Source organism: Epinephelus fuscoguttatus, linkage group LG12 (genome assembly GCF_011397635.1).
Source record: "Epinephelus fuscoguttatus linkage group LG12, E.fuscoguttatus.final_Chr_v1".
Classification (NCBI taxonomy): domain Eukaryota; kingdom Metazoa; phylum Chordata; class Actinopteri; order Perciformes; family Serranidae; genus Epinephelus; species Epinephelus fuscoguttatus.
The window spans coordinates 39,780,573-39,993,036 of NC_064763.1; the positions used below are offsets into that span (position 1 = coordinate 39,780,573).

The 212,464-nt window shown below is 41.6% G+C and overlaps 1 protein-coding gene and 1 long non-coding RNA gene across 4 annotated transcripts; one reads left to right on the forward strand and one right to left on the reverse strand.

Annotated features, from left to right (window-relative positions):
• The first annotated feature begins 34,640 nt into the window (after positions 1 to 34,640).
• On the forward strand, positions 34,641 to 208,739 carry si:dkeyp-23e4.3 (rho GTPase-activating protein 7). Of its 3 annotated transcripts, none has more exons than XM_049591357.1 (17): positions 34,641 to 34,854; positions 170,050 to 170,121; positions 170,232 to 170,313; positions 172,442 to 172,505; positions 173,700 to 174,319; positions 174,683 to 174,896; positions 176,152 to 176,553; positions 178,886 to 179,262; positions 182,740 to 182,916; positions 187,281 to 187,440; positions 187,612 to 187,810; positions 188,715 to 188,928; positions 192,321 to 192,435; positions 192,523 to 192,759; positions 197,758 to 197,975; positions 198,524 to 198,697; positions 206,922 to 208,739. In XM_049591357.1, the coding sequence occupies exons 1-17, from the start codon at positions 34,734 to 34,736 to the stop codon at positions 207,028 to 207,030; spliced, it is 3,555 nt and encodes a 1,184-aa protein (XP_049447314.1). In that variant the 5' UTR covers positions 34,641 to 34,733; the 3' UTR covers positions 207,031 to 208,739. The 3 variants fall into 3 exon arrangements, with proteins under 3 accessions (XP_049447314.1, XP_049447315.1, XP_049447316.1); XM_049591358.1 differs by having other exon boundaries at positions 182,743 to 182,916; XM_049591359.1 differs by lacking the exon at positions 34,641 to 34,854 and adding an exon at positions 152,497 to 152,692.
• Positions 198,576 to 207,200, reverse strand: LOC125897913 (uncharacterized). The gene is made up of 4 exons (XR_007450536.1): positions 207,093 to 207,200; positions 206,881 to 206,996; positions 204,079 to 204,144; positions 198,576 to 198,712 (listed from the first exon to the last, which is right to left on the reverse strand). It is a non-coding gene; the product is annotated as an uncharacterized LOC125897913 (long non-coding RNA).
• Positions 208,740 to 212,464: the final 3,725 nt, after the last annotated feature.

The following is a 212,464-nucleotide window of genomic DNA, read 5'->3' on the forward strand; positions in this document are numbered from 1 at the left end:
ATAATTGCAACACATCCAGCTGACCATAACTGCACAAAGGCGTCAACTACAAACCTTTTAAAGTTACTGAAGGTCACTTTCTGATACTCAGAAGAGAGTGTTTTGGTGAGGTGTCACCTTAAGTCTCTAATTTTCCATCTACCCTGCTCCTCCCTTATTGTTTTTCACTCTTTTTCCCCTCCAGACTCTTTCTTTCTTCCAGGCCCCTCTATGTGTAATGGCTTCCATACCGAGGAGCTATTTTTTTTTTTTTACGAGCAGAGCGTGGGATTAATGTTTGCCAGTGGAGGCAAATGGCTGTCCAGGGAGTTACCTGTCAGGACCCTGCAGTGCACTGGCCTCTCCACGGGGCGATGGATGTTACACAACAGCAGGAGACGTCACCTCGGAGGAATGTGGTAAATGGGGGGGTGTGGGGGGGCGGATCAGAGGATGAGGGAGGAGAAGGGTTGGAGCTGAGTGCTCCAGTGACTGTTGGGGTACCCAGACATGAGTCACAGCAGGGAGATAAAATGGGTCAGCGGATACCAACCTGAAGGAATCACGATCCAGTTACACAATGTGTGGTACAGCGCAGACTGAAAACAACTGTGAGTTTACAATTTAATCCTGTCTAAGGAGTCTTACAGTTACATATGTGCAGTTATTTATACTGCACTATAAACTAAACAAGTAATTACACATTATACACTATCATACTTTTCTAAGGGGCTGTCCACACCAACGCGGGTATTTCTAAAACCGTGACTCTTTGCTCACGGTTTGGCCTTTCATCCACATGTAACCGCAGTTTTGGGCCTCTGTAACCGGAGTTATTTGTAACCGGAGTCCAGGGTGAACTTTTTGGAAACGTCCGGTGTCAGCAGTCATGTGTGGACAGGATAACCGCAGTTATTTTTTCTCGTCTCCATTGTATGACGTCACAGTGTGCGACGTAAACAGAAAACAGCTGTGTTATCACCTGATCCAGTGTGTGCGAGAGACGATTTGAGGATGGACCTAAACAAAATACTGCTGCTATTTAGCAGCATATCAGCACTTTGTGGCTGTATCATACGATTAACGCTACTCAACCACATCCAGCAACAGAGGCGCAAGAGTGTGCTATTACGGAGACTGCTCCTGCTGCATAATAGCACGCTAGTTGTTGTTTTTCCGGTAATGACGTTTTACTGCCTTCTGATTGGCTACAATGGCCTACAGTTAGGAGTTATATCGCCACCTACTGCTTTGGCATATGTATTACATTGCTTGATAGTGGAATTTTTTTATTACAATGCTCGTATGGACGCAGATTTTTTAAAAACTGGAGGCCAAAAAAGTTTGGTTTTAAAAATACCCGTGCTCGTGTGGACTAGGCCTAATTTGTGTGTGCACAGCTGTTAGAATATGGGTGAATGCAGACAGTAGCCAGATCCAGACCTCTGAATTACTCCCCATATCTTTGTTCAGCTGTTTTGGTGATTGTAGAAAACAACCGACCAATCAGAACGTAATTGATTGGATAGAGAATGGACACATCATGTTCCTTCAAAGCTAGCTGGCTAGAAATTCAAATCTGTAGAAGACACTTTAAAGGCCTAGTGTGTAAGATTCAGGGGGATTTAGTGGCATCTAGCGGTGAGGACTGCACATTGCAACCAGCTGAAATTCTCCCAGTTCGAATTCCTTCAGTGTTCATTGTACAGGAGGTTTTTAATGGGAGAAAAAAAATGACATACCCAAATTAAAATGACTGTAGCTTCTGAACCGCTCTGACTACATGCATGCATGAGGTCTTGCCAGAAAGAAAACTCCCTGAAGTTTCTTTTGAAAGTGTCAGAAACACTCTAGGTGATACAGAGACAGAGTAATGGGCCTCTGAAGTCAGTAACAAATTGAAGATTTTGCCTAAAATTTAAAAAAAAAAAAAAAAAAAAAGATTTTCAGGATGAATAACTGTCTGTGGCTTCATCTGAGCAGGTGAATGACACTGTGGGGCTGTAGGTACACTATCAATGAACACTTGTGTCAAATTTGAAGAAGACTGCTCAAAGTATGACCATTCTACAGTGTTTTCACCATGCAAAGATCCAGGCGGAGCTCTGCTTCAAAACAGTACTATCAGTGATCAAACAACACTCAGCCAACTTCAGACATTGTGCCTTATTGAAATCAGGTGTGATTATGATAGCTGATGTTGTTTATGACACAGAAACACCATAAAATATCACCAAATGAAGCCATATGAAACGTGAAAGTTGTGATCCCACTTTCTAGACGGTAGATCTCAGCCAAAAATAGTGGTAGGAGTGAGACTCTTACCGTTTATAAAACAGCTACATGTCCACTGACGGCTCCACATAAGATCACGAGTAATCCTTTAATTTTTCCCGTCAAAAAACAGCATGATATGACTTGTCACCATTCATCGCGATTTTGGATTTTGGACTTCATGTGTTTAGGCTGCTCTGGTGCGAAATCCATAAGGAATAAAAGAAAAACAATGCCGGATTCAGGAAGCCGAGAGCTTACTGAATCCAGTGATACCAAACATCACATTGTTTGACGTAGTGCGCCTGGGAGATACCATTTAACAGAGGAGGGAGGGAGCGCGGACGTCAGTGTCCAAGGGGAGTTAGAGAAGTTAAAACCAATTAAAAAAGAAATGAGTAAAGAAGTCTCACATTACATATCAGTGCTTCTCCTATGCTGTTGGGCTCAGTGCAAACAGGCCGCTAGCCCAGCACCTGCTAATGTGTGCTTACCTTCTTTCTGATCCAGACCACCAGGAGGAGACAAATGACTTGCAGAGGTCTCTTCCTCTCCAGAACAAACAGACCTGGCTATTTAAATCTATAAAAACAATAAAGCAGTTCACATAAAAAAGAAATGTTTCCTACACTGCTCCTCGAGGATGGGCTGCTTACTACAGTGGCCAGTGCAAAAACATAAATGGCCAGTGTGTGGTTTGAAAGAGAAAACATACTTTTTATATTATATTGTATTTCTGCCAATATATTCCCCTAAAGCCAACACACTGAGCCTTTAAGGCATCTTGGAGAGGTCATGTGGTTTAAACTATAATCAGTAGCACCTGTCTTGTTAAATTTGGTTAACTTGAGAACAAAACCTCTTTCTTTCACTCTCTGTTTTAACAGATGAAGTAATAGTGAAATTAAACCACTCCACCATTAGCTAAGCACCAGTGGAACCCTCTTACGGACCCCTGGACATCCCTGGACTCCTTTTTGTGAGATGGTAATTAGCTCCTAAAACTTTTGCATTTTGAATCCAGTCGTTCAGGGAGAGCAGGGACTTCATCCCATAGTGGGTCCCTGGGATCAGAGCTCATTACAAAAAATACTTTTGCTATAAGAAGACCCAGAGGTGTCCGTCCTGAGAGCCACTCTGGGTCCTGACCCTCAGCTTAAGAATCGCTGCAGCAGCCTCTGTGGCATGAGTCGGTCTCTGGCTGCCCTCATGCTAATGCACTCACTCTGTCTCCTGTCCTGAGGTCAGCCTGTAAACACTGAAGTGATGCTGCAAGCAGATAATAAGAAGCTCTACTCTCCAAACAGGGAGTTTGAGTTGAAAACTTTATCTCCATTATTCCAGCCTTACACTGGCATGTCTGCAGGAGCAGAGGAAGTACCCAGAGGTGGGGTTTTTGGCCAAAGTTTGCTTAAATAATGACGGAAATTCATCATGTTTATTCTCCTTTTTCTCTTGTTGTGTGCCGCCAGGTCAGAAACTTGAAGTGTTCATTAACTGATAATTGTCTTTGTACTGGGCTGTCTTTCAACCAAAAGAATAACACTGATAAACTGGAGCGAGCACAGACTTTCCCGCTGAGCAACAATGGTTTAGGAACTATTTTGATGTGTTAAACATGGAGAGAGCAGCCAGGTCTTTAATTAGGCAGAGACTTGATGTCTGCTGTTTACTCAGGAACGCCATAACGACACATTCTGCAATGTAGTATGCCATTAAAAGTGCATTAATTGATGTTTCTAGCCACTCCAACCAGGCCGCTAAGCGGGTAATGGTGTTTGTCGATAGCGGTAGGTATAGTCAGTGTCTAACAAAGCTCAGCTAATTCTGTGTAAACACATTTCCTATAGCTGTGTCAGATTATATAAGACTTTCTTTCATACATGGAATACACCAGAGTGTTAAAATAATAGCTTTAAAACCATAATGTTTTCTTTAATTTGACATATAAAATGTCTGTTGGAAGGTTGGTGGTTCGATTACTGGCCCCTGCAGTCCAAGTGCCCCTGATCAAGATACTGAACTCCAAATTCCTCCTGCTCCCTTGTGAATGCGTGTGTTAATGGTTATTACTCTTGATAAGCAGCAGGCACCAGTGTATGAATGTGTGTGTGAATGGGTGAATGCTGGCTTGTGCTGTAAAGCACTTTGAGTGGTCATTAAGCCTGGAAAAGTGCAGTCTGTGTAACTTTTTACCATAGTTGGATGTGATATTTTGACTTCAGTGTTTCTTCAAGAAGTTACATGCAAAAAAAAAAAATGAAAATAGTGAAGTTTTCAAAGCAGCTCCCTGATTAGCACGAAATTTGTCACTGCAACAATTTCCATTTTTGATTAGCGCTTTGCTCGGCTTCATGGGACTCATCACCGCAGTTGGGGAGCGCCTTTTATCAAAACACATTACGTTGCTGAAACAACATCAACATCAAAGCTGCACACAGTGACACCCAGCTTGTCAGCCCAAACTACAAACAAGGGCTGCAAATCCCATAATAATCAAGACACGGCACATCTGCCACAATTGGCACAATTGATGGATTTAAATTCTACTTTCTTGAGAGGAAGCTGAACTAGCCGCTCAGGTTAGGAGCTTTTTCCTCTTTTATCGTCAAATGGAGCCAAGAATATGTCTGTGTACAGAAGCCCAAAGCTTTGAAACAATTACCTGTAGCTGCATTCAGCTTCTCATTCTGGTGCCCACACATATGCCAAACCATACAAAGGGTCCATTTAGGGCTTTCAGCAGGCCCTGCTGTGTGATTAGGTACATGCATTTGAGCAGTTTCCTCCTCGTAGCTACCTGTACCTTCAGGCCCAGCAGAGGGGCAACCCGCTGGTGCACCACAGGGGACTGGAAAGTGTCTTCAAAGTGATTTTAGCCCACACACTCAGACTGAATAACCTCCTCGTGTGAAAAATCATCTCAGGATTTTTCATTCCACGGGTAGAAATGGTTGAAGAGACTGCCGGAGAGAATGAGATACAAACGAGTTTGGGGTTGCGTTCAATCATAGACTGTGAAAACAACAGATGTAGCTTCAGTGATGTCACCCATGGCTTGTGAATTCCTGTTTTGAAGCTTTGAGGTTGACATTTCAGCTGTAACCATCTTGGTGTTTTGGAGTCAGAAGTGACCGTATGCGGACAAGAGGCTGGCGCTATGGAGGAGCAAGGGGTGGATCTGACTGAGAAGTCAAGGATAGCATTGGCAGACAGCCTGTCAGTCAAAGCAGCCTGCCCTCAAATATACATATCTTTAAGACTTACTAAAATGTAAAGTGAGTTATATAAGAAAATCACGATTTTCATAAACAGGGAAATGAGCTTGTGAGCACAACTGTTTTTTGCACCAGGCTGTAAACGTGTTTAATTCTGCTGTAAAGTTTGGCATTTTAACATAGGTGTCTATGGGGATTGACCTTGGATGTATTAAGAGACCTGGATACAGCACTGGAGGCGGGGCTCTGTTCATTCCTATGAAAGCTGATCAGTAGCACACACGGCCAAAATGGTTTTAGTGCCATGTATAAAATTACCTGGATGATCATGCACTGCTTCTGCACAGTGCAGAACTTGAACATGGATAAAATAATCAAATTGTGCAGCTCTTCAAGACTTTCCAAATATTATCAGACTGAATGGGTTGACTCCTGATGGTTAAACAAGTCATTTCACGGAGGTCGTGACGTTCAAAAAACTGTATCAACTGATTTACAGATGTCTCTTTCGCTGTGTAAGTCAATGGAAAAAGTATATTTCGGTCGCAGGGCATCATGTGACAGACTCACAAGTTATAATTGGACTGTTTGTCCCTTGTCACTTATTTGTCAACACATTCTCACTCTGACCCCGTCACGTACTGACGAGCTAGGTCATGGACTTTCCACATCTACCTGTGACGTTCAAAGTACCCTGGGTGTGTGGGTTGTTGACATTTTGGGACACTGTGTCAAGTTCTGCCTGTTACAATCATTGTCTTCTTTCAAGATGCATTTCCGTTTTCACAGGAAATTTAACGTTAACATACAGTCTCTTTCAAAATAAATGCACTACGTCGGTACAACACCACGAATTGACTCTTTTTTTTCCTTCAGCAACAAAAACACATGGTTAGGTTTAGGAAAAATGAACAGGGTTTGGCTAGAACCTTACAGGACGCGAACACCGCTCTCTCAGGTGAAAGTCGGTGTTTGTTGGACCCAACCAGAGCCCCTCCCACCCGCCCCACTCAGACTTTCACCTCCTTAACTTTCATCCTTTTCCTGCCATGTTTACCCCTGATGCCACCAAATGCCGTCAAACTATAACAGCAACTGGCCGTGTATGATGCCGACATTAAAGGACACCTTTTTTCATTTGTTTCTGACGCCACTGCCATAGCTGTCAAGTCTCCCGTTTTGGCCAGGAAACACCGTATTTTACCCCTCTTTCCCGCCGTCCTCCCGTATTAGTATTTTCCTGTAAATCTCCCGTATTATAATATAATTACAAAAAAAAAAAAAAAAAAAAAACATTCCTCTGCCTCTCCAAACTGAACTCTGTCACTAGCCTCGCGACAGCTGCCACCTGCAGTAGCCTGGGTGGCAGTTGTCGCGAGGTTAGTGTCGACAGCGGGTCTGGTTGATAAGTGGTTATTTTAGATTTCCTGTACACCCAGGGACAGGTTTTGCTATGGGCAATGTGGGCGACCGCCCAGGGCGTAAAAAAAAACAAAAAAAACAAAACAAGCCAGTTTTCTAGATTACCGCTCATTTCCGCTGAAAAATTTCCCTTATTTTCAAATCCAAAACTTGACAGCTGTGGTCACTGCCCAAGCGCTGGATTTTGAAGTCATGAGAGACCGGGCTCTATTGGTTGCCTCTTGCAGGCTGACATTTGATTCACACTGCACCTCCTTAAAACTAAACTGTAGCCATGTATACCTGCCATGTGTTTTTCCTGTGAAGCATTTCTCCTGAGTGACACATCTAAACGTCATAACTGGACACTAAAATAAGCCCTTTTCGAGGTGACCTCTAGCTCATCTGGGTGTGCGCGCCATACAGACTGAGTCCTTTGCAGGGTTTGGTTCTGTTGGGGTTTAGTTCTTTTCTGCATGTCATCCCCCTTTCCCTCCCACTTTTCCTGTCTATCTATAGCTGTCCTATCAATAAACGCAAAAATACCTATGAAGTAATCATTAAAAAAATGTCAGGGATTCCCTGGACATTGTCCAAAGTTCATATGTAGCACACAGAGACTGTCTGTGTCAGGATCGTTCTCACTTACTTGAAATACTCTATTTTAGGCAAGGAATGGCACCTAGGTAGAGTGTGCAGGAGGCAGGACATGATGTGAGTTACATCACATTCAAGTAGCTAATTCGTAATTTGGTCATAAACAACCAAGTCTCTTGACGTTCTTTGATTTTCTCCAACAATTTTGGCCTTGGCCCTTACTGACAGAAGTTCCCAAAACTTTTGTCCATAGACAGTTTTGCTGCCTTCCTCATGTGAAATACCCTTCGTCTTCACTCTCCAATGTTTGTTTTCTTCCAGTTTAGCACAATCCGCTTGATAGAAACATCATCAGCACGCCCACTCGCTCACTCGCTGTGAATTCTACGGGCAATTACCAGCTCTATTTACAAAAGGGGCTTATCTGGACATCACACAGACTTTGTACTTGTGAGCAGGCAGGTTAACGTCTATTTAATGTCTGGTCCAGGTACAGGTTTGCAGTACGTATGTGAAAGAGGCTGTACTCTTCTCAGAGTAACAGCATTGGGGTTTTTCAAATGCTCTTTCAATACAAGACATCCTCACCCAGTCAATAAGGCCCAAGCTGCGTCGCCCCTCTTGATCCACAGTCGCCTTGATGCCTTTTCTGCTGCCTCTGTGATGTTCCTGATGACCCATTAAGCCTCTGCAGTCGACTTCAACGGCCACTCATTGTGCTCGCTATCCTCAGCTCTAGCAGTTGCCCAGAAGGTTTGCGTATTGAACTACCTACCTCTTAGGTCTCCCCCAAAATAATCTGCCTTGATGTCTCAGACATCAGGACCCAAGCCTGTCTGGGTCTGTCTCATCCACTGCATGGGAGATAAGAAAAAGCTTGGGGAAGAAGCTGTGTGCTCTTTTCTACCTCTGCCACCAGGTGCACGTATGAAGACTTGTTGGGTTAAAGAGGAGAAGACAGAAAAGCTTCATGTCTCGGATGATTTCATCCCACAACATTGCATGTTGGATCACTGAGCACACGTCTGCAGGCTGTGATCAGTCCATCATGATCCCATCCTGGATCCCAGTGCTGCACAGGCTCAGCTTTTCCTGAGCTGAAGAAAGATGTGTGTGTGCGTGTGTGCGTGTGTTTCGTGTGTTGAGTTGAAGCATGGGAACATGCCTTGCTACCCCCCACCACTGTCAGACATAATCTCAGCAGTTAGAGGGATGAGTTGGAGGGCTTATTTGTGTTGAAGTCTCTCCGACGTGGATCCCAGTTTACAGAGGTATTGAGGTAGACATGATGACATCCTTCCCAGACTGAAGCACCAGCAAGCCCCCCACTCAGCCTTCAACCCGTATCACCCATCCCCCCAGTGAGCCCAATGAAAGAGACATGATGGATCTCAAAGTAAAGTTGTGTTGAGTCTCCTGATAAAGCCAGGCGTTGTCAGGACCGCTGCCACTGCAAGCACGTCTTTACCTGTAGATCGTCCTTGAAAGGTATGTGGGGGATGTAGAGAGAAAGACATAATGAAAGCGAGGAGAAGGAGTTGAACCTGACAAAGTAGATGAAAACAATACATATTGAGCAGGAATGGAAGAGACAAAGGGAAAATGAGATGGTAGAAAACAGGGTGAACAAGACAGAAGAAGAGGATTAGAGATGAAACGAGAGAAAATCCATTTAACTCAAGCAAATGTTTGGAGTGTTTTAAATTTATAACAAAAAAGAGGAAATTGTTTCACATTGATGTGGCAAAACGAACGACAAGCTAAATTTAACTTTAGGATTGAATGTATTCTTCAAAATGCAATTGAAATTCCAAGACTTATCATGACTTTAAAGTCGCAAATCATGTCAAAATGATTTTTAAATGTATTTGGATTTGTGTGTTTCTTTTTTTAGGGGGTGGGGGGTTTCTTAACTGAACAAAGGGTCTTATGTTGTGTTCACACCAAACAAGATGCAAATTTTTGCGTCAGATTACTCTTGCAAGTTTAAATGCCAGAATATTTTGTGTTGACTTGCTTTACACACGGGAATAACTTGCATCAAACACACGTTATACCGTTGAACTGATGAATAAACTTCGGGCAATAACATCCTCGGTGTCATACGTCCCCAGAGGATCTCAATGCTGATTGGCTATCCCAGCATGAAATAGTTGCTGAAGTTCAGATTTTTCAGCTCTTGTAAATAAGCGTATGACGCGAAATCGCACTACTCACATGATTTGTGCTGCAGTTGTTGGCAATAAATGTCTTGGATCACAGGCTCCCTACAAAAATGTTTAGTAAAAATGTATAAAAAGATAATCACACAAGTGTTAAACAACGAGAATCTCAGGCATAAAATAGAGCAAATTTAAACTAAATATATAACATACAAAAAAATTAATACAATTCTACATGTTTGTGGTAGATAGTAATTGCAAAATAAACTGTATACAAAGAGAGATGTGTAAAGATTTTTGGCTTATATTTAAATTTACATCCTTAAACCTCCAAGCCTCTGAGTGGGCTGGCCAGCATATGCACTTGAGATTTCTGCATCATCAGAAGTATTTTCAGTGTTCATTGGTTTTACAATAAAGAAAGCTGCAAGGTAGAGGAATAACTGGTTGGTTTGGCACTTGTACGTCTGGTTAACTTACCCACCCCTGATTCCTTTAGGAATGTCTCCCAGATGATGGGACAGTCTGGAACAGGGCTATAGGCAACATAATAAAACCAATCAATCTCTGAAGGATTCTTCTTTATTTCTTTCAGAGGGGGTCCAAATTTGGACATGTATACAGTTTATAACATTGGTGACTGTAGCTCTAAGTTATCAAACTAAAACACCACCAGATGTTTCTAAGGCAGGTCTTTTTTCTGTCCTGTCCATAGCCAGTGGCACACCTGGTCATATTTACAGAATTATTATCAATGCACATACAGCTACAAAGGGCTCAAAGTACATGTTTGTATGTGTTTATTCTGCAAATACAAAGAAAATATATAAAGACAAGATGTCCTTGTTTAAAGTAACTAAAAGTGTAAAGTAACTAGTCCTGACAAAGACAAAAAAAAAGCTGCATGTCCTTCCTGTTTTGCACTTCACGTCTCCCTGATGTGATTTCAGCGGACACAATGTGTTTACTATCGATCCTAAGAGCATTAGTCCCCCCACACCGCCTGAGGTGGAGAGTCGGAGCAGTCAGACCCAAAGTCAGTCAGTCCCTTACTCAATAATTTATGCTGCGGTCGTCATATGGGAGTTATAGTGAATACAGGTTTCATACTTCTAATTGCTCATGTCAGCATGCTAGGTGTAATCACGACCTCTAAACTCAGGTTTGTCTGAACCCTCTGATACATCAAACACAGATGTGCCTGAAACGCCTCACATCAGCTTGTGTTGTTCAACATTACAAACCCAAATTTAATGAATATAGTGGTTTATTGTCAACGCACAGTCTTTTCCAACCCTCACACCAGGGTTATTAAAGGAGCAATAAGCGGAAATTCATCATTTCTAGATTGAAGGGATTAAAAAATCGCTATGTGAAGAACTAGAGGTGTAATTTCATCTGGAGTATAGCATGACGTCACACACCCTCTCTCTGTGTTGATCTCCAGCCCCTTGTTTACAAGCCGGTCCGGCCGCGCGTTCATGTACGTTCATGTGAATCGCCGTCTCCTCCTCCTCCTCTCGGAGCCCTTGGCCCTCCCTCCCTATAAAAGACTACAGCCAGTGAGCAATGGCAGCGCGTATTTTCGAAGTGAAATGGCGGAGAGCGGAACGAAACGTCCACCTGAAGACGACCAGGATCTGACATTACCTCTCAAGAAACAACGGTCGTTGGCGATGAAGTTGTCAGATAAAGAAAGGGACAGAACCTGGATTAACATTGGCCTTGCATTTCCAAGCTGGAGAGCACTGCGAGAGCTAAAGGGGCTACAATCTGGCTCGGAGCTAGCTCTTCTTCTCCTGGACAGGTACAACATAAAGTCAAATGTCTGTTTTAATTAGTGTTACAGTAACGTTAGGCACATGTCGCCATGTCGATTCAATTAAATTAAATTGTCGGATGTAATCCATTTCATGTCCAGTGAGCGGTGCTTCCCCCGCTTCCACGTCCTGTCACAGCGCTGCCAGCGTCTTCCCTTCAGGACAGCTCCAGGCGAAACCATGGTCATCTCAGGTTACTAGTTTATATCCACAAGCATCCCTGTTACAAGCATATTTGTTGTCTCACAGACTCAGGGGTGGAGGGTGTGGGGGGGATGTTACGCGAGCGGTTACGTCTGTCGGAGGCCTCCACGTGGGGAAGACAGACAGGACAGGAGAAAACTCCAACCAATCATGATTGGTCGGAGTTTTCTTAGAACCATATGAGAATGGTATGAGTTTTTATCTCTGGTGGAATTCACTTACATTTATTGTGCCATCAGCTTATTAATAGCATTTTAACCTAAACAAAGAAAAGTGTAAGATTTCCAGAAAGGTAAGTGTTGTTTTAACTAAAATGTTGTTGTTTTTCACACCTAGTAGTTTTTAGTTTTGTATAGTCAACTTCAATAACTTTTGCCTCACACGACCAACTGTTTAGTCTTAGAGTCATGTAGGGTTGTCAAATGACGTGAAGATCTAAGTCCCAAACATGGGAATCATTCCCACCAACAATTCCACGTGAAATTAACACAGCATTAGCGCCGCTCAAGGATGTCCGATAAGACTTTACAGCCAACATGAGGACCCAATGTTTATTGTTGGATGCATGAACAAAGACAACAAGGAGTAGCACAGAGGACTGAGCTTCTTCAACAATTTGGGTTTTGAACATTTATTTCAAATTAATTATGGACACCTGTAAGAAGTGAGACTTGTATTAAATTCTAATAATGACTGATTTACAGTAAAAAGAAATGTTTTTGTTAGAATTAATTTGTGTTCACTAATAATTCCATTGTTTTTCACAGTTCAGTGCTCAGCGTACATCTGTCCTGTTCCTGATCTGCGGTGTGATGGGAGGATGTATTTAGTATTGATCCAGAGAACACTTCCCGTCTGTCCCCTGTGTGTTGTTGTGTCAGGACTGTCAATCAGCCCATCAGCTGGTCTCTTTAGCTGCTTGTTCGGAGTTTTGTCTGAGAGCTTACTTTGGCTCTGTGTCAGATGTTGGTCCATGCTGCTGAGAGAATCTATTTACGAGGCTGACCAAACGTCCTCTTTTGCCCGGACATGTCCACTTTTCACGTCCCGTTCGGGGCGTCCGGGGGGTTTTATAAACTGATGATAATGTCCGGTCTTTCGTGTGTTTGTGTGTGTGTGTTAGAGTGCGGCACGGGCAGCATATTTCTGTCCGAACCCGAACCGAGCCCGACATTATTTAATGACCAAAGCACTGAGTTTGTGTCACACAGTTGTCATGGTTACAGGCTATTTAACAGGCCGGGTGTGCGCCGTGGCTGCTCAGCGGAGAGGGAGACCTCCGTGTTTGAGACGGGAGCGGGAGGTGGGATGTCAGACGTCCGACGTTTCCAGCGAGAGGAGAGGGAGAAATAAAACAAAATAAGATAAAATAGGAAAAACCTGTCTCCCTCTTTTATTTCATTTTCAGCGTTTAATCAAGGCGGAGGCGGGCGGCTGGAGGTCCGAGGCTTCCAGCGAGGAGAGAGGCAGAAACAAACAGCCAATGTGTGTCTGTGTGTGTTATGTTCAGGTGTTGTCACGTAAATAACAGTGCCCAAGCAATAAACAGGACAGACAATAGGATTTTATTTATTTTTATACTACATTTTCACTGAAAGCTGACCGAATCCGACCCGAGCCCGAATACAATTTATACATTTTTGACCGAACCCGGCCGACCTGTCGGGACCCATCAGGCTCGGATCGCCACACTCTAGTGTGTGTATGTGTCCCCTATCTATTGGGGCCTATCTGAATTTCTGTCTTTGAGAGATATTATTTTGTAATATAACTGAATTTTCTATCCATACATATAAATTTTAAATATATTAAAATTATAAGGCATCTTTGAGTAAACTGCGAGTATCATTTAAGTAGGCTATGTCGAGGCTGGGCCGAGTGTCCTCTTTTTTGGAAATCAAAATATGGTCACCCTACTATTTACAGCTTTGTTCTTAAGAACACTGATCATCTGCTCTTGAAGCTTTTGTCTTTGAAATGCACTTAGTACTTTGTTCTGAAGTAACATTAACTTTGTATGCCAGTCTCCCAGACATTTTGTCTCTCAGCTTGGGCATGAGGTCTTTATGATTACTGGAGGAATAAAGTCAATGAAGTAAACTGTGTGGACAAATCTGTGTTTCTATAACAGCTGTAGAAAATGGACTGAACAAGGGTTTTCTGTATCTACATGTCACAGGACAAAAGAATCATAGTGCTCTCTCACATCCAGCCACACATACTCACCATTATTTTACTTTATGTTTATTTAACCAAAATGGTCTCATTTTAAAAGTCCTGTCCAAAATGGCATCAAAATTATGTTACAAGCCCCAAAACAAAGGCAACATTTTCAAAAAACTAAACACGCAGCCACATATGAAACAGCAAAACATCAGAATTTGTCAAAATTTCACTAAAGCATTCAGCTCTGACGGGAAGTCTCTGCAGCTTACACATATACCCATTGGACAGATGCATGACCATATGCTGAACTAGTTAATGCCAGCATCTGTTAATTCTGAACTCATTTAGGAAACATGTTTCACTGAGAAGCCCGTTGGATTGCAATAAGTAAGTTCAGTAATGTCACACACTGCAAACACAGAGTAACACATTATAAACACAGTGTCACACACACATACACGTACATGTTCACACATAACACCCACATTCAGATATCTGCATCAGCTGGTTAATGGCCTTGGCATACTTAGAAGATAGCTGGCTGTAGTTTTTGTGGTTTGTCCGACACGGTAGGCATCGACGGCTCATATCAGTGGTCATTTGGCTGATTCAGTTTGATGAATTTATGGTGGCAGCAGTGGATGATGGGCAGCTCTCTGAATGGACATTCAGTCTGATGGATTCTACTAATTTACTGTATTTTTTCTTTATTGTTTTCATTTTTTTATGTCTCTAACTGCATCTGTTTTCTCTTAAAATGACTTTTTCTTTCTCTGTCTTCACAGACTGACCACATCCAGTAGTTGCTGAGATGTTTCAGTCAAGGTTGTGTTCCAGTCATCCCGAGACCATTGCTACCTGGTCTAAAATGATTAGCTTTACTAAAATATAAGTAGAACCTCCTTGCAACTTCAGATCAGTCTAATTCATGTGGTCATACATTAGCTGCAAAGCTTGGCTTTTCATTTTACTCTGTCCAATTCTGTCCAAGCACAGAATCTCCAAGCGAGCCATGAGGCTGATTGCCCTGCAGCTATGTGTTAGTAATAGAGGAGAGGTTTAAGAAGTTTCTACACATATTTTTGACACTTTTTTGCTGGAAAAACTTTTTGGCAAAGTAGGAAAAAAGAAGCAAATAACAAAAATTGGTTTGATACCCAACAGATATTTGGTCCAGAGAATGCATGACATATTTAAAGGAATACTTTAATCCTATTTCCAATAATTATTGTCTTCACAAGTTGTAATCCATTCCTGAAAGTATGTCACTGTATGGAACTATACCTATACCCTGACAATGCCGAACCTTTATGTTCATTGTATTCATTACAAGAACATGGGCTAAGGAGAAAAAAAAACACTTAAAGGCATAGTGCACCCAAAAATGAAAATTCAGCCATTATCTACTCACCCATATGCCGATGGAGGCCCTGGTGAAGTTTTAGAGTCCTCACATCCCTTGCAGAGTTCGGCAGGGGGAGCGGCTAGCACACCTAATGGCAGACGGCGCCCCAGACTAACGTCCAAGAGCACAAATTGAATCTCCATACTGCTAATCCGTAGTGATCCAAGTGTGCTGCAGCCGCGACATGTTTTTAGCCTCACTGTAGCCTGTAGCTCTGACTGCTTCTCTGTGCACGTGTGCGCGCTCAGGGTTGTCGGTGATGCACGGTCTCTGAAGAGCAGCAGTCTCGTCAGTACTGATGTCCAGATTCTCAAGTGCAGGCATCGCCAATTCCCAGTCTGAGCAGCAAAGACTTTCTTCATCCGTTGGCATTGCTTTGCATTTGAAACAACTACACCACCAGGTTTCCAGTGCTCGACTCTGGTATTCTGCGGTTGGCTGAGGGTTAGGCTCATGAGCTGCGGCGGCTGCTTCGTCCAGTTGCCCGAGTTCCGTGCGTATACTCGGGCTCAAACAAATACGGCTCAACAAAGAAATGATGTTCCTCCTCAATTTCAAAGTCTTCAGACATGTTGGGCTGTCCTTTGCTAAAAGACCGTAGTGCAAATTATCTTTTATCTCTGTGGTTACCGTTGTCTCTCCCTGTGGTGCACGTGTCACGTGATGTAAACACGGGTGAGCAAAGCTCATGCTTTTGCTGGTCTCACACAGGTGCGCACACGTGAGCGCGGAGCACAAAGAAGCAGTCAGAGCTACAGGCTACAGTGAGGCTAAAAACAGAGTTCACATGACGTTTTTCGACACAACTTTTTATGTCGCGGCTGCAGCACACTTGGATCACTACAGATGAGCAGTATGGAGATACTTTGTGGATTCAATTTTGTGTTCTTGGACGTTAGTCTGGGGCGCCGTCTGCCATTAGGTGGATGAGTAGATAATGGCTGAATTTTCATTTTTGGGTGCACTATCCCTTTAACTAACAAACAATAATTTTAATTTTTAAAGTTGCTCCCTGGATGGCTTTCACCTTTTAATTTTCTCTTACTCTTATGCTAGGTTGGCGTCCCCCCCATCTGGGTGGCACCACAGGCGGCCACCTATGTCACCTATAGAAAGATCCACCATTACTTTACCTTGGAATGTAACCATGGTGACAGCAGCAGAAAAGATTGATGAGATCTTCAGGCTTTGATCCCAGTCAAACATTCATAGCCTACGTGCGGTGTATTTTTTTACATGCTGATGAAACATTCCAATGAGCAGATCAGCACACACCAGGACGTCAGAGTGTCTCCTATCACTAGAGGCTATTTGAGGTTGTCGTACACTTGACAACATTTTCCATTTTTCAGTGCATAAGAAAGAGTGCAGGTACTGAATAGCTCACGTTCAGTTTGGCTTTACGGCCTGGGATATCTGATCAACGCAGGTGATGATTGGTTGTTACACTGGGCTGCAGGTACCTTTGATCTGTGGCTTTGAGGTCATGTGATAAAAGAGATTTATGTCGGTGCAGAGCTCTGCAGGGATCAAACGCTGAGCCGGGCTAAACTTAGGTACAGCTTCCCATGGGTCCCATCTTTATCTCCAGCAGGTATCTTTAGGGCCCATGGGCTCAATTTACAGATGCTACAGGTGCTCCCCTACAGACATCTTTCTTTACAGGATGGCAAGACCCGTGAAATGACAGGCAGACCATGTGACTACCATTTCCATCCTCCCTAGAGAGCCACTGGTCACAGTCTGAGCCGCTCTGATCTCTCTGGTGAATTTCACACATTAAAATTAATCACTGGCCTCTGACAACAGCATCAGCAGGATTGTCAGGTCTTCTACAAACAGTAACCCGCAATCAGCTGAAATTTTATTCATAACAAAGCATAGATATCGATCTAATGTCAAAAGAAAACTAATGACTAATGTCTAATGAGGATGCAATCACAGCGTAAAATGTGTCACGTACAAAGGGTCACTTGAAGTAAAGAGCATGAAAAGAATGATCACAAACTCTGCAGCTCCATGGTGCTGAAAACAAAGTGAATTTTGGGGGGTGGTGTGATTCCATTTAAAGTTAATGGAAAAACAAACATGTGGGTTCTTCCAGAAGAGGCAAGGATCATACATGTGGGTTTGAAATGTTTCAGTTTGTTTGTTTATGCTGCTATTGACTCCGCTTCACGAGACCAGATGAAAAGTGAGAGACAGTGGAGCAAAATAAAAGGGATAGCCGCAGTTCCTGGTAAGCTTTGAAATCAGTCTGACTCTGAGTTTTAGCACAAACACACCCACAGGCAATATGTGTTGATGGCTAGCTGCAGCTAACATCTGTGGGCTACAGCCAGACATTCAATGGTCAAATTTAAGTGAATAAAAGAAGGCAAACTTGGCTTTGGTCTGAATCACCCCACTGTCATTTTGAACTCATCAAATACCGCTGCTTGGTCAGTGATGTTGGCGTCAGACACCAACACCAAAAGCCAGTTTTCATGACGGTATGATATGTTGTGAAAGGAGGTTGTGTCGGTTCGTGACTTGGCTGAATGGAACCTTTCGGGGTGGTATGATGCGTCATCAGTCAGGTGTTGTCAGTTTGAAATGCTGCCAGTACAGACGTTATGTAAGGAGCTGGGAAGTCCCTATGGGGCAGGTGGAAGGGTGGATGTGTCCAACAAACCCCGGACTTTCACCTAGGAGCCAGGTGTTTGCTTCCAGCATGAATGTAGAGCCAAACCATGATGTTTTTTTTCTAAACCTAACCAAAAGACACAATGCATTTAACAGGCGTAAACTGACACACCATCCTGGAACGTCAACAACAAACACAGGAGGATACCTAGTGTGTAATATGTAGATGTGGCACTGACGAAGTGGCGACATTAGACGAGTTGGGATAAGAATGTGCTGCCTGAACACACTTGCTGGTGTTGTACTGTATGAGGCATTGCACTTGTTGCCCAAACTAGATATGAATGACAGATGTAGTAGTAGTCGAGGTACACCACTCAGTCTGGGTACAGGTCTGTGGACTCTGTTAGTCATGTAGATAAAGAGTCACTGAGATAAATCTTTACCCATCTGAACAATCAAAACAAGGAAAATCAAATTGGACAACAGGAAGTCATGATCAGCTCCAGCAGAGGACTGTGGCTGAACTCAAACATATCAAACTGTATTAACTCTATTAAAGTGAGGCAGGGCCTCGCAGGAGAAAGAGAGCACAGCAAATCTCTCAGTAATAAAAAACAACTGCTGAGGGTGTTTCGCATTATGCAGAGTCAGGCCTCAGTTTGTCTGAAGAAGTGCATTGGAGGGAGTGTCTCAATTTCATTATGTCATAAGTTTAGGTCAATTCACAGCATGGTCTATTTTTTTTTTTTTTTACTTGACAGGTGAAGGAGGGATGCTTAACTAATGAAGAAAGAAAGAAAAAAGAAAATGAGCATCTAGTGGTGATCACATCAAAGTTGTGTGGCTGACGCCTACACTTCAGGCGTTAAAATTAAAAATGGAAATATTTTATCCTAGCACCCTGATGATGCCAGTGACCTGTGGCATTGCCGCCCCACAGCAAGAGTGTTCCTGATTTGAACCTCCGGGGTGGGGGAGCCCTTCTGTGTGTAGTCTGCATGTTCTCCCCGTGTCAGCGTGGGTTTCCTCCAGGTGCTCCAGCTTCCTCCCACAGTCCAAAGACATGCAGGTTAACTGGTGACGGGTGAAATTGCCCATGGGTATCAATGTGAGTGTGAATGGTCGTCTGTGTCTCTGTGTCAGCCCTGTGATAGTCTGGTGACCTGTCCAGGTTGTACCCCGCCTTTCCCATTGTCAGCTGGGATAGGCTTCAGCCCCCCCACGACCCCTAACAGGATAAGCGGAAAATGGATGAATGAATGTAAAGGTACTGTAATCTTTGGTATGATTTCGTCATTATTGGAGAACAGCAGTCATGATCACCTTAAATCCACACAAGTGACAATGCATAGAAACACAGTAAAGCAAAGAAACATTCATAAAAGTTTCTCAAAAATGCGCTACTCTACTGTAAGTATGTGTATGTTCAGTGAGTTTGAATCCAATATAGATTTCACCAAATATGGTTTAGAGCACATGGGAAAAACTCCATATGTGAATGGGCATCAAAGTGACACTTACCTTTCTGGAAATTTTACGTTTTTCTTTGTTTAGGTTAAAAAGCTATATATAATAATAATAAGCTGATGGCACACTGTAAGTGAATTCCACCAGAGACAAAAACTAGCATCCAGTTGCTAATGGTTAGCCTACTATAGCCTAACGTAGCCTGAGCCTCTGTATTATCTTCCTTGTTTGTTGCCAGTCATCAGTACTATTTAACGTTAGCGTTTACGTTATATTATAAAACTCAAAAGCTTCAAAGCTTCAAAACTCTTGTGTTTGACTGCGCAGGACAGGTAACATTATGTTTAGTTTGCTTCTAATATAACATATAACGTTATATATGACAACACAGCATCCAGTTGCTAATTGCTAACGTTAGCCTACTGTAGCGTCGTCTCTGAAACATTATCTTCCTTGTGCGTTTTCACTTACTAGTAGCGTAACGTTAGCGCTACTATCTAACGTCAGCACTGTAACATTATTCTAAAACTCATCAGTCATCACTGACTCCGGTTGAGTTTTAAAACGCCGGTGTTGCGTTTGACTGTCTTGGTTGTAACATTACGCCTGCTCTCCTCTTCCGTGTATCTAACGTTAGCTTGCCAACACCCATCTATTATAGACGTAATAAGGACTTAATGGAGGAGGGAGGAGTAGGCCTTTGGAGGAAGGTGGAGTTGTGGATGTTCAAATTTTTTCCAAGTGCTGTGTGAAATGCAAGAAAGGTAAGAGTTGCTTTAACACATGCTAATGGTTTTTTAGATTTAGTGCTTTCAATAAAGTAGCAAGAAGCTAAATGCTAATTAAATCAGGGCTGCTGTTTATGCAAAGTCCAAAATGTTTTCTCAAAACTTCACAAACAACTCCTGCACAATAATCCACTCCTCTTGCATCCATCAGTACGCTCTGTGTGTGGGGATTAAAGCCAAAATATGGATAGAACACAGCTACACTCTGACTTAATGATCAATGTATTGGTTTGCATTTGTATATCTGAAGAATGACACAGCGGTTTTCTTAAACCTAAGAGCCTGAGGTCACACTGTGGGTATGTGTTCAAGGAGTGAAACTGACCAAATGAATTACACTTCGCTTTATTTTTATTTTTTTGTTGTTGTTAATACATTTATTCATGTAGAAGAAAAGGACCATTGTAGTAGCACATTAACCTGTTGATGCTTAAAACAGATCCGCTCAGTTGTTCCTCTCAAAGCAAGAGCCAGTCATGGAAGAGAAGAAGGTGAATCAGAAAATAAAGTCAAACCTTTGTACTGCAGCAGGGGCGCTGATCTGCAGCTCTAAACCAGGCCGGACTAGGAAAAATGACTGTCCACAGAGATGGAGATGAAACTGACCAGGCAGAAGAGACTTTACAAAAGTTATCCAGAGACACATACACAGTTAGACTGAAGTCTTGTGTAGTTAGAAAATAAACTATAAACACAAAAATCTGGTAAAACAACAGTCAACTCCAGTTTTTGTGAAACCTCCATGTGTCTCTTAACCAACAGGTGGCACCACTGAGCCAGGTTGTAGTTATCAAGGTGAGGTCACAGGTCAACAACAATGGCAGGCAGCACAAAGAGAAGGAAAAAAACAGTAAAACCAAACATGGAACTGACAAGAAAAGTTCAAAAGCAAGCTGAAGATCTGTGCAGAAGAATTTTGCTCACTCCTCCGGCGCCTGAGGAGAGTTTACTGATGCTGTTTGCTGCAGCCAGAAGGCTGAATGCTGCTGTAAGGTAGACAGCTCATCAAGATGAGTGACAAGCTTCTGGGCAGGAACAACAGCAGCAGAAGAGAAGAGGACCGGACTAACAATACAGTCTGTGCCTGGAGGCGAAAACTGGAGGAGAGGTGAGCAGAGGAAACGGGTTAAAGAAAGCTTTTAGTCCTCTTGACAATCAAAAGATACAGTGGGCTGTGAACAGCAGAGAGCAGCAACACATGTGGACGGAGTTCATGGTGTTTTGGAAACTTGGGTGTGTATTTCTGTCAGTTTTACCTTGTGTACCGAGGAGGGAGGTTTAACATACTGGAGCCATGAATGATTAACAAAAAGCAGCTCTTTTGAATCCAGAATTAGAAGAATGTCATGACTTTGCTGTGGCTGAGACTGATGTAAGACATGTTCCTAGTTCCTCACTAGCTGCAGTATAACTCACACACTTCTGTTAAGGCTGCCCATTTTGGAAAAACAAACAAACAAAAAAGCAGGGTCATATATCTCACCAAGTGACATTGTTTTTAGCTATACTGGGATCCTTACAGTAACTCATCTCCATAATCAGCTGAGCCGTGCTTATCACAAGATACTTGTTGCACTGTAAACTGGTTATCAGTGTCTTGTTGCTGCAGGCAACACAAGAGTTTGGTTGGCAGGAATATAAAATGAGGAGAGGTTTGCAAAGAAGAAATTGGTTAGGTTACAAGTGTGGTAGGTTTCATGGCATTTACAGTCTGTCTCCTGTTTTGTTTCTCTGAATACTAAAATAACATCCCATAAATCTGTGATCATTTACTTGATTAATCGATTTCAGGCAATCTGCACTGGTGAGCAGGGGCGTAGCAACGAATTCTGAGGCCTATGCATTAGTAGTCCCTGTGGGCCCCTCACCCTTCCTCTCTTGATCCATGTCTCATGCACCTTTTGAAAATATGTTTTAAAAAGTCAGTTTGCTTTCTTTCCCTCTCTTTTAACCTCTCTCTTCTTTTTTTGAATCCCTGTGTCTTGTTCCTCGGGGAAGACATGACAGAGGCGCACTGTGTTCAGAGGCGAATTCTAGTGCAGGGGCGGACAAAACCATTTTGCACCTTTTAAGGTACTGCAGGGGCTCCAGAGATAATCTGCATTTTTTCATAAGTTCAGTTTTTTTAACCAATTCATTCACCCAATTTTAATTTGGTTACAGCACAAATTACCTGCAGAATTGCAAATAAAACCAAATTTTTCATTCCAGTCCCACTTTCCACACCATGACACCCCTGCTGGTGGTAGGATAGGGTCATAGTCAGAATAGGCCCAACCTGGAGGGCCCAGCCCACACTAACGGCAGAATTCCACTGGATGTGTGTCCGTTGCAGAACGGCTGCGCTGGTTATCCGCTGCGTGCTCCGCCGTCCGTCAACACCCACCGGCTGCGTTTGCTGTGCGGAGCGGTGCAGCTCCGCCAGACAGCGGGAGTCACGAGTACCCACAAGATCTCGCGAGTTCACGCATAATCGCACGATATAAGAAGATGTAGTTTCTATAAACAGAACCACAAAACCAGAGGAGTAGTAGGAAGACATCTCGGTGCACCTCCATGATTAACATCTCCTCGTCCATGGTGTCAACGGGGTGAAATGACGTCTGAAAACTTCTGACTGTTGACTTCAGGCCTTCCTCCGCCCTTTATGACGTTTTCAAGGTGTAGTGCAGGGAAATATGATCCTCCGTGAACACTGTGTGTGAGGTTTGCAGGTTTGTTAAAGTAGTATTTCATTCATTTATGTGAAGAAAACTAAACTGTTTTTTTGTCTTTTTTAAGTTTTGATTATTATTTAAGATATAAAATTAAACCTCACAGAATAAGGGCACAGTGAAGACTTGAAAACAAACTATATTCACAGAGCCTTCACTCTGCTAAACAGCCTTGTGCTGCATTGCACATGTTAAACAAAAGAAAGAGTTAATAGATAAATGGCTGATCATCAGGGAGAAGAAAACACCAATTATGTTAGAAAAGAAGCCTACTGTGTAAGTATGGTTGTTAAAAATTAGTCAGATAAGCTTTAAAAAGTTCCTAAAAATCAGGAAAGAATCTGATGAAAATTTAACAGGAAATAATCTGCTTGAAATTCATCCAAATAGCGTGTGTTTTTCACAAACTTCCTGTGTTCGATATTTGAGTTATTTGTATAGATTATAAGATGTTCTGTACCATTATTGTTATGCATTGAATATAATATGAAATATCCATAATATATGTCACTAATTAGCGATCAGTCAGTTAACTCAATAGAAAAAGGGTCGCTAAGGAAAAAGGTTGGGAACCACTGGCCTAGTGGGTTTTTCATAAAAAAACTATAAATAAATAAATAATAAAAGTTTGGAAAAGTTAGAGTTACGTTCACAGCACTGACGTGACACTGATGCTAATAATAAACAAGAGAAGCGAAAGTTTCACTTTGAACTCAGGGAGATCACTTCATTAGTGTCAATCTGTAGACAGTGGGTTACTTAAAAAAAACTTTTGCTTCATTAAGAAAAGACACATATCAGCATCAACCCTGTGTCATTTATGTCACTTTTATTGTGTCACTGTGGTTTGACAGATCATCTCGGTAAACCAAAGGCCGCCCAGCTGAATCCTGCAGCCGCCAGCCCGTCAAAGTGTCACCAAGCAAGGAGCTGAACTCCCACCTGCTTACTCAGAGCGGTGAGTCACTCTGGATATGTGCATTAGTCAGACGCATGCAAATGCAAATGGATGTGCTCTGTCACGATTAAGACTGTGCCTCTTTCTGTTGGCTCCTTGGCATTACTCTCCGATACGCAGTGAGGAGGTTTCGGATCGTAGTGGCGCAGCACGCAGCTGAGTGCTATTTAATTACCTGCTTTTGGAAAACCGCTGGGAATGCAACTAATTTAGGTCTTGTTTGAAGGGTAAACAAATGTGCCAGAAGATGTCTCCCATCACCCTCCCAGCAGAGGAAGAGGAGGGGGCAGGGGAGGCAGAAGCAGCTTTCTATCACATATTGTAATAGCCATCTGAGAAGCTTTTGGAGGGGATTGAAGGCAGTAATAGTGACACTGAATGGTTTCAACTTTGCATAACACCACAGTGAATTGATCAAACTTCGGCTTGTGCTGATATTTAAATCACAAGCTTTGTTCTGGAACGCTTGGGTGTAAAGGCTTTGGAAACAAAAGCGGGAGAGTGAAACGGAAAAAAACTTTGCTGTGATACTCGAGCATGGTGCTCCAAACCTGCAGGTGCAGGAGCGAGCTGAAATGTTGACTTTTATGCTGTCAGATAAGCCGAGTAGGTTTGAGACTTCAGATGGTGGATGTCTAATTTTGGAGCTTGAGGAAATCCTTTTTGTTCACATGTTAAAATTCCTCACCGGTTTTACTGTGGATAAATTAGAAGCCAACACAACTTCAGAGAAAATCAAAAAGTCTCTGTTGCTGTCAGGTTCAAACCAAGTTCAGTCTTTCAGAGTTGCACAAACTTGTTGAGAAATATGGTCTCTGTACTGTTTCTGTTGTTCTTTTGTCTGAAGCAAGTTGAACGACAGGTTTTACACACTGTACATGTCTGTGTTGACACAGTTTCAGTTGAGGACAGCTGTTTCTAATGGAATCTAATGGGTGTCAAGTATTGTGCACTGAGCTGATAAAAGATCTATGTCACTACAACTTTTCTCTAACTTACTGGAAAAGTACAGATGAGTCTGCAGGACAACAAACACGGAGGAAAACCTTCTTGTTTCTGTCTGGGAGACATATACAGTGGAAGAAAAAGTATGTGCTGAACCTAACACCACACAAACAATTATAATATTTCATGTCTTTATTGAACATATCCATTAAACATTCCCAGTGCTGCTGGAGAGAGTAAGTGGACCCTTGGATTTAATAACTGGTTGAACCTCCTTTGGCAGCAATAACTTCAACCAAGCACTTCCGGTAGCTGCTTATCAGACCTGCACAACACTCAGGAGGAATTTCGACCATTCCTCCTTCCTGCTTCAGCTCATCCATATTCGTAGGATGTCTGGCGTGAATGGCTCTCTTGAGGTGATTCCCCAGCATCCCTATTGGATTCAGGTCTGGGCTCTGACTAGGCCACTCCAAAAGGCGGATTTTCTGTTTTTAAAGCCAGTCTGTTGTAGATTTACTTTGATGTTTAGGGTCGTTGTCCTGTTGCATCACCCCCCTTCTACTGAGCTTCAGCTGGCAGACAGCCACCCTGACATTATCCTGTAGGATGCCCGGATAAACTTCGGAATTCATTTTTCGCTCAGTGATGGCAAGCTGTCCAGGCCCCGAGGCAGCAGAGCAGCCCCAAACCAGCGTACTTCACCGCTGGGATGATGTTTTTATGTTGGTACGCTGTGCCAGCTTTACACCATACGTAGCGTTGTGTGTTCTTCCCAAACAATTCAATCTTAGTTCCATCAGTCCACAAAACATTTTCCCAGTAGTGTTGTGGAGTGTCTAGGTGCTCTTTGACAAACTTCAGGTGTGCAGTGATGTTTTTTTTTGTTGTTGTTTTTTTTTTTAAAGCAGTGGCTTTCTCCGTGGTGTCCTGCCATGGTCAACATGCCTGTTCAATGTTTTGCGTATGGTAGACTCATGAACACAGATGTTAGCCAGTCCTGGTGATTTCTTCAAGTCCTTACTCTAGGGGTTCTTTTTTGCTGGCTGGGTGCTCACTTTTAGGGCGAGTAGTCACGGTACTAAATAGTCTCTGTTTGTAGACAGTTTGTCTGACTGTGGACTGGTGAATATCTAAAGTCTTTGAGATGGCTTTGTAATCTCTTCCAGCTTTATGCAGCTCAGCAATACTTGACCGTGGCTCTTCAGAGATCTCGCTCTTGCGAGGCATGGTTCACATCAGCAGATGCTTCTTGTGAATAGCCCAGTCAAAAAGTTTGAGTGTTTTTGTAGGTCAAAGTGGCTCCACACCATGGCCCAATCTCGTGTCATTGATTGGACTCCAGGTTTGTTAACTCCTGACTCCAGTTAGCTTTTTTTGAGTCATTAGCCTAGGGGTTCACTTACTTTTTCCAGCACTGGGAATGTTTAATGGATATGTTCAATAAAGACATGAAATATCATAATTGTTTGTGTGGTATTAGGTGAAGCACATTGTGTTTGTCTATACTTGTGACTGAGATGTAGATCGGATCAAATGTTATGGCCAATTAATGCAGAAAACTAGGAAATTCCAAAGGGTTCACATACTTTTTCTTGCCACTGTATTGAACAGTCTTTCCTTTGGCTCTCCTTTATATCCAGAAAGTTGTTAGACATAGTCAGAGTCTAGAGTTAGTATCCGCGGCTGCCACTCACCAAAAGCAGGTAAATTGTTGGCAGTGGCAGATAAAACCTAAGGCCACCAGCCACTTTGGCAGACAGGGAACACACGGGTGTAACAATACATGTATTTGTGTTGGGCCATTAAGTACAAGGCATTTAGTTCAGCATGCATTACAAACCAAACAATATGTTGAATTTTCCTATCACATTTGGAAAATAAAATATACAGCTTAAAGTGTGTATGTAATGTTCTCAGTGCTGCTGCGCTCAACAAGGCAGTCGACATGATGGAACAGGCAACATGTGGTCTGCCCCTCCCACCCCCTAACTAAAACACTCTACTGGAGTGAGACACACTGGGAGGCATGCTATGCTAAGTTAGCTTGTTGCAAGATGGTTAGCCAGATAGTAATTCTTGCTTTGTACAAAGAAACAAGCCTACCGGACTTTCGTTGAATTTGTGTTAATTGCAATCGCGATTTTCTGGAGGGACTGATAGTTTTTAGTTTAGTTTAGTTTATTTATTTACAAAACATTTAAAATACAAATACAGTTTCAAATCATAATTTACAGCAAGATATGATTTTGTAAAAAGGGTCTCCCCAGAAGCTATTTGTAGCTTAAAACAGGGGCCCAGAACATCAATACAACAGCAATACAATAAATTATGAAAACAATTCCTATTTCTACCTAAATTCTAACCTAACCCTAAAACAACATAAGGTAATTCCATAAATACAGAGAGTATAGAATTTAAACGCAATGACAACACATCAGGCACAGGTACATGAGAGCAAAATACAATGACCCAAGCTTAAATTAAACATATTTCAACAGCAATGTTTGTTTTAATTTATTTTTAAAGATAGACAGAGATGCAGACTCTTTTATAGTGCTCTCAACCTCATTAAGAGTCACACTAAGACTTGTACATTTCAGTTTCCGTTTCTTTCCCTTTAAAAGTCGTTTTCCCCTCGTGTTGTATTCATGAGTGGTTAAATAAATTGGGATGAGATGACAGAGTCTGTCGTTGAGTCTAAATGCTACATTATACATTACACAGGCATTGTGGAAAGCGTTGCACTCAGTGAGCTTCAGAAGTTTGTAACTATAGAAAAGAGGATCAGAGGGAACATTTAACTTGGTCCATGATATAACTCGAATGACTTTCTTTTGTAAGTTTTGTAATTTCTCAAGATAACTAGGATATGTGTTGCACCATATAACGTTACAATAGTTCAAATGAGGCTCAAATAGAGACCGATACAAGTTTAGAAGGGCATCAAGAGGAAGGAAGTGTCACAATTTAAAAAAATAATCCGACGTACTTAGATAATTTCTTTGTCAGTTCATCAGTATGCTTCCTATAGTTTAAAAATTCATGTAAATTCCCAGAAATTTAATAAATTCTTCCCTGTCAATAGCTCTACCGTTTATACGAATATGTTCAACATTATCTCGGTTTCTATTTGAGCGAAATACAATGAAATTGGTTTTATTGATATTTAAAGATAATTTATTACATCTGAACCAGGTGTCTACCTTTATCAATTCTTCATTCATAGGGTTTTGGAGATGTTCCAAGTTTTTATGTGACAAAAATAAATTTGTGTCATCAGCAAAAATGACTTTATGTAAAACATTAGAAGAATTCACAATATCGTTTACATATAAGATAAAAAGAAGCGGTCCTAATATGGATCCCTGAGGGACCCCATATTTCATAATATTACGTTGTGATTTACTATTATTTACATGTACATATTGCTCCCTATCATATAACTTCTGAACCAACTGAGTGCTGTGCCTCTGACACCATAATGTTGCAATTTACCTAAGAGGACTGAAAAATCAATCCAATCAAACGCTTTTGATAAATCGAGGAAAACACCAATCCCACACTCACCTTTATCACTAGCGTCGTTGATTTTTTCAGTGAGATCTAAAATTGCTATATTTGATTTGATATGACAGAACATTTCCTGCTATTATCAACACTATAACTGAATTTATTGCCCTTCTTATTTATCTGAAATTGAATTTACATGTTTAAGTGAATGGAATGTACTCATGAAAATGACTTCACCGGCCATTTACCAAGAGACTTCAGTGACCACACATGCACAGTTCTTTTTTCCTCTGGTGTTGTCAGATTGTGAGCTGATAACATAAAGGGAATTCCCATAATGGCAATGCCAATCAAGTCAGGAAGTTAGCTGTTGATGGAAAAACGAAATTGGACAAAATTAGCTCTCAGGTGACCAGGGGAGGGCTGTGTGAAAACTGCCTCCACTGCACAGTTACTGTATGTACATGCTGATGAAACCCACTGATAACAGCTGCTTCATTATCATTAAAGTAAGTCATTAAAGTGAGTGATGGAGCCGAGTTAAATGATGCGGAGAAGCCAAAATTACCTTTTGAGAAGAAATAAACTCAATACTTGCATTTTTCCTTTCCCGCACAGCAACAAATGTCCATCTTTGGCCTGAGAGAGGTTTTTCTCAAACAGTGTGAAAGGAATCTGGCCAGGGATGAAATAATCTCCAGTGTTTCCAAAGCAAATGATCATATCTCAGAAGTTTTCTTGATTTATATTACCAGTTAGCTAAATGACATTGTTCATGCTGCTGCCAAAGATCCTGTTTTCCATCAACATAATGACACTTGTTGCTCAAACGTTGTTGAACCAAATTAAACTATGAACATAGATTTTGTTTGCTCACTGCATAATTCCATAAATTTAATTTTCAATCAAAATAAAGTGTGAAAATAAATTAGAAATATAAATTACTAATTAAAATGAGCCCCTCGTGCTGACTTCCGCTGTTGATGTGACAGCTGTTGCTTTTGACTTGTAGAGTGAGTGTGGAGCTGTGCTGTGTATGTTGATGCATTTAATTTCACTGACTTGCTGCTGGGTTTGTCATTTCAAACACGTTTTGCATGAACAAGTGTTGTGTGAACAACCGTGATAGAGAACTTGATCATCTTGGCAACGTAACACAGAGCATTTCCAACTTTCCCTTCCCAGCTGCACAAAGTATGTCTGTCATTCTGCGACACTTGGCTCTGTTGTGTTTTGTTCTCTGTGCTTCTATCATCTCACCAACAAGGGCTGGGTATTGTTTTATTTGTTTCTTTTCTTTCCTGATACAGGTGTCAGTGTTACAAGTATCTGAGTTTCAGTTCTGATACCAAAAGAGTTGATGTTCGAGAGCATGTCTTGCTACAAAAGTCTTCTGTCATTTCACAAAAGAAGCAACATTTCTGCACTTAATATTTTTGTAACCCCTAGATAGGGCATTCACTCATTCCCCTTTTGACCGACTATGTGGATGTCATTATTGAATTACTATCCGCCCTCCTTCCCTCTCCTCCTCCCATTCACCATTTCCCTCAGTTTCTCTCCTCCTCCTTCCAAACAGTCCTGACCTGTGCTGTTTATTTATCTTCTTTCCCCTGAGAGGAAATGTGTTTAAAGAGATTTTAGCATTGATGATGATGTTGATGATGATGTGTGGTGTGCGTTTGTGTGTGTGTGTGTGTGTGTGTGTGTGTGTGTGTGTGTGTGTGTGTGTTGATGCCTGTTTGGTTCCTTAAAGGGGACCTATCATGCTCATTTTCAGGTACTGTTCTGTGCTCATACTTGTATTTTGGGTTTGAACGTGAACATGCTTTAACAGTCATAAAACACTTCAGTTTCCTCATACTGTCTGTGCAGGAACACTTATATTCACTCTCCGTTTAAGATGCTCTGTTTAGCGCCTGTCTCTTTAAGCCCCCCTCCTGAAAAAGTTCAGTCTGCTCTAATGCTGGGTTTGGACTACACAGCACTTTTGTCTGTTCAGACAGTCACGATGTTAGATAGGCTATTGTGGGGTCATAAAATCGCACTGTGACTTGGCCGACAGACATGACACACTACACGTTGGTCTACGCCCATTCATCGCTGGTCGTTTTTCTTGACGGGCGTGATGTCATCCCGTTATTGTTACTGTTATTTCAGTCACCGTGTCTGTCACATGCCACAGCCAAAATGTTGTTGTTAGTGTTGTCACTGTACCAAAATTGGGACCCACGGTACGATACCAGTGAAAGTATCACGGTTCTGAGTAGTTTCAGGATACCACAGCAAAAATGAGGCAGATGTGCCTTTTGTCATTTATAAAAAGATAAATCACTTTTCTATAATACATCAATGATATTTCAATGGAATAAATTACTTATTGACTTATTCATACTTCAAAAACAGCATCAGTAAGTGATGAACATAGGGGGGATTGAAATAAAATAAATAAATAAAATAAAAATCAACCAGCCACCCTCCTCCCCTGACAAGTAAAGAACAGTCCCTAAAGTGCGGTGAGGTTTGTGGAGCGTTACCTGCCACAAAGATAGTAATGTGAACGGCTCGTTTCTCCTCTGACACGTCACATACCTGTGTGCCGCCACGGCTCGGCTGTTCAGGTACTACTGGGCAGTCATGACACCAACAAAGAGGAAATTATTGGACCTGGAGCTGGGCTTCTCGGTCATTGGTAAGCCGTTATCTTGCGGTGGCCATAGTGCTCCGCCATATTCCTGTCTGTGATCCTGTTTAACCCACAACTGGCAGGATTCGCCTTTTGTTTCTGCTGCTGGTTGAAATCTGTACTCGCACAGCAAGCTCCTGAATGATTTCTTTTGCTCGCACAAAACTATTTTTAGTCGCAAATGCTCGCACCGTAGAGCTCTGTGGAAAACAAATCACTGTAGCATATATAAACAAATCTAGCCTACAAGTAAAAAGAAATAAATAATAACGTTCACTGCTTAAAGATACTCAATAGCTCAGCTAATACCTGAAATGTCACTGGAAAACAAACCACTGCAGCAGCATGTTGAGTGCCAGGTGGCCAGCTCACACCGTTACTGGACGGCGCATGGACACTCACCCTCTTGAGATTGGACTTTGAACTTATCGCACAGTAGTGGTATCGTGAGGTACCGTAGTTCTACGGTACTCCAACATTATGGTATCATATGTACTGTGGTGTTTAAGTACCGCGGTCTACCGTTGGTACCAGCATACCGTGCAACACTAATTGTTGTAGGAACTTAAAAAGTGCCACCAGGTGGCAGGAGCTACATTTGAAGCACCACATGCAAAATAAGCAAGTTACTGACTCCTCCACATCAAGTTCTTGCAAATGTTTCACAATAAAAGCCTTTTTAGAAAATTAAGGGATTCTGTCAATCGAAATTATAACGGGGTTTTCATTTTAAACAGTGACGGCAAAATGCATTAACTTCAAAAGGGCAAACGGGAGCAGTAAAAATAGAAAAATATAGAGGAAATAATAGATATCGGCCTGTTTCTAATGTGGTCTGTTTAAAATGATACTCAGGTACCCTCTGCAGCTGTGGTAAGTAAAAGCCAAGCCACTATATTTTAATTTCATTCCTTTATCCTCCATTATGAAGAAAAAACATTCTGCGCAAGCTTGATGCTAATGCAGTACTCACCGGGTTGATAAAGTGCCTGTGCTGTTTTACACCATCATTTTTCAACTATTTTACTCTGTGTGGTAACATCCCTAGAGGTAATATCAAAAAGCCTGGGGTGTTGTTGCCGTACAGTTACCCATGGCAGCAGATCACTCTGTGTTTCTCTTGGTCAAAGTGTCGGCTGTGACGGGAGAAGTCGTGAACGACAAAAAAAGAAAAACAAAATCAAATATGCTCAATTTTCTGTCGGGACGTCTTGAGGTGTCCCAGACGTGGCGTTGATTGTTGTCTGCTATGACACAGTATACAAGGGATTTTTGCGGACGATACTCATTGTTGTTTAGGATCTGAGCCAACACCGTACGATGCTACGTCAGGCTATAATTGGACGTAGTAGTGTAGTGTGAACCCAGCATAACTGGTCAGCGTTTCCAGGTCTTATGTATCTCAGCAACTGTACACCATTATTGCAGCCGCGGAATGACTATAACAGAGTATAGCGGCACTTTCTCACATGAAAAATGACCAAAAAAGCTTCTTTACAACCAAACATGTTTCAGCAATTCCATGTTTCCCTGATGTTAGCATGTAGCTACATGTAGCAGTGTACTGTGACTGTGTATAGCTGCACTTTCTCCCAATTAAAAGCCGCTGAACACATCCAGACATGTTCCAGCGGGAATGTGATCCAAAATTGATGAGAATAACAACATCTGTAACTTAGACTACAAATTTCCCTGGCGTTAGCACGTAGCTTTATGTGACAGTGTAGGCTATGCAATGTAAACCCTTGCAGTACTGGGCCTGGAGCAGATGACCTTATAAATCAACCTGTCACAAGTTGACGTCATCATGTAGCCAAAGTAGAAATAACAGGTGAAAACATAGTATTCAGAATGGCCACAGTTAGGGCCTGTCCCAGTACCCCCCTTAGCCCTACCCCTTGGCCCTACTCCTACATTTACATGTTCCCGCGAGGGGTAGGGGTGTCACAATTCCTTTTTGCGTGTAGGGATAGGGGGCATAACGAGGGGTAGTGGGTATGGAACTAGCCCTTCAGAGCGAGGTATTTCAGCTGCTGACTTGCCAGTGAGGGTTAGACGTCGCCATGGCTACCACAGAGCAAGAGACGGGGAAAAAAAGTTCCTACATAGCTAACGTTACTGTCGTCAGGTTGCTTGTTAGCTAGCTAGCTAGCTCGCACTATCTGGCGTCTGTCATCTGTCCTGTTCTGCAAAATTGTCGGGTTTTTCACATTACGATAACACGCCAGCTGTAGCTGTATAACTATGCTGCTGCGTAATGTCAGCTGGTTAGCTAGCTAGGTAGCAGAAGTCCCCTGTCGTCTATCGTATCAAACGAAGCATGATGAATAATGCAAACGCGATCGGTAGGATCACCTCAATCGGAGACTCCATTGTAGATGCCAGTTGGAAATGTAGATGGCTCGCAGCTTCCTGTTTAAAATAGTTACGTATGCGTGAACGTAACCGATGTGGTGATGTAGTGAGTGGTGTCCCAGTTCCTAGGGAAAAATTTCAACCCCTACCCCTCGCTGCTTCATTTTGAGAGCCAAGGGGTAGTGGACAAGGGGGGGTATTGGGACTGGGCCATTAACATTGTAACATTCATCATTCATCATTTTCTGTAAGCGCTTATCCTGTTAGTGGTTGCAGGGTGGCTGCAGCCTATCCCAGCTGACACTGGGCAAGAAGCGGGGTTCACCCTGGACAGGTCACCAGACTATCACAGGGCTGACACATAGAGACAGACAACCAATCACGCTCACATTCACACCTACGGACAATTTAGCACCTGCAGAAAATTGACACGGACATGAGGAGAACATGCAAACTCCACACAGAAGGGTAACATATGACATAAAATAAGGAAAAGCACAATAGGTCCCCTTTAAAGCTAACTGGCTGCATCTGACAGATGGGAGGGGCTAGGACTTTATAAGACTTTCCCAGAGTTCCCTGCCTCAGGTTCCTCCTCATGTGCAGCACATTGTTTGAGAGGTTGAGAGGTTTGTGAGTGTGGAGTAGGATTCAAAACAATTCTTCACTCATTCACACAGAGCTTTAACTATGAAGTTCCTCTACATTTCTTTGAGTCTGAAGTCTGTCTTAACCCAGTAAAGTTGGGAGTTGGGTCCAAGTCCAAGTCCCCCTCCTGCAATCACTGACACCTGAACATTTTTGCTTTCAGTGCTCAGGTCTCAAGCCTTTCCATGGTTTCAGTTGGACTCGACAAGTCTTAAGCCTTATATCAGCGGCTGTGTGTGTGTGTAAAGGAGAAAGAATTCAAGTTTGTGTTTACAACATGAGTGCGTCTCTGGTTCCATCTGTGTGTGTGCTGCTGATGTCTTTTACCCAGGTTAGATGTCATTTCCTCTCTTCAGTCCGGGCCAAATCCTTTAACTTCCCACACAAACACACGCACACAAAAGAATAACACTCGCTCTGCTTCACGTTCATCCTCTTGAAAACACACAGATGTACACTCACACACACGTAATAGCTTGTTCATCCTCATAAACAGTTCTTCACACACATTTTCTCTTACTCACCCTTCCTCAAACACACATACACAACTTTCTGAGGAGGGAGATGTGGGGAGGGAGAGGACAGGGGTGTTTCACAAATTACATGCAGACTTTTTGCATCAAGTGTCAGCCCCCTTGCCTCCTCTTCCTCCTCCTCCCCCTCCTCCCTCACTTTGCTGAACTCTTAAGTCAAACACAGCCTCGGCATGAGCTGTGGCGGAGCGAGCGTTGCCCACATGGGTTAGAAACTCTTCACAAGCGCAGGGTTTTACAGCGGGAATATGTAACTGTTGAACTTGTGGAATATGGCTCAGATGTCGGCGGTAAAAACTCCACTGCGGAGATCCTTCAGCGAGCATGTCAAAGATTCCACCAATAAGGCTTGGGATGTCTTCTGGAAGAGTGTGAGGGAGAGGCGGCTGTCGGGTGAGTTAGGATATGATGTGGATGTTGATTATTCAGCTGGTTGGCATCTTGGAGAGGGGAGTTTACACAAGGTTGCAGCAGCATCTTGATAGCAGCAGAGGGTTTTCTGCGACTCAGTGTGATTCAAGACATTGATATTAGGAATGGAAGATGAGGTTAAAGTCTTCTGTAGTGTATGTTATTTGATAGTATTAATATTGAGGTGATGTAGTGTACTTTCTGGGAATGTCAGTCTTTGGCTACTCCAGTGAATCAAATGGAGCACCTGTGACACTTTAATTCTTGCCTCTAATGTTTTGTTGATGTTTTCTGCACAAACTTGGTAGCAGAGCTCTGGCCCAGGGTCATAAAACATTGCTGCCTGCGTCAATTTGCTCAGTCAGGTCACTGAAGCGCCTCATTTTTCTTGAACATTTGTTTTAATCTGTCATTTAAAAAAAAAGTTTAGAGACATTTCTTTCATGCTGCCCATTCAACGCAACTCTCAAGCAGTGATGTCACTCCTGATGAGAAACAAAAGTTGTACAAACTGATACTGGACCTTGAAATTTGCTTCAGCATCTCCTGTACTGACTGATTTCGGCAGCCCAGTGTGATACGCAACAAAAAACTGTTGCAGCTGACATCAGAAAATAACCAATTGTGATCTAGTTGCTGCTGAACAGTTGCCAGAACTATGACACAGACTATTCTTCTCATTGTCTTGGGGAAACTTGTTTTTCCCATCGCTCCTGCAGCTGAAGTTCAATACAAAATCCATCTCTTTCGAGTCATTTGTTGGAGCTGCAAAAGGTCAAGACATTTTATGGAAGAGTTGGTGGAACCAGTGATGTCTGCTTGACATTGAGCTGCTGTCAGAGATTGAAAGTGTGGTTGCAGTTGTTTCAGCCTTGTTGATTCCAATGACAGAATATGTCACATGAAGTAAGAGAGTGGCTCTTTGGGCCTTGATCAGACAGAGCGCTTTTGGAAGTCATTTATAATTTGCTTGGTAACCACTGAAATACCCATTTTAGCCGAACCATTATTTTGCTGTGAAGTTACATTAATCTCACAGGTCTGTACCTTTCAGCATAAAAAATGGACAGGTGGAGGGTAGTTGTTCTTGGTGTAATTGAATACAAGAGGTTTTAATAGATTCTGGAAACAGTGGACTTCAATGGCATGGAGACATGAGCTGCATCAGGCTTTGGCTTCTTGTTAGGAGAAATAAATTATTGTTAGTTTAAGTCTCCCAGGGGGGTTGTTGATGTTAATAGAAAGATTCAGTAACATCAGTCTTATCCTTTGATATCTCTCCAACCACTTTCAGGAGCTGGTATGATATCCTGGTCAGCTCCTGCTTGTTACTGTCCATCATGTAGTTGCAAGGCAGCTCCACAAAACCACTAGAACGTGAGCTGTAGCTGTGACTGATTGTGGTTTCACGTCTCATTGAAGCTGAGTTTTTTCCAGTGTTTGTTGCACACTGTGAGGGTGGCTCACATGTTGATACTCAGAGTGTTAAATGGACTCCTCGGCTCCAAGCAATCTCAGCATGTTCTCCACACTGATAGCTGTTAAGTCTCTCGCCATCTGACAGATCCTGAGAGGTCAGGAGGTCCCGGGTATGACGCTCAAAACTCCTCAGCAGTCGCCTGGCGGTGTTTCATCACTATTAACACAAAGCAGGTTTCAGTCAAACAGTGGGCCTGGGACACAGAGCTGTGGTGTGTGTGGTGAGAAACTGGTGTGTGGTTAAACTGTAGCTGCAGGGAATGGTTGTGTTTTATTTCCCTGGAGGTAGGATTGTGGCCTCTGCTTGTGTGTGTGTGTGTGTGTGAGACTGTGGGCTTGTTAGGGGAGCTTGTGACTGAAAGGTTAATTCACTGAACTGGCTGTGAAAATGTCAAGGTGACCCAGAGGGCGACACTTTGCCTCTACCTGCTGCCGCCAGGTGCTGAGCAAGTCTCCAGTGTAAACGTGTGGGGTTGTATAAATGTAAAACAGAGAACTGGGAAATATGTCGTCACCAATAAAAGGAAAGGATCCAAAAAAAAAAAAAAAAAATAGAAGCCTTTAGAGGTTCAACTGAACTTCAGAGCTGAATAATGTCCTCTGTTCATTTGAATGGAAACATTGTGATTTAATTTGATACACTGAGCTTCTGCATTAACTTTGGTTAAATTTGACAGGTGGATTTTTGCTGTTGATCAGTAGCAGACTCTCTTAAAAACATTAGTGTGTGACGTTTCAAAAGCACCCATTGTTCCTATGTAAGTCTGTACTCAGGCAGCGGGTTGACACATGTATGCTTGGTGGGACCAAGTAGCAACCTCAGGGACTGAAAAATAAAGCCAACAAGGAAGTGCCAAAAACTGCAGTTCCTTGAATGACCACTAGAGGCTGGCTCCAAAAGCAAGTCAATCCCCACAGACACTCATGTTAGAGTGTCCAACTTTGCAACAAAAAGAAACGTGTACAGTAGGGCTGTAGTCTCCTGGTCGACAAGTCGAATATTTGATCGCTATGCTCTCGTCCAACCAAATTCTCATTGGTCGAATAATCGCCGTGTTACTTTCATAAGGAGAAAAGTGCTACATCAACAGCTTTCCAGGATTAATCCATTATTTCCTGTGGCGGGGGGACAGGCTAAGTTACACCGCCATTGTTGACAGAAAGTTGAACTCGCCCACCCTACGCTCAGGGTTGCGGTGACACAGACCTCCTGTCAGTTTCTATAAGCTGACACCATTTCCCTCAGTGGAAACGAAGCTTGTATTTACTTGTATTTCACAGATAACAAACAATAAATTGTGAAGATAGTAAAAATAGCATTTTAAGTCTTGTGTGTGATTTATCCTTCAGGGATTTATCCTGGCTTCATATGAGCAGAGGAAATCTCCGCTGGTCACTAGGCTAATTTATACAATGTAAAATGCCATAGGCTGGCGCTAATAACGTTAGCATGTTGTATTTGCTTGGAAAACGTGTTTAGTGTGACGGTTGTTTTGTCGGTGAATGTTGTGACTTGTAATGGAGCCAAATGTGCCGTTACCTTGTTACATGTTGCTGGTGTCCCTGGCTTTATATGAGAAGAGGGAAAGATCACTAGACGCTAGGCTAATTTACACAATGTAAAATGCCATAGACTTGTGCTAATAACGTTAGCATGTTGTATCTGTGGGAGAAATGTGTCCAGATAAAGACAAGTGTTTGTCTGTGAATGCTGCGAGTTATAGTGAAGCTGATTTGTGTACGTGTGTTTGAAATAGTCTCTATTAAGCCATGTTTAATGTGTGTTTAATGTGTGTTTTGAATCAACTAAATAAATAAAGTTTGATTTGAACTAAACTACAGCACTTAACACAGTCCTCCACCGGCAACTAGTGTTTTGGAGGTGTAACTGCAGAGTGACACCGACACACCACCACAGAAGTAAAAATATTTTTGATTTTGAAGATTTTTTTTTCCCACGACTAATCGATTAGTTGAAGATTATGTGCGACTTTAGTTGACCAAGATTTTCTTTGGTTGACTACAGCCCTAGTGTACAGCCTGGTACAAAAAATGGTTTCGATCTCTATAACTAATTTCCCCTTCACGTCATCTGAACAAGGGGAGAATTTTTATAGAATTCACCTGTTTACATTAAGTTAAGGTATATTGTAATTGGGGGCGGGAATCACCAGCGGCTACACGATACAATATTAATGAAATATATTGCAATTTATTACCTTTTTTCAACTGTAAATTATGTACCCAAAGGAAAACTTTTGTCAACATCTGTTTAATCTAATTACATAAAGTTTTTAGTCTGTTCATGGCTCTTCAATCAGTTTTTATCAAACAAAATGTATCTAGTGAACTAAAATAGCAATTGATTTTATTATTCAAGTATTTCATATTTAAATCTATTTAATAAAAAAATCGATACTTGGCACTGTGTGAAGATACGATGTTGCCACACAAAAATATTGCAAAACTACGCTGTATCAATTTTTCCCTCACCTGTAATTGTTATGCACAATTAAGGTTGGATGTGAGTGATAGACTGTCTACTGATTGTGTCCTCGGCTTCTCAGTCAGATCCACCCCTCGCTGCTCTGCAGCTCCACCCTCTCGTCCAAATTTGTCACTTCTAGCTCCAGTAATCCAAGACGGCCAAAGCTAAAAAGCCAGATTTGGGTCTTCAAAACAGGAGTCACAAACCAATGGGTGACATCATGATGGCTTCGTCCATCTTTTTTATACAGTCTGTGGTCAAAACACATTTCTGTCTTCTTTCCCAGTGTATGTCCACTCTCCAGGAAAGCTGCCATTTTATCACATTCTTATCTACACACAGCACTAAGTGTTTGTGAATATTGGAGTGTAAGACTTGGAAAGTGGCTGGAGTGTCAGGTGTAACCTCTCCCTTAACATACGTTGGAAAGGCTAGGGTGGACGTGGTTTGCTGAAGCTCTTCGACTGTCCACCAGTCAGATCTGGTGCCTTGATCTTAACCCTAAAACCATGTCAGAACTAGCCTCTTATGGAAGGGAATACGGCCAAAATGAAACCTTATATTCATATGCGTGTGCTGATTCTCATAGCTAAACTCTGATAACCCCGACAATGTGAAGTTTTTCACTGTAAAAATCTCCCCAACTCACAGTTTCCCGTAAACACACACCCACACAGAGTATGGAGTGTACTATGTGTAATATATCAGCAGACTGCAGGACTGGTGAGGCAGGTTTCTAAGCTGAGAAGCTTTTAGTCACGATGCTACAAAATTCAAACAGCTACCTTCAGGGGTTTAAATGAAAGTCAGTGATAAACTGAAAAGTTGAATAATCCTTCTTCTGTCTGTTGACGTCCAGACTCACCAAGAGCTTCTTAAACCTCAAGGAATACCTCTGATTCTTTGACTACCTGTGTGTATGTGCCGGTCTGTTAAGTGTGTGCATGCGTGTGTATGTGTGGGAACGGTATTTTGTTTTCTGCGTGTGTGTGTCTGTGTGTGTGTGTTTAATTCAGACAGCTGGTTCTGCTTTTCCTGTGAGAGCTGATACCTTGCTCCAGCTGTGTGTACACTTACATCTGTGTGTGTGTGTGTGCGTGTGCGTGTTTGGATTTAATCAACATATGACGGCAGAGCAGTCATGCTCACTGATTGGCTGAGATGAATTATGTAATCCTGTGCTTCATAATCCTGAAGCACCCTCACACATTTACACACAGCGAAGAGAAACAGAGAGACGGGGAGTTTTGTAAAAGAATCACAGCAATGGTTCTGCATTAAACTGTGTGTACTTTACATAAATCTGTCCAGCTGATTGATTTCCAGTCATTTCCATATGCTGTGAAAACCTTTTTATCTGATTAACATGCATTAAGAGAGACAGCATCAAATCTAACCCAAGTAAAATCAGTAACGCCCCATCAGCAACAAGTTGGCGACAGATTGATTTTCTCAAATTAAATGCTTGTTGACACCCCTTTTTTTTACTTACATCACAATTTTCAATCAATAGTATAAATTAATTCCATTAAATTTAACTTAGGGCTGTACAACCCATGGCATTAAAGCAAAAGTCCAAATGGTTTAACTGGTTAGACTGGAAAAAATCACGTGTATCATCATATCAGAATTGACCACAAAAAGGCGAAGATGAACTAAAAGGAAAGGTAAAGGTGATAGTTAATTTTGAGACAGATTTTATGTCAGATCATCCACACCAACCCAAACATTTAGGCTTTACTATCTTATTGCCAAGGCAATCATGTACCAAATCACCATCAAGACAAACACTTAAAGAGGTGAGGTAAGCTCTTCGCAGGCAAACATTTTCTAGAAAAGAACCAGCATCTAGTCGCAGTGTAACCTAAAATCCATCCATTCATCCATTTGCATCTGCTTATCAGGGGCTGGGTCATGGGGGCGATAGGCTGAGCAAGGTATTCCAGACGTTGCCCTCCTCAGCAACACTCTCCAGCTCCTCCTGGGGGATCCTGAGGTGTTCCCAGGCCAATTGAGATATATAATCCCTCTAGCGTGTTCTGGGTCTTCCCCGGGGCTCCCTACCAGTCACCTAGAAGGCATCCTGATAAGATGTCCAAATCACCTCAACTGGCCTCTTTCGACGGGAAGCAGCAGCAGCAGCTCTACTCTGAACTCCCTCTGAATGTCTGAACTCCTCACCCCATCTGTGAGGCTGAGCCCAGCCACCCTGTGCAGGAAACTCATTTCATCTGCTTGTATCTGCCATCTCATTCTTCCGGTCACTACCCAACTTAAAGGATTTTTTAAACACAATGAAAGGCTTGTTTTCATAGATACCTTACCCACAAGGGTCACTCAAATATACCTCAGTCAGTTTAGCCATATTATCTAAAAAAGACACTTATCAAGAGAATAAAAAGGAGCACAAATCTGAAAATCATAACCAATGAGGATGATAGTCAAAACTGTTAGATCAAGACAAAGAGTCATTTTCTTTTATGGTATTTAAAGCTGCAGTAGGTGGAAAGCCTGAAAACGGTTGATTTTTGAGTCTCATCCAAGTTAGGTTTCGTTCATCTCCGCCCTGAGCCCCTCCTACCAGACGAGCACATGAGTATTTTATCCTACTTGGTTCTATTTCTCTCTCCCTGGGAGCCTCGGCTCTCCCTCACCGTGCAGCAGCCCTCCCCATCCCTCCCTCGCGGACCCGCACATACTCCCGAGGCTCGGCTCTCGCTCTCCGCAGAGAGCCCTCGGCTCCGCTCCCACGGCCGACCCTCGCGCCCTCCGGTCGGGCCCAGCCCTACCTCACCCTTCCCCTCCCTCCGGGGCCCCGGGGAACCGAGTTCTGTCTTCCTTTTTTTGGGCTGTTTAGCCGTGTAGGCAGTTGTAGCCAATACTGGAATAGCTATTTTACCTGGTGCACTGTTCGCCCTTGCCGCTTGCTCTCCCCTTCTGCCGGCGGCACGGGAACGCGCATATGCAGTAGAACAGCCAATAGGAACGCAGTGGTCTGAGCTGACCTTTGATTGATTGATGCACATCAGCATGATACTGATTCTTTAGAGGCTGAACACAGAGCCATGGTGAGGTGCAGAAACTTATTGTTTGTCTCAGACCACTTGATTTACATTATGCTTAGAGGATATTATAACATTTTTACTCAGTTATACCAAAACAATGTTGCCTACTGGAGCTTTAAACACTGGTTCCCAGTTGAGGTGCTCACTGCTTGTTGAGGTCATCGTCGACAACATAAAATGATTTCCCTCTGATTCTTTAGTTTAAAGGGAAGTATTTTGGTCAGTGCCAGACGAACTCTGATACACTACAAAACAGATGTAGTTCTGTACTCTACACACAGTGCTACATTGGGGTCTGTGTACATGAACTTGCCAGCACATATGTAGTTTGTGCATCTGTGCAAAAATCTTTTCCAGCCATGTGGACACTTGTCGACATGAACAGCTGATAAAATTGATTTCCCACGGACTATCACAGATAAATTTGTCGGTAGATAATGTGAGGATGTCACATTTCCTCACTCTGCACGTGTGTAATTTATCTTCATCCCATCTGGAAAGAATAAAATAAACCAACTAACACCTCAGAGTGGGAGTGAATGCACAAGAGAGTGATAGTGGTGGAGTCGACCCAGTCTGCACTCAGATTTCTTGAAGTTTCTACTCTGGTGGTACGACGCAGTTGTTTTCTCCTTTTCATAACCGAACTTCTTGTGAACTGAACCAGCTTTGTGTGTCTCCCGAGGAGTGACGACCGCATACAGCTGCAGTGTGAACACGGCCCGTGAGATTCGCTGTTCTAATCCTCATCCCGGCCTTTCGCTTTGTCCTTCACATTTCTTTCATCGCTCACTGTCTCTGAGTCTCTCCACAGGAGCATCTCCTGTCTGTCCTCCTTCATCAGCCCGTCCTAATATTTACTCCTCTGCTTAAAAAGTTGTCATAATTCACAGCCCAAATATGGTGTTCCATTCAAACCTGAGCGGCGATGCTGTTCCAAACACAGTCTGTGCCAGACACACTTTGTAAACTTTGCTGTAACGTTTTCCTTACGCCTGGACGTACTCATCGCTGATACGACAAGGTGACGGTCTCCAGAAACTCTAGATGCAAATTGTGATTTAATCCAGAGGTGGAGATGTTTGATCAGGCTGAACTAGCACGAATAGTAAAACTTGATAAATATAAAGCTTTTTAAAAAGCAAAAATAGTTCTGTATTGTTGTTAAGTTGTTGGTTTTGTCATAGTTGGATGTCAAAGGATTTCAAATGAGCGTTTTGTAGACTTGAAGAGATTTTTCTGAGGTCATTATGTTTCTGCTCTTTAGCAGGAAAAAGGAAGCTCCCCAGATACTTTAATGTGACAGGAGGTATTTGTTCAGGTTTTATAAGGCCACCATGCGGCACACTGTCAGAGCTTGCACAGAGTGAACATTTTTTTATTCCCGTTGAATTTAAAATAAAATCTTAAAAAGACTGCAATTAACCTTTGCACTTGGCGTGTGGAACTGCCATCATGGCAGAACATCAACAGGGAGGCGAGCCAGGAAGTTTGATCTGAAGTTCAGCAGTTATTACAATTTCTCTGGTAATCAAGTTAAATTGTTCACGTGTCGTATCTGCAGGTCACCAGAAGTTGTTCAGAGATGATCTGAGAGCAACATTAACCCAGAGTCAGAACTGGGACAAATTTAGACTTTTACTTTGATGCATTAAGAAAATGATCAAGCATTTTTCATATTTTTGTAACGTGTTTCAGTGTTTGGCTTTTGATTTGTTTGGATGCATTTACCACCAATGGATTTATGATACTGGGGGAAAAACAAATTATTTTCTGAGTAAATCCTGCAACAACTAAACAGTTTTTTTTTTATAACACCCAAGAAGGAAACTGGGAGAGAGCACAGAAAAACATAAAACGCATCATTTCCTGTCAGAGCATTTCTCCTTCGGAAGGAGACCCAGAAGCTACCACTGTTTATTTACATAAACAGACAACTAATTATGCGATAATTTTACAGTTAAACAGCCTTACATAATGAAGTGGTTCTTGAGGATAAAGATGATTAAAACTGAAAATGAGAGAGCAGAGAGACACCGAGGCTCTGAGCCAAATGTGATGGAAGGAATCAGTGTGAAGGCTGGTGTTTATTCTGCAGTGATCAGAGATGGGCCAAACTAAACAGCCGAGTGGGGAAACTGGGGTGGGAACCTGGGAAACACACACACACACACACACACACACACAAAACACAAAGTTCCTCCTCATGTCTCTGCAGCTTTGACAGAAAGAGGATAACAAACACACAGTCTCACACACACACACACACACACACACACACACACACACACACACACTAAGGCAGAGGCTCTTTATCATCAGCTTTCAAACAAACACACACACAATTTTGGTCGTGGTCTTGCAACTTGTGTGGTAAGTGGTTCAGTTGTGTGCGTGCGCGTGTTATTATCTCTGCCTGAGCTGCAGAAGGATGTGAGGAAGAGCTCGTGGGACAGCCACAGGGTTTAAACAGTGAAAACAAAAAAGAAAATAAACAGTCTCTTCTCTACCGCGAAGTTTAAGGGCTTGGTCATATCAGCAAGGGAGTGCTAACAGTGAAAGTAAAGTAAATTCACTAGGCACATATTTGAAAGTATGGCTGCACCCAGACTGCAGGCAAAGGGAGCATTCATGACTCAGATCGGCTTTTCTCATAACAGTGTCAGCGGCACAAATCACATGGAATCTCATCTTTTCAATCGTGATTTGAGCCACTTTCATACGTGGTCCTGAATCAGATATAGGCCTGATTTTTGCAATCCGATCTCAGTCTGAACAGTCATTCATGAAACTTCTACGTGACTCTGTGGAGAGGCGCTGACAGATGCAGCAGAAAGACCTTGGCATCCTCGAATTTTGGATGACGTCTGTTTCAGTGAAGCCATTAATGTCAAGATCCGGGATCCGACTCCAAATCCACATACACCTCCATATAGAGCTAGCAACCATTGCTCCACAAGAAAGCCATAATTAAACATTTGTCTCTCTTTCTCCTCATCCTCATCCTTGTTATCATCTGCTCATGGGTTTGTTGGCTTCCACTGTACATCAACTTATAAACAAAACTGTAACCGCTCAGCCTCCATGTTGACTTCCATACGACAGCATCCATTGTTCTTTTGCCCATACAGGTCAGTTCAGGTCCGTGACTATAGTTTCCATTGGTATCTCATACTGGCCACTTAAAAAAAAAGTAATGTGAACCACCAAGCAAAACCCCCAGATCTAAGCAATTAATTTGACTTGAGCACTATGGCTTGCAGTGTGAACTGAAGTGTTTCAGTGTGAACATGGCTTCACCATTCATTCATTATTTGATCTGAAGAGAAATAACAAAGAGAGTCACTGACTTTAAAAGGAAAGCCAGAAGCTGTTTCCAGAATTTAAGTCAGCCACACTGCCATCTTGAAATAGAGTGCGTGGCCATGACAGGAGAGGGTTTGAAGATACACATGTAGCAGTCACCAACACATTCTCACTCCAGCTTTGTCACATACTGACATTTTGGTCATGGACTTTGCATGTCCGGATACGACATGCGAGGTACCCTGGGTGCACTGGTTGTTGACGTTCTGGGACGCTGCGTCAAATTATGCCTGTATGCATTGTCTTCTTTCAAAATACACTAACGTTAACATACAGTCCCTTTCAAAGTAAACACACTACGTCGATACAACACAGCAAATTTAAAAAAAAAACATCCTTTAAAAACATACGCACATGGTTGGGTTTAGGCAACAAAAACGTGGCTGGGTTTAGGCAACAAAAACACATGGTTGGTTTAGGCAACAGAAAAACATGGTTGGGTTTGGGCAACAAAAACACATGGTTGATTTAGGCAACAAAAACACATGGTTGATTTAGGCAACAAAAACACATGGTTGGTTTAGGCAACAGAAAAACATGGTTGGGTTTGGGCAACAAAAACACATGGTTGGTTTAGGCAACAGAAAAACATGGTTGGGTTTGGGCAACAAAAACACATGGTTGATTTAGGCAACAAAAACACATGGTTGGTTTAGGCAACAGAAAAACATGGTTGGGTTTAGGCAACAAAAACACATGGTTGATTTAGGCAACAAAAACACATGGTTGGTTTAGGCAACAAAAACACATGGTTGGTTTAGGCAACAAAAACACATGGTTGATTTAGGCAACAAAAACACATGGCTGGGTTTAGGCAACAAAAACACATGGTTGGTTTAGGCAACAAAAGCACATGGTTGGGTTTAGGCAACAAAAACACATGGTTGGTTTAGGCAACAGAAAAACATGGTTGGGTTTGGGCAACAAAAACACATGGTTGATTTAGGCAACAAAAACACATGGTTGATTTAGGCAACAAAAACACATGGCTGGGTTTAGGCAACAGAAAAACATGGTTGGGTTTGGGCAACAAAAACACATGGTTGGTTTAGGCAACAGAAAAACATGGTTGGGTTTGGGCAACAAAAACACATGGTTGATTTAGGCAACAAAAACACATGGTTGATTTAGGCAACAAAAACACATGGTTGGTTTAGGCAACAGAAAAACATGGTTGGGTTTGGGCAACAAAAACACATGGTTGGTTTAGGCAACAGAAAAACATGGTTGGGTTTGGGCAACAAAAACACATGGTTGATTTAGGCAACAAAAACACATGGTTGGTTTAGGCAACAGAAAAACATGGTTGGGTTTAGGCAACAAAAACACATGGTTGGTTTAGGCAACAAAAACACATGGTTGGTTTAGGCAACAAAAACACATGGTTGATTTAGGCAACAAAAACACATGGCTGGGTTTAGGCAACAAAAACACATGGTTGGTTTAGGCAACAAAAGCACATGGTTGGGTTTAGGCAACAAAAACACATGGTTGGTTTAGGCAACAGAAAAACATGGTTGGGTTTGGGCAACAAAAACACATGGTTGATTTAGGCAACAGAAACACATGGTTGGTTTAGGCAACAAAAAACCATTGTTGTTTTTCGCAAAAAAAAAAAATTGCTGGTTTTAGGCAACAAAAACACATGGTTGGTTTAGGCAACAGAAAAACATGGTTGGGTTTGGGCAACAAAAACACATGGTTGATTTAGGCAACAAAAAAAAGTTGTTGGTTTAGGAAACAAAAAAACATGGTTGGGTTTACGCAACAAAACACATGGTTGATTTAGGCAACAAAAACACATGGTTGGTTTAGGCAACAAAAACACATGGTTGGTTTAGGCAACAAAAACACATGGTTGATTTAGGCAACAAAAACACATGGCTGGGTTTAGGCAACAAAAACACATGGTTGGTTTAGGCAACAAAAGCACATGGTTGGGTTTAGGCAACAAAAACACATGGTTGGTTTAGGCAACAGAAAAACATGGTTGGGTTTGGGCAACAAAAACACATGGTTGATTTAGGCAACAAAAACACATGGCTGGGTTTAGGCAACAAAAACACATGGTTGGTTTAGGCAACAAAAACACATGGTTGGGTTTAGGCAACAAAAACACATGGCTGGGTTTAGGCAACAAAAAAACGTGGCTGGATTTAGGCAACAAAGACACGTGGATGGGTTTAGGCAACAGAAAAACATGGTTGGGTTTAGGCAACAGAAAAACATGGTTGGGTTTAGGCAACAAAAACACATGGTTGATTTAGGCAACAAAAACACATGGTTGGTTTAGGCAACAAAAACACATGGTTGGTTTAGGCAACAAAAACACATGGTTGATTTAGGCAACAAAACACATGGCTGGGTTTAGGCAACAAAACACATGGTTGGTTTAGGCAACAAAAGCACATGGTTGGGTTTAGGCAACAAAACACATGGTTGGTTTAGGCAACAGAAAAACATGGTTGGGTTTGGGCAACAAAACACATGGCTGATTTAGGAAACAAAAACACATGGTTGATTTAGGCAACAAAAACACATGGCTGGGTTTAGGCAACAGAAAAACATGGTTGGGTTTGGGCAACAAAAACACATGGTTGGTTTAGGCAACAAAAAAACATGGTTGGTTTTGGCCAAAAAAAAACAAGGTTTTTTTTCGCCAAAAAAAACACATGGTTGCTTTAGGCAACAAAAACACATGGTTGGTTTAGGCAACAGAAAAACATGGTTGGGTTTGGGCAACAAAAACACATGGTTGGTTTAGGCAACAGAAAAACATGGTTGGGTTTGGGCAACAAAAACACATGGTTGATTTAGGCAACAAAAACACATGGTTGGTTTAGGCAACAGAAAAACATGGTTGGGTTTAGGCAACAAAAACACATGGTTGATTTAGGCAACAAAAACACATGGTTGGTTTAGGCAACAAAAACACATGGTTGGTTTAGGCAACAAAAACACATGGTTGATTTAGGCAACAAAAAAACATGGCTGGGTTTAGGCAACAAAAACACATGGTTGGTTTAGGCAACAAAAGCACATGGTTGGGTTTAGGCAACAAAAACACATGGTTGGTTTAGGCAACAGAAAAACATGGTTGGGTTTGGGCAACAAAAACACATGGTTGATTTAGGCAACAAAAACACATGGTTGATTTAGGCAACAAAAACACATGGTTGGTTTAGGCAACAGAAAAACATGGTTGGGTTTGGGCAACAAAAACACATGGTTGATTTAGGCAACAAAAACACATGGTTGATTTAGGCAACAAAAACACATGGCTGGGTTTAGGCAACAAAAACACATGGTTGGTTTAGGCAACAAAAACACATGGTTGGGTTTAGGCAACAAAAACACATGGTTGGTTTAGGCAACAGAAAAACATGGTTGGGTTTGGGCAACAAAAAAACATGGTTGATTTAGGCAACAGAAAAACATGGTTGGGTTTGGGCAACAAAAACACATGGTTGATTTAGGCAACAAAAACACATGGCTGGGTTTAGGCAACAAAAACACATGGTTGATTTAGGCAACAAAAACACGTGGTTGGTTTAGGCAACAGAAAAACATGGTTGGGTTTGGGCAACAAAAACACATGGTTGATTTAGGCAACAAAAACACGTGGTTGGTTTAGGCAACAGAAAAACATGGTTGGGTTTGGGCAACAAAAACACATGGTTGATTTAGGCAACAAAAACACGTGGTTGGTTTAGGCAACAAAAACACATGGTTGGGTTTAGGCAACAAAAGCACGCAGTTAGGTTTAGGCAACAAAAAAACGTGGCTGGATTTAGGCAACAAAGACACGTGGATGGGTTTAGGCAACAGAAAAACATGGTTGGGTTTAGGCAACAAAAAAACGTGGCTGGGTTTAGGCAACAAAAACACATGGTTGGTTTAGGCAACAAAAACACGTGATTGGGTTTAGGCAACAAAAACACATGGTTGGGTGTGGGCAACAAAAACACATCGTTGGTTTGGACAACAAAAACATGGTTGGGTTTAGGCAACAAAAACATATGGTTGGTTTAGGCAACAGAAAAACATGGTTGGGTTTGGGCAACAAAAACACATGGTTGGTTTGGACAACAAAAACATGGTTGGGTTTGGACAACAAAAACACATGGTTGATTTAGGCAACAAAAACACATGGTTGGTTTAGGCAACAAAAAAACGTGGCTGAATTTAGGCAACAAAGACACGTGGATGGGTTTAGGCAACAGAAAAACGTGGTTGGGATTGGGCAACAAAAACACATGGTTGGTTTAGGCAACAGAAAAACGTGGTTGGGTTTAGGCAACAAAAACACGTTGTTTGGTTTATGAGAAAAGAACAGGGTTTGGCTTTATAACCCTACAGGATGCCAGCACCGGCCCCCAGGGTGAAAGTCAGTGGTTGTTGGACCCATCCACCACCCCTCCTGCCTGCCCCACTTGGACTTTCACCATCTTAACTGTTGTTCTTGTCCCACTGCGTTTCCCCTGACATCGTGGGGTGAGGTTAAACTATAACAGCAACCAGCTGCATATCATGCCAACGTTAAAGGACAGCTTTTTTGTCTGTGCGTGACGCCATAGGTCACTTCCCAAGCGCCAAATTTCGACAGCTTCAGAGTGAGAACAGGTTGCAGTCACATCATCAACTGAATTTATTTCACAGATTTTTTTGAATCTTTGTTTCTTTTTTGGTGTTAAGCATCCATTTCAGTCAAGACAGTTTCTGAGCTGTTTTGGTTTGGGTAAGTTTAGTCAGACACTTGTGCATTCTGGCGTTCACTAGGCATTTACCAAGAGAAAGCAATATGAAGTACAGGTGTGCTGAAGTAATCTTTCCCTCTTCATATACACACTGAATGTCTTCACCAGTAGTATTACCTCATCCTGAGCATTAGGGCCACATGCCTTCCCTCTTTTCCTTTCTTCCTTGAAGTATCCTCTATCCTTTTTTTCCTCTGCCCTCCTTTTTCTAACCTTCCTTCTCTCCACTTTGCTCTTTTGCTCTCTGCCCGCCCCCTCTGTCCTTCTCCTCCTTACTCTGTTTGCTGTGAAGCTGACTGTATTTATACGTTAGGCTCAGGGGAGTGCTGAGTGGATATGTGTGTGTGTTTGTGTGTGCATGTATGAAAGCTTTTTACTATTCTGATCGAGGCTACGTATCAGTTTAAAGGGGAAAAAAAACCTTCCAGATGTCAAGTGAAAAAAATCCCCAGCTGGAGAACAGAAAAAAAAACAGCTGGAATAAAAAAAAAAATAAAGGTTTCAGATTTCAGGTTTCTCGACTCCAACATCAGCTAAGAGAATATTTCCCTTTTTACTGATAGCGTTCTCTCTGCACGCATTCTTTCAGAATTCATGAATATTTTACCGTATGGGGCCCTCCAAATCATTTTTATCAAAAATTGTTTGATTTCTGAAGATGCAATCTGTGAGTGGGAGAAGATGAGAATAAGAAGGGAGCAGCTCTTCCTGTCCAGAATGAGAATGACTGACTTTCTGCTTGAAGCTGAAAAGAAAATGTGTCTCTAATGTTGCAGCAGATGAGACAAAGTGGTTTGGTTTGCTGAGCCATTCAAGAGCCTGTTAACACCCGTATCGACCACATCTTCCTGTGAGTGGATCTTAATAGTTTCTGGGGCACATTGCAGTGAGCTTTGTGTTTTTCAACTTTTATGTTCGCCTAGAGAATGTCTGATGAGCGGGTGGAGGCAAGTTAACAAGCAGTTGGCAGTTTACCTTTGATTTCTGGTCCACACAAAAACAGTAAAGGTAATCTTCCTTCCATTTATCCATCCATTTCCCACCACTTATCCATGTCTGCATCATGGTGGAGGCAGGCTAAAGATGGTAACCTAGACTGACACGTTCTGACTCCCCACTTGTCAAATTAAGCAGCTTGGTCAGTGATGCTTTGCTTCAAACTATGATGCTGTGGGTTCCTTCTTCCTTCCTCTGGGTTTCTTCACCAAAACTTCTCTAGATTAATATAACTACTTGGTTTGGCTTTGAAAAAAAGATCACGGCTTGGGTTAAAATAACTGCGTTTGTTAGGTAACTTCAGTAAGTTAACAGCTATGTCAATGTAAATACATGACGTGAACTCCGTAGATATGTTAGTAAAATTAACTCAACGCTTCACAATGGACATGAACACCCATCTTCTGGGTGGAAGTCCTGCATGTGTTTTACCCACCTTCCTCCTCTCCCTTCCACCCTACTTGGACTTCTTCACTCTTTATGCTACATCATTGCCCTGAAGGGGTTTACAATGGAGTTAGATGAAAGCCTCTTAAGTCTCACACAGACGCTAGAGGGGGCCTTGTGCACCAGAATCTAATGCCGATGGCCACTGACCATATTTGACACCCTGGGAATGAAAACAGGCTGCCCAGTAATCCTTGTCCCGGGCTAAAATCTCCAATTCTTTCTGGAGGATCGAGACTATCCCGTACGTGAGCCCCTTTCCCAACATCAACAAGGTAAACGTTTTATTACATGTGCTGCTTGGTTTGGCCAACAAGTCCTCCAAATGTTGGTCCATGCTCTCTAGAGTGGCAAACAGAATCATTTTCTGATTTAACGCCCCTTGTCAACAGGATAGCATAAATTCTTTGTGTCATCCAGATAGGACCTTGGACCACACAACTGTCCTGTCCATCATGGAGACCTGGAAAGAGGACAGACTGCACAGACTCACTTGAACAAATCACAAAAGCATCATTCGTACAGGTAGGAGAAAAATACAAACGCACAGAAGGAGACAGGAGCAGTGGCTGTATCTTCTGGAAGACAGAGATCCAGATCCAAACAAATTCATTTCAGCTTCTTGTATTCACAGTCTCATTCTTTTGGTTACGACCCAAAGTTCATTTTGTCAGGTGACTTTGGAAGCTAGATCGAATGTGTGATGAACACCTTTGTCTTATGCTTCAGCACCCTCTTAAACATGAAAGTCTTTAAAAGCACTCTCATTACTGCCGACCCTCTACTGATCACTTTGGAGAACTCTCCGTCTGACCATTATTCATAAACAAGTCCCTGAGATACTCAAACTCTTTCACTTGGGGAAGCAACTGGCTTCCAACCGGAAGGTAAACCCCTTGACTCAAACATGAAGGTGATGACCTTGAATTGATCAACAAAGCTGAGTATTCTGGAAAAAAAAGAAGTGCAGATCTTGAGATCCACAAACCATATATTCTTCACTCCTTTGCTGCACTTTAAAAGTTCTGTCTGTTGTGCTTAGCCAAGGAGTATTTTAATCAATGAGGCAAACACATAACCCAACTTTACTGCTCATGGCTGACTTCTTAACAAGCTTCCTCAAGCTTGATTGAAGAGGTGTTACACTGTTTTAGAACTTGTCAAGGGTCACATCCATTGAACACGGCACATCCTGTTTTTGCTGATCATGTGACCCCTGAGCTGAACCACAGTTGTTAAACTCAGCGAGCCCAGTGTTTGCTTTAATGGTTGGGTGGCTGTGACTGCCTTCATCAAAACACAGCGCTGACCCCTAGACTCTTAATGGACAAGGCTGAGTGTAAATCCTGCGGCCTAATGAGCTGTTTGCTTTGTTTACAGCTCTGACCGGGCAGCTCAGCATTGAAGAAAAAAAACATAGACTCTTCTTGCCTGATAGAACGTAACAGCAAGGCAGTCGCTATGAGGAGCCAAAGCGTTTTTAATACTGGCCCACGTAGATTGTTTTCTTTTACTTTTACTGTCATTTATCAGCCCTGAAGATATTTTAAAGTTGAACCTGTGTGGTTTTGTAAATTGGAACCAGTATTCAGGATTCAAGCTGCCAATACAAATGATGTTGTGACCATGTTCCTGCCAACTTGGTGACAGTGTAGAAATCTGAGATGAAACTGAGTGTTCTGTTTCAATTTTGCTCAACCTTTAAGTGTTTTGTTGGCATTTTCTGTCCCTTTAAAAATAACAAATCAGTTCAGTGCTCTAATTACAATAACACACATCTCCTCGGGAGTGGGAGTCTACTTAAAGGGGCCGACAACCTTTTGTTGCATACACTGTTGTGTTCCGAACAGGAGCAAGAAAACACCATTTCGGTCAGGACCACTTTAGTCAAAGAAGACTTTATTTCCATTTGCAGTACTATATTTGGTGGTATGGGTCTATTCTGGGGCCTCTCTGCCTTTCCTAGGCCTTTGCAGAAAGCTTAAGGCAGAGACAGCACACCTCTCTGCCCTTCCATTTGCATACATGGAAAGCCTAACTGTGCATTCACACCAGAAGCGTCATGAGCGCCAGCGGTCACTCAGGTCGCTGGCATCGCACTGCCTGGCAGCTCTGGCAGGGCTTGCAGAAGGCTGCCAAGGGGCGGGGCTTTCAAGCTGTGCTGCAGATGTGTTCAGCTGATCAGCTGTGCACAGGATGACTCGTAGGACCATGAGAAATGTAATTGGTTATAAATAATAAGCGGGAACTTACTGGATTGGTGGTAAATAAGCGGGAGCTCTTTGGAGGGAAAAAGTGTGTCTGTATATATAGCATGTACATCTTCCGCTTCCTCTTTCACCATGGATCGCGCTTTGGGAAGCCTGTTTGTATTGCAGCGGTGTATTTGCTGAGGAAACGCAGGGCTCGGTACTGTCGGGCCATCTGGGTCCACCAAGTCCTGCGAACCTGGCTACTCCACGGGGAATATCACGGTCTGCAATTGGCTGCTGCTCGCTGCTGCTTCAGCGGCATCGCTGCTCATTTGCATAAAGTTGAGCTTCTCTCAACTTCACAGTGATGCTCTGGTCGCTGGCATCGCGCTGCTTGCTGCCGCCGATGCTCCAGACGCCGTTCGTAGCAAGCGTACATTGAAAATGAATGGCTGCCGGCCACTTATGATGCTCATGCACAGTAAGGCATGGAGAGCAGCAGATAAGACTCCCTGGGAAAAGAACAGAGCAGCATCAGTGACAAACAGAAATGACATTGATAAGTCAAAGACGACATGAAAAGGAGGAGAAAAAAGCGGCTTGCAGAGGAAGCAACAACAGTAGGCAGGCCAAAGCTGTTTAAATAGGGCACCCTGAATGAGATTTGCCAATTGGTTGCATAGAAACGAAACGTGCTCTATCAGCTGACTAGCTGGGATGTGAGCTGTGTCCTGCCTCAACTAACGCTATGCTCAATTTTACCTTTGGCCTATATTTGGACGAAAAAGTCTAAATATACACATAAAAGTTGAACTGTATAAAATCACAGGAGAATTACAAGTTAAAGCAAAAGGAAAGAATAATACAGTTATACATTCTAGAAGTAGCAATAAATAAATAAAAATAGCCAAAAGGCAAAACATTAAAGTTTGGTTTCAATAAATAGTCCCATTGTTACAAGCCTGTTACTGAGCAAACTTTTAGCAACAACAGAAAACATAAATACATTTTATACAGTTGCACAAACATACCTGTCAATTTGGCCTCGGGGCTCTGTTGTTTACTTTTACTTTAAAGAAGTATTTCACTGCTGTAAAGATGCTCTTTTTATTAAACTGGGTTGTCTATGCAGTAGAAAGACACAAGTACTTTTGAAACCGTTGCTACATGAGGAGAGAAAACAGAGCTTGGCCAGGCGGCAGCTGGCAGTTAACAAACAATCTTGAATTACAGTTAAACGGTAAGGTAAAATATGTTAATGAAAACATTTTAGGCAAGAAACAGGCAACACAGTATTTGATCAGCACTACTTATTTTTACGTTTTGATCTCTGTTCTTTCAGCCTCCATTTTTTCAATCCAGGAAACAGTATGGCGCTCACTTCCTGTTCACATAGTCTCGTATTACAGCCAACAGAACACTGAAATATGCTTTTTTTTTTTTTTTTAACTTTATTACATTTTATATTAACATAGAATTGTATCATCAGAACACAAAAAAAGTTTAAAGACATATATTCCCTTTGTGGAAAGTGACTGAAATATGTTTCTAAAGGCATTTTAGGTAAGACACAGAAAACGCAATAGTCTGATCTTGATTTATAGTTGATCAGCACGGCCTTGTTTTACAGTTTGATAAGAATTTGGTCTGAGTTTGAGGGAGAGAGAGAGGGAGGCAGCTCTCTCTCTCAATCTGTTTCTATACTCTGTGTGTCCATGTTGGCAGTCATATGGAAATGCGGAACTACAATGTAGTTTGAGCAACAACCCAGCAAAATTTGAGCTGAGAAATGAGTGGGGAGATCTTGGCATTGGTAAGATGAAGTTTACCATAGTGCATTCACACATACTTTTTTAGGATACAAAGCTAGCAAAGCATCCCTTTAAGTCACTTTAAGTTATAACTCTTTCCACATGATTTCACAGTGTAACAATCACATTTTGCATTTTCTCATTACATCAGAGTGAATTATTCAAGATTTCTTTTGCATCATTTTAAAGACATCTTCACCCAGACATATTTGGAATCTTTTGATACAAAGTTAGAGTAAAGTTTGTCCGTACAACACTTGTTTGTAAGAACCGGCCAGTCGGCAGGGTGGACGAGGTTAAAAAACAACTGCCTGTGCCTCCACAATGAAATACAATGAAAAGCACCTGAGGTTGTATTAAAGCAGCGGAGGGACAGGGCTTTGACAGGACAGGAAGCAGAGTGAAAAGAGGAAAAACATGCTGCCGGCAGAGTCCCATATTCCACTGTATTTATTGTGTTGGTTTTGAAATCTTGGAGGAAATGTGCTTTACCGGCATCCAAAGAGAGCAGAGAGGGGAGGAGGAGGCCACCTGAGAGACACAGAAAGACCCAAAATGGCTGCTTTTCTCATCACCTCGCTGTCGATTTTCAGAGACGAAGGGTGTGGCACTAAACCAGGGCACAGCAGAAGAAAAAGGCTTATCTGAGATGATTCTGCTCTTTTGGAGCAGCAGGGTTTCGTATGGCTTAGAGAGTCTGTTTGTTAAAGGTACAACAGACAACTTTTCATCCTGAGGCAGCTACGGTTCTGCCAGTTTCACTGTAGTTTAAGTCACTTCACTCACCTCTTTCTCATACATGAAACACTAGTTTCATCCACCAAGGAGGAATTTGTTTTTGGTTATGTTTTTGTTTTTTTTATGAAATTTGGTGTGAGGGTGTAACATGGTCCTAGGAAGAAGCCATTACATTTTGGAGTGGATCCAAAGCACAGGGCAGATACACATTATTTTTCACTTTCTTTATCATTTTGAGATGGAGCATTTGGCCATCGTGGAGACCAGTGCTCTCTGAGTGCCCTTTTAGTTTATTTCGTGTTTGATTTGTAATGAATTTAGCTGCCCTAAATCTGCTGCCCTTGCTATTTGCATCTATGTGCACGGCTATACAACGAACTAAACACTTCCAACTTATGGGTGTGCCATATCAGCTTGTTCACAATAACGTCATAATTTTTTGTATGATAAGAAAAATTCATATCCTGATAGTCTCGATATTTCGACTTAACATACTGATGTCATACTGTTACCCATGGCAACAACAAGCATTGCTGAAAATGAAATTATTACTCAGGGTTCCTACAGCTTAAGGCAGGTTAAATTTAAGACTTTTTAAGACTTTTTTTTAATGCCACTTGAAATGAAATTTAAGACCAACGACACAATCAACACAAATGAAATAAATGAATAAATCTCCAACTCCCTCATTTGATTTGTATGATTGGTGTTTTGTCACGGTGTTCAGACACCACAGTACCTCTGCTTTTAGCGAAGGCGTGCACCCGAACATTGTCCGGAGATTTGGTGCTGCTGTCTCGGTTGTTGATATCGGAGATGGGGGTGGAGGCACGGTAGAGACGAGAGTAGAACAGAACTGTGAAATACCTGCTGTTTGTTGACAGCTTGATTTTGAGGCTTTGTGTTTCGCGTTGTGCATGTGGGACTCCACTGCCTTGATTCCAATCGTGCCCAGTTTGAAACATTTCTTGCACAAAATACACCGTGCCTCGTATAAATTGCCTGGTACCGGTTTCAGCTATCCAGAAAAATCTTTGTTGGACAGCCTATTTTCATTAAATTTATACTTTCCCATGTGGTCCGACTGCTACATGAACGACGTGCATCTGCTCTGAGAGTCACGGCTGCAAACGCATCACTGTTTTGTTGGTTCCGCTCTTGTGTTTGCGTGATGTTACTGCTATTCGGCAAATGATTTAAAAAAAATAAATGTTACCTATTATTTTTAGATTTGAGACTAATTACAATCATAAAATCCTACTTACCATGTGTTGAAAGATTGATTTAAGACATTTTAATGCCAATTAATTTTTAGATTAATGAATTCAGTGCCTTTTAAGACTTTTTAAGTATCCGCGGGAACCCTGTTACTGACATCGCAGTGGTTCCAAAAAGAGGAGCAGCTTCAGTAGTGTGGAATAAACTGTGGCAGCACAGTGTCTCTCCCTCTCCTCTGTTGACGTGCACACACGGGAGTTAGTTTCATCAAGTGATTTTGTCATAAACCTTTGGTAATGTAAACCTACGTGCTGCTCGTGGCTCGACAAAAAAAACTATATGTATATATACAGTACAGGCCAAAAGTTTGGACACACCTTCTCATTCAATGCGTTTTCTTTATTTTCATGACTATTTACATTGTAGATTCTCACTGAAGGCATCAAAACTATGAATGAACACATGTGGAGTTATGTACTTAACAAAAAAAGGTGAAATAACTGAAAACATGTTTTATATTCTAGTTTCTTCAAAATAGCCACCCTTTGCTCTGATTACTGCTTTGCACACTCTTGGCATTCTCTCCATGAGCTTCGAGAGGTAGTCACCTGAAATGGTTTCCACTTCACAGGTGTGCCTTATCAGGGTTAATTAGTGGAATTTCTTGCTTTATCAATGGGGTTGGGACCATCAGTTGTGTTGTGCAGAAGTCAGGTTAATACACAGCCGACAGCCCTATTGGACAACTGTTAAAATTCATATTATGGCAAGAACCAATCAGCTAACTAAAGAAAAACGAGTGGCCATCATTACTTTAAGAAATGAAGGTCAGTCAGTCCGGAAAATTGCAAAAACTTTAAATGTGTCCCCAAGTGGAGTCGCAAAACCATCAAGCGCTACAACGAAACTGGCACACATGAGGACCGACCCAGGAAAGGAAGACCAAGAGTCACCTCTGCTTCTGAGGATAAGTTCATCCGAGTCACCAGCCTCAGAAATCGCAAGTTAACAGCAGCTCAGATCAGAGACCAGATGAATGCCACACAGAGTTCTAGCAGCAGACCCATCTAGAACAACTGTTAAGAGGAGACTGCGCGAATCAGGCCTTCATGGTCAAATAGCTGCTAGGAAACCACTGCTAAAGAGAGGCAACAAGCAGAAGAGATTTGTTTGGGCCAAGAAACACAAGGAATGGACATTAGACCAGTGGAAATCTGTGCTTTGGTCTGATGAGTCCAAATTTGAGATCTTTGGTTCCAACCGCCGTGTCTTTGTGAGACGCAGAAAAGGTGAACGGATGGATTCCACATGCCTGGTTCCACTGTGAAGCATGGAGGAGGAGGTGTGATGGTGTGGGGGTGTTTTGCTGGTGACACTGTTGGGGATTTATTCAAAATTGAAGGCACACTGAACCAGCATGGCTACCACAGCATCCTGCAGCGACATGCCATCCCATCCGGTTTGCGTTTAGTTGGACGATCATTTATTTTTCAACAGGACAATGACCCCAAACACACCTCCAGGCTGTGTAAGGGCTATTTGACCAAGAAGGAGAGTGATGGAGTGCTGCGGCAGATGACCTGGCCTCCACAGTCACCGGACCTGAACCCAATGGAGATGGTTTGGGGTGAGCTGGACCGCAGAGTGAAGGCAAAGGGGCCAACAAGTGCTAAACACCTCTGGGAACTCCTTCAAGACTGTTGGAAAACCATTTCAGGTGACTACCTCTTGAAGCTCATGGAGAGAATGCCAAGAGTGTGCAAAGCAGTAATCAGAGCAAAGGGTGGCTATTTTGAAGAAACTAGAATATAAAACATGTTTTCAGTTATTTCACCTTTTTTTGTTAAGTACATAACTCCACATGTGTTCATTCATAGTTTTGATGCCTTCAGTGAGAATCTACAATGTAAATAGTCATGAAAATAAAGAAAACGCATTGAATGAGAAGGTGTGTCCAAACTTTTGGCCTGTACTGTATATATATATGAATGTGCGATAGTTATGGTATGATAACAGCCTGTCACAGGTTACAGCGTGATGAGAAATGACAGAGCATAAAGGTCCGGGCGGAAGAAAGAGCTTGATCATGTTTGCTAAAAGAGAGGGACATTGCCTGTTTATTTATATATATATATATATATATATATATATATATATAGATCCCAGGGGACATTTTTTATACGTGGGAGCTGTTTAAATGTGTAATTTTTGGTAGATTTGATTTTGTTGAACTATTAATATACAGAATCTGAATCTCACTGTGAGTTGCTGTTGTTGAGAGATAAGAAATGAGAGATAATATTAAGTTTTTACTGAATATTTGAGGGCAAATTGACATGTAAAACTCTATCACTTATTTTGTTGCAATTCTATATCTTTTTTTTACTAATTTCTCATATTGTCAAAAATACCATTTTTGCAAAAACACCCTGAAATATCATGGGCCATATCGCCCACCCCTATTCCAACTACAACTGCATTCAGTGAGCACAGAGCTACGCCAAGGCCAATTCTTTCCTTTCAATTCTTTCCACATTTCTTTCATCAATCTTCATGAAAATCAGGACAGAATTATTTTCTGTAATCCTACCGACGAACAAACAAACCAAACTGAGAACTCATTGGTGGAGGCAATAAAGCCTGAAGACCTTGGGGTTTTGACAAAACATAATTGTGAAACTGTAAAAACAGTATTGGAATACACATTCAATGATGGTGATTACAAACAAGAACAAGAAGGTCGCTCGGAGAACACAGACCTCTGCCAAGGCCCAATGCCCTATCTTGCAATGATAACAAGAGTGAAAAACAATTTGTGTATTTGCTTCATGATTCAGATCTGCTTCAAAATGTAATGGGTTCTGTCTTGGCCTGTGCTACATCCTTCCACCAAGTTTCATGAAAATCGGGCCAGTAGTTTTTCTTTAATCTTGCTGACAAACAAAGAAACTAGACTAAAAACATAACCTCCTTGGCAGGGGTAAAAATGAGTTGGCACAGTAACAAGGAAACTGGGTACACAAAAGTATAAACTAACTGTCAAACTGTTTACACTGTGTTTCGTGAAGAAACCAAATACCACTGCAGGAAGTGCAACAAAGTAATGAATCATATATATCACATATGAGTCCACAGGAGTTAAACTGAAATGAGTAAAATGCATAACATTTTGCGAAGTACAGATCAAAGGTGTCTTGCATATATAAGGATCATTAGTTTCCTGTTGAGAGGTTGAAGATTTAATTTATTTTTGGCACTATAATTTCTGGATGATGATGTTGTACTACCTTCTATTATGATGTCAGGTTTGCTAGCACAGTATGATATCTACAACCTCAGAAAATAGCACAGAGCTGAATGAGCACCTCTGTGACTCAACAGAAACTACACCTGGCAAGTTTCATAAATAATTGTTCCAAGGCTGTTGTACTGGGTTGCTTTATATTGTACAGGTGTCCATGATATTGTGTGCACTCCCCTGCAGTTTTTCTTTTGTTTGTCTAACCTCAGAGCCTTTGTGCATTGAGACTGAGACAGTATCAGCTTTGTCAGATCCAGACACTCCTCAAGTCGTGTCTGTTTCAGCCACTGGGAAATGAAAATTCACTAACTTTTTGTTTTAGCCGTCAAACCCAATCATCCTGTGCCTTTTGGTGCTCATAAGCTGATTAACTCGTCTTGTTGTTTTAATTAATCCCTCTTGCACCTCCTGTGTCATTGTTCTACTTCCTGCTGCAGGCCCAGTTTCCACTGAAGCCTCAGCGTGATTTCTGTCGTAGTCTCCATGTGTACAGAATGTTTTTGAGTGGTGAGCTTTTGTTCAAATTTGGTGTAAAAGAGACAAAAACTGGAAACCAGCTATGCACCTCCCTCCTCAGTTGATGCAGTGTTTGAGTGCTGCTGTTGTTTCACAATGAGAGCTTCCTCCAGCATGTGTGCCTACCTGAATGGAGGTTATGTAAATTTACATATCTATGAAAACTCCTTGGATTCAGTCGTCATTTGTTTATCTGGGGCTGAATAACTTTCCCTACCGCTACCCAGGAGGGGTAAAAAAAAAAAAGGCTGTTTATTTCTCTCTCGCTACTTTTCCAATCTTGTAGGAGGACACATGATAACAGCACAGGCGACAAATTGGCTGGGACAATGCAGGACAGCAGCATTGTGTCCGTGAGGCGGGCGGCAGCAAGTCATCTCGCACAGCGTTGCCCCCAAACAGACCTCATTTTCACTTCTGTTCGAGTTAGCATGTACACAGTCTGCTGCAGGGTGAGGAGCTTCAGTCTCTGGAAAAACCTGCCTGCTCCGATTTTTTTCTTATTAAACAGCTTTTGAGAATTAGTAAATCATGAATATAGCTGCATTTATTAGCTTCCCATTGTACATGTTGTGGCTGAGATGAAATTATATAGTTATTATGGCAGATTGAAGAGATCATGTTGGCTGTATCTCTCTTTGCATTGTGACTTTCATCATAAAATATTTAGTTCAAGTTGTTGAGGTACAAACTTTCCACATATTTTGTTTGTTAAACTCTCAAATTTCGTAATACCTGTGTATTTAATTAGACTTATGGGCAACACACATTAGTCAGAAACATTCATTCATTCATTTTTTGTGACCGCTTATCCTGTTACGGGTCACGGGGACGCTGGAGCCTATCCGAGGTGACACTGGGTGAGAGGCGGGGTTCACCCTGGACAGGTCACCAGACTATCACAGGGCTGACACATAGAGACAAACAACCATTCACGCTCACATTCATGGACAATTTAGAGTCACCAATTAACCTGCATGTCTTTGGACTGTGGGAGGAAGCTGGAGCACCTGGAGGAAACCCACGCTGACACAGGGAGAACATGCAAACACTGCACAGAAGTGCTCCCCACCCTGGGCTCGAACCCAGTTTTTAATGTTTTAAAAACACGAAGTATTTTCACATTTTAAGTTAACTCTATTGTCTTTAACTCACATACAAGTATACAGTTTAATGAAATGACATTCCTCTCTGAGGAAGGGGTGGATGGATCCCCAAAACAGCAATATGCCTGATACAAAGCCTTGTTTTTGGTATTGATAGTGGTGTCAAAAGGATTCATTACACATTAGATCATATCTTGGACACTTGAACACTCTTAGTGCTGCAATATTTGTGTCTCTCCTGCCGAGTGCATGGTATCATTGATCACCTCTTTATCAAGAATTCACATAATCAACAAGTTTTATTTGCCTTTAGTCTTGATCTTGACAACGCACACTGTGTGAATAAGTAGTGGCCTAAGTAAAAATGAAATTGGTAGTCAAACAGCACATGGTAACGGCTTCATTCAGAAAACCGTGTGTCATAAAATAATCTCAGATGGTCAAGTCATGCTTGTGTTGTGAAAGAATTTCCTCAGAAAAAGTGAAAAATCTGATGTGATTTCTTTTACTTTCATCTTTTTCTATCATTCTGACCAAAATCTCATCTAGTGCTTCACGGTACAGATACTCACATCTCTCTCATCCCAGTGCACAGCTCTCCAAAACACCATCACATCCCAGCAGTCAACACAAAATGTGTCCATTTCAACACACTATCTGCTCAGCCTTTAATGACACAGCCTGGCTACAAAAAGTTGAAACTTTCTTCACAGAGTGGAAAAGTCCAGCAGATTATCGAGAAGTGCTTAAACTTTGAAATGACTAAATCAGCAATAGATCATATTGTACAGGCCAATCATATGATTTTGTCATTGTCGGTTAGTTTCAGTTTGTGTGCAGTTTTTCTATGTGGCATATGTTTAGTTAAAGTTTTCCTACGTATGCTTTCAAAATAAACCCACATGACAGACTGATAATAAAAAACACATGAGTGTTTTCTGATATGCCACCGCTAGGTTAAGGTCTGCTAAAGTCAACATATCATACAATGGTTTGTATGATATCTTATAAAAACGCACATACAACAATTAGCGCCCCACCAATGATGTTTCATGCTTAATGTAAAGGTATGTAGGTTAGCTTTAGGCAAGGAAAGTTATTTTGTTTTAGGAAAGAAACATGCTTTGGTGTTGTAAGGTTTAGGCAAATAAACTTTAAACCACATCTCAAGCGAGAAAAGTGTCTCCTTTGGATAAAGTTGTGTGGTAACGTTAGACCACAACATCAACTCAACGTGAATAAGATTAACAATGATGTCTACATCTGTTCTAAGGTAAGTCAACATTGTGTTTGAGGCAACATATTGTCACTTTGCTGGAAAGAAATATAAAGTTATCTTTAACATCTCTAGCTAACGTTAGCTAAAGTTAGCCTAACGTTAGCTCCTAGCTGCGTTGTTCATCATGTCACCTTGTTTGCTGGGAGTTCATTAGCCTATTTTGTTCTAGTTTTGTACTTTGGTGATCGTACATCATTGTTAGCTGTTATCCAAAGGGCTCTAGTTAAAGGGGCAAAAAGCGAAATCGTTTCACCGCTAGGTTTGCTGCTTCTTCCCACATTAACCTGAATAATAATCCAGGGCTCGATGCTCCGGTTGGATTCAAACGGAGAGCTGGGGCTAACGTTAGCTGGGAGGCTAGCGGGGGCTAACTGGCTGTGCTGGCAGCTGAGTGTAGTGGAGCCTGAGGAGGAAGCACCGGTCAGCCCCGGTTTCACTACAGGCAGATTCACTCGCCACAGGGGCGAGGAAATAAAACCTAAACAGTCAACTTAGTTTGGCTTCGTTTAGCAGTTAGCGATGTCTTTCACTCACTCTCAGTCTCTGCTGTGTTTAGCTATTTCCCTGCTTTCCTGTTAGCGTTAGCACTAGTCGGCTGCCACGCTAACGTCCCTACTCTTCTCCGTGAGCCAGAGCTGTGAGCCCGCGAGCCCACCAGGCTCAGGGAGAAGAGTAGGGACGTTAGAGTTAGCACTAGTCAGCTGCTGATTCACATGAACGTACATGAACGCGCAGCTGGACCGGCTTGTAAACAAGGGGCTGGAGATCAACACAGAGAGAGGGTGTGTGAGGTCATGCTATACTCCAGATGAAATTACACCTCTAGTTCTTCACATAGCGATTTTTTAATTCCTTCAATCTAGAAATGATGAATTTCGCTTATTGCTCCTCTAAGCTAACGTTAACCTCTGGAGCTTAGCTTCATTAACTTATCTGTAATGGCAGAGATAACAAAGGTTGGCAAACGTTATGCTGAATGATTCAGTGTAAATACTGTAGCACCAAACTAACGGAGAGACACTCTTGGTAAAGATGGTAAAAAGGCCGTTATCCTTTTCTCATATTCTGAGCCAAAAACCTTAACTTCAGTGGCACTTTAACTTGTTGTCTTTGATGGTGACGGCAACCAGATGCGGTTCACAAGCGTACACTGTGACCTGTAAATTTTGGCTTGTAATTTAAGCTTTTCATCGACCTTCTCAACAATAAAATGATGAATATATCCCTCCAATGTGTAGTTTAGGCCCTTTTGGTTACTTCTCAATGACATCTGATCGTTACGTCCCCAAAAATCATCAGTTGCCTCCTGTGAAATGCCGTGTACTGTGACACCTGCCATAGCGCCGGGCACTGAATGCTGATAGTTTGTCCAGGTGAGTGGAGGGGGGCGTGGCTTAGCCATAGGTCAATTGAAACCACTACAGTCATTCCACTGGTGACGAAGGTTTTAATTTGGCCTCTCTAGAGCTCTGTCACTTGACTCGTGTTGTTGGACCTCTTTTATGGTAAATGCTGCTCATTGGCATTAAACATAATGTGACCCACTGCTGTAACAAAGCCTGTAATTCTGATGAAATTACTTCTGGGCCCCTTTCCATAAGTTGTCTAGGCCCTGTATCCAGTCATGACAGCCTTATACATTTTTCATGTCACTGTGGACACTGCGTTATTGCATCAGTTTTGACTCACAGATGGCTTTATTGGTACAGAGTAAAAGGGAATGGTCTTATCATGTAGATAAACTGCAAATGGAAACATCTCATTACAGACTGAGCCTCAATGTGCTATCAACAAGCATATACTGTGGGTGTTTAGGGGGGTGATTGTTCACCAGCCCAACAGTAATGTATTTTAGGGCCAAACTAACCTTGTTAGAGTGTCTTTGGATGAAAGCCTGAGCATCATGCGTAAAACATAAACATGTAAATAATGTTTTTCTCAGCAGTTTTTGTTCAGGCTTAAATGGGTTTTCGGTTGTTGTGGGATTATTTCTGCTCATTATGTGCAAAAAAAAAAAGATTCTCTGCATGAGAAGACTGTCAGTCAATCCATATTTTAAGTCTCTTCTCTATTGCTAAACAACTGAGTATGCAACAGGGGGGCTGAGAGTTCATACATGTATTCATGTGTTGTAAGTGCCTAGTGAAGTAAAAGTGTTTAGCTCTGTGGTTGTTCTGCTCAGTGATACACATCTCTCTGCCGCTCCAGGATTTACATGTTTGCTCTGGTAAGTCTGTTGTGATGCGTCTCAATCACAGCTGCGGTATTATTTGATTTGATTAGATTGTTACTTAAATTGTGTACACAGTCAGAGCATCAAACATTTATGATGTTCAGTACCTACAGTGTAGAATATTCAGTGAAATCAAGCTGGTTAACAAGTCAGACTTGTACTTGTTTGACTTGTGTGTTTGTGTGTGTCGTAACTGGCACCACAGTTATTAATTGCACTGCTAGAGTGACCATTCAAACATGTTGATTTTAATAAGAGCTGCCATCTGTGCTCATATTGTGCTCCATAAGTTTTCCCTCCACTCAGTATTTATGAGTAAATGTCTGTCTGCCTGCGTCTGTCTTCTGACATTGCACACAAGATATCATCAATCTCTGATATTGTTGTTTTTCAGGAGTTATTAGGTGTCTGTTTTTCTTTGTAGCAAGAGAGGCAAATGAGGCAGGAAAAGTGTTTTTGTTATACTGTATAAGCACACTACAGTGCAGATGAGAATGATGGAAACGCCATTAGTTTTGCAAGTATTCTGTCACAAACTAAAGTATTAGAAAAATATAAAATATTTACATGGTGATTGCCCTAAATGGAAAATTAAATGGTCTTTAGAGGGGGTATGAATTCTAAACCAAATGTCACCACAATGCATGCAATAGTTGGTGACACATTTCACGACAGCCACACATGTCAGCATCATGGTGGCTTAGAGGAATCAGTCATCAGGATACATCCCAGCTGCCACCAAACGTCAATATGACGTCAGACAAAAGTTGGACTGTCATGTTGGATAGATGTGAAATTGTTTGGTGGAGTAACAATCGAGTTGACCATTTTTTTAGATGCCTCTGACATAGAAGTTTGATGTGTGGACATTAACATTATAGCCCCGTTTCCACTGAGCAGTACCCTGGAAATCCAGAGTTCTCGCGAGAGCACAATTTGAATTTGCTCAGCGAGTCACTCTGGCAATCAGTAATGATGCTCATTACCTATGCCGTTGGAGCCGAGCTGCACCAATCACATCGGTGTATCTGATATAGGCAGGCCAGAGGCGAGCTAAACAGATGACGACAGCGCTGCGACGACGAAGTCCGGAATCAGTCAGTAAACATTGCAAAATGGCTGCGGATGAACACCAGTCGTTTGAAACGGCTTTGGCCGCTACAATGAACGAGTTAGACTTGGCTTTTTCTCTAAAAGAGGAACAGAAGACGGCGCTCGAGTCTTTCCTTTGCAAGAAGGACGTTTTTGCTGTTTTGCCAACCGGATACGGCAAGAGTCTAATCTACCAGTTAGCTCTGCTGGTAGCTAAGCTCTGGATACGTCACCCCGTGTATTGTTCTGATTGGTCGTAGTGTTATCCAATTGCATGCAGTGATATTTACAAATGCATGCTTGGTGCCGCCCCTCGAGTTGGGCCATTTTCATTACTCATGGCCAGACCCTAAATCTTTCTAGATTTGGGGTGCCGCTGCTCGTGTAGCGACTGGCAGGAGGGTGAAAGTGAGCGTGCTTACTGTTGTGAGTTCTAAGTCTTTTTTTTGTCTGTATTGTTCGTGTAAATGCCCCGATCTTAGTGGCGTATGTTGTGTCACTAGTTGGCTGTCTGCCTTGGGCCACTGACTGAGAGAGAGTTGGAAATGGAGCTGTTCCTGGCACTTATCTGGTGGACCTCAGTCGCTATTTCACTAGGCGTCAATGATTTCTGTCATCATCTGCACCCTCATCCCCCCACCAGACTACATTACACTAAGGACTTGTTGCTTCAATACAACACCCCCGTTCCTCTACCGGATTCGCTAGTCCAACACCTGGAGAGTAGCTTAATATACAGACACAATGGAAGCTTTAAGCATGCTAATACACGGGAGCGGGGCAAGAGAGGCGGAGTCCGCCTAAGGCTGCGGCGACAAAAACTGAACTGCCTCCCGCTCCCAACAATGATTCTGGTCAACGTGCAGTCCCTTCGTAACAAAACGGACGAGCTCCAGGCCAATGTGCTCCATCTCCACCAGTACAGGAACGCTTGTGTGCTGGCCCTGACTGAAACCTGGCTCTCAAACAATGATCCTGACTCGGACCTACACCTCAACGGCTTCGGGATTCCCTTACACACGGACAGAGACAGTGACGTCATGGGGAAGTCCCATGGAGGCGGAGTCTGTCTTTATGTCAACCAGAGATGGTGCAACAATATTACCATCAGAGAAAGAACATGCACCCCCGACATTGAACTGCTGTCTGTGTCAGTCCACCCATTTTATCTCCCCAGAGAATTCCCCCAAATTTTTATCAGTGTGGTCTACATCCATCCTAAAGCCAACACCAAAAATACAGCACACGTGATCAGACAATCCACAGAGAGAATACAGTCACTGTGTCCGGATGCTCCTGTTTTTATCCTTGGGGATTTTAATCAGTGTAAACTGAGATCAACTCTGACTCATTTTTATCAGTATGTCACCTGCCCTACTCGTTATAATAAGACACTTGATCTCTGCTATGGGTCCATCAAAGACGCTTTTAGATCATCCACACTGCCTCCCTTAGGATCCTCAGATCACAACACCATACTGCTGGAGCCTGTCTATAAGACAGTGTTGAAAAGGGAGGCTGCCCAGTTTAAAACTGTGAAGGTGTGGTCTCCAGATGCTATTCAGTGCTTGCAGGGGTGCCTGGACTGTACTGATTGGTCTGTGTTTATTCAGCCAGATGGACCCCAGACTTCTTCAAGTGGTATGGGCATACATGAATTAACCTCTACTGTGTGTAGTTATACAACTTTCTGTGAAGAGACCTGTATTCCTTCACGGCAGGCTAAAATCTACCCAAACAATAAGCCATGGATAAATAAGTCCTTAAAAGAAATAATAAGGAGGAAACACGATTTGTTTAAAAAGGGCAGTGCTGAGGAGAACAGAGAGGCAAAAAGGCTGGTCAGAGCAGAAATTAAAAAAGCTAAACTCAATTATAAAGACAAAATTGAACAAAAATTCAGCAGTAAGGATCTAAAAAGTGTCTGGAATGGCATGTCAACCATGACAGGCACTAAAAAGTTGAAGAATAGTAAGGTTAGATTGGATGGTTTTAATTCAGACAAGGAGCTAGCTGATAATTTTAATCATTTTTACCTTAGGTTTGACACGGATGATTTTGGAGGAAGAGTAGATCAGATAAGGTCTGGAACTTCCTCTACTACACTGCCTGATTTTAATCTTGATTTTAATGCTGAAGATGTTAGGATTTTATTTAGCAAAACCAAAACTAACAAAAGCCCAGGCCCTGACAATATCTCAGGTCACCTCCTCAGACACTGTTCAGATCAACTGTCCTTTATTTTCCACCACACATTCAAGAGCTCCTTAGAGCAGCAGACGGTCCCTGAACTGTGGAAAAGGTCGATAGTTGTGCCTGTGGCCAAAGTTAAATCCCCAAAGTCCATCAATGATTTCAGACCTATAGCCCTGACCTCACTGGTTATGAAGGTCTTTGAAAAGATTATTAAAAGAGAGCTGGTGGACGCTGTGGAGGACATCTTAGACCCCCTACAATTTGCATATAGGAGTAAAAAAGGGGTGGATGATGCGGTTTTAACCCTTCTTAACTTTGTTTTTAAACACCTTGAAGGCCCGGCCACCCATGCACATTTACTGTTCTTAGATTTTACTTCTGCTTTTAATACGATTCAGCCCCATATTTTAGCCTCCAAATTATTATCAAATTTTAATTTGTGCCCCAGTATTGTTGGATGGATTTTAGATTTCTTAACAGACAGATCACAGCGTGTTAGAGTGAACAGTGCTCTGTCTGATGTCCTTCTCTCCTCCACTGGTTCTCCGCAGGGCTGTGTCCTCTCACCTATTTTATATATCCTGTACACTGACGACTGTAGAAGCTCACATCCAGATAGACATGTACTTAAGTTTGCTGATGACACAGTCATAGTGAGTCTGTTACAGGGGGAGGACACAGCTCCTGGACCAGTGGTGGATGATTTTATTCATTGGTGTGATGATTCTTTTTTAAACTTAAATGTGACAAAGACCAAGGACATATGCATAGATTTCAGAAGGAACTCGAACCCACCACTCTTAACAGTGATTAAGGGGGAGACTGTGGAGCGAGTCATAACCTTTAAGTACCTTGGTGTGGTCATTGACAATAAGCTGTCCTTTAATGAAAACATGGACATTGTGTACAAAAAATCACAAGAGCGACTGCACTTCCTCCGGATGCTGTACCGGTTTGGAGTGTGCAGCAAACTGATGTCAATGTTTTATTATTCAATAGCTGAATCTGTCCTGGCCTTTGCCATCATCTCCTGGTTTGGCAGCCTCTCACTAGGAGATAAAAAGAGGCTGGAACACATTGTTAAAGTTGCCAGCAAAATCATTGGTGTTGCATTACCTGATCTGCCTACAATATTTAGCAGGAGGGTAAAATCTAAGGCTCAGGACATCATACAGTGTCCTGATCATCCTCTCCATGCCGAGTTTGAACTCCTACCCTCTGGCAAGAGATTCAGATTGCCAAAGGCTAAATCAAACAGATTGAAAAATTCCTTCATAACACAAGCCATTACCCAACTTAATTTAAATTTTTTAAAAAATGAACAGTTATGATGCACTTTAAACTCTACTCTCAGTCGCCCCCCAGGGTATTTGTGTACTTACCCTTCAGTGTCGTGTCAAAACTTGTGTGAATGTGCTTTCTATGTTTTTTATGTGTTTGTTTTTACCTACCTGCAAAGCAAATTTCCCTTTGGGGACAATAAAGTTGAAAGTTGAAGTTGAAGGATTTCCAGGCTTGGTTCAGTTTGGTGTGCTTTTCCACTGTCCCAATGGAACCGTTCCTTACTATCCCCATGTTTGGTCCTCCCTCTGTTGGGGTACCTAGCACACTGATCTGGTACTAAAAGATGGAGCTAGAGACACTGCAGTCTGTTGATTGGTCAGTAGAGGACGGTCACTCTGCTCAGGGCTGATTTGTGGCTAGAGTGAGGCTTATGTTACCACTGCTCATACTGTTGAGTTTAATTAGTAGACTGTCACTATAAAATGAAAGGATGTTTTGCTGCCTCTTGCAGCAGCTGTAGGCAGAGAACAAATAACTAAAGGCATGGGCCGACTGTCGGCAACTTTTAAGGTGGAACGTTAATGTTACTCAAAGCATGAGGTGAAGACGTGAATCAATCAACACACCCTCAATATTCCACATGAAAACCTTTGACCATTACTTAGTTTTTATATGACATACACTGATGAGTGGATCTTCAAGTGTTTACACGTCTTAATTTTGGCCGGGTTATGTGGACTGCGTATAATCTGATCCTCACTCGGAGGAACAATAAACGCCACAGAGCATTGGGCTACGGCAACACTAAAGCCCAAAACTTGCCTGAGAAGGACTAAATACGCAAAACCACTATTTTTTAATGTAACCTCATTCTGTGGACGATAAACAAGGCGCAGACGTCCATCTGTCATCGGTAATGAGGAAATACAGTGAGTACTGGACGGAGCAGTGAGTGACAACAACTCCGCTCACATTTAAGGGTACTGTTCGCGGTGAAGGCTTACTTTTGGTTCCAAAGGTACCATACTGAAAGTGTTTGGTGGAAACGAGGCTTATGACATTTGCAGACTTACTCATGACTAAATGTCGTTATTCTATGTCAACATTTGCATAAGATGTTCGGGAAACATTGTATTTTGGTCACTCAACAACACAACTTAAAACCAACAAAATGCCAACAACAAATAACACTCAACGTCAAATTGACTTTGGCATTAGAAGTTGTCCTGACCAAAAAGCATCTGACGACACTGGTAGCCAGGCTGAATAATATGGGAACAATGAATGTCTCACTGAAAACACTGAAACCCCAAAATGTCCACATGCAGGTGGTGCTGGAGGAAAAGTCAAAGGATCGACAAAGTCCTTGGGGTTCATCCTCTTGGAACCATGATAGTTTCAACCAAATGTTATGGACATCTACCCAATAGCTTCTAAGATATTTCAGTCTGGAGACCAAGTGACCGTCAGACCCATACTGCCAAACAATATCCTCCTGAGACCCTGCGTCCTCATATGAGGACATCACATTTTAGCTTTGCTGCTCCGTATAATTCATTTTGCTTAACTTAGACCTGTTGTCCTTGTTTGTGGACACTTTTTTGTGCCTGTGGTAGTAATAGCACAATACGCTAATCCATGTAATAACAAGATGGCAGCCCTCTCTGCCAAGTCAGCCTGCATTGGGACTTTATTATTGCAGCATTTCACACAGGCCAATTAGGTGTGACAGACTGTTCCTACAGACAAAAAGGAAATTCCTAGCTAGGAGTGTGGAGCAAGGAATAGTCATACAAAGTTACCAAATGAACAAATGACAGTTTCGTTTTTGCACAACAACGTTTAGGCATTGAAATAATCAGTTTTGTACTCCCCACACTTGGGGACCTCATACAGTTGGTAATTTTTGACAAGTGCTTTGCAATTGTGTGTTCCAAACATGACAATGATTCCCATAAAGCATTGCTGTTGTGAAAGGGGTTTTACAAATCCAATACTTTGCAGGGTTTCAGTCAGCAATTCTCCTTGTTTCGTCATTTTTTTCTCTCATGCACGACTCATTTGTGTAAACTGTCCACATGCACATTTAGATGTTTTATTCAAGCCGCAGCCCCCTTGAGGAGGATCTTTTTGTGGTTGATGGGTGCTTTGGTGGTTTCGTCTCTTCTACCTGCCAGTGTCACTGTCATTCACATCATCACAGGACAGAATACTTTCTCTGCTTTTATGGCTTCATTCTGAAGCAGCTAACTCATGAGCAGATGCTAAATGGTTCTCAGAAAGAGTAAGTGGAGTGTCTATATTCACTCTGCGTCTCATGGTGTCTGTGTGGGTGTGAGTGAGTGAGTGTGTGTGTTTGAATGACTGCGACAGGATTGGCTGTCTGAAAAGCAGCTCTGTTGTTGAGGAACTTCTGTGGTAGAGTAAAGACACTCACGTCAAAGAGCCTGAAGCCTTATGGCCCTAAAAGGAGTTGGCCTGTCGGGCAAAGATGAACGTCTGTGGTCAGGTTTGTGTCTGGAAGAAAGCTCCTTCTGAGCCTGGCATCTTCAAAACAAAAGCTTCATCCACCGTCGTTTCTCAGCTGGAGGGTGACTGGCTCCATATGCACTTGTTTCTCACATGTGTCCAATGTGTGCAGCTTGCAGCTCTTGTGACATTTGAAATTAGTCACTTTTAAAAAAGGGCTCATTATTTTTTGCCTATGAGTATTTGATCATAAAAATATAAGCAGTGCAAATACTTGTGTCTTATTTTTTAGCTCCTATTCCTCGTAGCACATTGTCCGAGGTTAGTGAACCAGAACCCTACACTCTCAGTGTTTCAATCTGATACGTTCTGGATGTTTTGGCCTCTCAGACCCAAGCCAGTTAGCTCCCAGGTAGTGAGATACCAGCGCTTTCTCATGCCCCTCAGTGTGTGGTACCGACGCAGGTGGCACCCTTTGGCTTCTCTATGAGAAGCACCCTTTAGCATCTGTATATGATGCACAGCTGACTGCTGGGCGAAACACATTGTGATGCATAGTAAACGCTGTCAGTTGGTCAGAGTTAGATTTAGGCAACAAAACTACTCGGTTAGGTTTAGAAAACACATCATGGTTTGGGTTAAAATAGGTGTGTAATGTGCAGATATGTAATGTGAGTGATATAAGTTCGTGATGGATGGACATTAGTTATGAAATGTTACATTACAACAACGTTGACTTTTGTTGTCACACAGGGCATGGACAGCAATCTTCTCCGTGAAAGTCTGTGTTTATTTCCATCCACCACTCCTCCGTCCTGTCCTGTGCTGACTTTTCTTTTTACTCAGTCCCTCCAGGATTTTGCGGGCTATTTCTGTGGTTGTTGTGGCCTGAAATGTCTGATTTTACAGCGGCTTTTCTAAAAAAAAAAATCACGATGCATGTTGTTAACAGCTGTTCAGTGTTTTCCACAGAATTAGGTTGGGGGCTGCAACAGGTGATTGCTGCTGATCGATCAGCTGTTCAGCTAACAGTGCTTTAGCGCTGCATCATGTGGCACTAACTTGATTGCTTTTGAACAGTGCCGAAGGACGAGCCCGGTCTCACTCCGAGGTCGCCGAAATCTGGCATTTGGGCAGTGACTAGCGGTGTCAGAAACCAACGAAAAAAGGGGTAATGTTGGCATGATACGCAGCCAGTTGCTGTATAATTTAACAGCACCCAGCGACATCAGAGGGATACGAGGCACACACACACTGACCTTCACCCGAGAGTCTGGTGTTCACGTCCTGTATGATTCTAAAGCCAAACCCTGTTCTTTTTTCCAAAACCTTACCACATGCTTCTGTTGCATAAACCTAACTATGTGTGTTTGTTGTTGAAGGAAACCAAATGACAGTTTGCAATGTTGTACTGACGTAGAGACTGTACGTAAACGCTAAATATCCTGTGCAAACGGATGTGTGTTTTCAAAGAGGACAATGCTTTAACAGGCAGAACTTGACATGGTGTCCCAGACCATCATCAACCAATGCACCCAGGGTACCTTGCACCTCGTATGTGGACGTGGAAAGTGCATGACCAAAACGTCAATATGTGACGAGGTCGGAGTGAGAATGTGTTGGAAGAACCGTTCCTGTGAGAAGCTGTTCTCCTGCCCTGTTAGCACAAGCTAACACAGAACAGCGTGATCTCACATTTTGCCTTTGGGCAGAAGCCCCACAGCAGAGGCTACCATCCAACACCACGTCATTAATCTCACACAGAAACACCTTGACTGTCCTCAGACCTGTAAATAACTGTTGGGTGGCATTAGCTGTGTGATGCTAACAGTTAGCCCTGTCACTGTGTGTGTGTCACAGAGCTCAGTCCCGCAGCAGTAGTCTCATGATGTACAGAGAGAGAGGGGGGCAGCTCTACAATGAAATGTGAAATTATGCGTTTCAAACTGTAAAATTTGAGGTAAAGTTGCAGTAACTTGCAGTAACAAAATTGCGAGGTCACACAGAATTTACAGGAATTGGCTGAATTTGTGTCAATTGTTGTGATCACAACACTGCAAAATCCTGGAGGGACTGTATACTACCTGTTGCTCTCAGCATCAAAAGCCCTTTTTAGACAGGAATTGTGTTAATTTGCAGGAAAGCCCAATCAGTCTTTTTTCAGCATTGGCAATATAAAAACAAAATCAGGGAGTGCAGCAAAATGCCGCCTACCTACTTTTGTTTATACAGAATGTGCCTTTTTCGGGGCAATGGGGGGCGTGAGCAAGTAACAAAACGTGTAGCTCAGCGTGTGACGTAAACAGTGACGTGGGAGGGAAGCCGCAGCTGATGATTTTCTCCTAAGTCGGCCCGTCCTTCACCGTCCCCGTCATCTGACAGTTAATGGCCTCTTCGTTTGCGAGGACAAGGAGGGCGCGCAATTCCTTGTCTCCCCAGTTGCTCATCTTTACAGTGTCTGTCAGGTTTGTGTTTCCCTCTTGCTGCTAGCTGCTCGCTAATTCCTGCTATCAGCTGTTTCCTGTTTATCCACCGCCAGTGGGTCGCACATGTGGCGTCATCAACAGCTCCTCCCACAAGTCTTAAACAGCTCCTCCCACAAGTCTTCAACAGTCTGTTTAAACTAAAAAGGTTCCACCAATATGTCTACCCTACGAGGCGGAAAATTGGGCACCTTGGATCAACTCGCCAATCCGGCTCTGTGTGTCTAAACGCTCGCAGCTTGCCGGCAAAACGGCCCAACATTCGTGGAAAATCTGGCAGTGTAAAAGGGGCACAAACAGGAGGAAGTATTGCATTTGATGGGGACTTTTTCAATTGTGGATTAATCCACATTTGTTGAGTATTTTTGGGCAACCAGATGGTGTACGATTGGGGACTGGATTGAAATAGATTACAAAGTTTGTGTCTTGTAAGTTGGATCAGTTTACTGTCCCTTCTGGTGGATCTGTGGAATGTGTTGACAGTGACAAAAACAAATACAGCCAGACTTATCCTTTAACTCCTTTGAGCTACTGCCACACCGCAACTGAAAATGACACATCACTTGGTACAGGTCAGTTAGGGGGAAATAAAATATAATATATAATATATGACAAATTAGCCTGATCATCAGGCAGGTAAACTTGAGACATTGAAAGCATCCCTTATGACACTGTCCTTTTTATGATGGCCATATTTGCTTGTTGTTTGTCTTCTTCAAAAAAAACTTTCTGGAGGAAAAAAAAAAAAACGCTATCAACTCTGGTCTGTCAACGTGTCCTTGAATGCACCAACATTTTTTAGAAATGGCCCCCTGCTTGCAACTGCAGTATCGTAAAATTGCCAACAAAAATAGTAGCAACAGAAATTCACTGTGATAGATTACTACAGCAGTGCCCAGCGCCTCCCTGTAATGCCACTACAGCCCCCAGAAACCCATACTGTAGTTTGAGAAACACCATCCTAGAGTACCCCAACATCCCCAGCTTTCACTTCTTTTTTATTGTATAAATAATGAAAATGAGCAGCGATCTGAAAGTTACAAAATCCATCTAAAGAGTGGCTTTAAAATGTTCTGCAGTGATGTAAAGTATACAAAGTTTGTTTGCGACAACTTTCAAAACCAGCTGCGTGGTTCTTTTTAAAAACACATTATCCAGATTTCATTATAAATCAGCTCTGTAGCTGTCCCATGCTGTCCTGATGGCTTTTTCCTGTAAATGCTCATTTCTTAATACCACACTTCATGTTCTTAATCCCAAACCTGCTGTTTTATAACTCTGGGCTGCCCCAGTCATCAGTCTTTAATAATGAGTTTACTTTGATGCCGACAGTGGATTTGTCAGAGTGGCTGTGCGAGGTTGTAAGGTCCTCATTTACCTGGAGGACACTGTCTACCTGTCTGAGCCCAGCTGTGCCAGACTGATTCCTCGAGACAACAGCTCACAGTTTTAGTTAAAGACCTCGGCTGTGGCCCTGAGTTTTGCATAAAGTGATCCAGCTTTGTTACATCGCATTGTTATTCATTCAGAAACTCTCCAGCTCCAGAGAAGCCTCTCTGTACACTGGGAACAGTTTCCCAACTCGCTGTTCACGCTATGATACTTCATCTATTGTGCATCATTCTCTGCAAACAATTTGTCTCTGATTGTTGTGTTAAATAACGGTAACTGTGAACTGTGTTGTCTCTTAAGCAGCAAGCTACCAGATCATTTCTTGTAAGTTCGGATGGATGAACACAAAGCAAGGTTGTGTTTGTCTCGTCTCTCTTGAGAATGGAACAGGATTGCAGCAGTCACACAGAAAGCAGTTGGGGGGGGGAAGGTTGTAGATTTCTTTTATGGCTGTATCTGTTAACTGGGCAGTGTGGCTCCCACATTAATCCTGATCCAGTTGCTCTTTTTGGAGTCCTGTGATACTAAGGGCTGAGGATTACTCGGCTCCTGCTGTGTAGCTGGCTCCCGCTGCTCGTCGGGGTGGCTGCGAACCTCTCCACCGATTCATCTTCATGCGGCGTGAATGTGGTTGTTGCTGATAAAGCGGAGATGCAGCGCCGGCGTTGTTCCCCTCGGCAGGAGAGGAGGAGGTTCAGACAAAGTGGAGAGGGGAGGGGGGGGAGTCAGATCGAGGTCCAGTGATGCTGTGTAGTCCTCAGCACCATCTCACTTTTTTCACCCACCTCATTCTGGTCTCTCAGTCCTCTTTTTTTCCTCACACTGCTCCCCCTGGTATTTTTCTCTCCCATGCTGCACCACCCGCTCTGCCTCGTCTTTCCTCTTGTCTCCCTCCTGTTTATTACTTCTGACATTTCTGTCTTCTCTTCATCACTGGTATCTCCTTCCTTTCTTTTTCTCACCCACCGTCTCCTCAGCAGCTGATAGAGGACAAGCAGATAACTCATTCCCACACACAGAGCAAACATTATGTAGTTAAATGATGTTGTTGTTTGCTTAGCATTGTAAAGGCCTCTAAAATAAAGATAAAGTAGCAACTGAATTTATTCAACTGCTCTCTGCAGTGGAGAGTCAAAATGATATACCTGCATCTTCACTTTCAGGCTCGCTATTGCAGTGACACTAGTTTTATTTAGCCTCTGTTGAATATCATCCAGTTGTTCTCTGACAACATTTACTGCCTTTATCTAACATGTACTGTCAAACATGATGAAAAAATGAAAAGAAAGACAAGGTCAATGTTAGTGACACATATATATCAGGATACGTTGCGTTACATAACACATACCAGTGTCCATCTCTGCTCTCTCACACTCTCTCTGCCCCACTTACTCACTCACAAGTTCTCCAGCAACACTCCTCTGTTTAATCTGTCTGTTAATTAGTCTACAGTGCGACACTGGTCGATATGTTGCACGTGCTACTCTAAATCAGTGTGTGAGATGAGCTGTGCTGCATGTGTGGGAGACAGCTGCTTGATTGTGTGAGGTGAGCCTTTGTTTGCTAGTTTGTATGTGAGGTGGATCATACCGCGTCACCGTTCGTCTTGGTAGTTGTAGTCTATTTTGTGACATGGAGACAGCGCCTGAATGCAGGCGACAGATGTGTTTAAAGAATGCAGCAACAACACGGACGTTTCATATACAAAACGTATATAACGAGGACAAAGTGTCTCTCGTTCCTTCCCTCCCTCGTCCTCTCTTTAATGTGCCTAAATAAGATTAATAGCCTGAATAAATAAAAATATTTTACTCATTTTCCAGCACTAGATTCATTTGAAAGGCCATGGAAAACATTTTTTACCCCCTCTCAAATGTGGCTTTGACTTGGAACTCAACATGTCGCCCGTTTCATAGAAAGCACCTAGATATATTGTGTATGGGCAGTCAGCCTGAAAATACTGAGATATTTCTGTCCATATCGCCCAGCCCTAGCAGGCACCCAAGGTAAGTGGCACCAATTCAGTATCTGACCAAACGTCTCCCCTTATGTTCCTGAGATATGACACTGAATATCGGCCAGACATGTGTTTTTGCAGAACCTAGTGATGTCACACTGAAGTTGACCTTTGACCTTTTACATATAAATTGTCATCCCTTCATTGTATTCTATTAGATATTTGTGTAAAATCCTGTCATAATTAGTGTAAGAATTCTTGACTTATAGCCAAAACACAGGTTTTGTGAGGTCACAGTGACCTTTGACCTTTAACCACCAAACTCTAATCAGTGCGTGGTTGAGTCCAAATGGACGTTTGTGCCGCATCTAAGGAAATTCCCTCACGGTGTTTTCGAGACATGGTGTTCACGAGAATTAGAGGGATGTGAGGTCACAGTGACCTTGACCTTTGACAACCAAATTCTAATCAGTTCATGGTGGAATCCAAGTGGAAGTTTGTGCCAAATTCTGAGAAATTCTGTCAAGGTGTTCTTGAGATATAGTGTTTGTGAAAATGAGGTGAACGAGAGGTCACAGTGACCTTGACCTTTGACCACCAAAGTCAAATATGTTCTTCCTTGGGTCCATGAGGATGTTTGTGCCACATTCTGAGAAATTCCATCAAGGTGTTCTTGAGATATAGTGTTTTTGAGAATTGGATCGACAGATGGAGGGATGGAAATTTCCTTGAGGAGTTCTTGAGATACCGCGTTCATGAGAATGAGGTGAACGAGAGGTCACAGTGACCTTGACCTTTGACCACCAAAGTCAAATATGTTCTTCCTTGGGTCCAAGTGGATGTTTGTGCCACATTCTGAGAAATTCCATCAAGGTGTTCTTGGGATATAGTGTTTTTGAGAATGAGACACACAGATGGACTGATGGAGGGATGGAGAACCCTAAAAAAATTCCTCTGGTCTTGGCTGTCAGCGGTGCGGAGGCATAAAACCCGTAAACAGTTTGAAAGTGTGCTGTCTGCTTTTTTAATTCAGAGGATGGGAAGATGTGCTCTGACAATGGAACAAAAGGTACCAGTTTTGGAGTCTTTTCAAGGCTTAACACACACAGAGTGCAGCGTAGGAAAAACTGACAATTTTCTCCTAAATTGTTTTTCATTTTGAAGCGGGCACCCTGGGGGTCTCCTTGAGGACCCCTGGGACGTCCCTTGGTCTCTAATTTGCTGCGTTTCCCTCAGTCTGCTGACAGTGGAGTGTGTGAAAACCAACACATTCTAACTTCATGACAACTTAACTAAAAACAAAACAAGATGTTCGGCTGAGTCGTGCGTGTGTGTTTGTGATTGTTCGGTAATGATCTGATATTGTTTATATGGGTTTGTTTTTTGGAGTGTGTGTCTATGTGTGGTTGTGGTTAGCGACAACAGGCCTGCAGGGATTGAGATGTGTGGAGAGAAAAAGAGAGAGAAAACCCAGCCAAGAGGCTCCTTATCTGCCAGCCAGGGGATGGAAACACAAAACACACAGCAGCCAAACATACACACATAACCACACACACCCACACCCACACACACACAGTGTTGCATTGCTTTGTTGCAGACTCACCTCTGCTGAACCCTCTGAGCCACGAGAAAAAAGAGAAATCAGGATCTGTGACTCTTGTCTTATTGAAAGTCTGAAGGACACACACACTCACCTCCCTCTCTGAAGATTATCCTCAAATCATGAACTCAAAAAAAAAAAAAAAGATGCTGCCGAAGCAACTTTTTTTGGGAGGGAAGGAAGTCAACCTGCTACTCTTACCGTCTCTCACACCAGACCCCTCTGTTAGGCGACATTCAATTTGCAGTTAGCCCGTTTTCCATTTGCAGTTAGTTGGCTAAATGTGAGACTCCAGGGATCTGAGGAGCAGAGTGAAGTTGAGCTATTGTGGTGGTGCTTCATTACTTAAATTTTCCCTTGTAGAGACAAAATTTGTTGGAAGTATGGAGTTTGGTGAGTGGAGGAATCTGGCAGAGAAAGTTTGTTCTTGTGATTTGTCTGATTAAGGGTGACCTAATTTTTTCTCTCTCCAGGTGTGGAGGTATGCAGTGTCATTACATGGACCTACTGAGGTCTGCTCATCAATGTTTAATATCAGCTGTCATCAATAAACCAGTCAGCACAATATGTCTGTTTTCAGATTAAATTTTCCCTCAGTATCAAAAGTATAAAAAGGAACTAACAAGTTTAATATCGGGTAATGAAGAGATCTTATTTATTTATTTTATGCATTTTATTTTCCACTGTTTTGGTCTGGGTCTCTGGGTCCAGCTGTAAACACATTGAACCCAAATAAATAATGACAATATGTTTTTAGAAGCAATTTCAAAGATATCACTGATTCAGCAATCCTCAGATCCTCAGGCAGGGAGTTCCAGAGCTGAGGCGCCTTGACTGCAAAAGCCCATAACCTTTAGTTTTGAGCCGGGACTGACCTGCCCGAGGATCTGAAGCTGCACCCTGACTAATATGGGAGCAGTATTCCAACAACGTAGCTGAGGGCTAAAGCATGACTTGCTTTAAAAGTGATCAGTAAAATCTTAAAATCCATTCTAAAACTGACTGGTAACCAGTGAAGACAGGCTGAAACAGGGCTGGTATGGTCATATTTTCTAGTGTTTATTAAAATCCGACCAGCTGCGTTTTGCACTAGCTGAAGCCTTTAGATGGCTTTTTGGCTCAACCCTGAATGCAGTGAGTTGCAGTAGTCTAACTGTGAAGAAATGAAAGCATGGATGACCTTCTCAAGATCGTGCCGAGACAAAATGGACCTGATTTTGGAGATGCTTCTTAACTGATAGAGAATAGAGAGAGGACTGGAAAGTGATGTAATCTGTTTTCAAAGGAGAGGTCACTGGCAAATATCACACCAGGAAATCCAAACTTTAGAATTTTCAAATCTCTAAGAAAACTGTAGAATTAAGAAATATATTGTAAGGTATAAAACCACAAGCACATAACTCACTGTTGTGTTTGTGTGCGTACATGCTTCCATTAATATATGAAAATAAAGACATATAACAAGTAAAAGAAATATCTTTGGAGTAAAAAGCCTAAGGGGTAATGGACATGTGTGTGCTCTTGTGGTCTGTTTTGTTAAAACTGCAGCTCTCAGACTCTGGATGTCTTTCATTGTTGGCTGGTGTTTGTGCCTCTGATTCAGAGCTGGCAGCTTTTAAAAGCGTTGCACAAACTCCACCCAGCTGCTCCATCACCACCTGGCCAGGAGCCCTCCAACAAACGCTCCCATACATGTGTGATTTTGTTTGCATAGTGCAGAGTATCTCCCTATTTCTCTGTCTATCAAACTCTGAATAGTCCCGCTTGTGTGTGTGTGTGCATTCATTTCAATACAATAAACAACATAAAGATGTGAGTGTCACATTATATATAATCATGAATAACTTTGTCCCTTCATGTGAGTTTAGAGCTAAAAGCTCATCTTGGATAGTTGTCATGGACTCATCATCTCACTTGGAGAAAATTGCTTTATAATTTTATTCCAAATTGAGACGTCCACAATTATAAAAATGTGACAGCTTCTTTTGACAAATTGATTGCTGGCATGAAAACTTAGAACTGATTATTGAGCAACTATTAAAATGTCCAGCTTTAGACATTTGTCTGAACATGTACGTTGCTTTTGAAAGGATGATATCCTAATTATCAGTCTCATCATTGTCATCACTCGCTCAAATGTCTGCAGCTTCTCCAGTAATGGATGGAGAAATTCAATAGAAAATGATCCTTAATGTAGCCCACCATCTGTTAACAGCCAGAATCCTGATTGTCACCATCATCATCACGATCATCATCACCATCAACATCATCATCATCATGGAATAATGGAAAAGTACCAAACAGAGTTGTTCTTTGCCCAGCAGTACTCAGATTTTTAAAACAAGCCCAAGTCTTCATGCAGGCTAGACTGAAAATGTACAAATAACTAGCTTTTTTTCTTAAACCCAGATGAATACCCTTTGATCCAACGTTAAGACCAAAGTGCTTTCTGTCAGCAAGGATCAAATTTGTACGAAGTCAGTCCAGTACATATGGTAGAAGGCTGAAGAGCAGCACGCACTAGCGTCATTACTGGCACCCATTATGTTCTCTAACAATGCTGAACCAACCCAATCACCAGAAAAAATGTTGAAATTGTACATTTCTGCAAACCACAGAGTTACATTTGCATGTTATTATGTTGCAGATACGTTAAAACTTGTGTAGTTAGGTTTAGGCACAAAAACAACTTGGTTATGGTTAAAAAAAAGATCATGTTTTGCCTTAAAATACCCTGTTCTGGAGGCACAATCCCCGCTTGAAACACATTGTCTCTACAAAACACCCATGTTTGCTGCATAAAAAGCAGTTGGAAAACCAGCAACAGGTTAATAAAAAAATACCCATGTTTGGTGCCAATAAGCTGCTGGAAAAAAAAGTGACAGGTTGCTACAAAACACCCACAAATGGTGCCTAAAAAAGCTCCTGAAACACAAGACAGGTCACTACAAAACACTCATGTATGGTGCCTAACAAGCTGATGGACAGGTTGCTACAAAATAATCATCTATGGTGCCTAATAGCTGCTGGAAAAAAAGTGACTGGTTGCTACAAAATAACCATGTATGGTGCCTAAAGCTGCTGGAAAAACAGCGACGGGTAGCTATGAAATACCCATGTATGGTGCCTAAAAGCTGCTGGAAAAAACAGTGACTGTTTGCTACAAAATACCCATGTATGGTGCCTAATAACTGCTGGAAAACGAGTGATGGGTTGCTACAAAATAACCATCTATGGTGCCTAAAATCTGCTGGAAAAACAGTGACGGGTAGCTATGAAATACCCATGTATGGTGCCTAAAAGCTGCTGGAAAAACAGTGACTGGTTGCTACAAAATATCCATGTATGGTGCCTGATAGCTGCTGGAAAAACACAGATGGGTAGCTATGAAATACCCATGTATGGTGCCCAAAAGCTGCTGGAAAAAACAGTGACTGTTTGCTACAAAATACCCATGTATGGTGCCTAATAGCTGCTGGAAAAACACAGATGGGTAGCTCTGAAATATCCATGTATGGTGCCTTAAAAGCTGCTGGAAAAACAGTGACAGGTTGCTACAAAATAACCATCTATGGTGCCTAAAATCTGCTGGAAAAACAGTGACAGGTCGCTACAAAATAACCGTGTATGGTGCCTAAAATCTGCTGGAAAAACAGTGACAGGTTGCTACAAAATAACTATCTATGGTGCCTAAAATCTGCTGGAAAAACAGTGATGGGTCGCTACAAAATAACCATCTATGGTGCCTAAAATCTGCTGGAAAAACAGTGATGGGTCGCTACAAAATACCCACATTTGGTGCCTTAAAGAGCCAGCCCCTTGAAATGCATCAATGCTTTGCTAAGTCTCAACCGGTTTTGTTGTTTGCTGGTCTTGAACAGTGGTCTGCAGTGGTCTGCAGCTTGGCAGGCGTCTCAGCAAGATGACTCACCATCCACCATCCCCCTCCATCTCCAGACGACAAAGTCAGCGGATATAATACGTTTGTTTAGAGCTGTTGATGTGATACCTGTGAAATTTGCAAATGTAACAAATTCATGGTTCGAAACGTACAACGCCAAAATTCTAGTCTGCTGACTTGGCTATCTAAATGATATTGGTGGGAAGCCAGTGAGGGATCATGGCCTTGTTTAGCCTCCTCATCAGTTTCAATCAGGACTACTGAGTTGGCATGGGGTCCTGACGCAGAGGCTCCAGCAAAAAGACAAGATCAAGATAAAATGGATGATGGATGAAAATGGCTCCTGATGTAAAATCCTGTCTTACAGTATTATGAACTGCTGTGTGGTATTTTCCTGTCTGTTATGCTTTCAAACTCGTGTGTATTATACTTAAACTGGACTTACCAGATCCAGTGTCATAAATGTACCTGACAGAACACACGCCCCGCCACTCAGATGGGTTTATTTTGATAGAGGGCTATTTTCCAACCAACCACCACAGCCACCATTTGCTGACTGGATTTTGACAGTTGTTCATCTATCACCATAGCAAGCTGACTGGTAAACCCCTCCACTGACAGTAAACACACCATGTGTGTTTATGTCGACAGACAAACAATAAACATATGGTATGATGGGTAGTGTGTTAGTTATTTTTAAAGCAGAGCTACAGCCTGCGGGTGGAGTGAGTGAGGGGAAATAAAGCGTCTCCAGAGCCCATTTGTGATAAAATGTTTATTTTTTTCTCTTTAGCTCATATGTGTTTGCTTTGTCTTTTCCTCCCGTCTGTGACATGCTCTTTCTATTGCTGTTTTTTTTGCTTTTTGTAACATTTTTAAACAAAAAAAAGATATTCAATACTTTACTTCAATAATTTAATTACATTTTCTCCTCGTTTGCCCACATTTTTTGTTCAAAACCATTACATCAAACTTCCTCCCTCTGCTATAGCCAGTCCCAACACTGCAGTGAGAAGGCTCTTTCCTCGCCCTGATTGATTAGTAGAAAGAGATGCTCCCGATTGAAGCAGCAGTGTCCTTGTTCTGGAAGGCTCTCTCTGAGCTGTCGAGGCTCCAGTCAATGACACTGCCAGTCGAACCAGAGCTCTCCATCGCCAATGCCAGACGTATTGTTGGAGGGCTTTGCTATGTAAATGATTCGGTGTGGTTGCTTCAGTTGAGTCATTTGGCCTGATGAATAGCTTCAGGCTGTTAGATTAGTCCCAGTGAATCACCAGAACCACTTAATAATTGCTTAACGCAATGCAATTCATACTGCTATATGTTTTTAATATTAATTTATAGGGCTGTGAATTTGCATGTTTTAACTAAAATGTATGGCCTACTTTAAAAATACAGAGTTTTTCCTTTTTTTTTTACACAAGATTTAAAGTCTTATTTCTACCTTAAAAGAAGTCATTGGTTTGTATTAATTTTACTAATGATATAGAAATCTATAGAATATAAAGAAACTTGTTTTTCAAAGTAAAGCTGGTAGTGCAGGTGAGCAGAGACTTTTCCTTCTCTGCTGTTGTGCTAAAACAGACTCCAACGCTGATTATTGGCTGCCGAAAATGTTGCATTCCTTGAAAACATAAAAAACATCTAATATATAATGCATAATAGTAATAATGTAGGAATGATTTAATTGAAATATTCAGAGCTTCCTTAAATGTACCATCAAGAAAGAGTTCAATAGAGACCCAGGGCTGTTTTTAATGGCCCCTTAGTTAACATAAGGTGAAATTTAATGCTGTGGTATACAATCATATTTAGACAATAGTGTTCCTTGAACTTTGTTTGCCTCTTCCCTGGTTTAAACTAACAGTGTCCCTGTGCACAAAGCCAGGACCTCAAAGAAGTGATTTTCCCCAGTTTGGTGTGGAAAAAGTTGAGTGGTCTGCAGAGCTTTGACTCAACCCCATCCTACACCTTTGGGGTGAACAGGAACGTCAACCGTGAGCCTAACATCAATTGCCGACCTCACTAAAGACACTTGTCTTTCAATCTTACAGACTGCTGTTATTGCAGAGCATGATTGAATGTCGTATTCAAAACTCACATTATGTGTAGAGGCCTTAATGCTTTTGTAGCTGAACATGAGCAAATATCTGTAGCCAGGTTTCAAATCTTGTGAAGACTGTCATAGAAGCAGATTCATGCTTGTGGTTTGGGACATGAGATTTTAATGTTCTCGGCTCATTAAATGGTTATGTGTGGTTTTTAGCTTCATAGATGTGGGTGAGAAGGAGTCTGTCACATCTACTGTTAAGTTCAAAAACTGTTATCAACCCATTAAATGGTTGTTTTCATATCCAACGATGTGACGGTTGCCATTTTGTTAGGTTTCACTTTCATTTTCCTTAGGTTAAAGCGCAAAAATTACATGGTTAGGCTTAGGAATTGATCACACGCTACATCAGTTAAAACAGCTGTCTCTGATTAAAATAAGTCAGCATTTAAGGAAGACCGCCTCAGAAGGGATAACAGGCCTGTCCAATGATCCCAGAGTAGGGCAGTCTTTATCAGGAGAGATTTAGTCAGAAGTTAGTCTGAGTGGGCGGAAGTTCGCTGCATAGATCAGCCTCTCATTGGACGGAACGAGCCACCCGCTGAAGTCCCGCCCTACCACCTCCTGTTGTAGTTTTCAACATGTCCTTTACCAACTTTTGCGGTGTTTGATCTTGCGGGGATGTAGCCATTTTTCTGCCATGGTTCGCGTCCTGTAGGCGATATTTTTGTTGGTGTGTTACACCAAAACCTGTTTCCCCCCGGAAATATTTTTGCAAGCGCACCGTTGCTGTTGCTGCAGAACGACTGTGACTGGTTGAAAGAAATACAAGCAGCCAGGGCGTTTTTTTCTCCAATCTTAAAGTGAGAGTCATTGCAGCCAGACCTTTCTTTTCTTGAGAAAGGTCTGGTGAGCGAGACTAGTCAGAAGTATACTCAAGTACATGGACTTGAGGCCACAAACTTCATTTAAGGACTAACATTCTTACACCAGGTGCATCTTCATCAGAGTCAGCGTTGCCTTTTGGTTTCACACAGGACATGAAGCTAGCTCTCCTGGTGAAAGTCCTATGTTTGTTTGACCCATCCACCAGCCCTTTCTTCAGCCCGACTCAGACTTTCTTGCCTGACTTCCTCTTTCGCTCCTATCATAATTATTACGGTCATGAGAGGCTGCTACCTAACAATAGAATTAAACAGCCATATCACAGCCTGATAATGAACCTAAAAGTAGTTGTGGCAGGCCCCTTCTAACCCATATCTATGATGCTTATAACTACTAATAGCAGTCATAATGGTCTGAAAATATCTGAACCAGTTGGCATATGCTATTATTATACTATACTATCACATCTGGCCGTGATGTTAAGGTGAACACATATTTTTGGTCATGTTCTGCAAATGGCTAAAGCATTATACTGCACTAAAGTGCTCAGACATAGAAAATAACACACTTTGATTCCCAGCGTGGCATTATTCCTCTTCACCTTTCCATGTGTTTTGTACAGCAGGACACCTTGCTGTGCTTTATATCTTATATAATACCCATTCTTATAAAGGAGCTCCAAACATTCTGTCCTCCATTATGAAGCCTTGAATGTGACTCATATTCTTCTGGTGTTGGTAATAGCCTCAGGTAGCACTGACTGCAGCAGTGGCACTGACTCAGCCTGGGGTCAGCTCAGTTCTAACTCAAAACTGAATGCACTCACGGTACCGAAAAACGCTTTAAAGCCATTCTACAAATGGCTTGTCACGGCATGCTAAAAGCAGCACAGAGAGTTCTTCTTTCTGTGTTGCTACTTAAACTTTCAGCTCTGTGAAAGTTGCTTTCAGATGGTTATATCTCCTGCTCGGCTTTGCGTGGATAAAAGCATTGACCAAATATCATATGTGATGGCGGCCTCTGTGGTGTGACCCTGCACCCTTTTCCACTGACAGTTTTAACCCGAGGTCCCTGTTGTCTTGCTTGGAAAAAACATGACTCGACTCTTTAGAAATAACATACATGAATTGTTACACTGAGTGTTGTTTTCCTTAGAGTGAAGCAGACTGATATCATCGAGGTGAGTACAGGTTCATAGAAATCAGTCTGCGTCCTGGTTCTCATTACATTATGATGCAGCCCTTTAAATCCTTATTCACTGCTGCAGGGATGGATGAGATGGGCAGGGTACAGCCGGGACGAGGCAGGAGGCTGAAAAATAATCTGTTTGTGTCTGAGTTGGCGCTTGGAGGGAGGTCACTGTCTGAGGATCAGATTTAGACTCATGCTGCTTTGTAAAGTAAAACATGTATGGGGATTTTATTACTTTGGAGAACGTGTTTGTTGTTGGAAACTTGTTAGAAAGTAGTGGATGCTTTTCTAACTCATCCAGGAAACACTGGCATACTGTTGCTGAGAAGCAGCCAGTATAAACCCACACATATCTTGCAACTTCTTGATACAACCTGCATCAACATAACCAGTAGTACAACTTTATGAAACCCTTGGTCACTGCAGATTAGTGCGTAAGGGCTCAACGGTAGTGAAAGTCAACTATAAGTTCACTTTCTGACGATGTTCTGACTGCTTTAATGTAGCAATGTTTACACTCAATCATGCTTTAATATTTACAATTCATAGCACACTGCAGGAGACAATGCTGAATGCATTTTCTGAATGTTTGCAGTAGGGGCATGTGAGCTAAACCTTTTTGTACTCAGAGCATTTTCATTAGTGTGGTGAATCTACTTAAACTCAAACGCTAAGGGCCCTATTTAGATGGTCTAAAACGCGAAGCACCAGGCGTGTGGTGCACGGGCGTGTCCCAGTCACTTGCTAGTTAGACAGCGTGTTTTTAGACTGTGCGCCATGGCGGAGAGTCTAAAAGGGTTGGACTTACTCTGTGAATTAGTCATGGGTGTGTTTTGGGCGTATCGTTCAATAAGCCAATCAGAATGTCACCTCTCATTCCCTTTAAAAGAGGCGCGATCGGAGCGCATGGCTGAGAGCTAGTTAGATGGCGGACCTACCACCTGGAAAGAGTGAGCGTTTTCCAGCTGAGGAGACGGATCTCCTCGTGCGGGAGGTGAAGGCCCGTCAGAACCAGATCTACGGGGACAGCAGACAGGCACCCAAGCTCCCCGAGGTAAAGCAGGCGTGGGATCACTAACACAAGAAAGACCTTACTAAATATCTGTGGAATATTATTCAAACCTGTTTTCATCATATAACAGAGCACAGCTAATCCTGCAGCTAGGACCTGTTCAGCGTTTTCTCCCCCACCCACATTTGTTAATTGTTTTCACATGTTTCCTAGAGCTGTGTCCTGCCTCTTATTTGCATGTGTGTCCTCTCTACACTCAGATAACAATATAATAATATAATATAATGTAGCCTAGTATAACATGTTAAAATAAATGCAATGTGTGGGCTTTGGTTTTCAATAAAAAAAATGATTGATTGGTCAGATAATTTCACAACTTCATTTGTCATTATTACAAATTATGATGCTCATTATTACTGCGATTAGATTATTCTGATTAATGACTGACCATTAAGACGTGTTTCTGATAAATATTTTAATGTGCACAATAATAACCTTTCACATTGTAATCATATTTTTATTTGTTATCTTTTGCATATGTGTGGCTGCTCCGTGTGTGTCTGAGCAGAGTGCACGTGCGTTGTGCACCCGCCTAGAGACGCATATTACTAACTTGTTTAACAGCGAAATACTGCGCCGTTGACTTTAGACCAGGTTTTTGTTGGTCAGTGGTGCATTTGCTTTTTACGTCATCTAACTAGCAGTGCGCCATGACTGCGCCTGACCACTCCTCATTTTTAGACGAACACGCCCAGAGAAGCTCAAGTTCATTTGCTAGTTAGACGACGAGGGCGCAGGGCGTGAAAATGACAACTGCGCCTGCATCTAAATAGCAATGACACTTGTGACATGGATTATGTGCCCTCCGCCGTCTAAATAGGGCCCTGAGTCTTACGGCCCAGGCACACCAAACCAACATTAAGGAACTAGCAGCGCCAAAGGCTGACTGTTGCGTCACCTCATGTGTGTCTTGGCCAAAAAGTTGCACTTGAACACCCTGCAAGGACTACAGCCAGTGGCCAACTAGCATGTACATTTTGCGCATTCTTAAGAGGAAATAACTCTCCATACGAGCAGGTGGCAGCAGACTGTATTCGTCATTCAAAAGGTTAAACTGGTAAACCGACAGGAGGGGTTCAAGATGCTAGTTAGAATCTTCAGCACAATATCACCAAAATCCACTGTTGAAAGAGCAAAGGATATTTACAGTGCACTAGCAAACTATAACAGAAGCAAGAGAAGAGCTCAGTGCCTAAAAAAATAACCTACCTAATTTAAGATGAGTAAGATAGTGATGTAAACATGATAGCACGAACTTCGGTTTAGTATACTGTTGAATTTATATGAACCATCTTGTTTACACATGCTTAGTGTTTATAGTTGTGTTAAAATATTCTGGTATCAGGTATTCCCACCAGTCGGCACTGTTCAGGCAGGCTGTTCTTGTTGTTTGCAAAAAAAGAAAAGGGGAGTAGAGCTTGCTGGGGATTGAGCAGGTGTAGTGGCTGACTGATCTGTGTTCAGACTTCACTAAAATGATGAGGAAAACCCAGAGCATGTTGGACTGTTTTATCCTTTCATACACACCTACGTCGCTTACACTAATAGGACAAGTTTGCTTCAATCTCAAACCCTGTTGACTTTAATCATTTTTGGGTTCCTCACTTATGTTTTGCAAAAACTAGGTTGCCCAATATTCACCGAATGCCCATTGTTGGCAGAAATATTAAATAAAACCAAAACAATGAGCAAAAGAGGCTCAAAAAGCTCTACAGAGCTGCAGAGTTGGTGATAATTCTCTGCTGGTTCATCACTGCAAGCAACCCCTCACATTACACAGTCATTTGATTCATCATTAATATGAAAGTTATTGATGGATGTAATTGATAGAGTAATCTGGTGTGCTGTGAGAAAGTTGCATTCAATAAATGGCACACATGATACAAGTCCTGACTGTTAGACTGCCACATCCAATCCAAAGCAGCTTGAGGTGGCTACTTCTGGAAACCCAGAGGGTCAAAGTTAAAATATGCTTCAATTCTATCTAGTCCTGGGGTAACACAACTCCTCTCTCATTTGTGGTGGTCCCGGCTGAAAAACTTGAGGAGTCTGGCTTCCAGGATAAGGCAGTCATTTCCTTATTTTCATATTTTTCTGGGGGGTCCCAAGCTGAAAGAGTGAGCAGAATCTGCTGTAACCTGAGTCAAAGTACGCCGCAGGAGTTTGTGTGTCAGTTAGACAAAATTAAGAGCTTTGCAGCACTGACAGCCCATGCCTCCAAGCCTTGAATGAATTTTTTTTTCATTGCTGTTCAGCTGCTCTCTCAGAACTAAAAACTCAACATGGAGATTTATGATAAAGGCCTGAGAAAACAGCTCTTATCTTGAGCTATTGCTGAAATAACAGTGTGGAAAAACAAGGACATCTATCCAAAAACACAGAGGCACAACTCTGGGAAAGATCAATGATTATTACAAATGAGCTGCTACATTTCTTAATAGTTTGAATTTTAATTTTTACCATAAATAGGCACTTTTTTTGTTTGTTTCTAAAAACAGCAATTTAATGTGTATTTTACACAGATGATACAACTTAGCTTGTCATGGGCTCCACTCCAAACAGGGCAATTTACTAATTAGTCAGTGTAGATGCCCTCCAGATATCAATCCTACCCCTGTAGTAATCACAGAAGTATGCCTTTCACTCATGATAGGGCAAGATTATACACTATTACTCAAAGAAACAGAGAGCCAGAAATATTTAGCTGAAGTTTGCTAACATTAGCCACCATAAGCTACTGGTCATACCTGACCAAGTAAGGCTAGAGCAGTCAAACCCCTGAGCGCATTAAATTAGCAAGGACGTGTTTTATTGCTTATGAATTCAACTTTTCATTTGTGAGAAGGAGAATGTTCAGTACAGTAACCTGCCAGGCCAGAGGCGTCTGACCTGCAAACATATGCATTAATCAATCACCTAAACCCAATCTGCAAACCTGCGAACACGCAAACCAGAGCTGAAAGTTCATATAGTAACCGTCTCCTTGGTGTAGGCTAAATTGTACATCACAATATGAATGTGTGCTTTCTGTTTAATAAGTGCAGATGTGGGAAGACAGCAAGTACTCACTCACCCATCCTTAAAGTGACCAAAACAAAGAAGACACAATGGCGAAAGCATGCACAGATAACTTTGTTTGGATGGACAACGAGGTGGAGTTGCTACAGTAACAGATCTACACTTCACTTCAGATCAACAGGGTGAGCAGCACAAACAGAGCTCGGCATTGTTGTTGTGATGGTCGGCGTGCCTAGTGACTGGAAGCGTAATGTGCATGTGCGAAAAGTCTCAGTTTTCAGAGGAACTGCATATTGCAAGTATACATGACAACGGAGATGCTGCCGTTTCCAAAAAGTTGCACTCTGGAACCCATTTTCAAAATGTTGCGTTGTCAGGCACCCAAAACGCCGCTGTCGTGTAAACGATCGGCCAAAACACAACTAAAGTTTACCGTTTTCAGCTGAAATCGTTGTCGTATAAACAGGGCCTGAATCAGTGTGGATAGAGAGACGTTTGCCTGCTTGCTGTTAGGACACGGTGTTGGACCTACATAGTCCAGATGGAAATATTTTTACCCGACATTATGATTAGAGGGATCTAAATATGTTGGACGTCAGTAGATTTTCCTTGTCAAAAAACGCAGAAACTCTTAGTGCAGCAGCAGTGATGATAAAGCTACTTGTTGTGCGTTTAAGACAGAGAGAGACGGATAGAGAGTTCAAAGAGAGGGTGGAAGGTGGACTATTGCACAGTGTTTCTGTAACTTCAGAATGCAGCTTTGTCACTTAATGACCCGCCTGCCCAAAACCTGTTATTTTCCAACAAGCTTACCCCAACCTCCTGACCATCTGGACCCTCAGGTTGCTGGTGTATCACTAGTATGAAGATTTTGACTATTCGTAGTGCTGTGGAGCAATATTTTGATGAGTAGGTTCTTTCTCTTTATCTTAATCTTGTTCCCATGCACAAGGACAGGGGTGACACAATACACCTCTCTGCCACCAGTTTTATGGTATTCAACTGTTTGATGGTTGGTGGCAGTAATGCAGCAATGCTCAAGAAAAGGTAGGAACAAAGAGGACTACCAGCAGGTGAACATTTATGTGAACAATGCAGGTTAAAAAAATATTTAAAAATCAGCTCTCGAGAGGTTGTATGAGGACAGAAATGCATTCAGCATGTTTGTCAGGCTACAAGAATGCACTCTGAATTGTGGTGAGAAAGAAAGTATGTAAATAAAACTTTTTGTTTACAAAAAAACTCCACAGGGTAGCTTTAAGTGCCAATACATCATTTAAGAGCAGCTGTTCCTTGAGGAGTCTGCATCGTAATCACTTCATCTGTCACTTAAATAAATAGCTTTTTTATTTCATGTTCCTCCAGTCCTTTGTTGGGTTGTAGGATTTGTATCTCTTTTACAATCTTAGTCTCAAATTCAGACATGCAGTTGACATGGTAACCACTATTAGCATTGTGGACAACGGGCTCAGATCACCTATATTGATATTTAAATACAAGGACTTGTTTGTTTCAGAGCCAGCCTCACTGCTCTGCTTTTTTACCTCTTATTTTTGTAATTGTGGTATGATGTAATTCTTCAGTCTAGGGTCTTAATTTGTTTTCACAAAGAGTAAATATGCTTTATAGATTTTTGCTTTATTGGTTAATTCTGCTGCCAGACTGAAGGTTACAGTAGAAGATGAATCATTTGTTCTCTTCGTCCTAATAAATTCAAGAGTCCACTTTATGCCACCTGTGCGGCGTCAGTGCACTTTGGCAGCCATTCAAAGTGTCTGGAATTCATTTGGAGTCCTAAAAAAATCCAACAACTAACAGTGAAACACATAATTTCAGATGTGAGCAGACAGTTCACTGCCTGCAGTTGTTTTTGTCTGTGTGATTGTGATGAAAGCAGAAAGGGAGAGCAGAAATGGCAAAGGAGAAGAGAAGAGGTATCAGTGGGTGGATTTTGTGATCCACAGCCAGCAGGGTGATGTGTGGGCGGGGGGGTCTTCAGTATGACACCAGCTGGCATTTTCTAAAAGAAATGTGGGTTAGGGTTAAAGGTTATGTGTTTAGTTAACACTGATAGAGACACTGACCTTGTTATATTTGTAATTAGAAATACACTTGCACTTACTCTTCTTTCCACTTTCCATCATTAGTTTATCTGAACTGTACTGATCTGAGTGGACCTTGTTTACTGTGTGAGGGGGTGTGAGCGGACATAAAATCAGTTGAAGCTGCGGCTCTATTTAATGAAGGTTCTTTAAAAAAAAGGAAAAAAAGATCCTAAAGTCATTAACTACATTTCCATCCAAAAGTGATTTGAATCATTGGGAAATGCGCATTAAAAGAAATATATATCCTGTGTGTTTCCATTAAATGTACGGACTTTGGTGAAAACTACGAACTCGTGCGAGTTTTCCGCAGAACCAGAAACAAAACAAGTCTCGCATTCTTCGTCTTCTACGTTTTCTGGCAGTTGGCAACCAGCTTGTAAATGCATTACCACCTTCCCGACCCAGGGTGTGGATATCACCATGGAGAGAGGTGCGCTACGTCAGACTTAATTCGAACGTAACTGTTTCCACCCCCCATTTTGCGAATCAACCAAAACCCGGCTAAAGTGAGCGTATTTTAATTTGTGCTAATCAGGGGATTTTAATTCGAATTTTGGCGTTTTCATCATAAGTTTCCGGTGCGATACTTCTAGATGCGCATCTAAACAGGCTATGTGTCATGGAAACATGGCTAGTGTTGTAAGTAAAGGTTTGCAGTTTATCTGAGGCCGCCTTATCAAGGACACACAGTTTATTATCACAGACTGTCTGTCTGGTTAATGCTCTCATCTAATCAATACTGGATTTTTTTATTTAACATATTTCCAGTGCAGCTGTTCATATGACATTTGCGCCAAACATTGATATTAATAAAACTTGATAAAACTATACAGATAAAGAAATCATAACATTACACCTGCATGGACTATTATAACAGGTATTATATGAGTGCTAATGCGAGCTAACGTTAGCTACTGGAATGTTTGCAATAGCCCACAAGCTAACCGTACATTTCAGCTGAAGATTTCTAGCTTCACTCATGATTACATGATGAGAGTTTTAAAGTAAGCAGGCTTCAGCTGAAACGTACAGTTAGCTCGTAGGCTACTAGCAAACCTTCCAGTAACATTACCTCGCAAGTAGCCTCTACAGTGGTTAGCTAGCTAGCTTTAGCATATAGCATACTTACAGGGGATTTGAGGGGCTGCATCAGTATCTTCCAAAAAATTTTTTCCTTCTCTACTCCGCCATTTGACATAATACGGACTGGTTAATGTCACTGAAGCGACTGTCGTTTCTCTTGGACTAATAAAGTTGAGTTGTGGAGTTTACAGGAGTGCTTCTTTAACATGATAGAGAAGGGAAGATCCCCTGTAAATGTGCTATATGCTACAGCTAGCTAGCTAACCACCGTAGAGACTATTTGCAAGGTAATTAGCTACTGGAATGTTTGCTAACGAGCTAACCACATGTTTCAACTTAAGATTATTAGCTTCAAAATTCACATCATGTAAGCACTTTACACGAGAGCAGCTACAAATGTTTTAATGTACAGGTTGCTTGTAGGCTAATAGCAAACATTCACGTAGCTAATGTTAGCTTACAACTAACCTTGCTGTGTCTCAGATTGCATACTTCTGTACTTACACTTAATATTTTGAGTGCATAAGTGCGTTCACACTGAGAAGTATGGAAAAATGCAGTGCACTATGAGTACCCAGATGGGGGTCCATGTCATTGGTCCGACGTTCCGTTGTTCCGATATGTGATTATACTAGGCTATACTGTATTTGTGTACCATAGAGGATCAGCAAACGCAAGAAAAGTATGCTACTGGTTGAGATAAAAGTGTCATAGAGAGGAGAGAAGGAAACACCATAACCTCCTGTTGTTGACTCTGGGGTCCAGGTTGTTTGGAGAGCTCTCTGTGGTGCTGAACGGCTCCCGGCGGGCGTATTTCTGCCTTGATGGTGCGCCGCGACCGGCTCTGGGTCAGCTGGGAAAGGCTTGAGGCGAAGCAGGCTCATGGCTTATGTGTTTGCCACTTTCTTTTTCATTTTAACCCACACCATGATCTTTTCCTGACCCTAACCAAGTGGTTTTTGTGCCTAAACCTAACCAGACCTTAACCACAGGGCATCGTGATTTCAGAACAACGGGACTTCGGAACAATGGGTTTAATATGGTCGGAACAATGGGCAGACCCCCCCAGATGGGGCACTCAAAAGTTGAGTGTGGAACTATAGACACTTATCACTCTCAATGGTCGCCATCTTGGCTAAGTAGCAGAAGGGGAGGGATCCGTTTTCAAACTGGAAATGGCGGCCGAGGACTGTGCGACCGTGAATGTCGCTGCATTGTACAAATGTAAGTTATACATGTGTTTTTTGCACTAACCACCACTATACTGTTGTCAGGTATAAGCCAGCAGTATGTTTATTGGGTTAATTTAGCAGTCTGTAATGATCTGGTACCGCAAACGATAACGTTAGTTTGCTAACTAGCTATTAGCTGCACATTTTGACGTCGTCATTTCCGGTAAGTGCACTATGGCTGTGTTTGGTTTGAGACAACACTACCTGTCAAAATTCGCACTCTACGCCAATAAGTAAGTGGTGCACATAGTGTACTACATGGAAGTGTACTAATGGAAGTATGTGAATTGAGACAGCTTGTTTGTGATGTGTTACAGTTAGCTAGCTAACCATCGCACACATAGCATGCTCCCTGGAGATTTCACTGGCTGCAACAATATCTGTCCAATTTTTCCTTTTTGACGCTAACAATCCTGCAAACACTGTACTGACTCTTTTTGGAGTGTTTTCAAAGTATTCTAGTGTATGATAGACATTAATCACTCATGAAGCAGTATAGATTTTTTGAAATACATGAAAATGAAACACACTTTACTTGGCACCAACAGTGAAACGTTATGTTGAACCATGCTTTTTTACACATACAATGATAATTTATGATACTGCACAGACTATTATACTGAGTCCTTACTACAGTTGATTGTTGAAGTGTGTATAGGCGAGTATTGGTTTTCATAATGCATTATAAGCCCCATCTGTCAACCTCTAGTTTATAACTTGTCAAGAACACTTATTATAAGTTACATCTATAATGTTTTATGACTGTTGACATAGTGCATCAGTAAGCATGTGTTTATGAGTGTAGTCATAGAGCATTATAAATGCATTATAATTCACTATAAATGCCCTTATAAGGCATTATAAACGTGGTCTTAAGTGTTTCCAAGAATCCTGAATGGAACCAGTTTAGGGACCAGAGCTAAACTGGTGGAAAAGGGGTGGTAGTAACTATGAGCCTGTAAATAATGAGAGTGGAAATCAAGCAACAGCCCAGTGAGACAAAGGTCTTTCCACTTTAACCTCTAATTTCTTGCTTCCTCTGTGTCTCTCCACGCAGTTTTCCTGACATTTTATTGATTGCATGCACCTTTCCACGCTCCCTAACCCTGCTTTAAACCTGTAAGCTTGTCTGTTGCTCTTTATGGATCAGATTCTTTCTCCTTCATAAGCATGTGCAGGGAAACTCTGCGAGGTGCCAACCTCTCTGCACCAGTGCCTCCGAGGCATATTCCTGCACATTTATCATACTTGTCGGATAAAGTGACTCTGATTTAGATCTCCCCCACTTTCCTCTTTCTTTCCTCTGAGCTTTTCACATGGAAATGGCTTATTCTCCTCCACCCCACCCCTCTGTTAAAAAAAGAGATGCATTTATCTCTGGGTGGCCAAGCTTTTGCTCCTCTTATTGCTTCTTGTCAGCTGTTTTCTCTTCGCGCACGCCAACTCCATCTGACCTGCTTATCCAGCACAATCCAGAGCCGCTGTAGCCTGGGAGCAAACTGTTCCTGGCCCGGCTGAAATCCATCATGCCACCTGGGCTCCTTATCACGTGGAGAGGAGGATAGAAAAGAAACACGGGTGGTCCTAACACAGGGATGGTTGGGTAAAAGATAGAGAGAGAATAGAGGGGAGAAAGATCATAGAGGAAGCACAAGGTGGAGAGGAAGAGATAAGAGCAAAGGGGGAAGAAGGGAGAAGAGATGTGAAAGAGACAAGAGTAAAAAGTAGGGAGGGTTTTAAGGGAGAGCAGGAGGGAGAGATGTAGTCTGAGAAGCAGCTTAGGAGCTGTGACGGGTCAGATAAGGCAGAGATGCGACAGTCAGGGAATACGTGATGCAGATATAATGGACGATAAGCTACGAGCACCACAGGGTGAATAAACAGCAGCAGGCCAAGTTGAAAGAGAGCTTGGTAACAACAAAAACAGGTGTGAGGTCAGATGGAGAAAAAAAGAGGGGAAGGAAACCAGGAAACCTTTCAAAGTGCCCAACTTAGCAGAAAGGAGGGAAGGACTGTTTTTGGATTTCTACCAACTCTCTGCTCATATTCTCTTGAGGCTTCCTCCAATTTTGTTTTCTTCTGCATTTAGATTTTCCATGCCTCACCCTGTCAGCACAGAGACATACAAATGCAGTTTACCCTCATATGTTTCAAAAAATGCAATTTTACTTTACAAGATGACAGAACTATTTAAATATTTCAGGACTCATACCACAGATCAACCAATTAGAGCCAAGAGATCCTGGATCTGTATAATTTTTCCTGAGGGAAAGTTAAGTCAGTTTTATTTAAATAGCTCAATATCTTAAATCACAAGTTTGCCTCAAGGGACTTTGTAATGTGTATAGCATACAACACATTCTGTCCTTAGACACTGTATTAGGATAAGGAAAGACTTCCATAAAAAAATCCCTAAATTGGGTAGAAAAAATGGAAGAAATCTCAAAAAGAGAAAGTGAGAATGGATTTCTGTCTCAGGGCGGAGACAGATGTGCAGTAGATGTTGTACAGATTAGACCAGCATAGTAAAGATTCTTATATTTAGGTGATTACACACCAATGAAAACATGTATTATATTATATGCCATTTCCGCCCATATATCCCCCCATATCTTACACACTGGACCTTTAACGCCTCGTTTCCACTTGCGTATGTGTACGGAGATGAGGCACCCGGAAGTCCATTCATTCCTATGGGAATGTCTGTGATATGCAATGGGCTGCTAAACTCCTCCCCTCGTAATGTTTTGGTCCACCTTATACTGTTTGGAGAGAGAGAGAGATGATATGAGCTTCAGCTGACTCTCCCCTCCACACCCGCTCACTCTCTCTGTTTCTCTTCACTCTTGTTTCTCTCTCTGACCTGACAGGCACCTTGTTAGTGCTGAGACATCACTGCAACTACAAGCCACAGTGACAACACACACACACACACACACACACATTGTAAATGCATGAACACACAGGTGTCAGAATAAAAAGTGTATGTGGCTCTATATCTGGACTGTAAACAAACAGAAACACACACAGACACACAAGTGATCCCACATCCTGTAACTGAAATGATAAAGATGTGATCGTGTGTGTGTGTGTGTGTGTGTGTGTGTGGCTGTGTGTCTGTGTATATAGATGCAGTGTGCGTGCGTGCGTGTGTGTGTTTGTCTGTGTTTGTGTGTGTGGGCAGCAGGATTCTATTGTGTTCATCTCTTTGCATGGCTCACCTCATAAATCACACACAGCAGGACATGGATGAGATTTTGCCAGCCACACACACACACGCACACACACACACACGCATTCCTTGCTCTGTAGTTAGATATTTATAGTCAAAACAAAAATCTTATTGTGTCAGAAAAACACAACACAAAATTACACAGAATCTCCCACAGCTGTAACAAAGTCAAATCTTTAAAGCTGCTATAGAGACTTCGTGTATATTGGCAGTTGTTGAGATGACTATTTATATGTGTAAACGGCTGCTTGTAATGATGAACCCACAGATAATTATCTCCTGATTGCCGTTTCCCCATCGTTGTACCACAAATTTACCAGAGGCCGTAAACAAGACTTGAATTTCAAAACAAAAGCCCCCAGGTCATGACAAAAGGTAACCTGGGCCCTGAACATGGCTGCATTTTCAAAATCAAAGCCCCTAGGTGGTTATATGTGTTGACCAGGGGCCCAGACAAACTTACATTTTCAAAATAAAAGGCCCTACAAGGTAATATAATACAATTTAAAGCATTCTCTAATTTGTACAAGTTGCAGTGAATTAAAAAACAATCTTTAAACCTCAAATCTACACCACTTTAAAATTCAGCTACTCTCCATGCTTTTATCTAGAGACTTTATTAAAGCTTTACAGGTCCCATCGTAATTGCACTTCTCCCTTACATTTTTTTTCATCAACAAAGTCCTGCCATTTTGCCCGTCTGTATTGGTTGTTAATGAAACTTAATGTGAACATTCAAGACTTAGTGCAGGATGTCTCCACTGAGTTTTAACAGGATTGTTCTAACACAACCTAAGTTATGGCCTATTTCCTTCTAAGCCCCGCCATTTTTGATTGACTGTGGGTTTTTTTGACCAAGTTGTCTCATTTGTTATAAAATTGTGTACTTCAATCCTCCAATGCTGTACCAAATATGGTGTTGATACAGTCCAAATTCAAAATGTTGATGTCACAGTACTTTTATGAAATATTATGAAAAGTAATTTTAAAATTGGACTTGAGATGTGAGGGGTCCAGCTGTTTGAAGTTTTCACTTCTTTTGCAATTAAAGCACCACCATCAGGCCAATTTGATGTGAAGCATGAAGAATTTCCATTTAAGTTTTATGCGTTTAGCTCGTTCCAGCCGTGGGTGTGTTAGGGGAACTGGATACAGCATTAAATGGGGGTCCCCATTTATCCCTGAGAGTTGCTCAGTGGGGTATGGGATCCAAATGGTTCAACTGCTGCATGAAATTACCGTGATGATCTGGGGATTTTTTTTTTATGTATTTATTTATTTTTTTGGAGTTCATGAAGAAAAAAAATGATACTGAAAAATACTGATAAATGTAATGGATCAGTTAAATGTCATAAGTTCCTTCCTCTGAAATGCAGTCATCTGACATTGTGTTGATATTAAAAATAGACGCGTTAACAGTAATGGAAGGTAAATGTAGACAGGTATTCTACTTCAGGAAAATTCTAAATTACCTGCACTTACATCAGAAAGCTGTGGACTCTTACATCAGACAGAAGCTAAATTTTGGTTGGAATGAAATAAGATATGAAAAACATTTGAATTTCACAAAAACAAAACTGAAAAAGTTTATTTTGTTAGACTAAGACTTTTATTTTTTTATGTTTTGAGGGTGGGATTCAAAAAAATACAATAAACACGGTAAAGTTCAACTAGCCAGCACAAAATCTCTGGGCCCAGTCGTCAGAGGATTTATTGTCTTATCCATAGATGTGTCAGATCATAAAATGATTTTCAAACAGTTTTCATGTCTGTCCTCATGTCCACTCACACATACTTTGTGGCCAAACAGAGAAGAGTCACCATTAATAAAATAAATATTTTCCTTTTAGATCACGTTGTTCTCATTTCTCACAGAAAGAGAAGTTAATCCCTGACCCTGCAAATCTCTCGTTATTGAGTCTTATTGGAACAAATGTTGTTTCAAAGGCCATTCAAAGCATGTAAAATCAATGTAAACTGACACAAAGGCAAACACTGGCTACATCTGCATGCATGGAGTCACCCAGTGATTGAACGTACTGTGCTTAAGGTCCTGAGTGTTAATCTGTTTACATGGACCTTTGATTTCTTACCACTGGCTGACTGCGCTGTTTCCATCAATAAACCAGCCAACAGAATATTTCTGAATAATAAACTGACATAAAAAAGTATGAAGAGTTTCACTTGCCAGGTTCCCACAGAGCAGTGTGCGACTTCTATTACAAATGTAATGATCTGAGAGAGTTCTCACCAGGAAAAGGACTGCATCGGGTTTTTTCCTTTCCATGCCTTTTACTAACCTTAACCAAGTAGGTTTTGTTGTCTAAGCCTAACCAAACACTAACCAAAGCAGAGGCAAATCATTGATTTGTTGTTTAGGCTGGAGAACTTTTTGCTGACATGTAAATGGATCAGTAACGTTGCTAGTAATCAAATTTGTCTAGCCCTGCGAGCAGGTTGACATTTTTGGCTTTTGTCTCAACAGCTGCTGGATTCATTGTCCTGAAACTACCTGACAGGATGAACTGTAATAACCTTTATGAGCCACTGTCACATTTTTAAACTGTTCAAAACTTTGGTTCATGAACAGCATTCCCATTAGCCTCAGCTGTGATTTGTCTTTAATGCTAGTTAGCAATTGTTAGTGCGCTAACCAAAGACTGTATGAAATTTAGTAGTTACCGTGCCATCACCCATTGGTTTGTGGACTGTTGTTGAAGCCTTGAATTTGGCATTTTGTCCGTCGCCGTCTTGGATTTTTGAAACCAGAAATGATCACATTCAGGCTGGAGGGTGGAGCTGTGGACTCATAAGGCCCGTTTCCACTGAAGAAGTTCCTGGTACTATTTGGGGGGCAGGAACTACTACAGGAACGTCCTCTCGCTCGGCCCTCTCAACCGCCGTGTCTCCACTGAGAGAGCGGAGTAGGAGGAAGGTTCCTGTAAAGTTACCAGGCTCTGGATGTGACGTAATCGTTGCGCGACCATTTTGACCGGGGCGACGTAGGGGTGTAGGGACGCTGTTAGCCATTAGCCGTTAGCGGTGTCTGTAATAACTTTTTCCAGCGGATGTCTTAGTTACAACATGATTGAGCTAACTGGAGTAGTTTCATGTTGTATCCGACAACGGGAGGCTTTTAACAGATGACGTCCTGATGTTAGCTTTGCTGCTGCTGTTAGCTGTCCCTGTCAGCTGATGCTTTCTAGACATTGTGATTTCCCAAAACTGAATAAATACCACAAATAGCAACACAAAACTGCTTTGCTAGCTCAATCATGTTGTAACTAAGATATCCGCTGGAAAAAATATTTTTTTCACAGACAGTTTATTGAGTTATTACAGACACTGCTAACAGCTAACGGTTAGCCCAGCTAATCTACGATAACCATGTTGTTGGTTGTTATTTACAAAACGTCACATCCCGTCTTGAGTATATCCAATCAGCACCAAGTAATCCCCAAGCCCCAGCCAGTTTTTCGGGGCCGTTCTGAGTACCTACTCCGAGGCAGGGACTTGTTTAGCCCCTGTAAAAGTTCCGGAACTCTGTCCTTCAGGGGTGGTTCCTGCGGTGGAGACACGCACCAACGGCCTCGGCCCCATAAAATTACCCCAAAGTTCCTGCGGTGGAAACGGGCCTATAGACTGTAGCGATGCCCCACAGACAGCCTGACGCACAAGCAGCCCCGCTCTTAAATATGCGTAACTTCAAGCCTTAATAAAACGTTAACAGGTGAGTTATATAAGAATTCATCTGTGTGCAGTTGTCATGAATGTTAAAATCAGCTGTAGAGACCAAACCATGTTTTTCTACCAGGCTGCCTGTTTCCTTCTGCTGTAAAGTTGGGCATTTTAACATGGCGGTCCATGGAGACTGACATCCTTCTAGAGCCATCCTCAAGTGGCCAACGGAGGAACTGCATTCCCAGGTAGCTGTAGGACTCGTCCCAATTCCAGCTGAGTGCCGGCTGACTCGGCTGTATTCTGGCTCCACAGTGCCAAATGTGAGGCAGCTTTGGCCCATTTAATTTGACCAACTCTGGCCCAGATGTAGGTATTAAAGATTCAGGCCTGTTCTGGCTGACAAACGTCAGGCAGATGAAGATTTTGCTGATAAGGCTTGTGTGCTTTTCCTTAGGTAATTTGAATGCACACCTTTTAATCATAATTTTAACATTGTACGTCAACACTGCAAACTCTTTGCAGCATTACTTTAGGTATTCCTTACTCTAAAAATACTGGCTAGCCCAAGATGAGTGTGAAAAAACAAATTGTGTCGCATAAAGGTGTTGTGTCAAAGACTGTTTCCCTGTTAATAGGCGTTTCCCCCAACCTAAACCTGAACCAAACCACCTAACCCTAACCACCAAGGGGGGTGCTACCCATCAACACACTCACAGCAAGTCACATCAGTGGTCTCATCGCTCAGAGCAGCTGAGCCAATCACAATTAAATGCAGGACTGTCAGTTACTGCTCGGAAACACTCGCCAGCAAAAGTGAAAGTAAAGCCAACACCAGATTTACACTCGTTTGGCATTTTGCTTTGTTATAACTGATTTTTTTTCTTTGCTGTGTGTCTTGGACTCCTGCTGCTAAAATCCTGGCACCAGGTTCCTACCTTTTCATTAAGTTCCAACCTCACCTGTGTGCTGTGGGGCTACACGCCCATAAACATCCCAAACACAGACGATAAGAAAATCTAGGCAGGGTGCAGAGTCTCTGCAGATACATACACCTTCACAAACTTCTAGTGGGCCACAAGTGATGATTGAGAGGGATTACTTTATGAGTCTTTACATTGTTTTTAGGAAGATCCTGCATAGTATTACAATAACAGCTCAAAAATAAAAATGATATTGTTGTCTGGATGGTACAGACTATCACAACGTGAGCATGATCTACCACAAATTTCCCTTTGAGGAAATGAGGACCAGACAAGACATTCTCCCTCAAACTGTCCTTATGTTCCAAAACGTCCCATTCTGAAAAATATCCTAAAAAGTTTTTATGTTTTGGCTGATGTTTTGTTGTTTTTTATACCCTGAGAGAAATTCATTCAGCTGAATTTTTTATGGTTGAAATGACAAATAAATTTGAGGCTAACTCAAAGGATCTAAAACTCAAAGTGTGTCTTCACAAAGGCAGGACAAGACACACACACACACACACACAGAGCATGGACGAACAATCTGCCGATGCACTTGCACTAATAACACATGCAAACAAAAAAATACTGTATGCTTGAATGTACTACTCTGTCCTTTGCTCTCACTCATTTTTTCTGATCCACACACACACACTTTGATGCACACACACACACGGATTCCTGCCTCTTCTCTCTCACAGTCATTTAGGGTCCCAGCAGCCCTGATCAGATTTCAGAGTCAGCCGAGTGTGATGATACAGACGAGCTGCAGCACAGCAAAACACTGAGCTCATGCCGCTCTCAGTGTGTGTATATGTGTGTGTAGTTTAGAAAGAAGCCAACATGGCAGCAAAAGCGTTTTCCACCCGGGATGGGAAGCATTAGCTGTTTAACAGAGCATCAGGGTCAAAGCTCTGCGCTGCTCTCGGACTTTCACCAACTGCTCGGTTTGAGTCCAAGAGGGTTTTTATATATTTATTTTCTTAACAAACGACTTCAGATTAGATCTGACAGCAGATGCAATAACATTTCCTCAGTATTACAATAAATACCTTTAATGCTTTACATGGAACAGAAAGAATGTTCTGGATTATGCTGGAAACACATTTTGTGTAACTAAAGATTTGATTGCACTTTGCATGGTCGGCCAGATACAGATGAAAGCATTAGATTTGTTCTTTGGAAAGAAATTGTGTCTTTTTGTTTCAGCAGCCAGGAGTGGGATGTCTTCTCATCGCTTTAAATTATCACTTCTTTTCCAAGGAGACTGTAATCTCTCATCATACTGAAGTTTGATTTTAAGTGTGTACAAAATGTTAGTCATATTTTAATATAATATCTAATGGAATATGAGGTCTGAGGTGAAGAGTGTGTCACATGCAGTCATTTGATCTCTTGGTTAAGTGGTTTGAAATGGGAAGGATTTGTTCCAGGACATTTTTGTAAAGTTCAGACTAGGCTTAGGTATCTTTTTTTCTCATACCTTCATACCCTCCTGACGTTTCACCGCTGTATATGGTAAATTAAGGTATTTGTGGGATTAAAAAAACTTAGACAAGTCTTGCTGGTTTTACTTATGGCCCATGGAAGAATGAAAAGATAGGAAATAAGCTCTCTTCTTGCTGGGGGACCCAGTGATACATGTTGCTGTGGTGGATACAGACACATCAGCGTGCTGAACAAAAATGATGTGTTGAATAAATTCAGGTGGGTATGATACGGAGCATGTGTGGAGGTAAACATGTCTGCACAAGATGGAGTACTTGCTCTGGATGAGGTGAAGGGTGAAGTCGCGAGGAGAGAAGACGGACCCGCCGGTCTGTGTGGGTTCATGAGTGGAATTAACAGATTTCTCCTCCATTTTTGTTGTTGTTCAGCACTTAGGATGTGACAGATTGTCTTTGCAATATTTGTCCCTCCTCACAATGAAAAGCGTGTTTCTACCAAAAGGTGATTTCATGGAGTCTTCGTGGGTTAAAAAAAAATAATCCGACCTCAAAAAAAAAAGACGCTTTGGTGGCCAATCAGCTTAGCGCTGCATTTCAAAGCACAGTACATTGCCATGTAAATGTCTTTTATTTTATTTCATGTTGGCTTTGCTGACATTTAGTTGTCCAGCAACGTTAACAAGGAAATGTGCCCACTGCCCAACCTCCAGTCTCAACTGGTTCCTTGGTTTCTGCACTGCGCACCACTCAAGTGGGAGCTAACGTTAGCTAGCTAGGGGCGCCACTCATTCCGCGACCAGGTGTTAATGCCATCCCAGTGGCAAAAAATGTTGTTTCGTAAACATTATATCCACTCTCCAGTCTTTCTCAAGGGGAACTGCGCATTGGTTCGACAGCCCATTGGTTCGACATCCCATTGTTCCGACCATATTAAACTCATTGTTCCGAAGTCCATTCCGAAATCATCATGATGCCCTGTGGTTAAGGTCTGGTTAGGTTTAGGCACAAAAACCACTTGGTTAGGGTCAGGAAAAGATCATGGCGTGGGTTAAAATGAAAAAGAAAGTGACAAACACATAAGCCGTGAGCCTGCTCCGCCTCAAGCCGGTCGCGGCGCACCATACACCCGCCGCGAGCCGTTCAGCACCGCGGACAGTCGGACTAATGGGATGTCGAACCAATGACATGGACCCTTCTCAAGGTGGCCTTGGTGATACAGTCACGGCTTCATTTTGACTGCCAAACTGTTTTAGCATTGTTAACTATGTTAGCACCACTAGCTGTGCTGACACTGCTAACTGTGGTAACTGAGCTAACACTTATAATATAGTCAACAATGCTAAAGGGGGTTTTTAAGGCTAAAAATTTAACCGCTTATTCTCCAGGGCTAGCCAGGGGAACCGGAGGGTGGGCAAAATGTTTCCACAGCAACACTTTTGGGTCGGGATGGCATAGTTAGTAATCGCCGAATGAGCAGCGCCAAGGGTTAGCTAGCTAGCTCTTACTACCCAAGTGGCGTGGAGTGCAGTAAACTGAAGAGTAGCAACATTAACATATAGGCCCACATGTGTAATCGCTCAGAAATATTCTCAGCATCCCTGACTCTAACATTATCCTCACCACTCACAGTAACCATCTTTCTCAGCTCAGCTGCATGTTCCACCAGTAAAGATTGACATCTGGTAAAGCGTGCTGTGCACAACATCACCTCAATACAGCATTTCCAGTCATATACTATATAAATCAATGGATGTAGCTACCATGATGTCACACGTGAGTTTGAGGACCCCCGTTTTAAAACCTCGAGTTCATATCAGTCATCGCCATCTTAGCTTTTGCAGCCAGAAGTGACCAATATTTGAACGACAGGTAAAGACTTTGGAGTTGTGGAGAAGCAAGAGGTGGATCTGACTTATAGAATGTGGTGACGCCTCGCAGACAGCCTCTCACTCAAGCAGCCCCACCCTTAAATATGCTTAACTTTAAGTGTTAATAAAATGTAAATGGTTGAGTGATATAAAAATTCACCCCTCGTACAGTTGTCATAAATGTTAAAATTAGCTAGAGGTCAAAAGTGTTTTTTGTATCATTGATACCTTCTTAATACCCCGCATACCGCCCAAGCCGAGTTTGGACTGTGTTGCTCTCGATGCTCCACCTGTTGAGTTTGTCTCTCAGCTCTTGCCTAACAAATCTTATCTTTGATTAGTGATTTTATGCTCTTCTTTGCTGGTATTTACTCTATTGTGTTGCTCCGGAAAAATAAGAAAAGTGGAGTCTGGATATAGGATTACCACCTATTACCATATTTGTCTTTTTTGCTACGGCTTGAAATGTCAAATCTGGGGCCCACATATCTTTTTTTTAAGCCCTGATATTTTATAATGAAAAAGAATTGAAGCCTTAGAGCCTAAGAAGTGAATTTAGTTATTAATATCCAGTGTTCTTGTGGAAAATAATTTACATAATAATTTGAGACTTAATTCTCTCTATATGTTGATTTGTGTGCCTGCCTGTAGGAAAAAAAAATCTGTTTTTTTGCATGACTGTGGCACACTATTTATATTTTTACTTATAATGAAATAGGGAACATGCCTCAGAAATGATGGACTCATAAAATAAAGCATGACAAATTAATTTAATCAAAATTTGCTGCTTCATTTGCTTATTTGAATATATCACAAGTCATAAATGCACATAAGAATACTTTGAGGGATGCTCCGCTTCTGCCTTAATTTGCTTTGTTAGACACTTTGATTTTCTGTCATTTTATCACATTCCTCGACACAGCAGACCTCTTCTGTCCATTACTGGAAAAAGTTCCTCAGGGAGAAAGAGGACACTTGTCAATCATCTTCTTGTCTCAGGCTTTTAGAGAAAAAGCCCTGCAGTCGTTTCAGTATGCCAGCTTTTTTTTTCCCCCTTTTTCTTTTCTTTTTGGAAAATGCCGGCTGTCAAATGTCACTATTATTCTCCCGCAGCGTTCAACTTCAGTTGACCTATTTGATTCGAATGGGTGCTCACTGGGCACACAGGGACACAATTGAAGGTCTCGGGGACGAAACAACAGCTGAATCTGTGAAACTAGTAAAGTTTAGAGTTTCAACTGAATTGACAGATGACTCAATTTACTTTCACTCTCTTCGGGAACATATATAGAATAACTGAGATTGTTCACACCCTGTTGCAGGATGTCCTCTGAGTGGATGCACTCAGAACAAGATTTTGTTTGTTTGTGGCATAGCCAGCTCTTTGTGGAGGTGGAGATGATGATACAGCAAATGTTAATACTGAAACCAATACAGCCAAAAGCACACTTGAATGTCTTATGAAAACAAAGAGCCTGTAGTGATTTAATAGTTTGTTAACTCTTGATTCTGACTGGTGGATTACGACATTCTACAGTCTGTTGTTTCTAAATAGAGATAGCCGACTGCTGCTGTGAGTAACAGACCAATGCTGTGAACGCAGTTCTGATCAAGAGCCCTTACTAAGAGAATAAAAATCTTTTTTTAAGTTAGTGTTCACTGATGTCTTTCAGTAAGTAGCCTTGTAAAAAGCATGTAAATGACTTAAAGGGAAATTTCGGTTTATTTCAACCTGTCTCCAATCGTCCTAAATTTGTTTCAAGAGACTAGTGACATAAAAATAATAGTTAGCATGTTAGCCGTTAGCCTAGATACAGCCGGGGCGCACATGGAATGTGAAGGAAGGAATGGGATCGGTTGCAGACTTATTTTCAAGGTCTAGATGTGACCGAGGACGAGACACCTCCACCTGGAGTAGTATCCAGCTGGGCTTTATCTAGAGCTCGCGAGATTTCAGGCACGGTATGAGATCGCTGCTTGTTCTCTTTGGAAAGCAGAGGTAGATGGTAAACAAACATGGCAGCACACCGGTAAGGTAAGACAACACGTTTACATGTGGTTTTCTATATGTTCTCTGACATTTATCCTAACGATATGAGGCAGTCTTTGTGGAAAAAAAGCTTGTTTAGTGGACTAACTTTGCACTTGAAGGTTGCCCTTTCACTTATGTTTTAACAGGTCTGACGCTACTATGCGTCCCGGCTGTATCTAGGCTAACGGCTAACGGCTATTATTTTTATGTCACTAGTCACTTGAAACAAATTTAGGACGATAGGAGACAGGTTGAAATAAACCAAAATTTCCCTTTAAGAACCCTGCATCACCAACCCAATCACCCAAAATGTTGGCATTGTAGGTTTATGCAAACCACAGATTTGTTACATTTGCGTGTTTCATATGCAGCAGATTTGTTGAAATTTTACATTTGTGATTTTTCATTTTATGCCGGAAACCGGTGGTTTGCCTCCTCCGGATTGGAGGAGACTTACTGCCTCAAGCGAGGGAAGTCAAGTATCCCGGGGTCTTGTTCACAAGAGAGGGTAGAATGGAGCTTGAGATGGATTTGGTTTGGGGCAGCTTCTGCAGTGATGCGCCGCTGCAGCGGTCCGTTGTGGTGAAGAGGGAGCTGAGCTTCCTCCGAGGAGCGACAGGGCTCAGCCTTAGAGATAGGGTACTAAGGAGCCCGGATATCCGGAGGGTGCTTGGAGTAGAGCCGCTGCTCCTTTGCGACGAAAGGGGTCAGTTGAGGATGTTTGGACATCTGATCTGGATGCCTCCTGAGTGCCTCCCGCTGGAGGTGTTCCGGTCACGACCCACTGGTAGGAGGCCCCGGGGCAGACCTAGAACACACTGGAGGGAGTGCGTATCTCATCTAGCCTGGGAACGCCTTGGGGTCCCCCAGGAGGAGCTGGAAAGACTGCTGGGGAGAGGGATGTCTGGGGTGCTTTGCTCAACCTTCTGCCCTCACGACCTGGTCCCTTATAAGCGGATAAAAATTAATGGATGGATGAACGTTTGACGCTGTGGTTAATGTGTGGTTAGGTTTAGGCACAAAAACCAGTTGGTGAGGGTTAGGGTTAGGAAACATCATGTTTTGCCCTAAAGTACCCTTGTTTTTTGCTACAAACACAGCTGGACGTGTCTTGAACTGTCATTCAAAAGTAAAGTTTTTCATGAGTGAAGAGAGTCCCTCCTTACTCAAAACCTAACTTGTCTCATGGTTGGCATTGCATTGTGGTCTAATGAGTATTTTTAGGTATATAAATGGGTCTCTGAGCTTTTCCTACAGTGCATTTGTTCCTGTGTGACTGCTGAATATTGGTTGGTGCCGTAGAGAGAATCCCTCACCCTTTGATTCATAGGAACTGACACCAAACCTGACATTTTTGTTTTGTAGATTCCGACATGGGAATCATGATGTGATGCTTTACATATACACGCGAGAAAACTCTCACCTTAGTGCTCCTGCATCCTTTACTCATATAAGGATGAGGCTTATTGCTGTCAGGTAAAATACTGTTTGTTAAAAGAACGGATTAAAACCTGGATGTTATGTCCTTTGCAACAGGCACCGTTTAAAAACACGAAAGAAACTCAAGGCAAATGTGGGCAAACTTTGCAAACGAACTGTTAATTTTGTCCCAGACGTTATTTAAAGAAAACCCCTAAACCACAGAAGATTTGTGCAACAATTAGTATTTTTAAATACGACTTACAAGAGTAAGTGCAGCTCTCTGCTCTCCCTGCTCAGGTTGCGAACAACTACCAGCAGCACACTCATCTCAGAGGTCAACTCCCATCATAAACCAAGTATGCACTGAAGCCATTAGTGCAGAACACACACAGATGATTACATTATTACATAACATGTTCTCAAACCCACGTGCTTACTCAATGTCATGCTGTAGTGGTGGTCTCCTGCCACCAGGTGTCATGTTAGAGTCAAACAGTGAGACAATCAGAGAGAGCAAGAGACAGAAAGAGAACTGGACTTACAGTACTGCCCAGCACACACATACAGTGTACAGCATACTGTAGGTTTTACATGCAGAACAGACACAAGGGTAGTTTACTGGCAATAATCATACAGCTCATGAATCTGAAATAACTGATTGAATTTACACTGAGAACACAATAAACAGTGCTTTAGGTGGCAATCTGAATTAGATGTATATAAACTGCACTCTGTCAGTGTAGAAAAACTTGGAAAAACATAGGAAATGCTTTGGAGAATTACAAAAAAATCTTACGTAGCCTTATTTGTACACTTACATTGTGCACAGCAATGTTGCTACTGTAAACACTATGAAGAAAGCAGTACTATATCGGCTCACATAAACTTCCAATAATCATCCAGCTGGCAAAACACAAATAATTTTTGTATTTAGATGGGTATTTTAAAGGTTACATAGGACAAAAATCAGCATTACAAAAAAGGATTATGCGGAATTCAAGCATGTTTTAGCTCATCATTTTTTATTTCACTTTGTTATCAGAAAAATATTTGAAATTTGTTTTGCATTCCAGGACATCAACTGTTTCACATAAATTCGCATAAATAAAAATATACAAAACGACATATGTAACCAAACAACAAAACCATACTACAAATGCTACCTTACTTTTGATTTTACCACCCGCAACTGTTCTCAACATTTACAGCAGCAGTGGCAGCAGCTGTTGTAGTGGAAAAGTTTTGATAAAATATATAGTCAATGTTCACTCTCTTTTTGCTCTGTTTTTGGTCTCCACCAGCTCCCGAGGGAAATATCTGTCTCCTTAGTTGCTGAATGCTGCACTACATCCACCAGCTAGTCTCTAACTAGCTGGTGGATGTAGTGCAGCTAGTCTCTAACTGTGTCTGTCTGCTGTTTGCTGCTGAGCAGGAAGTGTACATTGAGGTTTTATTTTTTTTCTGAAAACAATGCTATGAGAGCAGCGAGAGTATCCAGATCAATAAAGTTGTGGGCCAGACAGATAAACAATCAGCTGAAGTCAATAGAAAGCTCCATGCAGGGGAAGATGCAGATTCAGCTGTAGGTTCATTGCTACAGACGACCCTTATGAATCTGTCAGGTTCTTCACCTTCACATTGTTGTTTCATACTGTACATTACTCTAAAAAATACTGAATGTGTCCCTTTCAGGTGTAGCTTTTTAAAACGATGAAATGCCAGTAACTTCCTCTACACCAACATATAGAGTTTTATTATAAATTTGACCATGACAGCAGCTCTCACAGAAGAATAAGGTGATGCTTCCCTCCCCCTCTCTCTCCATGCTCCGGCCCCTCATACAGTCGAGTTTTGTTTTTCGCAATATTGATTCTTTAATGTTTAGTTGATGGAGTGCTTTGTGTTGGTCAGCATTTTCACCAACTGCTGACGGTGTGCTGCCAGTTATTTCCACCTGCTTCAGGCTGCACACTTGGGTATTTTCTGCAACATTTTTCTCAGCAAAGATTTTACCAAGTTAGAAGTCAGAGAGTCCAACAAAACGGTCACAGGAGCCAGAGGGGGACAGTAGCTGCATGCATGAAAAGTTGACGATGAATAACATGTGAAGGGGAGAATGGGGTTTTTGTCATCTTGCCTTAAAAGTCACATATTATATGAATTTTCTCTGGAGAATTCCCTGATTTTCTTTCCCTGAAAGGCCTAATTACCATCACTGCTTAACCCAATCTACATTTTGCAGCACAAATCAAAGCACTTTTTTGTTCTGAAAGCCACCTACAGACTAAAAACTTCCCCAGAGCCCTTTCTTCTTTAGACCCATAATGATCAAGAGAATATGCATCTATGTTTGCAAAAAATGAATGAAATCTCCCCTAACAAGCCCTCTGAAACAGCGATGTATGCCATTGGATGTTAACTGTAATTAGGCTCAGGAATGTTTACAGTAATTATGCACCACCATGATCCTATATTCTCCCAGAAAGCATAATTAGCTGCTGACACATTTGTGCAATCATCAGAACCCTGCCTGCAAAATGCTCGCATATAAAGTTTTAAAGGCGCAATCATAATGAAAACATGTGTCTCATGATATTTACATTTACCTCCAGTTAACCAGAATTTAACTTGAAAGGACATGATTACATACCAAGCTGTAAACAATTGCTCATTACCATGGAATTTATAATGATACCAAGCGTGTACCATGGTTTATACCTATGCTATTGCTTTTCCTGACATTTCATAATAGTGCATATGACATGATATTGTATTTGCAAATAAATGAACAGAAATATTTAATGTCCTAAACCCAGCACCAAAAATAATGATAACAATTTAAAAAAAAATTACTGTTCAATTGCCAGCTTCATATGTGGCGAAAGGTTCTGTACACACATGTCTAATGGGATAATTTAATGAAGCAAAAATACTACAGCATATCCTGTGTGACAGCTGTACAGGGATGAAGTCTTATATAACTCACCTGTTTGCATTTTATTAAGGCTTGAAGTTACGCATATTTAAGGGCGGGGCCGCTTGAGCGTCAGGCTGTCTGTGGGGCATCACTACAGTCTACAGGCCCTTTTAGATAGGAATTGTGCAAATTTGCAGGAAAGCCCAATAAGTCTTTTTTCAGCATTGGCAGTATAAAAACAAAATCACCTACTTTTGTTTATACAGAATGCTCCTTTTTCGGGGCAATGGGGGGCGTGAGCAAGTAACAAAACGTGTAGCTCAGCGTGTGACGTAAACAGTGACGTGGGAGGGAAGCCGCAGCTGGTCAGTCCTTCGGTGATTCTCTCGTAAGTCGGCCCGTTCTTCACCGTCCCCGTCATCTGACGGTTAATGGCCTCTTTGTTTGCGAGGACAAGGAGGGCGCGCAATTCCTTGTCTCCCCAGTTGCTCATCTTTACAGTGTCTGTCAGGTTTGTGTTTCCCTCTTGCTACTAGCTGCTCGCTAATTCCTGCTATCAGCTGTTTCCTGTTTATCCACCAACAGTGGGTCGCACGTGCGGCGTCATCAACAGCTCCTCCCACAAGTCATCAACAGCCCCTCCCGTTGCAGAAGGCCGCCTCGTTCTGTTTAAACGAAAAGGGTTCCACCAATATGTCTACCCTACGAGGCGGAAAATTGGGCACGTTGGATCAACTTGCCAATCCGGCTCTGTGTGTCTAAACGCTCGCAGCTTGCCGGCAAAACAGCCCAACATTCGTGGAAAATCTGGCAGTGTAAAAGGGGCATATGAGTCAGATCCACTCACTGCTTATCCACAGCTCCACCCTCCAGCCTGAATATGATCAATTCTGGTTTCAAAAATCCAAGATGGCGACGGCCAAAATGCCAAATTCAAGGCTTCAACAGCAGTCCTCAAACCAATGGGTGATGACATGCGAACTACTAAATGTCATACAGTCTGTGGTTAGCATACTCACAATTGCTAACTAGCACTGAAGACAAATCACAGCTGAGGCTAGTGGGAATGCTGTTCATAGACCAGAGTTTTGGGTTAGGGTTGGAACAGTTTAAATGGCTCAACAATGGCTCATAAAGGTTATTACAGTTCATCCTGTCAGGGAGTTTCAGGACAATGAATCCAGCAGCTGTTGAGACAAAAGCCAAAAATGTCAACCTGCTAGTAGGGCTGGACAAATTTGATTACTGGCAATGTTACTGATCCATTTACATGTCAACAAAAAGCTCTCCAGCCTAAACAGCAAAATAATGATTTGCCTCTGCTTTGGTTAGTGTTTGGTTAGGCTTAGACAACAAAAACTACTTGGTTAAGGTTAGGAACGGACATGGACTCCGTCAGATCATTACATTTGTAATAGAAGTCGCACACTGCTCTGTGGGAACCTGGCAAGTGAAACTCTTCATACTTTTTTATGTCAGTTTATTATTCAGAAATATTCTGTTGGCTGGTTTATTGATGGAAACAGCGCAGTCAGCCAGTGGTAAGAAATCAAAGGTCCATGTAAACAGATTAACACTCAGGACCTTAAGCACAGTACGTTCAATCACTGGGTGACTCCATGCATGCAGATGTAGCCAGTGTTTGCCTTTGTGTCAGTTTACATTGATTTTACATGCTTTGAATGGCCTTTGAAACAACATTTGTTCCAATAAGACTCAATAACGAGAGATTTGCAGGGTCAGGGATTAACTTCTCTTTCTGTGAGAAATGAGAACAACGTGATCTAAAAGGAAAATATTTATTTTATTAATGGTGACTCTTCTCTGTTTGGCCACAAAGTATGTGTGAGTGGACATGAGGACAGACATGAAAACTGTTTGAAAATCATTTTATGATCTGAGAAATCTATGGATAAGACAATAAATCCTCTGACGACTGGGCCCAGAGATTTCGTGCTGTCTTGCTGAACTTTACCATGTCATGCCGTTCCACTTTAAATAAGCAACAATGTGATACTCAGTGACCCAGTTCCACCTTTTCTGTGGAAAAAAATGGTGGATATATTTCTTTATGTACATCCATAGGACCATATATACCACACAGGCATACAGATACTGTAAGAAAACTGCACACACAAAACTAGGTCTAAGACCACATCTGAGAGCCTTTGTCAGGTTTGTGCTAAAAGCAACCCACTTTTACACACACACACACACACACACACACACACACACACACACACACTGTAAAGCAGATCTAGGAGCATGGCTTCTTCACTTTGTGCTCTGCAGGGTTTGTCTGCTGCTCTAATCATTTGGTTCCACTGAGTCTCTGTTAGCGCAGCGTTAGCCTACATACAGTATGTCTAATTCTTCAGCCTTTAGCACATTGGCCTCATTTCACTGTGGGTTGAAAATTGATTTCTATGGTGAAATGTTGCTCAACAGTTTGTGCTTTCAAACCTGTTTTTTAACACATGAAGTAGGACAGCAAACACTGTTGAGTGCTCCAATGAAACATGTTGTAGTTTTTGTACAGGCTAAACTTTTTACTCTTTGGTTACACAGCTAAAGGAAAAGTTTTCCACTTGTATTTGTGTTTTAAGCTGAAACACAATCAATTCCTAACAATAACCAAGTGATGTTTGTGCCTAAACTTAACCACGTGTTAACCACAGAGCTGTCACAACATAAAATCGAGAATTGATCAGTGACTGCCAGCGTCAGACACCAACAAAAAAGCCGTCCTTTCACATTGGCATGACACGCAGCTGGTTATTACCATTATTCTGTTACACAGGGGGAACGTGGCTGGTCGACAACGTCCAGTGTTCGCTTTGTTTGAATGTCCGTAAAGCCAAACTGTTACAGGACACCTAACGTTATGCCTGACTCGTTACCTGACACTCCTAACGCTGGTGACTGTAACCTTTAACTAAGCTTCGTTATTTCCCTGCGTTGTGCAGCTGGACTTGAACGTATACCTCACTTACCTAATGTGTGTAGATCTCTGAGCTGTCTAGGGGGTAAATGGGTTACTCACCCTTCATCAGACCTGACTGCTACTGTAGGCGGCCACCCTGACCCGACGCTTCGGGCGTCCCCTCCGGTTGACAGCCAGGCATTCTTGTGATTTTAGTTCATTGGGGGGGGGTTAAACGCGACCCCAGCTCAGGTGAGGTGTGTAGTGGCGTTCCCAGATCAGTGGATTTTGTCTCCGGATTTCTGAATGTCTGTCGGAATCTTCTGCAGAAAATGTGGCGGGCAGTCTGTCGGCATCTCCAGCAGCCAGCCTCGACTACAAACAACCGCCGCCTTTTTCAGGTGTGTGAGCTCCTAGGAAGGGGAATTACCCAATACTCCAAGTGGAACATCAGCCTCTCCCTGCTTCCTAACTCCACCCCTAACTGTACACCTAGGCCTCCGAATTATGTGCCGTAACACAAACCCTGTTCTTTTTTTCCCAAACCCAACCACATGCTTTTGTTGCCTAAACCCAACCAAAAGCCTGTGCTGGAAAACATGACCACGTGCAGATGTTTTTGCCAAAAAAGAAAAAAAAAATAGGTGCAATGTGAAGATTTACTTTGCCGATTGGGTTGATCCGCCTTGGGTAACTGCAGGTGTTATCCCTTACTAAGAGTAGTAGTAGTAGTAGTATAGTAGTTTGTTGTGTGGCACAATCTAGACAAGCTACATTACACTGTTGCTGACATATTGATGAGTCAGTACTTTGTAACCCTCTGAAGAGGGTGGATATTCTTTCTTATGAGTCATTTTACTTGTGATGAATTTTAAATGCAGGACTTTCACTTGAAGTTAAGTATTTGTTCATAGTTATTACGAAGTACAAAATCTGAATACTTCTTCCACTTAATGTCAACCACTTGCCCTCCTGTCTTTCTCCTTGTCCTCCTTTTCTCTCCTCTCCTCTGGTACTCTCACTCTGTCTAGTTCTTTCTATTCCCATCTCTCCGTCTGTCCGTCTTTGCCACTACAGCCTCACCTGTTCTTCCTGGCTGCTGCTCTCTTATGGCCTCTCGGCTCATACCTTTAATGTCATGATCTTTAGCAGCCAATGATTTTCAATAGCGAAAGGTGGCCTGACCTTTTCGTCAAAGCCCTCTCTCCAAACCCTCCTAATACAAGGAGGCAGGTTGTTGTGAGAATCGGGCTCCTGGCTTCAGTCTCTAGTGACAGCAGGATGTGAACTGTATACAAAATGTTTGGGAAAATGGCTCATTATATGAAGTAGACTTTATGAAGGGGAAAAGCCAAGTGGAAGTATGGACCCGTAATCAATTTTTAATCGTGTGAGTCAGATGGGGTGATTGAAATTTTGAATTTCTTTGTATAGATACTGCTCCCAGATGCAGGCAGCAGCTGTTTTCAACGGGGGAAGCTCTTACAAACCCGCTGCACACTACCTGCCCTGCCAACACCAAACAGCAAGTTTGGAAATTAAATTTTTGGCCACCTGCACTGAGGCTGGTGGATTCCAAAATGTACCAGCCACCCAACAGATTACCATTGTTTTTTGGCTAGTAAGTGATGCAAATCTAGCAGCCACATACATATATCACCATCATTTGGCTGGTGGCTGGTGCTAATTTCCAACCCTGCCAAACAGTAGACAGACAAAGTAAGGGAGCGATCACACCGAGATGAAACGCTAGAATCGCGACGCCAGTAAAACCATTGTTTTCCTATGATACGGCGCGTCTGACCGGCATTCAAGCGTCTTTTTAGACAGCCGTTTTTCCGGCGTCTTTTTAGACGTGTGTTTTTGGACGTGCGTTGACGCTGGAAAGTTAAAATATTTTCACCTTTTTGAGCGTCAGACGCCAGTAGCTAGCGCACATTGAATAAGCACTTCCAGCGTTTCAAGTGTCTTTGATGCGTCCACGTCTCTAGCGTCTCATTTCTGTGTGATCACCCCCTTAGAGACAAAGTCAGAAGATGAAGAAAGTGGAACAAAGAGCGACTGAAGAGTTTGTAGAGAGGGAGTTGCTGAATATAATATCACTTAGTATGGAGGTATGGTGCTGCTAGGCATGACGTGATATTGCCAAGTAGGACATGCTGGACCAACATACCGCATCTCAGTCCAGGACCAACGTTGCAATAAACCCATCACAGACCACTGACATCATCAGTGTGCTGCTCCTGTGCGCCTTTAAAAATTCCTTTTTGCTTCTTCAGAGCTAAGCTAGCTTCCAAATTGAAATTAGTAGCCTACGATTAAACGAAAACCTCAGTAACATTGAACAAAAACCTTGTAAGCTACTGCAAGGTTCGCGAGTTAGCTTGCTAACTAGGTTGGCTATGCTAACAAGAAAGCTTGCTGATCGACTAGAATATTAGCAAGGTAGCTTGCTAACTAGGTCGGCTATGCTAACAAGAAAGCTTGCCAATCGACTAGAATATTGTTTGTTTACATTAAGAGTAAGGATAATGTCATTTTGCAGGGATTTTTTTGTTATGTTTTGTTTTGTCTTTTTGCATGATTGTAGTGCTCATGTTGATCCAGGACCATCATGCCATGTTGACTCTGGAAAATTTGTTTATATTGATACAGGATCATCATCGCTTGTTGACCCTGTATAATGTGTGAAGGAATACTATCACCTGCTATTCCACAGAGTTAGCTTCCTCCTTGCTCTGCTCCTCTCCGTCTCCTCTCGTCACTGCCCGGGCATATGACTGGGGTTTAATCTGCAGTCCGGTCACAGTGATGTCATTCATCTGAGTATATTGCTCCGGGTCAGCCACACTCGGTTCTCGAGAAAGACGATCCTATTTTGTTTCTCTGTGTTCTGCAGCTGCAGAGCTTTGACTTCCTCCACCAGGTCCAGGATGTTCCTCTGCTGCAGCCTGACAGCAGAGACGTCCTCACCCAGAAAGTCCAGGGATTTCTTGATGTCATCTATCTCCTCGCCCGCAGGAGTTTCCTTGGGGCCATTGCGTTTTGTTGTTATGGATACGCGGCCAGCGGGTAGCCTAGCCAGCTAGTTAGCACGCTAGCTTACCCTTCTTCGCCGGCTTTCAAAGTCTGTCTTCCACAAATTGGTGTCGCAGTCCAGGCAGTGGTCAAAACCAGTAATCTCTGTCAAAATCAGTCCGAGGTCCGTGATCCAAAATCAGTTGTCAGTAGGAGAAATAACTTTCAATAAAACATGGACGATAGGCTACACAGAGTAAACACAAGTGACGGCGACAATAACTCTCTGTTACTGAAAAGTGATATTATTTCAGACGCGTATGTTTTGTTTTGTTTTGTTTTATGTTTTGTTTGCATGTTTAGCAGTTGTTATTTTGTTAGAAACGTGCGAACTGACAGGTATCAGGAGTAAACGTGTTAATAATTACTGTACACCGATCAGTAATTCATACCTTAGAATGAATCATTTTGGTATTGGCCCAAATATAAAATGGACCTTTAGAGGTTAAGAAATGAGTCCCCCCTTTTCCATTAGCTGTTTCTGGAATTAAAACCTTTCAGACCAGTCCTGCTGGGAATGACTCCCAGAGTTATCAGCCCAAAGAGAAGCCTTCTCACTCAGATCTCTCTCAGATTTGTGTAGATTGTCTATCAATCACCTTTCAGGCTCTTAGTAGTGCAAGATGATTTTCTCTGGCAATTAGCATTTTTCTGACTGTACTTGTTACTTTTCAGGATCCTCATCATCTGTGACAACTGTAGTTTTTGACAGTTTGACAGATTCGTCGGTCAGCACTGTGTTTCTGCAGTAAAGATGTCTGAAGAGATTTCAGTCTGTTTTGACTCGTCAGGAATTTGTTTTCTTTAAAACCAGAACCATCAACATCACAAAGCCACAAACAACTCATACTGCAACACTCTCATCAGGAGCTAATGTCACACCGGTACTCTCTCCATTCTAAAATAATCTGCTGATTCAAACATGTAAATGTGTAGTCCACGAAGACAATCCAACCCACGCTCCTCCAAACATAATGTCTAGACCTATCATCCTATATCTGGCCCAATACAGTGCTGCACACAAATTATTAAAATGATAATGTGGCAAGCTCAGCCAGCAGCTGAAGCTGGCCAACACATACAAACCAAGTGTTGGGATGTCCAGTGAGCCCTGTCAAATTTCATCATCTAATCTGATGGGCATGTGGAGCATCAACTGACTGAAAAGATAAAGTCAGGGGAACAAAAACAAATTAATGTGATAATTAATTTGAGGGGAAACATGTAGCTCGGCAGTCATCTCTACATGAAAGCACAGCTGCTCTGTGCGCAGTATCACTCGTTTACAACCGACCGGCGCCACAACAACCTTGAGCCTCAGTTTCTCCTGCTGCAACAACATTTTATGTGAGTGGATGACTCCAATAATTTTGAGGCCATGATTTAGTAATTTGAGGGCATTAATTATTAAATTGCGGTAATGAATAACTAATACGTGCACACTAATTATCGGAAAATGTTACCCTTGATACCTGCTGAGCTCCAAATGATTGTGATGTGTTTAAATAGTGTTTCTGACCTCTGCAGTGGCGGTGGGTGTAGTTAATAAAATTATGACGGAAATCTAGACAGAAAAGAGAAAGATGAGAAAAAACAACACAACTGAGAGAAAAGGACTGGCAACAGGAAGACAGAGAGTGTTTACCAATTACTCACCAGTGTTTATGTCTGCTGCCGTCTGATTGCCTCTAATGGAGCTGTGGTTAGTCATGTCGGCCTACCACAGATTTACTGTACTACAGCGTCACAACTGCTTCTGTCTGCCTCCAGTAAGACAATTAAATAAACCTAATGAAGATGGTCGTAGTTGACTCTGTTGTCTTTCAAAGAAAAGAGCAACACCTCATAAGGTAAGACGCTGGAAGTTAAGTGCCTCATGTGCAGCTGCCATCACTGTGGTGGCAAAGCTGCACTGAACACATGAGTGAGTTGTTGAAGGTCGTTTGTAAATGTGGAAGTTATTCAGTCTCAGATGACTTGTCTAAAATTAATGATGACACAGCCTTTAGGGAAAAATAATATTAATGTACTGCTTCTTTTGAATGCTGGCCAGGAAACAATAGATTCACCCGGCACATTCTCACAGGGCGGCTGTGGCTCAGGAGGTAGAGTGGGTCGTACTAATTGGAAGATCAGTGGCTCAATCCCCGGCTCCTCTGGTCCGCATGTTAAAGTACCCTTGAGCAAGACACTGAACCCGGTGGCTGTCCCGTCGGTGTGTGAGTGTGTTAAAAACTGAGTAGCATGTGGCATCTCGGCATCGGCCACCAGTGCATGAATGTGTGTGTGAATGGGTGAATGTGACTCGAAGTGTAAAAAGCGCTTTTAGTGGTCAGAAGACTAGAAAGGCCATTTATTCTGACCTCGTCACTATCACTTCAGTGTTTATAGGAAATGTACAGTTTGGGTACAACACTGCAAATTGATATTTTGTGCCTTCAAAAAGAAATGCACATTCAGGCAACACACTCATGTGGTTAGGTTTAGAAAACAAATTACAGGGTTTGGCTATACAGGAAACAAACATCGTCTTCCCAGGTGAAAGTCCATGATTGTTGGATCCAACCGCCACCCCTCCTGCCGACCCTACTTGGACTTTCCGCCCCATAACTTATGTTGTTGTCCAGCCACATTACCCCCGATGCCATCAGGTGCCGTTACACACTGATGGCGTCTAGCCGCATATCATGCCAACATGAAAGGCCGGCTTTTTTCGTTGGTGACTGACACAGAAGTCACTGCCCAAGCGTTGGTATTTGACACCTTCGGAATGAAACCGGGTTAATTTACCAGATAGCAAGAGAGATGCAGAGTGGAGGCTCACAATCCAACCTGTGTATGCACAAATTTTAACTTTCTTTCTTCTTCTTTTGCTTTAACTGTCTTTTTATTTCAATCTTGGAGAAGCTGATTACAGCACAGATCATAAACTTCGGCTAGTCATCTGTTAAAACTCAACTAGAGTTAATTAAAAAGTTTTGGATTATAACCGTTGTTTTGACATCACTTGATATTTTAAACATGTAAAACAAATAGTAAAAACCTCACATACAGTACGGTGTTTCACATGGGTTTACAAGTGAGGTGCAGTTGTGACATCTTGTTTATTTCCACCTCCAGATTCATCTATAGCTGGTTGGTCAGGTAAAAAAAAAACAAAGAAAAATTGCTTTTATTAAACGCACTTCACTGGGCGTCTCTATTAACATCAAATGGCAGACTTTGGCTTTGTGGTATTTCAAAGCCAAATTACATAGTGGTGGTGACAGTTAAAAGCATGAAAATTACCGGTGTCCTTCAGAACTCTGTGGTCTGTCAATCTGCACAGTCAAATTATCATATGTGTGTAAAAGAGGAATGAAAAAAAACAAACCTGTCACGCTTTTAACCAGAGCAATATGCTGATGAGCATGTCTTAAAATTGTTAATATTTTGGAGGTGCAGTGGAAATAAAAGAGAAGAAGAAGAGTGACGAGTTGATGAAGAATGGAGTAGTGCTGGTCGATATGAAGAAAATCAAATGGGACAATCATTTTGACCAAATACCTTAACATCGATATTGCAGTGATATTTTGGGGTTTGTTATTGGTGCTTTTACAATCTATTTACCCAGTCAGAGTTTTGATAAATAATTAGTGATGTGGATATGACGAATAAGTGAGGCAAATATAACCGCTAGAACAGTTTGTTAAGTTCAGAAAATTACATCAATTTACTGTAATGCAACCTTTAAAACCAGGAAAAACAACACCTATGATATTATCCAAAATTTAATTGGCATTAACTGATTTTCTTCTTCTAGGCTTTTCTCTGACGTATGAATGAAATTTCTGAGTCCATACCTGTCGCACAAGTCGTGTACAGGTAGTTTGCCTTTCTTTGCAGCAGGACCACAGTTGACGGCTAACTGGGGATGAATTTGGACGTTGAAAATTAAATTAATTTAATTAAAAATATCACTCATTCTTGAGAATTGGGACAAAACTTTACTTTTTGGGGGGTTTAATTTTGACTCTTCAGTTAGGCAGGGAATACATATTTTAAAGGTCAAAGTCTTGACTATTAAACCTTGTAATAGGTCAACTTCCCACTCATTAAATCTTTTTTTCTGACAGAAAAGACAGATCTGACAGAGATGACGTCTGACCGAATTGACAAAAAGTTCTATATTTATTAGTTTCACAGCAGTCATAATGACTAGCCAAGTTGATGTTTTGTAGAAATATGACAGATGTGACAAAAATCTTGGACACATCTTTAAAAGGCCACCATTTTCATAAAAATATATTTTAAACATGACAGTTTTACACCAGTGTTTTCAGTATGTAGTAGAGATGCACCGATCCAGCTTTTTCAGTTTCGATACCGATCCCGATGCTGTGGCTGTGAGTATCAGCCGATACCCGATCCCGAGCCGATACCATGGGTGACCTAAAAAGCTATATACCTTTACATGTAGAAGAGAAGAGACTAGAGGCATTTATTTTAATATAAAATGAAACAAGATGAAACAGATTAATGCAGTGATGAACTTTTTATTTTTAACAAAAATAAACAATTGTGCAACAGCAGTTGGAATAGTGTTAAATACCTCCACACAGCAGATTCTCTCCTTTGATCCATGACGTATGACGTAGCTCGCGTCACAATAGATTTAAAGGGAAAGGATCGCCTCAGGTATAGAGGGAATCGCCTTGTTGTTTACAAATACTTCCGGGTCAAAAACCAGCAGAGTTTAGCTATATATATGTATATCTCACATTTTCCACGTCACTATTTCACTGTTTAGACTAATCTGATGTTTGTTAAGTCTATAAACACAATGATTGAACAAACATTACTATTTCTGTGTGCACGTTTTGTAATTAATAACATGGTTATCGTAGATTAGCTGAGCTAACCGTTAGCTGTTAGCTGTTAGCCGTGTCTGTAATAACTCAGTAACTCAATAAACGGTCCTTGAAAAAATATTTTTTCCAGCAGATATCTTAGTTACAACATGATACATATCGCAGTTTTAACTGTTTGCTGGGCTAACCATTAATCTACGATAACCATGTTATTAATTACAAAACGTGCACACAGAAATAGTAATGTTTGTTAAATCATTGTGTTTATAGACTTTACAAACATCAGATTAGTCTAAACGGTGAAATAGTGACGTGAAAAATATGAGAAATATATATATATGTAGCTAAACTCTGCTGGTTTTCTACCCGGAAGTATTTGTAAACAACAAGGCGATTCCCTCTTTAGGTTGCATTTTCCGATACCCGATCCATCTGTTTTGATGATATTGGGGCTGATATTCGATCCAGATATTGGATCAGTGCATCCCTAGTATGTAGTGTTAATTTTATATTTTGGAGGCTTTTAACACATTATTTAATTGTTTGAAGTTGTGAATTCTTGTCTGAGACAAGAACATTTTCTGGCACAGGGTAAATGAAAGCAGACTAAAATATTTTATAAATCATGTTTTTTTTTTTCATACATATAAATCCTTCACAAATAATGTTTCACCCCAGAAACAAAATTAGTGTGTTGATAAGTTATAGTTTTAAGTTTTTTATTTGTTTGTTTGTGGTAGGGTATGAGTTGTCCTTACTCTCAAGAATGAGTGTTCTATATACAGACTTAAAGCAAAATTAATATTCTGTTTGCCATATCATCATCATGGCTTGCCTTTTTTTTTCTATTGCCATTTTTTTTTCTCAACAACTTATCGATTCAGTATTTGTCAGGAAAATTCTCTCCCTCTGTCAGCAGCCTGCCCCAGAGTCTTACTGCAGGTCCCTGTCCAGTTCCATCCTCTTATAACACCTGACGGTGTAATATCACCTACTGACGGCTATAATATTCTCTCTTCTAATAACTCTGTAACGGCCACCTTAATGCTCTAATATTAGAGATGAATGGCTTTGATGTAGAAAGACTTTCTTTTTTCTTTATGTCAAACCATTCCCTCTTTATTTCTGTGTCAGTACACCCTGCTCTAATGACACCATCAGCAGCTGTACTATTAATATTTTCTAATTGTACAATTGCAGAAAAACTTCTAAACAACAAAGTGGTCCTTTGATTGGACTACTGACACTGCTAGATTTGTTATATTTCCATGTTCTAACAGCAGGACTTGAAGCTCAGCAGTGTCACTCTGTCTTTCATTTTGTCAGCAGTGCCACTGCGTGTCTTGTCCTGTGTAAAGAAAATGGGATTGTAAATCAAATTCTTAAATGATGTTTATTTTTCTGGGTTTTATCACATCCCTTCAAGAGTTTTGAACTTTTCAAAGGTCTGCTATTTGCAAACTGCATTGATCCATTATCAGTGCGCGAGGGTCCATGTTATTAAGTCTGGCATTAAAGGCAAATGTCAGAGGGATTACAGCCCCAAAGCTCAGGTACTGACTCACCGTGGCAATTAAGATAAAAATGAATGTATTTTTACTGTTCCACCGAGCTGCTGCCTGGTTGGCCTGGTCTCATCAGTCTCACTGCGCCTCATTATGTTCACTGAGATTCATAGAGATAGAGTACAGCACGAAGAGACACTTCATGGTACAGTATGTGCTGTGTAACGTGGATTATATAAGCATATCGAGTCCTATAGTAAACCAAAAACTTTCACCACTGGAAGGCCTGAAAACTAGCTCGTTTGGGACATACCAAGGAAGGACAGAGAAAGGAGAAGTAGATTATGCTGCAGGAGAGTTTTGCTAAGTTTTTTTTGCAGATGTTTTGAGACTTTTTTTGTGAAACTGGATCACCATTGGAAGCCATACTGTGAATCCAAGCTGACTACAGCTGCTGGCCATCAGTAAAAAGGAAGCTACAAACTGAGAGCCACCTTTCTAGTCAGCTGGAGATGAGCGTTTGATATTCAAAGATAGGATTTTGGTGGAGTATCCCTTTAACAGTCCAGTGAACAAGAAAAAAGGAGGAGGAGATAGAAAGAAAGATGCTCACAGAGAGAGAAACTGAAAGAGAAAGAAAGTCAGACGAATTAGACGCAGACAGATAGTGATACTGAGTAAAGAAGAAAGATTGAAAAACAGAGAAAAATAAAACCAGAGGAGAGACTAACGGAGAGAGATGAAAAGAGAGATTGAGAGTGAAAGAGTTATCCACACGCTGAATATCCAGGTCACTTCAAAGTGCTAAGAAAACCCAAAAGCAAAGTCTCGTCCTGGGCAGACGGCCAAGTCTGACCTGCCCCTCCACTCCTTCCATTAACACCCCTCCCCTGACTGAAAAAACTGCAGGAGATTTAGTGCAACTGCAGAAAGTGTATATTAAACATTGGCAGCTTAAATACGGCCCCCCATTAACACCTCAGAAGTGGATTATGAATCACCAATAACGAAGCGGCCTAATTTTTTCTTGTTCCCGAGTTATCAGTCATTGTTTCCATCAAAGGTTTATAGGCCCCAGGAGGGGACAGCGCAGAAGAAGTTGGCCCCACCAGAGTAATTGGAAGTTGAGAGTTGAATGTGAAGTGGAATTAAGTTTTAGAAACAGAGAAAGATAGTGAGAGGAAAGAAAGGAAGGCAGGAGGCACTGTTCCAAAAATACTGGTCTGCGTGTGAGACTTTTATGTTGTCATTTCAATTACAAGAGCAGGAAGACATCTTGTTGCTGCAGCTCGGGAGAAAAAAAAATCATTTCATTTGTTAGATCATCCATATTTAATATGTGGAGCATAAATTAATCTTTTGTTATTTGATATTTTTACAATCAACTTCTGCCTGGGAGTGCTGCAGGAGCAAAAGAATCTGAAGTCGGGTGGATTTTAGGCATAGAAGTAGGAGATATAGGATGGCAAAACAAAAGAAAGTACTGATATCTTATGTATAAACAGTAAATCTGAAAACATGAACATGGCCCAGAAGGGTTAAACCTCAATGGACCTCAATCAGCTGTTTGGAATTTAAAACCAAAACATCTCAGGATTCAAAATGTCCCAAAGAGACTCAGTTCGAGGCAAAGTAAAGGTGTCAGAATGCCTTTGACGAGAGAATGTCGAAGATCAGTGCTCCGTTGTAGTGGAGCGCGGGTCAGCCCACAAACTGTGGGTCAGTCACTGGCTGTTGATTGGCTCTGTAACCCCAGGCTGTAAAGCAGACCCGTCCCGTGCCGTCCCAGGTCCTCATTGGCAATTGAAGCCCATTAGGAGAGTATGTAATCTCCTATTGGCTCATGTGAGGTGTCAATCAAAAGGTCAGATTTCAGCTATAGTGGTGAATCAGCATATTTACCTGCAAACGGGAGTTGCTGCATACAATAAGAGGAGAAATATGAACATTTGAAACAGTGGAATGGTCGTTTGTGGGTAACTGTGGATGTGATCATTTTTGGGACTAAATATTTTGCTGGATTTAGATCCTCTGGACCTTTGGAAGTGCATGAGGACCATTTTTGTTGGAAAATAAGTTATCTATTGATTATCATAAGACGTAATAGGTGACTTATAACTGTTTATTTGTTTTTGTTTTGTTTCAGACAATATGTCATGAGTAAACCACTAAAACGCAACAAATATAGCAATTATTGAAATATCGTAATCATCAAATAAAACTGTCCAAGGACCCGTGGATGGGACATCACATTGTTTTTAGTGACAAAGCAGTGTTCTGAGTATATTATTAAATACTTACAGGAACACTGTGCTATAGTAGAGCTACAATTGTAACAGCAAGCAAAGGTCTCTCCACATTGAGTACCTTAAATATGCACTTCTAATATGTCAGTGTCACATACATACAAGACACTATGTTACACTATGTATTTGCTCTGGTTTTTAAGTTTGCATATCGGGTTCAGGTCATTGATTAATGCATATGTTTCAGATCGGGTGGTCGGGCGGATTGACTCTCACAATGGGCTGGGTTTGTGCAGGTTTTAAAAAGTCTGACCTGTGCATTACTTCTCTACAGGGCCGCCCCTCCCTAAACGCAGAACACGCGCTGTGCGTAGGGCCTCATCTTCCATGGGGGGCCACATTTTGCGCGAGGGGACGCATTTGCGGATGTGCGCAATGGATGCGCACATGCGCTACCGTGAGGCGTGCGTAGAATCAGCTCGAGGAAGGAGAGAAGAGACCTGACCGCCCATGCATCGCTGCAATGATTGACAGCACTCGACATCTGATTTCAGTGTTTAATTAAGGTGTGAGAGGCGGAGGGCTGAGGGAGATCGGACGCCTCCAGAGAGGGCAGAGGGGGAAATATAACAAAATAAGATTAAATAGGAAAAACCTGTCTCCCTCTTTTATTTTATTTTCAGTGTTTAATCAAGGGTGGGGGATTGAGGTGGTGGAAGTTACTTTCTTTTGATGAGTAATTGATGGCTATTTGTGACTCAGATTCGTTTATTTATTTATTTCAGTTTGAAGTTATTTTTATTTAATATTTATTTATTTATTTATTTATTTATGTCAGGTTGAATTTTTTATTTTATTTGACTCATACAGCCAAACTACTGTATCTACAGTACATTTGTTATTGCCAATAAAGGTTGTCAAGTTAAATGGCAAGTTGTTGTACGGTCATTTTGTACCTATGATACATTTGGGATGGGGGCCTCCAAATAAAATTTCGCTTAGGGCCCCAATTTGGTCAGGGGCAGCCCTGCTTCTCTACTCTCTTGACTGTCAAGTCTCCAAATTTACCCTTTCAAATTTCCAAGGAGCGTGATCAACAGCCATAAACCAAAATGCTTCAGACACAGTTGGATAAACCTACAACCAAACAGAACGATGGGACGTGTGAAATAGTGCTGAGTGACACACAAATGTAGACAGACTGCACTGTGCAGAGATGAGCTGTGATGATGAACCATCAATATGTGAATGAGTGTTGCCAAGCTAGCGCGAGAGTTCCTGGCATGAGGGTGTGTCAGTCAAGAATGACGTCATCATGTTTTTTGTGTAAAGGGGGACCAGATGTATCTACCTGTGCAAACAAAACAAACTAGATTTCTCTGATTCCCAGGCTAGTCACTTGCCTAAAATACTCACATTTAATCACGTCAGAAATAAAAAATGATAGCATAATCAAGGATATAAAGAATCCACTGACTGTTTATAAAAACAATTTTACATTATTATAGTAGATAAGTAAATTAACACCCACAAGAAAACAAATCCATTTACGCCTTTCATTGAAGACTTCTTGGCCCCCAAAGTCCACTGGCTTTTTTAAAGATAAAGAAGAATTGAGTAATTCTGTTTCCAGACAGGAAGTTTTTCTTCAGATACAGAGTGAGTTTTTGCTCAGCAGTTGAAGAAGTATTTGTTTAGTCACTGTTATTGATCCTCAAACCCTATCAACCCTCTGCAGATGGGGATTTTGTGCTGCTGGGCAGTAAAAATCTTACTTATTGTTCCTTTAAAGCAAAGCAGGCTTAGGCTGAATTAATAAAGTCAAAAGGCAGGAAGGCAGCGAGACAGACAGAGAGACAGGTAATCAGATGGTTGGTGGTATAGTTCAGACAGGCGAGCAGACAGTCGCATTACTGCAGACACAAACAGTCGGATAGGGTAATAGGCAGACAGACAGGCAATCAAGCAGCCGCTCCAGAAGGGTCAGTTAATCACAGAGGGATTTCCTGAGGACAGAGCGGTCCGAACGGAGTGTCTCTAAAGGGCTGTGTTGTCCTGTGGACCGCAGCGTGCTGGGCGGGGAATTCCTGCAGTCACGCAACTATGACTACGAGGTGAGGGGTGTGTCACAGGAGGCCTCTAAGAATGTATCCTAAGAAACACAAAGAGTGTTTTGCATTTTCTTGATGTCAAAATGGTGACACAAAGATAATCATGGTACCTCCCTCACTGAGATTCCTCACACAAACATTGTTCTTAGTACAGTTTTAATGCATATACACTTAGGTATTTAAATGTATTGATACAAACATGCAAGATGGAATTACAAGGTCTTTTAACGGGATAGGAAGCTTACAGAAAACTGTGGAAATTGCACTGAGAGCTCCACTCTGTGCACTGCAACACAAATTCAATGTACCATTTTAAATCCCTAAACGAAAGTAAGGGCCCAGACAAACTAAACTGGCTGACCGTTGTGTCACCTTGTGTCTTGGCCAAAAAAGTTGCAATTGAACACACCGCAAAGATCACAACCAACAGCCAACTGTGTACGTTCTGTACCTATGTGAGAGGAAATAACTCTCCATACCAGCAAGCAGCATGCTAGTTAGCAAATTAGCACAGCACAACCCCATGTTGAAAGATCAAAGAATATTTACCGCGCCAGTGAGCAGCACCACAAACTTTAGCCATTTTGTTTACTTTCCTCACTTCCGTTTCACATCTCGTGCACTGAGCTTAACTGCCAATCAGAGAGATTTCACTTCACTTTCAGTTCCAATGCCATGTCAACATACTGAATCGCCCCCAAAAATGGCCAACAACAGCCATCTAGTGCCAACAGTGTGGGACACACTGCAAAATTAGGATGCAGAACAGATGCTCACACACGGCCTGACATTGGCCTACAGTCGGCTTGGTGTGTCAGGGCCCTAACACAGATAACACATATCATAAAATGGATGGGCCGAGTCACAGCATGGAAAAACAAATACAGGACTTGGAATGAAAATTCAAAGAGGCGCTCATCAATATAGTTTTAATAAATAAATATTAATAAATGCACAGAGAGTAATCACTCAGCTCTACAGTTCTTGGGCAACTTGATCATGGAAGATAGTCTAGACAGACTATGGCAGTTGGTCTGATGTTATCTGTGTCTCTGTGCTACACACTCTGTTTCTCAAGATATTTTTTTTTTTAAATTTGATGTTATTCTGTCATCACAACTCAAAGGAAACATCCTGTCACCATAAATGGAAATGAAACACCCAGACAGGCTTTTACTGTAAATTTGATGGTAATTTTCGTCTCAGATAATGACTTCCTAGGGAATGAGCGTTGGTATGACACACACTCACAAATACAATACAGGCATACACACAGCTGCATAAAGACAAGACAAACACAGGATCATGCCAACACAGTCACATCACTTAAAAAAGATAAAATAGAAATACACACAACTGCAGACACATTCAATAGAGGGCAAGGAAATCCCAGAGGTCATTTTGGCTCTGCTCATGTAATCAAGGTGTTTTCCATTCTGTGGAAACACTACATGCAGTCAACAGCTGAATGCCAGTAAGTGTTAGCCTGATGTGTTATGGAAACTTCCACATTATAGCCTGATATAACACACAATCAACTTTCACTGTTAACGCAGTAGTTCAACATTGTGGGAAGTATGTTTAATGCTTTTTCACATTGAAACCTTGTACAGGTGTTAGTTAGTCAGTGCACTTTTAGCCATGCTAGCAGTAAGGCAGTTTTGGTTGGTCAGTTCACCACTTAGATTAACAACTGTCGCAGGGCCCGGTTAAACTATAACAGGAACCGGCCGCGTACAATGCTGACATTAAAGGATACCTTTTTTGTTGGTTTCTGACACCACAAGTCACTGCCCAAGTGCTGGATTTTGACGACTTCGGAGTGAGGCTGTGCTCCCAGGGTACCTCTTTCCCTCTGTTTCCAGTTTTCATGCTAAGCTAAACAGCTACAGCTCCGCACTTGCACACAGATATTCAAATTATATCTATCTTCTTGTCTCACTCTTGGAAAGAAAGTGTGTAAACACTGACTCTGGATTTTATAGGTATTTTTTTTCCAAATCTTACACATCTGTTGGTTTTTTTTTCGATTTGCCTAACATACACTTCTTCCGGACTTAGTGAATGTGATGTAGCCCCACTATGTTTCCTGTGTTTGCTGTGAAAATAAGCTCTAAACTAAAAATAGTAGCATTTATGTTTGTTCATTTCAATAAAACTGAATTAAACTATGTAAACATAAATTAATTGTACTGTACTGGAAAGCAGAACTTCCTGCAAACTAAAGATTATGTATAGCCACTCTAGTTGAGAGTAATCGTCCTTTAAGAAGCTCTTTTTCTGTCTTTGCTTGCTGTTTGACCCTTGCCCCCTACCCATGATGATATTTGTTGTTAATCATCTTCCTTTTGTAACTCGCCTGTCCCTCTACAGGCAAGTGTGTGTGTGTGTGTGTGTGTGTGTGTGTGTGTGTGTGTGTGTGTTTCTTTCTCTCAACCATCATTGCCTTCTTAATGAGGCTTCACCTGTCCTCAGTCCTTTCTGGTTGAGAACATTTAGTGCTGCATTGTGGTCAAACAGTAGTCATGGCTGACAGGGGAGATGTGGACACACACACACACACACGCACACACACACACACACACAGACTGACTGATTGAATGTCACCGCCTTGTGTGTTGTTGGCCATTAGAATAATAGGAATGTCAGTAATGGTATGAGACTGTGTGGGTGTTATGTGTATGGGTGTTGACATAAGGAATGTATGAATAACAGAGTGAATGTGTCTGTATTTGATTTAACTCAGACCTCTGCATCACTCATTTCAGATTTTTGTTGGTAATACGGAGGTTTTCAGGAGCACTTGAATCCACATTTCTTCTCCCCTGCTGGGGGCTGATGGCATGTACTTTCAGAAGATGATCCCACCATTTCCCCCATTTTGTCTCCTGCCAGTTTAGTGCCTTTCCCTCAGCTCTTGAATTTTTCATAGCTTTGTTTTTTGCCAGCACAATGGATCATGCGGGATTGTTACGGTCTGATGAAAACCTGCTCCATTCAGGGGCATCTTGGTGCCATTTGAACGTGACCTTGGACTTTTCTTTCACTGAGTCTCACAGTTTCTCTCCATCCTACTGTCACTCAAAATGTCACAAATCCTTCTGGTGGCTCACAGGGTGCCACATGAAAAACCTAAAGAATTAAATGAACTCCCAAGACTGGAGCAGGTAGTGATACCTAAACCAGATCAGTGGGTGTTATCTAATCAGTGGCTGGAGCTCAGCCTTTGAAGTGAACCCTGTTGGATGACCATGCCAAGCAGTGGCATTGAAAGTTAGATTTGTTGTTGGACATGGTGTTCCAGTTGAAGGCGTTGATGGACTCTGGGCAGCCTATGTGTTGAAGCTGGTGTTGGTGTAGGATTTCCTGAAGGGAACACTCAGACCTTTGACGGTGACCGTTGTGACCTTAGGAACAGGACGCAACTTTCACTGCTCTGAACTGAATAACAAGCTTCAGGTTATTTATAGTGCACCAATGCACTTTCAAATACACTTAAAAATTATGTAATATATCTATAATAACCGAAGCAAGTTTTACGTCCTTCAGTATGGATACTGCAGATGGTATAGAGTTCTAGTAAGCAGCAAGTTCTGTCATCACACGACTAATTACATAAGAAATGATAGCACAGATGTAACTAATGACATTGACAGCACCATGTCTGTCACTAATAATATCGCTGACAATTAAAGGCTGGATGTAACTAATCATATTAATGGTAGCACAGGTGTAACTAATAATAAAGTTAATAATGTACATCACAGCACGGATTTAAAAGTCTAGTGTGCAGGATATAGTGGCATCTAGTGGTGAGATTGCAGATTGCAGTCAACTGAAACTTAGCCTGTGTGAAAAGCGTGTAGGAGAACTACAGTGGGTGCCAGAATTAGGTTTGTTCATTCTGGGCTACTGTAGAACAACATGGCAGACTCTCATAAAGGGGACCCACTTTATATGTAGATATAAATGACAAGACAAAAAAAACACAATAATTCTTAGTTTCGGGTGATTATAAACTAATAAAAACTTGTTATGCATATTTTATTCTATTTCTGCCAATATATCCCCCTAAAGTCTACACACTGGACCTTTAAATAATGACAGTAAGTGCCCCATTAAGTCCATGTTGAGGTAGGATGTACAATACCAGTGCTCTGGAACTGGGACACATTAATGGGAAGCAGACATTATTGATGACTGGTTAAACCTGTCAAAGTTATTTAAATGTTGCAAATATAATATGAGCAATAGGATTGTTTCTGATGGAGCATATGGAGAATAAGGCATAGTAGTGGTATGTAGACATTTGATTTAAAATAAAATTGTTGCAAAATGCAGAGAAAATACAATTGACCTATGGCTAAGCCACGCCCCCTCCTCTCACCTGGACAAACTATCAGCATTCAGTGACCGGCGCTATGGCAGGTGTCACAGTACACGGCATTTCACAGGAGGCAATTGATGATTTTTGGAGACATAACGATCAGATGTCATTGAGAAGTAACCAAAAGGGCCTAAACTACGCATTGGAGGGATATATTCATCATTTTATTGTTGAGAAGGTCGATGAAAAGCCAAAATTTACAGGTCACAGTGTACGCTTGTGAACCGCATCTCGTTGCTGTTGTCATCAAAGACAACAAGTTAAAGTGCCACTGAAGTTAAGGTTTTTGGCTCAGAATATGAGAAAAGGATAACGGCCTTTTTACCATCTTTACCAAGAGTGTCTCTCCGTTAGTTTGGTGCTACAGTATTTACACTGAATCATTCAGCATAACGTTTGCCAACCTTTGTTATCTCTGCCATTACAGATAAGTTAATGAAGCTAAGCTCCAGAAGTTAACGTTAGCTTAACTAGAGCCCTTTGGACAACAGCTAACAATGACGTACGGTCACCAAAGTACAAAACTAGAACAAAATAGGCTAATGAACTCCCAGCAAACAAGGTGACATGATGAACAACGCAGCTAGGAGCTAACGTTAGGCTAACTTTAGCTAACGTTAGCTAGAGATGTTAAAGATAACTTTATATTTCTTTGCAGCAAAGTGACAATATGTTGCCTCAAACACAATGTTGACTTACCTTAGAACAGATGTAGACATCATTGTTAATCTTATTCACGTTGAGTTGATGTTGTGGTCTAACGTTACCACACAACTTTATCCAAAGGAGACACTTTTCTCGCTTGAGATGTGGTTTAAAGTGTAAAAAATACACCTGGTCGCCCAGCCCCTTAGGAACAACCTTTTTTTTTTGTAAGCTTAACCATGTTTTTTTTCTAAACATAACCACGTGCTTTGTTGCATAAACCTAAGAAAGTAAACCTAAAAATTAAGCTTTTTATAACCAATGTTATTTATTTTGACACAATGCATGTTACAAGCGTAAATTGACACACCGACCCTGAGGGTCCAAAACTGATGTGCAGAGCTACAGACAAGCGTCAGTATTTGACAAGTTGGGGGTGAGAATGTGTCGTATGATTTCTCAAAACAGGTTTAGCTTCTTTCCCTCACCATTGTCCTCATCTGGACCCAGAGGAGGATGTCAAACATTACACCAACACAGGCCAACTGTCACACTTGGTGTCCAGAGGAATTTTGGAACAATGATCGCGCTGAAAGCCTGGTAATAACATCTCTGAACATGGTGCCAGGGGCTCTGCTGACCCTTGGCAATGTCCCCGGGTTTCCATCCACTGCCCAGAACAAAACAACAGAGAACGCTTTATTTATAGTGTGTGTCCACGAGTACAGTTGGAGGGGTCAGCTGTGGGGCGTCCCTGTGACTCAGCGGGATAAGGCGCCTGTCGGACTGTGCGTGAGATGCTGTAAGGCTGCTTATTTTGCAATCATACTGTAATAAAGTGCTTTGTTCACCCATTTGTAGGATTCCAAGGTAAAAGCAGCCTAGAAAAATGTAACAAATCGCCATTGCTGTAGTGTTGATTTTAACTTTATTGCATGAAGTTATTCTTGCTGAGTGATGCCCCTTACCTTAATTTCCTGTAATCTTAAATGATTTGAGGAAATTTCCTGAGTGGGCAGGGTGCTTTTGGTCTCAGCTTCGCTTACAAACAGGTGCAGACATTCGCATCTGCCCTGTCCTAATACACTCCTCTGCAGCTGGCTATTCATCAAAAAGAAAACATGGCTGACAGTATGGTAATGTTCGGGTTTTAGCATGGAAATAAGGATGAACTCTAGAAGAAGATAACAAGATGGCAAGAAGAAAGCAATCCATCAAGTAAATCCCCAAACAGCCATTTCTGCTTGTTATATCAACAACATTGGAAATGGAGCTGAATGGGCATTTTGTAACAAACGGCTCTCATCTATCAGTTAAGTGAACCAGTTGTTGCTTCAAATTTCATGCCGTCTTTTTCTGTGTGTCTTTGGGGATTTTTTTAACAACTTTTTTCTCCCAATTTAGAATTCTTAATTTGATTTGTACCATAGATATTTGTCTCTGCTAACTGCACTGTTAGCCTGAACAGTGCTACAGGCAGAGAAGTGCTATGTCCATGACTATATGTAAGGTTCATACTGTCTTCCCTGACATAATTAGTAACCAGAGGGACTTGCTGGTTTGGCAACAAAGTTGAGACCAAGCAGCAACAATGAAGCCAATGCAGAAGCAGTCTCGCTACCAGACAATCAGAGATCTCCGCCTTCTGATAGTCTGGGGACACTCCTTTCTAAAGTGTGTTTAACAACACAGCGGAGAAAACAGCCGGCAACAAAGCAATGCCTCTTCCATTTTTTGAAAAGGACACGCCCTCTCGGAAATGTGCGCTCCCCCTTTTCTCATCCGCAAGGAAACAAACACACAGAGAGCTTGAAAATGGATGCCGAGAGATTTAACTCCGTTTTATCAAACATGTGCAGGAAGGACTTACAGCGACTTTGTTTAAATTTTTTAACGCAGTCGGACTGTGTTTACAAGCACAAGAGTTCAGCGAGCCACTGAAGGACCGCCCTGCAGATTTACTATTGGTTCTGCAACGTAGGGAGTTTTTTTAAACTCTGAAATTGTATCCGCCCATCTAAACACAAAATCAGGGAGAAAGACGTCAATCTTTAGTTAAGCAAAGCGTCTAAAGACTGACTTGTGAGTCTAATGCAGAAGTGCCAAAAACTGCAGTTCATTGAATGGCCACTTGAGGCTGGCTCCAAGAAAGAGTAAATCCCCAGACTCTTGTGTTAAAATGTCTAACTTTACAGTAGGAATACACATGTTTACAACCTGGTATAAAAACTGTTTTGGTCTCTTTAGCTCATACCCCCTTCATAACATCTGTAATGGGGAGAATTCTTTGGTAACTTAATCATTTACATTTTATTACGGCCCAGATTGACACATATTTATGGGCATGGCTGCTTGAGTGAAAGGCTGTCTGTGAGACATTGCTACAGTCTATGAGTCTGATCCACCTCACGCTCATGTAGAGCTCCAAAATATGGTCACTTCTGGTTCTAAAAAAAGATGGCGACGAGTGAAATGCTGAACTCGAGGCTTCATAATGCCAGTCCACAATCCAATGGGTGATGTCACTGTGGCTCTGTCCATTATTTATACAGTCTACTGTTGAGATGTACAACATGTTCCAAAAAAGTTGGGACAGGAGCTTCTTCACCACTGTTTTACATCACTTTTTCTTTAACAACACTCAGTAAGCATTTGGAAACTGAGGACACTAGTTATGAGCTTTGGAAGTAAAATTATTTCCCATTCTTGCTTGATATACGACATACCATCAGATGCTGGCTTCTGAACTTTGCGCTTTAAAATGAACGAATGAGAATAGGCCAACATGCTTTTTCTTATTTTGCACAATGACTGAGTATTACATATATTGAACAGTATTGTATTTCATGTCTCCATCTGCTGGTGGGCCATCATGACAAGAATGTGCATGCTTTATCTGATGTTAATTCCACTACAGAAGAGACTTGATGATCTCTAAAATTAGGTAGGGAAAAAAGTGGATATATTGATGTTGTTACTGATTATTGGTCAAATGAGTTGTTACTTACCAGTATATTGGATATCAGCAACAAATCCAATATTGTGCATCCCTACCAAAAACAATTTAAAATGTGGACTTGTCAGACCACAGCACACTTTTCCACTTTGTGGCAGTCCATCTCAGATGAACTCCAGCCCAGAGAAGTCGGTGACGTTTCTGGATGTCGATGTATGGCTTGCACTTTCTATGGTAGAGTCTTAACTTGTATTTCTAGATGCTGTGACGAAGTGTGTTTACCGACAGTGTTTCTGAGCACATGTAGTAATATCCTTTATACAGTTTTGGCAGTTTTTAATGCAGAGCAGCCTTAGGGGTCAAATGTCACAGGTATTCAATGTTTTTTAGCCTTGTCCTTTACGTGCAGAGATTTCTCTAGATTCTCTGAATCTTTCGGTGATGAATGGATTGTAGATGGTGAAACCCTTAATTCCTTGCAATTGTGCTGTTTTTCACAGTGGTGAACCTCATGCCTTCTGTGGTTGTGAATGATTGAGCCTTTTGAGGATGCCCCTTCCATACCCAGCCATGATATTATCATCTCTAACCAACTAACCTGTTTACCTGTGAAATATTCTGTTTTTTGAGCATTCCACAACTTCCTCTTTGAAATGTGTTGTAGGCATCAAATTCAGAATGAGAGTTTTTCTACAAAAAGCTTATCAGTTTGAACTTAAAGTGTCTTGTCTTTGTATTGTATTCAGTTGCATATTGATCAGAACAAATTGGCAAGACATTGCATTCTGTCTTGACATGGTTATAGGGTTGTACTTGCTAACCTTGAGACCTCAAAAATAGGGAGTATTTTGAAACCAAAGCTGGAGGGTCTAGGGGTCCTCCCAAAATTTGAGTTTCAGACTACAGACTTTGTTTCCTGCAATATGATGACTTTTGAAGAATGAAAATGAAATAAGTACACTGCAACAGAAGATTTGTGTTTTAATTCTCAGGAAAGAATAGAGAATAATTCACACCACCTGAACCTGCGCAAATCTCTGGCATAAACTAATACTGATCAGTTTTCATTCATTCATACATTTCATCACACCGTGCGACCCCCATGTTCGATGAAAAAGCTGATGCAGCAGTTTTTATAAAATGTATGCCCCTTAAAACTGTCTGTGAGAAACTGGAATGTTTCTTTCTATGACGCCCAAAATGTGGTTATTTCCTTTGCTTAGCACTCTCCATTTCTTTCTCCATCTTTTACTGAGGAGAAAGAGGCACGGGCAGCTCTGTGCTGTCAGGTGCATGCCAGCCAGGAAAGAACATTTAGTGTAGCTATATTGTTGTGCTGGTGGAAACAATAGACTCTTAGAGATGTAGGGCTTGGCTTAAATATACTGTACCCAGTGACCCCAGGGGGATATTTGGAGAGGGCAGTGAAAAACGAGAGTCTGTGGGTTGGCAAGCTCCAGACTTTCCATGAGCAAACGTGTTTGTTGGGAAGCACGACCGAGCCAAAGATGCTACTGGGAATTAAACATCTAATCGTGAGGGTGTGGTATCAGTCAACATTTTCGTGGCAACTGTAGCTTGGTAGCTAGCTCGCCATTTAGAATGCTAACATCCACATTCTTAATGCAGCTTACAAACATCTGGTTGGCTCGGTTGTTTCTCCAACCAGCGGAGTGCTACACCAGACATATTTGGATTGCTCAACAAACTAGTGATATGGATTAAGAACAAAGCACCAGGGTGCTTCCTGCCAAAGTCTTCCTTCTCACTACCTGATGAATACAAGTCCAGTATATCCTGGTGTTTGAACCATCTACCTCTGATGAAATCAGCCACTGGTTTGACACTTAAGTTGTGTGAACCAAAACATAGATGTGAAAGTAGATAGAAGCTGCATAGAGCTCCACAATGCTGCTCGTCTGACAACCTTTTTATAACACAGGCAGTCATTTGATTAGAAGCACATATCAAAAGCATCACTCAGTGAAACTTCAAGACGTGCTTGTGATTGTTCCCAGGGAAGCTTGAAGTGACCCGCAGGCCTTTCATAAAATGTTTTTCAAAGATGATATGATGTTGGTGGTGTTTTGGTGAGCAGCAGTACCTTCACAAATAACAGCCATAACCTCTCCATTTAGCTAACTGATATTGAAGTAGTTTGTACCTCTTTCTTTTTTTTTTTTAAGGAAAAAACTAAATGACTTCACTTGCATGACCTGACCTTTGATTCCATTATAAAGTTTACTGACACTAGCAAGAAAATCATTTTGCTCTTCTTTGCTTACTCCTTACAACAGCTCTGTATCACCTTGACTCATCCTGCTATTAAATTCAAGGCTCATCATCTGATCAGTTTCCACAACAAATCTGTACTCAAGGACTTTTTGCTATTTAGTTTTACAGCTCTTTTGGGCAATTGTGAATTTAAGTAAACAACATGTTGGGTTTTTATTGTTGGTGGGCATGCCAGTGTTTTGTAATATTTTCATGAAGATCACTCAAAGATGTCAGAAATCTTTTTCTTGCGATGACAAAAGTCAAAATAAAAATCGAGGGACAAAAAAATTAGACATAAGTGTTATTCCCCAAAATCCACAGGCTCCTCTAAATCCAGATACGGATCATTTGGCCAAAACAGACAGCAGATTTTGAAGATGACAGAACCATGCCAAGGGAATGAGGGCCCAAAAAGTATCCACACGTTTTGGGGGTGCACTTCTCATAGAAGCACCTTCCAAATGAACTCTGTGGACGACCCATTATGGCTGATTAATGGTTGGGTGCTTGACAGAAATTAAAGGGCAGCAGCACGTTTTCAAGTTGTGCTTGGCAAAAGGATTTATTACCGGGCCACACTGTCTGTGTGGGCAGCACATGACGGCTACTTGGCTGAACTTCTGTGGCTCGCACACGTGTGGTGTTCACACAGACAGCATTGCTGCTGCTGTAACTACTGTATTTTCCCAATTAAAAGCCAATACTCTTCTCATTTGTGGAGCCATGCAAGACGCTGCATCATCAACAACACGGCCAATATTTCACAATAAAAAGTTTTGCATTAACAAATGAAGGGATTTTGTCCACAGATGCACTGTCAGAGGGCTTTTATCTTGAAAGGCAACAGGAAAGGTTGAGTTTAATTAATTTTTTTTTTTAAATCTAATTTTTTTAATTGAAAAATTAAATTTAAAAAAAATTAAATTAAAAAAAGAAAGCTTATGTATTTTCAACATGATTATCAAAAGACCATTTTCACCCTTTAGTTTAAAACTGTGCTTGTCACACAGAAAAAAGAGGCAAGACTCCTATTCTCACAGGCAGTGTGGCCCGGGCGTCAGTCGTCTCCATGGTAACCACATACCCCCTGCGTTTTTTTCACTGTCCGAGTCTATTTCTGCAAGCCGAATCTGCACAGACAGCTGTTTAAAATCACACAAATATCCCACTGTGTATGTGTTTAACTTACTAACTATATATGTATTGATTTATTAGCTCCCAGTTGGCGAGCAGCAAATTCAAATGAATTAATACATATGAACCTCCCATGGTGCTGACATGAAAAACATTTTGATTCAGTAAATGTCTACTCAGTCAGCCTGTTGAAGGCAGTTTGGCTGGTCGCTGTGCTCTCCACTGTGCAGGAGCTGGTGCTGACAGATAGCTGCTTCTGTGGACAGAGACGCTAAATGCAGGTCAGAGTCGGTGTGGATTGAAAACTACTACCTCTGTGGTGACAGTAGTAACGCCGCCAGTGGTGTAGTCTAGTTTATTGTAGTGGGTTTACTGTGATGATTCCCTCCCAGCCTCGTAGGGAGGTCTGGCAGTGACCTATTCATGGGTACCAGTGACGTCACGTCGACGAGACCGCCGCCATATTTGTGTCCGATTTGACCGTACCCCTAAGTTTCGCTATGGCAGTACACACCTCACACTTAAACAAGACGACGATATTTGTTAAAAATTTCCATTACTGGTTGCGACCCATATTTAGTACCCTCAACAGTATTTTGTCCGCTAACCTCTGCAACACGCTGTGTGTGTGTGTGTCCGTCCGTCCGTCCACCGGCCACTTCATTAGGTCCACCCCTGCAATCTAATCCAACAGCTCTGTCATACATTCTACTTTATGAAGCTTTTTACATTTTCAGTTTTTGTTGACATTGTCAGAAAGGTGATAATTAAACTTTATGTTTATTATTACGGTTGTACTGGGTCGTGCTGGCGTACTGGAGTGTAATATATTAAAGTGTTCCTAATATTTTGTCCCCCTCAATATATGTTAATGGATTGGGCAAAATTATGAGAACACAACACAATATAATGCACTCCAGTACACCAGCACCATCCACTATGACCTCTATAATAAACATAATGTATAATTATCACTTTTTTGACAATGTCAACAAAAACCCAAAATGTATAAGCTTCGTAAAAATAGCATTTATGGCATAACCATTGGATTGGATTGCATTAGACCGCACAAGTGTTACCTAATGAAGTGGCCGGTGAGTGTGTATTATATTTAAGGACCCACACCACGACAAGAGTAGGTAAGAATAATAGTTAATTAGTGACTGACATCAGCTCAAACCACAAGCTTTTGAGTGTACCGTAATCAGATAACGTTAGCTAACGTTAGCATAAGACAATAAATCTCCATTGAGGTAGCTAACATCACGTTAGGTAACGTAGTGTCGGGCTGTCGGCGTTAATCATATGGCATCTGAAGTTAATCATGTTTCGCGTGTTTTGTAAGGGGTTTTCAAAGACTAAAATAAAAATTAAACAGAGTTGAGGACTTACCGGACACGAAGTGTTGACTGCACAACCTGGAGTTAACGTTAGCTGTTGGCTGCCAGTGGTCTCTTCTTATCGCAGCCAACCATTTATTCCGCCGGTCTACATCCTTTGGGATGGAATAAAACTGCAGTTTGAGCGGTAGAGCGCACAGAGTGAATTTTATGAATGGAGGGGAAAAGAGGAGACGCATTCCCCTCGCAAAATTTATTTTATTGCAGTTATTTACCCGATATTTGCGAAACAAAATCACGGAAGTTAAAGTTCTGTCACAAAACTATATTGTTACGGATCTTTGCACATTTTTAAGTGGGTACACGGAATCCTGGAGCTTTCTTAGTGGGTATACGGCGTATACCTGCGTATCACGTAGACTACACGACTGAACACCGCCAATCACATTGCAGGACAAAATATGACATTGTCTGCAACATAATATTTTCCAGGTGCCGATCAGGAAAGTGCAACACTTTTTTCTGTCGAATGTACATCATTTCTGTCGAGCAACACTCATCAGAAGTGTTGCATGCACAAATTAGGCTTTGCTGCACTACCTCAGATCACCCCTTAGTGCTAATAAAAAAGCATCGCAATTGGATTCCCAGTAAATTGATTGTGGAGACCAGGGGAGGCTGCTAGAGCCCAGATCTGCAGCACTCATGTTTACTTCCACAAAGCAGGAACAAGGATTTAAGCATTTAATTAAGACATCCATTCCTGTGAGGAAGTCATGGCTGTGATGTTTTGTTTTGTTTGGGGTTTTTTAGGAGGAATGATGACTGTAGCATTCATGCTGCTACTTGAATTACACATAGAGACAGAAGGAGATTTGCTATGATGGGTAAATTGAGTCATATATCCTTGTTTATGGGAAGAAAATACCATCATTCTGATTCCAAACCATAGTACAGATGTGTGTAACACTGGCAGCCACAGAATTCATGGAGATTTATATATCACCACCAGCCTGCTTGCCTGAAAGAGCCAGCCTAAGAAACAGAGATGCGCAGTGCTATTTTCACCACATGGTTTTCAAGAAATTTGGTGCTGACTGTCTGGTACTGAAATAGAATGCAGTTTTCACGGATATCCCTTTTATTTATTTTTAATCCACACCCACTGTGTCATCAACAAAGCCGACTGTAGCAGTAAAAACTGATTATGCGCTTGTTGACTGTTAAATAGAGATTATCTTCATAGAAATAAAGCCCACTACCTTTAATAAACGGCGTCCTGTGCTCCTATATGTCCACAAACTGTTCCTAGCAGTCTGTCAACAGTATAACAATGCAATACAGGGCTGTACTTTTTTAGCCCATAGCACTGGTGCTACAGAGGGTGATGATTTTGTAGCACAGGCCATAAAGTTTGTAGCGCCTGTCACGATAACAAATTTTGCTGGGCGATTAATTGCGTCAGAAATTATTGCGATAAGCAATAATATCGCATAATACTGTGCTTTTAAGACCATTTTTATTATTGTTGTAATTTTGCTGTTTTTAGACCTTTTTTTAAACTTATATAATGATAATAAAGGAATAATGATGCAAGTGCACCCTTTTAAAGAGAAATAAATATTTATTTAACAAATGCAAAAAAAGAAAATTTAAATATCCGAAATAACACGTAAAAATACCAAAATAAAGACCTTATAATTACAAAAAAATACACTCTCAGTCTCTCACTCTCAGGTGTGCAGTTAAGTTGGTCGTATTCACTCTTTTTGTTGAGATGGTTTTAGAACAAACCCGGCACACCGGCTCGTCCAAATTACTGGGCTGCCCTCTGTCATTTGGTTTAAATCCAAAACACTCTCACACAGGGGCCGTGGCATTTGGTTTAGGAACAAGTTCCCTGTCTTTCTCTTACGCTCAACTGTTTTTTTCTCTCCACCGCCTCGTCTCCCCCTCACGAAGATCGCACCGTGTGTGTGTGTGTGTGTGTGTGTGTGTGTGTGTGTAGCCCACAGCCCCGCCTCCCCCACAGAGACAAAGACACTCGATGACAAGAGCTTTCCCTCTGTTCATTACGCTAATGAATCGACGCACCTGGCTGCCAGACGATGCACGGAAGTGAACGCTCTTGTCGTCTAGTGAAAAAACGAGAAAAAAACAGACCCCACACACAGTAGGGTGACCATATTTTGATTTCCAAAAAAGAGGACACTCGGCCCGGCCACAACATAGCCTATTCAAATGATACTTGCAGTTTACTCAAAGATGCCTTATAATTTTAATATATTTAAAGTTTATATGTATGGATAGAAAATTCAGTTATATTACAAAATAATATCTCTCAAAGACAGAAATTCAGATAGGCCCCTATAGATAGGGGACACATTCACACACTAGAGTGTGGCGATCCGAGCCCGATGGGTCCCGACGGGTCGGCCAGGTTCGGTCAAAAATGTATAAATTGTATTCGGGCTCGGGTCGGATTCAGCTTTCAGTAAAAATGTAGTGTAAAAATAAATAAAATCCTATTGTCTGTCCTGTTTATTGCTTGGGCACTGTTATTTACGTGACAACACCTGAACATAACACACACAGACACACATTGGCTGTTTGTTTCTACCTCTCCCCTCGCTGGAAGCCTCGGACCTCCCGCCGCCCGCCTCCGCCTTGATTAATCGCTGAAAATAAAATAAAAGAGGGAGACAAGTTTTCCTATTTTATCTTATTTTGTTATATTTCTCCCTCTCCTCTCGCTGGAAGCCTTGGACCTCCCGCCGCCCGCTCCCGTCTCAAACACGGAGGTCTCCCTCTCCGCAGCTGAGCACCCATGGTGCACGCCCGACCTGTTAAATAGCCTGTAACCATGACAACTGTGTGACACAAACTCAGTGCTTTGGTCATTAAATAATGTCGGGCTCGGTTCGGTTTCGGACATAACAAAACAGAATGACTGTCGGATTCGGACAGAAATATGCGGCCCATGCCGCACTCTAACACACACACACACACAGACACACACACGGAAAACCGGACATTATCATCAATTTATAAACACCGCCTGGACGCCCCGGCCAGGACGTGAAAAGTAGACATGTCCATTTGGTCAGCCTAACACACACAAACACAAGCAGCTCGCAAGCAGTCTGTCGCACGTGTGCTACTAGGCAAATAAATTCATCACACAAACATTTTTTTCCACCGCACGTGGGCCATATATGTCGCACTGTACAGCCTTGCAGTATAATTTTAAAAATGTCATATTACGGTTTAAGGTTAGCATTATTGTACCTTGGCGTAGGTGAAAAAACCCAGACCTCTTCCTACCATCTACAATCACCACCCGGCGCGCACGCTTAGTGAGCCACATGAAAGACTCTCGTAAAACAGCTGCACTCTGGGTTGTGCTAACATGCTAAATGCTAAAATACTCATGACAGATCCTCCAGCAGCGACTTCTGCATTCACTTAGGAACATCAGTGTGGTGTGTTAGGACCTTCTGCACCAGGATTAGACAGGCTGAGTGGATTGGTTATATTATGCTTTTTGATTGAACGAGCAGAGAAGTTAAACCTGGAGCAGACTGAGGAGGACTTGGCAGTACTCGAGGCTCACAGTATATTGCTCAGGTGAGAATACAACAACACAGTTATTGTGATGCTAGTATCTTAGCCTGTGGAGGTCAACATTGCATTGCAAAACCATGCAGCTCTCTTTTAGCTTTAATATGTGTTTGTAGCAGCAGCCGCTGTGAAGTTTATATTGTTCATACATCTCTGTGCTGTCTTCTTGCGGTGGTTTATTCTGCTGTTAATTCTATATGAAGTGTCAGGCTATTTAATTCCTGGAGCCTAATAATGCCTGTTGCACCCGGCGTGGTGTCCGTAGCTCTTCTTCTTTACTGCTGATCTCTTTTGTTTAACTGCCTGCGTTTTGTCCTCTTTTCTGGTTAATTCTTGTGAGGTTATAAAAAGAAAGGTTGTAGTGATGAACCATCCCATCGGTATGCACAGGCTGCAAAGTGTTATCTACGATAGAAAAGGAATTTATTGGACATAGGGGCTCTGTGGTGTGATGTGTGTGTTTTTGACACTTCATTTTGTAGTCTAAATACAGTCTTTATTTATTGGTGTCTCAAATAACATCAGTCATTTTTTTTTTTTTACCTTCCCTTCAATGCCCGTTATCTTTTTAAAAAAGGTAATGCAGTAACATTTACTCAGAGTCCATTGTAACTGACCTACTTTTTACTTTTACCTAAGTAATTTTATTTTCTTTCAAGCAATTTTACTTGAGTGTTTTTACTTAATAATGACATCATGACATTTTATTTAATGACTTAAATGATTTATTGATAATTAAATTATTGGTGATAAATATTTTTTTACTGGTTTTGATGGTTATATATTGACTCTATCTCTCACGCACACACACACACAAACGAACACAGATGAAGTGATAGGTCTTGCAGAGTGTGTGCTGCAGTGTTCAGAGGGACGGACACAGTTCAAGGGAGCAGGCCACTTCCTGTCCTGCTGCATCGGAAATACCAGCCCTGAAGCCTCTGAGGCTGGATTCAGATTAGACTACACACACACACACTCACTCACACACATCTACACAAAGTAAACTCAAACACGTACACACCCCAGAGCACACACGCAAGCAGCAGTGAATATGCAGCGAGGCTAAGCTTGTCAGAGTAAACACAACACATCCTCACGTACTGTAACTGCCTCCCTCAAACACCAAAATACATACACACATATGTACACACTTGTACATGTATCCCACATAAAGACTGCACACACACACACACACACACACACATATATATACACATGCAGAAAAACTCCCATCCGCTGGGAGTATTGTTGGATTCTTCCTCCTCTGACGCCCGTGAGGCTCTTGCTTGGGAAAAGGAAATGCAGTCTTGTGTAACCTTTATACACAGCGGAGAGAGCGAGCGAGAGATACACTCGCATACAGTCAGAGTCTTTTGTTAGCAGAGCCAGAGGTCAGGCCCTGAGCTCTGCTTTAATCCTCATTCCTACAGTCAACATCTTGTCAGCTCCAGAGACAGCAGGCCTCTCTTTCCCCTGTGTGACTTTGAGATGAGGGTTTAACTGCTTACAAATGAATAAATACATGAATGACTGGAAGTGCAGTAAAATAGGGTAGAATACAAATGTCACTGGTGAGCAGTCATTTAATGGCTGTGGTTAGTTCTTTCAAAAAGTAGTAATATTCTTCTTTAATAATGTTTTCTGCTACTAATAGTCATATCCTAGCTCCGAGAGGATATGGAATTTTCAGCCTCTGTATTGTAACAAATGAATATTGTATTTGCGTCCTTCCCACAAAGTGCACTGTAGTATGATATTAGATTTCTATCATCTATCATCAAGACAGTATTAAATGTAAATAAAAAATACTGAATGGATTATTTTTATAACCTTAAAAACCCTGTTGGCTGTACCTTATTTCAGCCTTGTGCGGTGTCTGCAGGTATTCCTTTAAACCCAGAAAACCTTTATCAATAAGGTGTTTTGGTTTCACAGCCTGAATTTTTTTTTCTCATCAATGTTGTTCTTAGTAACAGCAGGCAACAAACAGCTGGCACATATCCCTGTGAAACAGTGAGCAGACGTTTTTTACACTTTGGTTTTTGTATGGACTGAATAAATGAGTTACAACCAAATGCATCTTCAGTGCATCTTGAAATCCGATCACCACATTATTTCAGCAGTGTGTACGCTTATGTGTCCTGGGCGACATTATAGGACCACCTCCTCAAGTGTGGTCCTTGCTTATCGACTCTCAGGCCTCATTTACACTGCAAGCAATGTGTTCACGTAGTGCTCGCGAACGGTCGCTGTTTACTCGCGTTTTCATTTCGGCGAGCATGTTTACAGGTTAGAGCATTCACACCGCATCCATTCCACGTGCTGCTTTCGCAAGCAAGCTCGAAAATAGAAGAGATGCCTTTTTTTTCAAGTCGCAAGTGAATGGTCGCTGTATTCAACAAAAAACACGAGTTTGCGTGTGTTGTGGCCTCTCTCGGCCACCACAGACATCTCCCCCTTCACCAAGCAAGACCTGACAGGCACATGTTTCATGTACTTACCCATTTGTAGTGCTAAATATTAATTCTCCAAGTGTTGGAATAATCACTGGCGTGCAAACCTGTCCACCCTGGGCTTTGGGTCCAAACTCATTTCTTCTTCTTCATTGGGGTTTATTGGAGAGTACACTGTGCACTACTGTTTTGGAGTGGTTTGTATTTTGAAGGGACAGCAGCAGCTGCTGCGCGACGCGTCTGTTCGGTTTTGGTGTGAATACACGTGTGCTGCAGCCACATGCTCGCCAGTAAACGCAGCCCCAAAGGAACGTCCCCTGGGACCACTTTCGCCCAGGGAACGGCCAGTTCAATGTCTGTGTGGTTAGCATGAGTTAACACAGCAGCGGCAGTTGTTTAATGGTCCAAAGAAACTCAAACCAACAACGAAGCAGCTCATTTCTGTTGTTAAACTCGTTTATAACTATTAGGTAACATTGCTGCCAACAGTTATTCCTGTCACTCTCTGTGCAGGCACGCTCTTGCAAGTGAACGTACAGCATACTAAACCTCCTGCCAGGTAAAATTAACAGTGCATTGTGCCTTTGCAAACAGAATTGATGTATGTTTATTGCATATAGAGCAGAGAGGTGAGATACAATCACAAGTGGTCACTCAAGACGCATTCTGATGCCAGGTGTGAAGAGACAGACTGTGAGTTGTCCACTTGTAATCGGATCGCTCATGACACATGTTAATACCAGGTGTATGCAGGCGCTTCACTTCGGAGGTAATTGTAGGTGGACTTTGTTACATTTGGACAGAGCCAGGCTAGCTGTTTGCCTCTCTTTCCAACCTTTGTGCTAAGCTAAGCAAAGCTAAGGTTGCTGCCTGTAGTTTCATATTAACATAGATATGAGACTCCAGAAAGCAAATAAGCAGATTTCTAAAAATGTAGGACTTTTGCTTTAAGACACTCCCTATAAACTACTTCCTGCTTTGCTACCAAACATTAACATTTTTTTTCTCGAGCTATTGGAGCAAATAACGGATGTTGTTGTGTTTCTAGGAGTTCTCTTCCTCACAGATCTCTGAATTCCCCCAACATTTTCCTCTGTAAGTCCTCAGAGTGGACTCTGCTGTGGAGGTCTGCATATCAAACGTCCCACACGTTTCCATAAATCACATATGCTGTAAATTATCAGAGTAAATGTAAAGCAGGCGATAGAACTGATTGAGGGTAAATCTGCTGCTCCGTCTGTTCCTAACAGCTGTCAGGATGAAACTAGGTTGTTCACACATATATTCACATATTATAATTAAGCAGTTAGAATTGGGGCAATTTGATCGGTGACCCTGGCCAACACCTACCTGAGCATAGTTTCAGTGGAATGCTGGGAATATTTGAAACGTGTTTAACTCTACTTGTGCTGTATTTTGGATATTTTCCACAGCCAGATGTTTTCACATCTTCTTTAGCATATAAACCAACTTATCAGGCCTTTGAAATCTTCTCAGAAATGTTGCCAACATGAAGAAAACAAGTTTCGACCTCTTTTTTTTCTTCTTCTTCCTCTTGCTCTGCGACTCTTGCCAGACTGTGAAAAAGTCCATTAGTTGTTTACATACTCCCACTTTCTCCCCCTCCACTTGTGAATTAATGTAGCGAATCTTGCAGACCGCTCTTCTCTCTTCTCCTTTCCTCTGAGGGAGTTATTCACATTTAAAATCCCATAATCAAACACCTACGCATTAAATGGAAGGCCATTAACACTAATGGTATACCTTGGACTGAGCCAAGATGAAACCTTGAAGAACTACAGGCTATTAGGGCATGGCAAGGACTTTTTCCTCCTCGCGTTGAGACGTTCCTTGAGTCAGATATCTGTCTTTCATTTCATCTGAAGTGGCTCGTTCTCAAAGCCCCCCCGCCACGGCTAACAGCTTTGAGCTGGTCACAGATCAAAGCTGGTGGAAAGTATTCAATCTCAGAAAAGAGAGAGTTGTGTTAATTTCCTCGCTTCTTTCCTGTGTGTAATTTCATCATGTGAGGGCTGTAATGCAAGGCCCAAGTGGAGGAGAATATTGATTTGTATCACAGGTTTCACTACAGACCTCATTTTAGGAAAAGTGGAACTTTTGGCTCCCTAAATGGCCTATTTTGAATTATAGTATTATAAGGGGGGGGGGAAATTGCCAGCCGCAAAGCCAGCTCCTGCCCTGCGGAAATCTGTGGTCACTCTTGTACCAAGTGGGCAGCCAGCTCACTCTGGGATCCTTCATTCCCTTCAGGGAGGGTCAGCAACATTCATCATTTACAGATGCTATCTCCCTAATTTTACTGGCCTATCCATGACTTCTTCCACATCTCATACTGTCACAGAAACACAAATAATTTCAGTCTCCCCAGCAAGGCGCTCATATGTCTGAGATGTTTACCTCAAGTTATTTTTAGGACACCCTCCTCCCCCCGGTGCTCTGTTGGTCCAGTCCGGGCCAGAGGAAGGGGAGTGGTAGGGGTAAGGGGAAATCTCCAACAATGACTTCATTAACATGATGCCCAACATGACCAGTACGACTGGACTTTACAGCTCCATTGCTACACTGGATATATGACTTTTCCCATTTGGATTTAATTCGTTAAATATCTATGTGTCTGATCCTACATCCGCTCTCAGGGGCAACATGGAAGTTTGCTGAAGTTTTCTTCATCCAAGACTTAAGACTTGAGAAGCATGTTAATCACAAGTGAGTATGTGCTCAGCTGCAGCTCTTATAATGCGTTTTGTGACAGACAGGGAGGTAATGAGAACCTTAGCCTCTCTCTGTTTCTTTTTGATGACAACTGATAATTGGTGTTTGATGACATTCATTAAGGAGATGATTGGTTAATTAGCTTAACGAGTGGCATTTAATGAGGACCTGATTGAGCCTCGATTAGACAGACTATGACTCCTGGGTTACTTATAAAAGTCTCTTCTAGTAGTTTCTTTAATTAGCTAAGGAAAGAATTCACATTATAAGGTGCATAAGAGGCTGGGATGATGCTTGGCCGCAAGTTTCAACAGATTTTTTTTGTGTAAATATGTATCAGCAGTTTTAATCAAAGTGTAATAGAGTTGCTCTTGATTCATGGGGCAGAAAAGGAATTTGAAGCACTCCACTATCAACTGAAAGTCCTTTATTGTTCGAAGGCCGTGGGCCTGAAAACATCACGAGCTCAGTTTTGAACTCTGGTAGAATAAAAGCTTTTTCTCTGGCAGAAAGAGCGTAGGACTCACGCTGAATGTGTGTGGGTTACTTTTAAAATGTGATCCGTTGTAGAGAATGGATCACCTGCTAAAGAAAAGTGTGCCGATATTCAAAGTTTGGAATGTGAATTTGTGTCTGAAAACTTTTTAAAAATATGTGTGTCTGTATAGTAATGCACTCCTGTATGAAAATCAGATGTAAATTATTCAGAAATGGCTGCTTTTATTCTGAAATCTGTGACCTTATTTCTGCGGGTTTTTGCTTTCAACAGCTACATTTGTTGACCTCTCATTTGCACTCCCATTACATAACATATAGTGTTACTTTATAACTTCCTCACCGTGTTGTTGTGTGTCTGTGAATGTGTGCAGCTGGTCGTGATAAAGAAAGTTGTAATCATGTTTAACTGTGCTAGACTGTTACAGCTTTAATTTTCAGATTTATTGATGATTAAGCTAACAGGTCTTGTGAAGTGATGCAGTTAATCACGTCAATTTCAGTGATCTAAATCTCCCAGTTAAACGTTTTAAGCACTCTGTATCAACATTTTTAGCTTAACTGTATGCTAATAGTTAGCCTCACACTGTAGTTAGCCTCACACTGTAGTTAGCCTCACACTGACCGAGTTTACTTTGCAGCTGGACCACCTGCTGAATCATAGACGTGTCCAGTACATCTTCAATCTAAACTGACTGTTGTCACTGGCTGGTAACCTTTACAGGTGACTGAGAGCACCGTTGTCAGTTCAGATGTGATACACGGAGCTTTTCTTTGCCTTTAACAGCCTTTTCACACCTGAGAGTTCAAACCAAAGTCTAAACTTTACTGTTTTTTGTTACGTTGTACACATACAGTCTGGTTAGTTTTTGTTTCACATTGCAATTATGAATGTTACACGACATGCCTATATGCTATTGTCATCACCTTTGAGTTTTTTTTCCAACTGTCTCTTTATAAAGTCGTCGGACCAAATGTCAGTTAAACATTTGGTTTTCTCATCTCCCCACGCCTCCTTGGCTCATTTCGTTTTGTTGAATTGTTTTACCTTTTTCCTGTCCTGATGATTGCCTGCCAGAAGTCCACACTATTGATTCCAATAAAAAGGAAAAGTCTGAAAGTCTGTACCAAATAACTTAGTCATGAAAGGGTTGATTGTAGAATTGAAGAAAGGCCAAAGGCCAAAATGTCATCAAAATAAATGAAATGCATATGGAGCCAGAGGTCGCAAAACTTGTTTTCTACAATCAAGTCTATTGTGAATTACTAGCACCTCATTATAATTTTTGATGTGTGTTACTTTGATATTTTAGTTGTTAAAGGGCCCTAAAAGTTTAATAAAACACTGCAAAAACCTCAGAAACAATCACAATGTGAAAAACTCTGTTGCAAATAGTTGGCTGCTGCAACGCTCTTGCAAGTGAACGTACAGCATACTAATCGATTCTCGATTCTAAAACGAACCAATAAGAAAATTTACACTAGATATTGAAAAACATTATTGTAATAAAGCTGGGAATACATATCCAGTGAGATGACTACACTCCACCGGTCCATCCTCCTCATCCACAAATCTCAGCGGGACTCTCCTGTCTCTCGTCGACCTCCTCAACATTTCTCCTCCAATATTTACAAAACTTTAACTGACTATAACTGTCTATGAGCTATAAAAACACAAACTAAAAAAAAAAAAAAAAAAAAAAGACGAACAGTGGCAAAACTACGAACTATGGTGAAAACACGGCAAAAAACACTCAAAAGCTCTCAAAAAACCACAAATACTATTATTTACAACACTAAATATTATTTATAAAGAAAACGCCACCAAAACCCGCTTCTCAGCTTTCAGAATCCGTTGGAATTACGTCAATAGCGCGAATGGTCAAGGAGTTACAGTAATTTGAAAAATAAATATAAAAATAAAATTAAAATCGTTTTCCACATCAATGCTAGCATCATTCAAGACAGAATCTTGATGCATCTAAGAATCGATTTTTTTCCCCCACCCCTAGAGGCACTACTGAAACACTGAAGCACACTAGAACTTAGACTTATGCTTAGCTTTGAAAAAAGTTTCAACTGAATAAAACGATTCAAACCATGTAGACTCCAGTCAGAAGTAGGTAACGTAGATGTAGAGAGAAACCTGATTCTGCAAAGGCATGGCCTCTATTATCCCTCAGAATAATTCAGGAGTCATTTTAGCTGGATGACAGAGCGGAAATTTGACATTCTTTGATTTCTTCCAGCATAGTTGGATGCAAAGGCCAGCCAGAGTCAAGCAAATTGTCCAGTGAGATTCAGGAATGTCTCAGCAATTATATAACGTCACAGTCATCTGCTGTGCGGCCTGAATGAAATGATGGGAAAAGGGTAGCCCAATTGCCTGCAATGCCCAAATTCAACCAAATGACTCATTGAGCCTTCACAGGCCAGTGACTGGAGCAGAATGTGTGTGCTGCCTCTGTTAGGCTATGTAATCCTTCCCTGATGAGTGCAAGCGTTTCTCTCACCTATTTTGTACAGGGCACATATTGTACTATTTGCTTTGTGAGACACCACGTCTCATCTTGAGGGCGCAAGTGATTCTATGCATGAAGCAGAACTGATTACTGGGAGGGCTGACATCTTCAAAAAAGATATCACTTCATGAGTAAAAACAACTTTTTAGCAGGTTGAATTCTTAGTAGCAGCTGGCAGGTGAACTGAAAAGCTAATGTTGGACAGAGAACACAACAGGTGAAGTGCTCCAAGATTAGCGAAAAATATAGAAAATCTCTCCGTGTGGTTTAGTTTGGCCTGGTGACAGCTGCTTTTCTGCCCGGGGACACACTGCCGACCTGTGTCATATCTGTTTCTACGAAATACCCCTGTAGTTGCTTCAATTTGCTTCACGGTAACCTGAGAGCGTTTATCCGAAGTCGGTAAAGCCATCTTTCCACTGGCTGCCAGTGTTGTTAGCAACGGAGGGCAACAGCATGCAGGAATGATTATACTGTAGGATTATACCTACCTACGTATGAGCTAATGCAGCTATACCTGCCAGCTGAGGATGAGCCAAGTCAGTGTGTGTGTGTGTGTGTGTGTGTGTGTGTGTGTGTGTGTGTGTGTGTGTGTGTGTGTGTGTGTGTGTGTGTGTGTGTGTGTGAGACAGAGAGAGTGCAGCCTGAAATCATATTACAGTAAGTCAGAATACAAATAATATTATACTGAAATGGTGCTGCATCTAGTCATGAGAAGATGATGGCTTTATTTAATTTGGACAGTTAACAAGCGCACAAAAATCGTGAATCAGCCTTGTTGGAAAAAGTTTACAAAGAATTCATATCAGGTGAAATGTTGTGTTGTTGTTTATTACCCTAATTTGCATGAACCTAACCACAGCCTAACTCTTAGCACTGTCACAGTTGACAGGAGTCAAAGGGGACGTTGGCCCTTGGGATTATTTAAGTGGGTAGAAATACGTGTAAAAGGTCCCAACTAATAAAGAAGAAAACAATATGTAATATATATATATGTTCTTCGTATAAAAAGCTATAACTGCGGAATTTAGAAAGACGTTTAGAAAGACGATGAGAAAGATTTGAAAAAAGCAAAAACTCTGTTGTATCAGCGTCACTTTTCAGGCCCAGATCTTGCCGGAGCTTTCTCCATCGGTCAAAGGAACTGAGGAGACAGAACATGGCGGCGCGCGTACATGTAGTTTTTTCCGCGTTTTTCTGCTCATGTCAAGCAGATTTTGTGTGTAGTCGGCAGGACATTATCGACATCAACTGGAAGTGCAAGGTTGACATCACGAGAGACTTTCAAAAGGCACACAACATCCCGGACGCCATTGGCAGACCTGCGGAGTCACTGTGGATCTGCTGCCCAAGTAAGCGACACAGACGCCAGAGGGAACGAAGGCAGAAGCACGGGCGCCGCTCGGGGATATTGGCTAGGCTAGGCATCTTCCTGACAAACGCCAGATCTATTTCGAACAAAATGGACGAACTGGAGCTACTGACTGCCTCTAAACGCTACGTACAGACCTGTGGGATTATGATCATAACGGAAAGCTGGCTTCACCCGCTCATACCCGATGCTGCAGTGCAGCTAGCGGGCCGCACTAGCCACCAGCAGGACAGAAACATGGAGTCCGGTAAGAGGAAAGGAGGGAGGCTCTGTGTTTATCTCCATAACAACTGGTGTAACAACAGCAGGATCATTGCCCACCATTGTTGTCCAGACCTTGAGGCTCTCTCAGTATCCTGCAGACAATTCTCCCTTCCCCGGGAACTGAGTGTTGTCACTGTCCCAGCTGTCTACATACCACCGGATGCTAACGTTAGCATTGCTCTTAGTAGCTTAGCAACCATTGTAAACAAACTGCAGCGTGCCCATCCCGAGGGCCTTACAAACTGCTCGTACTTTCAAAGACGAAGAGCAGAGGAGTAACTCCCATGTGGACCGGATGGCTGTGATTGGTCAATTTCTTTGCAGGCCTGCAGCCGCCAGAAAGAATGGATTTTTTTTGGTTCCTTTTGCTCTTCACACTGTGTAGCTAGCACTATTGGGCCATAACCACCATCTAAATGATGTTAATAATAATGATCAGTCTTTCTAAATCTTTCTAATATACTTTGGTTTCCAAATTTAAAGGTGATATCACTATCTGATGTGCATAGACTTATACGATACAGTTAAAATTTTGAATCAACAACCCTGTTTTAATATGCAGTGTATCTCTACATGTTAGGCGATCCATTGCTCTTCACATGGGCTATAGTTGTCCTTTTCCTTAAAAAGACAAATATACAGCTTTAATTTGAGGGAGTACATTGATTGCAAGGAACAAAACATTTATTGGGAACAAGGCTTCTCATGTTCAGAGGAGAGTCAAAGGTTCCCATAGAGCCCATTCAAGAGAGTTCAAGGGATCCCTTGAGCCCCTTGAGTTGTTCTCCCGCCAAACTTTAGCCTTAATTTGGTGCAATATTTAGCCCCCTCAACAACAAACTGTGCTATCATGGTTAGTACCAATGGATGCCTTAGGTCAGTGGTTCCCAACTGGTGGGTCATGGTCCAGAAGTGGTTCGTGGGTCCATTCTGAATGGACGGCAAGTGACTACTTGACGGATACAGCAAACTGGCTTGATGGCATGGCCAAATGCAAGTATGATGCTGAATATATTAAACTGCGCGGACCTTGAACTATTGACTAAGGAGAAATCTGGACCGTGCCGCTGGCTCAGTTGGGATCCACTGCCTTAGGTTATCTAGTTTCAAAAGACACCACAAAACGAGCGCACCACAGCCAGTGGGGGGAGCAGCAGCAGTTGTATCGGGGGGCCAACTTCCCCCAAGTATAGGGTATTGAGTTTAGCTGAAATTAAATGTGCTAGAGATGCCAACTGGACACAGAATCAGACAGTGTTGTAAATGACAGAGCAAGCACTTGTTCCTATGATATCCCTCTGATTCTGCAACCTAGACGACTCTCTGATGACCCGATATACTTCATATATGTCAACAGATGTGACGGACGGAGATTATTTTTTTCAAATGTCCGGAATTTAGAAAGACAAGGCTGACAGAGAGAATCCTGCACGGCTTATGGACCTTGAATATGAACTTGTTACAGGATGCCAAAGGAAGTCTGCAGTCCAGTGACATGGCTCTCAATCTGCTTGGCTATTTCCCTTGTTTTACTCGAATCATTTTAGAGGTAGAATCATCCAATAAATCACAAGAAAAAAAAAACTGTGACCCTTTAGACTTGGCTTGCATGATTGTGATCATCTGTCCATCTTCAAACTGAACCTTGGCTAACCATCCATGCTGTTATCACCTAACAGGAATGTAACCTGACTCTGATGCTGATATTTCAAAGCAGTCTCCGAGTCCTTCGCCTGCGTTGAGTGAACTCTTTCCTTACTTCGCAGTGACAATAGGCAGGCATCAGAATCACCGTCATAGTGGACTTTATGACTTTTTCCATATTAACTATGGAATGTCTGTCTCTGAATGACTGCTCCTGGTTTATCCTTGTCTGTCAGTTTGGGTTGTCTGGTACTTTGCAGAATGAAGCACAGACTATATGGACAATTTCTGTGCAATCTTATTCTCTGATGTCAATTTTATGAGACCACTTTTGACCTGAAACTAAATTCTAGAGTTTCTTTTTGTTGGATTAATTGGATTTCTGTTGCTATTCCCTGACACTCCAGGCATAAGCAAGTCTGAGCACCTCTCTGTTTGTCTTTAAAGATGGAAAAAACTCTTAAGATCTTGAGAAAACAAAACGTCTAGGCTGTTGGTTAAAAATGTGCCACTGAACAGCCTCTGGGTAAAGTACTGAAAGCCAGACTGGGCTAATGCCAATGCTCATGTGCAGATGAGCTACCTGGCAAATTTTAGGGAAAAAAGAAAAGAAGACGGGGCCAACATTGAATTTTTAAAACAGTTGCTAATGGTCAGAGCTAAGATGCTTTGTTATCTTAACCAGAATAAAGTAAGACATTAACTTGTTCCTGAGATCTGTTCCCGTACACAAGTGTAATGAGACATGACAGTGTGTGGGAGTAAATTGTTGCTAGTTGCACAGTAATTGTCAGTCAGCATCAACACCTTCAACTTCTGTAACTCAATAACAGTTTGTTCCATCGTTAGAACATGTATGTGTTGACAAGTGTCACTTTAAAACTTTATTTAATGTTCTACTATAGTCTGTTAGTACTGACATGCTTACAAGTTTTATTTAGATATGTATTAGCTTGTAGTGTTATTCCATTGATTATCTGAGTACGACTTAAGAACTCTTCGTATGCTTCATGTTCTTGGTGTCCTCCCAGTTGTTACTTCTGGCACTGAATTAAAAAGAGGTGACCCTGGGTCATCTTCAAGTAAAGACAGGAAGTTGAAACTGATTCAGGAATTAGGAATCAAGAGGCTGCCCTGAAAAAGCCAGAGATGATGTATAATCACTGATCGTATGTGGTGTCTTGATGTAAAGGAACAGTGGGTAAGATTTAGGGGGATTTAGTGGCATCTAGTGGTGAGGATTGCATATTGCAACCAGCTGAAATTTCTCCTGGTTAGGATTCCTTCAGTGATCATTTTCAGGAGTTTTTTTTTGTTTGTTTTTTTTTTTTACAGGGAGCCAAATTGTCCACGGAGGTATCTTCCTCTCCAAAACAAATGGACCCGGTGATTTAAACAAGTGAAAACATTGATTAAAGTTAGTTCACTTTACTCCAGCACATGTGCGCTCATCTTTTGGTCTGTTAACTTCAGATCAAGAAGTTAAGGAGGTATTTAGCAGGAGCCGAAATATCCACAGAGGTCTCCTTCTCTCCAAATCACATACCCGGTGATTCAAACTGGTAAAAACACTGAATAAAGCAGTATTACGTCAAAAAAAAATTAGGTGTTTTTACAACACTTTTGTTGTGGAGGGGCTGCTAACTATGGTGGCCAACGCAAAAGTGCCAAAAACGCAGATGGCCCTATCTAGAGCCAGTGTTTGGTTTGTCCATTCTGGGCTTCTGTAGAAATATGGCAGTGCAACATGGCAATCACAGCAGGAGGAGGACCCAGTCTCTGTATAAACAGCTCATTCTAAGGTAACGAAAACACAACGCTTTTCAGGTGATTAAACACTAAAGAAAACATCCTTACTGCCAACATAGCCCTTTGAATCCTTCACACTGAATCTTTTAAGGGTTTGAGCTTTTAGTCTCCCACTGCCATCATTTGCTTGTCCAGGTTTTACTTTGTAAATGTAATCTTTGTTCTGTTGCTGTAATTACTGCAGGTTGTTTTGGATAGGAGGGTCAGCTAGGTGCCTGAAATTAATGCAGCCTATTGTAATGGTTGAGAAACATGAAGCCAGAAGGTTAATCATTTTTTGTTCCCTTCTGGCAAGTGTGAGGTGTTTTTTCTTTGCCGCTTTACACTTAGAATTCATAATATGATTACTTTTCCTCTCTGCTAATTAATAAGGCGTTGGGGTCCTCTGTGTGCATGCTGACTGAGTTCAGTAATAGGTCACATCTTGGCCTGGTCTGCCCTGGCTTGGCCTGGCTTGTGCGGTATCCAGTTGTCATAAAAGATTCATGTCTTGGACGTATTACAAGAACTGGACTCTGAGATCATGCCCACTCATTTGAATGAAATCTGCTCATCCAGCAAGTTTTACAAATATCGGATAATAGTTTATACATGAACGATACAAACAGTAATAACTGACCTTGTTTGCAGTCGGAGGTGTCCTGTTAACAGTTTTATAGACGTGTGTTTGTAGTGAAAATGCTGTCTTGGCTTGAGGGGATATTCTAGTTGCACTGGCCAACAGGCCAAACTGGCAACACGCCTCACTATGATGCATCCATCCAGAGCTGGCTGCTGGTATTTGAGCTATAAGCAAATGCTAGGGTACTGTGGGGCCAAATGACAGCCAGGGGAGAGAGACAGAGACGGACAGGGAGGGTGAAAACAGTAAGATATCATAATGATAGATGCACATTGTGTAAGCAAACGCACTTGTGTTTCCATCTGGTCAGACCACCTATGAAGAACTGTTCATGGCTTGTTGGCTCAGGCGTACTCTCAGACCTTTGTACTTTGTTAAATACTTGTAGCCATTTGTAGATGTGTGTGTTGTATCTGCAGCCTCAAGTTTTAATGCACAGTGCATCGTTTTACACAAAGCGTTTTAGGTCATTAATTATTTAAATCTTCCTTTCCAATAGTGATTGACCGTTTGTGCTGATCACAGCCCATATCAGCAGGCCAAACACACAGCAATATTGTGATCAATGGGGTTTGAAATGTATGTATATTTTTTAATATTGAACACAGTTTTGTTTGCAGCTTGAACATGTAAGGCTGGGGCAGATTTCCCCAGTCCTGGTCCATCAGAAAAGTTGCATTAAGCACACAGCAAGTCACAGAGTAGAGTTTTAGTATTCGCCCCTTCAGCCCTTCGTGACCACAGACATCTTAAACTTCCCCTTGCGGAGCTGACTGGACTGACAGGGGAATACCATCAGAGAAACAGTGAATAGGAGGAGGGAAACATTGTTCACCATTTTGACAGCTGACATACCTCTGATCTTCAACCACACCTCCGTGAGACACTCAAGGGTCTCCCTGAAATGCAAGCAGAGCAGTGGCTGCACTTTATCCCCCCACCAGCTACGCTGGGTGTTTAGTGAGGCGTAGAAGTGGTGTGAAAGTCCTCATACGTCAGTTCGATGTTGGACTTTGAAGGAATGGGGCTGCTCAGAAATATGGTTGATTGTGTGAGACGGGGGGAGAAAGCTGAGCTTGTTTGGCATTCGTTTTTTGCAGATTTGGTTGGAGATGCATCATACTGTTTAGTGTGCGACGAGATGCCTTGACTCTCATTTGCTTCCACTTAAAGAGCCAGTGTGACATTTTGTGGGGAAAATAATTTTGTTTTCTTAGAGATAATTAATTAGGTTGATTTCATTCTCACGCCTGTTCGGTAAAAATGAAGCTTCAGCCAGCAGCCAGTTAGCTTACCATAAAGATGGGAAAAAGTGGTCAAGAACGACGGAGCAAACTGTAATCAGTCTCAAGAGAAAAAGAATATGTCAAAACGGAATTTCAGATCCATATGTTGCATTCTCCTCTCACACATTTAGCCGTCTTTCTCTCGTGAAGGAATGTGTAGCAATTGCCCCGACAAAAAAAAAACTGAAACCCTAAATGTCGCATATTTCTTGTGAGCAGAAATTCTGTGAGTCCATGTCGAAGCTTTGGTGTCCAGACGAGCATAAACACCCAAACACAAACGGTCCGACGAGCACGTCTCAGCATCCAGGAGCTCCCTGTCCAGCTTCCTGGCGCTAGCAGGGCGGAGCTGCCCTAATCACACATCCAAATCTCTTATCACAGTCCAGAGGGGCCAAATCACAACTTCCTCAGAGGCAGAGTCATTTGGAAAAGGAAGAGGCCATTGCCTTGTGTGGGCATACAGTAGCGCAGGAGATACCATCTCTTACGTAAATGCTGTGCAGAGGGGCCCCTGAACAAGGCGGTTACAGGCGATGACCAAACATACAAGCAGAGTTTGCAGTTTATTGTTGTTTCTGACAGGTTTGGAGCGTTTTGTTTCAGCTGGACTCATAATTCATGTGGTAATTAGGTCAGAAATGTATAAGGGGCATTCTTAAGCCTGTGGCTTTCTTCTTGTTTCTCTGAGAGTGGAATGTGTTTACGTCACCTTTGTTTCTCCACGGCTCACTGGAATGACTTATTGTCACCAAGACCGAGCGCCACATTCAGACTGTGTAACAGTGTTTCCGTATTGTTAGCTCGTTTCTATGGGGGGTGGGGGAAGGGCATGGCAGGGGTTGATTTTGTACTCAATCACTAGTGAAGCATCCGGCTGCTGTAAGTATTTGAAGGGACAGTTCACCCCGAAATCAAAAATGTATATTTGTTCTCTCACCTGTAGCGCTATTTATCAATCTAGACTGTTTTGGTGTGAGTTTCCGAGTGTTGGAGATGTCAGCTATAGAGATGTGGACCTGTTCTCAAATATAATAGAACTCGATGGCAGTTTATATATACCTTACAAAATGAGGTATCCTGATTTTAGGAAGGTTTCCCCAACTTAAAAAGGGCAACCACATTTCCTGTTTCCCCGTATCAAAGGGCATTACCACCAAGTTTACTTAACTCAAATGGAGGTGGTGTTTAATTAAGCGAAAACAAATAATTTAGGAAACCATTAAGACTTATTGTTTGCAAGTTAGGCTATTAGATGTGTAAGCTGTGCTCTGACAACTGAAATGATGATTTGCTGATTTTTTTCCACAAGCTAGCCAAGGGGCAGCTCATTCTTCTGTTTTCATTTTTTGTCCACTCCTTGCTTCAAACTAAAATTCAAATAACCCTGAAAATAGTCTCCGATTAATTGTACTGTTGTATATCTGATTATGTAACTTTTAAAAAAAAAATTCCAGCTGTTTTTGGAAATGTGGAATGTTAAATATTTGTGTGTAAGTAGGAACAAATGGGCTTTGGGCTACGGCTGCACAGTTATTAAACAGTAAAATATTATCAAAATCAAAATATATGGCAAAGGAGCTGCAATTTTTCCACAACACATCACAACACATCATTATAAATGAAGCATTGTGCTGCCACAGAGATGCCCCGGCCTACGAATCCTATTTCAGACATAAGGGGACATGTCTGTCAGGTACAGACCTCAGCAAAAATCACATAATCATTTTAATGTTTTTTAAATTACCATTCCCACTTAAAGCTGCCCTGTGGAGTTTCTACATATAAACCAATGTCCGTTACATTACAGCCACTGCCAAACGAGTTATTAGGATGATCACTGAACGCATCTCCACCACACAACAGTCTGTGGTTTGCTTAGAAGCACTATTGCCTCTCAGGAGCAACGTTCCCGCGCTGTCGCACAGGAAACGACGCATTTGACGTAGAATTCAAAGAGCGCATGCGCAGTTGGAAATGTTGGAGACGATGAGGCTAGCAGAGGAGCTACTGAAAGATGTCTGAAAACCCAAAGAAACGGCCCAGGAAAGCTTCCGAAGCCTCTGGAGCTGGTCCCGCTGGTCCTCCCCAACCTCCGCGACGTTCAGAAGAAGGAAAAAAGGCAAAACGAGAGAGTGACATGCAGAAATCAAACCAGAGTAAAGCCCGTTTCACACAGAGCGCGCAAAGCGCGGACCTTCGCCGACGAACCCATTCATTGTGTTTGTGCTACCGTGGCACAAGAGCACACTGCGCTGTCTGTATATTTGTTCATAGCAAATAAAACATCAAAAATTATTGGGTGGTAAATAGGTGTGGCATTTAGCTTTAGCTCTGACCTCTGGATAAATAAAGCAGAAAGCTAACATTAGCATTTTGAAGAGTGATGGACGAGACTGAGGCTGCAAGGTTATACGTCTGTGGACATCCACTAACAGCTTATCAACTAGTGTCAAAATACACATTCATGCAGCGTAATATAAACGAAAAAAAACAAAAAACATTGCCATTAGTTACCTCATCTGACGAATCCATCTTTTCCTTTTTTTCTCCCTACTTCGCCAGTTACCTGGTCAGGAAAACTACCGTTATGGAGAGAGTGTGGGGGGGCGGTGCGGGAGCGTCACTCGTATTGCCGACGTCATCCACCGGCGCACGCTGACTGTTATTGTTGCAGTACTCGGAAAAACACGGCAGATGGCGCAAATGGGCAAAACTCCACAGGGCAGCTTTAAGTCTCGACTCATATCGCACTATCTGTCGTGCAGCCCGACTTTGGGCTGGCAGCCAAAGACAAGATGGGGAAATCAGACAGTATTCTTCAGAGTACAGAGTAAATCGGTATGAATGGCAAAGCAAAACATGAAAGAGGTGAATCAAATCTTAAGTCTGAAATCCAAACCGTGTTCTGCCCAGAAGTGAGCTACTGGACCCACAACATTGGATTGTTTCTTACCTCTTTGGTATAACAGATGATCTTTGGGTGATCACAGACAGAACACTGGGTGCAGTTTACCTGTCTTGGCTTCCTGGATTTCTGTGTTTTGGTGCTGAAATGTTTCATTTTCGAGCGTCCAAGTTGTAAAGATGCCAAGTGCAGCTTTAGCATCCAGACATCTTGCAGCATGTGAGGAATGAAAGAAAACAATCTTTTGTTCTGGGGCTTTCTCTTTTGATCCACGTTCGACTGACTCATAATTCTGACACATTCATATCTCACGTCTACCTACAATGCAACTCCAATTCATTTCCATCCACCCCTGCCCCTGAGTGATTAAGGTCTGAATGCTTCACTCAAGGACTTCCAAGATAATTCTAAAAATGATAATCATTCACTTTCCCCGCTAAGATTTTCCCCGCAGGCTTTAGGACTGCAACCTCAAACATTTTCAACAGAAGCTCCTTCTCTGAGCTCTGAGCCTCGGTTGCCTTAGAGCGGAATTTTATACCTATTTAAAGTGGAAAACTGGTTTAAACGTCAAGAGCTTTTAACTTGTGACCCTCAAGGTTGCAGAATGACAGGCTGTATTTTCCAGTGCTAGCGACGGATAGAGACAGTGCTCGGAGTGGTGTCAGCATCGAGAAAGTGGTGTGGGTGTCTCGCTAAGTTCAGGGCTCTAACTCTGGTAGATACACATATCCCTGGATTTACAGATCCTCTAGCGGACATGCGAGACCGCCACTCTGCAAGCACACTTGATCCCTTTTGTATCTCAAATGTCACATCTCCATCGTGACGCCAGAAAATGGGCTCTGTACTCGGATGTTTAACAAGCAGCAGGACATTTGAAGGGTCAGGGTAAACATAGTTATGGTAATTCCTCTGCATTTTACCATTCAGTCTTTAATTTCTGTGCCCGTTTCTCGCTTTAAGTCAGTTTACTCCTGTCTTCCCCTTCTGTCATTTTAATGATTGTGACATTCGCTGAATTTCCCCCGAGTGTTTACATATCTGGGGCATCTGCTTTGTGTTGTGCCGTTCTCCTGATCCCAGGGTGTCTGGGGAAACAGTGAGACCACTTCATAAGCCAAGTTTTCATCCTACTGTCAAGTGAATTTTCGAAAAAACTTTTGAAAAGTCAGAAAAAAATGAAGCGTGAATTAGGTGCCTTTCCTTCATCTCGGCTGAAGTGAATAAGTAGGCAGTAAAGAACACAAGCACCAGACAAGAAGTGTTTGAAGACGCCGATCCGTCACGGGCAAACTGCTGTTGTTGTTCTTTAGTGGAGACTAATGTCGGCCATATTTCATGCTGTCTGAATATGAAAACAAGAAATGCCCTTGGCAGTATTCAAACCGCGACGAGCCTCTTCTGCACGGAGAGAGAGCAGGTTTAACATTTCAGGGAGGGTTGTGGTGGACAAATATTTTGAGACCTCTCTGAAAATCCAAATCCTCTTCTGGGCTGTGCAACCAGACTGAGAAAATCATTTTTCTTATTGTAAACAACCCAGATCAACAAAACGTTTATATGCTTCATGCCACAATGTTTTCTTTTCCACTCAGCCTTTTCTAATACTTAGCATCAGAGTCTCCACAAAAACGCTTTCTGCAGTGGAGCTGATGTGTTGCTTGTGTGTGTCAGTGTGTGCACAGGTATTCTGGAGTACATCTCTTTAGTGTTGTTTGAAGAGACGAAGTAGGCGTGTAATCATGTGTACCTATTTGTGTTTCTTGTCTAAGTGTGTGCTCATCATCCGCGTATGTCAAACATCTTATCGAGTGTAGATTTAATTGGTGATAAAATGGCTGCCACTCTGACTTAAAGAAGCACAGAGAGGCGATAATTAAATAATTTAATCCTGCAACCATGGTCCTGAAGTTGCGTTACAAAGCTGCAAACTTTTTTAATAGGCTACCAGAGCAGGCGTCACCGTTACAATACTTTTCAAAAATAAGGACTTAAATATTAATTTTACTTCATGTGGGAAAGAAAATTTGAAAGATTGAGTAAATACCCCAGAGTCACATGACAGTACAATTTATGAGTAGATTTAGATTCATTTTCTGTAACCGCTCATCCTATTCGGGGTCGTGGGGGGGTGGAGTCTATCCCAGCTGACATTGGGCGAGAGGCAGGGTTCACTCTGGACAGGTCTCCAGACTATCACAGGGCTGACCCAGACGATGCTCATGCTCACATTCACACCTAAGGTTTAGATCGCAGGCAATAAAAACATTAACAATAATGAAATGTTAACGATAAGACTATGTTTGCACCTTTGCCCCTGCCTCCATCTCTGCACGACACTTTCTCCCTGACAACCACACCAGAGAAGAAGACAAACAAAGGATAGTTTTTTTTTATGGTGCAGCTCAACCTTCTAAAATGATTTTTCAGCTATTGTGCATGACTTTCCATTTTTCAAGGGTGGGTAAACTACTTGAAGCACACAAGTCAGAACAAAAACAGAAGATATGCTACACTGAATATATAAAATAATATTAATTTCAGTTCCTACTTTAAATGATAATATGATAATAATCTTTATTTATGAAGCGCTCTTCAAAACAGAGTTACAAAGTGCTCTAAATGTCGGTAATTAAAAGAGACAAGACAACTTTCAAAAGAACTGATAAAACACTTTGGTGTCTAAAAATTGAAGAAATAAAAGACATATTAAATGAACTAAAAACTCAAGTAAACTCAGATAAAAGGAAGTTTTAAGAAGAGATTTAAGAGAGATCGCCGACTTGGCCGACCTGATTTCCTCAGGCAGACTGTTTCAGAGCCTCGGGGCCCTGACAGCAAACACTCTGCACCCTTTAGTTTCTTAGCCTGACCTCTGGAACATACAGAAGGCATCCGCCCGGGAACAGCCCATTGGTTCGACATCCCATTGCTCCGACCATATTAAACTCATTGTTCCGAAGTCCGCTCCGAAATCATCATGATGCCCTGTGGTTAAGGTCTGGTTAGGTTTAGGCACAAAAAACACTTGGTTAGGGTCAGGAAAAGATCATGGTGTGGGTTAAAATGAAAAAGAAAGTGGCAAACACATAAGCCGTGAGCCTGCTCCGCCTCAAGCCGGTCACGGCGCACCATACGCCCGCCGCGAGCCATTCAGCACCGCGGACAGTCGGACTAATGGGATGTCGAACCAATGGGCTGTCAGATCAATGAGATGGACCCATCCGCCCGAGGACCTCAAAGTATGTCCTTGTGTGTACGGCACTAAGAGGTCAGACATATAGCTGGGAGAGAGATCATGAAGAGCCGTAAAAGTAACCCGCAAAATCTGAAAATCTATCCTAAAACAAACTGGGAGCCAGTGTAAAGAGGCTAAATCTCTTGGCTCTGGTTAAAAGCCTGGCAGCTGAATTCTGCACATTCTTGAGTTGATTAATAGGTTTTTGATTCACGCAAGAAAAGGGGCTGGAGGTGTGAAGAGATGAAGGTGCGTCAAATTTAGAAGTTAAAGCAGCTGTGCGGAACTTTACGTTTTTGTTGATTATAGCGCCCCCTTTGGTCGAAGCGGTATGACACCCCATCACCACATCATTCCAGGGTCTGTTGATCTAACGGGATAAGAATGATAAGAACGAGAAGAAAAGAAACACAGACCTGCAGTCTGTGCCAAAGCAGCACATAGAGCATTTTCTGTTTCTGAAGTTTGGGTTTATGTAATTCTTTGCCTTTGGTGGCAGGTTTGTTTGTTCTTTCTCTTCAGCTTTCTTCTTTAACATAGCCAATAGTCCTTCAAATGTCACAGTTATACGAGAAAGAGGATCAAATTTGGCCATGTTTGTTTTGTTAAAACTTATTTAACTGATTTGACACATCAGAGGGATGCTGCCTGTGGTGTGTGGGTTTGAAGGGTTCGTACATAATGAGAAAATCTCAGCTTTGGCACAAAGATTCTAAAGCTCAGAATGTTTACGTTATGTCCACGAGAGAAATGTTTTACAGAAAAACACTCCTTTAATTACTTTTCATGGGCACCACTAGCAGATGAGTGGCATGTGAGGACTGTGGTGTTGATCTGCCTGCTCATGGCAGCAAGCTCAGAGGGTGAAGCGAGACAAAAGATGGAAGATAAAGAGAAGGGAAACATGAAAAAAATCTCTTTTCGCTCTCTCTCAGAAGCTCCCATCTCCACACTCAGCCAATTAGCAGTAATTAAAATGGCCTCTTCCAAGAGTCACAGATAATTAATAGCCTGTATGTGCTTCCATTTTTTTCTCTCTCAATGTTTTTTCTTCCACTCAAATGCAAATGTAATTAAACTTCATAAACAGACGACTGATTAAGGGCAAATATTTGCCCTCTTAAAGCGGGTGGAGCATGAAATGATTATAATTGAATCAAATGCTGTTTTCCTTCTTGCTGTTTGCAGAGATTGAAGCCAAGGAGGCCTGTGATTGGCTGCAAGCGGCCGGCTTCCCTCAGTATGTGCAATTATTCAAAGGTAAATATGAGACTGTTAATGTAATCCACACATCCCGCAGAGTCATCTCCGAGACGATTCAAACGATGTCTTATTGTTTCATTTGTCTTGTGTGTGTGTGTGTGTGTCAGACTGCAGGTTCCCAATTGACATTGAGTGGGCGAAGCGTGATCATCACTTCCTGGATAAGGATGCCCTGGATTCTCTCTGCAGGTAACACAAGTGCACAGGAGCACCTCTGTTTTCAAATACTATATGAGAGGCTCAGATATAATGTCAACAGCTTTTACAATTCTGTGTAATTTAATACAAGCACGCAGCAGTACATACAGTCTTTAAGTGTTCAGTTTCTGTGGAACGCCATGGTTATTGTATGTCTGAGGGCTGAGAATGTACTTTGTACGGATGTTGTAGTGGGATATATCATGGAGTAAGGTCTTAATGTTCCTTCATATGTGTATATATATGTAGACACGTACAACAGAGTTACAACTTACTAGGGCTGTACCCGACTTAGAGTTGTATGGAGCTTTATCCCTATCTTTATTCAAGAGAGTGGTCTATTAGTTTTAGAGCATTATTTATTGATTTCACGTTCAAAAACCCTGCCCTCGCACTCAAATAGCCTCTGCTTGCGCTTGGATCTGCTCTGTTTCTGCTCAAACTGTGCGCTCACACTCAGATACCATGTTGCTCACACAGATTTCCTGCTCGAGCTTTGGCTTTTCTCCTCGCGCTCAAACAGCTTCTGTGCGCTCGTGGAATTTCTGCTCTCAGATTTCCGTCCTGCGCTTGGATTTTTTTGTGTAACAACCCTGTCAAAATCCCCCAACCAATAGAATGCCAGATTTACTGTTGACCAATGAAATGATCCCTGCCTCCTTGTGGGCGCGCTCGCTTTAGTTTTAGAGCGTCCCGTCCAGGCGGGTACTCTTTAACCGGGTTCATCCACTCCCACCCTCCAGGGCTTTATTAAATGTTCTTCCCTTGCTTTCTTTACCACTTTTGGAATAAAGGGACTGTTTACACACGTGCGCCATATATCTATCTATCTATCTATCTATCTATCTATCTATATAGATATATAGATATATATGGCATAATGTATAGTGAGCCGGTGACTGTTGAAAAATAACTCCCGACAGGGGAAGAGGGTGGGAGTGGATGAACCCGGTTAAAGAGTACCCGCCTGGACGGGACGCTCTAAAACTAAAGCGAGCGCGCCCACAAGGAGGCAGGGATCATTTCATTGGTCAACAGTAAATCTGGCATTCTATTGGTTGGGGGATTTTGACAGGGTTGTTACACAAAAAAATCCAAGCGCAGGACGGAAATCTGAGAGCAGAAATTCCACGAGCGCACAGAAGCTGTTTGAGTGCGAGGAGAAAAGCCAAAGCTTGAGCAGGAAATCTGTGCGAGCAACATGGTATCTGAGTGCGAAGCACACAGTTTGAGCAGAAACAGAGCAGATCCAAGCTCAAGCAGAGGCTATTTGAGTGCGAGGGCAGGGTTTTTGAACGTGAAATCAATAAATAATGCTCTCAAACTGCTAGACCACTCTCTTGAATAAAGATAGGGATAAAGCTCCATAGAGTTATGCCAGTCGAATCAGAGTTGTGGATCGGAAATGTGCAACAATAGCCTCTCTTCCTCTGGGCAGCTGCTGTGTGTCTGCAGCTGCCTGTACCAAAGAGCAGCGTGAAAGTGAAGAGCACTCACTCTGCGGCTAAATCTGGGACCAAAATGTCCCCAGAGGTAGCCTACACTGCACACTGACTGACAAAAAACAAAAAAATGGCTGCTAAACTTAAAGCACTGAGGGGTTTCTGACCGATGATTTGAATCCCCAACTTTCAGGTGGCAGCGGCTGAGCATACCATGAAATTTCATACTTGTACTTCTGAATTTTATTATCAAAGAGTCTGTACAGTTAAGAGCATTGTTGAGGAAATGGAAAATAAACACTGTTTGCAGGATCATCCTGCTCCACCATCACTTACTCTGACCACAGTCTGATCTGTGGCCAATAAGATGCTCCACTAGAGCAACTTATAGCTTTAGTGTCCTGCTCAAGCGCACCACAGTGGTGGTAATGAGAGACGGGCAAGTGCTGCTATTTCTTCAGATTCATCCTGCTGGTCCAGAGATAAAACCAGCTGCCTTCTGGTCACGAGCTTGCCTTTTAAAAGGCTTCATGATTTTTGAAACAAAAGTCCTTGTTTGCATCAGTGTAAGAAACTCATCGCCAAATGAAAAAAAAATCTGTATAACAAGCTACTGTTATTACGTGACACTGCCAGTCTTACCACCATCCTCTTTCATCTCTCTTTCCTCTTTTCAGGAGATTAAGCACGTTAAACAAATGTGTGGAAATGAGGCTGGAGCCGCGGAGATCAAAACGCAGGGTGAGTGTTGAGAGCAAACACCGAGAAACTCAAACACAGCAGGACTCTCATATCCAAGCAGCCGTAGCCGTGGGGAGCGTCACACCATGAAATCTCCTCGTTAAGCTTTTCCTTGATTTTGACTGATACCAACTGATAGGTCCTCCTCCTCCTCCTCAGCAGTTTGTCTTTCCAGGAGAAAAGGAAAAACAAAAGCTGAGGTTAAATTGAATTACCGCTGATTTGGGTTTTAGACACCTTGATTGACAATACCTTTGGTGTTGGACCTGATATTGTAATTTGATTACTCAGGCTTTGATTACTTAGTGTAAAGGTGGTTCAGCCTTGCAAAGAAATTTCTTACTAGACACAAGCAAAACATTTTGTAAACCATTAAAATTTTTTATTATTATTATTTGGAATAATAAGGAATTATTTTCCATCCATTACATTCTTCATTTTTCTGTCTTGTTTTAAGAATCTAACACTTATTTTTAGAAATTTCTTAAAGGGTGTATTTGTTTTAAAAAGTAATCTGACTGCACTGATAAAATAAGACTTTCAGGATATAAAAAAATGACACGTTAGGATGAGTATTTTGTACAGCCTAGAGGAGGCTCTCTTCTAGCAAGTTAAAATAAATTATCCAAACAAAGATAAAACTGCTAATTGAGCCAGTTTGCTTAAATTTAAGCTGTACACCAGTGATTTAGTATTACGCTTCTGTAAATCAATGCAGCAGATGGCCAAAGCAAGGGTCACAAATCCTACACTTCCCACAATCCAACTCAACTCTTCATGCACCTACTGCAAGAGTAAACAGATCTTCATGTGTAAATTTGTTGTAGTTCCCCTTTAAGTCACACAGCTTGTCTCAATCCAGTGTAAACCCTTAAAAAAATAAATCCAGCTACGCTCTAAATTCTAAATATAATGTTGCCCACATACTGTGGATAATGTTTATAGCTTTTGCACTGTATGAATGTTTAATGATGTTCATGCTTGTATAAATTATTGAAAACATCTTTGTGTGTTTGTGTAAATTTCAAGCCTCTGTGTGCTGAGTGCTTGTATTCTGTTTGCAGACTGTCGTGCATGCCTACATGTCTCTCCTCTGTATATATTAGTGTCACTGCATATTCTGTTTGAATATTTGCGTGCCATATTCAAATTGTTGGAGCTCTTGTCTGTGTGTCTGATCTCTCCGTCTTGTAGGGAGATGATGGTGACGAAGAAGACTTCTGTGCCATCAGCCCCAGCTGGACCTACGACAGGCGGACACGTCGATGGCGACGCCTTGACTCCACAATGGACGTCCTTCGCTTGTCTGACAGCCCCACCACACCCCATAATGTGTCTCTGGGTGATGTCAGCGACAGCCATGATGTCTGCTCCATCCACAGCTCCAGCAGCACTGAAAGTGAAGGCCACAACAGACACCACAAGAGTCACAGAGAGGCAGCCACCGTCACAACCACCTCCCCCAGCACCACAGACGACCAGGAGACCAGCAGGAGCTCCTCCCGCTGCTCCTCCACGAACAAGACGCCTTCTCTGGACCCTCCGTTCAGTGGACCACCTTCCCCTGGTGGAAGTGGTGGAGGATCATCCACCATGAGCCTGGAGGCCGAAGGCAGCTTCCCAGACAAACCGCCCAGGAAGAAGGGCACCAGTCTGCTGAGGAAGATGGAGAAACTGAGGCTGAGGGGAACGACTGGCTTCCTCCCTTCTGCGCACAGTGGTGGTGACAGCGGGAGTCGGACCCGGCATGCTACCAGTGGGCCTCTCCAGGTCCAGGAGGAGGAGAGGATGGAGAGGCTGCACGGCCCATCAAGGTGAGGACTGTGGTTGATTAAAGCCAAAGCAAAGACTCTGCTGTCCATCTAAATCAGATCAATCTCTGCTGCACCATGAAACATTTTTAATTAGTTCTCTAAGTTGCAGCCAAATTAAAAAGAAAAGATTACAGCTGTGATAGATTAATTAGTGTATATAAAAAACTAACATGATGGAAGATAATACCACACTGATCATAAAAGAAGCAGGGAGATATCTCACTTTTGACTACTTCCTGTATCTCGACAAAGTAACATCTTCTTCTTGTGGATGGAGTATTTTTTGTGCAAGAATTCTGACTACAGGTCATTCCCAGTGCTGCGGCTTTGACTGAACAGTTCTACCTTCCTAAATGTCTCCAGCCTGCAGGGGCGACCCAACAGCCGTGCATCTTCCTCGCCCTCGTCTCCTCACACCATCAGCAGCAGTAGCAGTAACAGCCACTCAGAGAGCAGCAGCACTGTTAGCACGCCCAGCCCGGTCACCAGGGTCAGGAGTAACTGCAAGCGCTCCAACAGCGGTGTCGGGGTCGGTGGTGGAATGACCCGGAACAACCAAAACCACACAGGAACAGAGGTCGGTCCAAGACATTAATCCTCTTCAACAAGTGTTATTCTTATATTGTATCACAAGAACTTGACTCTGCAATTTTGTCTATAAAAACATGTGACTTTCTTGTCTTAAAATTGATGATGATCAATTCGTATTTTGGTGTCTAAGTTTTAATAAACTAGAGTAACAAGTCTGCAGCCATGCAAGCAGCTCTGTTAGGCTGTACACAGTTAGGAATTGAGCTAAATGCTAATGCTAATGCTCACATGACAATGCTAATATGTTGATGTTTAGCAGGTTTCATGTTTACCATTTTTACCATCTTAGTTTTAGCATGCTAAAATGCTAACATTGGCTAATTAGCGCCAAACACAAGTCCAGATGACGCTGATGGGAATGACATTAGTTTTACAGGTGTTTGGCCATATTTGGTCATCATTTGACCTGATGATAGCGCTCAATGAAAAGTCAGTAGTATTTTTTTATTCACAGTTACGTCCATCTTACTGTCACTGAGATCTAAACAAGCACTTCGACGAACCAAACCTGCATTTGTCAAACTTATGGGAAGAGAAAATGAAGGCGAACATCCATCCCAGATTATATTATCAACTTTCTGGCTAAGCTTCGGACCGTAAAGACCTTAGTTGTGTGCACTCACAGTTTTCCTGTGCAATGAGGGATTAGTAAAAACATTTCAGGTGTGCTCACTTTCAGTTTTACTTTCAGATAAAGTGTCTGATTGTCTAAACTCAATGGTCAGGTTATCTCAGACTTTTCAGATGTACCCCCACACATCTTGCATCGTGAATCAGGGTTAGAGCCGAACCAATGAGCTGTTCTTTGGTCCCACCAAATTTCAACAGGTTTGCTTGTCAGCTAAAGACACAAACCAAGGTTTTCATAAGGCCAGGACGAAATGCACCGACAACAGAAAAGACTTTCTTAAGCAAGGTTTTAAACAAAGACGTCCAGGGTTTCTTTTTACAAGGCTACTGTACCTGCAGACCTTTTATTTATGCACAAGGACATGTTTTGCATTGAATAGAAACAGTTTTTATTTGAACCCATTCAGAGTGAATATATTTGACACTAAGCAGGCCTTACAGTGTTGGGTAATGATTGAAATTCTTAGTATTTTAATGTTCATAAATGGACATTTTGAATAACGTTGAATAAAAACAGCTTGTTTTTTCTCTTTATTCACTGATTGCTTTATACCATTCTTACCTGTTCCTTTCATTTAATTCTTCCCTCATTCGTCTATTCACCCCCTCAGGACTACAGGAACCAGATCAACAACAACAACAGCAGCCACGAGAGTCTGGTCTTCCAGATCCCCGACGGACACAAACCAGGGACCTTCCCCACCTCTCTCGCACACAAACACCCCATCCTGTCCCCCATCATCGACAACACCTCAGTCAACTGGAGGACCGGGAGCTTCCACGGTTACCGAGGGCGACTCAGTTGCCGCCATGGCACGTCGTCACTGGCCACTGGTGACCAGGATCCCTCATCTTCTTCTTCCCGCGATGGGGGAGTCCGCAGTCCGCTTGCTGTGCTGGATCATCGACTGAGTATCTACGACAACGTGCCCGACGACCAGCAGCTGTCTGAAAGTGAAGGTGGCAGTGGTGGAAGTGGCAGCGATGCAGAACGGATGGCTGAGGAGTCAGAGGTGGGTCAAAACATTGTTCCTTCACTACTATTTATTTTCATACTTAGATATTTAGATTTTTAGTTTGTTCAGGGGAGAAAAAGGTTGCATGTAAACGTTATTCAGGCCTCAGCATGCTTCAGTTTTTCGTAACAATTAATCAATCCTGTCCACTTTGTGCAGGTGTGAAAGAAGGCTGGGTTTGAAGTCCTCTTTTTTTCCATTCTTAACACAACTACTTCCAGCACTTTTCATAGCCGGGGGATACAACACAAGCTGCAACCTAAAGGGCTGAAAAATAAAGCTAAAATTTAAAATGAGTTTCTCTAATGGCCATTTGAGGCTGGCTGTAATTGCCCTGATGATTGGCACTGCTTCTGCTCTGTGCGGCCCATAGAGCAGGCGCACTACAGATTTACGCCAACTGAGCCGGCTAACTTCTGTTTTAGCTCTCTGTTAACTTGAATGGGGACAAAACAATACAGTTGTGCGGCTCTAGACTTTTCAAATGTTATTGGACCCAATGGATTAAATCCCAATAGTGCAATAAGTCATTTTGAGAGGATTTTGACACTCAGAAAAATGTATCTGCAGATTTACAGACGTCTCTTTTGCCTTGTAAGTCAATAGGATGAGTCTTTTTGGGCTGCAGGGCATCATGTGAAGGACCCAGAGGGTGTAATTCCACTGTCTGGCCACTAAGAAAATTGGCGTCAAAGCCTGGTGCGCTTCCTGAGAGCCTGCTAAAAGTCAATCAACCCCTTGCTCCTCCACAGCTCCACTTTCTCATCCAAATTTGATCACTTCTGGTTCCAAAATTTAAAATTTTTTTTTAAAAAAAACATAATGGTGACAGCCAAAATGCTGAACTGGAGGCCGTTATTTTTACAGACTATGGTCTTTGAAGAGAGGCCGTACGAAAGTATGTGCCATCCCCATTTAAATGTTTTTTGCTGCAATAAATATCATCATGCCAAAGACACAGAATTATTTTCATTCTTTTTTAACAAGTCTCTCTTTTACTTTTTATTTCTAATTGTAACAGATGCATTGCCGTATTAACAGGTGTTTTGACCTGCTAACAATATTCATAAAGACACATTTTTCATAAGTAAAGACAGCTAATAAAAGCTGCAAAAGAAATGTCTTGTTCAGTAGTTCAGTCCTCCATCGTGTGAATCCAAAAAGATCTAAGTAGATGGTAACAATGAGGAAAGTCATCCCAGTATATATGTGTGATATTACATTTACGGGGGAAACACACTGTTTAAATTGCTGGGAACAAAGCTCCTCTCTTTAACTGTAGAAACTGGTGCTACGGCAGAGTGGAGCTGTCCAGGTGCTGAACAGGTGACCTCTGTTGAAGGGTGTCTCTCTGTGGTGCTGAACTCCTGACTGTCACTACGGTGGATAAATGGGTTCAAGAGCCCAGATACACTGTGGTTATATTTTCTGTTCCACCTGGCTGTGACTTTGTGTATGGAGAGGTTTGTTTCAAAATGACAGGACAGGTCAACGAGTGATGAACAGAGAATGATAACCTGGTGTGGTAATTGATGAGTCACTGTTAGGGATCAGTATTGTTATGGTTATTTTGTGTATCAAGGCTGTGAAATCCTGCCATCTGTCCCCTTCAGTGAAGGTTTTCCAGAGAGAATTAAATGCAGATTCATACATATCAAACATAAAGTAGTTAACAGAAGGAGTCTGAAAAGCCTGAAATAAGAACACAAATGAAAGTCTATGAAAACAGGTCATTCAACTGAGGACACTGATTCTGTGAAGTTAAGTTCCACACAGAGTTTTCCCCATAAAGCCAGAAATCATTTCGGGAGTGCTCGTATCAAATTCCATTTTAGATTAAAACTATACAACAGTCAGTTAAAATTAATCATCTTGCCTCAGATGTGTTTCTTTAGAGGAGTAGAGGAGGAGCCATTTTGAGTAAAGTTGGAACCCTCTTTGACAAAACTATGGCAGCCGTGGAGGTAAAAGTTGACGTATACTTTATATAAAAGTCATTAGGTAATGGCTTTTAAGAAACCTGTAATTTTTTACTTCTGATCCTTGAAGAAATGAGGAATACTTTTTCTCCGAAATTGATGTATGGCAATGAAACGCTTAATTTGCAAAATCTTAAAATCTGCTGAATCAGTCAACTGAGGAGAAAGTTAAAAAGTACTGTAGAAAACTTCCCTTACTGGCATGGTATTTAATTTTAATGATGCTGTAGTGTTTTTTTCTTGATTCTGAAAAGGTCACAGCCAAAAGTTCAAAGAAAAATTTTGAAAAAAATGCTGCCACTCATATCTTTAGTTGTAGTGAGGCATTTATTTTTTCTGTCTTCTCTCAGGTGAGTCGATTGTTGGCAGGTGAGGATGTTTTCTCGGCTCTGGACAGTGTTTTGGAGAGGATCAGCGACCTCCAACAGCTTGTCACCACCTGGTCTGAAACTCTATCCGAAGACGACTGTCGGACAGGTTCCTCCTCCTCTTCTTCGTCGTCCACCTCCACGTCTTCCTCTACTTCCTCCCAGGACTCACCTGCCCATGGCTCCTCAGCCGCCTCCCCTTGCCCGTCTTCCCCCAGCCACATTCACCTGGAGGTGCAGCATCCAGAGGAGGAGGAGGAGGAGGAGGAGGAAGAAGAGGAGGTGGAGGTAAAGAGCCAAGAGGAGATACCCGTAAACGGAGAGGAGCCAAAGACTGGATCACCGCAACCAAGGAGCAGGTGAGAAAGTTTGGAGCGTGATACAAGAAATGAAAACTGCAATTTAACTTTTATTTATAGAGCATGTTAATATTTCACAAGCAGCACAACTCAGAGTGTTTCACAGGTGTTGGTGTAAACAGATCAGGCTCGTTAAAAAGAAAGTAAGAAAGTAGGAACAGGAGTGACATTTAAGTACATTGCCAAATATTGATCAGCATCAAAATTCAGGTCTAAGAAATACAAGCAAATTATTGGACACTTAAAGTTGCCCTGGACCTTTTGTAAATGTAAGCCTATATATCCAGCAGAGCTCTAATAATGACAGATATGAGGATTTATTCCCTCGGGCATCAACCAGAGTAAGAGGAGAAATACTGTGGGGCACTTAACGTGAAAGCAGTAACCACATGGTGAATAGTTTTGATCGCCTCTTTATAGTGCTGCTTTTATATCTCTTTTTTGTTGCGTATTTGTTCACAGATATAGAGCCATAAAAAGCTATGGGGCCTCTCCTGTAATGTAAAGTCAGCTCCATCATCAGTGTATGCTGATGGATGCTTTTCTCACTTTCTGCTGAGTGTGTGTTTTCCTGGCTTAGATTTGATGTAGGTGCCCAATTCTGTGTGTGGTCAGCTGTAGTGTACTCAGAGATCAATGCTATCATAGCATGCTTACATGCTAATGTTAGCAAGGTTCATTAACAGGCTGTCATTAGCATAGTAACAGTCTAACAAGCTAAAATAAATGTTAATGCTAACTGTTACATGCTAAACACCAGCATGTTAATATCCAGTATGTGTTAACATGCATGTTTACTGGCTAACTGCTGTTTATTGCTTTTACCTGAGTGTTAACAATTAATGCTAGCATAGCATACTTACAGGCTAGGGCTAGCAAGTTACACTAACAGGCTATCATTAGCATTGTAACAGTCTCACAAGCTAAGAATAAATGTTCATGCTAAATGTTATGTGCTAAACATCAGCATGTCAATATCCAGTATGTGTTAACATGCATGTTTACTGGCTAACTGCTATTTATAGCTTTTAGCTGAGTGTTTACAATTAATGCTAACATAACATGCTTACAGGCTAGGGCTAGCAAGTTGCACTAACAGGCTATCATTAGCATAACAACAGTCTCACAAGCTAAAATCAATGTAATGCTAAATGTTATGTGCTAAACATCAGCATGTCAATATCCAATATTTGTTAACATGCATTTGCTAAGTGTGATTTATAGCTCTTATCAAATGTTAACAATTAATGCTAACATAATATACTTACATGCTAAGGTTAGCAAGTTGCACTTTGAGGTTATCGTTAGCATAGTAACAGGCACACAAGCTAAAATAAATGTTAATGCTAAGTGTTACATGCTAAACATCAGCATGTTAATAGCCAATATTTGTTAACATGCATGTTTACTTGCTAACTGCTATTTATAGCTTTTAGCTGAGTGTTTACAATTAATGCTAACATAGCATGCTTACAGGCTAGGGCTAGCAAGTTGCACTAACAGGCTATCATTAGCATAGTAACAGTCTCACAAGCTAAGAATAAATGTTCATGCTAAATGTTATAACATCAGCATGTTAATATCTACTATATGTTAGCATGCATTTTTATTTGCTAACTGCTATTTATAGCTCTTATGGAGTGTTAACAATTAATGCTAACATAACAAACTTACATGCTAAGGTTAGCAAGTTGCACTTACAGGTTATCGTTAGCATAGTAACAGTCACACAAGCTTAAATAAATGTTAATGCTAACTGTTACATGCTAAACATCAGCATGTTAATAGCCAATATTTGTTAACATGCATGTTTACTGGCTAACTGCTATATCGAATGTTAACAATTAATGCTAACCTAACATACTTACATGCTAAGGTTAGCAATTTGCACTTTCAGGTTATCATTAGCATAGTAACAGTCTCACAAGTTAAAATAAATGTTAATGCTAAATGTTACGTGCTAAACATCAGCATGTTAATATTCAGTATTTGTTAACGTGCGTGGTTACTTGCTAACTGATATTTATAGCTTTCAGCTGAGTTTTAACAATAAATGCTATGTACAGAAATGTGAGTGTTTAGTAACTGTGACCATGTTATGCTGACGTGTTATGCTAAATCTTAGAATATTAGCATCAGTAGTTGTTAAAGGAGCATTATCTAGTGGTGAGGACTGAAGATTACAACCAGCTAAAACTTCTCCTGGTTAAAATTCCTTCAGTGTTCATTGTTCAGAAGGTTTTTACCGGAAGCTGAATTTATCAACAGGAAGAAATTTTTCTATCCAAACCAAATGGACCACGTGATTTAAACCAGGTGAATGCGTGACTAACTTGTGCTGTACTGTTCTTTGGGCAAATCGGAGTTAATCTGACACTGTTTGGCATACCGCAGACAGGCCACGAGCCATGCGCTCGCCTTTTTTCTCTGGTAACTTAAGTTTTTACCAGGAGCGGAACTTTACGCAGAGGTCTCGTCCTCTCCAAAGCAAACAGACCAGGTGATTTAGTATAAACACTGAATAAAGCGGTTTCATGTTTTAAAAAATCAATGTTTTCCTAACCATACCATCACAGAGGGGCAGTTAACTACAGTGCTCAGCATGAAATTTGTTTGTTCTGAGCTACTGTAGAAACATGGTGATGCAACATGGCAGACTGTGGACGATGACCCACTCTCTACGCAGATAAAAATGGCTCATTCTAATGTAACAGAAACACAAGCACTCTTATTTTCAGGTGATTATACACTAAAGAAAACATACTTATTAAATTATATTTCTTTTCTGCCACTATATCCCCGTAAATCCTACACACTGGACCTTTAATATGGAGGTGCTGTCTGTGAGCGTGACAACATTAAGGCAGCGCTCTAAATTTAGTTGTGCTTGGAGCTGAATACTAACATGCTTGTATGCTAATGTGAGCTTTAGGCAGGATTTAACTTGCCGTAAGCACAGGTGAGTTGAAGTACAGTGATGAAGTGAGCCCAGTCTGACAGTGTGGAGTTTTGACTTTTGGTGTCACCCTTAGGTGAGGACAGCTATCTCTTATACATTAAACAGTTTTTGTTTTCTGGTGTGTAAAGACGTTACAGCCTCATATGGCAGCTAGCGTGGTTCCATGCAGTACTTTAATCTCTTTTGTGCATATAGGTCTGTTTTAATAGAGTATCTACAAAGATCATAAGCTGTAGTATACTTTTTTTGTCCGGTTTGTCTGTTCCAACAAACGAGGGCTCTGCTGTCAGAACTGAGACAACAAAAATCATTTTCATGATTTCAAAGCGTAATATTTTCTGTAATAACATCTAAGTAAAAACTTTTTTTCAAAAACGTGTGTCGACTCTAGGAGATAATTGGTTCCCATTTCTCTTGATTGTGATATGTTTAAAACTGGCATTTACATGACCGTGTGTGTTTGTGCATGTTTGTGTCTATGTGGGTGTACTTATCTGCTCTCACTGCTGTGTGTCCAGCAGAGTGAGCCAGCAGCTGCAGTGGTCCAGCGAGCAGAGTCTGCCCTCACTGCCCTCCAGTCCAGGAGTGGAGAACCAGTCTGTGTCCCAGTTCCTCCTGCTGCAGAAACTCTCCCTGCTCAAACTCACCGCTCTGATGGACAAATACTCTCCGTCCAGTAAGCAGGGCTGGAACTGGTAAGATGTGTGAAAGGACCTTTTTGGGTGGGGGGTTGATTTCATGCTTGAAAATAAATGTGCAGGTTGAGCAGAGGTTGAGGACAGAGCCAGCAGAGGTGCTGGAAGGTGAGAAACAAAACTCTGTACTCCTGGATTCTTTGCACCTGTACACCTGCGTGGAGAAACTTCTTCAAGGAAACTGTGGAAAGGAGGGCAGGTGGGCGGGCGGAGGGTAAATATTTTAGGCAGTCGATTTAGAAAATTCATTCATTATTCATGGCTTGGGTGCAACCTTGCCTCAGCTTTAAAAAAAAACAATAGCAACATGCTTCAAGAGGAATAAACTTCTTTCCCAAAAAACCCCATAGGACTGCATGTGCTTCGCCTTGTGTCTGTGTTCTGGGGAAATCACAGCAAGGTTTGGTTCTGTCATCCTTTCCTGCTCGCTGGTTAACTGCTCAGGCGTTGTGGGTTATTTTGGATGGCGTTCTTTTTCTCAGTGGGTCACACTGTGTCTCTGTCCTCTTGTCTTTCTCTGGCTTTATCTCTGTATTAACATTTATTTCTCACTCCCTGAGCAAATACCTCGTAGATCACGATGTGTAGAAAGTGGTTGAGGTCAAGACAAAAAGACAGCGATATCCCGGCACAGAAAAACATTCAGAATTTGTTTGAAAATGGGTTGTTTTGCACAAGTTTTGCAAGATTTAGGACAGAAATTGAGGCCTGTGCCTTTTAATAAGGAGTTTGCAGACTGTTGAGCTCAAACGTTTGTCTCGTTAAAAACGTAGGATGTTTTCGCTGCACTTTTTATTGACATACATGGATTTAATGAGATCAGCCTCCTACACTATTTTTTTGGAATAAGCCCTCGTGCAAAATCGAGACAAATTCATTTTTAAGAAAAATAAAACACTCAGATATTCTGCTTGTTTACTCAGTTGAACATTTGTATTTTCTAATGTGTTCTGAGTAAAAACATGACCTGCTTGTTTAATGCTTTAGTAGAAAACCAATTAGATTTTTGCCGGGGCTGTTATGCTCAATGAGATAAGGCTGGATGTGGGAACTGAGCACCGAACAAAAAAAAACCTCCTGAAATTACTCCTCACAGATATTCGTCTTTAATTTTCAGGATCAAACATGTGTTCAGGGGGGAGATTCAGGAAAAAACAGCCGCTCTGTGACAGCAGGTTGAAAAGCATCAGCGAGGCTTCCTGTAGTTCAGGTGTGCTGTGTTTTAGCATTTCAAACTGCTCCGTTTTACGGAGGATAAACTTTAATAAATCACATGAATAGGAGGGAAGCTTAAGAGAAATCATGTCAGAGCTGACCTCCACAGGAAAAAGGAAGAAAGCATCAAGTTAACATTTTGTTCAACATTAGCAGGAGTTTTAAATGAGCACAGACTCTGATGTGCAAATGACTTGTTCTTACACAAATGATGTGAAAATCATGTTTCTCCACCTCAAACTGGATTAAGTGACAATAATACATCTTAGACACAGCATCATTTTTTTAGTCTCACAAACTATGGTTGAGTTCAGGCAAGTCATATAGGCTCTAACTTTGTTTAGAGTTCTGGTAGTTTTAAGGCTGGTTTGGGAAGGCCATTATTAGTGGTTTAATGTCATTGATTATACTTTTAAAGATCATTGACAAGCAAGGTCAAGTTTAAACTAATGTCTCCCTAAGGAAACTGACAGAGTCTGACGAGGAGACTAATACCACTTTCATAAATGTCCATTAAATATAAGGCTACAGCTACCTCGGAAGCCCACTAATTCACACATTATATATTGTTTGTTTAGGGTTTACTCCTGTGAAAACTGTTTTACAGGGGTGGATGTCTGTGCCGAACATTTGTCTGACAACTGCACAAAGCTGACAAGTAATTCAACACATTTAATGTAAATAGTGAGCTTTAGAGGAGTTGGTAGTAAGATTTTGTCTCTTTTTGACAGAGCCAGTTGAGCTGTTTCCCTGTTTTCAGTTTTTTTGTGCTAAGCTAAGCTTAACTGGCTGATACCTGTGGCCTTGAGCCAGAGATATACTTACTTTTAACTACGTATTTCCGTGTGCATGATGGCTGCTTCATGTATCCTTCGTTCGTTTGGAGCGTTGGTTGTGCATGTCCTCAGAAATTAACGCTATGTGTCCACAAGATGTAATACACACATCAACAGTATGGGCAGTACAGTGATGTGACACAGTCAGGAATCAGTGGGCAGGTCAGCAGCGCCAACAGTGGAATAAGTTTTAATGACAAGCTAAAAGACCAAGTACGCTATTACTCGCATCTGTGAGATGTGTCATTGCCGTTGCACAGTGAAAAATATACTTGATTTAGGGGTCTTGCACATCAACTTTTCCTGCCGTAATCTCAGAATTAACAATTTAGTAACCTGCTTGAGTGTGACCCTGTGTACTGTTAACATCATGCAAATCTGGAGGATCTATCTCACACAGGCTCCGCCCCTTTACAGGACTCATTGGGTAATAGTGTCCTTCGATCACAAGCACGCATTCGCCCACTGAAATTTGCAGAAAACATAGCGGACCAATCCAAGCCCTGGTTTGCTCCAAGAAAGCTAACGCTACCTGCAGGTAGTGTTGTAGGCTTCATGTACTTGATTATCAAAAACTAACCAACCTTCAAATAGTTAATGATGTTTAACAATATTCTGGAGGGCTAGCTATTGTGGACAGGGGCTTAAGTTAGATCTGTGATCTGTTTGTAGATCAGTGACAAGGAAGATGAACGTGCACAGTCAGATAAAAAACATGAGTCGACATCACATAATGTGTGATTTTTAATCTGTTGGAAGGATTTTTCAGTCAAAGTTGAAACAACGAAGATATGATGGGTCTTAGTGTGATGTGCTGTGCCGGCTCCGTTGACTCCAACAGAACTGACGCCAAACACTGGCTCCAATGCAGAAACAAAGTTTTTGCATCAAGCACTGTTACTGATGTCATGTTCTTTTCTTCTTTTGTAATTTCATTGGGTTTGCTCTGCCTTTGCTAATTGAACTAGGGTTACAATATGTAACTTTCATTGTATACAGTCTGAGTTCTGTGGTGTGCCCTCCAGTGGAATTCGCCATTAACATGTGTAGTACATTGGCAAGTATGTGAACGATTCCATTCATGTCACAGCTGGTTGTCCACGCAAACATCTTCTTAAAAGTAAGTTGCCAGAAAGCATATCTCCAAAACATGAGCTATTGAAACATGGCTAACCAAGATTTGTGCTGCAACACGTGATGTCTGTCCATGTAGAAATGGAGCTGGGTCTGAATCAGTTAAATCAAAAGACAGAATAAAACTCACACACACATGCATACACAGTGAGTAAAATCTGTAAACTCTGCTACTACAGCACCATTAGGCCAAATGCTCCAACTGAAAAAAAAAATCTCTTCAGCCTTCAACGATTAGTTCAAGTCTTGTCATTTCAATGATTTAATCACTGATGCCAAAACGAGTGCTAGATGATTAAAAAATACAGCAATTAACTGCTGATTTGGACGGTCGATACTCTGAGGCACTTTCCTCAAAATAGCCAGTTTGTCTCAGAGAGCTGCTGTTAGATGTGGGGAAAAAACAGAGCGATGGAAAGAAAGCTGAGAAGCATTCAGAGTGCATATGTGATACCATTTTCTTTTTGTGACTCTGTGCTTTACTGAGAGCTTCATGTCCAGCATGTGTTTTTATACCAAGTAGAGAAGAGGTTTCATAAATGATTGTTTGAGTGCTTTGGATGTGTCCTTTTTCAACATTACTATTACAAGAGCACAGTTTTATCCAGAGTGCACTCAGGCCTACAATTTTCAGAGTTGGAGGCTAAATAAATTGTAGCTTTCTATGAGGTTTTCAATGAAATAAAAATAAAGTTCAGTCCAGATTTTGGGTCTCCTGCATCTGGAACAACAATATTGCCCCATCAAAAACAAAGGACAAAATCAGGTGCTGGTATAAAAGGTTAAAATGTCACTAAAATCAGTTCAGACACATGACTAAACTTCAACACAGTTCAATCTCTTTGATCAGTGTCCATGGTTTCTCAATGTCTGCATGGTTTGTTTTTTTTTCTGCAGAGCTGATTTGAATGGCACGCACATTTTAGAGATCACTAGGGACTTATGTAATCAAAAACTGTTTATTTGGCTCTTCCTTCAAAAGGAAATGCTTCCAACAGCAGCCAAGTTGAGCATTTTTTTTCACACTTGAATGGTTGAGATTACATATTCCCAGAACATTTGCAAAACAATTTTTGATAACTCTTCAACACTTTTCCCTCGGCACTGCTCCATGCTGTTTGATTGCTTCCGAAAAAATGGCAGACCGCAGGATCTAATGGACATCTCCATCTCCTGCAGGACTGTTCCTAAACCTCTGAGGAAGACCAAGGTGGCGGAGATGAAAGGCCGGCGGGTATTTGGAGTTCCTCTGCTCCTTAGTGTCCAGCAGACAGGAGAGCCACTTCCGCCCAGCATCCTCAGAGCACTGGTCTACCTGAGGACAGAGTGTTTGGACCAGGTAAGAGGCCTGTGGCGATTTTAGGAGGGTGTTGGACATGACAAGATACAGAGTAACTTTCTAATGAATTCATTTTTAGGCGGTGACATCCAGTCCAAAAAGTTAGAGAATGTGAAGACCATTTTTATGATAATACATTTCTGTTTCATTTTGTGTTGTGTTCTCTCGCAGGTGGGTCTCTTCCGGAAATCAGGGGTGAAATCTCGCATCCAGTACCTCCGCGAGATGGTGGAGTCTGACCCAGACGGCGTTTCGTATGACAGTCAGTCTGCATACGACGTGGCCGACATGGTGAAGCAGTACTTCAGAGACCTGCCGGAGCCCATCTTCACCAGCAAACTCTGCGAGTCCTTCCTCCACATTTACCAATGTGAGCACTTACTTTTGTTATCATGTGACTAGCATTGAGAAGTTTGCATTTCTGCTTGAGTAAATTTGCCTGCTCATTTTCACAACTAATTGATTAATCATATAGTCTATTAAGTATCCAAAAAATGTTATAAAAAAAAAATGAAATCACAAGTTCCCATAACCCAAAATGACGTCTTCTGCTTATTCTGTCCAACCAACAGTCCATGCTGACAGACACTTTAATTTACTATCATGAATGACAAAGAATAGCATCAAGTTCTCACATTTAAGAAGCTGAAACCAGCAAATTTGACACCTTTGCTTGAAAAATGACTGAAATGCTTTGTCGACTATCAAAGTAGTTGAGTAGTAGTAGATTTATCATTGCAGCTCTAATGCTAACATGCTAAGATGTAGCTATTATTTGCTAAATACTAGCATGTAGTCATGTTTGTCTGTTAACATGTTAGCATGCTATGCTGATACAGCTAACATGTATTACCAGCTAAAATGCTAAACATTTCTGTGCATAGTAAACAATAGCATGTTAGCACTCTAAGGTGCATTCCAACAGTATGTGAGGCAAATAATCACCATTAGCATGAATGTGACTGTTGCGAAGCTAGCTAGCAATGTACACACCATCCTGAAAATGACCCAAGTTCTCAATTTCTTTGGCCCCACTTATTTCTGTATGTTTGTTTCTGTGTAAATTGAAGTCATAAAACTTACAAATAAACCCCCATTTTTCCCAAAGTTACACAGCACAAATGCTTCTCTTGTATATATGTGCAGACATCTAAAATTATCTTTGCATTCAATCTGAACACCGAGTCAATGAATTTGCTTTATTTCCTTGTCCAAGTTCAAAACCAAGCAAACAGCATAACTCAAATAGTAACGTTTCAGCTCTCTGCTTGCAGATTTTCCCAAGGATCAGCAACTGGTTGCAGCTCAGGCGGCCATCTTGTTGCTTCCTGACGAGAACAGGATGGCGCTGCAAACACTGCTGTTCTTCCTGCGGGACGTGGTGGCCTGCGTGGACGAGAACCAAATGACTCCAACCAACATTGCAGTCTGCCTGGCGCCGTCGCTTTTCCACCTCAACACCCTGAAGAGAGATGCCAACGCAACCAGGTGAGCTGAGACCACAGATGCTTACTGAAATATTGTGAGGGAAGCATCAGTTATTTATTCAGTTTTCTTTGTTTCTTAGATAAACTGAGGTGACATCTTTCAAATGAAGGATTTTTTCTTTCGGCACACACCATCTCAGTAAGAGCGCATGTGGTGTCTGACGCACATTGTCACAGTTACATAAGTCTTAACAGCAGCACCATTACATAAGGTCTCTGATGTTAGGTGTGGAGTCCACTCGGTGTCTCTATTTAATTAGATTTTGTACCATAAGAACATGAAGATCATAACAATTTAAGTATTTTCCAAATAGCTGGCTCATTAACTGCAGGTTGGTAACATGATATTTCATCTGGAGTTTATTTTCTGACAACGTGCTGTGCTTTTCATTTCATTTTTGGATGTTGTCTTTGAACACATCACTAAGGACAGTTTGGACAAATAATAAAACTGACACAGTGCAGTCTAGGAGTTCATTTTTACAACGTACTGAGATGAATTCAGACCAACAGCTGGCTGCAGGATGAGATACCAAGCTAAAAACACAGCCATCATTCCTATCAGTTATCATAATAGTTTACTTACTGAGTTAATTAGACAGAGTCCAGCAGATGATTGAACAGGATATCACTGAATTCTGTGCAAAGATAAAGCTGAAAGAAATACCAAACACTGTCTCATTTTGTTAACTGCTTTATACTTGGCTTTGGCTCCAGGCTGCGACTCCATCATGGTTCACTTTTAAACCTCAGCCTCTGATTTAGCTCCAGATCCTGACTTTACCTTTGATTTACGCGTGCATGTGTGTCTGAATGTGTGTGTTAGCTGTAACCCGAGGCAGGCTGCCATTTAGGTGCCATAGAAACATGTGTTTCTTCCTCCTTTTGTTGCTTCAATAGACGTCGTGTTTCCAGAGTTCTCAGTTCTCACACAGATGACATTGCCTCTGGATCAGATCCAGCTGTTACACTCACACTTTCTCTGTGTAATGAAAAGCTGTCAGCACAGTTTACACAGGGAGCACATTACATAACCTCCATCAATTTTCATCTGGCCTCGACTTCACTCCCTGATATGAAAGATATTTTCTGTCTGCTTCTTTAGCTGAGGATCCTGCTGGGCTGGGAGTTAGAAACGGGAAGGAGAACAGAGAGGGGTGGCACAGAGAGAGGAGTGATAGGGGTGATAGCACGAGGGGACAGAGTGAGACAGTTGAGAACGATAATGGCTATACAGTTGATGATGTATTATTGGGGTGTGAACTTAATTATTAGGAGACACTCGGTCCCATCAGTGTCTGCAGACCATTTATCTGAGCTCCTACTGCAGATGCACATTCACTGTATGTTTTGCATGAGTCGGGGGGGACGGGGGGTTCTCATATCACGGCAGTGGTTACGGTTGTGATGGCATAAGGATTTCATGGTTCAATAATTGTCGCAGAGAATTTCACAGTTTAGAAACAGAAGATATATTTTATTAATCCCCAAAGGGAAACTCAATTTTTTTTCCACTCTGTTGTCATATACATACACACGGGGCTTAAATACACACATGCACAAACAGGACCTGTACATGCAGAGGTGTCAGAGCTAGTGGGCTGCCCTGGACAGGCGCCCAAGGGCACTTCAGTGGTATCCAGGAGGCAAGCTGGCACCTCTCAGGCTTCTAGTCCATGCTCCATATTTGGTCTGGATGGGGACTTGAGCCGGCATCCCTCTGGTTCCCAACCCAGGTCTCTATTTTCAGTTGAACAAACACTTAATTATGATTAATGTTTGGGACTATTTTCAGTGGCGGAATAATCCACATTTTGTTTTCTTGTGAGTATTTGGGACAGCAGGATGGTGTATGTGGGTTTGAGTCTAAATAAACTACAGTGTGCATGTTCGTTATAATGGAGGAACACGTCAGCCGGCGCTGCTATGTGGCTCATTGATGTGCTCTTTGTAGTTTTTGGAGAACAATAGAGTTCTATGGCACAGAAGAATAAGATATATCAGGCAGTATTGGTGAAGAGATACCAAGCGGCAGCATCCTCAAGGCTGAAAAATGAAGCCAACACAGAAATGCCAAGAATGAAGTTCCTTGAATGGCCACTTGAGTCTGGCTTCAGTGAGTCCCTGTAGACCTCCATGTTGAAATGCCTCACTTTACAGCAGAAATAAACATGTTTACAGCCTGGATGGTGGCGGCCAGATTAATGAGTGACATCATGCTGACTACGTCTGTTGTCTTTGTACAGTCCGTGGTAGATGCGATGAGTGTTGGTAGAATCTCTCCTTCTTCTCCTCCTCTCTCCCTCTTTAACCTTTTGTTTCTTCTCTCTCGTCATTCATCTTATTTCCTTCATCCCTCATCTTCTGCTGTTTTATCTGTGATCCTTCTTTTCTCCCTCCACCCTCACATCGTCTCTGTCGTCCACATTTCTCTTTCATTCTGCTCATCTTCCTCCCCTGATATCCCCCTCATATCTCCTCCTCCTCTTTGTTTTCTCTTCTCAGTCTTGTAATCATTCTCCTTTCACTATCTCCTCTTCCTCCTGTATATTCCTCCCTTCCTTTCATCTCCACCTCTTCCTTTTTCCATTTTGGCTCTTTTCCTCCCTTCAGGCTGACTGGACAGTAGATGGAAATGACATAACGACACAATCAGCACTTTGTGCCTCCCGTCTCCTAGAAGCCAAAGTCCCGGCCTGTCAGAAATCATGTCACACTTTGTGGTGGGAACAATAACTCGGAAAATTGACTGCTGCTCGCAGCTGTTCTCCCACAGATCTATAAAATCTCATCTCGGTTTCTTTGTGCTCATGTGTCTGCCTGACAGAACTCACCACTCCCACTGAGATATATATACTTTTTTTATGCTCTGGTCCAACCAGCTTGTTTTGTTTTCAGTGTCGGTATCTAATTTCCCCATTTTGCAGCGCTGAAAAGAGTCTGTGTTTGGTGTGACAAAATGCTCATCTTTCTAACTTTTCCTTAGTCATCAGAAACTGAAAAACACATAAAGGCAAAACTTTGTGCCAAATAAAATCGAGGACAACAACTTCCTGTAGTGAAAGCTTTCCAAAATAACCTGGATCTGTCAGCTGCCATAATGGTGACGCAGTACTGCTGATTCCTGTCTGCTGCCTGTGAAGACTGATCAGCTGACTGGCACATACTCTACCTGCAGTGTGAAGCTGCCATCACTGCTGTGACTTCGACATGTCACATGTTTCACACCCTCTTCCCATTTCCTGTCAGTGAACGCAAAACTGTAAGAAGAAAAAAAGCTGCAGCTGTCGTTCCTCCTTATGTGATGCTCTCACTGACATGTCAATGCATTGTCCCTTACTGGTGATGCTTCAGTGTCAAGTGACCTTGACCTTGTTCCTGTTGTTGCTGCAGGTCCAGTCATAGGAAGTACAGCCTGGGTCGCCCAGACCAGCGGGACCTGAGTGAGAACCTGGCTGCCACCCAGGGCCTGGCCAACATGATCACCGAGGCCCAGAGACTCTTCCAGGTGCAGACCCTGACAACCAATCACTTTTGAAGCTTAAGAGGCAGGATGAACAAAATAATGTTACAAATGACAAAATCCTCTTTGTAGCTTCCAGAGTTTTGGCCCGGTCAGCATTTGAGTGCAGCAGGCCCCACTGAAGACTCCCTGTCTGAGGAGGGAGGAGGCCCGGCATCCTCCAGTCAGAATGGAGGTGAGGAGGAGTTGGAGGAGAGAAGGAGGAAGCTGCAGCTGAGCACCCAGCACCTCCTGAAGGAGGCCAGAGAAAAGAGCCGAGGCTGGGAGAGCCACTCAGCTCCAGAGCATGTGGAGCTGGCCTACAAGAAGGTAAACAGAGGGAGGAAAGAGGGAGAGCTAATAAACAGATGTTTCAGTCCAGAACTACACATTCATTTCAGAGTGTCCGTCATAAAAAAGAATGTTTATAGTATGAAAAGTTACTAAATCAAATCAGCAACACTTAAAGCCCTTAGCTATACTATACCTTTATGTTTTTTATGACAGACTTTATAAGACATACAATACTATGACTTTTATATGACTTCCTCAACATACCACACTATGACTTTTTCTATGACAATTTAAGATATGAAATACTATGACTTTATATCATTTTTATGGCAAACTCTACTGTAATATGTTGTCATGATTTTTACAGCTTAATACACTATTAATTGTTCATGATTTTTTTGAGACAAACGATGCTGTTTATTTTGATGATTTTTTTTAAAGACATATTACACTACTATGTTTGAATGATGTTTTAAGGCACACTGTACTATGATGTTCTTTTGTCATCTTTTACTATGATTATTTTGATGACATTTTGGATGTCTGACTATACTATGACGTTTTTGTCATGGTTTTGGATGACATACTATACTATGACTTTTTTTCATGATTTTGGACGACATGCTATACTATGACTTTTTTTAATGACATTTTGGATGACATGCTATACTATGACTTTTTTTAATGACATTTTGGATGACATACTATACTATGACTTTTTTTATGACATTTTGGACGACATGCTATACTATGACTTTTTCATGATTTTGGACGACATGCTATACTATGACTTTTTTTCATGGTTTTGGACGACATGCTATACTATGACTTTTTTTCATGGTTTTGGACGACATGCTATACTATGACTTTTTTTCATGATTTTGGACGACATGCTATACTATGACTTTTTTTAATGACATTTTGGATGACATGCTATACTATGACTTTTTTTAATGACATTTTGGATGACATGCTATACTATGACTTTTTTTAATGACATTTTGGATGACATGCTATACTATGACTTTTTTTCATGGTTTTGGACGACGTACTATACTATGACTTTTTTTTATGACATTTTGGATGACATGCTATACTATGACTTTTTTTAATGACATTTTGGATGACATACTATACTATGACTTTTTTTCATGGTTTTGGACGACATGCTATGCTATGACTGTTTTTAATGACATTTTGGATGACATGCTATACTATGACTTTTTTTCATGGTTTTGGACGACGTACTATACTATGACTTTTTTTTATGACATTTTGGATGACATGCTATACTATGACTTTTTTTAATGACATTTTGGATGACATGCTATACTATGACTTTTTTTCATGGTTTTGGACGACATGCTATACTATGACTTTTTTTAATGACATTTTGGACGACATGCTATACTATGACTTTTTTTCATGGTTTTGGATGACATGCTATACTATGACTTTTTTTAATGACATTTTGGACGACATGCTATACTATGACTTTTTTTAATGACATTTTGGACGACATGCTATACTATGACTTTTTTTCATGGTTTTGGATGACATGCTATACTATGACTGTTTTTAATGACATTTTGGATGACATGCTATACTATGACTTTTTTTTATGACATTTTGGATGACATGCTATACTATGACTTTTTTCATGATTTTGGATGACATGCTATACTATGACTTTTTTATGACATTTTGGACGACATGCTATACTATGACTTTTTTCATGATTTTGGATGACATGCTATACTATGACTTTTTTATGACATTTTGGACGACATGCTATACTATGACTTTTTTATGACATTTTGGACGACATGCTATACTATGACTTTTTTTCATGATTTTGGACGACATGCTATACTATGACTTTTTTCATGATTTTGGATGACATGCTATACTATGACTTTTTTATGACATTTTGGACGACATGCTATACTATGACTTTTTTTCATGATTTTGGACGACATGCTATACTATGACTTTTTTTCATGATTTTGGACGACATGCTATACTATGACTTTTTTTCATGATTTTGGATGACATGCTACACTATGACTACTTTTTCATGATTTTGGATGACATGCTATACTGTGACTTTTTTTTATGATTTTAGACGACATGCTGTACTATGACTACTTTGTCATGAATTTTGACGACATGCGATACTATGACGCTTTTTCATGATGTTGGACGACATGCTATACTATGACTTTTTTTTATGATTTTGGACGACATACTATACTATGACTTTTTTTTATGACATTTTGGATGACATGCTATACTATGACTTTTTTATGACATTTTGGACGACATGCTATACTATGACTTTTTCTCATGATTTTGGATGACATACTATACTATGACGTTTTTTCATGATTTTGGACGATATGCTATACTGTGATTTTTTTTCATAATTTTGGATGACATGCTATACTATGACGTTTTTGATGATTGTGGACGACATGCTACACCATGACTTTTTTTCATGATTTTGGACGACATGCTATACTATGACTTTTTTTCATGATTTTGGACGACATGCTATACTATGACTTTTTTTCATGATTTTGGACGACATACTATACTATGACTTTTTTTTCATGATTTTGGACGACATGCTATACTATGACTTTTTTATGACATTTTGGACGACATGCTATACTATGACTTTTTTTCATGACATTTTGGACGACATGCTATACTATGACTTTTTTTCATGGTTTTGGATGACATAATATACTATGACTTTTTTTAATGACATTTTGGATGACATGCTATACTATGACTTTTTTTCATGGTTTTGGACGACATACTATACTATGACTTTTTTTATGACATTTTGGACGACATACTATACTATGACTTTTTTTTATATCATTTTGGACGACATACTATACTATGACTTTTTTTTATATCATTTTGGACGACATGCTATACTATGACTTTTTTTCTCATGATTTTGGACGACATGCTATACTATGACTTTTTTTATGACATTTTGGACGACATACTATACTATGACTTTTTTTTATATCATTTTGGACGACATACTATACTATGACTTTTTTTTATATCATTTTGGACGACATGCTATACTATGACTTTTTTTTATATCATTTTGGACGACATGCTATACTATGACTTTTTTTCTCATGATTTTGGACGACATGCTATACTATGACTTTTTTTTATATCATTTTGGACGACATGCTATACTATGACTTTTTTTATGACATTTTGGACGACATACTATACTATGACTTTTTTTTATATCATTTTGGACGACATACTATACTATGACTTTTTTTTATATCATTTTGGACGACATGCTATACTATGACTTTTTTTCATGACATTTTGGACGACATGCTATACTATGACTTTTTTTATGACATTTTGGACGACATACTATACTATGACTTTTTTTATATCATTTTGGACGACATACTATACTATGACTTTTTTTTATATCATTTTGGACGACATGCTATACTATGACTTTTTTTATGACATTTTGGACGACATACTATACTATGACTTTTTTTATATCATTTTGGACGACATACTATACTATGACTTTTTTTTATGACATTTTGGATGACATGCTATACTATGACTTTTTTTCTCATGATTTTGGACGACATGCTATACTATGACTTTTTTTCTCATGATTTTGGACGACATGCTATACTATGACTTTTTCTCATGATTTTGGACGACATGCTATACTATGACTTTTTTTTCATGATTTTGGATGACATGCTATACTATGACTTTTTTTCATGATTTTGGACGACATGCTATACTATGACTTTTTTCATGATTTTGGACGACATGCTATACTATGACTTTTTTTATATCATTTTGGACGACATACTATACTATGACTTTTTTTCTCATGATTTTGGACGACATGCTATACTATGACTTTTTTATATGATTTTGGACGACATGCTATACTATGACTTTTTTTCATGATTTTGGACGACATGCTATACTATGACTTTTTTTCATGATTTTGGACGACATGCTATACTATGACTTTTTTCATGATTTTGGACGACATGCTATACTATGACTTTTTTTATATCATTTTGGACGACATACTATACTATGACTTTTTTATGACATTTTGGACGACATGCTATACTATGACTTTTTCTCATGATTTTGGACGACATGCTATACTATGACTTTTTCTCATGATTTTGGACGACATGCTATACTATGACTTTTTTTTTCATGATTTTGGATGACATGCTATACTATGACTTTTTTTCATGATTTTGGATGACATGCTATACTATGACTTTTTTTCATGATTTTGGACGACATGCTATACTATGACTTTTTTCATGATTTTGGACGACATGCTATACTATGACTTTTTTCATGATTTTGGACGACATGCTATACTATGACTTTTTTCATGATTTTGGATGACATGCTATACTATGACTTTTTTATGACATTTTGGACGACATGCTATACTATGACTTTTTTTCATGATTTTGGACGACATGCTATACTATGACTTTTTTTTCATGATTTTGGACGACATGCTATACTATGACTTTTTTTCATGACATTTTGGACGACATGCTATACTATGACTTTTTTTATATCATTTTGGACGACATACTATACTATTCGTTTTTTTATGACATTTTGAATGACATACTATACTATGACTTTTTTTTACAACATTTTGGATGACATACTGTACTATGATATTTTTCTGACATTTCGGATGTCATACTTTACTATGACTTTTTAGTGAAATTTTGGATGTCTCTGACCTTATGATTGTTTTTATGTTATTTTAAAGAAATAGTCTTGCATATTTTGAAATGACATTTTATTGACACATCATACACACATTGTTACACATTGTTAATGACATTTGTGTGGCACAGAATGAAGGAAATAAAAACTGAAACATGTAATCAGTGATCTTTAATGCTCTGTATGCAGTCGTGTGTTGTTCTAGAGTTCTAATTCTCTTTCTCTACTTGTCTGTAGATGGACGATGGTTGCCCACTGTGGATGTGGCGCGGCTCTGTGGAAGTCGACGCCCCCCAGACGGAGCTGCTCCAACGGCTGCTGAGGGAGCAGGAGCTGTGGGAAAGAAATCTGCACAAGGCCGCTGTCATCCAGACCTTGTCCAAGGACACTGAAGTCTACCACTATCTCCTCCAGGGCCCGGGCTGCTGGCCCCCACAGGAGCATCTGCTGCTCAGGTAATGAGGCAAGGCGAACCCCAGGCTTCAAAGGCCTCTGAGTTTTAACCTGCTGAGCCCTACAGAGCAGGGAGGATGGAGGAGCCTAAGTCAGAAATACTCTAAAAGTGTCAGATTGATTTAAAGTTGGAGACAGCTGTGTGGTTTTTGGTGTCTGTATGAGGTTTGAATTGGGCTGATGAAAACTTAATCCAACCCTGAAGTCAGATTAGACATGACAGTATCTGTGTCTGCAGCTGGATCACATCACACTGTGTACTTTTGTCATATTTCCTCTCTTTATGACAGCATACATGAACTTTGTGTTACCCGAGTAAGACATTTAAGCATGTCTTCATAACGCATTGAAACAAGCAAATCACAAACACCACAACCAACAATGTGTTAGTCCACCTTTTAATATCCTGACTTCCTGTCTGTTGTCAGGGTTAGGATTGCATACAGTAAAATACTGTCTGGTTGGAATCAGATTGTTGGCAGCAATTACATTTGTGTGTCACGTTTGGATTCTGCATCCTGATAATCTCTTCTTATCTCCAACCTCTCAGGATCTGGCAGGCAGACCCATCCTCCGGCCCTCTGTACCTGTCCTCTGTATCCACTGAGCATCCTAAAGTGCTGTTGGAGGGGATTAGGGCCCACGTCCACTCCTGTCTCTTCCTGCTGGAGCCCACAGGAGCCAGGAAGACCCGACTGACACACCTCTGTCGAACAGATACCAGGTAATGATCCAAACACTGGGAGAAAAAGTAGGAGAAAAAGTGACTTTTTGCAAATTTTCCAAATAAGTTTGTGATGGGTAAATATGAGTTACTGAAGGAAAGAGGAGAGGGTAAAAGACTCATCTACTCATATTGAATACCTGCCAGAATATAGCAATCCATGTTGTTTAATTATCAGGGAGGAAAGTCAAAGGGGAAGAGTAAAGGCAGGATGAGACTGCAGTAAGTGTTGCAGTATGTTTGAAGGATAACTGCAGGACAGAGTTAGAAGACACATTTTTTTGTGTGTTTTTGCTTTCATAGACAGACAACAATGGAGGAATGACAGTAAATATTGAGAGAAAGAAAACAGGAGGACATTTTACAAAAACAGATCTGTACCTAGTATCTAGTATAGTATGTCATAAAAAAGTCACTAAAAATACTACAGTATGTGTCAAAAGTCAAAAAAATATCACAGTATAATGGGAAAATACCAAATGCCACCATTTTTATCTTGTAATGATTTATTACTACTTGATGCCTGTCTACAAACTGTATGATAGTCCTATCATTGTGAGGTGAAAGGAAAAAATGCGAAGTGATCTTGCTCGATTAACCATTATTGTGTAAAGGGCCACATATGGTATATTTTGAAAGTCAAGCCGAGGGCCGATTAAAATTGGTCTGTGGGCCACAATTGGCCCCCAGGCCAGACTTTGGACATGCCTGACATATACCATATAAATGTTAAAAAAAAAATCAAATCATATAATGGCATAAAAATGCCATAGTATAGTATGCTGCAAAACAACATTATAGTTTACTAAGTATGTCATAAAGTCATAAAAATATTTTGGTATACTTTGCCATTTAAGTCATCAAAAATGTAATAAAAAGCCATGTCATAGTATATTATTATAAACTATAGTATACTTTGCCATAAAGGTAATACATTTGTATAAAAATTGTAAAATATGCCCAAAAAAATGTATTAGTATATTATGCCACAACAAAGTATCCCATGTCACAAAAAATAGTATAAATAAAAAATGTCATTGTATATGTAATGTCACAAAAGACATAAAAATCCATTTCAGTAGCTTACATTTAGCACACTACTCAGCTCTTTTTAAGTCTGCGCCCCCCTAACAAGATTCTGTCAGGTTAGGCAGAACACTGCTACTGGTTGCATGGCAAATACTTGCACCTTGAATTACGTTCTATAATTTGTGCCGCTAGCTAATGTTAGCGATTTCAGTGGACGACTCAGCAGCTCAATTTGGAAGTATATGGAAAAGATATTTTATTTTATGGGTGCACTTTTCCTGCGTGGCCCTCAATCATATGCTGGCTCCCTAAAATTGGCACCAGTCATCAAAACTTTGAGAGCCCCTGCTGTAGGTGTTCCACAGAGACCTCACTGAACAAATGTGACTAGAAATACTTTCAAATAAAGAAATGGTCCCACTGAAAACTGCCCACAGCTCCACTGTATCAGGGTGGAGGCAGAAACTGGAGACCAAAAACATTTGCATAACTAGACAGTGTAATTAGGTTCATTTTGTCTACTCAAAATAGATTAAGTGTAGAAAGGTTCTTTTTACCAGACAATGAGTTTTTAAGGAACCTGGCAAATCAGATTGCCAGGCTGGTCACGCCTCTGGGATACTACCAGCTGATAAAGACACGTCATGATGCACGTCAGATGACGCTTCTGAAGAAGACTGAAGTGACAGTCGAAACATGTCAAGGTAAACTACATCTCCTTAAAAACTCACAGTCTGGTAAAAAAGAAGCTTTCTGCACTTACTGCATAACTCGACACTCTGTATTAAAAGAGAAATTTAAAAAAATCAGTTACTTTGTGACTTATTATGGACTTCATTGTGTTCATAATTGTATTTGCTGTATGCACATAAAAATTGCAGAATGGTCCTTTAAGTAATAAAGTCAAGACAGAAGTAAAACCAAGGGCAAAGTAAGCTGCAGGAGCTACGGAGAGGCTGAGAGGATTTAAGGCCGTGAGAAGCCTATTAAAAGAAATATCTGGAGAGAGCACTTAGTCCACCTCATCCGTCTTAATTGAGCCTCTTCTGTGTTTTTGACCTCTGCCAGCATCTATCTGCAGCACAATCACAACCTCCCTGTAGGTGAGCACACGAGGAGGAGAAACAGCCCTCCTTCTCATGATTCATGCCCTTTGAAACTAAGTTGCTGCAGATTTTCTGCTGCTTACATGATCAATTTGACTCTCGGTGGAGCCCTGCGGCTCCATTTGTCTCAGTTGATTAAATGAAATGAAGCTCCGTGCGACACAAAACAGGTGGCAGCAGCTCTCTCACAGAGGGCTGGGCTCGTAGCGTCTCTGTCATTAAACTGCACCATAGGTTTGTTTTTTTTTTTCAGCAGCCCAGGCTGCAGGGAAAACCAACTGCAGATTTGGTCAATTCAGTTATGAGCACGCACAGTATTTCCTCTGCACAGATTCAATATGACCGAGAACATAGGGAGGCAGAGGGCTGGGAAGAGAGAGGAAGAGCTGATAACAGACGACTGTGGAGGCTCATACCAAACACAAAAACACACACTGATGGCGCCTTTAACTCACTTTGTTCTGAATTTGTTGTGAGTTAAATACAATAATCCTACATACTGTCATTAAAGGGACAGTACGCCCAAAAATAAAAAAAAAATACATATTCTTATTTTCATCTGTAGTGCTATTTATTGCGCTAGATTGCTTTAGTGTGAGTTGCTGAGTGTTGGAGATATTGGCCGTAGAGGTGTCTACTTCTCTCTCCAATATAATAGAACTAGATGGCACTTGGAAAACCTTCCAGAAATCATGACCCAGTTACTCAAGATAATCCACAGACCTTGTTGTGAGCAGTTTGATGTAGGAACTATTTTCTTTCTACCAAACTACACCCACCAACCGTATCACCGTGCAGAAGGAAGCGTGCATCTACTAATGGACAAAAAATGCTCATGCTTGTGACAGCACACGATGTAAGCATTAATGGCGTCCTCTTCGGCTGAGCTGTAACGTTAGCTAGCTCAGTGGTGCTAGGTGAGCTAGCGGCAGATGCACACTTCCTTCTGCATGGTGATACAATTGGCGGGTGAGGTTTGGTAGAGAGAAAATAGTTTTGACATCAAACTGCACACAACAAGGTCATGAGTAACCAGGTCATGATTTCTGGAAAGAGACATTTCTAGTTAACTTTTTTTTTAAAAATGGATTTTCTTGGCACTTTGAGCACCACAAGCTGAGTGCCATTGTTCTGTTATATTCAAGAGAAGGCAGACATCTTTACCGCTGATATCTCCAACACTTGGCAACTCACACCAACGCAATCTAGACTGATGAACAGCACCACAAGTTAAAGGAAAAATATGCAATTTTGATTTTTTTGGTGTATATCAAATGCCACGTTAGCTGCTCCGCAAGGCTATACTATACCCTATAGTGTTTTGAGCCAGATGCTAACACCAGCAAACTAACGTGCTCACAGTCACAAAGCTAACACGCTGTCGTTGCAGGTATATGGTACCTCTGTTCACTGTCTTAGTTTAGCGTGTTAGCATGCTATGCTTTTGCATGAGGATGCATGATATCGGATTTTTCGCCGTCATCCAGTGTGCCTATAACAACTCACTTGGCCGATAACCAATACCGATATCAATTTATCCACTTTTTTTCGTACCTGAGTTTAGTGATCATGAAGTCTCTTATATTATTGTGATGGCCCATCAGCAGATGGAGACATAAAATACAAAACTGGATACTGATGACGTACCAGTATTATCGTGCATCCTTACTTTTGCATTTGCTAATTATCACAAAACACAAAGTACAGCTGATGCTAATGGGAAGGTTATTACAGATATTTAATCATAATTAAAGTATTGGTCAAATACAATTTTTGACCTGATGATGATGGCGTTGAACAAAGTAAGGGATCACCAAAGCTACTGCAGTTCATCCAGACATGAATGTCTGAACAAAACCTCACTGTTGTCGTTGAGATATTTCAGTCTGGACTGAAATATAAATAGACTTATAAACTTGATGATTTAAAATAATAAAAATATAGTCTATGATTTTTGTCTCTGGCGTCTTACAAAATCAATTTTAGATACCAAGTCTTAATGTCAAACTGATGAGGTATGAGCTCATACTTTGGCCTTACTGTCTCATAATTCTGCCCTACAAAGTCACAACTTTGATTAACTCGTAACTGCAAATCAGTATCTCATAATTTCAACCATTTCTCACTTAGCAAGTCAAAATTGCAGCCATAATTTTTATTTACAGACCATAAATCCTCACAATCAGCCATAATTTTGATTTACTAACTTTTTATCAAATATTTTTATTTCGGTGGAGTGAGCCTCCATGAGCACCAGACTGAGCTGAGAGTAAGAACGGTGACTCGTAACATCAACACAAGGGAGGAAAAGGCAGAGACAGATTTGATCTATGGCTGTGTGATTATCTCAGCAGGCTTTAGTCGGCCCATTACAAGTGAACTGAAAGGATCACGTCAGCACACATTCACAGCCTAGTGTCTCCTTCTAATTTTCTGATGAGTGTGTGCTGAATAAAGAACAGACTGTGTGAAGTGATGGAGAACTGCTACCGCTATCAAGTGTACACACATTCACATTTGAGGCATTTAGCTGAAACTGTTATCCAAAGCAACAAAGAGTACGCACAGAGGTGAAATACGCTTCAATTTCAAGATCATTTACAAGCAACCAGCAGGCGTCTAAGACCCGTCGGCCTGCCAATGCTCCTGTTATGGGAGAGTGATCATCTAAGAAAGAAGTGAAAACACCCAGAGGGATGAATGCCTTCACTCTTTCATTTCTCTGTCACTTCCTCTCGCCTTTAATTTCCTCTCATGACAGAGCTCAAGCTAAACGTCTGCGGTCCGCCAGGCTGTCCTGGGCTTACTTGCTGTGACATTAATTTGAAGTGCTTGTTAACTTTCAAGGCAAGACAACAGATCCACAGCATCAAGGTCAACGGGGCTTTTAACAGTACAGGCCTGTGAAACAGATCCTATCGCTTCCAGAGGAAATGAAATACGTTACGGCCTCAGCGAGAGAGAAACATCAAGGATGTTCTCTTTGAAACTGCGGTGGAAACTAAAATGCAGCGGAGCGTAAAAAGTGCAAACAAATATAACTTGGAGTTCGTTTTACAAGTGAATATTACAAGCGATGTGTTACCTCAAACAGGACTGAGACAGAACTAGTAAAGCAGCAGTGGAAGTCAGCCAGTAGTAAACTTTTGTTACTGCAGATAAGCTGACTTGTGATTACAGTAGGTAAATACTAACATTAAAGGAAGAGTTCACCAAAAAACAACATAAATTGTACATAGCACTCACCTCTCTAGGCTCTCTGTGGCCCCCAAAACTGTTTTCTATCAAAATGCGATAAGGAGAGCTGGACGCCTGATGAATAAAAGTATATTAGTGCGAACAAACTTTGAAGGAGTCCAAACAAAAGAACATTATTGATTATTCAAAATTTTTGGGCGCTCCACTCTCCTAATCTACCCTGGAAATCCAGAGCTCTTGTGAGAGCACAATTTGAATTTGCTCAGCGAGTCACTCTGGCAATCAGTAATGATGCTCATTACCCATGCCGTTGGAGCCGAGCTGCACCAATCACATTGGTGTATCTGATATCAGCGGGCCAGAGGCGAGCTAAACAGATGACGACAGCGCTGTGATGAAGAAGTCCGGAATCAGTCAGTAAACATTGCAAGATGGCTACGGATGAACACCAGTTGTTTGAAACGGCTTTGGCCGCTACAATGAACGAGTTAGACTTGGCTTTTTCTCTAAAAGAGGAACAGAAGACGGCGCTCGAGTCTTTCCTTTGCAAGAAGGACGTTTTTGCTGTTTTGCTGACTGGATACGGCAAGAGTCTAATCTACCAGTTAGCTCCGCTGGTAGCTAAGCTCTGGATACGTCACCCCGTGTATTGTTCTGATTGGTCGTAGTGTTATCCAGTTGAGTGCAGTGATATTTTCAAATGCATGCTTGGTGCCGCCCCTCGAGTTGGGCCATTTGCATTACTCATAGCCAGACCCTAAATCTTTCTAGATTTGGGTCTGCATTTCCAGGCTACTCCTCAACGACACTTGATAGAAAGCTTTTTCTGGGGCTGTAGAGAGCCTAGGGAGGCAAGTGTGAGATACAATTTAGGTGAACTATTCCTTTAATGATAGCACAGGTGGAGCTAATTATACCTGTGCAGATATTAAGGTAGCGCAAGTACGTCTAATAACATCAAGGCTGTAGCTGGTAACTTCTGTAAAGATAGGTTTTCATCATATTTGATGAAACTGTCACTGTATCCTGACAGTAGTACATGAGACAGATACATGAAATAAATCACGTTCGTCTCTTCTCCTGGTGCTTCTAATGGCATTTGCAAGAATCACGGAAACAACCAATCAGAGCCGAGGAGTCTCACAGTTGTCAATCACTGCTCGTGAACTGCAGTCACACTGGGCAGCAATGACCAAATATGAATCAAGATTGTGTAACTGCATTGCCTATTTCTCCCCTCAAATGTTTTCAGAAAGATATTTTAGTGTACAGTTTAGCTGTGAAATGAGAACGCTTGTGACCCAGCCGCCATGTGGAAAGCAGTCGAGCCAAAATGAAGCATCGCCCACCAGCTAGAGCAAATGTTTTTATTTCACTAAAATATGTTTCTGAAAACATTTGAGGCAAGAAATAGACAATGCAGTGACCAGAGCATGTGAGCAGAGCGGGGAGTGGAAGGATTTTGTGTTGAGCGAGGCGCAGCTGTTTTTTTTAAAAGATGGAGCGGAGCCTTATCTCTCGCTCCAGTTTCGCTCCGGTCGCTCATGCTCCACCCAGAATGCATCTTTGCAGCTGCGCACACTCACACTATTTTCTTTCAAAACTATGGAGTTTACTGTGTACTTCAGAAAAGAAACTGAGAAGAGAAGCAGCAGTACCACGGAGAACGGTCCCTAACTGCGGGGAGAGGCGAGAGGGCTTCCCCGGAAAATCTACCAAGCTCATGTTTTATTTGTGAATAGAAGATTACAGGTTAGGGTAATACGACGCAGTTTTTTTGAGCGGAGTGGTGAGCGAGTGGAGCGGGATAAAATTTATGATGGAGTGGAGAGGAGCAGAGCGAAGAATGCGCAGAACCAAGCGGAGCGGACGAGCGGCGCAAAGTGACAGGCCGTCGAGCGAGGAGCGGAAATTTTCACCCGCTCCGCTCACATGCTCTGGCAGTGACAGAATCTCGTTTCACATTTGATCAGCGCTGCCTAGTTTAACAATTTGACCGCAGTTCATGAGCCGTGGTTGACATGATTGACAGCAGCATTGGCGATGCCATTAGAAGCACTGTCAGGAGGCCGAGGGACATGACTTTTTTTGTCACAGATTATGTGTCTCATGTACTCCTGTCAGGATATAGTGACAGTTTCAGCAAGTATGACAAAAATGATTTTATAAAAGTCAACTCTGTGCTCCAGTGAACCATTTCTGTATCCAGCATGCATACTACTTGTCCTGGAATACAGTCCGTATTATTCATATCATTAGGGACACCTTCTCTTATAATTCGACTTAAAACTGGCCAGATGAAGCACCTCATTACAATATAAGTAGTGTTAAGAGATGTCATCTAAACTAGTGGCAGAAACACCCTGTATGAATGACTTTTTTGACGACTGCTGCAGTGGAGAAAAATGTGACACCTATGTGGCACTCAACTCAACTTGCACTCCTTTCTCCGCAGTGTTTTAAAAATGTATATCAGAAATGTTTATTCATGACTGGATATGAAAATGCATGTATGTTTATCTCAAAAAGCCTTTAACCATGTTATTATCTTTAATCTTAACAGCAGTAGGCATATGGATGTCCTCTTAATGGGGGTGAATGTCTACAAGATACACAGTGTTATACATTTTCCGAACAAAACTGTGTACAGAAAGTATGTGGGTGTTTTTTTCCCATAAGTTTTCAAAGTATTCAGCATCAGCTCCACAAGCCTAGTCTTTAATGAGCGTCTATATAAATAAAATGGAGCGCAGCATGCCTCTCGGCTCATCGTGTAATTTACAGGAGTCAAACCTAAAGCTGAAAGTTTGCTGTGGAATTTAAGTTCATTTAAATGTGTTTTTTTCTGACCTTTCTTTGCTGAGACATTTTTTGTGTGTGTTTTCTTCCAGGGGCCGGTCTCAGGAGTGGCACAGCAAAGTGAGCGGACATCTTCTGGCCTCCAGTCTCCTGGCGATCAGGGACTCCTTTAAAGAAATACACAAGGAGACCAAAGTATGAGTCATTGCAGGAATGGAAGCTGAGGATGATTTACATATGTTGCACTACTGTGGATTACTCACCCCCAACTTGTAGTCTGGTTAAAGTGCACCCCTATCCGACGTCATGGCAGAAGGCTGGAAAAGAGGAGACTACAGCATCATTTTCACAGGACTTTCTCAAAGTTTTAAAAAGTGAAACTCGTGGCCCAGAGCACAGCAAGCAGGGAAGGTGACCTCAGAGGGCTTCCCTGAGCCATTTGTGTTCTCTTTGGCTCCTTTTCGAGTTGCTGTATGTGCTCGCCTCTTTTTTCCAGTGACCTTGCAGATTGCCAGCAGCACCCCTGCACACCCTGCTGCGTCTGTTACGCTTCACACTCAAGTTCACAAAAAATGCAAACCATGGCGAGCTTTGACAAAGGATGTTTTGATGGGAGAATGGAAAGCTGAGGGCTGATTTGACTTCTAACTGAGGGAAAAGGGCCAGACGGAGCAAGTGGACAGTGATGAGAATTTTTTTCTTTATCAGGAACTGATTGTTTAATTTGCTCAATGTTTTTTTAACCTAAAACGTGTTATCAAGGAAACCGAGTCATCGTCCTCCATCAGATTGTTTCCTGTAGCCAGAGAGAGAAGCAGGGGAAACACATGGCAGCTGCCTGGATGAACATCAGGAAATAAGGACAGAAAACATCAGGAAACAGACTTTTAGCCACCAGACATTTGGCTTCAGTGGAAAGGACAGAAGGGAAGAGGAGAGAGTGGATGCCAAGAAGGCAGGAGGATGACAGCATCTCTACTAACCCTATAAGCAGGAACAAAGCAACGTCACAAAGACATACAGCTGCCCTGAAAACCTGAAAAATGGTGCGGCTACTCGATGATGAGACGTTGTCTGGAGTCATGACGACAGCTTCTGGCGAGACAATAGCTCACAAACAAAACCTACACTCTGAGACAGTCGTCTATGCACCAAAGCCAGATGAACTGAACTGAACTTTTGAAGCGAGATGAAATCCTACAGAGACATTTCCTTTACAAATCAGATGTTTCCTTTGAAATAACAGCTGTGACGAGGAATTAGCACAACGGCACCAACTGTCACCGTCAGCGGAGCGTGTCTTTGTCCCATTTGAGTAACTGCTCTTACTTTTTAAATCACCCCTGTGACTTTGAGCCGCTGTGTAACAGGACACACAGTTCAAACACGAGCGATATCTACCTCTCCACAGGACGACGCCACAGTTACGTGACTTTGAAGCATGACAAAGTTGTGCATTGACGGAGGCCTTTTGTGTTGTGCTTCACGGCACTGTGACAGATATCCAACCAGACAACTCCCTCCCCATACTTCCTGAATTTTTTAACAAGTGTATTTATTCTTGTCTGTCAAGAGCGTGATGTCCACGTGTCTCTGTGCTTGTACAATCTTATTTCATGTGGCACACGCGTGTTCACTTTCTAAGTCGATTGTGTCCTACATATTTCAAAGTGTGACTGTTGTGAATTCGGGCAGGCGTGTGCATGGAAGTGTGTGTAAAGTCATTTTTATTCACACGCCATATTTCAGATTATTTAACTTAATGTATATCTAAAAAACAAATCTTATATCTAAATACAAATCTCTTATTTAATTTAGAGCTTTTGGAAAATGTTATCTTGTTTGTGTGGGTGTGAAATCTAAATTTATCAGTGCCAAACACCTAATTAAAATGTTTATTTCTCTCCGAACCTGTTTCCCGTTGTTTTTTTCTCCTAGTTTCTTCCTCTCCTCTGTGACTCGTCTAAGTGCCAAACAGAAACAGAAATTACTGACTGTAATTTCAGAGGAAGGTGGGGGAAACAGCAGGCAGTGTGAAGATGAGGTACCACACTGCGCCACTGAAGCGCAAGAGATTAATAAGCCTGGCAGTGTGGTCGCGCCGCAGACTACCAAAAAACCCACGACTCTCACCTCTTTCTCATGCTCACAACACCCACTTGCATCCAATTTGCATAAAGCTTATTTACATATCTTATTGATTCATCTCTGAGATCAGATAGTTGAATCACTGATAAACACTCGGTGCAGAGGCACTCAGAGCGAGAGACAGATGCCGAGCAACAAAATGTGATGTAAAAATACTTCTTGTGGCGAGGACATCATGCCCCGGTCTAAACAGGATTTTAAGGAAGAGGGATAATTTATGCAAATTACAAATAACAGAAGCACAGAAGTGCCTGCAGGCGGCATTAATTTCTGTACAAGTCTGTTCCTTCCATATGGTGCTAAAGTACCATGAAGAGAACTTCGGATGAACTCGAGGTCAAAGGTTAAAGTCAAAAAAAGTGGTCATCTATAAAGTCTGTAATCCAGAAATCAGAAGGTTTAAATGACTCTTATGTAAAAGGAGCTGAATCATCACCACCAACTCTGGAGCTCTGCAGAGCTTTAGATATTTTCTTTTTTACAGCTCATTTTCAGTTTGTTCCAGTCTCTTCTCAACCTCGTTCCCAGCAGCAGCAGCAGGCAGCTGTTTTCAGTAAAAATGCTGTACACTGTACACACCCTGCCCGGCACCACACAGCAGACAAAGTTAGCAACTAGCTGGTGAACAAGGTGAAGCATTTAGCAGCTCATGAGACAGACGTTTTTCTCAGGAGCTGGTGGAGACCTAAAACAGAGCTAAAAGAAGAAAAAATATTGGACTTACGTTCATCAGGCGGCACAGACACGACTCCACAGGGACGATAATGATCACTTCATATCTGCTGGATGTGGAACGTTAGCTTTAACAACAGATACAATGTGGTAGCTGTGAGTCATCTGCTGCCCCCTAGTGGCCAAAAATCCATTAATGCAACTTTAAGTAAAAGAACCAAAATAGGAAAATGCACAATTACAAGCACTTTTTTTCTGAAGGTATGTTGTCATGTTAAGGCTTTATCTGAAACATTTACTCAGCTTTAAGGGTCAAAAAGGACAGAAATGAGAAGATAAGGACCAGCAGAAGGAACAAAGAAGAAACTAACTACTAATAGTTAGCATGTTAGCCGTTAGCCTAGATACAGCCGGGGCGCATAGGGAATGTGAAGGAAGGAATGGGACCGGTTGCAGCCTTATTTTCAAGGTCTGGATGTGACCGAGGACGAGACACCTCCACCTGGAGTAGTATCCAGCTGGGCTTTATCTAGAGCTCGCGAGATTTCAGGCACGGTATGAGATCGCTGCTTGTTCTCTTCGGAAAGCAGAGCTAGATGGTAAACAAACATGGCAGCACACCGGTAAGGTAAGACAACACGTTTACATGTGGTTTTCTATATGTTCTCTGACATTTATCCTAACGATATGAGGCGGTCTTTGTGGAAAAAAAGCTTATTTAGTGGACTAACTTTGCACTTGAAGGTTGCCCGTTCACTTACGTTTTAACAGGTCTGACGCTACTATGCGCCCCGGCTGTATCTAGGCTAACGGCTAACATGCTAACTATTATTTTTATGTCACTAGTCACTTGAAACAAATTTAGGACGATAGGAGACAGGTTGAAATAAACAGAAATTTCCCTTTAAGGCAAGTTAGATTTTTCAAATGTAATTCAGAATCAAATCTAAGACCACTTTTACAATAACCAAAACTGAATAATTAAAAAAATAATAATTAAAAAAGACAGAACTTACATCATGTACTTAGGATTTGGGAAAAGTTTGCCCAAATGTAATGTAAAACATCACTTTTTTGGTCCAGTGAAAAGTTAGATGATCGACTTCAAATGTAGAGAAAATTTAACACCAAACTCTGCATGTGGAATGTCACTGTCTTGATACACAGAGCCTTGTATGCACAGCTAGCTAGCAGACAGTGGATCCTCCTCTCTGAACATCCCAGCCAGAAACAAAATGTGAGTGTTGCTTGACGGTAATGCAAGAGGCATTCCATATACATATATATTTTTGAATATATTTCCATAGCTGCTTAGAGGTCAAGGAGGGGCTGGAGCCTATCCCAGCTGACACTGGGTGAGAGGCAGGGTTCACCCTGGACTAGCCTCATGTCACCAGGCTCTTCAGGTGAAGTGAAGAGCCTGGTTTCTATTCACTCTGAATTTTGTCTGGATTCTGGTTCCGGTCTAGAGAGCGGATGCGGAATTCACCAAATTCACCAAAGTAAAACTTTGATGATGAGTGATGAAGAGTGTAAGCAAATCGATTAACTTAATGGCTTGGGGCTTTTCTTGTAAATTATATTCTTTAAATCAAAGTTTCACCGCATTTTTATTAGCTTGGTGCTTTTATTTTGACGGAAAGGTGCATCCATCAAATTCCGGATCCTGTCTCACTCGCCCTGGTTCCGGTTCCTTACCAAAACGGCCACTAACGGCCCCAGGCTACCCTGGACAGGTCACCAGACTATCACAGGGCTGACACATAGAGACAGACAACCATTCACGCTTACATTCACACCTACGGACAATTTAGAGTCACCAGTTAACCTGCATGTCTTTGGACTGTGGGAGGAAGCTGGAGCACCTGGAGGAAACCCACGCTGACACAGGGAGAACATGCAAGCACAGAAGGGCTCCCACACCTCTAGGTTTGAACCTGCCATCCCGGGTTTGAAGCAGGAATCCTCTTGCTGTGATGCAACAACGCTAAACACTTCATCGCCGTGCCACCCAAATTTTTCATTATTTATTTATTTATTTTCATATTTCAAAATAGCTGTTACCAATTATTTTGAGATTCTATGATGCAATGTCAGAAAAAAAAAGAGTTCACAAAGTTCTGCTTTCCATGTTTTAGATTTTATAAGAGTTGACAGATTGATTTAAGACATTTTAATACCAACTAAGGCCTTTTTTAGGAACTGTGGTTGTGGAGAAATTTTAACTTTACACATACTGAATTTAAATTTGAATATTCAAAGTCACCAGAAACCACACCTGTCAGTGAAAAACAGGAGTAAAAGGTAAAAAATCTTCCCAAATATATAACTCACGTATAAGAAAAAGATTCTATCATATTATATATGGTATACTAATACTTAAAACTGCAATAATCATATTTTGGCAACTAGGGAGTCAGAAAAACATCAAAACAAAGATACAGAGATACACTGTTAGCACCATATCCTAACCCTTAAAAGCTGTTATACGTTTCTTATTTACACCTTCAGCAGACAGAGCAACATTAGCATAAATTTGGATCCATGTTTGTGTCCAGCTGGTGAATGTAAGTCAAATATTTGTTCTATTTTAGCTCTGGTTTGGTCTCCACCAACTCCTGAGTAAAAATATCAGTCTATTCAGCTGCTAAATGTTCCACTATGTTCACCAGCTAGCTCTTACATTTGTCTGGTGCTGGACAGCCATAGTACGGTGGGCGTATCAGAGCAATTTCACTGAAAACAGCTGCCTGCTTTTGCTGGAAACAAGGCCGATAAGAGCAGTGACACTCAAGCAGAAAACACACAACCAAAA

Bases quoted from the DNA above. Each gene is read 5' to 3' on its own strand.
- si:dkeyp-23e4.3 (XM_049591357.1), top strand. From the start codon at position 34,734: ATGGCTCAGATGTCGGCGGTAAAAACTCCACTGCGGAGATCCTTCAGC. The intron at 34,855-170,049 runs GTGAGTTAGGAT...TGCTGTTTGCAG, and splicing joins GAGGGAGAGGCGGCTGTCGG to AGATTGAAGCCAAGGAGGCC. The intron at 188,929-192,320 runs GTGAGCTGAGAC...TTGTTGCTGCAG, and splicing joins AGAGATGCCAACGCAACCAG to GTCCAGTCATAGGAAGTACA.